The sequence below is a fragment of the Anser anser genome (assembly GCF_964211835.1).
Source record: "Anser anser genome assembly, chromosome: 1".
In the NCBI taxonomy this organism is placed as follows: Eukaryota; Metazoa; Chordata; class Aves; order Anseriformes; family Anatidae; genus Anser; species Anser anser.
The window spans coordinates 177231019-177519376 of record NC_139720.1 but is presented as its reverse complement, the minus strand read 5'-3'; the positions used below and the strand labels follow the sequence as shown (position 1 = coordinate 177519376).

The following is a 288358-nucleotide window of genomic DNA, read 5'->3' as shown; positions in this document are numbered from 1 at the left end:
ATGGGAGCAAACAGGCAAATCTGGAGGCTAATATTTCTTGCTTGTCTTAAATGCCTATCTCAGGATGAGATGAATGGTCATCCCCATTTGCTAATTTTTCCTAATTGATGATAATCAGATCAGATTTAGGTGTCTAGTTTTTAAGCGCCTAAATTAGAACAAATAAATTATGTCCAGGCTTTTCAAATATATGCTGATGACAAAATGATTGGGAAAAATTAGTATAAGATACCTTCAGAAATTGTTTTACAGAATCATAGAGTATATTGAGCAGATATCTAGCTTATAATACACTGACTCTGAAAATCTGATTCTAACTCTATTGAAATCAGAGAAAAGATCGAAAATAATATTTTCTTCAGGCAAGTGACAAGAACAACTCTTGCTTATTTCAGAAGACATTTAGAAATATTCTGCAAAATCCCATCAGAAATTAGGGCTGAGTCCTTCCAGGCTTATTACTTATCTAATTGTATTTCTACCCTTTCCTTTCCTTCTCCTTCCCACTTACATATGGACTCTTTATATTCACTCTTTTAGTCCTCTGCTTTATACAATTTAGTTGTTCTCACTCAGCCACATCACATCCTGTTTTCCTCCCCCTTCCTACCTTTCCTTTTTTCTTTTTAATTTTGTTGTTTAAAAATATTATTTTGCTTCTCTTCCTACTATTTTTTTTCATTTACCAATTTCCAAATCAATTTGGAGGGAGCCAAATGATCTTGTCTTGGATTTACTCCAACAGTTCCATCTTCTCTTAATCACATAATTCCGCTAAGGTCTTTCTCTCACTTTTTCATCTATGAAGTAAACAGCCTTCACATAGACTTGCACACATGCAGGCACAGACAATTTTTAAATTCCATCACTTATGCAGTCACTAGGTTTTTCATTCTAAATATGAAAACAACAGAACCTGCAAGCATGTCTTTAAAAGCAAGCTACTTTCAGGGCTTATTTTAGTACTCTAAAGCTAACTCAACATCCAAAGACCCTTTCCAGTTCAATTTGTGAAGGACAGATTAACTCCCTGCAACACAGACACAATTCTTCCATCAGAAAACAAACCTGTGGTGTAATGGGACCAAATGGGCAAAGAAATCATGGAATGTATTTTATTTTAGGTGAGAGTCTAAAAGATAAGCAAATATGTCTACCAGCCACAGGGCAACAAATCATCTGTTCAATTCAGTACAGCAAAAGAGTTTTTCAGACACCTACTACTGTCTTATATATTTCTATAAGAATTCCAGGAACCAGAAAGTAGTCAATTTCCAATATATTTTTTTCTTTTCACCCTCTCCCCCTTCACTTTTTCTTCTACATGATTTCTCTTCTTAAAAGAAAAAGGTGATAGCAGCTGACAAACAGGCATTCCCTATCTTTTTTTAGAAGACTGAATTAATGTTTTGATAAAGGAGTGAACAATAAAGATCCTTCCTACACACATGCACTAGCATATCTGAGCTTTTTATATCTAATAGATTGTTCCTAGTATTTTAGCACATGAGGAGCAAGGCATAGCTCCCCCATTATGCAACCGTTTCAGGTAGTGATAAGAAGAGCAAGATATATGCGTAGAAGTGTATTTTGAATTATAGGCTAACAAATCGATTTTAAGAATGTATAAGAAATGTAGATTTTCAAAAGCAAACGCAGTACTTAATAAAGTGTCAGTTTACTGCCTTGTGATGTCCTCTCTTTATTCACATAAAAGCACAGCTTTCAAATATCAGATGAAATTAAGCTTACCATAAAGATAACAGTTCAACACTTGAGTCTAGCTATCCCAGATTACTTGGCTGAGATTTCCAAGAGATGTGTCAAATAGCAATAGCTGTAATGTATCTTTTCATATGTCAACAGACATATATCACCAAGCTCATTTCATACAGATCAACAGTTAGCCAAAGCAATTCACTGCTCTCTGAGGTCTGGTTTGAAACAGTCATCTAGAAAAGAAGGATACTATATCCCATTGTGATACTGCTGAATTCATAGACATGCAGTCAAGAAATTTTGCACATAATTCTTAAATCTAGCCAAGAACAATTACTCATTGAGATGACAGAAAAAAGTCATCCAACCTTGGGAATAAGCCTCAAGACTCACAGCACCTTTTCATTAATTACTCCTTCTCTGTTTTGATGGTCCTGACACCATTTCATATTATCTGGCCTGACTAGTAGGGCTTATAAGGTGATCATGAAGTCATTAAATGTGTTACATACAGTAGGTTAGTTTATCCAATGGAACATTATTATTCTTAAATATTCATATATAATCACAATTCTATTTAGATAAACATCTTTCATCAGTCCTTTGGTAAGGGGGCTCTCTAATTAGGTTAATTCTCCATACCTATTATACTATGGATACCAACAGAAGCCTCCCTGCTCACAGGTGAATAGGTGAGCATAAATAAGAACATCCTGCTCATTTATCCTCACGTGATCCTCTCAGGAGATCAGAGTTTCCTATTCCTCAGTTTGTAGCTACAAACTAAGCACTAATATCTCAAACATGGACATATTTGTATAAAATGAATTTGCGATGGCTTACATGTTTTGTCTTAGAACACATGGTTAATCCGTCTTTGGACACTGGGTTTCAGAGCAGGATGATTTATGTATGTATGTATGTGTGTATGCATGTATTTATTTTGCAGCTCAATAAAACATTCAAAGGGTAGGTCTAGATTTATCACAGGTGGGCAGTTCATAGAGATTGATTTAATCCTAAGGCTTTCAGTTCTCAGATTTACATTGTGCCAGCCACAAGTGTATAAGAACTGCAATTTATGTAAGCCCCAAGAGAACTAATTATGTGTTAAGAAGAATGTACATTTTACTGTGTAGCATACAACACAGAAAAATTACTGTGCATCAGGCTCTTGAGAGACAGAAGAACTTTAGGCAGGTAATAGGTATAGTTGTGTTTGGTTTTATTCTAAAGCAAAATCCCTTGAAGGCTCATCAAAACTAATGCCTCTTTTTTTCTTATTTAAATATATCTTCTTCATAGTATAGATTTTTGCCCCTGAAAATGCTCTGAATCCAAATACCATGTAAAGGTCTTTAAAAAAATCTCAAGTTTCAACAGAAAATTATTTTTTTTCCTTGTACTAGCAATGTTAGGTAACAGCGTTTTACTGCAAAGCCAGTATCTAATGACACTAAGAGAGACTAACTGGCTATCTGGCTATCTTCATGTTCAAAATTAGTACAGAATGTCATATTATGGTAACAAATTAGAGGAAAATTTAAATTAACATTTTCCATACTTATGTGATCATTACTGTTATAAATAAATATAATTTAAATGTGTGACAATTATGGTTTGAGGAACCAGTATCTCATGTCACTGAGTTTGTTAGGCAGTCCATCCCATTGTCTTTTGCTTGTACTTGTAACAATATGCTATGTAAAGGTATAATTTTTACTCACATGGAAGATCTCAATTACAGAACTTAGAAAGACTTAGTTGCTTTCACCAAAAGTATGTGAATAATTCATAGATGCATTATAGAAGCACAAGTTATATGAAAATAATAATAATAATAATGACATGGTCCATGGTACCATGCCAGTGGAGCTATGTTAAAAAAGGAAAAAAATAAAAGACATCAATTTAAAAAGAACCTGTTTGTCAGAAAATGTTTTCATGGAAACTTTTTCAGAACAAGAGTATTTATTTCCTTATCTTACCTACTTTTCCACAAGAACACTTGACTGCAGCATGGTCAGGTAGTTCATTTTAGACGCTAAAAAAAATCCTTGAATCATAGGTTGTGGTGCTGTGAGGGTAGACAAAAAGCTGGATCAGACATAGGATAGGAAAGTGGTCCATGTTTTTGGAAATGCATATTGGGAAAGAACAAGAAAGGAGAGAAATGAATCTGGTTCTTGTGTCTGCATAAATGCTAAAAGGTTTTCGTGTCATTCAGACACGATCTTGAAATTCATAACAGTGTATCTCTAAGGCTGCAGTGTCTTTCTCCTTCTAACGTATAAAAGGCTATGGCAACCACAAGTCCATCATCAGAGCCTAAACTCTTCTAAGAAATACCATTTTCAGAGTGCCTAGACAGACAGTCTTTTTCTAAATCTTTTCTATAAAAGCGAGGGATGGTGGATGGTGATGTGTTCCTCCCCAGGCACTGCTAAATCTGCAATGGTATATGATGTAGCCATTAGTATGTTTTCTTTATCTGTATATTTTTAGTGGACATTTTACATGTTTATTTGTTAACTGATTTAGCCCAAACATTCTTAGAAGGGAGTTTTAAGTGTACAGAGGGACACTGTCAAATACTAACATGCAGTTTATATAGACCAGCTTACTTGTGGCTGCCATTGAAATGAAATTAGTCATTCTGGTGCTTGTCCAAAAACCATGAACTCAAGTCATGAAAGTTCACTTTGAAAGGCATTCTTATTGAGAGTTTTACATTGACTGTAGCTGACACAACAGGAACAACAGGAGCTGACAGTGTAGTTGGTGATGCCTATCAGTGAAGTTGGTGACTTCATGTATGAGGTCTTCAACAAAGAAGTAATTCTACCACTTAAAAACTTCCATTTAGCAACCTGGGTAAATAAGTACTTCCCTTCGTATGCCTTTACATGTCTATCCTTCTCCTTAACATACAGAGTCCACGTGCAAAACATAAAACTGTCCTGGGAGTATAAGAAAGTAGGTCACGCATTCAAGTAATATGACAGTAATCCCCCTGGCCATTTTCTTGGGCAGTAGTTCTTTAGCTCATTTCAGTATCTGTCAGGATAGGTGTACAAAGAACAAATGTACCTGTGGATCATAACAGTCCTGCTCTCCCTTCTGGTATACTCCTCTTACAATTAGTTATCAGCCCATGACTTTATGAGGTCCCAGTGTTTGGAAAAGGATGTAATTGCAATGGTCCCAGACCTCTGAAGGAAGTTTTCTGCTCAAACTATAGAAATAATGCAATCACCATTTTTATACTCCGTCTGGAAGGCATGTCTCTATCTCTAAAACCAGTCCTAATAGGCTATTGCCTCTTATCATATGGTATCTTCAGACATTCAAGTTTCAAACTCAACTACAGCTGTAGCTAAGGCAATCACAGCCTTAGGGGCACTTAGTCTAGCATTCATCTGAAGTTCAACTTATCCTGCATTAAAGAAGTAAGATGAAAGATCCCTTAACTCAGTCCCAGGTTTGAATACTGTTTGCCTTTGCATGGTGGTGGGAGTAACCCATATCCTCTTTTCTACTGCAACAAGGTCAGTCATGCAGACATTCAAGAGTTTTCATTGCTGACAAATTCTCAAATGTCTGCTTGAGTTTACTGTCATTTTTATGAGAGCAGGGCTAACAACATTTTATTCCTTCCTCCTTTTCAAAGTATATGCAATTATTAAACAAGCACCCTCACCAGACTTTATAAATATGTCTAATGAAACTGATCTTTGGCATACATGGTCCCTAGTTCATCAGCAGATACCATCATAATTCCCTCCCCTGTGATTCTGCCCCTTATTCCACTTATAAAATACATATTTGAATCAGGCTCTTGCTGTGTCAGTGCAATAAGCAAACGCCTTCAGAGAAAACCTAAAATGTCTTCTGAATCTTTTGAGGATTAGAAAGACTAGTAAAATGACATTTTATTTGTGCTTAACCCTCATAAGTGATTTTGACCTTTCATGGTGGATTTGCTTAAGTGAGCTTGAGTCATATCTCAAGATAGACATCATTCAGCAGTTTCACAGCACAAGGGTTGATGCAAACATTTTCTTCACCTTCAGTGCACACAGATTTTCATCTACAGTATTTCACTCTTGAGTCCCAGCTTAAAACCAAAACAAATGTTTAAAGCAAAAATACATAGCATAGATCTATGAGTTTACCCAGGGTTCTTAATACCAAAATGCCTATTTTGATGCAAAAGCAATCAGCTAAAAAGCATTTACAGCTGAGTCACTGCTGAATATGTAGGCTATTCTCATGGTTTGGTCAGTATGATACTGTTCAATACACATATACTGGTATATTATAGGTACCATGCTAAAACAGAAAAGTTTAGTTTATCAAATATAAAGCTGACATCACGATTCATGTCAAATTCTATTAGATGAGTTTTCCTTCTGCTTTCTGTTTATGAGTTAATTAACTGCTATATATAGTTTTCCCTATGTATCTTTGGGTAGCAATGTGACATACAGTTTCTAAGAATAATTGCTTGTGAGCCATTTGTTGAATACTTGAAATTCAAAACAGGAATGATATTGAATTGAAGTTATGTTGACAATGCTGTTTTTCCTGATTGGAAATGTGAATTATGTTAGTGAACTCACTTTACTTGACTACTTTTTTTTAGTAGTTTAGTATTATCTATTTCTACAAATAATCCTGCCAGAACCTGCTTTTCAGAAAAGATAGGCAGGGAAGGAGGGGTGATGTTGTTGCCCTCTGTGTTAGGGGATGGATCAATTGTGAAGAGATGCCTCTGAGAAACAGCCACAGACAGGTTGAGTGCTTGTGGGTAGAAGTTAAGTACCAGAGCAATAAAGGGCACCTTGTGGTTGGGGTCTACTACAGGCCACCTGATCAAGGGGAGCCTATGGATGAGGCATTTTTGTTTCAACTACATGCTCTCATGCTCGCACTCTCTCATCCTGATGGTGGACTTTAATCACCTGGATGTCTGCTGGAAAAGCTACACAGCAGGCTGTACACAATCCAGGAGACTCATGGAATGCGTTGAGGATAACTTCCTCGTCCAGGCATTAAGATAAAACAATCAGAGGAGAAGCTTCCTGGTGCTTACCAATGGTGCTTACCAATGCAGATGAACTCATCAAAAAAGTTAAGATTGGAGGCAGTCTGGGCTGCAGTGACCATGCCCTGGTTGAGTTTGTGATCTCGAGGAATATGGGACTGGCAAAGAGCAAAGTCAGGACCCTGAACTTCCAAAGAGTGCACTTCTAGCTATTTAAAGACCTAGTGGATGAGATCCCCTGGAACACTGTCCTTAGGGACAAAGGGGCTAAACAGAGCTGGCAACTCTTTAAGGATGTTTTCCTTAGAGTACAAGAACTCTCCATCTCCCTGTGTAAGAAAGTGGGCAGGGAGGGCAGAAAGCCGAGATGGCTGAGCAAGGACCTGTTGGTCAGACTGAGGCACAAGAAAGAAATGTACAGGCAGTGGAAGCAGGGACACATGGCCTGGGACGTGTACAGGGATGCTGTCCAGATGTGCAGGGATGGGGCCAGGAAAGCCAAGGCACGGATGAAACTAAGCTTGGCAAGGGATGCAAAGAATAATAAGAAGAGATTCTATAGTTGCATTGCTCAGAAAAGAAAGGCCAAGGAGAGTGTGCCCCTTCCGATAAATGATAAGGGAGAACTGGTAACGACAGACATGGAGAAGGCTGAGGCACCCAACAACTTCTTTGCCTCAGTCTTCGCTGCCAGTCAGGCTTCCCACATCTCTCAATTGCCTGAAACTCTAGGCAAGGTCTGGGAGAGCAAAGTCCCTCCCACTGTAAGTGAAGAGCAGATTCAAGACCACCTGATGAAACTTAACAACTACATGTCTATGGGGCCTGACGCTGTGCATCCCAGGGTCCTGAAGGAATTGGCTGATGGAGTTGTCAAGCCTCTCTCCATTATATTTGAAATGTCCTGGCAGTCAGATGAAGTCCCTGGTGACTGGAAAAAGGTACACCCCTCCCACCCTCCTTTTTTTAAAAAAAAAGGGTAGAAAAGAGGAACTGGGGAACTACAAACACTGTGGTGAGCCTCACCTCTGTGCCTGGGAATATCATGGAACAGATTCTGAAAGCAATGTCAAGGTACATGCAAGACTAGAAGGTGATCCGAGATAGCCAGCACAGCTTCACCAAAGATGTATCATGCCTGACCAGTCTGGTGACTTATGATGGAGTGACTGCATCTGTTGACAAGGGAAAACCAACTGATGTCATCTACCTGGACTTCTGTAAGGCCTTTGACACGGTCCCAAATGACATCCTGGTCTCCAAACTGGAGATATGGATTAGATGGGTTGACCATTCAGTGCATAAAGAATTGGCTTGAAGGTTGCACTCAGACAGTGGTGGTTAATGGTTCTATGTCCAGGTGGAGGCTGGTGACGAGTGGTGTACCTCAGGGGTCTGTCGTGGGACCGGTGCAGTTTAATATCTTTAGTAACGACATAGACAGTGGGATCAAGTGCACTCTCAGCAAGTTTTCAGATGACACCAAGCTGAGTGATGTAGTCAATACAACAGAAGGAAGAGATGCCATCCAAAGGAGCCTGGACAAGCTTGAGAAAAGTGGGCCCATGTGGACCTAATGAGGTTCACCAAGTGTGAAGATGAAGAAGAGAGAAATTGTGGATGTCCCATCCCTGGAGGTGTTCACGATCAGGTTGGATGAAGCCCTCAGCAACCTGACCTAGTGGGTGAAGTCCCTGCCCATGGCAAGGGGTTTGGAACTAGATGATCCCTAAGGTCCTTTCCAACCCGAGCCATTCTGTGAAAATGTCATTCTTACAGATAATGCAGACATATTACAAAGAGAAATTACAGACACAGCTAAAGCCAGGCTGCTTCTATAAGAAGGTCTTTGTTATTGTTTCAAAATTTAGTTTTAATATTCCAGTTGTAGGCAAACTCAACACCTTTTCCCTGCTTCTCCAAATTTCAGTTAGTATCTTCTAACATCAACAAAATTTGCTCAGCAAATAGACTTCTGAAAGAAGACGGATATTAATTCCCTTTGCATTCTTTCTGGGATCAAAAGATGGACTTCAGCCACTCTGTTCAAGTCCCAGATTTCTAAATTTGGAAAGGGATCACAATTTTTACTGTAACATGTAGATGATGACATCATACTGTAATCATTAGAAATTGAACTGAACCGTCAAATTCATTTTGATTTGTAATCCCAAGCACTTCACATCCAGTTCTCCATAAGGGCAATTTAAATACATTGTTAGTCAAGATCTGCAGCTCTTCATGTGTTGTTAAAAGATTTCAATTGAAAATTATACATATTAGAGATGATATATGCCATTTTTTACTAGTAAGAATTAATTTGAATAACCATTTGAGGTGCATTACAGCCATTTCCTAAGGTTTTGCAGTTCTCTGCTTTACACAGTATAAGATAAACATTCAGCTTCTTTTTTATTGTTTGCTCCTATTGATTTTTTTTTTCTATAAACACTCAGGCTCTTGGTTAAAATTTTACATGAGTATACCTAATTACACTGTATGTAATCAGCATGTAATTATTCTGTGTATAAATGCAAATATGGTTTTCTGACAATTAACTTTGTTCACTAGTGAAGGTAAAGAAGCTATTTATTTACAGTAGTAGCATGGCACACATTATGCCAGGAAATCTGAATCACGCTCAAGTTCAAATGTTAATAATGGATTAGAAATATTCATTAAATGTGCAGGAATTGAGCATAATTCAAGGTGGTGCCATATATTCCTTCAAAAGGAAATGCAGGAAATATTGTTTAATTATTGTATAATGCTCTTAGACATAAATTAAATCTTCAAAGCTAAGCTCACCTAAGATAGTAGAACTAGAATGGTTAATAAGGTGATTACTATTGAGGGTTTGTAATTTTGAGTGCTGGACATTAATTTAGAACTTGTGAAGGGCACTGAAATTCATTACTACATATACTTTTTTTGTTGTCATTGTTTTGTTGTTGTTGTTGTTTTGTTGTTTGTCACTATACCATGTTTAAGAGCATTTTTATCTTATTCCCAAATCTTTATCAGTACTAGATTTATGATATGGAAATTCCAGGATTCTCAAATACCTTGTCAGAAAAAACACACACATACACACACAAAAGCACACATAAAAACACACACACACACACAACAAACAAACAAACAAACAAAAAACACAATGGGTTTAGCCATAAACCACATGTAAATTGGTAGGATATTTCATAGAATCATAGAATCATAAAATATCCTGATTTGGAAGGGACCCATAAGGATCATCAAGTCCAACTCCTGGCACCGCACAGGTCTGCCCAAAAGTTTAGACCATGTGACTAAGTGCACAGTACAATCGCTTCTTAAATTCAGACAGGCTTGGTGCAGTGACTACTTCACTGGGGAGCCTGTTCCAGTGTGCAACCACCCTCTCAGTGAAGAACCTCTTTCTGATGTCTAACCTAAACTTCCCCTGCCTCAGCTTAACACCATTCCCGCGGGTCCTATCACTGGTGATAACGGAGAATAGGTCACCTGCCTCTCCACTCCCCCTTGCAAGGAAGTTGTAGACTGCGATGAGGTCCCCCCTCAGCCTCCTCTTCTCCAGGCTGAACAGGCCAAGTGACCTCAGCCGCTCCTCATATGTTTTCCGCTCTAGGCCCTTCACCATCTTCGTCACCCTCCTCTGGACACTCTCCAACCTTTTAATGTCCTTTTTGTACTCTGGTGCCCAGAACTGCACACAGTACTCGAGGTAAGACCGCACCGGCGCAGAGTAGAGTGGGACAATCACTTCCCTCGACCAACTAGCAGTGCCGTGCTTGATGCACCCCTGGATACAGTTGGCCCTCCTGGCTGCCAGGGCACACTGCTGGCTCATATTCAACTTGCTGTCAACCACAACCCCCAGATCCCTCTCTGCGGGGCTGCTCTCCAGCATCTCGTCGTCCAGTCTCTATGTATAGCCAGGGTTTCCCTGTCCCAGGTGCAGGACCCGGCACTTGCTTTTGTTAAACTTCATGTGGTTGGTGATCGCCCAGCTCTCCAGTCTGTCCAGATCTCTCTGCAAGGCCTTTCCACCCTCATCCGAGTCCACAACTCCTCCAAGTTTGGTGTCGTCGGCAAATTTGCTCAAAACACCTTCTAGTCCTACATCCAAATCATTTATAAAATATATTTATGTTAATGTTTTTCCCATTTCCTTGGATTTCAGCTGGGCAGACAAAGAGCTTTTAAGGATTTTTTTTTCCATTTTTTTCCACACCTTTTTACCAGTCTAATTTACCTAACTCTATCTGCCCCATTTCCATTCCCAAACTCAAAATTCTGCTGGAATCACGAGTTAATAATACTGACGGACTCATTTCTCTCCATTCTTACTGGCAAGGGGAAAACAACCAACAACAACAAGAAACACAAATAACAACAACAACATAAAAACAGTGCAAATAAAAATCTTTCTGATAGTGTTTCATATATCTGAAAACTGAGATCATTTCTCAGTTGTCTGGAATGGATTTTTAAGATGAAGCAGAGAAGTGTAAATGCACTGAGTAACTTAATTGTGTGGGATCTTGTATGTTAATTTTCTGCCTTCGTAGACCAGGAGTTTGACTGATAAGTTAGCTCCAGTGACACTAACTACTGCAAAAAGAAGAAAAGCACATCTAATGCCTGCTTTCCCCTCTCATCTTCAGGATGAGAAGAAGAGGAGAGCATGTATTAGAATTTAGTTCAAAAGTAGTAGTTACATCTCTCATGTCCCTGAGTTCAACAAAGGCTCCCAGAACTCTTAGTTCAATAGAAATTTGCACAAATAAAGTAGTTCACTCACGTTTCAAACCGGACAATACAGTCTTTAATGTATAACTCCCTAAGGAGATTCCCCATTTCCAGCCTCAGCCTCCATGACACCATGAAAAGTTTGGGTGCCTTAAGAAAGACTGTATTTCTTTTATATGTTTCTTCACAACTATGCCTGTGGGTTATTCACAAAGGTTTGAGCTGAGAAGCAGGGAGAAACAGATGCATGGTGTGGCCTGTGACATTTAAACTGCATCCATATTTGGAAGTTAGCAGAGAACAGGGTCAGTTTGGCCATAGTCACTAAGCTTTAGAAACCCAGAGCTTAACACTTCAGACTCAAGCATTTCCAAGACAGTTAGCCTTGTTTCCAGAGAACAATCAAACGCTTTTAATTTACCCGTAAAGAAATAGCTCCTCTCAGGCTGTGACACTTGTGGTCAGATGAAACTCTGAAAAGAGTGTGCATCTTCCCAGAGCGCAATGTGGCACAGTTAGTTTGGGAAAGATTATTAGGAATATGGAAAACACAAAATGACCCATGACACCTAAGAAGTATGAACATGGTTCCCAGGAAGGGCTGAGGAAAAAAAAAAAAATCAGCAAAGTCTCAGAAATGGCAGAATGGGGTTTCTTGGGGTGCTGTCTTTAAGGCAAAGGTGGAAGCAGATCAGCCTCAGAACTCTCTTCACTTTGGAGTTTCTACCTCCCAGAAACTAATAGTAATTATTTCCATAGAAATAATTTGTTTGTGTCTTTTTAATCTCTCAGAATGTAAGGCAATCTAACTAGTAATATTAATTACAACATTAGGTGACTCTCTCTCTCATTCTCATAACTGTCATTTCGGAGATGGAACTTAAATTAAGAACTTTATTACCTTAATATTTCTCATTTAGCATGACTGCTATACAAACTCACAAGCTAAGAAAGGCAGAAACAAATCACACTAAAGAATTTTTCAAAGATATTTTCCCAAGGCTTTTTTTTTATTTTCTTCTTTTTTTTTTCTTTCTTTTTTCTTTCTTTTTTCTTTCTTTTTTCTGTTTTCTTTTTTTATTTTTTCTTTCTTTCCTTTTTTTTTTTTTTTCCTAAAAGGTCTAAGCAAATTAGTTGAAATCATTGAATGTCTATATGAGACTTTTCTAGATTCAGTATTTAACAGGAAAGCAAAATCCTTCTTTCTTTGCAGTATTTTTATTTCCTTTTGGAACATTGTTCAGAAATGTATCAAGTCATACCACTTGTGCAACTATTTTGGAGAGCAAATGTCTAATAATTTTTTTCTCATGGTAAACTGCCATTTTAGGACCAGACTTTTCAATTGTAATATGTATTTTTAAGGTACTTGGAAATCATCTTCTTTGCCTATCATGTTAAACAACATTACAAGAAATATTAGAAGGGCAATCCCCAAATCTGCTTTCTGAGCTAGCTGTTGACCAAAAGGAAATACTTAGGGCCAGGACAATGGCAGGGTCTGAGATCCCACCTCTTTCTACAAATGACTTTCAGAATTTAAAGCCCAGAAGTCTCTTCCAAAGTTAGGTACCTATATGCCACGCAGTGAAGGAGCATAAGAGTAACCTGGTGGCTTACTCTGAGGGCCTGTTTAGAAAATGGCACTCTTGTTTTCTGGAGGTTGAAGTTGCTTTATTACATTTAAAAATAAATACATGTAAAATACCTTAATTTTCTCGGTAGTTGAGAACAAAGCCCAGACTTCTTTCTGTAGGAGACATTTTTAAGGGTTTGATTTCTCATGATTATTGTTATTATTATTATTATTTTTTACTTTTCCTATCTAGCAAAAATGAATCTTTTAAGATGTCTTTGCATTTTGCACAATAACACTATTTCACCACTTTTACTTAGTTCTGCTTCCAGCACCTTCTATTAAAACCTGTATTTTGGTACTGCAGAGACCTTCCAAGTGGCTGGAAGATGCAGTTTGACAGCCATTCTGGCTGAAGAAAACATAATCCATTAGATGAGAGGTGGGAGCAACCACCACAGTTGTTATCCTTGCTTTTAAAGAAATGACTTATGCTAGATTTCTGTGGGAAGCCCAAATATTTTGGTGGATTGTAGGCATGTTTGGGAGTTCTTTCAAATTGGATCCCTCGATCAGAAGATCACATAGGCTAGAGTTAATTTGACTGGACATAGTCTCCTTATGCTACCTGAGATGCACACTGCTAGCGTGCATGGCAAAGAATTCTAGTGAGCCACACTGTCTCTAACACATAGGATTCATTTAGTCAAAGGCAGGCATCTACATCTGAATTAACATTCAAAAGCTCCCTTTTATACAGCCTGTTGGAAGAAATAGGAACTTTTGAAGCCTAATTCATGTCATTCTAAGGTAGATATCTAGATCAGCTTAATAGATCAGCTTAAATAAATCCTAAGAATGTTTAATAATTTATTCAGTTTACTTTTAAGAAACTATATCACAAGCTTCCTTGCACATGTCTACAGTGCATGCCTACATCTGTAGGTGGGACAGACTCCAGGCCTTACTTCTGGGGCTGGTTTCTCATCAGAAAGATGGCAACTTTCCAGGCCTCGGTGTGTGAAGAGGCAGGGTTCTAGTTATGTATAGGCTAATAAAGCCTAGAGGAACCTGCACAATTCAGACAGCAACAGACACAGGATAAAATTGATTTAATCTACCCCAAAACAACAGATTATTTTTTTTTGGAGGCTTTCTCTGGATTTTGATTTAAGATGTACTGCTGATAACCTACAAGATGATCTGAATTACCCTCCTCTCCAAAAAGCAGCAAATAAAGGAGGCTTTAGGAGTCTTCATGTCTCTTTTAAATTTGTTATTTGCAGAGCCACCAGATGTTGACAACTTTGTCAGATACATTACAGGAAAAAAAAAATAAATGCAAAATTATAAAAGTCCCAAGTAGCTTTACTGAAAGGAGTAGATATATAATTAGAGTGTTGTTATTATTATTATTATTATTATTGTTGTTGTTGTTGTTGTTTGTTGTTGTTGTTGTTGTTGTTGTTGCACAGCTATTATGACCTAACAGTTTCTGGTTTACTTAGAGATACTTGAGTTCACACACCACTGACCGAATGGCCTGGAACAGCCACTCAGAAATCATTATGCTTTTTTATGTTGAACTGGCTTCCACATAAAGGCATTCAGACACATTTGGACGTGGAATAGGGCCAGCTAGAGCCAGAAAGATATGTAAGGCAGAATTTACATGTAGTAAAAAAGATTGAATTATTTAGTCAGTAAAAGAGAAATGTTGAAAGGGAACTGAATAAGATAATTGATACAATATAGTACATAGGATAAAAAAAAATAATAAAATAAAATAGTTACTGTCATCTGTTCTGTCCCACATTATATTAAAAAAGCATAAAATCATAAAATAACAAAGATAAATATCCAGCAAACTATAAAAGATGCCTTTATACCAAATACTCTCAGCAAATAGAGTCAGAACTGCAGAAAATCATGAGAGAATATATTTCAACTATGTCTTAAAAAAAAGATGGATAATTTTATACCCAGTAATAACATTTGTAACTATGGTAGCTAAGATAACGATAAGGCTAATCAGATCTCTTGTTGTAGGGTATACTCTGATAACATGCTGCAGCCAGGAACGAATTATTTGTATCCTGTATGAACTATAATTTAATGCAGCTGGTTACATGTTCTATGGAGGAAGTTTCTGCTAAAACAGTAGGTGAAGGCAGTATTACAATCACTCCTTTGCACAGTGACTGTGATCTAGAATAATCAGTCTGAGTAGAGACATCTAAATTTAGTTATAGGTAAGGTTGTTAAACACATTAGTGAAAATGACAGTGTAGATTATTTTTCCTTGAAAAAAATGCACTTGTTTAAAATTGTTAAAAGAGGAATTGTTTTAATTTCAGTTTGTTTGACTTTTATTTCTTAAATTTAGTCTTTTACATAAAATCTGTAGAAAAACAGTAAAATGCAAAGTAGCTATGGAGAAGCCACATATAACAAGAAAGATTTCCTGCCTATGCACATTTTGTACCTTACACAAACTGTAAAACCTTGGTTCCCCGGGATTTCTTATATAGTGACAGCAATACTAGCATAAAAAATGCCATGTTGATAATGTGTACAAATATTTAGAAACTAAACTGATACTGAAAGTGGGATTTATACACAATTTTTCTTTGATTAAATTATGTGGTAAGTTAGATTCCAGAAATCTAGTTAATTTGTCCTTTCAATTGAGGTACTCTTTCAAGTTGTCAAATTTATAACTATCCTTGTTATTAGATTTTTTGTTTGTTTGTTTGTTTTCTCCTAGGGAAAACCGCCACTGCCAACAACAAATTGCTTTTTTCTCTCACTGCTGTGAAATAAGCTGTTTTTACCACCTTTAGGGTAGAAGAGAAAAAGAGTGCTACCTATTTTTTACATTTTTGTAAAATCCAGTATCACAGACCGTACACATATAATCATTCAGAAAATGCTTGGTACCATTCTCTGATGCATTTAACACTGGTCTTGATATGCTACTGCACTGTAGAATAACAAAAGCTAGCGCTTTATCAAAGCTTTTGACAAAACGTGCATCTCCCTCCTTTTACAAGGAGAGAAGACAAAGCACACGGTGGTGAAATGATTTGCAAAATAACCTGACAGGCCAATGGTAGAAATGTGAACAGAGATTAGCTCTTCGGAGTCCCACTCCTCTGGGATACTCACTTAAAGGGCCTTCTCTGCTCAGAAGATGATGTTGTCAGATAATTGTTGCTATTAAAAATAGAATTTCAACCACATGTTGCATCTAAGCATTTGTAAAGAAACATACATTTATTATATTGCACTTCAGTGGCAATGGGTTTACAAAGGAATGGGTAAAATTATCAGTGGAGAAAAGCTTAAATTAAGTCTCTAGAGGTAATTTAATTGTCTGTAAAGAAAGTGAAAGTGGAACAGTCGTTTTGGTGACTGTACAAAAGGCATTGCTTTGCAAAGTCAGTAGTTACTACGCTTGTAAATATTCTGTGTCACCTATACAAAATGTGTGGAAAACAGTGAGCCAAACTAGGACTTTTCCTTTGAAAAGAGAAATGTGAGGAACAGAATATATGTGCAAAGTATAACACTTTTTCTTAGTAGCCCCATAAATATGGATCTATTTAAAACCATGGGGAGAAAGCTTAGCCCCAACCAGCTTCAACTCAGGCTTACATGCCATATACTGGGCACCCTGGGATGGAAATGTTTCTGTGGGAGGATCTGTTCTACTACTGAAATAAGACTCATACCTACAAAACATTTTCTATTTTCTCCTTGGGGGACAGTTCTGCTTCTTCCATATACACACACAAATTATTTGGCAGTAGATAAATTTACATGAAAATAGGTAGTTGCTGCCCAGGCATTAAGGTAACTCCACCTATATTTTGTGTGACTTCTGATCGCAGTAGGATCACAGTGTGACCAAATGTAACATTATGATCATCTCTACACCAGCTAAATATAACATCACAAATTGATGTAGCCAGACACAGGGAATGCAAAAACTCACAAATCTGTCAAAATATAAATTTGCTTTTTATGAGAGAAAGACTTTGACATAAGAGTGAAAACAATCTAAAATTCTAAATGGATGAGATAGAGGAGTCTACAAAAAGGTGCTTGATGCTATGCTAGCTTGATGTTATGTCCTAAAATACTTATTCTGGACTCCTGATGCCTCTCTAAAAGACAGGAATCACAGTTAGGTCATGTATCACACCTTCTAGTCCTCTGTGGGTGTTTTATATACTTTAGAGCGTCTAAAAAGACACCAGACACCTGAATTGCTTCTCAGATTTCTCTACAGTTAGAATACATGGAGAAAATAAAAATCTATCTACTTTTAATGTGTAACTCAGAAAGTAATGCTGCATCTAAATTGCTTGGTAAGTGTCTCTGTGGCAGGCTGGGAAGCCCTGGTCGCCTTATCATTCAAGTCAGAGACCTGGTAGGAGTGCAGAGTGGCTGCTTTCCAGCCTGTACAACTGAATTCCTTTTCCCTAAAAGCAATTGTTCACATTTTCAAAGGAATATATGACTAAATTTAAACTCTTGCCAGGAAAGGTTTGGGCAAAATGTCTTTTTAGTTCATACTAAGAATGTGGCAACTAAAGTAGACTTCATAATCCAGTCTGATTTTTAAGAAAACTGTAGGAAAAAAGGTGAGCAATAAGACTTGCCTGTGTGTAACATGCATGAAATTGATATTCATTATCCCAGACTGTCTGTTGCACAAAAAGACGCTGATCTACTATGTGTCAGGACATAATATGGAGAATGGAAGATTGCTTGTACTTTCCTCTTCATGGCTGCTTTCTCTATACTTTCAATCAGATTTTCTGGAAGCAACTTAAAACAGCGATAAAAGTATAGCACAAATTTCTCTTTCATTTCAGAGTGTTACAATAGCAGATTGCAATTCCACACTTTATCAGCAGTCAAGTATAAGCACATAAACCTTGGTAGTGTGAAAGTGTTGCAAGGTATGTGAACATTAAACTGAATAAAATATAAAACACACAATCTAAACAAAGGAAGTTAATATTTTAACCGTAGCATACATTTTACAAAATCATTAATTTCAAGTTGGTTAGATAAACAACAAACCAGTATATTTATCATCACACAATTTGAAAACGAATAACAACTTACATAAATTAAATGAAGACAATTATATTGCCTGCGAAGGTTAATTGATGGATTTACCATATAAGGCTAAAATGTATCAAGAAATAGTAAATCAAATGTTAATAATTCCAATTCATGAAGTGCTACATTTATCTTATTTTTCTAGTGCAGGTAATCTTGAATCCCAACAGAAAATTGTGCTTATTTTGTCTTCATTGATCAGTAACTCCGGATTTATGCCGACCAAAAGCTTCATCAATCAAAGAACATAACAATCAGAAGTCCAACAGAGTGAAACTGTCTGTAAGATAGGTATATAAACAATTACTGAATTACTTAAATGCCAGTTACATTAAAAGCTACCTTCTTACATATTGATGCTAAGCAGTTAAACTTTTTTTTCATTTATTCCATATGTGGACAAAAAAATGTCATAGGAAAATAATAAATAATAAACAAACAAAAGAAAATCCTAGCACCTAAGCATGTGCTTAAAATTAAACTCCTTCTAATTATAATAGTGAAATTCTCTGATGGTGTAAGCACAGATAACATGTAATTATCATCTTGATTCACAATCGATTTTTATGTTATTCTAGCAAAATTATAAAAAAATAATCATCATTGTATCCTATAAATCACAGTTATTTTAGGCTTCTTTCTCTGTGAAAGGCTGTGTCTTGTGGACTACAACAAATGATTCATTATCCAAAAAACTTTATTCTTGGCATACATTAAGAGTTAGGACAAGAACTATGTTAAATTAGTTATATGAATTTTATGATCTCAGTACTAAGGCAAGCTAAAGAATAATTCTGTTTTGCAAAATCGTGAAATATTTAACACTTTTATACTTCTACACACACAAAAAAAAAATCAAAAGAAAAATGTGTCCAAATACATATTTTTACAGAAGATACTTCCATCAGTTGAGCTTTACCTCCCATTTAGTTCCCTCTCTCCCAACTTTGGTTTCCATCTCCTTCTCATCGTTTTGTCACAAATTAATGAAAAGCATGGGATCTAAGAATCTCATTATAAAACTTCTAATGCACTATTTTCCCCCCACAAATATTATGGCTCAGATATTATAAAGAAATAAACAGAGAAACAGTCAGAAAATTTTCTCATTTTTGTTTAGACCTTCATCTTGTTAAACTAAAAAAAAAAAAAACAGGCAAACAGTAGAAAGATTTCTAAGGAAACTTAGGCTACAGGAAGAGAAATTCTTTGTTACTTATCCACTGAAACCTTTGATTGGATGAAATTTTCAATTCTTTTGAAAGTTCATAGTAGCTGATCTTACAATCTAAATAAAATTTCAGATTTCATTCAGGAGAGTATTGCATATCTAATTCTTCTCTCTTCCCCCTAGGGATGAAAAACTTGAGACACACCAACTATTTTATCTACTTAAATTCTTAAACATTATAGCAAGTGGGACTTGTATAGAATTACAGCAATCAGAAGGGAAAATGAGCTATTGCAGTCCATCCCAACACCTTTGGATAATGTGCACACAGACTGTCTTTTGGTGGTTACCCAGAAGTTTTGGTCTGGCTTCACCAGTTTGTTTCTGACAGTATAACTTGCAAATCCCATAATTTGCTTCTGAATTGAAACTGAATTCCTTCTGTGAGAAAGAAATAATTTATGTGGTACCAGTGTCCCAAGGTTCACTCAGAAAGGTAGCATTTTCAGGTTATCTAGAATTTATATGTAATTCAAAGTTCATTTGAATTTCTTTTTTCCATACTAATATCCAAGTTTAGCAGCAAGAATTCCTTTTAATCAAGATGCTTCCTGAGCTATTTATGCAGCAAGAGTTAATAAGCTATTTCTTGTTTTCTGCATATGGAAATTCTGAAGCATATATTATCATGGCTCAGCTTTTCCTTTGAAATTGCAGAAGCTTGTTTTTGTTTATGATCTGTCTCGAGTCTGTATAACAGACTGTCCAGGCCATACAACAGTTTGTTCTCCAGTCTGTTTAGATGATGCAGTGTTATCTGCAGTTGTTTGTTTATTTGTATTTCATTTTTAGGAGAGTCTGGTATGGCACCAGACAGCTTAGTTCTGATAAAACTATCTTATTAGAGCTTGGCATTCCTGTCCGAGTTTCTCCTTCTGCTTTCATTCTCTATGTTCCATAGAAAACTAAAGTAAGCCAGGCCCAGCCATAACAATGCTTTAGTGTTGTGTATACAATGTTTCTTATTATTTACAAGCTTGTTATTTTAGAAAACTGTTATAGATAATATTTTTAAGATGTTAGATATTTCCTCTGACACTTCATTTGTAATATAAAAGGGGCTTTGTTTTATGTTTAAAACCAAATATTTTTCAACCATTAACCAACATTAATAATACTATTAATCAAGTTTATAAACTGCTGTCTTTAAGAGTTTAGGAATATGACAATAAAATATTTTTCTTTCAGGCTTATTTTAGATTCCATCTTTTCTTATTGTTTGTTCAATGACAATATTTAGACTGGGGAAAAGGAGTCTTAAAAAAAAAAAAAAAAGTCTCAAAACTTTATCTAAAAAAGCCTCACAGCAAGTTCAAATATTTGAGAAATTAAGGTAATATCCTACTAGACTGTAAATTAGTCATCTAAACCTGGTGAAATTTACCCTGAGGTACTTAGACCTCAATCCGGTGAAGCAATAAAAATGTTAGTGGGGTTTCATCCAAGATTTGTGCAGGACGGATAAAGTTCCACATGACTAAAAGTGTAAAACCACAAAGCTTACCTATAAAAAGGAATAGGCAGGGTATTACAGGACTATCATCATACATTCAAACTCAGAAAATGACTAGGATAGACTGTCTGTTGGTAAGCATACAGAAGATAGCAAGAGGCTAAGTAACAATCAACACAGATCTGTCAAAAACAACTTATGTCATTCCAAAGAAACTTCGATCTGTAGTAAGGGAGAAAAAGATTTGTTGTCATATACTGCAATGTAAGTAATGTATGTGATATTGTGACACATCATGTTCTCACCACAAAATGAGTGAAAATTCATCTAGATCAAAATATTTTGAGTTGAATATTCAATTAGATGAAGATCTATGCTGAAAATGTAGATATCATGATGCAGTGTCAAAATAAAAAGCTGTGTCAAGTGGTGGTCCACAGACATCTGGTCTGAACCTGGCACTATTTAACATTTTCATTAATTATCTGGACAGTGGAAGAGAGGCAATGTTCATTAAGTTTACAGATGACACCAAACTCAGAGCAGATGCGAGTATATTGATGCATAGGGTTAGAATTCAAAATGATTTACAAATGGAGAAAATAGCATAAAGTAAACAGAACGCAATTCAAAATGGGACAAGAGCAAAATATTACTTTTAAATAGATATAAATAACCATAACTACAACTGTGAGATCAACGAGTTAGACAGCAGTGCTGCTGAAAAATATTGAAGTACTGTCTCCAAGCTATCCAGCTATCACTTCTCCTCCTTTACCTTCTCTCCAGAAAAAGAGAAAAAGATGATGATGTATCATATGAAACCAGGAAACAGCAACAAGAATAAATAGTAGTCTTAAAAATGTAAGCTATGAGGACAGACTGAAAAAAATTAGAAAAGGTCTTGCTGCTAGAAGACTTGCATAAATTTCTCATGGAAATCTAAAATGTCCAGCGGTTTTCTTCTTTAGGTGATTAAGACCATCTCAAAGTTAACAAAAGACTGGGTATTGTGCTTATTCACTGGATGTTCACACAGAGATCTAAGCACTCTAGTTGAAGCTCTTTACAGTATCCAAGACGTAAGAAGAGACTGCCTGAAATGATATAGGAGCTTTGAAATGACAGTATTCTTCCTTCATAGTGGCTGGAGGCCAACACACACTGTACAACATATTGAAAGGCAGTAGATGCCTGTGTGGGGGCAACTAAATCCAACTCCAAAAATGACTTAGCTGCAGAAAGCAGGCAACTAAACGTCAATGTCCAAGTGATAATTACAGTCATTGCAGATCTAAGGTTTAGTTGCACACCACCGGCATCTAGCACTGATTTACCCTATGGTATTGTGCCTGCCCTCCAGAAAATCATGTCACATGTTGGCCTTGTGTCTTAACTTGCAGTCACATCTGCATGTCTCAGGTTTAACAGGGCATCTCAAAAGACCATTAGAACCTCTGTGTGTGGGTAACTGAATTGAATCTTAAAATAAATACTGCCAATGTAGCCCAGAGGGCTATTTAACTCACCTGAAAGTAAACATAAACACATTGTCAACTGAAAAGCTCTCCAGGCTAAGTTAGACTTCATTCAGTGACCTCCAGATGCTATTTCAGGAAAGCAGTTTTCTCACTGGTGTTTTGTCATATATGTCAGTCCAATCTGGATCTTTCAGACACATTAGGTACCACAGACAACTATAGGCATGGGTGGGCAGCTAAATCAAGACTTACATTTCTGGTGGCTCTTATGGGATCACAAGACTCTGAATATGTCTAAACACAGCATTTCAACTGTGTGTTTCACAGACCTGACAGACAAGTTTAGACAATTCAGGGTTAACCAGTCTGTGATGAATTCCATTCTAATTTGATCAAAAGATCCCATTTGGTTACCTCATCAGGACTGAGCTAATATACGAAAAGAAGAATCTCGAGAAATTTGAGATATAAAAAATATTCAATCACAAAATGTTGGAAATATTACTTAAAAAGGTTGTTTTCCTTGTCCCTATGGCAAGGACAGGAAGCATTGCTCCTAAATTGTAGAAAGGGAGATTTAGTTTAGGCATGACGAAAAACTTTTGATCTGTAAAGGTGTTTAAGCACTGCAACAGATTACCATGGAATACTATGGAATTTCTATCAGTGGAAGTTTCTGAAAACAAGTTAGAGAAATAGCTACCATGAATCTTTTAAATCTAGTTTATCCTGTCTTAAGGACAAACCATTAGACTCTCAAACTGCTTTTCAATCTGCTTCTATAATCTTGAAGTATAATTAGTATCATTTCTCTTCCTTCTGTTATGTTTTGGTCTTGATATTGTTGACATCTAAATTATCATCATTTAGGTTTTGTGCTACCATTGTAACTAAACTATGACAGGTCATACCTCTTATCACTATACTTACAGGATGGCCACAGTCAGACAAATAGCACTTCACAACTCTGCACTCTTTTCACAGTTTGACAGCAGTAGAAAACATGGTGGGTGTGAGGTGCAAGGGGCAGGTCTTCCACATTTCACAAGAGCAATTACACCTGGACAGAGATTTTAAAACCATGTAAAAGAAGAAATAACAAAAGTTAAGTATACGGGGAAAAAAAAAATCTGTCAGGACAGACGTAACTTAGGTTTTCTTGAAGGCTAATGTCTGAGTGTGAAAAGCTGCAAAAATATATCTTGAATGGGTCAATTGGATCAATTAATAGAAACACAACAAGAAAGGTGTGAATATAATGTTATTCTGAAAGCTGTAATCATAAGAGACTTGAATAATAGGAACAGACTAAAAAAAAAAAGGGGGGGGGGGGGAAGCACAAGAAGGAATTTCCAGTTTAAATTATGTTTGCAAGTATTTATACTAAGAAAGTGCCCAAACTGGGAAAATTGTTAGCTTTTACTGCCTCAGTTCTTGTCTAATGATGTCCCATCACTATTTCTTCTTTTCATTAGGTTCACGCAGATTTTAGAAATCTGTAACACCAATGTCTTCCACAGCATGTGAGCGGCACGTTCCTGCACATGGAAAATTGACAGGATGTTACAATTTTGCCCTTGGATGCTAGCACCAGATTATTACAGGGATTTTTTCCACTGTCTGCCAGAGTAAGGTGAAGCAAAAAAACTGGTCACTCTGTTTGATTTGGAGGATCAATCTATTCTTATATGCATTGGACAGCATATTTAGGACACTAGGTATTTTGTTTCAACACTCCACAAAAGTTAAATTCATACAACAAACAATAACTGCACTTTGGGCTGAGTTCTGTGTTCCTTATGTGTTCTTGCTATTTTCTGCATTAACCCTTAGTTGCCAGATATCAGTTATCACTGTTTCCCTGTGATCAGTGTTTCTTATTATTATTTCTTCTCTGTCGCATCCTCACATCTTTCCTTCTAAGCCTTCTGGGGTTCCTCATACAGGGTCCTTATGAGGACCACAAATCTTTTCTGAGTGGCTTGACTTGATATTTTCGTTTTCTCAAATGAAATACTCAACATGATCTTCTGGACTAAGTCTGTCAAGTGGTCTACCCTAGAAAAAAACTGGCTGAAACACTAGCTGAGATCCTGGACATCACTGACAAGCATGAACTGGTAACTTTAAAAAATGAAATAAAATCCTGGACTGGGTATAAAAAGGTCACATGCCATACACTAACAGTTTCTTATAACTTGTGTGTTACACAGATAACAACCGGAAACAAGGCTCCATCTTATATGACTCTGTAAATATCACTTTTGGAAAGAAATATTCCTACACTTTACTTAAGATTTCGGAGTACCTGCATATTTTTGTAGAACTTGCACCTCCTTGCGAAAGACGGTCTTCAACATCCAGTTTGGGATTGTATTCTTGCATTAGTATCACTGTTTGTGACTTATTCGTCATCCCTTATGCCAAAGATCAGCATGGTCTGCACAAACCCACCATTGCTTGTTCAAACCTGTAGCTGTTCATTTCTTTTCTTTACATAATCATTTCCTACCTCTGAAGCAAAATCCTTTCTGAACCAGAAGCTTTACAGTCTGTCTCTGTCTCTTACAAGTATTTGCTAAACTGTAGCTGCTAAGGAATGTAGGCTCACTGAGCTGAGCATCTGCCAGGAGCTATTTGGCATACAGTCAGGATGAGACTGCTACAGAGCCAACATCAATAGACAAACCAACTTCTGTGGTAAATGTGCAGCCATTGCGTTATTTATAAACTGTGTCTCTCTATGTGAATTTTACATGCAATCTGGCCAGTAAAAGTAGAGAGGGGCTTTTCCCTATTGTCTGACTCTTTGTTGAGATTCTTTCTCCAGCAGATCTTGGCAGATGTTCCCACTGACTTTGTTGTAACTACCATTCCTGTGTCTTCCTGCGCAGATAAAAGGGAAAACTTCAAGGCACTGGCCTCTAAGGATGCTATATAGCACTCCAGTTAAATACAAAGGTAGTCCTTGTCTCTGGATAAGCACAGTGCAAGACGCTGTAAAGTATTTCCAGCAACTTTACTGTGTTAGTGAATACACCTTTTTGTTATGCTGCCTTCAGAATAGAAAAGATGATTGAAAGATTGAGTTTGAAATGTGCATTGAAATTCTGTGATTGAGTTCAACCACAGAGTGTATCCTTTTACTCATCATTAATAAAAAATAGACATTTATTCTAATATCAATCTGCATCTGCAAAGTCTAACTTTCCACAAGCCAAAATACTTGAGAAATGTTTCCCTTCTGTAATCAAAGTGGCTAGTCTTTGTGATTTCATTTAAATATTTCTCCAGCACATGATGATATCTAGAAATATCTCTGTTTTCAGATGGTCTAGGAAAAATATTTCAATTTAACATATAAAATATTGAATATAAATTCTGTTGTAGAAAGACAGCAGTAATTACTTGAGTATTATTTCTACCCCAGGTCTGGTTACTTAGCAAAGGAATCTCTACTATAATATTTTCCTAAGCTTTCATTTCTCTACTTGAAACATCTGAATGGGACTAAGTATTTTGCAATCAGCTCTTTCCCTTGAAAAGCAGAAAGCAAAAGTAAGCAGTCATTAGGTACCTGGCATCTTTTTCTTCACATGGGAGAAAGAGAATTAAAAAAAAAAAAAAAAAAAAAAAAAAGAAAGAGAGTGTGGGCTGTATTATTTCCTACAAATTGTACACAAATGTTAATTTGTATCTCGTAATGATTCAGCTGAATTGGAATCCATGAGAATATTTAGGTTCCTTTCTGGAACTCTTCTGGAAGGTTAGTGACATCTCTTATTGAAAGTTTAGACAACGTGCTAGATCTGAGGAAAGTTACCTGAATCTGCACACTAAAATGTCAGCAAAATAGATGTTAAACACTAGAATATTTGCTGCATCCATCAATCAAGCCTATAATTTGACATTAAGAAACAATAAACCAGCATGATGCCCCAGTATTCTCAAATCAACTCTTGACCCATAACACAGTTCTGAAACACCTTCTGCACAGCCCACTTAGGCACATATGTCCTATTTCCCCATCTGCTCAGCTTTTCACCACTCCATCCAATGTTTATATGCCTAAATGTATGACTGGATTTTCCATGCAGAGTAACATATCAGTACCTCAAACCTCCTACTCAGATTTTTTTTATCTCCAAATACAGTTATTTTCTAGTAAAAACTCCAAGTGTTTAAGATCTGAAAGTCTGTTCATTACACCTTAATGAAAGCTTACAAGTCTGAGCCTTCAAAGATGAGAGCCTTCAGAGATATTGGTCTGTTGGAACACTGCCAGCCATCCAAATTCTAGACCTAAACCTACCTAGCAGAGGGTAGAGTTCATTCTGGTAATGGGAGGTAATGGAGTCTTGTATATTTGTACAAGTCTCCAAATAAGCTCATAAATGACTAGAAAATGCAGTATTTTATTTCCTCACAGTTTTTTTTGTTTTTTTGTTTTTTTTTTAAAAATGAATTTATGGTGCAAAAAGACAATGAAGGATGGCCTATGAAAGCAACTGTAATCATTCCTGAAGAAACCTCAAGCTAAAATCTGCACATGAAAATGAATCCATTTTTCTCCTCATAAGATACATAGACACATTTCCTATTTGAGTCTTGCTATTAGAGGATAAGGTTTATTAAATGAAAATCCTTTTCAAAAATAGAGAAGTTGAGATAGAAGTATCAACAAAGGTAAAGACCAACTAAAGCAAAATTTTAATTTGACCCTGCATGACAGGATCTTAAAGAAAATAAAATACTTTAAGTTGTCCATCTCTTTACATTAAATTCCAGGTTGAACTTGCAAAAATGAAAACCTAAACACACAATTAATTGTCCCAGGTTCCATCTGAATAAATTGTGTAGGGCAGGAAGGAAGATTTGGAGCAAGGCAATAAAGTACGTTATGAAATAGAGAAGTGAACCAGAGTAGAAATGCAGCCACAGGAGCATGTCAGTGGAAAGATTAAGTACTGCAAAGATGCTGGAGCTGACTCTTCCTTTCACCAGCTGATGTGCTTCTGGTACTTTCAGGATAATTCCAGGCACTCAAAGGATGGTTGTGGAGGGCAATCACAAATGGCAAAGACGGAAAGGGCAGCTCCCCACATTGCCTGAAATAGCTACAGACTATAGTGGTCCTGAGCAAGAAGGAGCTGCTGTCACAATTCTGAGGGGAAAAAAAAAGGGAGTCCTGGCCTGTGGCTAGCTATGCCAAGGACAGGGAAAACTGGAAGGGAAAGATAAGAGGAGAGCAGATGTTTGACACTCGGTACCAGAGAGGAAACCTCTACTGTGGCTGTTGAAATGAAGAGATCCCCTGTGAGAACCATGTCTCAGAAGGCAGCTGCCAAGTCAAATAGCCATTAAATCTCAGCAGAAACAAACATCATCACACTATGCTGTGTCTCTTTAGTAGACCCAACAGCAGTTCACACTGGGCTAGTATCAATTGTACCATACTAAGCCTGGACAAAAACACAGGTCAGAGCGACAAAAGCATGCACTTTTAATTTAGCGGTTTGAAATGAAAAGAAAAATGTACTAGAGAAAAAAAAATCTGTGAATTAAACTTGTATTCTTTGTTATGGGTAGTGCCTCACTACTATGCCCTGATGTAAACCCTATGTCCATGCTGGTCTGAGAAGCATTTTAATAACACTGGATTTTTACTAGTGCAATGTATGTATTCCAGTTTGGGATAACAGGGATTCTTGCCACCCCATGTTCCTTCTCTGTTGCTCCTGAATACCTGTAGAAGATGGTATGAAATGAATTCATAGACCTGGTTATTCTTTCTGTGTAGAGAAATCCTGTCAGGAAGCTAGGTAAATGAGAAATACACTGAATTTGATTCCACATAAGACACCTGTTATATCTTTGCCTGGGGAAGAGAAAAATGTTACAGCTACCTGAAAGCACACAGGTGTCTAGTAGTAGGAAGGCAACTGACTACTGCATCAGTTCAGTTGATATCTAGAAAAATAAAAGCAGCTCTATAAATGTGGACAATTTCCTTTTCTGTGCCAGAACAGAGAAGTTAAAAACAAGTGAAAGCTGAAAGAGAAGCTTTAGATTTTGGACTGTTTAGACAGGCAAGAAAAAAAAAAAGGAAGGCAGCTGTAATGGCAAAGGAGGAGGATGTGATGCTGATACTATAAGGTGTCTTCGAAGATTGTTCAGCTCAGACATACAAAATACATTGCCCAAACACAAAAATCTTAATCCTTTGAAGAAAAAAAAAAAAAAAAAAAAAGAAAACCAGGAAAAATTAGAAAATCTACTCTTTCCCTCCCTTAATAATGCAGGATCTTCAGACTGTCTATCTGTATTGGTCAGGTTTCTACCCTGATTCCTTTGTCTAGTACCTCCACCTATTCAGTCATGTGGAAAGCAAAGGTAGGGTCCTACTGGTGACAATTCTGCAATACTGTTGCAGACAATCCCTCTTTCTTGGCTGGCTAATATTATACTGGGTGATCAACACACTTAAGTGGAGGCACTAAGTTCACTTTCTGCAGCAGGAAACAGAAAGGAGTTGAAGCATAATTCTTAAAATGTCATTACCATGATGGTGGACAACCACAGCAGATGGCTTGATGTAGGCCATTTATTCTTGCCGATTTCTGATAAGCTGTCCTAGTTGTATAAGAAGATCTAGGGTTGAGAAATCAGATAGAACTTGATGTGATGGTTGGGCAGACAGAAAGTAGAAGGACTAACAATTCTGTGATTAATAGATTTGAGGGAAACAGTCCTTGGGGTAAGGGACAGTGGAATTGGTGAAACAGTAATAATAAAAGAGTATAGAAATGGTGGTTTCTTTGAGACAGGAAAAAGGAACTGATGAATTACTGAAGAAGGACAGGAAGAAACTGACAGACCTTTGAGAAGAGAGACATAATAAGGAATTCATAGATATCCTTTGGGTGCGTACTATGCTGAGGGCAAATCATATATTGCTGATTGTGACAACACATATTATAAGGAGCCAATGCAATACTTGGTTTGAATAAAAGAGACATACTCCAGGTAAGAAGCCACATGAATAGCATATAATATGAAAGTAAGCATAATTTGGATAGATAAATAACTAAGTGCAAATCAAGAACAAGCAAGGAAAATTGATCCAACAAAGTATAGTTTCAACTTCTGACTGCAAAGATTAAGTAATAAAACTATCACAGCAGGTAAGATCATAAATCATTTCTTGAATCTAAGCCTAAAGCTGTTATATGTTAATCTAATGATTTCAAAAGTAAGATTTACTGAACATATTTATGAATTTTAAAAAAAATGTAATTAATAGTATCAGATGTGTGAGAGGAGGTTTAGGGATCCCAGCTTGTTCAGCCTAAAGAACAGACAGATGTGGGGAGAGTTAGCAGCAGCCCTCCCTTACCTGTGAGGAAGTTAATGAAGAGGACAGAACCAGGCTCTTCAGAGCTGTGAAAGGTGAGAGTAAAAAAGAGAATGGGCATAAGTTGAAACAAGAGGAGTTTTCAGACCAGATGTAAGGAAAAGCTTTTTCATGATGAGGACAGCCAAATGAAGAAATAAGTTGTCCAGAAAGGTTGTGTTTCTATCTCTTGAGAACTTTAAAACCCTACTAGGCAAAGTCTTGAGTAACCTGGTCTGATTTCAGAGCTGACCCTTCTTTGAGCAGGAAGCTGGAGAAAATGATTCCCTGAGGTTCCTTCCAAACTCAATTATCATATGATCCCATGAAAAGATTTTTATATTAGTGTGTAATTGCTGCCTTCTGTCTACTTAGGAAAAATGCTAATGCTATCTTTATAATATCCTGAGGGTACGTGGCTATGTGTACCTCCCCCACTCAAGTATGTGTTTGCATGAGACACACTATTTGGTAATTTTTAGCACATGAAAGGACATAAAAAGGAAAGGAAGTCAATCAAATATTTTTTAGTAAGCCTGTATGTACCATAGAGCAATAACAATAAAAGTGAAGAAAGGTCAGAATGGATTAAAAAGGAAAAGTTAATAAAAGTAGAATGTAGCTCCAGATTTATAAAATGTTGCACATTCATGTGAAGAATACACAAGATTACAGAATTAAATTGGCATGCACTGCAGTAGTAGCAATCTCTCACCAAAACTGTAAATCTGTAAGACATTGAAAAGCATAAAGGGGTTCTAAAGGACACTAAGTTAGTAAACAGAAATTTTCTGTTTTCCTGCACATGACCATCTAAAATTCACCTAAGATGCAGAGAACAGCCAATATGATTTCAGCAAGTTGACAACTTGGATTTTATGTGATATAGATTTCAGAAAATGTGAAAAGGAGTAACAATTTCAGACAATGAATGTGTCATATCACCAAGAGTTGGTGCGATGAATAAAACATAGGTATTTCATGCACATAATAATTGCAAAGTGGACAGAAATATTACAAATCAGCTATAGGCCTACCAAGATGATTTTCTGATATTGATATTTTTTCTTCTGTATGGATGCATTATAAGCTAAGTCAGTAAGTACTCTCAGACTGTGCAACAGCTCTTTAGGAGCCATTAGAGCATATTGAACTAATGACCCATGGATAATCAAAGTGTCTCATTCACTTAATGATGTATCCTTCATTCTAGTTCCTATGAATATATTATATTTGCTTTCCTTTTTGGTAATAAAGAGTGGGCATTAATTATGTCTCAATTGCTGTAAAAATCCTATTGAGCTACCTGCATTATTAAAATATTGATTCTTTTTATTTTATTTTGATTGTTCTGGAAGGTTTTCATAAAATCAAAAGCACTATTTTTCCTTTTTTTTTCTTTTTTTTCTTTTTGTTCTTTTTTTAAGAGTAGAACCTATTGCTTGGTATACCTCAGTATTAAATGTTTATGTTCTAACTGGTATCACATTTCACTGACATCACTGTTAATGAATTAACAATTGTGTATCCTGAATTTAAGGCCAAACAGAGTCTTGTCAATGGAAATGTCAGAAAAATAGACATGTTGCCTTCAAATATTGACTTTTAAAAACTTTTGTCACTAATAAAATGTCTGAGTGAGGTTGCTCAATAGGGTGTTGAGCAGTATCGGTGGAACACCTCTTAATAATCAACCATACTCTTCTTCTGTATACTTACTAAAGTTAAACAAGGCCAGAGCTTTCTAAGTGATGCAAACACATTAAATATAAATAAATAAATAAAATTACCATGCCAAACAGCTTGAAAGCTGAAGAAAAACAAACAAACAAACAAAAAATGCTAGGGGCAAAGGTAGGATGAAATAAAGTTAACAGATGGACAGTGGATTTAAGACTATTCCTAGATTACATGGAAGATTTGTTGCAAAATCAAGAATTCTGAATCTCTAATCCAGTGTGTTGCCCAAGCAACCAGCTTTTCGCTGGCTAGACAACTGAAATCCTTGAAACTACGACTCTGTGAAACATACTGTTAAGTGATACTATGACACTTTCCCCTTATTTTTTTTTTTTCCATTGCTTTCTGGTGCAAGAATGATAAAAGAAAACAACAACAACAAGCACCAGTAAGCAACTAAGGCTATTTAGAGCCATTACCTTTGAACGTGAGCATTAAAAACAAAACACTATTAGGGCAATGAAGACTATGTGGAACAACTCCAATTCTGAATCTTAGAATTTGTTAATTTCTCTACTTCTATTTCATTACAGTCAGTATCTGCTACACTGTCCTGGTTTCCGTTAGGTCAGAGTTAATTTTCCTCCTGGTAGCTGGTAGGGTGCTATGTTTTTGGATTAGGATGAGAAGAGTGCTGATAACATGCTGATGTTTTAATTGTTGCAAAGCAGTCCTTACACCAAGCCAAGGACTTTTCAGCTTCTCGCTCTGTCCTGCCAGCGAGCAGGCTAGGGGCGCAGCAAGAGCTGGGAGGGGACAGACCCAGGACAGCTGACCCAAACTGGCCAAAGGGGTATTCTATACCATCTGATGTCATGCTGAACAATATATAGGGGTGGCTAGATGGGGTGGGGGGGCCGGCTGCTCGGGGGTAGGCTGGGCATCGGTCAGCAGGTGGTGAGCAATTGCACGGTGCATCACTTGTTTCGTACACATTATTAGTAGTAGTACTATTATTATCATTATTATTATTATTGTTGTTATTATTTTCCTGTCTTAATAAACTGTCTTTATCTCAACTCACAGGCTTCACTTTCCCATTTCTCTCCCCCATCCCAGAGAGGGAGGGGGGAGGGTGAGCGAATGGCTGTGTGGTGTTTAGCTGCCAGCCGGGTTAAACCACAACATACACTCAGAATCTTTATTGGCAAAAAGTAGGCACATCTTACATATATATAAAAGCAATAATTTATGTTAGTGTAACTGAAATCTTAACATTCTAACCATAATCCAGACATAATTGTAATAGAAAAAGAAATAATAATGCAGTTAAAAATTTTATACATGCACTTTCTTTCTGCCTTTTTTTTATGGTGTTATGATCACCCTTGCTCTGCTTTTGGGGGTCAGTGTTTTATTTCTTGGGAGGGAGAAGGAAGGGGGGGCATTGTTAAGGTGAGTTGTCAGCACCTGGAGTTCTTCATTGGAAGGAATATGTTTGTGTTGATAGTTTCTTCTTCACTCTGGGATTCATTTTGGGTCCTTTTTGTTTGCTAACTTGCTTTTACACCTTTGTTCTATAGTTGCTGATCTGCAACTCCAAATTTACTGTATATGCTACTCTTCGCATATGTGTACATACTATTTATTTCTTATTATTTCTATCCCTAAAACCAGATTGCCCAGGTCTGTGTTCATTTAATAGACCATAGGTGAGTTGTGGGGTCTCCAGTCCCCATTCTGGTGTCCCATTACTTATCATCCCCTCACTATCTCTATGCCACACTCATTGTTCCTACATTTCAAGGCCTCTCATGTCATACCAGGACTGCATTTCTCTGTTACATCACTACCTTAGAACCATAAATATTGCATACTGCACAGAAAACTGCCTGATTCTACTATCCGTATAAAACTATGGCTTGACCATACACAGACAATAAAAATAAAACAAATTAGCTGTAGATATCTAGTCAATTAGAGAAATTGCTGTGACAGCTAAACCATGTGACATAAAGCTGCAGACTGGAAAAGACAAGTTCAAGCAGAGCAGACATGACAAGACTCAGTCCTGAGGTCTTGCAAACTCACTGTGAAGCTTGTGGCCTGATACTGATAATGGCAATGTTGTAATATAGGACTTAAAGCTTACATATTTTGTAAGCTTTTTGGTATTTTTTTGTATTTGGTATTATTTTGGTATTTTTTGTATTATTTTGGTATTTTTTTGTATATTTTGTAAGGTAAAAAATGTTTGTTCATTGCTCCCTGGTCCCTGCAATATCAAGATACGAAGGTCCAAGGTAAACACTGGAATGAAAAGTCTGAACATTGAATTTCCTGTATTTTGTAGGCTTTAGTCAGAACTTATCTCTGCCTATTATTACCAGAATTTATTTAATAACAATTAATGGTGGAAAAAGTAATCAAGGTATTGTGTAGTGCGTATTCAGTGACCTAATCGTTTTGAAAATAAACCCTTATTCTGGAGTTTTAAGGGGCAGTCTGTAATCATAGAATCACGGAATGGTTTGGATTGGAAGGGACCTTAAAGGAATCATCTAATTCCAACCCCCCTGCCGTGCCACCTCCCACCAGACCAGGTTGCTCAAAGGCCCCATCCAAGCTGGTCATGAACACTTCCAGGCATGGGGAAATCTACAACGTCTTGGGGCAACCTCTTCCAGTGCCCTACCACTCCCTGAGCAAATAATTTCTTCCTAATATCTAATCTAAATCTACCCTCCTTTAGTTTAAAATCATTACTCCTTGTCCTATCACTACACTCCCTGACAAAGAGTCCCTCTCCTGCTTTCCTGTAGGACCCCTTTAGGTACTGGAATGCAACTATAAGGTCTCCCCAAAGCCTTCTCTTCTCCAGGATGAACAACCCCAGCTCTCTCAGCCTCTTTTCATAGGAGAGGTGCTTCAGCCCTTTGATCATCTTCATGGCCCTCCTCTGGACTAGCTCCAGTAGGTCCATGTCCTTCGCGTGATGATGGCCCCAGAGCTGAACACAGTACTCCAAGTGGTGCTTCCTGAGAGCAGAGCAGAGGGGGAGAATCACCTCCCTTGACCAGCTGGCCATGTTTCTTTTGATACACCTGAGGATACAGTTGGTTTTCTGGGCTGCAAGCGCATATTGCTGGCTCTATGTCAAGTTTCTTGTCATCCAACACCCTCAAGTCCTTCTCATCAGGGTTGCTCTCAACGCATTCTCCATCCAGCCTGTATTTGTGCTTGGGATTACCCCGGCCCAGGTGCAGGACCTTGCACTTGGCCTTGTTGAACTTCATGATGTTCACACGGGCTCACCTCTCAAACCTGTCCAGGTCCCTCTGGATGGCATCCCTTCCCTCCAGCATATTGACTGCACTGTAATAGTATATTACTACTACACTTATAATAAAACATTGTTGTCAAATAACTGGGTAATAGATATTCCTTCCCCAGCCCTCCACTAAGTGCATATGATAAAGTTCCTGCATGACTCTATGAACTTTTCTGCCTCCTTACATTATCTACATATTTTAGATGGGAGGTAATCCCATTTTATAATGGCAGATGACTAGCTGTGTTGCTTCTTTGCAGATATTTTTCTACAAATAGACCTTCATCTTGCCACCCCTACAGTTTAACAGCACTGGGATTGCTGTTCTTAACACTACACTACAAACCTTATCTGTTTACCCAGGCTTTCTCTGAGGAGACTGTATAAAATGAGACCCATAATAACTGCCTATGGAAAATGAATGTGGTTTCCTTAATAAGTGCAGTATGTCTTATTCCTCTTCTGTCTTTCTATAGGGACTATACTGGAACTCCTATACAGGAATTCTGAGACACCTGAGGTAGCTTAAGTTGCTATCTAAAGAAATTGGCAAGGTTTTCGCAAAACAATATGTTTAAATGGAGTTGCTTAAAAACAAAACAAAACAAAAAACAACAAACAAAAAACTGCATCCTTTTCTGCCCGTCTATTGTTAATTTTCTGATCTTTATCAGTGACTCAATACTTATTTTAATATTTCTTCTCAAAATTACCAAAATTGCCTACTGAGCAACAATCCATTTCAATGCACAGTAAAAGAGCACCTTTTATCCTACAAAGTTTGTCACCCTTATTTTAGCAGTCATTTTACATGAGAAAATTTTTCTAAGCATGACTCTCTTACCTAATATTTATGATACTTCCCTGAAAATGTAGACATTGATTCTAGTCCCAGATCCAAAATTACATGTTTGCTATATTAAACAGCTACTGGAGGAGGAAGAACCAATAAGAGCTGGAACAGAATTCAAACCGAAGTTCTGTGTATTTGACTAGGAAGTGCTGCCAGGAGCACGTGCATGGTCCGTCAGCAAAGAATTTACAGAAAGTATGTGTCAGAGGCTGATGGTCATCATTTCGGATGATTACCTGGAAGGCGGTGGATGTGATTTTTAGACCAAACTTGCTCTTAGTCATAACACCATGCAAAACTGAACAGCTTCAAAAGGTGAAGATAAGAATGTATCCCTCAGGATAACTATCTTCCCATACCATCTGAATACAAACACATACACCATTTTTTTTATTGCAGTTCTCAAAGGCTGCTAGTTATTACATTAAATATGAAGACTTATTGTATGTGTCCCAAATTGTTGCAGATAGAAAATAAGAAGTCAAACAAGTTCCTGTGGAGGTCCCTTGGATGATGCTATATTGTGATAAAATTGTTTCATTGGGATACTCAAACTCATTATTATTATTATTACTATTTACCCTTAGACTTAAAAACAAAAACATGAATAATATTGCAGTTAATGAATAATATTGTAGTTAATAGAAATTTTGCAGAAAAACACTGTATTTTCTCTTTCCTTATACATGGAGAGGAGAAAGTTCTATATAACTGTGTTTGTGGAACCACGGTTTCTTGAGAATAAGGCTCAATCCAGCTCTAGTTTTCCACACAAGTATTTGTTCTTCCCAAAGCCCCCAAAATAATGATACTGTTACCTTACCCATACTCTGTAAATGAAAATTACTAATCTCTTTGCCTAAAAGAAAAAGCTTGTAGCTTATTTATTTCAGCCTAGTTATTTTAGAACTACAGGGCTTCAAAGGGGAAATCATTTTAACTGAAAAAAGAACACAGATTCCCTGCAAAAAGATTTTCTATTTGCCAGCTGTGCAGACTACTACAAGTGTCTAAGCCTGAAAAAATAAAATATTGTGCAACATTTCAGGGCTTCTATACTGTGATTGTAAAATATCTGGGAGGTTTGCCAGACTCAGTCAAAAGAAGAACACAGGATTTTCTCATCACTAATAACAATGACCTGAAGTCACGTTGAAGATTGTAAGGTCAATTTCTCTCTTAAATCGAAAAAAAAGAAAATAGTAGAACAGATGTGGGTAGTTGCTTCTGTATTTATAAATTGCATGACAGCTGGGTTAGGCTATATGATCTCCAGTTTCTATGCATTTAAGGTGTTTTTTATTGAATCGTTCATGGTAATCAGATAAAAGCGTTAAAGTGCATTTTTCAGGTATAACATAGTTGAAGTAGCCAATTTTATTGCATATCTCTAAAATTGAACACTTCTCTTCATTAAGTCTGTTCAGACAACTTTACCAGGTGGAATGCAGATTTCAAGGAGAATTTTCTGGGTTTGCATGATCAGTTCGAAATTCACACAGCATATAGGAATGTGATCATGATATTAGTAAATTTTAAGTAGAAGTGTAAATTCCATGTAGCTGTGTGAAAGATAATCCTAATCAAAATCACCTACTACCAGATATTTGATTGTGGTTTGTTTGTTGTTGTTTTTTTTTTTTAAGTTTACAACTGTAACAACCACAGATGTGTAACCAACATCCTCATAATATTTATTCCACCATTTTAGCAGTGTATAATTCTATAAATAGGAATTTTTACATGTAACAGGATTTCTGTTACTCCATTTCATATACTAAATTGACCATTTTATCAGATACATCATTTCTAGTTACTGACTCATTACTTTTATATGCTGACACAAGACACGCACAGACTACACACCAGTATTTCTGGGTACTTTTTTTATTTTCATTAAAATGCAAACCATCTGCTTGTGGATGTCAGCATCTAGACAACTCTTTTGTTTAAATCCCAGCATTTTATTTGTAGTCCCTTATTGGGCAAAACACGTAAATTACATTTCTACTTTTTTTTTCTTCTTTACAGAGTGCAATTCATTTCAGCTAATCTGCACCTTTTAACATCAGACATAGTAACCTACTGTGCCTAGATCTATGAGACGAAAAAGGAACCTCCTGAGAGCAGTTTATCTGCAACATCTTAAATGTCTATCACAGAATGAGATAAATCTTTGAAGATGCCTTCTGGCTCCTTGACATAAAGAGAGAGTAGGTGAATAGCTGGACTTAAAGGATTAACTTCTAACACTTACATCACAGCACAGAGCAAGAGCTTAGAAAAGAGGTCTCAATTAACTAAAACTGGGAGCTAGACCATTTTCTAAACTTCAGTGACCACAGCCAAACATTTGATCCATAGTTGTTTCTCTAGCCTATATCATCTGTACATCAATTATTTCAGAAAAATAATTGGTGAGCAGTATGAAATACTTTTAATATTTGCCAAACAGCAAAGGAATAGTTTGGTAGCCATCCAGAAACGGTAATGAGAAAAGTAAGGGAAGTAGAATGAATCAATTTTAGTACACAACATCCTCTCCCCCCAGAGTTCTAGAAAATTTGGGAAAATAAGTTGAAGCAGACCTCAAGCAGCTTAAACTTGTGCAATCAGCCTTTACAGAGCAGATTGTCCTAAGTCTCTCTGACCTTGGAAATGTTACAAGGGTGACATTTACACATAGGTGACCTGCTTCTGAATGACAAGTGAAATGCTTAGACAAGAAAATATACCTTTTTGTTTTCACAGCAGTCTACATATTACAGTCCTCATCTTTTTTTGAATTCCACTTCAATAATGAGGGTGTATTTGTTATGTACCATGCAAGGAAAGGACTCCCCTGCCATGGACAGACCAAAGTTCTGAGTTCCAGCATCACCAGCACAAAGCCCTTGAACCCACCAAGCGTGACAGCTGTACTCTCCTTCTCAGCAGATGCAGCCTCTACGGAAGTTAGAAGATAATAAGCAATCCTTGGGTTCCTTAGTAAGACCAGAAGTGGCATTTCCTCCTACTGCAGCCCCCATCAGCCTCCCAGCTGTGTTGCATCAGCTCATCATTCCTATTAGGGCCTCTGGGGACTACAATAAATAGTAAGCATTAAGAAATACAGCAAAGTCTAACAGTGTCCTTGCATCATTCGTTACCATAATGACAAACTTGCAGCAAAACAGCCAAGAATTTACACTGATCATTTTTCCATTCTCATGCTAGAAGACGAAGAATTCACATGGCTCTGTGCTTGATCTTGAGATCTCCTCCTTCTCTATATAGATATTCCATGCTTGCTTACAGGTATGGTTTTGTTGGTTGAATAAACAGGGATTTAAACACAGAGTTAGCTAGTTTTCTGACATTCCTTCCTACTGCAGGTATATATAAAATCTAGTTTTGATGAACAGAGGAAGAACTGTTGAAATTTCATCTGATCTCAGCTGGTAGAGGCACACTAAAGAGCAACTGACGTTTTCACACTGCTCCTAATTCACTGCAAGACCCTGCTGCCCATTAGCTATTGATTTTATACACATCTGCTGCAGATTATAAATAGTGACTCATGAAGCCTGGATTCCTACTCCTCTAATACACGGTTAATACTAGAATTACCTTAAGATTAAGTGCACCTGAAGTAGTGCTATCAGCTAGAACAGCTTCCAAACAATAGGGTATTTTGTTGAAACTTGTCTTCTGTGCTGAATCTATGCTTACTGGAAACAAAGCAACAAAGAAGGTTTATGGAGCACAAGATATTATAACAAAAGGCCGCCCAGGTCATTGATTCCTATCCCCTGCTCTAACAAGCATCTCCTGCATCGTATAATCCCATTCAAAAATGTATTAAGCTCCACTTTAAAGATACTTAAGTTGTTTCCCTTTGTTACTCTTATTGGAAGGCAGTTCCAGACAGGTGGAAGGTGGCTAGACAGTTGTATTGATCTCTGAATTCCCTGGAAATTCTATTTATAAAATGTTAAGCACTTTGTTAAGGATTTCCAAGTGGGTGTTTCTGATTGCTCAATACATAACAATTGTTCTGCTGATAACAATCCTCTGTGTGTTTCATTTATAATGAGCCATTTTATTTTCCTTGTAATAATAGCATATTGCCATTTCATGCAGCTGTTATGTGCACTTTATGAGTGTTCCACTGTTTTTTAACATAATTGACTCAGTCCTTTCAGTTACCAAGCACCTTATCTCTGATTTCAGTGAAAGAGCCTAAAGCAATACCCTAAAGTATTCACTGTATCTAAGGACCTTATTTCAGGTAGGCATGCTTCTTTTTTTTAGTCATGCATTTGAAGTGCTCTGTCTCTGTGCATAGTTTTTATTAATACAAAGTACTGAGTATAGCATTACTAAGATCAACGTGGATTTGGTTTTGTTAAATCTTTAGCAATTTTAACCTATTTTTAAAATAAAATTTACAACTAACTCTGAAGGCCACATTTTGGTTTCATTTATCTGAATTTAGACCTGGATTAAAAAGACAAAAATAAATATTGCTTATTTCTTTTTTTTTTCTGTTGTTTTGTTTTGTTTTTTTAAAGAGCCTATACATAAGAGCATATAAAGTATATACCACATATGGTAGCAGTGTGCTCACTTGCTGTGAGTCACACTTGTCTTCCTGACTCATTTGAATTTGCTCATGGACTCTGAAGTATGATTATAATGACCAGTTGTAATTATCAGAGACTTCCACTGCAGCATCCCCATGAAAGTAGATTTCTTAGCTTTCAGGATCAAAATTTATCCAGCATTTCTTCTGGCCTCATGTTTGAAGGAAGCAATGTTATACATGTGACTTTTTAAAGAGGAAATTAAGATTAAAAATGTTATTAAAAAGCTACTAAACCTACATGTCAAAGTTCTGTGTGGGTACATTTTGCATCTCACTGGCTTATAGAATACATGTCACTGATGATTTCAGCTGTTCTTTTTCTGTATCCATCTCTGACATTTTTACCACTATGTGTTAATGAGTTAACTCCTGTAAATGAAATCCTGAGCCTTTTGCAGTTGATGAAAAAAAAAAAAACAACCTTCCTATTTTCAATTGGAATTATTGTCTTTCAGTAAGGTTACTGCAAGGATCAGATCTTTGTGCTACCAGGAAGTACTGTCACTTTACTTAGAAAGGTCTCTGTAAGATGCTGAGGATCTTCTTATTAAATTCTGTTAAATGATGTGAACGCTTTACTCTAAAAACAGTATTAAAAAAACAACTAGTAATATACCACGTCAGACTGCTGTGAGATCATTTGTACAGTACAAATTAATATCTGTAAACTGAAGCACATTTGGATTTTGGGATCAAAGATTATGTGTTTAAACGCACAGTACTGAAATTCATCCCTGTGTTATTTTTTAAGGAAAAAAAAAAAAAAAGATGAGCAATTCAGTTTAATTAGCCAACTAACAACAACAACAAAAAATGCTTAACAATCTGTAATTTACTTTTCTGAATGAAAACCATATTATGCTTAGATTATAGTCAGGATAATATTGTTAGTAGAATGACTGACTCAAATTAATCACGACTGAAAATCTGATTACCATAAGGGATCATGCTGCTATCATAGACTTTACATACTTTCTCCTTTTATCTTCTTATTACAGCACCAAATTTCTTCCTCTATGCAGAGGGTGTACAGGATTTGCAGTTCCCAGTGTTTTAAAACTGCTGCTTTGATATTATAACGTACATCTTGTGAATGATGGGCCTCAAATTAATTTTATTCTTACAAAGAAGAAACGGAAGGCAAGAACAACTGTTTTTAACAATATTATTTACAAGGTGCTAATGTGCAATTTGTTGCTTGTCAAAACAGTGGGAATTATGTTCTCATTCCATGTTAAATATAATTAGCTAATACTTTCCAAAGGAAATGCAGGCAGAAGAAGTATCTCATATTTTTAGGTATGTTGCCAATTTCATAATTTACATTCATTTGTACTCTCTCTTATAATGCAGAAGTTTAAGTTATGTCTCCAGTATGCTCAAATGAAATCCACTATAAAGAAGCTGTGTTTCCTCTTCAAGTGTATTCATGTTCTGTATATGTAGGTATCCAGAAAGATCTTCTAAAGGAAATAACTGTGTATTAGATTGTGTACAATGAATTGTTGCATTTTTTTTCCTTCTGGGATTAAAACAAAACAAAACAAAAACACTTTCATGCCTGTGTCTTTTGGAAAGCATTTTTACCCCCAAATCATATTATGCATATAAATATGTTTCTTTTGGCTAGATAAATTAGTTTACATCTTATTTAATTAGGACATAGAAATACATTATTTTTATGGCCTTGCTGAATGAAAAGGGTCTCTACAAACCTATAACAAAAAAAAAAGCCCTACCTCAAGGAGTTTACAACAAAATGTCAAGAAGAAAAAGCTTTATGAAATAAAAAGTAGAAAAAGAAGGGTAAGAGAACACCCTGATGACATGCCACATTTTCTGGTGCAGAAAAGTTGTGGGTACAATTTATAGCAAATCAGACTACATCTACTCTTCTAACTGCATCCACGCCAGGGAGTAACACTTGGCAGACAACCTCAGAAATAGTCCCTCTTGGACACATTAGTTGCATTTTGATGAGCAGTTCTTAGCTTTATATCCTTTCTGGACCCTATATGGTTTATACACACACACACACACACACACACATATATATATATATATATTTTAGCATGAAAATGCAGTCATGTATCACATACCTGGACAGGGTGATCAAGGACATGGAAGAGTGCAGGAAAGTCCCAAGCCTGACAGGGAGGACAGCTCAGGGCAGGGGGATCAAAACCCCTCTCATCTATATAAGATTCTATATTTCATCTATATTTCAGTATTCCTACTGAAAACATTTGTTGGAGTGTACTCTCCACTGAAGCATGATTGAATTTAACTTGGGAGGCAAGTGCTTGGGTCAGAAGAGAACAAACGTTTATACACAACTGGCAGTCTGTACACTAAGACCAAAACTAAGATGGGGAAAGAAATTCATTGATACCCAGATAACACTAATGAGCTTGAAGAAACCCATGTAAGTCAGGCATTTCTATACAGATCTACCAATACCACAAATAGCAAGAAATAGTGTGATTTTTTTTTTTTTAACGTGTGGAATTAATCTCACCTAGATTAAAATTTCTGTCAATCTTCCAACCTAACTTTTGCGGTTTTGTAATTTTAAGACCTGATTTATTAATCTAAGTTGACTGCGGAGTCTCCCTGGAGACTCTTTCACTCTCACCAGAGAATGAAATGGTCTCTGGAGAAGCGTACTTTGCTGTACCAACTACAGAGAAACCTAAGGCAATTCCAGTCTTAATTAAGTCCTTCATTTTAGATATCTATAGATAGTTAGGTAGATAAATCAGATTAATTTGGGCTACAACTCTCACTTTTGCTTCTCTTTGCATCTCAGTGGTTGTAACATTGTACAAATTGCTATTCTTAGCAATGACAGACATTTCAGGGTAAAAATGAAACAAAATATGAACCACAACACAGAGTCAAGAGATGAGAACAGCAACAGAAGAAAATGGAGAAGAGAGTACATATCGCTTTTATCTAGGCAGTGCAGAGCTTACCTGTTAGGCATATACCTATCTGGTTACAGAGCACGGGATGATGCAAAACGGAAAAGGGAACCCACCATGTCTGCTGCTGAAATATGTCAAACATGTAGCCAAGAAAACAAGAATCATGAGTGAAGGAAACAGGGCAAGGGGAAATCTGATACCACAGTTTAAAGGCCAGAGCATAAGCCTGACAGAGAGACAGTAATAATAAAACCTGATCTTAGGGACAGTATGAATTTTACATTAGATCTCAGTGGACTGAATGCTGAAGCAGTCCAGAGAACAGAAGCTAAAAGCCAAGCTTGTCCGCAAAGCCCCTAGAATGATAGAAATAAGGATATATATCCAGATTTCTTTACCTTTACTTTTGGTTTTGCTCCATTATGCTTATATTCTTGAGCATACAATACACAAGAGGTTTAATATCAAGTGACACCTCCCCACTCCATCCCCTTACCCTCCAATCCATCATCTGGCTTCTGGTCATTAGCCTGTTCTGGGAGACAGTGTTAGGAATCCTCCAGGCTGACATAACACAGGAATCCAAGTATCTTGATCTTTGGAAAAGTTGCTGTGGAACTACCCCCAGGACTTTCAGAGTCATTACATGTAACTTTTCAGAACCACTTTGTTCAATGTTTTCATCTACATTTGATGTTCCTTTGTTCCAGATCTACCTGTGTTTCTACCAATTCTCCATTTCAATTTATGTTGTTCCAGTCTCATTTCAAGTAAGTTCACTGTGATTAAAAATACATATGTTAATAGCTTTTTAAAGTACACAACAATTACATGTCTTGGAGTCTCTCCAGTGGATATGATACACTGTGCATATGAAAACAGGCAGGAGAGTATATCATTTATATACATTAAAGGTACGTTAAAGTATAGAAACCATGTCTATCAACCAAAAATAGAGAAAACCTTTCTGTTTTCAAGGAGGCTGTATATACCGATTCACAGTGATAATTTGGAGTGAAAATTATCTGCATTTCTAAGGTGAAAGGTCAACTGAAATGCTTTTATATAACGTCACTCAATATTTCACTGTTATGCCCTAATATGGGAGAAACCTTACAATAGAAAAAATACTTAACATTAACTGGTTCAATCTAGAAATACATCTCTCCATCTATATACACATATATAGATAGATAGATAGATACATCTGTCTTCTACTTTTTCAGGAAAATAGTACTTTCAGTATACAAAAACATCCAGCTTTCACTATGTATTTCACAAACTTCTTTGTCGTAACCCGCAAGATGAATTTCTCTCTTGTGATGATACAGCTGTCACAGAAACGCTCATGATGCCAGAATACAATTGCTGACATGTTAGCTGTGTTCCACCATTCGATTTCTATTTATTTTATCATTTTGAAGATCACCTTTAAAAAACAAGAAATCATTGCCACCTCTACATAAGGGTAGAACTCTAACCTTAACAAGATAAAAGCCTTCTACAGCTGTTACTCTTTTAATCTTCCTTAAAGAAACACCAGTTAATCTTACCACCATCCAGGTCCCCTCCGTTTGACAACAGCCACAGATGATAATATCCTGGAGTCCTAGCTCACTGATACTCCACTGAGGCATAATGTGCTGCCAAATGTGGGGCATCTAAAAGCTAAAGAGGGAGCAAAGGTTGTGGATTAGAACGAATTAAGCAAACATGGATTAAGAAAGATCAATGAGCCTGGACACAGACTCATCAGGCTCTGTTTAGATAATCTGCTTGCTCTGACTAACATTTTCTTCCGACGTTACAACTGAAGAAAATGTACTTGAAGCTCACTCTTGTCAGCTCCTGAGAAACTACCAGTAAATCACATGGAAGAGATAGTACCCTGAAATGTAAAAACTCTGCCAAGAGCAGATATTGACCCTGATCCCCAGATACCAACTACCATGACTGAAAAGACAGGTCTGCAGTCCCAGATGATGAAACCATCAGGTCAGTTGCTCTGCCTCAGTCAATGTATCACTGAGGTAGAACAGAAAGAAGCAACAAATGATACTGTACTACACTGCAGAAAAGGGCAACAGGGAAACTCAGAAGGGCATCCCCCAACTTTGTGCATTACAAGTGATGACAGGAATGTTGGCAGAAGAGACCTGTTGTTTCAGAGGAAATAGCTAGTAAAAAAATGTAATCCTACAAACTGATCAGAGAAAACTCTCAGGGTCACAAAAGCTGTGGGAGAAAGTTGAAATGAGTGAAGTTCCCATAAACCACATGGTGAGCAGGGACATGAAAAGTGTTAGTAGGAGTATTAGTTCATTTGCTATGTAATTGAAGTCTTGTAAAAAAGGGGGATCCGTCAGTCAGTAGAAAAAACAATGTCCTGACTCATGCATAAGGTCAAAATTGTTGGAAAAATAACAAGGAAGTGTTACCAAATCCCCTACACTGAGATTTATATTTTATTGAGTGTATACTCTGCTACTTTGTAAAGTTAGGGGGGAAAAAAAAAAAAGAAAAGAAAAGAAAAAAAAAGAAAAATCTGCCAAAGAACTGAAAAGAAAATACACTAGACATCATACTACAGGAACCATCTCAGAAGCGATGGTATGCATGCTGAACACATTGCACCTTCTAAGATCTCATAAGGTCTCAGATCCTGAATCTCAACCCATGCCTGCTTCTTTTACTGATGCTGAGAGAATGGATATTCTGTAGAATTTAGAAATGGAAAAAAACTGTATAGTCAAGTTGCCTATTTCTCTGTCACTGCAGAATTTTTCTCAGATGCACATTTTAACTATTTGCCACACTAGTTATATCAGAAAGGTGCTAAAGAATTTTACAGATATACCAATAAGACTTTTGCTTAGGTAACAAGGTGCAGTACCCATAAAATTATGAGAACTGTTGATTTCTCACAGAGTGACTGATGGAAAAATATACTTAGTTTCCTGTCAGGGTAAAAGTACAAATGGTAAAAATATACACATGTTTATCTTCCAGTCATCTGATCATGATTCCAAAGAACACAGGTGGTTCCAGCACACAAATGAACTGGAGGATACATGAAGACATTAGAATCAGCAAACAATATCAAAATTGGAATAAATAAGGGACATAAATTTGTCCCCTGTAGTAACATCAGAGTAGATAGTGACTTGCTCATCTCTAAAAACTCACTGATACTAAGAAGAATAAATAACATGATTTGGGTTTACCTTATACTATGCATGCTTTTGTATTTTGCCAGAAAAAAATAAAAATTAAAAAAAAAAATCTTGGTAAACTGGCTTTGTTTTCTTTTTTGTTTGTTTGTTTTCTTTTTTTTTTTTTTTCTTCCAAATTTCAGCATCCAGTGAATGACCCAGGATATCACTGAATAGTTCAGTGCTGGGTCTGAACTCAGACCAACGTAAATACTTGGATAAAACAGCAGATTGAAGGATTCATCTGCCCCAGCATCCTTTCTTTAGTAGATGTGTGTATGAGGAACAGGTATGCCTACAGACCTACAGCTCTTCTCTAACATGCTCTTGCAGCAGCTAGAGTCTGAGGGACTTCCTGAGATGAAGGCTCCAGACTTCTATGTTCAATATAGCAATGGGCCTATCCTCAGTCCTTTTAAGAATCTAATTACAGTTTTGGCTTCTACAACATCTTGTGGCAATGAGTTCCACAATTTAATTATGGACGTGATATGACAAAGTACTTCCTTTGTTTATTTCAAAGTTGCTGCATGAAACTTGCATTGAGTGCTCTGTAGATTTTGCATTGTGAGAAATAATGAACAATTAAGCAGTTTACCATAGATCTGTGATAAAAAGCAAGTTAACATCCTTCATCCAAACAACTTCAGCTAGCTGTTTTTTCATCAGGATCACAAAGAACAGCACACACTGAAAAAAATATATAAATGTAAGAAAACTTTATTGGTGAGAAAAACATCGTATCCTGAAGGGGGAAGGGAGAACGATAGCAGTTATTTGTTCACAGTTTGGGTGTGGGGTTTTTTTTTTGTTTGTGTGCTTTTTCATATTTACTCAGGAGGGCTTGCTTTTAACCATTTGCACGAGCGGATTTTAAAGTATTGAGCCTTGGGAATGTACTAAGATGTATTTTTAAAGGGTATTCTGTTAACGGAAGGGTAAAATGATTCCTGAAGGTACAAAGTTCACAACGTATATGATTACAAACTCCTTTTGCAATCTGTGTACTGCCTTATTCACTCCCTGATATTTAAGGGCACTTACTGAGGGAATGTAAGTGTTATTACTGTGAATGACATACCATATGGCAAGCAGGATCAGCTGCAGTTCTGCACACTGTTGTCATTTTTCCCCCTTGTACTACAGTTTTACATGATGTAATGTTTTTCTGTGATTGTTCAACACTCTACCATTTAAGCCTGCCATATTATAAAATGCCATTTTAGGGGGTTGCAGCTGAACCTGCTCACCATAAGTCTGCATTTATTTCACAGATGTCTATCATGCTGTCATCCCACAGGTGCACTCAAACTTTAAAATTTTCCTATGCCTCAGCTTCTAATGTAAGAAAAATGTATTATGCAAGATGAGGAAATGGCAGCCAAAAAAGTAAATGCTGCTAAATGTCACTTGACAATACAACATGGGCATGCAAATGCAAGTAACCTTACAGGGTGATAATACTTGCACTCTCAGTAAAATGTGATGTGTAAATGATAGTGTAAGGGCAAGGTCCTAAAAGTAAAGGCCCTCTCCAGGGTAAAAGTAAGAAATATAAACTTTTTTTTTTCCATTAATATGTGAGACATTTTATGTTATGCTTGTGCTCATTTATAATCATTGACAATTTTCTAAAACTAAATTCATCCAGAGGTTATGTTCTGTCTTAAGTTTAGCTGGGATAAAGGCAGTTCCATTGTTCCATTCTCAAAAAGTTTGTAACGTATATTAAAAAAAAAAAAAAAGTTCAACAATCATGTAAAAGTTGAGCATAATCACACATTTAAGGAACAAAAAATGGGTTCCTATGACTCCTCAGCCCTCCTCTCCTCAGCCCTCCTCTCCCCTCCCCTCCCCTCCCCTCCCCTCCCCTCCTCTCCTCTCCCCTCCCCTCCCCTCCCCTCCCCTCCCCTCCCCTCCTCTCCTCTCCTCTCCTCTCCTCTCCTCTCCTCTCCTTCGACATCAACATGCCATGCCTTTTTTCTATCTGTAGGTCGTAAGTAATGTTTAGTTTATAAAAAAAGCACATTTCTGAATTAGAACAGTATTGTTAATAAAAATATTTTCAGTATGAAACAATAAATATAGATTCACCAAGTGTTATTTCCATGCTCATGTACAATTTTTTTTTCAGTTTTGGCATTCTGAAAATTAAAGATTGAAGAGATATTATAATAGCAAAAGGTAAAATATAAAACAGAAGACAAAATCAAAATACAACTAAACTTTGAATAAATCACCATAATTTCTTCATAATTTTGGAGTACATATCAATATAATACAATATGTATAATCCTGTATTTTGAGACAACATTGCTTTTGGTGTCAACGTAAAATTCCCATAAAATTACTGCCTTGTTTAACGTTAAATTAACTGAGATTACATATGGACTAATACTTTTGCTAAATTCTTCTCTGATCAGTCACGAAATTGTAACAACAACAATAAATAGATAAATAAATAAATAAATAAATAAATAAATAAAAATTTACTGAGTAATAATAGAAAACATTGGTATTGTTTCATAAGTGTAATTTAAGTTACTGTTTTCTATTGACATGTTTACCAGTTGCTTTACTTTGTTCTGGGCTGGGAAACAGAGCAGTCTGGTGACAAAAAGCACTGCAACAACAGAAAGGTAAAAACCATTCTCTCTCATTAATATGTGTATTTCACGTTTCATTTCATCTATTTTAAGTACTCATTTACCAGATATTTCCTAATCGTACTTCAACTAGCAAGCAGCACTGAAATACATGCTTAAAAAATCTTATCTTTGTTTTCCTTTCCAAACAAAATATATGATCATTAGAACGTTTCTTGGCAATAGAAAGTTTTTCTAATTAATACCCACAATAAAATTCACTGATGTTAAGCAGACACCTAAGGCCTAATTTTTTTTTCCCACTTGGAAATTTGGAAGTCTGTTAAAGAAAAAGGACTTTTGAGAAAACAGTCTTCAGTTAAAATTTTGATATTTTTGTAGAGTTATTGTCACTTTCTTCTTTCACATAATTTGATTATAATTTCCTATTGAAGGCTTTGCTTTTAAATAGCAGCAGCTGTCAAGATTTATGGCTTAAACTACTGGCACAAATATAACAGAAAAGCTCTGAAAAGTCCATTGGAATTGAACAAGGTTGGTTAAAAATTCCACTTTCCTTTTAAACATTTTAGTTCCACTGGTGAGCTTACTTGGTATTTATAAAGGAAACAGAAACATTTTTTTTTTTCCAAGCTACAGTTTGACATTTGTAATGCCAGCTGCAGACACTGTCCTGAGATAGAACAGGGCAATTCTTTTTGTTCATTCTGATTCTACAATTCAGTGAAACTTAGAGAAGTTGGGAAACAAGGAAAAAGAGAGCTATAAAACAAACACAGAAAAAAAAAGTGTGATTCCAAGAAAAAAAAAAAAAGAAAGTGATGACAGCAGGCTACTGAGAAAGTATATATATTGTGATATGCCAAGTAACTTCAGAAAAAATTGTATTTTTTGTTTTGTTTTGATGCTTTCAAATTGAATTTGATTTTATTTTTTTTTCTAGATGACAATTAATAAACAGATCTCATAATGTTGCAATTTCTACTGGAAAGAAATTATATCTGAAATATAATTTTTCTACTAATTTTCTGTTAATACATCATGTTTCTTAAATCTTTATTTGCTTGCAGGTTTATTGCATCCATCTTTCAAGAAGTGATTTACTTTTATATGAAATTAATATTTTCTTAGTATTCACTGAATTGCCAAAAATATTTGATGTTGAAAAAATGTTACTTTTCATAGTGTGTCTTAACCAAAATACTGCAAGCCATGAAAAGTTTAATATACTTTCCCAAAACATTGAGATACAAAAATGACCATTTTAGTGGAATCACCAAATGGTTCTGCCATGTAGCCTTATCAAGTAGACAGTATAATAGATACACATTTTACACAGAATAAAAGTATTGCAATAGCTGAAAAAAAAATGCAATAAAAAATTCAGTAACATAATATATTTATACCAACAGCACTTAAGTATCTGGTCAGGAGACATCTCACCTAACTCTGGAGGTCTGGAAGACATCTGCATGTTAACCATTCACTTTCAATTTATTTTTTATATCCGATGGAGATCAATAGTCAGTAGAAGATGGAATTTATGTGACCAGCTATAGACTTCTACTTTAGGAAGATATGAATCACAGACTAAGTGCCTGTTTCTCTCTACTAACAATAAAAGAAGCCTGCACAAATATCTCAGTATCTGCTTAATACTGATGTAAAAGTAAGTTAAAAGAATCACCATTTAGTATTTTATTTATGTAGTTTTCCACTACAGTAAATTCAGGCACTGGATTATTTACAAGGATTATAATTGGAAGTACGTATTTGTGTGGCCATAGGAATCAGATTGTTTTATATGAACTGGACTGCAGGCAAAACCTATATCATACAACACATAATAACTAAGAAATATAACATTCACAGTAATTGATCTCTCAGTATGCAGTCATTTTCAAGGTCAGTTTGAACCTATGTTTTATTGGAAAATGTGTAAAAGAACATCTAGAGTATATTATTATTTGCCAGTAATGCCAAGTGCTTTTGCAAAGTGACTTCATTTGGAACAGAAGCTTGAATGTGTAAAGCAGTACACAGAATTTGGTACACAACATGGCGTACCCAGATATGGTCATTTAACAACCATTATTCTTGAATAATTACACTCCACCATGTATCAGAGAGTTTAGCAAATTGAAAACGGGAAGTTTAACAGAGATTATCTTCCATCTGCAACTACAGCAGACACGATAAATAGAAACATTAAACATTTAAATGCAGACAAACACTGCCATGTTTGTGCAAAAATCTTGTCTTTTCTGATGAGTAATGGTAAGATTAAGGCAAATAAGGCAAGAGTAAAATCAGAAAAAAAATAATCAGTAAACGTGGAAAGCTGACACAAAACAATGACAAAAAAATGACAAAAAAAATAAATTAATTCAAACTGGTGGATGTAGCGAAGACTTCATTATATGAAAAAAAAAAAAAAGAAAAAAGCTAATCATTCAGAAAACTAACTGGATTAGGTAGTTCAACACTTAACAGAAATTCCAAACAGTTGTTTGGAATTATCTAACAGTCATATAGGTTCATTTACAAAATCTTTTGGGGATAAGTTCCTATGCACAGAGATGATACACGTGGTGAAATGATAAGCCTCTGCTCATCTTTTTAAAACCACAGACAATCATCAGCAAGTTTGGGGTTTTATAAATGTGGTGGTTTTACCCAGCAGGGTAGCTGAGCTCCACCACAGCCACTCTCTCATTCCCCCTTCTCAAAGGGAAAGGGCGAGAAAATACGATGGAAAGGGCTCAAAGGTTGGGATAAGGACAGGGAGATCACTCAGCAAGTATTGTCATGGGCAAAACATACGCAGTGTACAGAGATAAGAGAAATTTATTACCTATTGCTAACAAGCTAGAGAAGTGAGAAGCACAGAAAACAAACTAAAGGCTTCCCCCCATCCACCCTCTTCGACCTCCTCCCCTGAAACGGTGCAGGGGAATGGGGGAATGGGGGCTGCAGTCAGTCCCTAACACTTCGTCTCCACCATTCCTTCATGGTCACTCTCTGCCCCTGCTCCACGTGGGGTCTCCCCCACAGGATGCTGTCTTTCCCCAGCTGATCCTTCCCACAGGCAGCAGCTCTTCAAGAACTGCTCCAACATGGGTCCGTACCACGGGGTCCATCCCCCAGGAGCAAACTGCTCCAGCACGGGTCCCCCACGGGCGGCAGCTCCCCCCAGACCCCCTGCTCCTGTGTGGGCTCCTCTCCACGGGCTGCAGCTCCGGCCCGGGGCCTGCTCCTGCGGGGGCTCTCCATGGGCCGCAGCCTCCTCCAGGCCACATCCACCTGCTCCACCGGGGGCTCCTCCACGGGCTGCAGCGTGGAGATCTGCTCCGTGTGGGACCCATGGGCTGCAGGGGGACAGCCTGCTCCACCAGGGGCCTCTCCACAGGCCACAGGGGAACTTCTGAGGCGTGCCTGGAGCACCTTCTGCTCTCCTTCTTCACTGACCTTGGGGTCTGCAGGGCTGATTCTCAATCCTCTCTCTCCCAACTGCTGTTGCACAGTACTTTTTCCCTTTCTTAAATCTGCTATTCCAGAGGCCCAACCACTGTCTCTCACTGGCTGGCCAGCGGCAGGTTCTTTTGGAGCCGGCAGGCCCTTTTGGAGCTGGCTGGGGCTAGCTGTGACCTAACATGGGGCAGCTTCCGGATTCTGGTCAAAGAGGCCACCCCTGCAGCCCCCCACTACCAAAACCTTGCCGCATAAACCCAGTACAGTAAGGTAAAATAAAAAGGCTAAAATGTACAAGGAAAATAATCAAATAATTAGCACTGATGTGACAAACCTTAACAAAGAAGATACTGAATCTCATATTTTTAGTAGGCTTGTATTAGTACAACACTAGTTATAATCAATACCTGTTTTAAATTTAGAATTCCTTATAATAACAGGAAAAATGTTATTACCTAGAATGCTTTTTTGCAGCAGCTCTAACAGTAAGTGTGAAAGACATTTAAGCAAGCTGAAAACTTAATAATTTAATGGCAATTCTTTACATTCTGTATCACAAAAAATAGTTGAAACACTATTCTTTATCCAATAATTTGTTCTATGAGTTGTTTCTGTGTAGTGATAGTATTGGACAGTGCACAGTGTTTTTGTGTAGAACTTCAAACATCACATAAATTCTCATGTTCAGCTATCGTGACTGATCTTAATTATTTGCTACTTAAGTATTAGTTAGCCTATTCAATTTTATTTGTCTCTGAAAAGATCAAGGTATTACAGTTGTATATTCCAAGAAGAGCTGCCAATGTCCTATGAAAAGATTAAGTAACCTGTTATTCCATCTGTAATAGCATGTAGATTCTACAGCAAATAAATCTAACAAATCTGGGAAACTGGTGGTTTGCTCAAAAAGCTAAGACATTAAAATTGTTCATGGATGCTTCTGGGTTTCAAGTTCTCTTTTTGTAATATACTGTGTTAACTCTTTGTGGGGGAAAAAAAAAAAAAAAAAGGCAGAGCCCGTCTGTTTCAGGTGCCTGATTTGGGAAGTTTCCTAAATAAATATTGTCTATAGCACCCTTCATCTCAATAATTTTGTGTAACTCAGAAGTAAGCAATAAAGACACGGCACAATAAATAAATAAATAAATAGTTTATAAGTTCAGAAACTGGAGCAGAGGAAACATACAATGAGATTTATTTAATTTGTATTTACACTTTCTGGAAAGATGCATTCTTCACTTTTCTATACAATGTAGAGGACAATATATTTTGAACCAAAATAGGGTTCTGTATCCAAGTGTGTATGATGTTCAGCTGTGGGTAGAGAACTCCTATACAGTTCCAGGTGCAGTGTTTCTATCTGTGTATTCAGCACTAATTGGACAATAACTGCAGAATACTAGTATATAAGTGTCAATTTACCGAGGCTGGTACTGGGTTACACTGTCATTTTTTCTCTTGGCTAAGCCTGCTTCTGGATCACAACCACAATCACAAACAGGTTCAGCCCCAACCTCAGTGTCAGTATGTTTCATACTGGACAGCCAGAGCATGAACTTCGCCAACTACCCAAAAAAAATGAGAAGCAGCTTTGCAGGGATGTAAAGAATTGTGAATGTGGACTAAGGGATATCACTGAAAACAATTACAACCCCCCCTCCTTTTTTCTGTCTAGCTTCTCTGTTTCTAGCTCTTGCTCTCCCCACACTGAACATTGTTTCTGACTAGCAACCTGTGAAGGAAGGAGGATTAATAGAAAAATTCATGACAAAATCAACAGACCATCAGCCTGCTTTAATTAGTTATTTTCTTACTGTAATTTAGTCTGATGTGCAAAAAGTAACTGTAAAAGCATTATTTCTTTATATATCTAGATACTAACATAAAAATATCATTAAAAAATCTTTTAGAGACTTTCTATTATGTCTCGTAATTGAAGTAATGGTTACTGTACAATGCATCCACTGCACTAGTACACATTAAGCAAACATTAGCAAAGCCAGAGAAATTTCAATGGAATGGAACAGTGTTACATGCTTTTTTTTTTTTTTTTCAGTGTTATCATTCAACCCAATTACAGCATTGAATACACTTCAAATTCCCACTGGTCCTGAAAGATGTCATAAGAATTTGCCAGCCTGGCAACAAGTCTCACACCACTTTACCTCCAACACGGTATCTCAGCAGCCTTGCAAGTTGCTTTGTGACCCTCTGTCAGACCAGAACAACACTGTCTCAAAAAAAATATCCCACTGCTGACCTTAATGGCATCTCTTGAGTTCACCAGTTTCAGCTCTTGCATTTCTCCTACCACAAGCAACTTTTCCCTGATGGAGTCTCTTTCCCAGCACACATTCCCCAATTTACTCTCAAAGGGACTTCTCTCTGTATTGTAATCTCCCAAAGCCTGGGAATACATCAGTATTGCCAAGATGTTTTGGACACACTGGCTGCTTCTCTGTGTGGCATTAGCTCCATCTCACCCCTGCTGGTACTCCTTCTGTCTCTGTGTAGATTATCCGACAATGATCATTCGTTCCCTTCTTCCTTCCCATCTTTCTTCCACCTGATGAACATTGTGTCCATTAGTGGTGCTGAAATTACCTTTAGAAAAAGGAAAGGTGCCTTTTTTATTTAATAAGCTTAAGTTGGAGAAAAGACTTAAGCATACGTCTAAATTCATCCACTCAAATGCATTCATTAGCTTCATGGGATTATAGAATAGAATCATGGCATCAGAATCATTTAAGTTGGAAAAGACTTCTAAGATCAAGTCCAACTGTGACTATTTGTGCAAATTGTTTTGAATTTATTAGTAGGATTTATTAAGGATGGTGGGTCATATTGTGCTTGAAGAACATCACCCCTACCTATGTGAACGCAAATTGTTTTATATTCACTATTATTTCCAGATGGTGGTCAGGTTGTCCCTGAAAAGCGTCAGCCATACCAATGTGAACTGCATTACTAAAATAATACATCCGGTTTGGGGCCTTGTTGCGGTCTTTCCCTTCCACATTCCGTTTCAAGCTAATAAATACTGCTGTAATATTCTTAGATGTTTTGCTTACAGAAATATTTCAGAAACGTAGCATCAGCAGCCTCTTTGTAATTCTCTCTTCTCCCTTGAGAAATCATTTGGAGAGAGGAGCATTTGATAAAGAAGTAGTTTCCAATATGTTTCTAGTGTGCTTTACACTAAGGAGAGTCAAACTGGTGAAATAACGACTGCTCTTTTATCTCTGAAGACAGAGAGCAAAGGGAAAAAAAACTTAAATAAACAAAAAACCAGTCTTTCAAATGGCATATAGAATGTCCATCGAAATTAGGAGACATGATTCTCTGCCCTCTAACTTGAAGGAGTCAACAGAAGACTGAAATTAGTCAGAGTTAAGACCTCCCCCAAGTGCAATGGCGTGTGTAATTGTTTAACAATTTAGTTATAGAACACTGAAGAAAAGACATTCAGAAAAAGAGCTGATTTAGCTTTTATCTTCTGTGGCAACATTTTTTAAAAGTTTTTTTTTCTTTAAGAAAAGAAGAAAATTCACATTTGATTAGCACTCATGAAAATTTCTCTGGAAAATTTCACAGTACAAATCCCCATATGAATACCTGAGACAAAAATGCTAAGCTTCATTGTGGTGTGTTAACTTTGGGTAGCTGCCAGGTGCCCACCAAGCTGCTCTCTCATTGCACCTCCTCAGCAGAACAAGGGGAGAAAACAAGACAAATAGCTCATGGATTGAATGAAGTACAAAGAGATCACTCACAAACTAACGTCTTGGGCAAAACAAACTTGACTTGTGGATAATTAGTTTAACGTACTGCCAATTAAAAATAGGATAGGATAGCGAGAAACAAAAACAAAACTAAAAGCACTTTCACCCCACCCTCCCATCTTGCCAGGCTCAGCTTCACTCCTGAGTCTTCTGCCTCATCCCCCAAGCAGTGTAGATGGATGGGGAGTGGAATTGTGGTCAGTTCATAGCATTTCATCTCTGCTGTTCCTCCCTCCTCATACTCTTCCCCAAAGTGAGATTCCTTTCATGAGCCACAGTTCCTGCCAGGAGCCTGCTCCTGCGGGGGCTCTCCATGGGCCGCAGCCTCCTCCAGGCCACATCCACCTGCTCCACCGGGGGCTCCTCCACGGGCTGCAGCGTGGAGATCTGCTCCGTGTGGGACCCATGGGCTGCAGGGGGACATCCTGCTCCACCAGGGGCCTCTCCACAGGCCACAGGGGAACTTCTGAGGCGTGCCTGGAGCACCTCCTGCTCTCCTTCACTGACCTTGGGGTCTGCAGGGCTGGTTCTCTCGCATTTGCTTATTCCTCTTTCTCCCAGCTCCTGTGCAGCGTTTTTATTTCTTTCATTATCTTTTCTTAAGTATGTTGTTACAGAGGTGTCACCAGAGTTACTGGTGGGCTCAGCTGTGTCCTGTGATGGGTCAGTCAGAGCTGGTTGAAAGAGTTTCTGTCCAGCATGGGGGCAGCCTCTGGTCTCTTCTCACAGAGGACACACCTGCAGCTTCCCCGCTACTGAAACCTTGCCATGTGCATTTGCCCAGTGCATTATTTCAAACAGAAAACAATTTTCTTTTAATTTGGTTTAGTTGTAAAACAAAGCAAATAAAGCTTGAGACTAACTTTCTCCTGCTGGATGCTGTGATCATGGAATCTAGTCAATTTAATTAAAATAGACGTTTTCTTACAAATTCTATTGATTTGGATGAACTCCCATACCTCCATGAAATACTTTTCTCATTAAAAAATATCAGCCAGCCAATTATTATTAATGTTTTAAGCCAAAGGAAAGGTTTAGAAAACAATCTGCCAGGGAAATTTTAAGATTCAAATCTAACTAGAAAATTCCATGTAAATTTTAATATTTAAATGCAATAGAAAAAGACACTTAGCCATTTTGTACTTTAGTCTCTCCCATAGCATATTCAGTGATTATATCCTACCTAACACATGGAATTGTATGTGAAGGTGAATAAGAACATTTTCTCCACAGTTCAGAGGGAGCTAAGTGCTAGGATGTCCATTTCGGTGTTGTTGCTGAAGGAAATGGCAGAAATGAGAAAAGGCTGGGATCTTGGGTTCTGAAGGTAACAATAACTGGGCTTTTTGTGCAGCAGCATCTTTTGCTGTGTCCCCTGTCTCAGCAAATGACATCCTTATGAGCACACCTTGAAGAGGCAGATGGAGACCTGGGTCATGTGCCTTTGTGTAAGTGAAATACCTTAAGGAAGAAGAAAACCGGTTCTTTGAATTTTGAAAAATAAACATGAGATAAAAATAGTGTATATTATATTTAATAACAATCGTGTTCAGAATACCTTACAGTTCAGAACACTATGATACCATCAAGTAATTAATTTTCACATAATTAAACTAACATAATTCAAGATGCAAAGATGCAACAGAAGAGTTTTAAAATGCACAAGCCAAATCCCCAAGCACACCTGAGAAGCTACACAAGTGTGTAGCCAAATTCTACTCAAATACTTGATGTGCTATGTATGTCCAACAGCAGCAGAACACATCAGCAGAACAAATCGTTTGGAAAACAATAAAGTCTCAAAGGAAATCTAGGATTATATATGGCTCTCCAGAGAGTCAGAATCACATACCTTGACATTCAGGCCACCCATACTACCAACAGACAGAAAAGAATTGACCAGATAAAGATTTTTTTTTTTCTTGTAAACAGTATAAGATTTTATTGTTAACTGATTTTTACAGCTTACAGCATGATTCTGTTTTTTATACACTTGGAGGTTCCATTGACTTAAATTGGAGTAGTGAGTGCACAAGGAATGGAGAATAAAGCCTTTGAAGTTCAGTATCATTATTTAGATTTCAGGCATGCCTGGAGACAGCACTCTAGATTAATAAAATGCTTTGCTTCAATTAGCTTTGTGTCTCCTGCATCCCTCCCCAGTTCCCTCTGCCCTTGTTTAACATACTCCCTTATCCCTTCACATTATCCAGACAGGTGCTCTCTGCAACCGCAGACAGCTGGAAGTTTCACGGAGGAGATTCAATGTGGGGAGGAGGAGGGTGTATATCAGTTTCTTGTCTCTGATGACAGAGAGTGTGTGAATCTGTACAGGAGTGTGCTATGTTCTGCCTCAGTATTGTTTCAGAGATCATTTTAAAAGATCTTTGAAAGGAACAAAATTTTAGATCTCTTAAACAGATATGTTCACTTTCATGTATGGCAAGAACATTTTCACAATCTAGCACAGAACATGTAAATCAAATGAGTATTATTTCTAGCTGATCAATTCTGGGCCAATATGAAGGAAAAAATATATATATTTTGTGTATATCAAAGAAACTTTTATTGTAGTGGGACTCATATTTCTGCAATGATTTTGTCTGGTTTTCCACTGTAATAAACCCCCTCATTTCAGATTTCTTTGAAAGAGGCTTAGGAGCATAATGCAAGGACCACTGGAAACTGACGCATCCTGCAAAGTGGGGGCAGGAAATTATAAGTTTCACATTGAGTTCAATGGGAAAGTCATAAGGCCCTGCTCCTTCTCCCTTGGGGTATTTTCCTATTTTATTGTCAGTACTATAATGGGCAATCAGTTCCTGAAATGGTGCCCTGCTGTCTAGATGAAGCATTTATAGGTCTTTTAAGCAGTCCATTTGAACACTGCAGAATAAAAAAGTCAGCCCTTGGAATTCAGGTTTTAGGGCCCTGATCTTCAATGAACTATGTGTTGGCAACCCTCTTACACACTTGGAATTCAGCACAAGATCAGGGTCTCAATTTCTCCATTTCCTACTGCAAATCAGACCTTTATTTATCACAGCTGGAAACAACATTACAAATAAAAATGCTTCTAAAAAACAAAGTGTCTGTCCCTTTTAAAAGTTAACTTCCTTAGATTTATGCACATACATTTACATAGTAATCATCTGAATAGAGATGCTGCTTCTAATGAATTAGGGGATTACTACAGAAATATATAAATCATCACAGATGTTTTCCATACAGAAACACTTTCTTTGAAAAAAAATAAAAAAATAAAAAATCTGTTCAAAACTCAAATAAACAAAAACGTCTTTTTTGAGGGCCTAACATTGGAAACTAGACCCAAGAAAGAACTTACGGGCTAGATGCAGGATAAGATTTAGGCCTAATATGAAACTAAGAGAATTTAGAGATCACTTAAGGTCAGTCTAATTTGGATTTAGAAGCCCAAACTTCCCTACAGCCCAGACCGTTATCTAGGTCATCACTTTTCAACACTGCCTAAACCTCACAAAAACTAAATGTATAAAATTTAGGCCTCTCTATACAGCCTTCCTCTATGGCTTAAAGTTTGCTATTGCTGAAAGTAGCCATGCTTGTTTAGAGCTGGCTGCTAAAGACATATGCCCATTGCCCAGATAAATTCTGATGTGATTCTGGTTTAATCAGAGGATAGTAAGTCAATGAGCTATCTACTTTTCCAGAAAAGTCTGAAAATATTGCTGTGGTAAAAACATCAAAAGGGAATGACTTTTTTTCACATCTGATTAATACACACAATACTTTTTTTTTTCTTTCACTTTTTTTTTTTTTCCATAAGAGTTGGAGGCCCATTCCCAGCCCTGGGCTAACACTGTCCACAGCCTTAATGACAGCCACAGAAAAGGGCATGTTCCACCTGCCTGCTGAGGTGGCACTGATGTGAAGCAGGAGTAAGTGACTCTTCTCACTTACTTAGACTTGTGACTCTCTCTGAATTGTTACTGAATTTAGTAGGAAAGATGAAAATCTGCTTTTTTTTTTTTTTCTTTTTTTTTTCCAGGTCTTTACTCCCATTGGAATATTCCTATTTCATTGTCCTTGTAACCAAATGGCACAAAAAAAAACGTATCTATTCTGAACTAGAGCTAGAATTCCATTTCTCTCCCACTCAAAGGACTGTTGGAGAACTATTTTTTTTTTTTTTTTAGTCACTTGACTCTTCTGGATACAATGACTTAATTTCAAGAGCAAAGGCAAAAAATTATCAATAACTCTTGTCACCAAAATCCTGCTTCTCTCTTAGGAGGTCAGAGAGGCACTGCTGTTTGGGGAGAAGGAAGCATCAATTGCCTCAAGATTTGAAGATCTGCTTACTGGATGAATGGTTTAACTGCCAGCGTAGACAGGGAGTGGAATTTATCACCACTTTTCAAACTCATTCCCTTTGGTGCTTATTCCTCCAAGGTGTGTAGGCTCTCAAAATCAGCATCTCACTCTTTTCATCTGAATTCTTTCACATCAAGATTTTTTTCATGGAAACTAGCTACTTGCTCTCAGCTGAGTGACATATATATGAGTTCACCATACCATATTCATTTCCTGGGCTCAATTAACCTTGTCTCATGTAAAATGTAAAAGAAGGATGATAAAAACAGTGGGACAGATTTCCAGGAAGATTTTTTCTTTTTCTTTTCTTTTCTTTTATTTTATTTATTTTATGTTTAGATACGTTTGAAGACTGAGAACAAGGCTGTATATGCAGATATAAAGATTCATGTGTCAACCTATCCCATATTCCAGCTGGCCAGCTACAAAGCAACTTCAGTTCCAAGGCTGGGTGGTAGTGTTAATATGGCACTGAGCCCAAGTTAACCTCGTATCCAGAGACTCCTGATAAAGTGAGAGCATTGGCACCTTTGCAGTTTTTAAAGGCTTAAGACTGTATTTAAGTCACTCCCTTGGCCTTAGTGAATAGCTCCATTCAGTGGCAGGTGATTATCCTTAAGAGCAAGACCTGTACGCACAGGGATAGAGAGCTCGTAGAGACACCCTACTGTGACTGTTTTTTTGGCAAGTCTCACCAGAGACTTTGGCAGCCACTCCTCTAAAGTGATACTGTGCTTTTGCATGGCTATATTCTTCATGCAAACTAATATCACTGCCAACTCTAAGAACATGAAGAACTGATAATAATTATTGTTTTCACTGCTGGATAGCAGAGAACAACTGCAATATAGAGAAATATCATGCTTTCTGACTTTTTTTTTTTTTTTTAAGAAAATGTATCTAATTGGTTTAGTTTAAGTAATAAAACCAAGTTATCTAACAACATATTTTAATTGCCTTTTCATTATATACATGTACATTTTGCAATGGATTACAATCTTTAATTAAGGTCCCATGTGGTTATCAGAGTAGTGTAATTAGTAACTTCCAAAAACAATGTTACACTTATGATTAGGAAATAATGTATTAGAAAAAAAAATAGAACAAAATAAAATAAAATGTGTAATGTCTTAAAGATATATATACTTTTTTTAGGACCAAACTAAATGTTTCTTTTATTATTTTTTTTAAACTCTATTAAATGTTAGACAGAATGTAATGTTGGCAGATATGCATTCCTATTATTTCAAAGATGGAAATTGTTTACTTGCTTGGATTGAAAATGTCTCTTCACAGTATTCCTAATGCAAGTTTAATCTGACCTCCTCTGGACTACCTCATGAAGTTTTAATTCTGAAAAGAAGAACAAAACAGGGTCTACAAAAACTGTGAAAAAGAAAAGAGATCAAAGGAAAAGAGATGGAAAGATATGTAAATGGAAAAGGAGCAATACATCATGTATTCTCGATGTTACCAGTGGAAATTATTTCCAACTTTTATAGCAATGATTTATCATTTGTGTGAAACTTAAAATCTAATAATAATATCGGGCAGGCATCTGCCTAATTTCTATTAGGGTTAACAGCCGTTGCAGTGGGAATACGCAGAATTTTAGTACTTGTCCACTCATAGCTCTTTGCAGCACATTCTCTTTGTAAACCTTGTTGGCCAAAATCATGGAATAGGAGGAAGACCTGTTCACGAAAGGAAAAGTCCCCATGTCTAAAAAAAATAATAATAAAATAATAATAGTAATAATAAAAGTCTCTGAAAAAGTATTTCTCTGAGTTCTCTGAGACACTGAAACCTTTTGCCGGCCTAACTAAAAACTTTGTTCTGACAAGCAAGTACAATTTATTCCACTGTGTGAGCAATGCCGTGGTGAGAATGCAGAGAGCAGTGACGTTTCTGCTAGGCAAGGTGAGAGTTCCCATCTCCTATAACTCTGGGTTGTGATATGGGAACAGTTTAGACTGCCAACAATATGCATGTTAATGATTAGTCTTGCTTCCAAGATCTCAGCAGCAGATGACTCATCTCATGCATCACAGTAGTTCCTAACCCCTTGATACTGGCTAGATGCTAGACAGATTGGAGACCTGTTGGAAAAAAAAAAAAAAAAAAAAAGTTATTACAGAACTCTAAATTATGCTGTATTCTAAATGCAGTAAGGCTGACAAGGCCTTGTAGGTGGCAGATGTCATTCTTACCATATGAATCTTTATTGCTGAAATTCCCACTCTAGCTCTTTTGGACTCCAAGTCTTTTGTTTACAAATGAAAAACAGGAACTCTAATTCGATAATTAATTTTCACATCAAGTATTTTTGACTCTGTGCCTTTTGTTTACTCATAATTCCATGCAGGTTTTTTTTTTGTTGTTTGTTTGTTTTTTTTCTGTTGTAAGGGCTGAGAAACAAGGGATAAGCAAACAATGACGTAAGACCTAACCACTATTTATGTTCATTTTTGGTTGCTGTCTCCTACATGTAATCGACATATATCTGTTTGTTTGCTTGTTTATTATCACAATTTTAAATTATTTGGGCTATAAACTGGAAGCAAAGGAGGATACTGATAATTTCTTCCACTGGTTCTCCTGTAATCCCCATGGCACCAACACAAGTCTGTGTTTTTTATTTGTCTTCAACAATCTACTGATCATATATTTATCTTAGTTCTCTTACCCTGATGGAGGAAAGCCTTTGGTATTTCCATGGGAAATTATACTTTGTCAAAAGGAGTAGAATTCAGAAGTTTTCACTATCCCAACGACAGGGAGTGTATGGTCCTAAAAGTTTCAATTTAGCACCTTCATCTCCACAATCCCTCCAAATACCTTTTGTCTCAGATGGCATAACTGAATTATTTAAGTAAATAAAACTCATTGATTTGTCTTCAAGTTAATTTAAATTTGCGTGCTAATATTTACAGTTCAACACTGTAGAAGGATTTGCATGTGTGCCTTTAACCTTATTGCTTGTGAGTTAATCTATCGTAAGGCGTCACCTCCTTCTACACATCTAGTTTCACTCAGAAAGAATTCCTGTCTTTTCTGCATCAGCAGGAGCTTTGGAGGTGACGCTATCTAATACTGGCAAAAGACTTAGAGTTAAAGGGAAAGAAATTAACCAGACCCAAAAAGCTATTTCTGAAAGGTCTCCCAAGAGTCCGTATCATCTGATTCTCAGAAAAAGGTACCCTATGAAAAGTACATGTCTTTGAATAGAGGAATACTTTTAGCAGTTTGGAAGATTTCAATACAAACTAAAATTTTAGTCTTACTTTGAGTTCCTTATATGGAGGCATTATTATTTCTCTGTTTCTACATTTTGCTTGATACATCCCAGGGTTGTAATTGCCTTTTAAAGGAGAAGCTGCACGAGGGAGTGTCATTCCCTGATAGACTATTATAGCTAGTTCTTACTTTTTTTTTCACTCCTATCTGATCTAGCTCCCAGCTTATTACTCTCCAAGAAAATGATACTGTACTCAACACAAATATGTTTTGTTCTTCTATATTGCAGTCACCTATGTAATCCATTTTTTCTGATATTATGATCTTCATTGTACTGGTGACCCCTCACAGTGCTCTACAGTTCATGACATTTACAACTAGGTCATTAATAGAATATTGAAAAATTCTCATCTGTGATGTTCCTGGATCTTAATATTTTTTTCCTTTCAACTCAAAACCTTTTCTCTAAGCAATGAGCTTGCTGTTTTTATTAACAGAATTATTTTCAGATGTTCTCAGACAATAATACAAATCACAATAGAGATTGTCTTGTGGGAAAAAAACAACTTTCATACGTACAATCAGGTGGCAGCTCTGATATGTCACTGCCAGGATGTCCCTGAGCTATTCAGTTGTATTTTCCACTAATTTAGGAACTAGAAAACAAAAAAACCACTAGCTCTTTTCTTTTTTGGGGGGAGGGGAAGATAATATCCAAAACCAGTAGCAGCCCAACACTTGAACAAAACATGAACAAAAATCTAATAACTGGAGAATAGTTTAATTGAAGACTTAGTGATTATAGGCTATGTCTACATTAGGAAGCAGAATAGTGCAATACGGGTGAACCTGTAGAATTAAACTATTAATTCCAGAGATCTATCCGCTGAAGTATTAGCATATAAAATGGGGTGCTTCTGACAAGCTGCAGTCTTATCCTGTGGACTGAATGCCCATTAGTAGCTGAACTGGGGGTATGCCATGCTCCTGTGGCACATTTCCCAGTGTAACGCCATCTGCAAGGAATCCAAGTTACATGTTCCTAGCGTACTCCACAGTGTGAACCAAAACATATGGCTTTTGGGAGATGATCAGAAGTTTCACTTCAAGTGAATGCTCTTAATACAAAGTACAGTTCTAATGTTGATGCACCCAGAAACACAAAAGAAGTAAGGCTCTTCATTGTTACCTAATTTACCCCTGTAAGAACCTTAATGCCAGATTTAGAGTGTTACTCTAATACTGGCTAATCCCAGGAGTTTTTAAAGTTCCTGTTTAGTCAAATCTATGTTGTAAAGTTTTCCATGTGTCTTTAATTCCATTGCGAAGGCAGTTAGAACAGGCCTAAGCCCCTTCCGAAATCACCTATATGCCAACACCCCCCCCCTCCCCAGACCCAGGATCAGCTTTCTTCACCCATCTTCCATGTAGACCATATAAGGGATTAAAAGGTATTCTTCAGCCATCCCTGCACTAATTACAAAGACTAAGAAAATCATAGGGTGAAAAATCTCCCTAGAGATAAAGTCACTTACTGTGTACTGAATTTGACAGGTAACAAGACATCAAGGTAAATCTGTATCTACGAACTCTCCATTTTTACCAAAGATACAGTTACACCCACAGCTCTTATGACATCCTGAAAAAGTCGTCTTTGGATTTGTGTTAGCTACTTATATAAGTTAAGAGAACTAACATACCTTTCTTTTCAGAGTCTTATATAAATTTAAATTTTGAATGTTTTTTATTTGACACCTTTCATATAATTACTAGCTTGTTTAAATATCACTTTGCTATTGCCTGAGGTAAATGCAGTAGAAAATCACTACATTCAATGTTACTGTCTTAGAGTTTCATCCCTTCTGTCAAACTGCAACATTTTTTTAATTCTGCAGGATAATTTTTATTTTATTTGTAGTTCATTCCTAATGTGGATGAATAAGTCATAGGCTATCTACTTGCAGTTATAGGATGTTTCCTACATCAAGTTTAAAAAGGATCTCTGCATTTTTGTCCTTGTCAGATATTTTTTTCCTCTCCACAATGATGAAATGTAGAAATATATATATATATATATATATATGTATTTAAGTGATTGATAGTCAAACCAACTGCTGCTCATTCTACATCAGATTCTCAAACTTAATATAGACCAACTTTATGGGAAAAAAATGAGCACATACTTAAATCAAACTTTTGCTTCAGAAAAACTTGGAGTGAATTCAAAAGGTGGGTGCCGAGCAGGAACTCTGCATTCATATACAACAGCTGCAGAACAATACAGAACAGTGCTTGAAGTACTCAATAGTAGGGGTAACTGAGCACGCACTTCTTTACCTATTTTACATTAAACTGCCATTAGATAAAAAAACATGTGGTGATGGCAAGAATATAGACCAGAATACAAATACGGCTTCTTCCTACTGAGTGCAGTATCTTTTGAAATAGGAAAAATAGGTTTAATTCCAAGTCTCCAGCTTCTATGGCAATTGCCCTAACCACTAACCATGCTACTGTGTGAAAGGCAGCCTCATCCAGGCAGCTAACTGCATCTTAGAATTGGAAGGGGAAGGATATTTACACACAATTTTTTGGCATTTGTAGCTGACTGGTCTTAAAATCACTCTACTCAGCACTCCAGCATTTGTACATTCTATTCTTAGGTGTCTAATTCAGCACAATGAAGTCAGTTCATGGGATCAGCAAATAACCTGTGCTGACACATATGCTTTCATTTGGAGATGGTCCTTAGGCTACAACTACTGCATTAGGTGTCTACATCCAAAAGTTTTGTACCAGTGACCTTTGCAAATCTCTGATATCACTTAGGAGGTGACTAACATTTCCACTGGTAAAATCCTCACTACAACTAAGCTATTGCCAGAGGCCATGCATATTAACATCGAACTTCTGACAGCATTAAATTGGTTGGTATCTTGATCATTAGATTCAAAATTCATAAAATAGACATTACTCAGTGTACTCAGTAGCAAGCCTGACAAATATTCTGAGTATTTCAGCTGTACTGGAATATCTAAAAGAGCTGTTGACAAGTCCCCACATCAGCCAAAGCCAGGTGGACCTGTCTTGATTTTTTCCTTGGAGTGACCACTCTGAAGGGGAATGGAAACACAGAAAAGCCAGGCTTTAATAGTCTTTCAACTACAATAGCTGGTTTTGTTTAAACCAAAAACAAACAAGCAAACAAACAAACAAACAAAAAAGACTATTATATAGTCTTTCAACTACATATATATATTACATATATATATGTATTACATATATATATACATATTTACATGTATATATATGTATATATATATAAAGAAAATATAAAGAAAGAAAAAAAAAAGATAAGGAAAGAAAAATAAGTAAAGAATTTATAAACAGTTTTCCCACAGCCCAGCTCCCCCATGATCTTAAAGGCAGGTCTTTACTTCTACACTTTTCAGCCAAAATGGCAGCTTCCTATCTGCAGAAAACGGTACAGTCCTCTGCAGTTAGTATGGACCTTGTTGCCTTGCTTCTGTCACCCCCAAAGCCTTTAACAAGGCTTTTAGCCTACCCAGGACCTGCAGGATCGTTATTAAGTGCTGTATGCATCACTGCTTCCTATTCCTTTTCTCTCACCCTTGTGCCTGCTCAGATACTCTCTAGAAAAGGTCCAAACTCCCTATGGAGGAAATCCACAAGGCCCACTCATTTTGAATTAATATAAATGTAATTTTGAACAACAATTTAAAATGACTGACTGAATGAATGAAATTCTCTGAAGTACTTACAGGTGTGTTCCTTACTCTAAGAAAATGATCTTACAGCAAGCAAACAAACATTCTAGGTCATCCCATTTCTTCATAGCACAAGAGTATTTGCTATTTCCTTGTTCAGCACACTGGCAGTTTTCTATCCCAGGTCTATCAGTCCAACACACCTCTGCACTGCAGAACAAAGATAGCATCTAATTCTGCAACACTGCAGGAATAGTCAGGGGCTGCAATATTCATTTGTACAACTGCTTTTCTCTAAAGAATGATGCCCAGCAGCCTAGAGTGCTTAAAGAATCATTGATATCATTGCTACAAAAATTGTTTGAGACACAAATTAAGAAAAACTGAAAATTGAACCTATATTCAAACTGTTTATCTGTGTATTTGTTTGATTGTTTAAATTTAGTACTGCCAACAATCTTTACCAGGCTGGTTTTATAAAGGGAGTTTGAAGCTACTGATTTTAAATGGGCATTATTGGATCTCATAGGAGTAATGAAAAAAAGATTCTAGGCAGAATTGTTTATCCATTGGTATTCATCTCTTAAAGCTTTCTGTACTCTGTGATAATGTGACCTTTGTATTTTCTATTGACCACCAGACTTGTATTCAACATAATACCGTATTTAAATATTAATGTATTAATTCATATAACTGTACTATATGTTATCTTTTTGTTCCATTTTAATCTTAACTTATACTAGAAAGTTTAGATTTGAAAGAAATGTGAAATATGTCCTTGAAAACTTGTAACTATAACTTATAAATATTACAAAAACAATAATTTTGCATCAGTATGGTGAACAAGTAGCAAAGTGCCTGAAGAATATAAATTGAATGTTCTCTGGAAGAATTGGTAAAGGTTAAAATTCATCATTTTAACTGATAGGCTTTCTCTGGGAAATGACTAATGCAGTGAATACAAAATACTACAATAATTTTGTTTCTTCTCAATGTTTATTTTTTTTTCTTGAAAAACAATAATAAACCATATCTTTTTTTTTTCCATTCATTTTGGAATTAAAGTTTGCTATGATGCTTGTCCTCATACACAATTGATACTTTTTCCACTTTAAATGGAAATGTTTTATCTGAATGGAGTGAACACTTCTGACCATTTCAGGAAAGGCTGCAATCTGATAGGAAATGCGCTGTGACTTAGATCTTTTCCTAAAAAGACCTAGACAAGGTATGAAGACTGGTTGCTAAATACCACATTTACTATCACAGTTTCCATAGTGATTTTCAGACTATAACAGGCTGGAGGCTAAACTAGAAAAATAGGCATAAATACAATTTATGCTAGTAATAACAGCAGTATTTAGAAGCATCTGTTTGTCCTAGTCACTGCACCAATACCAATAGCCAATACCTTTTAGTTTCAAGGTATTACTAAGTGAAGTAGAAAGGTATTGCCATCTTTCTATAGATAAGAAATTGAACTACAAAGAAATTAAATGACATTTTTTTTCCACAGTTATATAGGAAGACTGTCACAAATGAACCCAAGTCAGTTGAGATTTGGTCCAGTATTAAACTGGACTTCAGTTTTCCGTCAATTATCTTTACTTTCTTTAGCTGTTATTTAAACTTCAGATTAACTTCCAGTGCTGACAGCCTGAAGCTGACTTCTATGTAAACTAGGTATCAATTTGGGAAGATTAGGTAATTCCAAGTATGAGGATATCATAGAATATATATGATACCTAATACCATATGATATATGGACCAAAGTATTGAAGTAATATTATTAAATATTACTTAAATATTATTAAAGTAATATTAAGTAATATTATTTCTTTCTACCATGTCAATACGTCTGTCTACAGAAGACACTTAGTACTGTGCACTTTGTTCTTTTGGGTTGCAAAACAGATTTTTAGTTGCTTTGCCAAATTTAGGATTACTAGTATGATTGGTCTGTAGTAAAACAGGGCATACAGGGTCCAGATTTGTACTTAGCATTGCTGGCACTCTGACTACCACTAATTCAAACATTCACAGACTTTCTCCATTAGGTAATCATCGCCCACCTTGACTGTCAGGCATTCTGTGATCCCCAAGAACAAACTCTGTGGTAGACAGACCCAACAGCTTGTCACGGAGCACCACTGTGATAAGCTAAAAAACGAGCTGCAGACACTTGTATCTAAACTCCATGTGCAGAGTCTGTACAGTAGCACTGGAAGTTATGGACAGATTTTGCCTTTTTAATTCACCTTCAGACAGATGTATCCCCCCAGCTCAAATCCCTTAAAAGTTCACCACAAAAGGCACAATGACTCTGAGTGTGTGTTTGTATGAAGTTCACCCTTAATCTTTACATGAGCTAAGAATTATTCCTGCTTCCTTTACATCTTTCTCTCCCCCTCTCTCTCTCTCTTCCTCTCTTTTTTCTCCTTTCTGCAGGCTATTCAGATAAGGATTTTCATTGTCACTGTTCCCACTTTACTCTGAATAAGTGGAGTCTATGGAAAAGTAAAACTCATAAAAGAATGACTTGCAAACACTGATGGCACCATTGGACTTGAATTTAAAGCTATCACACAAGGACACTGTTAACATTTATCCTTCTCTCTGTAGGCCGACAAATTAAAATATTACTTGAAGTCTTGGATCAGTTTCTGCTACAGCATTTCATTTTGATTGATGTCCCATATTAATATCAGTGATGCTAGTTAGCTTTAAGACACCCCAAAGGGTAGTCAACTAGTTAAAACTCCAAATGAACCTCATGCCAGCTGTTTAGCCCCTTGAAAGTTTTGCTGAGCATTGACAGAAGACCTTATCAATCATTACAATTAAGTACTTTCAGACTGTCCCTTCTAAGGGGAGTCAGTTGAAGTACCATCTGCTATTTTGCTTTTAAAACTCACTGGCCTCCTTCTCTAAGTTTCACTTTTGAAATGTTGTTTCTTGTACAGGAGAGCAATGAGCTGATGAAAAAAACTTTTTGTTTTAATAATCCGCAGTTTTTATGATGTGACATAATTTTTGCAGTGCTCAGGGCCTTTTGCAAATCAAAAGGAATCCAACTAAAACAGTAATTAATGTCAAATGACTAGTCACATACGGCCCCATTTAATTAAAGTTCTAATCTTTGATTAAACCTCCACACATGTTCCTGTGATTGCAAACTGTTGTCTGAAAAGAGAAAGTAATTGGGTACATAATCTATTGTGTCTTCTAACTGACACCTGCTAATTGTCTCAGGAGCAAATGGCAACAATTTTATTAGAAAGTTAAAAAGTATATCTTAAAATTGATTTTTATATTCAATTTTTTTTCCTGAATTATATATTCCTGTATTACACTGTGATGATTTCTTTGTGAATTTATCCTTTCTGGGAGTTTTGTGTTAAGAAATTTATTCCATTGTCTTTCAAAAACATGCTTTCCTTTAGTAAATACAAAACGTGATTTACTGGTCTGTACTTTTAGTGTGCCGTTAATATGTAAAACTATTCATCTCATTTTTTTTCCCCTAAATATTGACTAATCTGCACAGCAGCCATTGCAAATGAGTTTCTATACCCCAAGCTTGCAAGAAGAAATACAGGAGGAATAAGCCACAAAGATGACCTCGACAGGAATTCTGGCTAATTCAGAATTCCATCTGGGGAAAAACTAGCAACTATAACATTCTTCAGCATTATGGTGAAGGAGCTTATTCCTCTTCCTTTTCCTTTTGAGATCTTCAGGACCACCAGTACAAACCAGACTGCTGGCTAGGCAAAGAAAACTTGGTCTCACTGAAGTCAGTTGCAAAATAGCTGTTAACTTCAGTGGATGCAAAATTTTAAGGCAACGGTACCTTACTGAAAGGAGGCACTTGAGGTGCTCTTGCTTCCTAGGCCTATGGCTAACCAACTCTAGATTTTTTTCCTTTGTTTCAGGCATGATCATTCGCTGTTTACAGTTTTTCTGAACTGGAGTTGTGTTACTACAAATATATTGCTATCTCCAGCTAAAATTCCCAGCAGGTATTTTGTATTCTTTATGTCTTGCTTTACCAATATTTTAAAAAGCCCTTTGGCATGTTGAATGAAGTACTTCTGGGAAGAATAGCACCACTGTCTTTTGAAGAATCTTTCAAAGACACACATAATCCCACAAGCCAACTGGTAGGTGAAGTGTGTCTGCAAATATTTTTTGGTTATGATGTTTTCAGGTGTAGTTGAGCGTCTCCTCCAGTCAAAAATAACCTACTTGGGTGCAATCATTTCTACCTTTCTAGAAACCCCAGACAAATCCAGACTCACCCTAGTACCTGGAAATGGTATGCCCATCACATCACAGTGGTTGTTGTGAAGGGGTCCATGTGGGATGTCCTGGGTGCGTCTTCTAACTGAACTCTAAAGACAATTCCAAGTTCACTGAACAGTATCTATCCTTTTTCATCTGTAATACAAACAAAGAAAGAAAATAACTGCCTTCTCTGTTTTACAGACGGAAAATTGTAACACAGCAAACCCATTCAAGATCACAGGGCCAATCAGTGTTAGAGACAGCAAACTAAACCTGTGTCACTTGCTTTCCATATTGCTGCTCTACTGTCAAAATATAAAAATAGCTGTTAATAAATGTGAATGTGTACAGACAGATAAAGATAAAGATGATCTAGATAGCTTTTGTGACTTTTACTACAGCAAGTCAGCTGCAGCATGCTGATAGAATAGTAAATAAACACAGCGGAAATCTTCAATACATTTTTTCACATATTCCGCAACTTTCAAATGTCCTAATTTGGACTCAGCTGGCCAAATAATATCTTTTTTTCCCATCTACAGTATCTTCAGCTATTCATCTCTTTTTTCCTCCCTGCTTCATGCTTTCAGTATCACTCATCTGCTGTGACCTCTTAGCAACCGGAACATTCTTGCCTCAAATCTCCCTCTTCCAGTCCACTCCAAACACTGTGGCCAAGGTTATCTTTCTTGTTCACCACTCTGATTGTGTCATCTCATGTCTCAGTCTCTCAGGTGGTTTTCTGTCTCATTACACTACAAGGTCAAATTTGTCCTCTGCAATTTCAAGGTTTTGCAAGAGGCTGCCTTACCCTACGAATGAATTTCTCTCTCTTTCCTGGCTCAGTCCTGCCTACTGTGTGCATCCTTAGCTCATGCATGACTTCCTACTTTTTATTTCCCAAAACTTTTTTCAGTGCCTAAAATATCCTCTCTGCTCTATCATGCCAGCCAACCTCACTTTCTTCATTCAGGTCCCATCAAAGGATTCATTACTAAACACCTCCCCATTCACACATCGCACTGTGTAGTTTTGTTCTTTAGTGTTGTGAGTTGGGTAAGTTACAGAGAAACAAACCTGAAGATCCTAGATGCATGCCAAACACACTGCTCAGCAATCATTTTGCCATGTTGCAATTTCTTTCCTTTCTATCCAGTTTGTTTTACATACCATGCAAATTTGGCTGTAAGTGCTCTGGGGACAGAGTCTTGTTTTGAAAATTCCAGGCATTTGTGAAGTAGCACATATACCAATGACTCTGAAGAAATTATAATTACAGAACCTCATTTGTTATCTCGCACTACACTGTAAATAAACATACAAAGTAAAATATAACCTCACGAAGTAGCATACAAATATATTTGGATTAAGTAAATAACAGAAATGTCTCCAAATGTTTCTTCCAGATTTATACTCATGCAAAGGGAAAGGAATAGTCTTATTATGTGTGAGTCAGGTATAATTGACAAATTTGATTCCCTGACCAGATTGCCTTTCCTCTCTTTCAAAGATTGACCACAGCCAGATAATACATATTTAAATCACAGCTTGGACTTTATCATGGACTAAAGCATATTTGTAGGAGTTCCCTTAGGCAAGGAGCATTTCAGCTTCTTTATCATATAAATCTTTCCCATAACTCAGCTATAAAGCAACTGGATTCTATATCCATTTTCAGTTCAATTAATGTCTGTGAATCTTTACCACTGATGACATTATAATATCAGAAGCATCTAAGGACAACTGCTTTCAGTTTTATTGACAGAAGTAGTGAGAAACAGAAGAAGCTTGCAGCAACAAATAAGCAATTCCTCTTTCTTAAGAAAATGGGGTGCATGTGATTTATTTGTTTGAGCTTAGATATGAAAAGAACTAAACAGGAGGAAAAAAAAGTACAAAACCAAACAAACAAAACCAATGCCTGGCCACATAAGGTTTGCCTCTTGATGTACAATTAACTTGATTAATTAGCAGTATGCTTCTTAAACTGTAACATGTAGATAAGTGAGAAAAAAATCCCTTAAAAAAATCTGTATTTCATGCTATTATGGGAAACCAGGAACCCCCTCCCCAATTTATCAAGGTAATTGAAACAGCAAAAGAGATAAAGATGTGTCATCATAAAGGGATATAGAAATTAATCTCTTTGAGAGCTCAGCATGTTACGTTGATCATTGGCTGCCTAAATTCAAGCATGCATTCATGTTATTTGTGACATTCACTCCAAACATCTGGAGACGTAGACTATATAACATATACCAACTCATCATCTGTCTATTCTAAAAACGTTGATAAAAGTTTGCTTATTCTTTCTTGGAAATACAGCAACAGTGCTGGAAAAATTGACATCTACAATTAAAACCTTTTTACCTTTAAAATTGATGACACCTGTTAATGTCAGTTGTGATTGTATTGATCCTACTAAAAACGTATCAGAGACTCCACTCTCCACTCTGTGGTGCTAGTGAGTCAGTGTTGATAATAAGTCTAAATATTTTGATTGAAAGTGTTTCAAAGAAAATTCATAATCCACTCAACAGACTACTCTTTCTTTTGTAGCATATCTCTGAACCAAATTAGAGTAATATTTCAGTGTTGCAGCCTCATATATTTACACACAATTTTAAATAAGTTACACTAGCTTTTACTGGGATATTTTACTCCATCTGACGCGGAAGAGACCTTTTGATGCATTCATTGCAAACTAAATCATTGTTCTGCTTGCCTACATTAAGCTAAAATAAGTATTTTCAGTATCACAAGGTGTACTCTTACTTCCATGACAATCAATGGCAATGTTCTATCTGATTTCAGAAGGATGAAGACAATTCCCCAAATTTAAGTCCTCGCTTATCTGCCTCCTAGACTTTCCTTTCTAATGAATTGAACACATTTATTCACTGCAAATTACTCAAAGTTGTTTACTTGACTGCAAATAAACATCATATAATTGAAAATGAATTATTTTATGCTTTTATGAAGTGTTGCATGGGCAGAAGCAATCATGTAAAGCGATTCTGTCATTTTTACTTTTTTTTTCTTTTCTTTTTTTTTCTTACTTATTTATGTTTTTAAGATATTTGTCCTTGTGTCTTAAAGATTAGGATCTGCCAATAGTCATAACTGGTTTTAGCTCATGGGTCTCATTTTCCATGTTGTGGAACACAGCACTTTTCCATTTAACATTCCATTTTTGTCCCTGTGTAATTTTCAGTCCTGTGGCATTTAGAAAGGCTGACAAAGTATCAATATTTGTTTATTCTGCAGGTCAATATTCCAAATAATTGTCCTGACATATTAAAAAAGTTAGTTGCATTATTGGTAGCCTTGCCACCAGGTATTTACCCCACAAAAGGGAAGAACATGTTTTTATCATTTTTATCTTTTAAAGTGTCTAGATATGCTTAATATCAGAAAGGACATGCTAAACCCATTGTTCAGTAGGATAAGAGTTAGGCCTAAGTTATACTATAGATGACTATGAAGTGATTTAATTAATTTTAAATGTATGCCAGTCATACATACTAGCAAGTCCCCCAAAGTATTAGTATTTGACTGACTGATTATTAATCATCTTTTTTTCCTGTTATGTGATCGGGTGTGAACATTAAATATTGTTGTTTTTCTTTTTGGTCCATTGACTGGAAAGAAAATGTATATATTGGAGACCATCCACATCTTGTACACTAAATAATAACACTTAAAAAGAATACTTCCACCAAACAGAATAAAGAGATGAAGTATTAATCTGCAAATAAACTTTCTTAGTAGAGGTTTTGTATAAGTATTGTTTAGGCCTGCCAGCTGTAAATTGGTGTTGTTTCTTATTTTAAACTCGTTGAGCTAGACAGTGTAAACAATTTGGTCTCTCTGTGGTCTTTCAAAATCCTCCTGTGAATCTTCTCTATATTTTTTTATTATTATTATATAACTTTTATTTTATGCATTTACTGTAGAATAAGTGGCTTTTCAGATATTTGGGCCTAATTCACAGAGTACTGTAGCCAGTTGCTGTTTGAGACTGTTGCTGTTTACTACGGGACAAAAGATAATGCCCCCTGTTTGTGAACTTTTTCCATAAAATCTGTAAATGAAAGAGCTTTCTATATGAATAATTTAAGAATAGTCACATGATAAAATTTAGAATTCTCCTCACCCATTGGTTAGGAGAGAGAGAGAGGGAGAGGGAGGGGAAAAGGGAGAGAGAGGGAGGAAGGGAGAGGGAGAAGGAGAGGGAGAGGGAAATGGAAACTGAAACAGAAATGGAAATGGAAACGGAAACGGAAACAGAAGGAGTGGAAGTTCTAAGGAAGAACCTGTGATTCAAAGTTCATGAATTAACTAAACTTGTCTCCATATAATTTCAGTTGTTTGAGGACTTCTTTGATTTTTGCATCATATGGGACTAATGATCACAAGATGATCAGGTACATGAAGGTTTAAATCTGGCTGTACTTTGATGATCCTTTAGTAGGAAAGCACAAGTGTTTGTAAAATTATTGGTGATAAATTACCAAACTTGGTAAAATTCTGCATGAGAGCAGAATCAGGATCACACCTGTAATGCCAGAGTGACAATTTATGTCTGCAAAAGAAGTGAACGCTGTGCTAACACGATTACTGCCTTTAATAATAAAGACAATGATCAGGAATGCCTCTTTCTCTTAGGGAAGAAAATAGCAAAGCAATTTAAAATGTACTTCTTCAGCAGTTTTGTATATGATTATGTATAGTAATAAGAGCTCAATAATATCTGAACTCAGAAATTTTGGTGACCTAATATATTTCATACAGCTTAGGTCCCTGACACCACCTATTAGAAGTGATTTTATCTTTCTTCTGGTCATATGTGGCCTTCTCTTCTCTGTTATACAGGTTTTTGATGGACATTCACCACTGTAGCATTAGAGTATCTAATATTAGTGTAGCAAGAAGTACAAATTAATCTAGTCTAAATTTGTTCTCCCATCACTGCCTCAAAGAAAAAATGTGTTGGAATTAGGTTACTGTTTTGTCTGAATAAATTAAAGTTACCTACGAATACATTTTGCTGTGTATTTGCATTAAAACAAGCATAGTAAAGAGGAGAGCCTTCCATCTAAAGCAGAAACCTGCTGAGGTGTAAAATGGCCATTGTTTCTTGTGGGATTTAATTCCACTGTATCGGGTTGTGCAGGTGGAAAAATGATATGCACTTCACTTGGAAGAGAGAAGCAGCAATACTGATAACAAAGCTTATGCAACTTAACAAGGATTTGATGATGGCATGGTACACCTGATTATACTTGGGAGATACGCTTATTTACACACTATGTAAAAGATGCTATATATTACTCAAAGACACTACATGAAATACATTATGTGCTATATAGAGACTACATAAGGAACTGGGTCAGGTGATATTATATCAAGGAAACCCTCCCATTGAGTCACAAGATTCAGAGCAGACCCCCTTGCTTTCTGAACTTGAATGGATGAGGTAAGGAGCCTAGGTGTGGCTTAATCTGCTCCTAGTCACAGAGATGTCAATGTTTTATTTCTAAAGGATTATATGGATTATATGAATCCTTTATACTAAACTAAGATTATAAAGTGTGATCACAAAGCACCGTTCTAACACATTAGCATTCCGTTATGTTCCCAATCCACTTAGCGACTATCTGTAGTGATAAGGGCCCTCTCAGTCTGCAGAAGTAACCCTGGGAAGAATCCCTGCCCAAGGGGAGATCCTGGTTTGTAGCCCACTGTCATGTCCAGAGAGCTCAGAGGGCCCTATTTATGGGGTAAGATGATTGACTTATGGCCACATTTGCACACATATTAGTTTCTTCCAAATTTGGCTTGATATGGACTTTCTTCTAAATTTGGACAGCAGTGTGGTTAGTGTGTGTGGGATATGCATTGCTCAGATTAGCCCTTGGCTATTTGTCTTCTGTCTCCCGCAAATCCAGGATACAGCCATAGTGACCAGACACAGCCATTATGATTGCCATTGATGGTTATCTTCTTAGACCTCTCTAGACTTAGACTCTCTTAGACTTCTCTACTTAAGCTGGTGGTGGTGTGTGTGTGCTGCAGAGTACACTGTCACATGGGTTTCTCCACTTTAGATGTCAGGTCCTTCTCCAGATAAACTATATTTATAGCAAACTGTTTTACTGGGGTGAAAAAAAAAAAAAAAGTGTCAACCACAGTCTTCATAAAGGACTTGGGCTTTTCAATACCTTGAATCATTAAGCACCTTCAGATAAGGGTGAGATGGGGATATTGACTGATACACCCCAAGACAGCCTTCATACTCTCACCCACCAGCCAGGAGCCCGCATCAGGGAGGAGATGCACTGCAGCACTGTGTCAGCTGAGCTTCCCCTGCAATGAGGGTGCACAGCCTCATCACTGCAGACACGAGGATATAGCCAGTGCCAGGTCACCCTTCACCGTAACAAAATGGCATATCTTAGCACCCCAGAGGTCTTTTCATGCCCTTGATTTGATATGCAAATTAAGTAGTTAATTGAGAATTAAATTTTACTTCTTCGGTAAAATTCTAAACAACAATCCTCCAAAAAGCAATTAATCTAGTTACTGCATGTTAAACAGGAACTAGTTATTAAGACATAAGGAAGTAAAATATATATATATATATATATAAATCAGTTACACAGTTTCTACATCTGAATAAATATATCTAAAATAACTATCCTGTTTTATTAATGTAACTGACTCATTAGATACAAATTAAACATCTGTAGTGTAAACCAAATCTTAATATAAAATATTACTCATCTTAATACAGTATCCTCCCCTTTACACTACAGTGGACACAGCTAGTGGAACAGGCAAATGCCAGAAGTTAGCCATTTAAATACTTAATGATTGTGCACATTAAATTAAAACGGTCTGCAACATACATTTTGTAGTATTTTATTTGCAATTCAGATGTTATCTCTAGATGTATGTAAAGCTGTTAAACCTGCTAAAAATTTAAGATACTATAATAAACAGAAAATTGTAGCAATTCTTTTATGTTAATTTATTGACACTATAAATTCTTCAGGGCAGCAGCCATGAATACACTTTCCTGTATAAAACTAAAAACTACAGATAGAACCATGCAATAGAAATACTAACTAGGATTTGTATTTGCATGGATTTTTTTTCTGCTTTTCTTCCTTCCTTTCATCCTTCCTTCCTCCTTCCTTTTTCCTCTTTCTTTCTGCCTGCCTTTCTCTATTTTTTATATCATCATTCCAACAGTATGTGCTATTATTTTAAAATTTCCATAGTGACAAGTGATTTTAGGTATTCATTGATAAGATGCCTTAAAGGTCCTGATTTCCAGGACGTGGGCACTTTGTTATTTTGAAAAGCCAAACCTCTTTAATATCTTTCATAAAGACGGATAAATTCACTGTTTTTATTTTTTTTTCAGTCTCAAGGATACAGTATTTCATGTTTTAATTTTAGGATCTGTTTTTGTTTTTGCAGTATGTTAAAGGATTTTTTAAAGGTTAATTTTGCACCTTGGTTATTACATTTAGTTCTGGTGTTTTTTTAGTACTGGATTCTGACTAATCACTTATGACAAGACTGCAAGACAACCTTTTGCCTGCAGAAAGGGGGATGCATAGCAGCACCATCCCAGGAACAATCAGAGAAGGGAATTATGACTTTTAGAAATCTAATTTCCTCTCTTGCTTGCCCCTGCCTCTAAGGGGGGCACAAACTCCTACTACTCTGTGCCACCAGCCAACTGTCAGGTCAGCTCATCTCAGACGGCCGATGTGTTGAGGGGATGAAGCCAAAGCCCTGCATGTCCTCAAGTGCTGGCTGCCAATGCCCCATCAGGATGGGGATGGGTGGCCCTGCGTAGGCTGCTGTCATCACTCTCCAGCTTTTGCCATGACCTGCAGTTCCACTAGCCCATGCCAGGAAGCAAACCCTCCAGTCTTATTTTCCTGCACATTGGGGAAAAGAGTGTTTGACAATCTTATTTGGTAATTACGCCACTGAAACCAGTATTGAGGTCTCAATTTGGTAGTCGAAAAATACGAAGCAATCATATGCTACTCCGTTATCCAGCTGTAGCTGTCCTGGACACATCAGGCAAAGAAACTGATCTTGTAACGCCTGTGAGCGCTTGCACGTTTATTGGAGGTTTGGCCCTCATTGGATCCCTCTCTCCATCAGAAAATGAAAGAGAGCTTCATACAAATAAATGGATTGCGCTGCATTTACAGACATGTCAAGCTTTGAAAACCTCATGCTCTAGACAGCCTTGCATTGCTGCTAATTGGTATGTTTTTCTTTAAAATGTGAAGATTCTAACCTTTTACTTGACAGATATGTGGGTAAAATGCCACACAACATTTTGAAAGCTCATCTATAGTCTGCTGTTTATGAGCCTTGTTTATGTTGGAGCTCACACAGGAGTACACAAATGAAAAGGGTTAGCAGGAACACAACTGAATGGTTAACTTCAAATAGATGTGTAAACTAGGAAAGAAAGGTTTTCACCTACAGAAAGTCTAAAGATGTTACTCTTTTTTAAAAGTAACCATACAAACACGACATTTGACTCAGTAGATTTCTTTTATCATTACTTATCCCTAGATGTATCCCTGGACTTTTGGGGTGGTGAATAGAAGAAGCAGTTTCATTACTTTTTTTTTTTTTCCTTTTTTCTTTTATTTTTTTTCTCCTAATCTTATGAAATTGCTACAAGGAGAGAGTAAATGGGATTCAGTTTCTCTGTGAGATTTAACAACAGAACTGTTTACAGTGTTGCAATCAGTCATGTTTAAAGTAGAGCTACTAACTGCATAACTGAATAAGGGAATACTTTGGAAACAAAAGGGTTGCATAACAGGCAAATTTAGCTTGTAGAATCTTTAGTGTGCACTGTATAAGAAATTTCATAAACCCTAGGGAGAGATTGCAATTTTGTTGGTGGGTGCAAAATGCTAACTTAGAAAAACTAAAACAACAAAAGTATGGATATAACTGACAATCAAAAAGCTGGGTTAATTTTTTTATTCTTTTTCCAGTAGGAACTTCAAATTTATACACACAGATGGCTTTGTACTTATCGTTCATGCCTATTCTCTTCAGGAAACTAAGCACTGTACTAGAAAACCAGAAGTTTCAGTGAAGTTTCATTCCAGCTAGGTGGTAAGGGTAAGAATACCAGCAGGGGTGAATCACTACATAGCATTTTAAATTGGAATTATTTTGGAGTCTTCCCCAATTCTCTTCTTCCTGACACAACTTGGAGGTGGCAGCACTGTCTCTGAATTTCCACAAAGACATTGGTCTTTTGTCTTTACAAACCAACTGCTGACCTGTCTGACTGATGCAACAGCATTCAAATCCTAAGCAGTGCTTTGAGAAGAAAAACTTTACCATAACTTCTTGGCTACTGCCAGTAACTATTGGCTCTGAAGCAACTGTAATACTGAAACACTTTAAAAAAAAAAAAAAAGTGAAAAATAAAAACTTACCTTTCCATAAGGAGCAGTACCCTGATGATTAAAATCTGGGAAATTGTTTTGAAGAAGTGACCCAAATCTCCTGAAGCTTGAAAGTGTGAAATGTGGGAAGCCTGTGACGTTTCAGTTAAGAAAGTTATTGGTTCTGCAGAGCTAGCCAGAGATTCAGCTTGACTCAGCAACAATATCAGCCTGCTCTCAATAATATCATAACATAGAAGGTGCAGTTATTTTCTTCCTAAAAGGAGGTGCAGTGACACACTATGTTGAGATTTCAGTGAATTCCAAATTATTACCCTTATTATTAATGTCTCTAGGGACATTCCTGTGTAAGAAACATGAGAAATACCCAGCGGCTTCCTCACACTCCATTTGGTCAGTAATCTTGTTAGTTCGGGGATTTTTGTCATTGTTGTTGTTTTTATAATGAAGAGAGGAGAAACAGATTCTTTCGATACTTAAGCTTACTGCACGTAACTTTGAAGTATAACTTTGAAGTATATGGGGTAGTGTGTATGCTCCATGCCTGAGTTTCAGTGGGGTCGCAAAGGACCGTGGTCACACTGTATCAATGCCTAATTCTATATGATAATAGAGGTTTCAATATCATGTCTGTTCATCCTGATGTTGTTCTCTGTGCGTTCTTTCTTTCCATTCAAGGTATGTCTTCGAAAGTTGGTATGCAGAGAAACAATATTCCAAGCAAAATGTCATGTGTCTTCCTTCCTTCAAATTTTGTATTAGTATAGTTAGGTAACTCCAGTTAACTGCTAGCTATTCGCTTTGGCTGTGACAAATGATTTGTTTCATCTGCACAATGTATGTCAGTTAGCCAGATCTTAGAGCTGGATTTGCTTCTACCTTTTCCATAAAGTGAGCACTACCAGCACTCCTACAAGGGTTTTAAGCTTCAAAGATCAGATTTCACTTCAGAATAAAGCTAAATAAATTGTTGTTTCTGTATTCTGTGCTAAATTAGACAAAATGTCTGAAAAGAGACATGAGAATCCAAGTCCTAAGCCACTTATCCGTGGCCTAACAAGTCACCCTTTCTCTAAGCTTTATGAATCTGTCTCTCTCTCCATTTTTTTTTTCTTCCTGGAATAACACAGGTATAACTGTAAATGTAATATGTCCCAGCAAGATGGAAGAAGTAGGTCTTAAATGTTTCAGTGACAATCTCAGGCTTATCCCCTTCTTGCCGCTTCCCTTTCCCTGAAGCGTTTCTAATAGCCCAATGCTCCACTTCAGCATCCTTTTTGAATTTCTGTCACTTCTTGGCTTCTGCCCTCCATTAGTCCACTAATATCATCTGCCCAAACACTTCTCTTGCCGTTACCTACTGCACTGTCAGTTCTTATTCCCCTTCTAGTAACTATTCTCTCTTCCACGTCTTGCTGTTTAAATTGACATAAAACTACTTCCATGCAGAGCCACAAAAGTCATCTAATCTATTGTTCTGTTGGTACTTTGAAACAATACTAATAAATGGAAGAAATGTCCTTTTAATCTATGTAAGTTCTGCTACTTTGTCATGATGGGATGAATCAAATCAGTGGAAAGGTTTCTATCGATTTCATTGAGTTTCTGGACAGTAGTTCTCTTACATTTCTCTAGATGCCATACGATTTCTATTTTTTATTGTCATTTCAACTAATTTTCCTAGTACTAAAAGTAAAGCTTGCCACACTGTAACTCCTTGATCACCCTTTTAGTCTTTTTTGAAGATAAACAGATTTTGTAACTTTTAATCCTCACACATAGTAACTGATTTTAATGACAGCATATTTTTAACAGTTGATTTACTTCATTTTTAGATTCTGCAAGAACTCCTGATGACTACCATTTAGTTAGATACTTTCTGCTCTTTGAGAATCTCTTTCTTGACACCTCAATACACACCCACATCTCATCTTCGTTACTAAAAAGAAAGATGACGGGGAAATATCTTCATTTGCTATGAGTACTACAGTACAGAAATTTAATTTCTCTGCAATACTGTCTCATTTATAGCTGACCAACTAATAGGTCCACAAATTTTGTCTTATGGCTCCCCCATTTTGATAAAGCATATGTTTGTTTTTTTAGCATTTTCATTCTCTGATAGATGGATTATTTGTTCCTCAAATTCCTTCCTCCGCTTTTCTAATTTTACTTCTTTCTATTGTTTTCAAGATGATTGGATTTGGGCTTTCCCAATGATACATTTTAGGCTCAAATAACTTAAATATTGAACCTTGACATTTAACTATATTGATCTTTTCCTTGCCTTCCCATTTTCTTTTATTTGTTTAGGGATGTTTGTTCTGAGACTTTTTTGCTAAGTACCCTTCATGCTGAGACTAAAGATTTTTATTTGAAAACTTTTGATTGAGGATAATTCTTGTTTATATCCTTTTTTTTTTTTTCTTGGGGGGTGGGGGTGGGGGATGGGAGTGGGGATAAAGGTTTACCTGTTCTTGCTGAGAATAGAATAATAAACTACTAGATTTTATAACGAACATTCTCCCCCACCCCCCCCAAAAAAAGAAAAAGAATAACATTGCATTATGTTCATGTTTTATCAGTTTTTTTTAAAAGCTTTGTTTTGAGATAAGTCCTGTTATTTAGGTTGATGTGAGACTACAGCTTTCAATAAACAAACATTTCAAGTGTTAAAAATAGATTTCCAAAGCATTATTTGATTCCTCCATATAAAGATTACTGTTGGGGCTGTTATATTGGACTTTGATCCTTTGCTGAGTTTCTCCAGCATAGTGCATTTAATATATTTTCCTTGATTGGCCTGATAGTGTAATAGGAATACACATATAGAAGGATTATTTAAGATTTATAGTTTGTCCATGTATTAGCTTCTCCACACTACAGCTTTCTCACAAAACTGTTAATAAGTATTTTAAAATTCAGTTCATATTTTGTTTCTTTTTTTCAATCCATATTTAATATACAATGACATGGCACAGCATATAGGGATCATTGGCCCTCATTGGCATTAACTTCACACATCTTATTTCCGTTTTTTCTACGTGAAAAATAGAGCATAGAATAGAATAGAGCATAGAATTTCCATAGTATAGTGTAGAAAATTATGATGCTACTCTAAGCTATCAAATAGGTAGTGTGTGGTAGTGTGTGCTACAAATTTGACAGAAAAAGCATTTTAGATATGCTGTAAAATCATCGAACAAATAAAATATTCATTACTTGCACAGGTGGATTAAAATCAATAAATGCCATTTTGTTGCTATAAACTGTCTGATGTAACAAACATCAGCCTGGCTGAGGCACATATTCATATGCAGGAATAGTTTTTTTACCTGAGTTTTTCCAGTTAGGCACCTAGGTCTCTATTGGGATTAAGTGCCACAATTTTTAAAGATGTCAAGCTGATGTGATATCCAAGAAATCAGTTGAAATCGCTAATAATCATGCCTGAAAATGAGTATTAAAAAATAGGTCTGATGAAGTTAGGACTAAAACACACAGTGAATTGTAGGGTCAAGGGACAAGACCTTCACTTACGATCATCACCTGATAGTCAGTCATAGGTTTGAGGATCTAGTGTTGTGATTCAGAATTTATTTTCCCTCTAAGTATTCTATGCATGTTGTTGGCATCATTGGGATGTTGTAAGCTGCAAGGTGTTTGATGAAAAAAAAGGCAGAATTTACAAGCACAGACTCCAGTTACTTGGATAAAGGGTTATATAGTTTTCCCTTTTAATTCAGAGTCCCGAGTACTTGTTTTACAAACTGCAGAGTGCCCTCAAATGTATTGACTTCATTGTGGAGTCAGAGTATTTACTGTGTAATGCTGAGTCACATAAAAGAGAAAGGCAGTCACTAGGCTATCGAAAAAAGTGATGGAGACGCTGGCCTCCTCGCCCAAAAAGTCAAATACATCTTTTTTTTTTTCTTTTTAATTATCTTTTTAACATAAGCAGACCAAGAGATACACTGCCAGAAGCGTATTACACAGTATATGTCACTGTAATGCTGAAATTGTTTTATCCTGCTGGTGCTCCACCTGCTCCCTCCTAAAACTAGTTATCGTGCACGTACATAGGTAGGCACATGCGTGCACGGTACATACCCCAAATGCAGCAGTCTTGCTAGCACGCTAGAGGGAGCCATGACATAATTGCAATGACCACTTCTTTCCCCAGTTAGCAGAACTTGCATAGAAGATACCTGGACATCCTGAGACACCCTGCGGGCTTGGCATAGGCTACGGAATAAGGAAAAGAAAGCATAGCACTCAAATTGCGGTGATACGAGGTCTCCTGGTAGCTCAGGGGCTAACTCTGGTGTTTGTCACATTTTAAAAATAGTGCTGCTTTTTATAGGTGACTTTTCCAAATAAGTGACTTGGACGAATACACCGATTTTCATCAGCCAATCTGAAGCCTGCATTCAGAAAGCGAAGCCCATTTTGTAAACATATCCTTTATTTCGTCTGTCGCTGTCACGCAGAAAGTTGGCACGTCTGAGAGTAGTGATTTTACGCTGCCACTAATGTATGTATAGTTTATTTATACATGGCATTTTAACACAGCATTAGTTTTACAATGGTTACTAGCAGACTCGTTCTGCATGGCAAACTATCCGTTTCAAAGCTGCAAGGAGGTCTTCAGGATGGGAGATGGGTCTAGAAAGAACACTTATTGGGATTTATACATTAGTAAGACTTTCTCCAATGCGAATGATGTTTATGGACATAACTCAGATAGGGCTGGTTTTCCTATTGAGCAAGGCAGAAAAGCAGCTTCCTTAACCAAATCTTTTAAAAGCCGCTCCTAAAATAATTGCGAGGAGCGTCTTATAATTGCTCCAGAGTTGGTCTCTCCCTCCCCCCCCCCCCCTTGTTTTTTTCTTCTCATTTTTCTTCCTTAAACCTTAAATGATTCATGCTACTTACACGCTCGTCACTCACAGCTCGCAAATGGCAGCTTCCCTTCGGCACTCCGGCAATCCGAGCTCTCAGCCTCCGGCCTCCCCCCGCGCCCCAGAGCCCCCCCAGCGCCGTGCCATGGGCGGAGGCGGGCGCCGCGGCCGCGAACCCCGCACCGGGGGCTGCCGCCGTGACCGCCCCCCCCTTCCCCGGGGGGGTCCCCCGTGTTCCCCGCGGGGATAGGAAGGATGAGACCCACTCGGGGCGGCTCCTGCAAGAACCGGGGCGGGGGCATGCGGGGAGGGGGCTCCCCATCCACCCGCCCTCCCCTCCCCGCAGCCCGGGGCTGTGCAGGTCCCCGAGAAGGGGAGAGGGTGGGGGGGGACGGGGGAGTCCTCCCCGCTCACCTCCCTCGGAGCGATTTGAAGGAGGAGCGCGGCGGGGGTGTCACACCCGATACACACACACACACACCCCAAAAAAACTCGCGTCTCCTCTGTTTTTTTTTTTCCCACCCGTCATCACGTAGGAGTTGTTAATACGTCTTAAAAATAAATAAAAAAAAATAAATAATAAAAGAAAATAAAAAATAGAATAAAGAAAAAAAATAGAAATAAAAAATGAGATATTTTCAAAAATAAAAATAAAAAATAAGGAATAAAAATAAGAAAACTAAAAATAAATAAAAATGAAAATGAAAGAAAAAGAAAAAGAAAAAGGGAGGAAAACCGCGGCCGGGGGTGAAAGAGGGTGGTGAAAGGGGGAGTGAAGGGAGGGACGCGGGGGGGGAGAAGGGTGGTTGTGGATGGGGGTGTGCATTGGGGGTGCCCCCTCATCCCCCCCGACCCCCGCGCACGCCGCGCGCCCGGCAGCGCCGCGATCTCATCAATGGCACCCGCCGCCCGCCGCCACCGCCCCGCCCCCGCCCCCCCCCCTCCTCCCACCATTTCGCAGCCCTCCCATTGGCCGAGCGGCGCCGGGGCGGTCCGCCGGCTTGGCCGGCGATTGGCTGCGCGTGGATCAGTATCAATGTTTAAGCCGCGGCGTGCGGCGCATAGAGGCAGTCGGCGAGCGGCGCTGGGAGAGCGCGGCGAGGCGCGGCGGCACCGCCAGTGCTGCAGTGAGGGAGGCGAGGCGGAGAGAGGAGGAAAAAAAAAAAAAAAAAGAAAAAGAGAGAGCGGCTCCAACTGTTGAATTTTCGCTGAATCTCCACTTGCTCCGCGGGCGGCTGGTGAAATGGATCTGGCTTACCAGGGATCGGCGTGGCTTTTGCGTGCTGTCTGGCTGGGGCTGGAGACCGTCTGTTTGAGAGGGGCCACCCGTCAATGAGGCGGAGAAGAGATCGGGTGTTTCCTTGGGGTTTTGAGAGCCTCTCCACCACAGGTTGCAGAATTAACTGTGTACTTTGGGGTCCGGACTCAAATAAAGGAGAAAAAAAGCAGTGCAGGACTGAGACTCGGAACTAGATCTTTGAGCTATGCATTGGGAACTTATGGGTTGTTTTTTGTTTTTATTTTTTGCTCTTTTAATCTGAAAGATCTCTGATTATTTCACACATAACACTGAGGAAAGGTGGTTAAAAACACTCAGCAAAGCAGGAGACAGACGCGCCTCTGTGCCAGTGAGTGGATAACAGCCTTGTTTTCCTGATCCTCAGTCTCCAGGAGAAAGAGGTATAGTAAAAGTGTAGCTGGATCCGACACCCCCTTCTCTCATTCCTTTTTTTTCCCCTCCAAAACATAAATCTGATTATCTTTTTCTGTCTATAGAGTGAGTCAGAAGCGTTAGGAAGAAGCTGCAACTAATGTCTGTGAAGGGAGGAACATGAGGCGATAGTGAATGTGATTTGTTCCGCTGGATCTGACTCATCCAGCAGATTCAAACACCTGCATTTCTGGATCTGCCATTCACTTATTTCTGGTTGTAAAAAGAATCTGAAAATTTACCCTTCCCCAATATTTACTTATACAGCATATTACTGGGAAAGGTGAATCAGACAGGGTGAATGCATCTGGCATTGCCGCTGTTCTCCCCACTACACCAAGATGCCCGGAGAGACTGCTAAAGCTTGAAAGGGCTGCAAAAAATGCATCACACCAGCCACAGATCTGCATAGGCTTTAAGATAAGCGAATTAGTCGATTAAAAGATCTGCCACTTTATTCATCATCCAGATTGTTTTTTCTCTTCCTCTCCCCTCCCTTAAATGAAGAGGACTAGGCGGCAGTGTCATTGGAAGGAGATGCTGAATAGAAAGAAAAGAGAGGCACTTGACAGCGCAGCCTTGTGAATACAGAGACTGTTTCCCTTTTAGCGAGAGACTAAGAGAGTGTGTGTGTGGTGGCTTTTCTTTCTCTCTCTCCCCCCACCCCCTTAGTCTTTTCCTTTCTCTCTCGCTCGCTTTTTTTTTTTTTTTTTTTTAAGTCTAGCCGTGCAGCCATGGGTTGCCTGTTGATTTCCTCTCGACTGGAGAGAAAAGCAAACTGGAATTAAACTGCATCTAGAAAAGTGCAGCTCCTCAGACAAGCATATGCAAACACGCATAGATACACAGAGAAAGGATGTGGTGGTGGCGGCGGCTACTGGCCTATCTTAAAGAAACCCAAGTGTGCATCTGATTGAGCACAGCCTGTGATTTCTCTTAAAAGATATATGTTTACTGCTAAGGATGATGATCAGCTGGTGGGTTTCTTAATTTTTTTCCATCCCAAACGGTTGAGTGGGAGGCTGGTAGTAGAGGGAGAGAAAGGAAACTACAAATCCTGACACTAGTTTGTTGTGTCTTTTGTTTTGTTTTGTTTTCCCCTCTACCCTCCAATTCTCATTTCCTTGCCTTCTGATTCGGGAAGGAAAGAGTGAGGGTGTACGAGACAGAGAGGGGGAAATACCGATGGCAGCGAGATGCAGCTCTCCGCCGCAAGCAATGCAAGATTAGATCTCTAAATGCAGCAAAACACTCCCTGAAAACCAACAACCCCGCGGTGCAATCAGACATTTCACTGCCTCTCACTGCACACGAAGAGGGCTTCAACAACAAGCTGAGACTTCTTTTCCCTTCTGTCTCTCTCTCATCCCTCCACTTCATCAATCGCATCGCAAGTGATGAGTAGCAAATAAGCTTTACTCCCTTTGCTTACAGACCTGTGGCCACCACCCCTTTCCCCATGTATATATAAATACACGTCTTAAAAAAAATCTTTTTGATCGTTTTTAGAAAAACAACCACCGCCGCCGATTTTTTATGATTGTTATTTTTATTATCCTTTGTACATCTGCGGAGATTCAAGGATCTGGAACACTTCGCCTGCCCGGAGGAGAAGATCTTTTTGCCAATTTTCTGATTTTTGAAATCCTCCCCCTGCCGAAGTTGGACAGCCGAAGTAACTGCGAGGGGACTGCAAGCACGGCAAGCGCTTGCTGAAAGGCTGCCGAGGCTGCTCCCCCCTCCCCCGCGGCCCCCCCGCTCGCTCGCTCCCTCCCTCTGAGCTACATGGTCCATTTGCTGCCTCTCATCCTGTGTCTCTGCAGATGTTTTAGAGCAACAGGTTCAGGAACTTAAAATATAGGGGTGGGGAGAGAGGAGGAGAGGAAAAAAAAAAAAAAAAAAAAGGAACGGTGCTGGAGGAGGAAGAGCAATCCCCGCGCAGGAGGCAGAGAAGACGGGGACAACCTTGGTCGCCGCTGCAGTTGCTGCCACCCCCACCCCTGCTCGGGGATGTACCTTTCCATTTGTTGCTTCTTCCTGTGCTGGGCTCCCGCCCTGTCGCTGAAGAACCTGAATTACTCGGTGCCGGAGGAGCAGGGAGCGGGCACGGTCATCGGGAACATCGGCCGCGATGCGCGGCTGGCGGCGGGCGGCGGGATGCTGCCCGCGGAGCGCGGCGGCCCCGGCGGTGGTCGCGGCGCCAAGTCCACCTTCAGGGTGCTGGAGAACTCAGCCCCGCACCTCCTCGACGTGGACGGAGAGAGCGGGCTGCTCTACACCAAGCAGCGCATTGACCGCGAGGCGCTGTGCCGGCGCAGCGCCAAGTGCCAGCTGTCCCTCGAGGTGTTCGCCAACGACCAGGAGATCTGCATGATCAAGGTGGAGATCCAGGACCTGAATGACAACGCACCGGCATTCCCATCCGACCAGGTGGACATGGACATTTCGGAAAATGCCGCGCCGGGCACCCGCTTCCCCCTTACCAGCGCCCACGACCCAGACGCTGGGGACAACGGGCTGCGCACCTACCTGCTCACCCGTGATGATTACGGCCTCTTCTCCCTTGATGTGAAGTCACGTGGTGATGGCACAAAATTTCCAGAGCTGGTCATCCAGAAGCCATTAGACCGTGAGGAGCAGAGTCACCACACCCTGGTGCTGACGGCACTGGATGGCGGCGACCCACCACGCTCAGGCACGGTGCAGATCAATGTGCGCCTCATTGACTCCAACGACAACAGCCCTGTCTTTGAGGCAGCCTCCTATGTGGTGGAACTGCCAGAGAACGCACCGCTGGGCACGGCTGTCATTGACCTCAATGCCACTGATGCCGATGAGGGCACCAACGGGGAGGTGCTCTACTCCTTCAGTGGCTACGCGCCTGAGCGTGTCCGCGACCTCTTTAGCATTGACCCGCAGAGTGGCCTCATCCGTGTCAAGGGCAACCTGGACTATGAGGAGAGTGGCCTTATAGAGATCGACGTCCAGGCTCGGGACCTGGGACCCAACCCTATCCCTGCTCACTGCAAAGTCACCGTCCGCCTCATTGATCGCAACGACAACGCGCCCACCATTGGCTTTGTGTCCGTTCGCCAGGGAGCACTGAGTGAGGCTGCCCCACCGGGCACTGTCATTGCCCTGGTGCGGGTCACCGACCGTGACTCTGGCAAGAATGGGCAGCTCCAGTGCCGGGTGCTGGGCGGTGGTGGTGGGCCTGGAGCCGTCCCTTTCACCCTGGAGGAGAACTATGACAACTTCTACACTGTGGTCACTGACCGTCCCCTGGACCGTGAGGCACAAGATGAATACAATGTCACCATCGTGGCACGGGATGGGGGCAGCCCCCCACTCAACTCCACCAAGTCGTTCTCTGTCCGGATCCTCGATGAGAATGACAACCCACCCCGCTTCAGCAAGAACCTCTATGTGTTGCAGGTGCCTGAGAACAATATCCCTGGGGAATACCTGGGCTCTGTATTGGCTCAGGACCCGGATCTGGGGCAAAATGGGACAGTTTCTTACTCCATTCTGCCTGGGCACGTAGGCGACGTCTCCATCTACACCTATGTCTCTGTCAACCCAACAAATGGTGCTATCTATGCCCTGAGAAGTTTCAACTATGAGCAGACAAAGCACTTTGAGTTTCGCGTGCTGGCCAAGGACTCGGGTTCACCCCACCGTGAGAGCAATGCCACAGTACGTGTCACCGTGCTCGATGTCAACGATAATGCACCCCTCATTGTCCTGCCTGCCCTCATCAATGACACTGCTGAGCTGCAGGTGCCACGCAACGCTGGGGTGGGCTACCCGGTGGGCACTGTCCGTGCCCTGGATAGTGACTTTGGGGAGAGCGGGCGCCTCACATACGAGATTGTGGAAGGCAACGAGGAGCACCTCTTTGAGATGGACCCCACTAGTGGTGAGATACGCACCTTGCACCCCTACTGGGAGGAGCTCAGCCCTGTGGCTGAACTTGTGGTAAAAGTCAGTGACCATGGCAAGCCCAGCCTCTCTGCTGTGGCCAAGCTCATTGTCAGGGCCTTGGCGGGGCCCCTGCCCGAGGCTGGTGAGCCACAAGTGAATGGCGAGCAGCACCGGCGACCACACTGGGACTTGTCTCTGCCCCTGATCGTGACCCTGAGCACTGTCTCCATCATCTTGCTGGCTGCCATGATCACTATTGCTGTGAAGTGCAAGCGAGAGAACAAGGAGATCCGCACCTATAATTGTCGCATTGCTGAGTATAGCCACCCTCAGCTGGGAGGAGGGGGAGGCAGTGGTGGGGGAGGAGGAGGCAGTGGCAGTGGAGGGGGCAAGGGCAAGAAGAAGAAGATCAGCAAGAATGACATTATGCTGGTGCCCAGTGAGGGCGAGGACAGCCGGGGCCCCCTCAATGTCATGAACGTGGTGAGCAGCCCATCCCTGGCCACCTCACCCATGTACTTTGACTACCAGACCCGCCTGCCCCTCAGCTCTCCCAGGTCTGAGGTGATGTACCTGAAGCCCGCCTCCAACAACCTGACTGTACCCCAGGGACATGTGGGCTGCCATACCAGCTTCACAGGGCAAGGGACTAACGCCAGCGAGGCTCCCCCGAGCCGGATGTCCATAATTCAGGTAGGAGACTTTTAGAATACCCTGGACCTCACTTTAGACGCTGGTTTAACTTTCCATTTTGTCTGCAGTGAAATCTGCTGTAAGGCACCACTGAGGAGATCAACCCAAGTCATTAAGGAGAGGTGGACTTAATAAAAGTTGAAACAGATCACATTTGATGTGTCTGGTTCTGCTGTCACACTGGCATTTCCTGTGTGGTTCAAAAGTAAGTGCTCACTGAAACAAATGGAGCAGTGTAAAAGAGGTGCATGTAAGAGTGCAGGTAGGCGCTTAATCTTGGGGAACTTTGGGTTATTTTCCCAGAAGATCATCAGACAGAGGTGGGCGCTTCCGCAGGTTTCACATTGCTTTGGTTTGGGGTGTAGAGGGGGGAGGACGTTTCTGAAGCAGTCATATCATCTGTAGTAACATGCCATGGGAGAAACTCTACACACTGAGGACATCTATTGCAACAGTGTATTATAGCCCTCCAATCCTGTATGTAAATATGAGCTATCTTTTCCAGATGTATGTTTTTAATTTTTTTAATTTCCTTCTTTAGAATATATATACATAAATATTTATTTTTGACACAGAACAGTATCATTGGGGCCCCATTGCCTCCTCCTCTCCCCATAAACAACCTCCAATTTTTGCTTAGTCAAGTAGAAAAATTGTACGTGGCAACTCCTTTCTACCCCCAAATGTTAACAAAACTCATATCCTGTCATAAAACAGCAAAACAACTAGTCAGATTTCCAGTAGCCTGAGTCAATATTGATTATTGCTTTATAGTGAAAGACTTATGTGCTCTGTCTTTTACCAAAGTTCATTTAGAAATTACAGCTGGGCTGCATTCTGCTGTCAGTTATATCCACACTGTCCTCTACTGACTTTTGTGACTCTGAGAAATGGCAGAATTTGGACCATTGGATATAGGATGCTAATCAAGTGACTTAATTTCTAGCAGATAGTTTAAAATCCAAACTCGGAAGATACATTCCAGAACAGTGAACTCACAGAGTGAAGGTGAGGGCAGAATTTGGCTCCAGTTGATTTAATTTAAAATATTACTTCATGATTAATGCAGCTTAATGTTCAAATACTACAGATATGTTCCAAAGTGATTTTTAACATTTGGATTGAAAGCAGGCTCTGGATAATGACTATTAAATATATTTGAAATGTCATATCTGTTTTGTCCTGTGGTTCTCCTAATATGCTGTTCTGAGTCATAGGGGAATGAGCTGAGTGTATCAGAAGTGACACAGGCTCATTTTGTGTATGCGGCTAGTGGGAAAGAAGTTGCACTGTAGACACTTGATGTTTTGAAAGAAAATTCATTATACCTTTGAGTTATCCTACCCTACAGTCTGTGGACATCAAATGTTCTAGTTGCCAGCTGCATCTAACATTTTAAACTAAATAGAGGTGGCCATCAGTAATTGTCAAGTAACCAAAATTCTGGTAACTGTGAATTGAATATTTTTAACAGAAAAAAAAATAATAATAAAAAATCTGTCTGTACAAGGTCACTGTGAACTAATCCTCAACCCGCTATTGAGTTGTGTCACAGAAACAATTTCTTTTTATGCCTATCATGAAGTTGTGTTATTATCAATTAGGTAAGCAGAACAATACTTAAAATCTGGAATTGATTTTAACAAAAAGTGACACTTCAGGAAAAAGTTTAGGTTAGGGCACAACCAGATATAATTTGATTTATAATTCAAGCTTTACAAGACAAATAACTTTCAATGACATATTTGTTTAAGTTATGTCAACTTTTTTTTTTTTCAATGTAAAATGGAGTGGTGAGAATGCTAAAAAAAAAAAAGAATAATATATTTTTTAACCTACTGACAAGTGTAATAGTTACTAAAAGACAGAAAATTTTACCTTCCTACAACTATGTAATGTCTATATAAAGCAATTAATTCATGTATTGATGCTACTGAGTAGTAAAGATTCAATTGTAGTGTAAAATCCCTATGGAAAATATGACTCCTTTTTTACAGTGTTCACTGTATATCAGTCATGACTTTTTTTTTTTTCTTCCGTGAGACCTATATAAAGCTATAAGAGGAATTTCCTCCCTTAATAAGGTGTGTTGTGGTTTCTGTAAGTGTTTTCAACACAGGAAGTGTGGGAAATGTTTACTGTAACTTCACACAGCACATACTGGTATATCTAATATTTTGCTCTTGCTTTCCTCGAATATCTACACAGAGTGTTTGGGATGTTTAGATGGTGGTAACAGATTAGGAAACATTTTTTCTGTAGTGATTCAAACATAGTTTTTAATGCTATACTGTGTAGTTATATTAACAAAACACCATATGAAACCAAGCAGTTTTCTATTCAGGAAAGTCCCAGACTCAAAGTAGCTAGATGGGAATATCTGATCCTCTTCACTATGATTTTGTATTACTAAAATACATTTTGTATTCACCATCTCCAGAGTAAATATTATATAAGATTTGCATTTAGACAGTAGAATGTACATTTAGAATGTATACAGTACTTTCTGTCTGGTCCTTTATTTCTGTGTCATGTAAAATTCAAACTGCAAACTTACACAGAAACAGTAAAGGATAAGCCCTCTCTCTGGGTCTAATACATCCTTAATCACTCCAGAAAACCTGCGTCTGGAAGCGCAAATTGCACAGTTAGAATCAAAGGTATAGCCAGTGGGGGGGAGGGAAGGGGGAAGGTGCAGAATCCAAACAGCTGCTTTATCAACTCCTTTCATTAATCAATTCAAAAAAGCAAAAAGGTGTTGTTACCTCAGTAAAGGAAAGCTAAATGTTTTGTAGTGAATATTCACTTTAGTTTTTCCAGATATATTACTGAGTTGTGATAATCCTACACTATATAATTTATACAGTGGATCTGCTTTCCTTCACTCTCATTTTCTCGGCAAGAGTTTAATGGCAGATTTCTGTAGCAGGAAGCCGTTATTAAAACTTTATGTTTATATATATATATATAAATATAAATATATTTACTTATACACTATGGATTTTTATATATATATATATATACACTAAGTGTTCTATTATTACTTAGTACATTCAATTGAGTTTATAAATATTTAAAATCAAATAAATAATTTCTTTCTTAGTAAGATCCAAATTTTCTCACTCTTATTGGGAGTGCCTAATGTTTTGTTTTGTTTTGTTTTGTTTTTTGTTTTGTTTTTCTTTGCAATAATGGCTATTAACATTAATAAGTATCATGATTCCCCAATTTCTGATGAATAGTATTTTGTTCTACAGACATCTCAGTTTGTATCAATGTACACCTGTGGGTTAAACTCACTGGCTATGGGTTTCAGACTGATGCCAAAGGACCATCACTTGAGTAAAAAACTGCTTCATATGTGTTAGAGCTGTGTAATCTCGCCCCTCTTTAAGCAACTTCTGTTCATTAGTCACAAGGTTTAAAAACTTTGTGTTTATTCACTACTTTGTAGCATTTGGCTATATGCAGTTATTACATGTTATTTATGAACAACGAAATTATTCAGTACCATATTAATTAAATAGTTATATATATATATATGCACACATATAGGTACATATAAAATTTTGGACCAATAGACAAGGATGCTGAATACCTCCAGCATAAGAGAGGCATTGGCATAATAGAGCTGCAAATGCTTAGAGTCTGTGAAAATAGACCATTTGCGATTTGAAGAACAGTGTTTAACTGGGAAGTTAGAACAGCTACACATTAGCATGTTTCCTTGTTTTTTACTTCAGCAATCGTATTCTAAACATTCTTTAGAAACAGTGCTTTCAAATGGTGAGTCAGTAAAAAATATTTAAATATAAGCCAGTGCAATACAATTCTTATCACCAAAATCAAAATTCTGTGCAACCTTTAAATAAATTAGGGCCCAAACTATTACTTTTTCTTGGGGAAAAAATGAGAAAAGCAGGAGAAAATGGAGTCTCTTCATGGCTGAAAGACAATATGTATTCACTCTAGAATTTAAAGACTACTGGGCAAATTCTATTCATCTTGTTCTGGTGAGTACATCAACTTGATCTACTCGCCTGGTTAAGAGAAACAGTATTTTGTTTTATTTTGAAGAGCAGTCATTAAGTATTTGTATATGTAAAGCATATATATGTATAGATATAAATATGAAAAATGTATAAACTTACACACACATGTTCATATCTCTCCTACCAAAAAGTTCTGTGTTAATCAGTTTGTATTAGCATGGGAAAATCTTTCCCTGGTTGAGCAAGTCACAATTTCTTTTCCTGCAGGTTTCCAACAGATAAAAGTATGGATGGATAAAGGGAAATGAATAGGTTCTTTGAATAAATAGGTTCTGGAAAAAGATTCCTCGAAGTGATGTGATAGGGGTGTAGAAACCTGTATACATATACAAAGATTGTTGATGATCCTAGAAATTATTTTTTATGTCACTTGTAGTGCAACTTGGAGAGATTTGTATATGTATGAGGAATGAGAAGGGACTGAATAAAGGAGGCAGTGGTCATAGCTTTTGCTAAACAAACAACAAAAAAGAATGACTGTGCTGCAAGAAATTCTCAAGCTGGGAATCACTGCAGTTGCTGTACCAGGCAGTCCTGTAGCATTTTAAGATAAAGTACAGATCATTCTTAATACTTCAGGCACCTGATGTTTATGATGCGTCAACAGATTACTGTCAAATCCCAGTGCAGCTTCATTGCCAGGTGCTTGGTAGTACATAAGAAGAAGCAGTCTTCAAGGGAAATAAAAATATAATTTGTATTAATGCTGCCCTGTCTTTAGATATAATGTTGTTCCATGCTTTACTTTGAGAAACTTCAGCTCAGAAATTTTAGGATTGCAAAAAGAAGCACAAAACTTTCCTTACAGAAGTTGCATTCATTCTCAGGATTTTACATTCTTGTCATAAATCAGTCAATAAGTCTGATTTCTGTATCTTCTGCTGCAAATGAGGAGTATGATTCTCTTGCATTTTAGCTGATAAGGTTTACATTTTGCACTAAGGGGATTTGGGGGCAGTTTTACACATTTGCAGGTAGACAAGTCTGTACTGTATACATGTTTGGATTTTGCAGCTACATATTCTAGGGCCATATCTAAGGATTGTTATCAAATGTAATATCAGAACTGCCTTACTACAATGCATTATGGTAGTTTTTACAATCTGTCAAGGTTAGATTTCTTGCAAAATAACTCCTATGAATGCTTGCATTATGTAAATACAGTCTGCAATTAGTATGATTTTGTGTTTTGTAGTTCTGTAGTGTTAGGTTTACTTATTCATCGAAGTATATTGGGGTTGACTGGATAAAAATTGCAGGACAGAACCTTTTTTATGTTTTGCTGAAGCATTATCTCATTCCTCCTCAAGATACCCTGATAGCACAATGTACATACACCCTGGGACCAGATCTGACAACCTAGAGCTCATCCTTGCATCCACCCCAGCTGCCGAAATAGGCAGAGGAAGCAGGACTGGGTTCCTGTTTTATGTTACTGCTGCTCTGGTTTTGGTCTTAATCTCCTTGCCAGTATTGTTTATAGTAATATTATTTTCAAAAGGATCATTGATATATAAATCCATGTGAGATCTAAAGAACTTTCCAAGATGAAATGCTATAATATTAAACAATAAAAATAATATAGATAAAGGCAACTTAGGAGGCTGAAGTAGAACACTGATGTAAGAAAGAAATTGATGCTGCCAGAATAAAAATTCTCAATCACCAATAAATTAAGAATAATAATGTCTCCATAGAATTTGCTGTTTTATAAATTATAAGAGTAGAAGAAAGTTAGTGAAATTAAAATAAAAAAGATGAGGCAAGTCATGCAACATTTACTAGATCACACTTCTCAATGGATCTTAAAGTTGCCTGAGCTTTCCTCATCTTGGTTCTCACGCTTACTGCCTGACCTTAACGGGGGAAATTTACATACATTTGTGATTACCAGTAATTTGTACGAATGATTCTTTGATCAGTTATCTTTTAACAGTAGATTTGGTCAGGTTTCTGTTAACCTTACACACACTGGTGAAAAAGGCTGGTTTTACTCAGATATCAGTCAATAACATAATTTTGACTACATCAATTGTTTCAGTGGTTCAAGAGTAAATTGTGACTAAGATTCTTACAGAGTGCAGCTAAGAATAGTATGATTAGGCCTGTTATTTTTAGACTTTAGCTTTTTTGTTTTCTTACAGCTTCTTTACAAACATTAATTGAGGAGACTGGAATTTAGAAGATTTCATAACTATGATGTAAACTGTAACATAATCAGATGTGCAGCTGAAAGGAGAAATCACACTCCATGGAACATGTTGCTGAACATATATTTTCATATGTTTTCACAAACTTTTAGAAGTGTGCAGAATACAGATTATTCTTAACATTCTGCAAATATTGTTATGTGGTAAATTATCATTAGGTACCTGTAAAAATGTTGCCAGATATCACTGGCTATTAAGAAGGCATAGGTACAAACTTACTTTTCTAAGAAGGTAAAAATATCATCAAATAAGAATACGTCCCGAGTCACAATACATAACCATGTATCCCAGCTGGGATTTTGTTTTCAAATGAAAAATATTTTTTTTCAGCATTTTTTTCTTCATTTTTTATCTTCCTCCTCAGGAAACAATAACATATATGCTAATAATTGCATTTATATTTTTAAAGATTTTGCTTTTTCTCTCTTTCCTTCATTGTTTCTATAAAAATTAACATGCCTTGCCAAATTTGTTTTAGGTTTTGCTATAGAAGACACTTATTATACGTATAAAAAGTGTATGTATTTGGCTTGTTTTCTTACTGAAGAAAACATGTAGGATGCATGGCAGAGGTCTTGAGATACCTCTTCAAGATTGAGGATTCTCAGCACATATAAAGGAAAGACATTTTGCTACTAGCACTAGTATTTTCCAACAGGTGAGAATTTTCTGTGAAAAGAACTTAAACAATGATTTGTTGACCTGAGCAGAAACACAGCTCCGTTTTTATCTTTAAAAGTATCGAAGCAATCCGTTGATGTCAAAAGGTCAGAGTAGAGCAGTTGGGACAAATTTTTGCAGCAGATAGTCTGAGAGCTTTAAGCTTTCAATTGTATCTCTACTTCAACTGTAAGAAGAGAAGTGGTGAAATTAATGCTAAAGGGTTTGAGAATCTAGGAAAAAAGTAAAAACTATCAGGGCACTGCAGGTTGTTACTTAAATAGGGAAAAATAAAAAATAAAAAGAAAGAAAAATAAAAAAGGTGCGCAGAAGAGAGTGGCAAAATCATTTTGTGCGAAAAGTTCATTGAGTTTAAGAGTTTCATTTGTTAGGTTTTTAAGGAAGCAGCAAGGAGATTAACTATTTGTTGCAGCTTTTCCTGATATGATTAGATGAAATGGAGTAATATACTGCCTGCCATAAATCATAGCCAGGGTGTGTTCTAAGCCCTTGTAATGTATTTGTCATGGTCTTTTTAGTGCATCCTTTGTTTTTTGTTCTACTGTAGTCTTTTTTTTTTTTTCTTCCCTGCAGAAGAAGATTCTGGATTAATTACTGTAAATCCCATGAGAAAAAAATAGATAAATTATTAAGCATTTTAGATAAAATTCTCAGTATTAAGTACTACATTCAAGAACAAGCAAATTCATATGAATGTCTCCATTAATTAGAATATTAGGCAGTGCTTTAAATAACCTCCTTGATCAGTCATATATTTTCTAGCTAAGTCCCAAAGGCTTCTGATACAATTCCTGCTTATTAAGGTCACAGGAGAAGTATATCTTTCTTTACTGAATTGCTTCAACTAGTTAGTGGTGTTACCTGTACAAATCAAATCAGTTCATCAGTTCATCAAATCAGCATCAAATCAGTTCATCTCTTACTTGCTTGAAATAATTATTATTATTATTATTATTATTTTCCTATCTGGTGGTGCGTCCTCAGAAAAGCAGTCCATCTACATACCAAGATAAAGCTGAATTGCTTCAGCCAATTATTAATGTTGCTTGTATAGAAGCACGGCATAAAGATCAGTTTGTATCTTATTTTCATGTGGTGAGGAGCCAATTCCTCTTTCAGCCCCGAAGACAATCCCATGCTGATCTATTTTCAATTCTGTATTCTATAGGCAATCTAGACAAGTAAATACTTCAAGTGAACAGTATTTCATATTAGCTGTGGATGTTTCTACCGGCTGTCATATATGCATCAGACCAGAGTTCCTCTGGTTCAGAAAATACTTTTGCCCATAAGAGAAGAGTTTCTAATCACATCCTGTTTGCCCCTGGGTTACTGCATGCTGCAGTCTCCATGGCATGCCAAAGGAGGACTCTAAAAGGGAAAAGCAAAACTCTTGTTACAAGATACAAATGCATACTTTCAGTTGTGTGGGTGGTACCTCTGATCGATGCATTGTAAGTTCTTGCAGTGATAGACATGTGAAATTAGTTTCAGGCAGTGTTTCAGACTGTCTATTGATATATGTGTGACACGCTTATATTTGCCTGTACTAGTTCTAGTGACACTATGATTACTGGTATTTGCAGTCCTTGCCCTGGAACACTTCCAGGCAGTTTTATTGTATTGAAATGGCTCTTACAGTTCATTGAGCATCTAGCATAACACTGCTGAATATGATTGGCGCGTTTGCATATATTTATTCAAAAAAAATCAGGCAGTTAAACTGCATAATTATGGGAAAACGAATCATAACAATAAAAGACCATTTAAGTTAACAAGCTTTGTGATCAAAGGATAAATACAGGTTGGATAAATGAGACTCTAGATGTAACTAATCTACATAAATAGGCTTTGGTCTGATTACAGGAAAGGAATGTATTAAAATTAACTAAAGGTATTAAAAATATTTTTTCTTTAGTACTTTAAAAACATTTACTCTTATTTTATCTTATTTTTAACATTTCTGCATAATAAAAATAGCTATGTTCAGAGATAACCCATGTTCCTGTTTTTATTTCTTGATTAACAATGTTTACAGTGCAGAGAAAGCCTAAACTAGCACAAGTAAACAACAACAAAGTTTTCATTCTAGCTTGAATCCATCATGTGTCAAAAAAACTTAAAAAATTTTAATGTCTTAATTTTATTTACTTTTTTAATGTTGCAATGCTTTTTTTTTTTTTTTCTTGATTGACTCTTAATTAAAGAAAAACATTAAAGGGAACATTTAAAGGACAATTTCTTGTTTACTGTCTTTATCAGCGGAGAGCAGCCTTTGTAGTGTTTGAAAGCTGGTGCATTAAAAATCAATTCAAAGTCTTCAAAGCTGTAAACTCTTGCTTGCTTTGTAGATATTTACTGTGTTTAAAATCATTGGAAGCACACTTGACAATTGAATTAAAAACAAAAGGTAAATAATGACTTCATCAAATTTTTGAAGGATTTTAATGTATTTTTAATAATAGCTAAAGGATTTTCTTGCAGAGAACAGACATGTGAATAACAATTTGTAGCTTTTAAATGCATAATTTGTTCCTAATGACAGTTATATGTATTCTTTTATTAATAGAGTTTTGTTTTAAACTTCTGTTGGTGTTATTCTCTTCTTCTTAATGAATACCATGATTCAAACACAGAACATGTCAGTCAGTATCTTTACTTACTATATTTCTCTCTCATTCATTGCTGATTGCTAAGCAACCACTTATGGTTAAGTTTGTTTAGCTACAATTCAGCTTTTTTTCCTTTTTTTTTTTGGAAGTTAAACCAATGTGAGCTAAACAAATTTTATGAATACTTACTGAAAATATGAAAATATTTGGAATTTGTAAAATTTTAAAGGTGACAGAAACCCAAAAGCATTGTTTTAATAAAGCACCTTAGACTCAGCACTTCGACTTTGTTCTGATATTTTTGCCTGATATTGAGGTAGAGTCTGTTCTTTCCACAAATCTAGGAAGAGCAGGACAATGTCCTTAACCAGCAGATGATTAATTTTAAGGCCTATGGACACCAACTTTCTTTTAAATCGCATTAGTATTATGTCTTCCAAGGCATGATCCTTAGAAAATATTCAGTGAATATTTTAATTTCGGTCAATAGAGGCACAGAGTTAAATAGATGGCTTACAGGATTGGAGTTACTGATATGTGTAAGCATATGCAGAATTCAGCTCAGAATCTGTTAGCTGAACTGCTCCCTGTTGCTTCTCTGTTTTGCTTTAAAAAACATTGCAAAGCTGCAAAAGCTGTTCGTATCACTTAGCCTCAAACTGCATTCTCTAGTACTCTACTGAGATAGTCCTCATGTCTGAATATTTGATATTTTTGCTCTTTCACATAGACTTGCGTAATTTGATATGCAGATTTGAAGATCATGAAAACAATCCTGCTTTGATGATCATGAGCAAGATTATCCAGCCACAGCTGTAAAGTACCCAGTGTGTTCTTTTCTGATCTCTTCATCATTTCAGTGGATCAAATGACAATAAGAATATAGTGGAATTTAGAGTGCCTTTAATGAATTTAAATGCCTTTTAAAATGGGTCCAGGAAGCGTTGGAAACTATTTGAATTTCTACAGTGTATGACAGATAATATAACTGCATGTGTGAATGCCTATGTGTAGGTACATAGATGTTAGAACAGAATAGATTGTAAATAACTATCTCGCTGGCTAAAAAGTATTGTCAACAACCAACGCACATTTAAATTATTTTATTTATTTCTTTATTTACATTGTATATGATCTATGTTTTGGAAGCTTCTGTCAGTCTGCACCTTTTGCTGCACCCTAGAAAACATCAAGTTCAGAGATAAATTCTGTTGTCATTTTTTCCTGAGGCAAGCATATAAGTAAGGAAGGACCTCATTTTCCACTTCATGGTAGAAGTTATACATCTTGCTTAAAACTGTGTATCCCCCTATCAGACTTCAGGATTGAGAGAAATGATGAAAAGTAGGGATGAAAAGTAGGTACAAGTCATGTAAAATGTGAGCATAACCCTCACTTAATCACTTTGCTAAGGTATTAAAAACCAAACGATAATTTGGATCTTGTAGTTTTGAGGCAAGAATTTTATCAGTCAGCTTTGTAGTCATGGGGTGAAAAAGAGGAAAACAAAAGGTTTTGTGTTATTTCCCTCAGTGCATAGTCTTTATTTTGTCTAAGTTTGTAAATGTATTCTGTCTGTTTAAACCACCTGTAACTTTTTATCAGGCCTAACAGAATACAATATTGCAAGGGACAGAATAACTTGATGAATTTGTTTTATTAACGTATTCATCGGCCACCATGTGTTTGATCTTCCCCAATAGTATGCATCCCATTATCACAAAAATGTGATCACAATGAAATAATGATTCCTTCAGTTGTGAAGTTCATTTTAAGTATTCATGTGTTCATTGTTTCAAACAGACTACTAGATTTTTGAAGAAAACTTTAATTAAACTTTATTTAAAAATATATGCACAGAACACACATTGAGCTTCTTTTCTTCATCCCCTTCTACGCTTAGGAGCCTTAGGAGCCTTCTACGGAAAGGAACCTTAGGAGCGAGTAGCTAGATTTCCGGATTTTGACCCACTTCTTAGTCTATTTTACTTGGATGAAAATAAAGAAAAAGAAAACTGCTTCTATTAAACAAATATAAACCTTGGGTATTTTGGCTAATATTGGCAAAGATCTTTAGATAAAGATAAATTGCTTGCAGTTATACTGGTCTTGCTGATAGCAGTCACTGAAGAAATAAGTTTGCGTGTTGAAGAGCTGGAGTCGGAGAAGAGATTATTTAAAAAGGTTTTGTTCTGATTTAAATTTTGAGCCATACATTTTCTATAGTATTTTATAATAAAGACAATTACATAGTAATTTGGGTTAGAATACGTGCCCAGTTCCCAATCTCAAAACCCAATTTGTTACTACTTGTGGCTATTTTATTAAAAAAAAAAAAAAAAAAATTGGCATGAGTCTCAGCAGTCTAAAAGTAATTTTTTTATTTTTTTTTCAATTACAATTCCTCCTTTGGGTAGATATGTGAAAATGGCAGTTTAATTCTTGCCAGTATCTGTCTATTCCTTGTACATTCTAAAAATTGTTGGTAGCTTGGCTCATCATTATATTGTTGATGTTCATTATGCTATGGTTAAGTTAAAGCAGCAATCCTATTATTAATCTTTAGAAATAAGGAAACTCTTGGAAACTCTCTGCTGAAGTTTGATACAAAAGTTCCTAGGAATAAGATCCTAACTTTTTTTCATGAAAGAGGATTGATTTTGCTCTTGATCTTAGTGTATTTTTGAAGGACAGATTGTATTTTATTACTTCATGCCTGAGAAGATTTAAACGACAACTACCAACAAACCCAGTTTACTCATTCTTAGGAACTCATGTTGAAGTTAATGAAATTGCATGTGAACTGAAGCCCATATCATAGGCCTTAGTATTGTATGCTTTTTGTTTTAATCACAATGGTACAGTAGCCTGTTTATTTAGAAATAAGCATCAATGAGTTACAATGTCCTTTAATTCTGTAAATGAATAACTTTCCATGGAAATAAATTAATCCATCTCCTAATGAAATTCTCTCCCTGAAAGAAAAGAAAAGAAAAGAAAAGAAAAGAAAAGAAAAGAAAAGAAAAGAAAAGAAAAGAAAAGAAAAGAAAAGAAAAGAAAAGAAAAGAAAAGAAAAGAAAAGAAAAGAAAAGAAAAGAAAAGAAAAGAAAAGAACAATAAAACCCTTTTGAGGTTATACGTGTAGATTTACATTCACAGGTTCTACTCCTAGAGACCATTCTGTGTGGACAAGAGCTTTGTGTTGAGTTCCAGTGAAATTGGAAGTTGATATGGCTTCATGTGGGCTCTTGATCCACCTGCAGGGAGCAGCATTAGTCTGTTCTACGCATAATTGGTTTGTCTGTTCAGGAAGAGCAGTGGGAACAACCTTAAGTTAGTTTTTTTCCCCTTTGCATGAGTTCTTGTTTGGAATTTCATGCACTATACCTGCAATATTTCCAATTTCTTTTCCCATTTTGAAAGAGGATTCCTCCCCACACACACTTCTGCATACTGGTTTGGTACTTTTGTGATGTGGACATTGTTTATATAAGGTTGCATAAAGTCTTCTTTGAAAATTCAAATTTAAGAAAAAAAAAAAAAGAAGACGAAAAAAGGTATACATCATTGTGTAGTGTAGGAGGGCGACGAAGATGGTGAAGGGCCTAGAGGGGAAGACATATGAGGAGCGGCTGAGGTCACTTGGCCTGTTCAGCCTGGAGAAGAGGAGGCTGAGGGGGGACCTCATCGCAGTCTACAACTTCCTCGTGAGGGGGAGTGGAGAGGCAGGTGACCTATTCTCCGTTATGACCAGTGACAGGACCCGTGGGAACGGTGTCAAGCTGAGGCACGGGAAGTTTAAGCTAGACATCAGGAAGAGGTTCTTCACTGAGAGGGTGGTTGCACACTGGAACAGGCTCCCCAGTGAAGTAGTAACTGCACCAAGCTTGTGTGAATTTAAGAAGAGATTGGACTGTGCACTTTAGTCACATGGTCTAAACTTTTGGGCAGACCTGTGTGGTGCCAGGAGTTGGACTTGATGATCCTTACGGGTCCCTTCCAACTCGGGATATTCTGTGATTCTATGATTCTACGATCATTCAGCTTCCATTGCACACATTCTATTCTTGGAAAAGAAAAAAAAAAAAGTGTTCAAGTGCTGTCTGAACATCCTGCTGATTAAATATAGAGGCAAACCCATAATTTAATCACTGTATTCCAACTATACCCTCAGTCAAATATTAGTATTCATGTTCAGTCTCTATTCCTGGTGAAACTTGCAGCAGTGTCCTAGACATTGTCCTAACACAGAAAGAGGACTTTTTCTAATCCTGCAATCTTTTCAGAGAAGCCTTTGTTGTAAGGATCTTCTTTATTTTAACATCAAAATCTGATTTCATAGTCTCAGTATGACAAGCTTTAATGAGAGGCATAATCCAGAAATTATTTTTCCCCAGGTTGTTAAGAATTTACATGTTAAAGTCACCCCCTAAAATACATATGAGTTTACAGATTACCAAGATAAGTGGGTGCAGTGTTCTAGGTAAAATGATCATATCAAGAAAGGTAACTAACTTTGCTTGTTCTGTCATCTGAATTAACTTAATATGTTATTAAATTATAATCTGTTTGAAGTCATTGCAGTATGTTAACATTAAAGTGACAGAGATATGGGTGGTTTTATGAAGCCCTATATCCAAAAAAAACCCAAACTTTTCTGTCCAAACCTACTTGTCCATTGCTATTGTATTAATAGCGTATTCAATCAAATTTTCATTTTATGAGGTACCTCATCATAGGCAAATGACTGTTATGGCTTTAAAATATATTTAGGGACAGAACCTCTAGCTAAATTTGTGCAAGCCTAAATTATTTATCTTATGTCACAAATAATAAATCAACTCATCACCATTTCACACTTGAAAATCTCCTTACACAGGCATGTGAATCTGTAAAGTTTGATGATCTACTATTTTGTCATAAATTCAGCCATTATTTTGGCAGTATATTTAGTGGTGTGTCTTTTTCTAATGCTAAGAGGAAATAATTATGCTAAGATATTTGTGTGAGAGCAGGGCTTTGCATACTGTCAGAAAGTCTTTTATAGAATACCTTGTTGGTGATTTTTAACAAAATATGCCTAAATGTGAAATTAGACATAAGGAGATATTGTAAGCTTTAGCACCTATGTTTTACTTCTTACTTCCTAAAGAATTTAAGGGAATCATTGCTTTGCTGGGGAAGGCTTTTAGGAAAAGAAAGGGGATAAGGTTGCAGCTTGAAAGGAAAAGAGGTGATCTAGATGTACTCTGTTCTTCTGTCCATCACCTTGGAAGAAAGCTTCAGTGTCCCCCTCTAAATACATTTTCTGTACAGGCAGTATGGTTTCAGAATCAGTTTCTGCTTTATCTTTAGTGTTTTTTTGTTTGTTTGTTTGTTTTTCCACACTGTAGTGAAGAAGCACAGAACTGGACTCTTCTGCTGTGTGCAGTGTTTGTTGCCTAGTGAATCACCCTTCCCTGTCATTGACATTACAATTCTGTTTAAATGTTGTCCATGGAGAGGACCATATGCTGGGATAAAGGAACATTACATTTGAAAATATCTTCTCATTTTCTATCACTATCATAATCTTTCTCCTGCTCCTTTGCAGTTTCTACAGCATACAACATATGAATCTGTGGGAATGTAGCACACTATGTAAAGACTCACTTATCCCATAATTGAAGCAGACTGATCCAAGGACTACTGAAACCAATTTGAAAACGTCCATTGATTTCAGTGGACCTCAGGTCATGGCTAGTGGGAGTTTTATTGTTGCCATTAGTAAGAGTATGGGTAGGACAGAAGAAGGTAAATGTAGTGGATAGATGTTAACACAAACTTAACAGATTTAAAATATCTGGTGTCTGTGTTACCCCTTACTAAATATTATGAGTACAAAACAGTTTGTCAGTGTTAAAAGGCCATAATTTGATCTCCTCTTCACCTTATATTATTGCAGTTTTTATGAAGCTTTTATCTGTTCAGAAAGCATTTCTGATACGCTGCTCTCAGAAACAGGAAAACAGCAGTTTAAAAAGAGGACAAATTCTACAACTCTTACTGGCTTCATTGGGTATTCCTGCTGAGTAAGATCTTTCAGATATGTGTCAAAATTAAAAATAAAATGCCAAGAGCTTACTAGTGCGTAGTAGAATTTGTGTTTATGAAAGAAAGGCAGAAAAGGCAAGGTTGCTTTTACACAGAAAAAAAAAAAAACATGAGAGAAAAAGTATTTTTGAAATGATAACAAATACTTTGATCATCTCCTTAAATTTCAAGGCAGTAGGTTGGTGGTTTTTTGTTTTTTGTTTTTTGCTTTTTGCTTTTTTTTTAAGTCTCCATCTAATTTTAATTTGTTAACTTACAGATTTCATAGTTAACATGTGGTTTGGAATGAAAAAAAAAGAAAAAAAGGCAACACACAAAAGTAATGATATCAAAGATATTCTCCCAAATGTTATTTTGATTTCATGGTATGATATTTTTAGAGTAAACTGGATATTCTGATGAGTGCAGATTTCATTCTAGTTAGCTAACTGTAGTTGAATTTGTTATGCAGTAAACATAATATCTGTTAGGAATACTAAGGTAGACTCAATATGGTGGGAGCCATAGATAAAAGGTGCATTAAAGCGTTTCAAATTCAATCATTAGGTTTCATTGCACCCATCTGCTACCAGAAAATATAATTGGCAACTTGATTCATTGACCTTTAACTGTCATTTTGGACCATGTTTTTTTTAAAATCCATATTTTCAAGTTAGACCTACAGAGTTAATTTAATAAGAGAATACGCAGTATGTTTTTATGCAATTACTTTTTTTTTTTTTAAGAAACTTTAGAAAAAATATAATTAGGTTTAATGGTCTGTTGTATATTCTACAAATCCAGTCAGAATAGTTATTTAATATTGAATGGGTTAAAAGTGACTAATGTTCAACTTCATTAAGGCATCTATTAAATAGAAGGCTTGCTGAACTTCTACTTATATATATATAGTATATATATATATATTATAATATATAATATATATTAAAATAATTAATATGAGGTAGTAATTCACGCACATATATATAAGTATATATATATTCTACTTATATACATAGAATATATGTAGAATATATATATACTATATATATATAAGTAGAATATATATATGTTTATATATATGTGCGTGAATTACTACCTCATTAATTATTTACAGGGGTCTCTGTTACGCTAAAATTATACTTAGAATCTTCATTATATCAAGATTATACATCACAATGCAAGAGCTAAATAAATGTGTCTTATCTTTTTAATTTTCTGGCACAGATACTGTCTCATGTGCAGACATCTCCTGGCATTTCTATGTGTGTGGCACAAAAGCAGACTATCTTATGATATAACAGTGTTACTTTCAGCAAACAGGAAAAATAATGTGATAAATGAGGATTATTTAATATTTCCTCAGTGATGGTAAACTATTAAAGGGAAAAAAGTGGTTACACATTTTTCTTCACACAGTTGCACAAAACTCCTCAAATATTTATATACTATAGAGACAGATGTATGTAACCTAACCTTATAATCCCATTTCACAGCTTTCCCTGATACTGGGGAGCTCGATAAATAGGAAGCCGATTACATTGGCAGTATAACTCCATTAATAGGATTTGGATTTGCCTTATTGACAAGCCAGTACTGTTAATATGTTCCAGTATACTAAAATGACAGAAAAAATGGAGCAATAGAATGTATCTGCAGTCTAATTGACAAGGAAGCTCTTTCAAAAGGTTCTTAATGTGTTTTTTATTGACAGCGCAGCTTCAGTAAGTACATATCATTGGTGAACAGTGTAAATATATTGGATGCAACTGTACTAGTAGATTCAGGGGAAGTAGTTACTGTTCTGTTTTCCCATACTTCCATTTTTACTTTGATATAGGTTGTATCAAGCTCTCATAAGATCTTCACAAATGTTTCTTATAGCACTAGTCTAACTGCACTGCTCACAGGCGTTTGACAAGTTGTGAATTATTTTAAATGTGTTCATCATTTTTAAATGAATAGAGGCAATACAGAGCAATGCAATAATGTGTCATGAATTTCATTATGTTTATTTATTGATGCTGTGGTAGCAGAAGCAGAGCTATTGTACTTTCAGCTAGAGCTCTTTATGTGGTGTGATATTTTGCACCTCTTCCTACGTTCTGATCTTGCACCTTCTCCAAAAAAATAGTTCATTGTAAGAGTTCATATTACAATTAGATTTTCCTAGTCCCATTTGACAGCTCTGCACATTCTCTTCCCAGATTGTGTTAAATTCATTAGAGGCATACATTTCTTGTTTCTGTTCTGCAAAATAAAAAGAGACTCAGAAACCTAAAAGCATTATGAAACCAACAGCAAATAAGTTCAGCCTGGAAAATCTTCTTGATTCTCTTTTCAGTAGAAGGAATTTTGGGGTCAATTTCCACACTTTTTTCCTAGTCACACCTTTCTTAGAGAAGAAAGTCACACCTTTCTTAGAGGTCTCCCCATAAATACATATCCTATAAGCTGGTACAGGAGCTTAAGGCTTTTGTTAAGCTGATTTTCCCTCTGATGAAGAGGTAAACTTTTCCTGAAAGGTTTAAGTTTTTAATTTAATATATACACATATAAGAAAATCTGATCCTGGTTTGGTCTTGATCGTCTCGTCTTTCAGGTCTCTTTTTTTTCACCAGGGCCCAAAAATATATGTCTCTCTGCAGTGACCTTTTTAGCTTCTTCAGACTTCAGGTTTGGTGCAACCATCAATGAAGTGAGAGAAAGTTTGACTGGCCCCTGTGTCAGTATGGTATTCCATCTTCTTTTGTGCCTTGTGCATCACAGAGTAAACTTGTAAAAATTTTAAAATAATTGCTTTTAGTGAGACAGTACTACAAATATAACTGAAAGGTATATAACATATTAATAGGAATTCTTAAATAATAAATCAATAATATATATATACATGCAATAAATGTGGTATATTTGGATAGATATTTGGTATATTATTCCTCTACTTACAGGAAAGAATGGTAGTTTCTGTCCCCTGAGTGTGGCTTTTCAGAATCCACACCATGCATTCAACTGAATAGCTCAGGAACTCTTCCTCACAGTTTTGCTTTTCTCACTCAAGAGAAAAAGAAAACACAAGTCACCAGCATCCTTCAGTAAAATGTACAGCATCCCTGTGAATGATGTGGCCTTATGCATCTGTTTTTCTTGTCCTGTGCTTTTCAAGAACGTTATGTATGTCAGAAATTCACATAAACACATTGTAGTTCTTGTAGCGCCAAAATACACTTTTTTGCATCAAGTGTGAAACTTCTCAAATATGTATGTCATATAAATTATACCTCAAAAATATTTTCAAAAGATTGAGAGTGGAGAGTAGATATTACGACAAGATTTGTTAAGACAGCCTACTTAATTTTGCCCTTCAGATAGGTAGAATAGTTTATTAAAATTTTATGTTTATTTATTTTTCTACATTTTATATTATTTTAATTATATTTTAATTGTATTTTAATTTATATTTTGTTGTTGGGCTAATATCTTTTATTAATGAAAGAAGTCCAATGAAATCAAAAGCTACTTCTTGTAGCTAAGCAAATACACTCAGTGGAAGACTGAGGTGCCTTTTGTGAAAATTGTATTATGTAGAACACAAACTGTTCCTAACAAAATCAAGACAATTTTCAGATCTTTCAAAACTTGGTTTGGCAGAATACAATTCTTTTGTCTTGAAAAGTGATTGCCGCTATATAGGAATTTCTTTTCTTGGGGAGAAGGGTGAGTGCTTGGAATTAAGCTTCTTAAGAAAAGAAACAGAAAGTGCATGACTTAGATATTAAATGATAGTCTGATAAAGAGGACGATATTTCATTTCATTTTTGTATTTAATGTTTAATTAATAAGAAGTTAGAGTCAGCAAAGACATTTTGCTTCATTATAGTTTCAGGTATGAACACCTACATGAAATAGAATTGTGTTGAATCATTTCTGAAAATGTGATATTTGTTCTTGTAATTCTGAGAAAAAATTATGAATATTCTAGTAGCCTAATATTCATAAATCTAATTAATGTTTTAGTCCTTCTTTTTTACATTTTCAAATACACCTTTCCCTAATATGACAATTATTTCCAGGCATTATTTGTCAAGAATACTTAAATATTGCATTTCTCTCTCTCTCTCACACACTTTTCTTCACTTTTTTTGTTGCAGTCATGTAGATTTTAAGAACAATTTGTTTTTAGAAGAAAGATCTGTTGAATTGAAAACTTTTTATTTTATTGTTCTCTAACTTTATTTAAACAGTGTGAAATAGACCAATGCTTGCTCTAAAATTTTCAGAATGATGGTATAAAGAAGGTTTTGATTAAAAAAAGGAAGAGAGCTAGAAACATCCGGTTTTTAATAGACAGCTTTCTTTTTATAGGATTTTTTGAAAGCGGAAGTCCTGCAAAGTGCTCCACCACTTGAATAGTATGAGCCTGTAATTTAATCCTAATATTCTTTTTGAAATATATTTATATAATACACATAAACACATGCAGAACCGCCATGGCTTTATCTACAAAAATATCAAAATTTTTCATTAATGTTGTGAACATTGATTTCTAAAAGAAAACAAAGAAAGAGAGATTAATGTAGCCCATTGTTAAAAATATTCCCAGTAATTCATAATTCACTGTGTGAACCAGGCTGGTTCAAACTGCTTTTAGTTATGAAGCTTTTCTTTCTTTTTTTTCTTTTCTTTTCTTTTCTTTTCTTTTCTTTTCTTTTCTTTTCTTTTCTTTTCTTTTCTTTTCTTTTCTTTTCTTTTCTTTTCTTTTCTTTTCTTTTCTTTTCTTTTCTTTTCTTTTCTTTTCTTTTCTTTTCTTTTCTTTTCTTTTCTTTTCTTTTCTTTTCTTTTCTTTTCTTTTCTTTTCTTTTCTTTTCTTTTCTTTTCTTTTCTTTTCTTTTCTTTTCTTTTCTTTCTTTTTCTTCCTTCCTTCCTTCCTTCCTTCCTTCCTTCCTTCCTTCCTTCCTTCCTTCCTTCCTTCCTTCCTTCCTTTCTTCCTTTCTTTCTTTCTTTCTTTTTCTTTCTTTCTTTCATTCTCTTCCTTCCTTCCTTTCTTCCTTTTTTTCTCTTTCTTTCTTTCTTTCTTTCTTTCTTTCTTTCTTTCTTTCTTTCTTTCTTTCTTTCTTTCTTTCTTTCTTTCTTTCTTTCTTTTTCTTTCTTTCTTTCTTTCTTTTCTTTCTTTCTTTCTTTCTTTCTTTCTTTCTTTCTTTCTTTCTTTCTTTCTTTCTTTCTTTCTTTCTTTCTTTTTCTTCCTTCCTTCCTTCCCTCCTTCCTTCCCTCCTTCCTTCCTTCCTTCCTTCCTTCTTTCCTTCCTTCCCTTTCTTTCCTTTCTTTCCTTTCTTTTATTTTCTTTCTTTCTCAGTTTCTCTCTCTTTCTCTTTTTATCTCTTTCTCTCTCTCTTTTTCTCTCTTTCTTTCTCTCTCTTTCTTTCTCTCTTTCTTTCTCTTTTTCTCTCTTTCTCTCTCTCTCTCTTTTTCTCTCTCTTTCTCTCTCTTTCTTTCTCTCTCTCTCTTTTTTTTTTCTCTCCCCTGTGAGATTATTTAAGGTTTATGGATCTTATCAGGACTTTTTTCTGATAAATGTTAAAGTGTAACAATTTTGTGTATATGACCTCTACCTTCTACTGAGAATAAAATAAATAAATAAAAGTTTAAGGGAGTTAGACATTCACATCTCTCTGTAATCCATTGTGAATCAGATCCTTCTAAATTGCCTAGCCTTAAAATTAAATGTTTGCTTGTTATCCCGTTTGTTCTATATTGACATTATCACATGTGAAACAATGCTCTTTCTGCTGCCTAGATCTTGGACTGTCCGTTTACAAGTCATCACAAGCATGATATTTCCATAATTCATAGGAGAAGGCCTAATGCTTTTAGAATAGAAGGAAAAGAATACAACTCAGAGCTGTGCAACTGTATATGTATAGTTATCAACTATTTATAGCTGTCCTTTTGCAACAATGAACTTACTGTAAGATGGCAACCAACTGTTTAGATGCAAAATACAATATGAAGGAAATTGGTCAAATTATAATTGAATTAAAGGTCAGTAACAATTACCATAAGTACAAAATTTCTCAGAAGCAATTTCCACTGTTAGGCATGTAGCTAAGATTTTGTGGTAACTTCTATTTTAAAATTTATATTTTGACTAGTTCAGGGTGTGTGATATGCTTTTATTGCTATGACAAAGTAGAAGCAAAAAGTAAGCTCAGTTCTGACTATGGTCCAGATTACAGAGAAGTCCTTAGCACCACGTTTAAGGAGCTGTTATAATTAATTGCAGGGCAAAAGTCCGTTTTGTGTTTCCTAAACAGATAGTAGAGATTTGATGAAAAGGCATTTTATAACATACATTTTGCCTGACGATGGCATGAATAATGGGTGTTGATTCTAGTAGCAACTGTGTTTAAGAGGAAGCAGATTTCTTGCATCAGTAAAAGTATGAGGTCAGTTCTCCTGGACATCTACAGTTGAAATATTAGACCTAGAAAATAAATACGAATTCTGCAATTGTATACATTTATTTGGGTCAAGAAGTATCAGGCTCTCTGTATGCTGTAACGTTATATATATATATCATATATATATATATATATGATCTGGATTTGCTGCTCACAAGAGATACTAGCTTTCAACTTGAAACGGGAAAAGAATAAAAGGCAGAATTAAGGCTGCTTCTGACATCTGTTGTATTATATTTAAGAGATTAAATATAAGAATGCTGTGCCTCTATTTTTTATTTCTTCCTTTTTTTTTCTTTCGATATTTGTGTTTATAACTTTAAGCATGTTAAAAGTTAAGGCAAATTTTTGTTCTAATTACATCTTTTAAAACCAGGATTTTTTCTTTTCCTAAGTTTAAAGCTCCCTAACTGAAGTGGTTAGATTTCCAAAAGTTTGAATAGCTGTAGCTGAAAATATGAATACTTCTGAAAAGCTGACTTGGAAAAGCAGTGGCATTACACTGGATTTGGTATCCCATATTTTCAGAATTCTCCTTCTGTAATGTAGAATATTGTTTGCTCTTCTTGCACAGTATTTAAGAAGTTTTATAAGCTCACCCTTTAAATCTGCTAAAGAAGACGTATCTAGTTGGACACAGATTTTCAAATAGCGTGCAATTTTGATATGATAAAGTCATTTAGAATTATAAATATCAGTGTTTTATGCTATATTTTGAAAACAGTAGAGTAACAATCTGATTCTTTCATACAGTTTATATCAAAAAAAATTTGCTGCTAAAACTTCTAGTTATTTTTATAATGACATACAAAATATATATAATGTACTCTGCAGCTTAAATTAGAAATTGCCTCAAAATGTGAACACAATCTGTGTTATAATCCTAATTTTTGAAGCAAAAGATTTAACTAGCAATAAGAAGAATGTACAGTGTAGATACACTTCATAAATCCAAAATTTATTTTTTGGATATAATTCACACAAGGTACCCATGGTACACAGTGGTACCCATAGTACACAAACACATCTATTTCACATACGCCTTGAGAGTGGCATTTACTATTTACTGTTGCAACCATGACTGTTATGTTTCAGATGTAACTTCATGCATCTTTTCTGAACTCCGGTGTTCCAACCATACAAACAGTAGCAAATATTTCTGATTATTACATGCCTACAAAACAAAACAAAAAACAACTCACAAAAAAAAACCCTAAACAAACAAAAACACAGAGCGAAGCTAAAAAAATTAAATGGGAAGTGGTAGGGAACAAAAAATATCAGGGAGACCAGTAATTTGTATAAATACTTGTTGTGCAACTTTAAACCTTACCTTGGACCTTCTGCTCCATTAATTGAGCACTGTCTGTGTAACTGATGCTGATACATGAGATGCTGTTGCAAAACTCATAGCCGCTGCGAAGCATAGTGGTGTGATATGAAGTGATGCAGAAAACAATAGAAGCTCTGTCATTAGGTCAGCTGCAAGATGAAGTGACGTGTGTGAATCTACAGTATATGGGGTTTTGTGAAAGATTCAGTCTCTCTCCCAAAGAACTTCAGCTGATGATACAAGGGGAATTCAGTTCCCTTTGGCAGGACTCCATGTCGGTCTGGATGCTGTAAATACTTCTGCTTCTACAGTTACTTAGCTCATGCTGCTAAAAATATACTTATGACAGAGTTAATGAAAGTATCTTCTTTTTTAAAACCACTTGTCTACAACAATCATTTAATGTTCTTGTTTGCATGTGTGGTTCTCATTATTCAGATGTAGCTATTAATACTGATGACAGTTAAAGAGAGAAAATCCAAATATTTTCATACTTGCGCTTTTCCAGTAAAATTAAAAACAACAACAAACAGCCAAATACCCACAAACAGTCTTGATTTTTATTTATTTATTTATTTATTTATGGTAATTCACAAATTTTATAGCAATATATTAAATTACATTACAGTAGTAAGGGCTTCAGAATCCCTGTAGATGATGTAATTGTGCTTAAAAATTAGTATTACTGAATAATTCACTTTTGTAATATGCAAAAGTAATTTTTTTCTCTCATTTTCAATAACCATCAGTCTTAATATCTAACTAATGAAAAAACATAAACAGTGTCATCTGTCAGGTTGCTAACAGAGAATGCCACTTTTTGGAGCTTCATTGTTTACTTTAGCAGGTAATTTGTGGACCGGAATCATTTAATTGTTCTGAGCACATAATTACATGCCAGCATTTTCCAATTTAATTAAAATGTACAAATCTGAAGATTAAGGGAATTTTTGAATTATTAATCATTTCTCCTCTAGGAAATCTTGTTGCTCTGCAGGAGATTTGTCCAGTGTACAACTATACGTATTTTTTTCCTTCTCTTTCGCAGACAGACAATTTTCCCGCAGAGCCCAATTACATGGGCAGCAGGCAGCAGTTTGTTCAAAGGTAAGGCCTATTAAATAACTTTCTCGGCTTCCCCATTTGCATTCTTGTCAAAATTGCTTTGCCAGAGAGTACAATTCAACTTAGAACAAGTAAATACAACTCTCTCTCTCTCTTTCTCTCTCTCTTTTTAAATATGTATTTCAGTAGCTCCACGTTCAAGGATCCAGAAAGAGCCAGCTTGAGGGACAGCGGGCATGGGGACAGTGATCAGGCTGACAGTGACCAAGACACTAACAAAGGCTCCTGCTGTGACATGTCTGTTAGGGAGGCACTCAAGATGAAAACTACTTCAACTAAAAGCCAACCACTTGAACAAGGTGAGTGAAGTCTCCAATGCTTACAGAGCGTAAAGTTTAAGCCATCATTATAAACCTATTAGCATTGCTATTGCAGTGTATCAGGGTGAAATAGCCCTCTGATAATACTATCAGAGAAAACAGTAAATCTTGTAGATAGCCCAGAGCAAAGACATTCAATATCTTTCAGAATGAACTTGAAATGAAACCACAAGTATCCTCTTTTTTTTTTTTTTTGTAAATCCAAAGCAGATTAAAAAAAAAAAAGGTACTTTTCTAAAATGATTAGAATATACTTTATCTCCATTGGCATTTCCTGTGATATATTATGTACTGTTCTTCAGCCAAAGCGTGATTTGAAAACTCAAACTAGACATGACTGCAACAGATAAAAGAACGAGTCATTTACATTCCACATGTAGTTTGGAGAAGAGGAAAAGGAAAGAGACTTGGGATATCAGACAACAGTAAAAATGGATCAGAAGGTGTTTCATTTCATGAATGTAATTTTCCTATTTGTAATGTTGATTTCGCAATTAATAGTAGCATGAGAACTGTCAAATACTAAACTAATATGATTTTTAGTATAATTTCATTCATTTTCTAGGAAGGTGTCAAAGATGAGTGTCTGTGAAACAGCTAAAATAACGTATTTTAGGACAATGACAATGATCTCTGCAAACCATTCTGACAAATAAGCATATTTATTTCTTCAAACAGTGCCCAATTAAAGTTTCCTTAGAGAAATGTATTATCTAACCATAAGGTCTTCTATTTCAAAACAAAGACTTTTTTTTTTTTTAAGAATCAGACAATCTGACCACTCCAGCAGTGTCTGTTTGTGCAATTTCCTTCATAACCTATAAGCAATAAGGAAGTGCACCACTGAATTATTTTGAAATGTTTTATATATGTGCTTTAGTTTAGCTTGTGTGGAAGATGATTCAGTGTTAAAGACAGTTACAGATGACTAAATAAGTCAGCCTTAATGAGAAGCTACATTTATAATTAAGCAGAAATACATTATAAGCTTTTTATTAATTGCTGATTAGTTGGAACTAGATTTTTTGTCACTAGCCTAGTCTGATCTGTTGTACAATCATCAGGAATATATGTTCAAATTTATTTTTTTTTTGGTTATGTTGAGATTGCAATGTAATTTTTGCTGTGTATTTAGAATACTGCAGTATAATTTATTCTGTATGTACTAGAGGGTTGACCTCACATATGACCTTATTTTCCAGGTAATAAATGCCAGAAAGATTATTTTTTCCCGACCTTTTGCCACAACAACTCTCTGCTTATAATTGGACATTAATCTGTATAAAGATACAATACTAGACTTTTTCTTTTTTTGTAGTTTAAGCAGCTGTTTGAATGTGTATCTAAATTTCTCAGTTTTGTATCTCCCTGAATATCTATCTATAAAGTAATAAAGTACAGCAATGAAAGCATGAAGTTCTAAAATCCAAAAAGTTTAATTAGGAAAATAATTTACTATAAATTATAAAAAAGTTCTTTTTTTTCTTTTTTTTTTTAGAAAAGTACTGTATAGCTAGAGTTCAATTTTTACTGCAGTTTGTCCAACAGCATAAAGCCTAATACTGCTCAAAATATAAGAGCACTAGTCAGCATATTAAGCCAACCACTCCTATTATTTATTTTCATTATAACACAAAGAGTTATATAGAGGTTTGCACTTATCATTATATCTATATAACCGGTCCCATTTATCGAGAAACATCTCATAGCGGTGGCTTATATTAATTTCTCACATTCTCATTAAACATATAGTGAACTATGAATGTTAAGTACTGTCAGCCACTGAGTTGCAGCAGCAGGTGTTTATGTGATTTTTTGTACTGAGAAAAAGTATGAGCATGGATGGAGAGATAAACTAACTTTTTATTTCCTTTTTTTTTTTTCTTTTTCCCAAATATAATTAAAAATGCTAATGACATCCATTTGTTTGCTTGTATGAACTCTTCCATCTCAAGTGTCAGGTAATGAAGTCATTGGCATTTTATAAAAACTGAACATGCAGTGAGAACCTTATGGGGTTACAGATCATTACAGTAACAAATGTGGTGCAATGTGTTTTTTTCAATGAAGTCAATGATTGCTTGTCATTGAGCATAGTATGATTAGGGCTTTTAGTCCAATGTAACTTCTCTCTTTTGAAAGATAATGAACAAAATTGCTTTTTCTAGTCATTATCCTATCCTGTCCTGTCCTGTCCTGTCCTGTCCTATCCTATCCTATCCTATCCTATCCTATCCTATCCTATCCTATCCTATCCTATCCTATCCTATCCATTTGCCATGTTGATGGAGGGTGAGAAATAATTTTTGTGGGTAGAAAAAAGATGGCATTTTCTTTAGAGAAAAAATGTTTTCTAGGAAAAGGAGATGGACAGCTTGCTAGAAACAATTTTATATAGTAGCACCTGAAGCAGTATCAGAAGTGGTGGTTCTGTCATCTTTCTGGGTTGTGCTGAGGGACGGGAATTCACTGTTTTGTAGCAAAGTTTCAGTCTTTATTATTGTAATTTAAAGATATCTAAAATAGTTTAACTTCTGTTAGAACTGTGACATTTTTAAAAAATAAACAGTCTTAACAATCAACTCAGGATCTAGATTTCAGATTCCTAATTTAACAAGTGAGTTAAGCTTGAGTTTGAGAAGATGTAAATCTTCTGTATGTAGTTGTCACTATTGTCATGATTCCAGTTCCACCCAGGGCAGTAATAGGAGTCTTACAAGTACTAGTATTTTAACTACAAGTTTGAACAAATCTAGCTTAGGCAGCTTGAAAATCAGAGTAATGGAGAAATAAGACAGTATATGAAAAAATAATTTGTATAAATGACATCTGATTTTGGTATGCAATGGGTGGCAAACTCATTTTATGATTTTCATTAAAATAGTGAAATCAGTGTAAAGCCTCAAAAACTTTGCTATTAAAATATTTGATTTCAAGGAAAATATTTCTAAATAGCAAGTTTTGTCTAATGGTGATAATAAACATTAACACAAACGAGAAAGATCACCAATTAGCTATCATTATGAAATGCTTCTGGAAGCTCGTCACTTGGCCTTAATGGAAAGAAAGGGGTGGAGGTGGGGAGGTGTGTGTGTGTGGGGAGGACAACCCTTTAAACGTTATTGCGACAGTTAGTCTTGTGTTGAAATAAGTATGCCTCCTTTTAGTTATTTCAATTATGTATCTTTTCCCCCCTGTAAATTCCAAGCAATTTTCCACATAAAAATATCTGTTTCTGATCAGCTTACTTATGCTGATTCAGCTGTCTTACTAAGCACCTTGTTGTGCCTGTTACTTTTTCAGTAGAATAGTTTTGGACAAGTCTGTCTTGTTTACCTCTTTTTTTCTTTATTTCTGTTTTCTTTCTGAGAATTTAAAACCCATCACTGATTCAGACAGTTTGAGATCACCCTACTTATAAATCTTACAAGAATTATTAGTTTTGAACGTCTGTTGTATAAAAATTCCTGTTCCACCTGATGTATTATATATTATTCACATCTGATGATTAACTAACAGAATAATATTTTTCTTTGCTGTCGTTTGTGTATAGCAGCAATAATCTGTATTCCTTGAAAAGATATCCAAAGCTGAAAATTATAAAGTGATATCTACAGGGATGCAGTACAGCAGAAAAAAATGTGCATTTTATACTTTTCTTGGTAAATCCTGAATATGTTTATCTGATAATGATAATTTTACTGTTATAAAACTATAGAGATGTGGAGGTTTCTTGCAGGTAAATCATTACAGTTATAAATCATTGTCTTTGTTAGATTTTTGTCAGTATTTTTTTCCTTACCTTTTTTCTCTTTTACCTCTTTTACCTTTTTTATCTCTCTCTTTTTTCTTCCCCTTCTGTTTTCCTTCTTTAACATATATTTGAATTCAGCAGCTTTGGTTTTTGTTTTTTGCTTTATCACTGTGCATCACATCCTGCTTTCAGAACAATTGCTTGCCGTTCACACCTGCATCCCGTAGAGGGGGTATTTCTGCATGTGCTGTTACCTATTTAACAGTAGCACAGTCACGAGAATAAAGGAAAACCGGAGACATCTCCATGGAGAAAGACTGAAAGAAAGCTTCAACGTTGGAGTCAGAGACTCCTCTAGAACCTGTGTTGCTTATCGGGTTTCTCTGTAGAACAGTACGCTTTTAATCTAAGACATATGTGAATAGGATAAAAGGGCTGGAGTGAATCTTCAGGGAAAAAAAAAAAAGAGTGAGAGATTAAATATCACTCAAAAATATAATTTTCTTTTCTTTTTCTGTTGTCACAACAAAACAACACATGCATTACAAGCATTACAATTGATGCAGCCCTGCATGCAACAGTCTAATCAGTTTTAGAATATTTGTGAATACTGTCAACTCGAGTTTGTCCACTGAACCTGTTCATGGAACAAAATGCGAGTAACTTGTGCATTTATATTATCAATTTCTAAAAAAAAAAAAGGTCTCTGAAATCTGGTATCCTGCATTATCTGCAGTGGAATAGAAATTACCAGATTTTTTAGTAATTTTTTTTTTTCTGAAATATTCATTGATTTTCTTGTTATAATTCTTTAGTCTTAGGATAACTAACATTCATTCTGTTTAACTAAATGAGAATTAGTCTAGACTGATAAGTGCAGAAAGTTCAACAATCAAATTTCTTCTGTCTAACATAATCACCAATTCTTTCTGTGCCATTGGGGATGATGAGTTCTTTTATGAGTACATCAACTTAATGAGGTAATGGAAAAGAAGACTAGAGAAATATTTCTTTACCAAGTTCTCAGAGCTAGTGAAAGACTATGCTGAGAAACTGACTGAGGCTGGGAGTGCCCCCAGAGCTGACACAACCTGTGAGATATTTTGTTCAGCATTACTTCCTCACAGTAGTGTTTTTTCTTCTGGACAGAATATCTCTTATCACATTCTCTCTGTACTTAGAACATGAATAGCTGTCAGACTGCACCACTTGTTCTGATGTCACCTAGGAGTCTTTATGTCCAGGACTATTACCCCTTCCAACTCAGTTACCCCTAATAATCTCAGGTAAGACACTACCTTGCGGTTTTATGTCAGGGCTTGAACACAATATCCTTTCTTCACTTTCATCTGATTAAGTGTTTTCCAGGCAAACTACAATAGCAACTTATTTGTATTGAGAGTCTCACCTTTTATTTAATACGACTTAGTAATACCTATTTCTAGAGCTGTAAGTCTGGAAACAGTTAGGTGGAGCCCACACAAAATGATGTTTTTCCCCATTCATTTGTTCTTTTCTGTGTAATTTCTCTCACTTGTTTGTTCAGCTTCCCTGCTTTATGCAAGCACATGTGTGATCTTGGGTGAAGATTAAGACAGGCCAAAGACTAACTTATCTATTCTGTAGGTTATTATGGAGGAAGACTTCTTTGCAACTGTTTTCTTGACCAAGTTTATCATCAACACACTGTAGATATTTGATTTGTGCCTCATTCTAATAGTGGGATTTTTAATTTGACTGAAAAATTTTGTAGAATTATAGACTTTTATGAAGAATAAGGCAATATTTACTTTAGCTAGATGACCCCTCCAGTGCATTGAAAAAAAATTAAATCATTATGACATTTAAACTGTCAGCACTTTCCTACTTTTCTGCTATGATAACATTGGTCAAGTAAACAGTACTTCTGAATTTAAGAAAATTAACAACATTATTATGGTCTCATCCTTCTTGTGAAGTCTTTGCATTGGTATCTAAATTTTAAATTAATATTTTTCACTTTTTTAGTTAGAGGAGTACTCAGGAAAGTTTCAGATATTATTAGTGCCTTAATCTCTAATAGTAATTTAAAGCTGACCTAAGTCTTTGCAAGACTTGCTTAGATAGGCTGAGCAAGGCTATGCAAATGTTCTGTAATGCCATTTTTTGAGTGACCAGAATACAATTTCCCCTTTGAATCTAAGTAACTGAACTCGACTGAGGAATATGGTTTGGTTGCGTTTGCTATATAGATGCCTGTCATAACCTTTCTCATATTAATACCCAGTACCTGTGACATATCTGTTGCTGCATTATCTCTTGAGCAAATTATATGATGGATTTGGGAAAAATAAAGACGAAGTCTTTTATCTACAAATGTATTTACTCATAGTATTAAAGTTCTTTTATTATTATTATTATTATTATTTTTCCCCTCTGTTGCTCTTATGTTGGATATCTTCTTAAGTTTTATTTTTACACCTACTACTCTACCAGAGAATTTACTTTCACTTTTTACCTGTCAGTTATTTTGATATTGAGTCTAGGTTCATGAGTGGCACTTTGTGACATTGGTTTGAGTGATAGCCAGATGTGTTTAGAAGCAGAGCCCAGTTTGTTTGACGCTTCCTCATTAGAAATGAGTGTGTTCCCATGCATAGCTTCTCTCCATGGTGGGTTCTCCTCATATGAGCAGCTCTTGAGTTCAAGCAAGGCTATCCAGGTGAGGAAAGAGAAGTCTGATGGAGCGGGTGCTTGTCCTAGCAGAGATCAGAAAAGGATGTGAAGTGGCAACCTAATGGAGAAGGGATGGATTAGCTTAATACCTTGACTACTTACTTAGCTGCCTTCATTGTTACAAAACAGAAAAGCAGTGCAAACATTCTGGCAGCTGAAGTGACAGTGAATACACTTTGCATCAGGGTATCTTAGCCTATTATTTCCGCCTGTTATTGCCTATTATCCTGCTTTTCAACTGGAGTTGAGTTCTGCCAAACCAGGTTTTTAATCAGACGTGTGTTTCATCATCTTGCAGATTATTATCGTGTAGTAGCAGTGAAGTTTTCTGAAGAGCATACACCACATTTAATTAATGTACTTAGCCATAGATTAGGGCAGAAATTTCTATAACTGACTTTCAATACATACAGAAAGAACTTTCTGCATCTGTACACACACAAAACATATCACTGAGACACACACAAAAAAAGGACTATAATAGTTCAGCACATCATGATCTTTGCACCATTTGATGTGTCATGCTACATTTTCCAAGTAAGTTTATTGTCCCCCTATTGTTTCTACTTATTTTTATAATTACAGATTAATTCAGTGGTCTGTATTTTTGCCCTGAATCTTGATTTCACTGGAAACTTCACAAACAAATCAATTTAGATATATTATTACTAACATGTTAAAAGGCTGAAACTGTACCAACTGAATCGTTAATACATTTCAGAAGAGATTTCTTTGATGAGCTTATTTGCAAATTAATGCATATCATGCACTTCAAGATCAAAAGTCTGTTACCATGAGTCTCATGTCTGAGATGTAGGTGTAAATTTTAACATTGGGGTGCTGTAACTGATGGTGCTTATTTCTTCATGCTTTACTTTTAAGGCAACAAAACAGAATGTTCCTCCCCTGTCACTAGTTTAAATCTCATCACTTCCTTTCTGTACTCTCTATTTTGACACTGCCTTTCCTGTGGCTGAGCTCACTTATTGTACTGCAGTTTGTTCTTGGAAGTCTTAGAATCCATAAATTATCTTTTTGCTTTATTCCCACTAGAAGAGCAAGTGAAGGATTTTTCATTCTCAGTAAAATGAAGCCCTTCTATGTCAAAATCATTATCTTGAGCTAACATTTTTTATTTTCAGATTCTTTTTATAAATTGATAGGAAAGTAGGGGCATAGAAAGATCAACAGCTTTTGAAACACGGAAATCAAAAAATTGATAGTTTTCATTGTTTCATGTTTTATGCATTTCCTTGGAATGTAACTGGATATGCTTACTTTTGTTAATGAAAATTTTAGGGCATATATTAATGTATATAATAGACAATATCACACAAACTATTTTAACTGGACTAGGGAGTCCATTTTTACTTCTTAGTCTGTTTTCTTTTAATTAAGCTAATTAATTAATTCTAGTTTAAATATATATGTGCGTATATTTATTCAGTTATATAAAAAGTAAATTATATATATCCTGTCCTCTCTTTCTAATTTTATATCACCATTGTATGATCATATCTCCTGTTAAAGAGTCAACAAAAATACAGATATGATAAAAAAATGATATTACTCAGGTTTTCACACAATCCCGTTTCACATTCCAGCAACATTCTTGTTACCAAATTGAAGGAATATTCTGCAGATGGAGTTACTCCAAAGCTAATGCCTATTAGTTGGAAGCCTGAATTTGGATTTTGGTTATCAACAGTTTTAGGTCCAGCTGAGGAAAACATATCAACAGAAGCATCTTAAATAAAAAACAGGAATTAATTATTCCATTTAGTGATACTTCAGTTAGAATAACATTAATTGAATTTTGTTTTTCTGGAGTAAAGTATCTTGTAATTTCTATATACAACAATCCAGTCTGTCCTTTTGCTGGCCTTTTTTGTTGTGTACATACTACTTTTCTGCTATGTCCAGGTTTCCAGAGGGAGAGAAATGGTATAACTTAATTTAGTCCAGAGTTCCAGCACATGCTATTTAGAGACACAGCCTTTGTACTCAGTTTGTGGGGACATTTTTAAGGAAGATCTGGACAAATTCAAAATAAATAGAGGGGTTAGAATAACAGCATAAAACAGTGGTTTACAAAACATGGCCCATGGGTGAAGTCTGGAAGAACTGTTTTTTGTTTAGAGTTTTTATTTGTTTAAATGAACAAAGACTGAATATAAACATAATAAAACTCTTAATGTGTATAAAAAGTTGTCATAAATAGGGTGGTAATTTTATTTAATTAATTAATTAACTAATTTGTAGTTTGCTGGGAGAACTGTTTAGGTTAAATATGAGGGAAAACTTTGCTATAAATATATTTATGCACTGAAGCTGGCTATCCATATAAGTTAAAGAATCCCTCTGCATAGTGGTTTCTAAAACATGTTAAATTTTTTAGTGATAACCCAGATTTATTTCAACCTACTGAGGGCCAGAGGATCCACTTTAGCCCTGCTTTATATGATGCCATAATTAAATGCAAGGGTGAGATGCACTGTCTAGTCCTGAGTAAAGTGTACTGAAAGGGAACATCTACACTGACCTGTTCTATACCCTTTTGTCTGTGAACATCTTCTTTTACGGGAAGAGATCACCACATGAGAGAATTGCAGGGAATGTGGACTGTGCAGTGCTTCACAACAAGAATCCCTGATATACTGTAATAGCACTTAGCATTTAACGAGGACTTTGCTCAGACACAGAGCTGCAACATGATTAGCTTATTACTGCTCAGTGAAACTTTGTCTACTCTCTGTACATCAGTGATATACACATGCATTGTGTCAGCCTCTGTGTGCCTACTGCCCATCCTTATATCCAGAATGGCATAACAGCTGGTTTCCATTCCCTGCTGCTGCTTTCTTCTATTCCAGCTGCCGCACTCAAATAACCTCCCTTCCCCAAGTGGGCTTCATATGGTTTGAAAGGGACTTAATGTACCTCAGTGCATAGGGAACTTTTGATGCATATTTCATCATGTTTCAGTTCTTTCTACAGGGAACAGTGCATGTATAACAGATGTTCCCTGACTACTACCCCTTCCTGAAGGTGACATGCCCTTTTTTGTGTTTCATCTCTAATGTATATGTAGCTGGTATTGCCTGTGTGGTACTAAAAAGTACTGTTCCACGGCTGCCCCTGTACTGCATGCCAAGCTGTATTTAATTCCATCTGCTCCCCTTTGCAGCATGAAATGGAGAGGAGCATATGCCCAGTATAACCAAGTCATAATGCGACACAGAAAAAAAAAATTACTTAAGATGTACTTTTTTTTTTAAATTTAGGACCATATTTTTTTCTAGTTTTATATACACAAATTGTCTCAAATAAATCAATAAGGATAGACATGTGAGTAAATGTCAAAAAATCCTTCATCTTTTAATAGTTCCTCTGGTGTATATGTAATATGTGTTTTTAATATATGTACATATGTGCACAAAAAAGATATTATTAACTGATGATCCTGATTTTTTTTTAAACTAAACCTGTATCTTAAACATATAGAAAATTGAAAGCTTTAAAAGTTTGGGCTTTTTTAAGACTGCAAATATGAGATCACTTTGCAAATTAATTTCATTAATTTGCAAATTATTTTAATTAATTTCATCAGAAATCTTGTTCTGAGAAAGTACATTTCTGAAGCAAAAGCAAACAATCCAAAATATACTATAGGTATTTCAAAAACCAAAGCTTTTAAATATATAGTTGCTAATGTATAGTACTGCACATATAATGCACATATGCATGTGTACACAGATATATTTAATATATTTATATAAACATATATATTGTAATGTAATTGTAGTATCTACTTAAATATTATCGGGATGTACAATTTTGATTTTTATAGGGTATTCTATCAACTTTTTTTAAGTTTTGGCTTAAACTTTACCATCTGAACATATAGAATTTTATTATGTGAACCAATCTTTGTTTGAACAAATAAATGCAGTTCTTAAATTAAGTGTAATTTCAGTTGCCCATAGGACATGATCGATCTCTAGTTAGTTACACAGTCCAAACCTTAAAAGCCCCAAGTAAAGACCAAGAACAACAGAAAGACAAGTGGAATTGTGTCTGTTTCAATATTGTCAAAAGATTTATGTAATTAGTCTGAAATCTGCACGGCCAAGGGAAGTGTCCACTTGGTCTGTGTGCACAGATGAATATGAATAATCCCAAACTTGATGCGCTGTTATTAGTTTTAGCATGTGATTTCTTTTCTACTATCTGAACAGATAGTAGAGGTACAAGGTTACGTAGTTTGATTTGAGCAGTCTATCACTTGTCTATGAGATTGCTGTTGCAAACAAAGTTCACACAAAGATAATGTAGGTGTGTACATTATCTTAATTTGCCTTTCCGTATAGGTAATAGAGGTTATTTCTTCTATATATTTCCTCTATATATTCTTTATATTCCTCTGTATAATAGGTTATTTCCTTAGAGGTAATAGTTTTGTTGTTGTTGTTGTTTTTTAATTCCCCCTGAGGTATATAAAATTAATACTGCACCTTCATAATAATTTCAGAAAGTACCAGCTTCACAATCCTCTTTTATAGTAATTCACATTCCTCTTTTATAGGAATATTGTACTTACAATAGAGAATATTTTTTTTACATTTAGTGTAGCCAATTGCATCCTAAAAATGTGTCATTTTTGGGTGGACACTCTTAATAAGGACTAATAATTTTTCCACAACAAAAACTGCAAAATAATTTATGAAATCAATTCCTGTCAAATTTTCAGTCTGATATCTTTTGTATGCTTGGTATTTGCTCAAAAGCAAATAATAATAACAATAATAATAAACCAAAAACAACAAAACACATTAAAAGAACTTGTTTAAAATATTTGTTAAATTTGTTTCCAAGTCACAAAATACGCCAAGTTGAACATGACCCTGGGTTAGGTCAGGTAATACTTTCTTTTCTCAAGTCAAAGTGTTACAACCAAGTAATACCAGGTGGTTACCCAGGGTGCATAGGAATGGGGAAGCTGGTAGAGCAAAGAGGGATGGAGAAAGAACTATACTGTAAGCTTCAGCCACTCGAGACCACACTGCTTTCAGGACAACTATAAACCCAGTTTAGCTTGTCAGTGTACTGTGACTGCTTTTTGCTTCTCCAGAATACCATAAAGCACACTAATGAATATGACCATAAAATTTAAAATAATAAAGATCATGTAAAGTTGATGCTGCATATCCCTTAATCACTGGGATTATCATATAATTGGATTTTTTTTCTCCCCTTTGGCATTCAGGCTTATAGTAAACAAATAAGGATATTCTCAAAACTTTTATTTGGATGGAATTACACTGGAAAATACACATCATCATGTATGGTAAAATATATTACAGCTTCCAACTGTCTCTAAAGCAAGCAGTATTATATTAATTCAGGGCACTTATATTTAACATTTATTACACCTTCCAAACCCTAAAATAATAATAATGTATTTGAATAGAAGTATCAGGAACTACGAAGAATCCGGTAAAACTATTTCAGCTCTCATTATATGGGTATTTCAGGGTAAGAACAGCGTTTAAGTAGTGGGAAATTCTGAAATAAATATCTTGAAATTGAATGTCTTCATGCTTTTATTGTGGAAATAAAATCCCATGAGATATTTAAGGCATGTTATTGATATATAGTTATAAAAATGGTGAACTTCACCTACAGATACCTTTTATTTGTATGGAATTATTGATAATATCCATATTTGTATTGCATTCAAATATTTATATATCCATTCTTTATTAATAATATTTCATTTTTATTCCTTCATTTGTATTTTTATGTTTTATTTTATTTGATTTTATTTTGTGCACATTCACATTTTTTCCTCAGTATCTGGAGAACGGCAGATGTGTTTACATTGATAGAATTTTGAAACAATAGTAGTCTTTCAAAAACTGGTTAGATAATCAATAAGAATTTGGAACCCATCTTCTCTGGGAGCTTTAGAAATGCTAACCCATTGCTAATTCATTAATATTTGAAAGTGATTTCAGGAGTTACTTAGAGAGGTTAAACAAGACAAAATAAGCTCTACTATTTAAAGCTTAAATATATATATATATATCTTTACTACTTAAAGCCTAAACATTTCTTTAAATTCTTTAAGACAGTAGAACTTCAGACTATTGTAAATTTAATAAATTTCTTAGTCTTTTCACATATACATGACAACAATAGCTGGCTTATTGTTTATTATAAAAAGATTCTTGTATTTCTACTAGCATGCTTGAAAGATGAGTACTGTACAGCTGCTTTCTTCATTGTAAACTTGATTCATTTTTGTGACATGCACAAGTATGGATAGACAGAAAGATTTACAGGAAGAAGAAAAAAAATAGCTTAGAAGCTTAAGGTGTGGGAAGATAATGTAATGAGGAAAAAAAAAGTAATCAAAACAGATTTATGAAGAAACGGGGAACTACTCAACTCTTGGAGATAATGTGCTTTTGTTGAATTTACTAATTCTCTGCAAAAAGTGATCAACATTTTTATTTTTCCTGAAGATTAACTGCAACTAAATAATACTAAACTGGAATAATGTATTCCATATTAGACAGGTACTTGCTGCTGCATAGTGGAGGTTCATCAAAGTCAGTAGGGTTGTACCACCTTGCGTATTTTGGACAAACACAGTATAACATTTATTTAGTCTTACAAATCAACTAAACATTACATTTTTTCTTTCCCATCCAATGTCAGGTATCAGCATTCTTTTGCTGAATGATGTCATTTGTAGCTGAACAAAAATAAAATACTTTCTCAAAATATGGATATTTTATTTATGAATTTAGTGCTTTCACTAAAGTTCAGTTTGCTGTCATGATTTGGGAACAGATTACTCTGGTAAATATAACAAAAGTAGAAAATTGTTTAAGTTCAAGACAACAAAAATTACACTTTATAATCTTAACTAAATTCAGGGAATGCTAGTTTGTTATCTTTATTTACAGTGAATTTTACCTTTCCAAAAACTAAGACTCAGAGTTTCTCCTAGATATTTAGTCCTCCATAAGTACAAAGCAAGTGTAAAACCTGGATCTCAAGGTATTTAAAAAAAAAAAAAAAAAAGCTTAACATCACTAACCTCTACATTTTCAACACTTTTGAAGGAGAGAACAGACCACAAGTTCTTAGGAATCTTATCATTTCACCTGCTGTCTTACCTGCATCTGAGATACCTTGATTATATATATATATAATTAGTTGACAAGCTCTTTAGAATTAACGAAGCGAGAAATAGGCACTTTTAGAGCATGATTCATTTGACCTATTTTACATGAACCATGCCTTCAAAATGTTCATTTCTTTCCACTGTCAGTGAAAGGTGACTAACTCAGATATAGTTCAATATTTGCTGATGTCTAAAGTTATGAAAGATGAATTGCAGTTAGTGTTTATTCAGGAAACAGCTTTTTACACACTGGCCATTGCTTATCCCAACCTTTTTGGTGTCTATGTCTATGTCTCTTATTTGTGCTGCAGGTGTTAATGGTTCTAGACACACCCCTTTTTTTCTTTTCTTTTTTTTTTTATGATGTGGAGGTGTTGAATCTCTTTCATAAGAGAAATATGATTTCTGTTTGGACAGCTGTTGTTCTCTCTTCCATATATGTGTAGCTGGGAGCAGTTTCTTCACTCACAAAACTGTGACAAAAAGTCACAAAAGAATGACTGTGTAAGGTTCATAGCTTTTGACGCTTTAGTTAAATATTCATCTATTTTTTTTCCTCTTGAATTCTTATGGCCAAATTGCTGGTGCCAGAAGCAATAAAGTCTAGCATGTTAGAGATTTAAAGTTAGACTCTGAGATCAACCTGTACTTTGGCTTCTAAAAATCCCTATGTGCCAAAATACTTTACTGAAATGACTTGCAGAAAAGGAAAAGGATGGTCTTTGTTTACACAGACCTGTACTTAAAATAAATTTATCTGACTTCCTGAGCTATTATAATTTATGTTAATTAAATACCAAAGGATGAATAAAAACATATTAATTTAAGGATTAACCTCTATATTAGTTATCTGTATCTTACATAGTGTTAATCTTCAGTAAATTTTTATCACTTGGCGAATTGAAGTAATTCGTGATCTTATTAAACTTAACTTCTTCTTATGTCTGAGGCAGTTCTTGCATGTTCATTAAAGAGCAACGGATTCTGGAATAGCTGTTAATCCCTGGCAAATATATTTAAGCATCAACTGGCATTTCATAAACATACAGTAGCAATCTTATTTGATCTAAGTAAAGATTTACTTAAGATAATTGGGGTCTATCCTGTTGTATCACAGCCACTGTAGTGTGTGCCATTATTGGTGGCAAGGTGAAGTTTATCTGCAGGAGAACACTTGCCACTCTTATCTCAACTCCACTGCCAAAGCCATCTACTGGAGATGTAGCACATGTTGGCACAAAAAGGACTTCTACTAACCTTTCTACACCCTGTCCCCAAAAGAGATAAGCTAAGCTAAATATATAGTGATATGGCTACATACACGACAGCGCTTTCTGCCAAATAGCTGTGTGAACTGGGATTGTCTTTTTTTTTCCCCCCCCCACACTTCCAGATGACACAGCTTTGCCAGTAATACTTCACAACATAGATTCTGACAAGATGCTCTTCATTATCAACGTTACTAATAGTGAACATATTGTTCTTTCTTACAAGGCTCACACAGATAAAGATTGAACTGCATTTTTGGCAAATTTGAAAGTTGACTTAAGTTTTTTTTTCTTTTTTTTTAATCTTCATTTCATAGAAAATCATCAGAAAGCTTCATCTTAATAAATGTGAGAATTAAATATTATATAAGTATAGTTAAGTATTATGTTTTCAGGAATAAAACAGATGAGGTTTTGAAACAGAAATTCAGCTTAGAACACTAATTTTGTAATAATAATGATCATACTAAAAAAGTACTGAAAGGGGGGCTAAATTTTCCATTGGTTATTTGATTTTTTCTTCCATGATATATATAAAAATCACGTATGCTTTCTGTGACTTTTCATAATCCTGATCCCACCTGTCTTTTGTTTCATATCAGTATAGTGGAATCCACTGTGAAATTCTACTCCCATAAAATGCATTTCGTCTGGACTAGTCATGCAGTTAGGTACATATATATTTGATTTTATGAAAAAAAATCTTAATAAAGAATTCATTTAATTTTTGGGGGTGTACAAATATTTCAATATATTTTATTAAACTGAACTAATCTAGTACTTAAAAAATAGCTCTCTGACATTCAGAGTAATGGACATGAAAGCAAGAGTAATAAAAATTGCTAGGAAGATGCAGTGTAAGCACTGATTCAGCAAATACCTGACTGATTTAAACATTTTCTTTAATACATAAGATATACATCTGCAGGAATTTAAAAACATATGAATATAACTGTCTAGTAAGGCTTGAGATGTGGCAGTTTCTGTCAGCTAACAAATTAATACTCATCATCCAGCCTAGGGCAGTTGTATATGTTTATATACTTCATTTATAACAGCTGTAGGTAACTCAGTCATCCACCTAGATGTAACATCTAAGTCACCTTGTGGAATTTCCTATCATTCTCCAGCAATTAAACAAAGACTTTAGGTTGACTACACTTCTCTGTATTTAAAGTTCTATAGAAGAGAATCAATGAAATTAAAAAAAAAAAATTAAAACAATTGCATCATACTTGGATGGATTTTTCTTCCAAGAATTTGGAAGAAAAAAATTGCACTGTGGACCCTTCACATCCATAATGGCTTGTGTAATAATCTCATAGAATCATTAAGGATGGAAAAGACCTTCAAGATCATCTGGTCCAACAGTCACCCTACTACCAATGTCACTCACAAGTTACTTAGGTGTGTGTACAAACACAATTTCGTTGACTGAAGCTTCCATCTGATAATTTTTGGCAGTTCTCTTGCATTAGGAGAAATAGTAAATAGTTGTTTCCATTAGGTTTCTTAGTGACAATCACAAATTACAAATTTTTTCATATTTTCACTTTGTTGTGTTTTCTCCAAGCTAAAAGAAAAATCTTACCTTATTTAAAATCATTAAACTTATTTAAAACCTTATTTTATGAAAGCCTTTTCATAACTTTGATCATCTTTGCTACCCTTTTTTATCCTTTTGGTTTTATTATATTCTTTTTAATGTGGAATGAGCAGAAACGCATATAGGAGTCTAAACACAGCAGCTGCGCATTTAAACAGAACAATGTTTTGTATTTAAATCTCTACTCCTTTTCCAAGATTGCCTCCTATCCTAACTGATCTCTGCATGACCTGACATCTTCATTTAACAGTCCAGAATAATACTAAAATCTGTGTTAGAGTTCATAGTTTGCATATAGACAGTTGCTACTGTTTTTCGTCATGTACATTACCTGCATGTGTTGACACTGAGTCTCATGTGTCATTTTATTACAGTTATATGATACCATGACAGCTATTTGCAGCTCTTCACAACCACTCTCAGATTTTACTACTCACATTTGCCATGTTTCATTTGTTTGGCACCAAAGTTAATTTAAGTGGTAGTGTTACAATACTCCAATTTCATATTTGGGTTCCATCTGGTCTTCTCATTTGTTGGGAGTCATTTTACCCATTTTCTCTAAAACTTAGAGTATTAATCTTTCAGTTGCAGGCAGTTTTTATGACTCATTTCTATTCCATAATAACTGCATTTTGGGAATCTTTCTAAACTACCTGCAGTCTAAAGTCAAAAAATAAACCTTTTTTTTTTTTTTTTTTGGAAGGGTGGTGTTGTTTGTGACCTTTCTTTCAATGTTACTTTCATATATGCTGATATATGTCAGCCGCACCGATTAAATAATTCTCTGGCATGCTTTCCTTTATCTTTTTTTTTTTTTGGGGGGGAGGAGGGGGGATAAAACTTCTATATATTACTTGTTATGTCATGAATAAATTGTCTTCAGAGTCTTTTCCATCCTTCCCTAAAATATTGTAACATTTTATTAGTTTGACTTTATGCATTTTTCTCTTCCTAATTTGCACATGATTCCCGCTTTTTTAAAGGGTATTTTTTTACTTTTAATAGCCTCCATTATGCTGCTGTCTCACATGCTGGTTATTTTTCTATCCATTTAGTGTTTTTGATAAGTGGTATACAGTTACTCTGAACTCCTAATATAGTATCTCTAAGCAGTCTGTTATGCTATCTGCTAGCATTTAGTCTTTTAGTTGTCCTTTTCAACTTCCTTTTAAAAAGCTTTGTCATGTTCAGGTAATTCCCGTTTTTGAAGTTAAATGTTACTGTAGTCAATTTCTTGCCTTTATCTTTTCTACAATGACATTGAATTTGAGTGCTTTATGGCCAGCATTACAGTGTAGCATGTAGACAATTATATTTTCAGCCCAGCCTGTTGAATGCTAAAAACTAAATCACACAAGCAATGTTTATCCTCTCGTGAACTCTTTGACTAGCTGCTTTAAGTGCAATATACTTCATCATTCCTATGTAATTTGTATCTTGGCACTATAATTACTTTGGGTTCCGCTGGGTATTTTCTTTCCACTTCCTCTGTGAAATATCTGTTACATCAGATTCCTCACTTAGAACCAGCTGCTGCAATTCTTTTTTTTTTTTTTAAACAAACAAACAAAACAACAACAACAACAACAAAAACTAAAATTTGTATAGAATCAAGTAAATATTTGGTCTGGTTACAAACCTTTATGTGTCCTGTTCAATTAGGATTTTATTTGTTGGAGTTCTTTGTTATTTTTTGCCCAAATATGGTAAACGTTTATTCTAACCTTTCTTCCTTTTTGAGTATAAATTGGGAGTTTACTGTAGATGACAAATCACCTAAGATTGCGTGTTTTTCTGTGCATGTGACTTGTTTTTAAGAAAAGAAAGAAAGAAAGAAACAAACAAACAAAAAATTATAACAAAAAAACCTCTTTCACAACACTTTTAAAGGTTGTCAGCATTTTATTTTATTTTTACTGTGCTGGCTTACTTAATTCCTATCCCTCTTGAATACATTCCATCCATTATAAACATTTCCTTGGTCACTAACTACCGTCCACTTATCTAAATCAATTTTCAACCCCAAAAATGTATATAAGTCTGTGTCTATGACAGAAAGATGGCAAAAGGAAAACCACATGTATACCAAGTCAATTATAGAGATCCATATCTGTCTCATTTTCATGTTGAATTTTACCTTTCACTTATGATTCAATTGACTCAAGTCCGTCTCTTCATATTTTTTATTTATTTTTTTTTTTAATGAAAGAGACTTCGTTGTCATACTGAGTTATAAGGTTCAAGTAAAAATATTTTACTTGCTTTTTTTCTTCTGGAAAACAAACAAACACACAAAAACAACAAACAAATGACATCAAATTACATCATATTGCTAGCCTTCAGTCTTTGCCACTATTTTGTATTTTCTGTTCCTTCAGATTTTTATTCTCACACTTAATGGGTGTTTTGTTAAATAACAATAACAAATACACATAGTAGCAACATCCATTTTGCTTTATATATGCATTATTATGATGCATATCAAAGACAACATTTTTCTGACATTTGAATTGTTACTTTGTTACACAACATATTGAATGCTTATTTTAGGCCTGTTCCTTGCACTGTTGTCATTTTGATTTTCCTTACTCTTGGAAAGATATTTTTAGAGCTCTTTCATGAGTTATTGTTGCAGAATTCCACTCAGGAATATAAACATCAGTTTATTATTTTCACTGTTTAATGTTGTCACTGTTTTTCCCATTCTAGTGCATGTCTTAATGTTTTTGTCTTTTTCTACATTGGCGCAGCTGTGAAAATTTGTCCAAATTAGCATTACATGTGGATTAGTTAAATCACTCTAAATCTCTGTATAGATATCTTCATTTGTGTACAGCCAATTTGACTAAGCTTAAATCAATTCGAAAGTCAACTAGACTAAACTGAATCAGGAGCATTTTATTTCTGAATAGGAATAAAAATAAGAATAAAAGAATAAGAACATCCACATTAAATCTTCTTTAAATTCACCCATGTAATTGATAAGGATTAATTTGCCAGAGTGTTTCCTCCCTTGCTTGCATCAGACATGCTTACTTTCCTTTGCAATCAGATACGTATGAACTTACACGCTCTGATGTTCAGTGGTGTACCTTAGAGATGTTTCATCAAAGCAATATGTTAAGGTTGTTTCTCCACCAGATGCCCTGCTTTAAAAATCTCTGCTGTGGGATCCATTCTCACCATGGGTCCTAACTGGGCTGCCACAGCTTTTTGGAGTTTTCTGCAGCTTCACAGCTGTATCTGATACAGGGAGAATCAGAAGATACAAAAGAAGCATGTTGTCAATGCATCCATATTCACGGTTGCTCAGGTCCCTCAAAGCTTACCTTTGTAGAAAGAGACTATGGAGTCTCTGACTACAATGGTTCTAAGTCCCCAAAACCAACCGTTATGATCTGGTCACATAAACACTTTCAGTCTCTTTTACCCTGAAATGCAGAAAAGTCATGTTCCTTTGTAATTACTGTGTTTTTCACTCAGAATTTTCATTAAGGTGAAAAGTAATATCCAAGAAGAAAATTCCACTTGTCAGAGTTACCACAAATCTCTGATTTTTGTCTATGCTAACTTCTGAATCTTGCTTAAAAATGCTTGTCAGAATAACTGGTTTAGACCAAAGGTATGCCGGGTATACAGATTCCAGCCATACAGATGCTATAGGTACAGTAGTTAAATGGTATAGACCCTACACTCCCTGACAAATAGTCCCTCCCCAGCTTTCCTGTAGGACCCCTTCATGTACTGGAAGGCTGCTATAAGGTCTCCCTGAAGCTTTCTCTTCTCAGGCTGAAAAACCTCAACTCCCTCAGCCTGTCTTCATAGGATAGGTGCTCCAGCCCCTCAATCATCTTCATGGACCTCCTCTGGACTTGTCCTAATACTTCCATGTCCTTCTTGTCCTGGGGGCCCCAGAGATGAACACAGTACTCAAGGTATTCATGCTATGCAACTTTAATGCTATGACACTTCTAATTTGCTTACTCAGATCTGACCAAAGAATCTGTAAAGAAGGAATCAACATTTGAGCTCCACAGATTCACAACTTCTTAGAGAAGGATGGCAGTCTCAGCTAATCTGAGAGATTTTACCTTCAATTTCAATATATATTTATTTTAAATTCTTCATGTGGAACCTTAGGAAAAGCAAACTTCTATCAATTTCTGTTCTAAAAAGTTGTTAAAGTAAAAACTGAAATTTATAGAATCACAAACTCACAGAATCACAAGCAAAGCCATGAGCCCTGTATTCAGGTTCTCCTTACCCAAAAGAACAGAAAAGGTCTGAATATAAAGCTATGGTACACTGCACTGTCAGGCTGAAAAACTCAAAGTTAGACAAGGATACCTGCAAATTTGTTCAGCTGAGCTTCAATTCCACCCTGATGCATGCTGAGAATTAGCATTATATGCTTTTTTTTTCTCAGTGGTGACTGCTAGATGTGTAACTCTTCAAGCATACCCCGCCACTTTTCCTATACAGGAAAAATAGCTTTTCCAGCTATTTTGTAAGAATAGTGTGCAAGGTGAGTGAATTTCAGTGAATAATAAATAAAAATTGACAGTAGCAACATATGAAAGGAAAAAAAAAAAAGAAAAAAGAAAAAAAAAGACTCCTGTTTCCTTGTAAAACGCATGAGGATGTCAAAAATATTAAAGTCATATTTTTAGTGAAAAGACAAAGAAATATACAGCACATTCATTTTGGTAAGTATGGTATGCTAAATTCCATTGGATTCAGATCTTACCTACCCCTTAATCACATTTCCAGATGTCTCTTATCACAATCTGTGAGAACTAGCAATCCAAATCATTTGGATATATCCATCCTGTGAGACCTGACAGTGCAGTGTACCATAGCTTTGCGTTCAGACCGTGAGACCTGCTTGTGCTCAGCTGGTTATTGGGACAAAATCCAGAATGGGTCCCTATGACTCTATTGAATTCATGTTTTTGTCTTCATTTCACCTGAGTTTCCATTAGAAGAACGAGAATTGGATATGTGGATATGGAGCCATAGGCAAGGTGTACATCCTAGTAGATCTACATCACACTGTAAAGTTTGATGTAACCATGGAGGAATTAATGACAGGATCTGATTTCCAACCCCTAGCTTATAGACAAGGCAGTTTTTATTTACTGCTGTTTAGCTTCCATTTTTGTTAACTTTCATTATTTTTCTTGGCTTTGATTACTTCCTCAGTGTAGGAGAATCTGACTGGAGCCATTGTTTATTTCTGGTGATGTGTCTTTTCCATCAAATGGCAGTCATCAAATGAGAACATTTTACTTCTAGTCTTGAGAGGTTTACACTCACAAAAGTGGCCTAGAGGGACACAGCTGTCTCATTGTGCAGTGAGCAGAGAATTATTCTGTGATGCATCCTGCTCAATAAAAGCCTTCAATATTATGACCAGGTTCTTGAACTGGCATTGAAAATTAATTGAGAACCAGTGGAAAATATGAGCTGTTGATATGATCTGTTGTAGTAGCTTTTCCTTTTAAACAGCTAGTTGTCTTGTTCTGTGCCAATTATACATGCTTCCTCCACTCTGATTTCCACATAATGCTAATGACAACAGGAAGAGATTGTCACACTGATAGTTGCTGTCAAATCCAACTTAAAAAACAAACAACAACAACAACAAACAATAATATCTTCAAAGGTAAAAATAAGGAATTCCTGTTCCTTTCTCTGTATTTTTAATGAGATGTAATGTAGAACTATAGGACCTTTGAAATTTCCTTCCAACTGAAATATTCTATTCTATTCTATTCTATTCTATTCTATTCTATTCTATTCTATTCTATTCTATTCTATTCTATTCTATTCTATTCTATTCTATTCTATTCTATTCTATTCTATTCTACTCTACTCTACTCTACTCTACTCTACTCTACTCTAATTCTGTTCTATAGATTTTGTGCTACCTAGGTAAACAGTAAGTGTATGATTTATGAAAACAGAGGCCATTCGTAGTATTTAGATATTCAGATTTCTTTTTTTTTTCCTGCCATCATCACTTCTTTCTTTCTCTGGCTAACACTGAATGAGACAAACACTTTACCAGGGTGTGTAATGATAGGACAAGGAGTAACAGCTTTAAAATAATATAATATAGTAGATTTATATTAGATATGAGGAAGGAATTCTTTCCTATGAGAGTGGCTAATTACTGGTACAGGTTGCTCAGAGAGGTTGTGAATGCCCTCTCCCTAGAAGAAGAGATGGGACCTTCAGCAAGCTGATATGGTGGAAAGTGTCCCTGCCCATGGTAGCGGGTTGGAACTTTAAAGTCCCTTTTAACTCAAACCATTCTGTGATTCTATGAATTAGCTATTTTTTGTCCTTTAGATTTAATGACATCTGTGTGATGATGTAGAAGAAGTAGATATAAAGCTAGGATCCTTCATTTTGTGGATGACCCATTAGGTATAGATTTACAGTCTCACTCATGCATGTGGCTAGTAAGTAACTTGTGGTCTTAAGTTGTATGGGCAGATTCATGCTCTCATCATGAAGAATTCACGTCCTAGAAATCTCTTGTGTACCCAGGTTTCTTTGGCAGTGGAAGCAGTTGATGCCTAGGAAGGCCAGTACTTGGGATGGAATTAATGCACTTGAAACAAACAAAAGCTTTCTAAGGGTGGGACTGTCCTTAGCAAGTGTTAGCTCCTGATGAGCACATGGTCTGTCATGTTCTCTTGAATGTCAAAATGTTTGTTTGTTTGTTTGTTTGTTTGTTTGTTTGCTAGTTAATTTGTTTGGTTTTTTTCCTGGCATGGGTGTTTTTTCTCTTTTAGCCACTTGAACCAACTCACCATAACATTAAAGTTATACCACAAAGGTACAGGGTGGAAATGCACTGAGAGCAGTTTCCATACACTACTGATGCATGTACTAAGCTACTTTAGCTTTACGTATTGGGGAACCATGTCCCAGAGAAAGGAAAATATTGCTTCTGTCAGAACTAGGTGTTTTCTAACAACACTTCCTAGGCTGAAAGGTCAAAAATTCATATTGCTTAGAGGAAATAAATATGTATTTTTATTTCTTTTTACAATTTTGCTAATGAAGAAGTGAACAGTTTTGTAGCCTGATGCAGTTTATAACATCTTGGTACAGATTTTTTAATGTACATTTTCACAGATGCTGTAACTGAACATAAGAGAAAGGAAAAAAAAAAAAAAAGGAAAGATCTTTGCAAAAATCACATCCTTTGAACAGAAGTCCCTGATAGATGTAGGTAAGATGTTGGATGATAGGCTCAAACAATTAGAATAGCTGTTCCTGCAATTTTGTCCTATTTTATTATGTCTTTTAAATGTAAGCTACTTGGTTTGCATACCCCATGAATGAATGTCCATTCTGAATATGCAAAAAAGGTAGGTCTTAAGGTGTAAGCAGTAGGTTATATTTTCAAATTACCAAACCAGAATTATAGCAAGATGGAAACTATCACTGAGTATCATATGAGATGTCAAATGCTTAAACTGAGCAATTAAGGAGACATTTTAGCTATAAATAATATTTACAGATAAGATTTAACTATAAATAATATTTAGAGACAAGAGCATAAAAGTTTCTCTATTATTCCGTGCTTAATGTTTTATGTTTATATTACAGATTTTTTTTGATAGAAACTACCCAAACAAATGTGTACTTTCATCATTCTGAGATGAGCATATGGTACAGATTTCTGTTCAATTTTTATTCTTGTTTAAAGTAATGGCTTTATGCTCTTCTAACTTAAAATGGACATTTATATGGAAGATATAACAGAATGACTTCTTTTTCTTGTAAACTATGAATGGCTACCTTGAATTTATTCCTTAATAGAAAGTTCAGACTTGTACTACGACAAAATATTGAAAAGAATTTTAAATATTGTTGAATAAAACAAGATTGCAACACCTATAGTCAGATTTTACAAAATGTATTATAAGTGCAGATACAATGCATCTAGTCAAATGTGTTAGAAATTCTAAGGTGTTAATAGCAAGCTTTAAAATCATTTCTATTCAATTTCTCTGGATAAAGAAAGTAGGTATTCCACTCCCAGAACATGAGGTTTCTTAACATCTATGGTATTAGAGGAGATATCTTATGAAAGAATTATAAATGGAAATCTACATTGTGAGCAAGCATCTAGTTCCAATACGGGTGCAAGACTGAAATTTTTTCCTTAGTAAAACAAGAAGAAAAAAATCAGACATGAGGACTGCCAGTACTTACATGTGTTTAAATTCTTCCCACATCTTCAATTGATTGACATCTTCAACAAGCTGTTAATGACCCACTCCATTTGCTTTAAATGAGCCTTAAATTTTTAGATCTGATGTAGTTTTGTAGGAAGAGGGAATTAAGTAGATTTAATTGCCTTTTTCAGTTTTTGTTTTTGTGTTTGTTATTCACTATTCAAAGTAACAGTATGCTTTGCCACTGTAATAAAATTTCTCAGTAGTCCTTTCTTTGATTTGAGTTCTAGATGCAAAACTGTGTGCTAGTTTTAATGAATTAGTATTCTTATCCAAGCTAGGCTGTTTGTGTTAGGTAACAGTTATTCATAAAATAAGAGTTTTTCTCATACTGTCTTTCAGTGTTTTAAAGTAGTAATTTAGCAGCTGTCTTGGATAGGGCTGTGAGCATGTTGGAAATCAAAGGTGACTTTGATTCTGTTCATGAGATGGGTTGGTACCGCATTTTTATTAGTGTATTTTCCTTCCTTGTACTTTGATAGTTTTAGTCCCTGGGGCACAGAGCTGAGAAATAGAGATTGTAACTATCATGCTAGATGAGGAAAACAACGTAAGTGATGATGCAAAATGTATTGTCTCTGATAGTGAACAAGCAGAGACTGGCTTGTGTAAAACAAATTTTTACAGTCTAACTGTGATGGGTTATTCTCACCACACTGGTACCTGCTGAGGAGCTGTGTTATATTTAGTTCTTTCTTTATTTCTTTATTTTTTAGTTGCATGTCTGTAGAGAAGTGATGATACAGGCAACCATGGCTGTTAATATGCACTCAGCATTTTATATTTAGGCATGAACATCTATATTGGCGCCAGACACCAGTTAATTTGTGATTGTGATTGGAGAAAAACATTGGCAAGAGGGCTGGGAAGTGGTGAGCTAGACATCAAAGTGCCTATCATTGTAAGCCTTTATTGTTTCAAAATGAAGAGCTCACAATCTTTCCCCATTAGGAATGAATAAAAACTTAGAAGATATGATAAATAGTGAGCTATTCTACTTCCTCTTATGCTGGGCATTCACATGGGCAGTACTTCACAGTATGAAATTTGGACACAGTCTTCTGATGCAGGCTTATTAATAGTTTAGTTCCTGAATATGTATGTTGTCAATTATCCACAAATATTTATGGTATATTGAATTTGCATAAGATGGAATGTATACAATCACAAATTTTACATATATGATATGGGGAATAGTAGTACATATGGTTTTCAGGTTTGAGCAGAGATTAACCTCCCTATGCCTGTCTGTAAAACGTCTCCTGTCTGTATCTCCCTTCTGAAGAAGGATAGCTGTGGATTACATTTATCTGGTAGACCACACTTTAGGCACCCTGCTTTGGAGAGAAGGGAGTATGCCGTTAACTGAGTTAAAATGAAATACAATATCTGGTATAAAGTAGTCACCATGCTCTCCGTGACCGCATCCCTGCAAGGCAGCAGCTAATCATTGTTATCTGGTGGGTTCTTTCTGTTATGTCCCCTCTCTTACAATTCCTATCTGCTCAACAAATGACATATGATCTTTCATCTGCCTTTGTGCCTCCAATAAGCATAAAGTCTGATGGGGGCAGGAGGGGAAGGAGACTAACCTTTTCAGCTCGATTACAGAGAGAACAATTTGTTTTTGTAATTAGAGCTCAGCAGTGATCTCTGTTTATTTCACTGTTACTCAGCTCGGTGTAAACAGAACTCAATTTTGACAACTGTTTAGCTCACGGCACAGTTTTAAAGTATTAAAGGATAATGGAAGACTTATTAGATTAGCTTTTGCCATGATCTTTTAGTGTCCCAGATAATTATTATTTGTGATACAGCTGAATGGTTTAGGCTTGTATTATTATTATGCATGCATTTCTGTGTAATACTTTATATACTGTTGATGGGCACTAAAATATGCATTAGGAAGTATACATTTAGTCAGATTGAACAGATATTACTGGCATTTCCAAGTGGCTTAAATTGTTCTTTGTGTATGTGTGCGTATGTGTGCGTGTGTGAATTTCATTTCTTTTCCATTATAACTGTTCTTAGTTCCTGATTTTTCTTTTTAAAACAAATCAATTTAATCATCTTCTTCATCATTATTATTACTATTAATCATTCTTAGTAACACTTGTGTGACTTCTACCACACTCCTTTGATCCAGTCACTACATTACATTTCTTCCCCAGCATTTTACTTTTGTCATTACCTCCATTTCATATACTTCAGTATTGCTTATTTTTTCTTGCACAAACTCCTTTTTTATCTTTCTTATTTAGTATTTCAGATCATTCCTGCTAGTTACATACTGTTTTCACCCTTGTATTTGATTTTTCTCATTATTACCGCTTAATTATATGTTGCTTATTTCTCTGATCTTATAATTAGCTTTTCAGCATTTGATCACCTTTTCCCTATTTTGCATAAGGCATGTCTTTTTAATCATTTCATTGCTTTCCTTTACACACTGTTCCCATTCTTATTCTTTTTTGCTGTCTAACACCATTCTATTGGTTTGACTGTCTCTGATCAGAAGCAATGCTTCTAATCTTATTTTCCATTTTTAGTAAGAATTTTGTATACTGTTTTGTCCTTGTTTAAAGCTATGCAATTTTCTCTTTTTTTTTTTTCCAGTAGTAGAAGTTTGCAACTTATTGTCAGTTCTCTACATTTTAGGGCAACAATTTGAAGGTGATTACATGATCACCCTAAATTACTGGAACATCTGAGCAAGAAAAAGATATTTTGAGTTTTCACATTTGAATAATTGTATTTTCTCTTAAGATGCATCATGAAAAGGAGCCTATGTCAGTGACTAAGTGGATACATTTAACAAAACATGAATATTAGTTCAAGAGTGAAATACTGTTGTATTTTCATTTCAGTCTTAATGAACATTGTTGGTTCATGCTATGAAAGCACAAAGATTGCTTGCTTAGGGCAAAGAAAGCTCTGTCACGGTTAATGGCCCCAAATCCTTCCTACCCTAAACATATATACATATATTTTAACTTAAATTTCTTACATTTGTTTTGAAAAAAAAATAAAGAAATAAAATATTACAACAGGAAAATAAAGTGCCACAACAACTGCACTGTGTGGTCCACCTCCCTCTTTTTCTTTTATATATTAATTTTTATGCTGCACTCATTCCAGTGCACTACCACATAGCAGGATGGTTTATTACTAGTTTTGTTCAAATTAGTTATCTCATGCTTGTGATTAGAATTCTTGTTTATTCAGGCAAAACTTAGTAACTTAAAGGCATCCAGGCCTTTCAGACCTATTTTCAATTTGGAAGTGAAAGGCATGTATCTCTTTCTGAAGAAATCAGTCTTGTCAAACAGGAGTATAGCAAAAGAGGAGATTGCTATCATCACTGTGTAGTAGGAAAAAAATGTATATTATAAATATATATGCACATCTTGCACATATACCGCCAAGTTATCATGAAAAGAGCAGGTAGTTTTCTGAAAGACATCCTTCTCCCACATTTTCATTATCTATTAGATATTCCTATTCATTCTGTTGACACTCATCACAGTAGTCTCTGAGTACCTCCCAGTGGTGTGATAAGCTCTTGACTTAAGATCTCTCATTTTCTTTCCAGAAGGAGAAAACACCTTAGTGCCTCAACTTTAAATTCATGCATTTTTGGTATCCTATGTTCCAGAGGGCTCCAATTCTAGCTAAAATTCTTAATTCTGGATGTACTATGAAACACCATATTCAGATTTGTGGCATTTAATCTGAAAAATGGAATAATAACTGAGCAAGAGCAGATCACTTTCTGCCTGGCTGAGACAGTTTTGTAGCCAGCTAGCAAAAGAGGAAAATATTATTTATAAAATGCTTTTTTTGTGAGAACTTTAGAATAGAGATGCTAAGATACATGGTGTAGTTACTACTCCTCCTCATTTATTTGATAGCCAAAATAGAGTGAGAGTTTGTTCCAAAAGAATTTTAGCCACTATATCAAGAACTTGACCTAAATAACCCTCTCTTTTTCCACTAAGTAGGTGGGGATCATAGTAAGGGTAACTTCCTAATTTACTTATTTAAGTAATGTACCCTTCCCCGAACACATATTACCTTATTCTTTATAGTGGTACAATTTTATCCACAGGAGACTACGGTATAACTGTGAGAGCTTTACAATACTTCTGTGGGTCTTTCGGCACCATTTACTCTGTTGAATTTCTGCTGAACTAGTTAATATTCCTTCATGAGATGAATTCCTTCATGAGCACCTTCCTGACGAAGGTAGCATCATTTTTCTGAAATATAGAGGTCAAACTATCTGCTACACATGAGGTGTTGGCTTTTCAGTCCATATCATGTGAATTATGTAACATAATATATATCATATGTAACCTGATCATGATACATATATCTAGGACCTGAAAGTATACTGATCATTATGCAGTTCACCAGAAGTGCAGGTTTTTGCCATGCTGGATACACATGGAGGTTCTGCTATTGCTCATTTCTGTCAAAAAGGTATAGCACATTCTCCCTAGATCAAATAAACTAGACAGACCTCATGGTTGACAATATTAAATAATGCAGAAATACAGGAGTATAAGAATAATGAATGTCTTGTCTTCCTCTTTAGATCCGTCATCAATGTGCTGTCAAATCTATGCCATGACCCGAGTCCAGACTGAATTTTCAAGAATATTAAACTTGCTTAGATTTTTTTAGTTAACTAACATCTTCCTGAGCTTGCTTAGGATTTAGACAATTGGATAGCTAACGTCAGTTTGCTATAGTTGGTGTGTCTCAGCATTTACTGGAATACTGTTTTTGCAAAGAAAGGAAATATGACTTCTTTGACCAACACACTAGTCAGCATCAATTCTAGTCAGGATCAGTACCAGACAACTTCCAGTTATCACTCTATCTTCTAAACTGCAAAGGGTATCATTCAGATTTCTTAGATCATCAGTTTCTCAGGATATGCACCACATCTCTGGTGAATAGTTATACTGAATTTGGGGATTTCTGATAAACACAGAGCTGGTGCAGAAGTATTATTGCGGAAGTATTATTGCGGAAGTATATCCAACAACTTAGAAAGCAATTGAATATGAACTGCTTTTAATAAAACAAAAGTTTACAGTTCAGCTGTATACTGTAGGCATTAGATTGATTATAGAGTTTATTGTTTTTAATGGCGATTTGGGGTGAGATATGACATACTTGGTAAACGTTGATGGAAATAAATCAAAAGGATTTCTTGGTCTTAGTCAAAAAAACAAGGGAGTCTCTATATCTGATGAAAAGTAAGATTTTCTGAAGGATAGACTATCAGTGGCTGAGGCTCAGATAAAGTTACAAAGATTTGTTGCATCTTCATCTTGTGACTAACCACTTTTTTTTTTTTTTTGATGTGGCCTATGGAATTTCTTAGACAGCTGGGATATATATAGATATTAATTTTATCTCTCTGAAATCACGATAATTTGTTTTTCTTTCTGAGAGCTGAGAAGTATTTGATCACTACCAAAATAAGTATGGTCAAACCAAGGCATTTGCAGACTAGTATCCTCAAACATTATATGTAAGAACAAAGGTCAGGGCAAGATAAACTATGATGAAAGCATCCATGTAAGAAGGTAAGGGCTACTTCAAAGCTATGAAGATATTACTTTCCAACAGCTAGCATGTCTTGGTATAATCCTGAAGTGGTGTTAGGTATATATAGTAATTGTGTCTTCTTTATTACTGCATACTAAATATAACTCAACAGCAATTACAAAATCTCTGGTTTTGATGAAATATAGGAAAAAAAAAAAGAAAACATTTATAGGCAGGATTTTTCTTCTAATAAGAAATAAATTTTATCTACATTTATACTTAAAATTTAAAAAGAGATGGTTTTGCAAAAAAATTAGTTCCCCAGAATTACTGCAACTTGCATGCAAAGATCACCTTTAATAAGTGGACATCCACTGTCAATAGAAGCATAGTGTATTGTTCCTCCTTTTTCAAAGACATAATTCTGCTTTTATATAATCATTTTAAGAAGATATAACTGTGTATCTTTTTCAGTTCAGTGTAGTGGGTAGAGGTCCCAATATCATAAAACTGTAGATTAACTAATCGTATTAGCTAGTCACTATAGAAATCCATTTAGTAGAACTCCCATCAGTAACTGCTGAAAATGAAGAAAATTATGTGCTACTTGGAAGAGGTTATTGACGCTACCTGATGAAGATGTAATTTGCAGTGTAAAAATACAGTATTGCAATTTTGTTGATAACGTGCAGAAAGACTTTACCATAAATGATAGTATAGTTGTATCAATCTCTTATAAAACAGGTCTTTGTACTTTCATTGAAGATGCTGATGCATTTATAATTATTACACACCGATAACATAATAAATCTAATAAATCTTTAGTAAATCTAATAAATATCTAAATTGCAGTCTGTCTGGATCAGTTCCAAGAATCCCTGTTTTCTAGGTACACTTGACTGCACAGTAAGTAGCAATGAACTACATGACAGGTAGTTCTAAGCAGTCTTCCAAGGTAATTTCAGTATATACAAGATGCAGGATGTCTTTCAGTTACTTTTAACATTCTTTAGCATTTCCTCTCTGCTCCTAAACTGTCTCTTCTACTTTGATTCCTTTGCTGGGAGCAGTTAAAATTGGTGTGGAACAAAAAGAGTTTTCTGCAACTTCAGTAACTTAAAAGTGTAACTACAGAGTCCTTTCAAGCATATGCTGAAGAAATCCTTCATGGATTTATTTATCTATTTATTTCCCACAAAGTAAAATTTTGCATTACAAAAGACTTTCTCCTGTTATGTATACACATATTTATAGCTAACTTTACTAGGAACATTGAAAAAGATGTCCATGTAATCTTTCACTATTAAAGCAGGTTCTAGCATTAGGCCCTGTTTAAAAAAATCAAATCCTTTTTTTTTTCCTTTTTTTTTTTTTAGTATTCATACATATATATTAACACAAAGAGGGATTTGAGATTGGAAGTGTTTTGTTTTTTTTGTTTTTCATTTGAAAATGATGTTTTTTAACCTTCTATTTGGGGAGTAAAACAGACATCTTTTAGAAGGACAAAGGAATGAAATAATCTGATAATCTGTAACTATCCTACATGTAATTTTGCCCAAAGAAAATATATTAATCTTTTTTTTTTAATTCATATTTAGTTAAAAAGCATTCTTTTATTCATCTGTGTCAAATCTACTATACTACTTAAATGGCTTAATTTCTCTTTTCCTTAAAGCCTGAAGTTCAGGATCTGCAGCTTTGTGACCCTCTTAAAGAACAAATATTTCATATATGTGCTGGGAATTTATGTGCGTCCTCCATGGTAAATTTTAACTATTAGTCACCTTTTGTGAGAAAACAGAAAACAGATAATATTTTTCCTCCAGCAGGAGCCATCAGCCATCTTATTAATAAAGAGCAGTATCTATTCCAATTGTAAAATAATAAATATGCGAGCAAAACTTCACATAAATGTAAAAAAAAAGGCATGCAGCAGGCAGACTGTAAAAATATTAAAAATCATCATTATTTAAGCAAGTCTGACAGAAAATATGGAAAATATACAATAGTGGCCTCAAATACCAAGAATATAAAAATAAAACTGAAAATATAAAACCAAACAAAATAATTCAATCCACAGAGCACAAATATGAGGAGTTATCTATTGCTAAACCCATGAGGAAAATGTTCAACTTTATAAACATGTTTGGATCCCATCTTTTATAAACTAATTCAACATTCACTGAATAATTTCAGTTCAGGTATTTATGCAAACCTGAAGACAGAATTCTCTAATTATGGTAGGCTGTACTTTCACATTTATTTTCCACATTTTGTTTGTTTAAATGTTTCACACAAAATGAAATCCATTCTATTTCTGCATAGTATTGGCTTTTGTAATTTTTCTCTTCCTCTTGTGTGTGTGTGTGTGTGTGTGTGTGAATTGAAGATTTACTACAATTTTACTAGTTCTTTCTCATTTAATTCCAACTTTAAATAATGTTTCCAGAATTAGGACCCTTATCTTAATCAGTGAATTATTTGGAAATTCAGGGAAAAACAACATCTTGTACCTTTTTCAGTATTGAGGAACTGCTATATTTTAGTGGACCTTTTGAACATCTGTCAGTATAACATTTTCCATCTCTTTTAGGCTAAATGTCAAGTGCTACTTACTGAAATGAAGTATTAAAAAATGAGGATTTATCATGAAACCATGATTACTTTTGGGAGGTATACTGAATTTATGTCAAAATTAGAAAAGCAAAGTGAACCTATTTTTGAGATAAGAAAACAAATACATAGATAAATACTGAGAGACTGTCAACCTTTATACATAATGTCTTAAACAGATCTGGAAGTCTTCCTGGAGTGGGCATGGTGAGAGAATTCCTTCTGCTTTAAATGGACAAACTCTGAATTTTGCTCTCTCCCTTTATATGCGCTAGATATCACAATAAGAACAATATGAACATATGCATTTCCCAGACTTATTTTTCGGTGTTTCCATATGTTGTAAAAACATACTTCAGTAAAGAAATATATACAAATTGAATGAGAAGCCAAAGGGAAAAAAAAGAAGAAAAAGAAAAAAAAGAAACAACTGCAGGGCATCAGTGTGAAAAAAAATTTAAACTGCCTGTTATTAACTGCTCAACCTGTTTTATGCTGGATTACTGCATAATTAGTGTTAGAGAGGAAGGGGAAAGAACAGATGTTGAATAAAGATTGAAAATAAGAAAATGAGACTGTTCAAAATATGTATTTTTTAAAAAGTAGCTATGGTTGCTCTCAGCTAGACTTTTTTGTTGTTGTTGTTGTTGGCAAGACAGCAATCTATTTCTCAAATTCATAGCCCATTTCTGCAAGATTAAAGCAAAACAAAGTGTTTCTTTTTCAGTCTGATCAGTTAAACAATTATACAGCTCCAATAATCCCCAAGTCACTCTTTCAGAAAGCAGCAGAATGTTTCCTCAAGCAGTTTCATAAAGTAGATTAAATGAATATGATATCAGGTCAGAAACCCTATAATCTCTTTCCATGGGAAGTTTTTTGATTGCTTATGCAATTAGTCTTTTTTCATACTTAAAAAATAATATCTAAATAATCCATAGCAGATGCATTATTTTTCCACCATCTTTATAGAATAAATGCCACTAAATTAAACATCATTGTTTTTCCATCCCTTTTTCCATTTCTTGCATCATGATTTAAAGCAAACTGAACTTTTTTTTTTTTAAGAATGCCCCTCACCCCCTTTTTTTTGTTTTTCCTTTTTCTCTACTTAGTTGTTATTTTCTAAACTGAGATTGAATACATTATGAAATTGTGGACTAGATAGAGGTATCTGAAAAAGATGGCTGCAAATTACATGCAGAGTACATTACATTCAAATACATTAAATAATTTAATAAATAATAATTTAATACATTAAATCCTTTTCATTACTACCCTACTGTACACCCCTTTTTACCCTGAGTAGATTATTTGTTTCAATGCAAGTTGAATAGGCCCTGTGGGTTTGACCAGTGACCCTTAACTAAAGAAACTGAGCACTTGAATGGCATTGCTGCTGCACTTTTTCAGAGATCTTTTTTCACAAGGTTAAGATAAAAGCGGAGACCATTCTGGGAGAAGGATTCAGAAGTAAAATGAATCCTTTCCCCTGTGTTTTAATTTTCTGCTTGCTAATGAAAAAAATTATTTTTCAAGCATTCTCAAATTTGCTTTTTGTTGTTGTTGTCCTCACCCTACATACCATCAAAAATGGGCTTCGGTCTGCTGAACTGTCTTCAGGTGAAGAAATATTTTCTGCTATTTTTTTTTTCTATTGTGATTCAAATTTTAAATGTAATATTACAAAGCTATGTAGGATTTGTTTTTTTGAAAAGTCACAGCTTAAAAAGTAACAGCTCACAACTCGATAGACTTGTTTCTTGAAAAGCTTACAAGTAAACTGATGAAGAAACTATAGATTTTTAAGCATCTTATATTCAAATAAAATTTGAATATGACAAATTTTATCTGAAAAAAAAAATATCAAACTAAGTCACTGTCTTATTCTAGTTCTCTGGTATAGCTTCTAATAGAGAGTACACCATTTAGAAGAGGTATTGTAAAAAATGACCATGTCAACTTGTATGACTGCGGGTATGTAGTGTGTGCATGTACATTTTCTAGATACATTCTTATTACAGATTTTCACTGTAATTGCAAGCAAATAGCAGTAGCTCAATGTTATAGTATGCTTGATACTGCAACTGTGCCATTACTACCAATTTCTGTAGGAAAGCATGGTTTGTGGATACCAGCAAGTTGATGGATTGTTCTGTGGAATCAGAACAAATCTTTCTTATGATTCATTTTTGCCACAGATAAGCCATAAAATGAAGACAGTAGATTGATGGAGGTTTAGTTTTTCTGCTCTTGTTTTAAACAGTAGATGTAGAACAGGTTCTTCTATTTTATAGCCTGAAGCTGAACTGTCAACATAAAAGATATACAGACTTAATACCTGAGATCTGGGCAAAAGAATTTCTTCCCACTTTTTTTTTTTTTTTTTTTCCGAGCAGATTAAGCAGCACACGATATAGCTCATTACTGCCTCGTGTAAATTTATTGAAAAGGCAGTTTTTGCTAAAGAGCCTGAAATACTTTGTCTTGTTACTACCTGCCCTACTGCAAAACACAGATACCAGCTAAGAATGAAAAAAGATTTTCATTTCAAGTCCGCCTGTCCATATTGTGAGAACTCCTATATCTCACTAAAATGTATCAAGCTTGAAACCTTATTTGTAATTTTTTTCTCTGTGATTGCATGTGACTGACTCCACATCTCACTTGATGTCATATAATTGTAGTCACTGTACAATTATGAGTTTATTAAATCCATAATAGTAAAATAAATAAATCAATAAAACAGAATTGAACATAATATGAAAAGAAAAATAGCCAGAGATGATAACCATTCAGATTTTTTTATATATATTTTTCAGCTTTGGATATTGATTCTCTGGCTTATTTTTAGTTCTGGATATTTTTATTCAATGAAAAGTAAAGTTATGATGCTTCATAAAACTATATGTCAAAAATCAAAAGGGCAGTGTGCTACAAGTTTTCAAGGTGGAACAAAAGAAGTGAAAAATGAACCGATAAACAGAAGAACAAGACTTGAAACAAAAGAATTAAGAATAAAAAAAATAATAATTATAAGAATATACCATTTTTCACACACTTGGCAGCAGTTTAAATTTCATTCAAGTTAACATACTTTTCATGTGGATAATTCTCCTGTTCATCACTACATATATCTACAATCAGACCTCTTACAGGCATGCATAGGATAAAAAGTACTACTATTTTCATTCCTGGTCATCTCCTGTTGGGTCAGTTGCAGGGATGTGTGGAAAACTTATGTTAATGCTTAACTAGAGTCCTGGTTTTTGGACATCTTTTAAAATGAATTCTGGTTTAAGGCTTACTGGAGATAAAACTTTTCTGTTACATTCACCTTCTTTCAGTTTTGGTTGATACCATTAAAAAAAAACAAACAAACAAACAAAAAAAAACAATCAAACCATAGCTGAGCTTAAATACAACAATTTAGAACAAGTAAAACTTATAGAGGAATAGAAACTGTTTTAAGAGGTGAACTGGGAATTTTTGATAATTAGCAGGTTTTCGTTTGTTTTTAATAGGATTTTACCCTTAAGCAATACATATATACACAGGGTCTTCCCTCTTACTCTGTGTTTCATGTGGGTACTTACATTTTTTTGTTCATGCTTTTGAATTTTTCAGAAAGACCTATTCACAAATATTGCATTATAAAAGAGTTTTTTTGTTTTGTTTTGTTTTTTTCCTACTCATGTAAAGTATGGCATGCTTAAGTTTGCTAGGTTTAAAGTTTGTTTTACCTTGACATTTTTCTCCATAGTGAAATTCTGATCTGAAAGTTTATATTAATAAATTTCCCTTCTGTGTTTGAAATGATCTTGAATGTCCATTAAAATTGTATCCAAATAAATATCTAAATTATTATAGGCTGAATATTTATAAAACAGTGCATGCTGCAGAATGATGTCTAAACTTGCAATTCTTATTTAGAGAAACAGTTTAGAAGTATTGCCTGAAATTTTTACCTTCCCCTTCCCCACCCTATTTTTATATATTGATCTGATATGATCTGATAGAAGTATGTTGGCCTCTTATGACTAATTTTGTCGTATAATCTCTTAAAACTTCACCTTTCTCAACCTTCACTCAAAGTACGAGAGTATGAAAGATAACATGCTCATTTTTTTGCAAGTATCACTAGGAAATCTGTACATGTGTTCCTTTTCCCTTATGGAAGAGGTAGGAATATGAACAAGTTAAATTAGTTCTTTCTTGACTGGTGTAGGAAGATATGGGTTTCATTAATCATGTGATGTAACACAGCTGGGCATGACAAGCTGGAGCATGTCTTCCAAGAAATTTCAAAACAGCTTTCTTGAAAACCGCTGTGAATGAAATAGCACATTTTTATAGTAAGACTGATTAATCAAAATAGGCCTTTCCTAACACAGAAATAAAATGAATCCAATTAGATGTCAGTTCTGTAGCTGTGCTCAGAATCTCTGCCAAAATTCTCTGCAAAATACATTACCACTAGAGTTATAGAATACAAATAATTTTGTATTTAGGGTAGAGAAACAAACATTGTCATATATTTCTATTTAAAGATGGTAACCTACATCTATATTTAGACATTCAGAGTGGAATTTATTCATATAGCTAATTAGCAATGGGATTCAACTCAAATGTAGGTATCTAGATTAGGGTGAGCATTGCGTTCTCTTTTAAGTAGATCTCCATTTACTATAATGGGAACTTAGACACCTGTCTGACATATGAACCTCCTTCCTTAGAGGCACCTAAGTATCTGAATCTGGGGCTATGTCCCACTTACATTCCTTAGTCAGGTAAAAATACATATACCTGTCTATACGAGCAGCACTAAATAGTACTACACGTGGAGTGGAAGTGTCTGAGTTAGTTCAGCATCAGAAACAATTTGGACACATTAATATATTGGTTTTCTCAGGCTTATTATCTTCTCAACAAGGAATCATTTTAAGAGACTTTACATTGATTAGCCCAGAGAGTGATATTTGAAAAACTTAGCCACTACGTAATATATGGTAGTGTCCATGATCTCTTTGTGCTTTGCATATATTCAAACAAAAATAAGTGTTATGTAGGGAGGAGATCAGCCTTTCAACTACAATTATAGCTTGTTGTTGAAAATCATTTTAAGATGTATTTTCAAGTTTTCATTTATTTGTTTATTTATTTATTTATTAAAGAAATATCACCATAGTAACTCCAATAACTCCATGAAATTGCAAAATGTGTCTGACTGTTTCCCTGATTACAAGTAACTTTTGAGACAGTGTCTATCCAAGGACACAGGACTTAGAAATAAGTTTCCACAATTTTTGCATTTATAGACAGCTGTAATAAACTATATAATTGCCCAACATAAGCGAAAAAACAGTGTCACAGAATATTAGACACTGGAGACTCTTGACTGAAGAAAGCCATTTTCAATGCCTCAGTTACCAAAAAAGTTTCAAGCAGACTGTGCCTTCCAAGACGTGTTAGTCAATAACACTAATACAAATAATAAATGCAGAAAGTAAGTATTAATTAGTTCTATTGCTCACAGAACTGTGTGTTTTTGTTACCATGTTATCATTCAGGTGGTAAAGTGAAATTCTGTGAATATCTAGCATTTGTGTGTCCTTGGAAATTTAATAGAATTACCTTACTGTAAAATGAGAACAGCTTGGTTCTTACGGAAAAAAAAAAATAAAATCTATTTTTATCTCACATGTAGGCTTTTATAAAATACCATCATATTTTATTTTATTTTTTGCAGACAGTATAATCACCCCTGAATACATCGTTTCTTTAATACATTGTTTCTTTAAAAATTTTGCTTAAAAACACCTCAAGATACTCAATCTTTTTGAATATGTGAAAGAGCCCCAGTTTGTGGCAGTATGGGACATGGTTTAGCAATGAGACTCAACAAGTCAGGTTAACAATTAACTTGAAGATCTTGAAGGTCTTTTCCAATCTAAATGATTCACAAACTGTGGAAAGGCTCATGGAGGGCAAAACTGTTATGACCAGGAATATCAGCAGAAGGAACATGCTAGAAGGCCAGTGAATGAGCAAAGCTATTCAAAGTTTTGCAGAAGCTTAAATTACCTTTGGTGACAAATGGAAAGTCAGAGGATGGAACTGTAAGTGAAATGATGCTCTAAAAATCAGGGACAAACCAGCTGACTTCTGAGGTTCTTGAGAGGCTGAAAAGACATTTGATTAAAATACTGAAAGAATATATATATGCATTTAAATCAGGGAGGAGTTGTCTTTTTCTTTCCATTCTCACACTCTTTAATCAGACAACTTGTATTTAGAAGAATAAATTAGAGAAAACTAGTAGCTCCTTAGCTTCTCCTGATCTGCTTGCAGGTTTACTTCACTGAGCCTCAGATTCTGCATGCCACTCTCCATAAAAGAAAGCAAAAATGCAAACACCACCAGAATGTTTTGAGAATGCTACAGATTTTGCTCTGTAAATGAAAGATAAGCAGATGGTTCTTGGTACAACTATTAGCTACTCACAATTATAACTGATGGTGTCCATGGGACATGACACCTTTCTACAATATAGTAAGATTATAGTATGTCCGTTCTATTGCTTTAAAGCATGTTGTTAAATTATCCTCTATTTTTGATCCTTTACCTGCTTTACTGAAGTATCTGTAAAACTGCTTGTTAAGAGAAAGCATGTTAACAGGTGTCCTTGTGCACTGGAGATGAATGCATCCTTGTGGGATGAATACATTATGGATATAGAATTGTCTTCACACTTCTCACAATCAACTTTTTTCACCTCTTCACACAGTGAACACATCCAGATTGTTGTCACTACACTTGATTGCAGCATAGGAGGCTTACAGGGTCACAGCCAGCCTTGTATCTTTTGTTCTGTCAATGAAAGTCTTGTGAGCTTTATTCTCACACTTTCAATTTTAATGTGGCTTTTTAAAAATTATTTTTATAATTACACTACATTAATAGCATAATTAAGTACTTTTCATATATGTGTACAGTGCCAGCTTTGTTTCTGTAATGTATATTCAAACATATCGTTGTGAACATCTATGTTTATTTATGCATATGAAGATGATTTTTCTGACAAATAGTCAGTGGGATACAAAAAAATCTCTTTTGCTTTGTAATTTTGCCAGACTCACCTGCACACATTGTACCAGTCTCTTTTGCGAGGATCTGTTTTACAATTCCAAAACTATATGCACATCAAAGAGAAACAGTAATAATAATAATAAAAATACTAGATAAATCTCTTTTAAAATTTGGGGCAAACATGAATTTTCACAGGTGAACTTCATGTTTTCACTAATAGCAGTTTTTCTGTGTAAACAAGTATCAGTATTATGTGCACTAATTCAGGAAGATGATGAGTTCATGTTTGATTTTAATTATGTGTCATCTCACTGAAAATGAGGAAATTTGTGTATTCCTGTTGAATGTCAATAAATAGTGAAAGATGAAAGTACGTAATGTAAAGAGTTGAACAGCAAGTCTGATGCAACTTACCCAAATGGGCACACAGCATACCTGAAGATGTTGAGAAAAGAGAATAAATAAGATGTTTTAAAATATTTTTGCGTTTTTCCTGTTCAAAACACTTGATGAATTTCCCATAATGTTGGTGGGTAGAGAGACATTTAAGACAGGCAAAAGAAATCTTAAATTCAGGTGTATTTTAGCCCTGGCCTATTACTACATTTTGAGATAATCACATGGCATGAGTTGAGGATTTTATCTATATTACAGATCTGTTCTCAGAAGGCTTTACATTCCCCATTGCAGCCTTTGATAATTCAATTAGTCTCTCAAAAAGTTGGGAGTAGCTGATAAATTCACTTTAATGTTAAATCAAGTACCCCAGCAGGTTTCTTTTAATATGATCGCTTCTCAGGGAGCTGAGCTCTAGAGGTGATACCTCCCAAATGGAGCCTTTTGCAAGGAATATGTGGGCCTCAAGAACAGATTAAAAGAACTGTCTGTACCAACATAGCTTCTCGCTATTAATAAAGTTACTTCAGATCATGACAGTGATCTCATTCACTCAGATGGTTGTCCATCTAGTTTAATTTAATTTAATTGACAACCTTAGCTCTCTCCATGGATCAGATTCCATGAATATGACGAATGATCTCAGGAACAGAGAATGTCTTTAAACAAGCTGATTTTAACCCTTCCCTTTAAACACTGTCTTTTGGGATTCCCAAATCTTATTGGCAGACACTGATTGCTGAATAACAAGTAGGAGGGGATTAGCTACATCTGCATTGACCGTGTCTTCAGAGAATGCTAACAATAATGCCAGTTCTGTTTGTCTACCTCTAGGAAATGAACAAAGAGTATGTATTAGATGAACAACAGGATTTAGTGTGGTAAATAGATGTATGTCCCTGTAGAAATCAGCTAGCAAAGCAGAGAGAAAAAAGTCCTAATAAGAAAATGCTGCTTAGTACTTACAACCAGTTGGCCTTAATAGGCAGATTTTCATTGACCTTCTGTACAGGATTACAGTCTTGTTAGAAGGAAGACTTGAATTTTAGATGCATTCATCCATATCATCAAAGATGCATGTTGTCATCATAGTTGGAGCAGGCTAACTGTGACACTGGAATTATACAGAAAATGCTTCATTTTCCTATCCAAAGGTAGAAAATAAAAAGGGATGGGGAATGTAAACCTCTCTCTATGTGTGAAATGCTTTATTCTGTATTTTTATTCCACATTTTCCTCTTTGAAATTAAATAGGCAATTATATTCAAAGATATCTTTTGCTGATTGCTTTATAAAACATATTCTCACAGTAAGCAAAATTAAATGTTACTTTAGATATGTTTATTTCAAAGAAAGAGTTTGAATGAAAACAAATTTATTTCTAATGAATAAATTCTATGAAACTTAGAAATTTTACATAAACATTCAGATTTATTTTATAATTTCTTGTCTTATTTTATTTTTACTTGAAAATTAGAGACTTGCAAAATAGCTTCTTTCTATGCTGAGTAATTAACTCATTATAGACTGTGCTGGTTTTATATACTTTTCATGCAATTATTATTTTCTCCTTAATATGCCCCTAGATTTTTTCTACAAAAAAAAAAAAAAAACACACTCTAAAACTGACAATATCTATCCCAAGATATGTTGTAAATGTCAGCCTAGCTAATCTGTCCAATATGGCTTTAAAATACTCCTTGCAGTTATTCAGGTGCAATGAACTGTGGCTGCAAAATATTGGAGGCAGTTTGTAACACCCAGCTGCAATTGAGTTTATCTGAATATCATGTAAAACAGTAAAATAGTGTAAAATAGTGGCTAAAAGTAGCTGTGTTCATATAACACAGGAGCATTTGATAATGCAGATATGCTCTACAGGGTTATCGTCATTGGTTTTCATCATCTTTATACAACAAAAACAACAAAACTGCTAAATAGGCATGTCAGCTTTTCAGAAGACTGTGACTGATGTTTTATGAACAAAGTTGTTGACAGTTTGGAAATCCTTGTTTATCATCCCAGCCTGACTTTCTCAGAAATGCCATCATTAAATCAAAAAGCACATTCCAAATTTAAACTGAGAATTTATTTAAAGAAGGAATGAATATTTGGGCTGATGTTTGAAAGACACAGACTAAATGAATGGAAGAGTTCAGTCCTACTGAACTTTTAAAATAGGAATGTTGAGCTCAGAATTGTTTTCAGGAATGGAATCAGCAGTTGATGGGAATTTGAGATATGCTGATTTATACCAATACTTTCTATTTTGTCTTCGGAAAGGAAAGAAGTGACATACTGTGATTTACTTTACTCTTTACTTTTCAGACAACCCAAAATCTGGCTCTAAGATCCAGGGATAGCAATTCTATATTCTCATGATGGACAGAAATGCATGAAAAAATCTGACACAAAAGTATGGGCTGATTCACAAAAATCCCTGTTAACTTCCTTGTTAAGTAAAATTTTAAAGTATGCTTTTGTAGTGTTTGCAGAAGATTTGTAGGTTTGAACTACAGCTAGAAGTAAAAACTGAAATTTAGCATTTTTGCAAATTACCCAGTACTCTGCTGTGTTTAAGATTCAGCTAGATCTGGGAGCCAACAGAGCCTGGGCAGCAAAAACAAGGTATGGCAGCTCAGAGGAATTAGTGAGGAGCTTGGCTCTCATCTTCCTCTGCCTCTCAATTCAAGCAGGAGATAGGACAATGTTTTGGACATAGCTATTATGTTAACTTGCTCTGCTCGCAAAGTACAGCTGATCAGCTGCTCTGCATTTTTCTTGCTAAGTTTCTGGAAACATAAAATATAAAATAAAATAAAATAAAAATAAAATAAAATAAAATAAAATAAAATAAATATAATAAAGGGTTCTTCATACCATGTAAAACATTTTGCTTCTGTAAAGTTAGCAGCACCTGTACATCAGCAAAGCCACTCCCTGCTGTGACTCTGACAAGTTGGAACCAGTGCTGTAACCTCAAGGACAGACTGGATCATCCACAATTTCCCTCAGAGAAGAGCAGCAAATCCCAGTGTGTTCTTTCAGGCTTTCAAGATAGAACACTTTGAAGCAAATTTTACTTGTGTAAAAAGAGTTGTAGTTTGGCATAAGCATGGTAGCACAGTATTAAGAGGAGAAAGTAATCTGTTTTACTTTTGAAAGGAAATATCTCAGTGGAAAAGTACCAGAAATTTTGATCTGACTATATAGTGAATGAAATATTCAGTGGGAATCCCAGAAGTTATAAATGCATGTAATCACTAGGATATCTCTTTGCAAAGGGACAATTTTCTTACCAACAATGTCACATTTTGGAAAAGGGGACTCAAAATGCTGAGTTACATGCTTAAATCTCACCTACATTAAATTAGGGGAAATTAGACTCTCAACAGTTTGTTGAGTGATGAAAAGCTTCAGCCAGCTAATTAGAAAAACCAAACCAATGAGTGTGTATGACTCTAATATAGAAATAGGTATCTTCAGGATATGAACTCTGTGCATTCATTGAAAATAGGTAGGCCTGTCTGGGAAGTATTTTAGATCTGGAGTGTATCACCAAATACTGAATGACTTTCTGAATCCATCCTTCTCCATTGTCTCTAAAGACAACATAAACATTCTAGTTAATTTTAATTGCAGGAAATTAGATTATGTGGTTTTCTCTGTTTCTTGAAAGAGCGTATTATCTCTCTTTTATCAGGCATCTGATGAAACTAATATCCTTTTTTTTTTTTTTTTTAATCCTTTGATTGACAGGAACTCTCCTAGAATTTTGTAAATTAGATGTAAGATCTAGTTTTCTACCCTCTTGCATTCTAGTAAAAGCTTGAAGAGGAGGGCTGACAAAACCATGTCTTGCCTTCCTATTCACTAGGATTTAATGTATGTGGTAAGAGCTACAGGTTCAAACAAGTCTTCTGGTGAATGCATAGTTAAATTCTCCCACTCTATGGGTAAATTTCTGGGTGTGCAAAAGGTGCAGACCAATGCTATTCACAATAAAAAATTGAAGTGACCACCATGTAAAATGGCACGTTAGAAATGTTTGTTTGTGTCCAGTAAATGAGACCTTTCAAAAAATGGCAGCTGTAGGAATGCATATCTTTTCCCTGAATCCCAAACAGACTTAGACTGGCATATTAGTTAAAAGCTATGTAAAAGGAAAGATCATGCTCAGTGGTTGTACTTAACACAAATAAATTCTAGTAAAAGACTTATCTTGAGCATATTTTATTTGTTACCATGGATAACGTCAGATGTCAAATTACCAGTTCTTTTAAACTTTTTTATTTTGTTTTTTAAGAATTAATTTCTGTGTTTTTCCAATTAGAAGGAAAAAAAAAAAAACTTTGCTGGGGGTTTCTGAGGTGAACATTGACGCAAAGGCTAAAATAACTTCAAAAAGTCTTCAGGTTAGTGTTCATCCTATGCAGCTACCTCCATCTTTTAGATTATTACTGTTCTGCATGGTCTGCCTGACCAAAGAATAGGATTTGCCATGCTCTTTGATCTCTTCAAAATATATTGAAATCTGAAATCAAGTGCTTTGCCTGAGTTTGACTTCGCTGGCAACAGTGAGCTGAATAATGTACTAGGATTTAGAGTCTTCCTAATATCATCTTAAAAAAAAAAAAATCTTCAGAATTGGTCTGGCTATAACTGGGTGCTCTGAAGACATGATGTGTGACTAAAAGAATGAGGAGCAACAATCAAGAAAGTTTTTAAAAAGAGAGAGAGAGAATAAATAGAAAAAGGAATACCAGCTAAAACATTTATAGAGGAAACAACCCTATATGTTTAAGAGGCTGTACAAAGTGCCAAATGTCATTCTAAGAAAAGAGCACAATTTCTATGTAAAATATTCAGAAGGCAGAGCTAAAATATTTTGTTGATAGCCATAGTGCAGAGCTCTTTGCATATATTGTCAGTAATGCAAAAATAGTTCTACAAAACACAAATATCCTTTCATTTATTTCTTTCACATTAATCATCTAGGTTAGAGGTTTTCTACATACTAATACTAGGGACAATTAAGACTGTTTAACACAGAGACAGATGCCAGATGTACGCATGTAACAGTTACAGAGGAAGCATATGCATAGTATCAACTCTACAAATAGTCGAGCTCCCTAGGCACTCAACAGTTTTGAAGCTAAGGGAGGTAATGTTTTTATGTTATAACATTTTCCCTTGGTGGTAGCAAATTAGCTGCCTTGTATCCATCTTCAGCTGCAACTGCAGAGTCACTTGAGAGCTTACAAATAAGTTTAGAGCTCTGCTAAACTGCTTCTTAGATACCTAAGAAGCAGGATATGCACCATGTGTGTGATGTAACAGATGAACTAAAGAAAAAGAAAAAAAGGTTGATTTTTTTCTTCACATAAGACAATTTTTTCATACCTTAACTACTTACAGAATTTGTGCAAGGTCATTGTAAAGAAACCTTTCCAATTACTGGAATCCATCACTATAATATTTACTTCATTTACAGTTTTTTATATGCTTTCCACCATGACTTTACTTTAATGGGTGCCCCACCTCTTAGCCTTTTTGTTGTCTTGGAAAGAAAAGACAAGAGACTACTACAGATATTCTTGGCCAGAAATCTTAGTATCACAGATAATGGAAAGAGGAGACAAATGGACCCCGATATCTACCTCATGGCTTTTCAAAACCAGCCTCTGGGTTTTCTATAAAAAATAAAATAAAATAAAATAAAATAAAATAAAATAAAATAAAATAAAATAAAATAAAATAAATAAAATAAAATAAAAATTTAAAATAAAATAAAATAAATAAATAAAATAAAATAAAGTAAAATAAATAATAAAATAAAATAAAATAATAAAATAAAATAAAATAAAATAAAATAAAATAAATAAATGTTGATCATGTTTCCATCTCTACCGTGGGTTTGGCAACATTTTATAGCACATCTGCCCCATTTCTAGGGGTGTAGCATCTTCATAATCTCTACAGAGTACGGATTTCCTTAAAGGAAGTCTGCAGATAGACACTGACTGACATATTCTGAATCCTTCAGCAGTTTTAAAGGTATCAGCTACAGCTTCTACTTGTTTTGCCAGAACAATATTTAACTCATCTAATGCCTTGCTGTTGAATTTTCTTTGAAGGATATTCAGACAAGTAATCTGAGGGCAAAGCTAAGACCCTGACTGCATTTTACTTGGTGGCATTTTTTGTACCTTGCCTTTAAATATATTTCTAAAACTAAAACACATTTCTTATAGGAACATCACTCAGATGAGGGATTTCTAGAGACCAGAAAAAGAGCTTCTAACAATTAACAGGCTTAAAAAAGTAAACATATTAGTGAAGACAATGAACACATAATGACAACATCCTTGGACATAGACCCCAAATTATCAATTCTTTCTTAACGGTATGTTTGGTCACATCAGAGTCCTCTGACATCAGCACAACAGATTAAGCTATAACACATGAAAAGGTGACAAATAAAAATATGACAGTCCGTTGAGCAGCTCAGTTACTGCAAATAAAAGTAACTAGCAAGAGAGATTTTCTGTGTTAGTGTTGTTTATATATATATAGTCTTCTTGCTCCTGGAAAGATAAGAACATGATATAGATTAGGGTTTTTGATGAAGGATCTGTGGAAATCAAGACACAAATACTCTGAAATCATCTTCAGTGTCTTTCAGAGATTCATTTACAGTTCACGGAGACCCTGAAAATATGTTATTTAATCTGTTTATATGTACAATCCTCTTTGCCAAACTAGTTTTATTTAGAGAGTCAGATTTCAAAAAGGCATCATTCATTATTCTTTCTGATTGATCTAATTAGAGCACCATTCAGGCAGAAACTAAGTAAGATAGCATTATGAAACTAAAATTCCTAAAAGAGTGCGGGTGCTTTATAAATTGGCATAAGGTTAATCCCATTCTGGAAATCTCTTTTGAAGGTGGTAATAAAACACAACACCAGCAATCTGCTAAACAATAGTCTAGGGCACCATCTAATCAAACAATAATGAATATGCTACTTATCATGCCATAAGGGAGACTCCGTATGAAACCGATAAACCAGTTCTTTTTCTAGGAAGACATTTCTGTGTCTGTATGTCCAAATGAGATTTCCTTAAGGAGAAGCATCAAGGAAAGTGTTCTTCCTCCTGTTCTGTCAGATGCATTTCACCTCCCATGAAGCCCAAGTGTATGACCCTTACACATCAACCTTTTGAAGCAGAGAATGATACCCAGTGGGTTTTTCTATCTATCAGTATAAAACAGACATGGTCTTATTATGTCTTGTAAAGGAGATTTTAAATGTAAATCCAGGCATGCTGGCAGGGATGTGGGGAAAGCTGTATTCTTTTTCACCAAAGTAGCCAGATTTTGAATGGTTCAACATCTGTGGTGCTGTTAAATTTTGTTGTTGTTGTTGTTTGTGTGTGAAATTTTGCAAAGGAAAACAGATTATCTGAAAAGCTTTAATGTGTTGATTCTGTATTGGACAAAATCCTCCTCCTACACAGAACCTGATACACTTCCATTCAAGAGAACCTACCTACAGTCAGGATGTAAATAGAGCTATTGGAGGATATAGAAATAGATTTCTTCAGAAGCCTGTTTCTCCACACAGTGGCACCCTCATCAGTCAATGTCTGTAAACAAGTTGTCATATCCAAATTTGAGACAAGCTTACAAAGCAAAAAGCTTAGTGCCTTCTAATTAAAGATCTGTATATTGAGATAATTGGCAACTGGTGGAGAAGGTTCAGTAGTATAATATATAGCTAATCATTGGTGGCTTGATGGTGTGACAGATGGGGATAGCCTCTTTAAATTATAGAGTTTTTATATTGGTATTTTCAGGAAATGTCAACAGCATGATTATATTTTCATTAATGTTGTCTTTCCTTCCCATTCATTGCTTTTGTTTGTCATAATCACTTGTCTCTAACTGTACAGTCTATTATTATTTGTATAGGACACAGCATAATGGGGCTGCTTAATGATTGGATTCCTAAACATTGCTGCGGTACAATATACAGTGTTTAGCATTTACTAAATATTACAAATTAGATATGGAAACTATTGATATTGCAATTATGACTAGCTCACAAAAAAGTTAGTAAAATTTTATTTATTTATTTATTTATGAATGTCATGCAAATTCTGCTAAGGATTGCACAAATTCAGCTAGGTTTAAGATATGAGTTATTCCAGTTTATGTGTCAGCACTGAAAAAATTCCAGTATAAAATCTGTGGAACTGCCTTGATCAAGAATAAGAAAATGTGTTATACTAAAAATATTATTCCTAACAGATCCTCAAACTTATTCTCTTATGTTAATCCCTGCAGTTTTCTTTCCCTTCTTTTCCAGGAAACAGCTTTTGGGCTCTACAACAAAGATTTACTGTTTAAAACTGTGAATTTGTCAGGTCACTAAAGTCTCCCTGTAGCTTCTCAGCTAAGTGCAGAGCTGGCATAGCTAGCCCTTGTACATTCCTGCCTGCAGTGCTGGGCTAGGAAGAGTTTTTTATGGTGGGATGGGGAAGAGGCCAAAATATCTTTTCATGGCTATCATATGGTAATTTTACTGCAAATTAGAGTAGGTGCCAGTCTGACTTACAGGCAAACTTTGGAAAAAAAAAAAAAACAAAAAAAAACTGGGTTTCCAAAGGTTTCTTAGCCTCTCCTTTTTCTCCTCTAATGGGAAGAAATTATTACTCAGATGGGCACTGTTTTTTTCACTGCTGCCCCAGACTGATAGGAAAGCAGATAATGAAGCACCCAGAAGCATCTCCTCTCCTTTCTTCTATGTACTTTTGTCAAGGTGCAATAGAAAATGTGTCAATTTCTAAGGCAGCTCCTCTCCCATTAGGTCTGTTGGAGTTTGTTGGGGAGAAGTGTCCCTTGCATTTGCCATCTCAGTGCATGGGGCTGGAATATGCTTTCACTTCACTATCAACTATAAATGACCGTGTTTGTACAGTCACTTTTGAGAACGATAGCAAGAAGTGTCAAGGGCCATGAGCTATGCCCAGAACACAGATAAAAGCTGTTTTTCTGCTTTGGAAGTTTTGACATTATTGGGAATTTTGGAAGCAGAGCCTATCCCTGTCTGTGACTCACAGGTTTGATTTGCCTCCAGAACAGCAAGGCAGAGGCCAAAGACCCATTGTTGGGATCTGTGGACCAGCCCGCTGTGAGGATGGAAAATTTTCAGGTAACAGAAATATTTTCTTGCTGTTATGCTGTCTTTAAGTAAAAATATATGATTGTCATTAAATTGTAAATATGAATTTAAAGCACATTTCCATAAAAGAAAATGTTAAATATTCTGTAGTACTTATTGTAATCCTGCAATATTTCTCTAATATTTATGGTCTGGGACAACTCTGAGCTAGAATTAAATCCATAAACCCACTTGTTTTTTATTGTTTTTAAAGTGTTTTATGCTATGCCAATATTAGAAATATAATTTATTTATCCTCTGTTCAAAAAACAAGCAAGCAAGCAAACAAAACAAAACAAAACACAATGACAACATAAACAACAACAACAAACAGAGGAAAATTATAAGGATTACAGGCATAAATGTTTTAGTTATAATATCAGGAAAGGACTGCATGATCCAAGGGGTTTACAAAGTGGCAGCCCGTTCTTATTTTACTGCCAGTCATTTTGCTAATCTGAGCTACATAATTGCTTTGCCTAACTGAAAGGAACTTTTAAACAGACAAGCCAATAAAAATACTCAGATTGGAGACAGTTCTGCTTAATAACAGTAAGCATGTGCATAGAAGTATTTGTTTACCTCTGCTCATTTATGTCAAAATCAATTGTAATTAAACAGGAATCTAACCACAGAAATAGGTGGTTGTTCTCATCAAAAGTGTCATATAGCCCTAGTCTTTAGGCCATGTCAAAGAAGCCCATTTATTTCCATCCTGTAATAAATACCTACTTATAGTCCTTTCAGTTCTTTTGTAAAGGCAGTTGTCTGTCTCAAATCAAAAGGTTTTCAGGTATATTGCAGGAATTACTGAAATTATGAAACCAGAGTTATTTATATTCTCCTTTGGACATCAGATATAATTTATTGTCCATTTGTTTACACATGTTTACAGAAAATACAGACCTTCCATATCTATTTCATGGTATTAAAAGATATAAATTGTACTTTATCAGTGTAAAGCATATACTACCTCTCCCCCCCACCCCCACCCCCCACCCCCCCACAATGCACACCCATAGTATGCTTGTCATCAGACCAGAGGAATATGCACTACAGATAATTTTATACCTTGGTTCATTACTGATTGAATTCTAAATGGAAATGTTTTTAGTAATGAACACAAATTCACAAAATTAAGGGTAAAATAAGTCTGTCTCATAGGGAATCAGTGTGAACTCCATGCGTACATTCAAAGGTTAATCCTTTTCTTTGTAATGTGAAACAAGGGCCAGAAATACCTGAATTACTGCTTATTCTGTAAAGTAATGAAGGATAGAACATTGCAAGAGTGAAGGTGAATAGCATCATCAGTGTGAAACCGCATGCTTCAAAAAGAAGATGCACTTTTTGCTATCAGTCCTCTCCTGTATTTTTCATTTGGAGCCGTTAGTCCTTGAGACGTTCCAGTGAACCATCCTTGCTTATTTTTTAGCTTCCATATTTATAGAAGGGGAAAAAAAATGAAAGTCTATTAGGAGGAGGTGTTCATGTGATAGTAGAAACTAGGTGTCAACTGCTGGTAGAGAAAAAAAGAGTAAATGGGTAAGACAAGAAGATTAAGTAGCATTTCCTGGGACAGTCAAATACAACAAAGGCTACTGTCATTTGAAAATATTCAGTATTATTTGTGCATTTATTTGGTCATATTTTTATTTATCCTCCTTTGATGAGCAGATGTTAATATAGAACTACATTTTTTTTACATTTTGTAACAAGTTCTTAGAAAAGAATGCACTTAAACAACCATTTAACAAGTCAAATTTTATAAATTGTCGAATTCTGTCTACTTTGCTTCACTTCTAACACAATTTGATAAAAACATTTACCAGTTTAGGGAGGAATATGATTATATATATATATATGCATGTGTGTGTATATGTTCAAGCTTACATGTACGGGATGTATACACATATACATATATTTAAAATCTGATTTTCACTATACACAAACATGGACATTTACTATTACATTATATAGAGTACTTTCATACAAATTACAGTGTTCTTTATGTTAAAAACATAGCACATTAAATATTTCTTAGAAGTATTTAAATGGTGATGTTGTACATGTATTGTTTACTTTCAATTCTCTTTGTAGCTTCATGTGTGTATGTGTAATTTAAATAATTGCGGTCCAATTAAACTGGAAAACAATGAATTTATGAACTCTGTTTACACTGAGTCACTGCTTTTTCTTTTCTTTTCCTTTTTTTTTTTTTTAGAAAAAAAATCCTTTTTGTTACCATGATTAAAATTGTGTATAATTAAGGAATTAAGCTGTGATATCACAGTTTTAGCTATTGAAGAGAGACAGATATCGAAAGCATTGATTAATTAATTAACTTTATAGTGAAATGTATTTATCGTGAACTCAAGTACCTGCTTTTAAGTGTAATCATAATATTTGTGAGGAAAGGGTAGGAAATTAAAAGCAGTGCAATAAAAGCATCTTTTGCTTTAAACTTGCTACAGAACACAGCTGTTAAATGCCAGCTTCTCTGGTAATTTAGAATAAAATATGCAAGGTATGTCTAAGGTTACACCAAAATACACATCTTGCACTGCAATTCATATTTTTTCAACATAACTTTCTTCCTAAACCGTCTTAAATTTCTGTCCAGTAAATTTTGCTGTGTAGATGTCTGTTGTTTCCAGTTAGCTTCTTTCTTTTTATTTGTATGGCTGACAATTTAGCAGTTCTATTTTTGTGTGTGTTCTCCCTGAAGTGCATAAAACACTTCTGACTGTTTAGCCTTAAAGCTCCAGAGAATCTGGAAAACCTCTAGGCTGCTTCTGTTTATTGTACACACTTGCACTGTTAAGGGTTTATTTTCAACAAGAGGGAAACAAGTACGGAGATAAAGACCGATGGTGCACATCACTCTACCAGCACATCTTGCTGTATAGAACAGTGTTTGACCTATTTTACATATATATATGTATATATATACCTTTAAATTGATTCTATTTTCTCATAAATACTAATTTGGTCCTTGGTGATAGTTCACTTCATGTTTATAGTTTTTGCTGCTAGTACAACAGGGCCTGTTCGATTTTCTTCACTGCCTGCTAGCTGTAACAGGCAAAATTACAGGCTAATGGTGAGATGAGCAACTTATTATGCATGATAATCAATACTTGAAATCCATTTCCCGTGATGTGACACAAAAGAGTGAAGTGAAAAGACAGATTTTCAAAACTAGAATACCAAAACTCATGCAATACAGGTGGTTTTCACTTCAAGGTCATTCAGGATTTGTTTCTTCACAAAACTGCCTTCTTTTTTGGCTTCATATTTAATTCACTCACTGCTAAGATGCCCGGGGAGCAGAAATGGAAAGTTAGTCAATACTGTGAGTATGAATGCAAGTATAAAAACTGCTTTAGCAAATGCAGGAAATGGGAAGGGGAAGGAAGATGTTACAGCCAATATATATGATATATATGCTGTATGGTATATATCTCTTTTACTTAAAGAGCTTTCCAGCAAAGTTTGTATTTTATTGGTGTGAATGAATAATGCAAGTACTGTATAAGTTATCCTCATACCCAGTGTATGTGTAGGCAAATGAGTTAACAAATTCAAATCTTAGAACACAACTTGGTGACAAAATTAACCTAATCAATTTTGAAAATCTCAAAGCATAGTTTTTGGCACAGTACTGAGTACCTAGCATAGTTAAAATATTTCCACTGGCTGAGAAATTCTCTGATCTTTACCTTTCATCTTAAGTTTATTCATTTCAACAAATGAATCAGTTCAGGGAAGTATTTTGTTAATAATGTACAGTCAATTTTTAGATTAAGAGAAAGGTTTAAAATAGAATATCCTATTACATAAATTATCCAGCTGTGTATTTTATACATATATATATATATATTAAATGCAGATAGGAAGTTATGTAAGTTAATTTTCAGACACTATGACATAAAGCTAATACCTGAAAGACTGAAAAAGCTTCCCTTCTTCAGATCTTCTGATGCTCTTCTAGTAAACTGTGACCTTTCAACATATTAAATATGGGAGAGCTATTTTCCTTTTTTTTTTTTTTTAATTTTTGTCTTTTGCTAAAAAGAGACCAAATTATATGCAAAAAATGGTATAAATGATAGTTAAGTTTGCAAAAAATAAAAAAATAAAAATTGTTGGCAAATAAATTACTTGCTTAAGGGAACCTTCAAAAATGCCTGCAGACTTTTATTTAGCATTGTCATGCATACCATATAAGAAGAAAGTCATTTTAGATATATGTTAGAGAAAATCCTGAATGAAGCAACTATTATTTCTCATTACTAGATAGTTACACTTCTTAAGCCAGTGGCTAAGTTTACCACAAATCCACTCTGTAGGATTAGGAGGAAAAGAAAAAATAGCAAAATCAACTTAGAGAAAGCATTTGCAAAATCTAAAATTCCCAAATTGCTATAGAAAGGGTTTGGTTTGCCTTGGCCTTGGAACACTTTTTTGTTTATTTCCATTTCTTTTTCTTTCTTTCTTTTTCTTTCTTTCTTTCTTTCTTTCTTTCTCTTTCTTTCTTTCTTTCTTTCTTTCTTTCTTTCTTTCTTTCTTTCTTTCTTTCTTTCCTTCTTTCCTTCTTTCCTTCTTTCCTTCTTTCCTTCTTTCCTTCCTTCCTTCCTTCCTTCCTTCTTTCCTTCCTTCCTTCTTTCTTTCTTTCTTTCTTTTTCTTTCTTTCTTTCTTTCTTTCTTTCTTTCTTTCTTTCTTTCTTTCTTTCTTTCTTTCTCTTTCTTTCTTTCTTTCTCTTTCTTTCTTTCTCTTTCTTTCTTTCTCTTTCTTTCTTTCTTTCTCTCTCTCTCTCTCTCTCTCTTTCTTTCTTTTCCTTCCTTCCTTCCTCCCTCCCTCCCTCCCTCCCTCCCTCTTTCCCTCCCTCCCTCCATTCTCCCCCCCTCCCCCCCTTTCTTTAGAAGTTTCACTTGGTTGCTTTACAGCTTTGAAGCTGTAGAAGCTCTGGAAAACTACATACAGAAAACCTTAGTGGTGGTGAACTAATGGTTGGAATAAGGTATATGTTGTTTTTATGTATTAAATGTATGACTATATTTTTCATTAAACAGTTTTCCCACATATGTTGTGCCTATGGGTGGGCATATATGTCCATTCCATTTTGTTCAAGTGAAGTAAAATCAGAATTTTTCCCAGTTCTGTCAGTGTGCTATAGTCTCAAAGTTGGGGATGTATTTTACTCTTGCTTTTCATTATGATTACTCTAATTTGTATTCTACATTAGAACCAGAATATGGTTTACTTTTCCTTGGAGGTCCCCTAGAATTTTTATTTTTTAAGCCTGTGTCTTAACATTTTCTTCTTCAAAAATCACTCTGTGTCCTCCTCATCATTCTCACTTGATTTATTTATTTATTTATTTATTAGATTTTAAACTTTTCAAGGAAGGGAGCATATATACAGAATAACACTCTTTCATAGGACTTCATCATTAATAACTAAAAAATCTGAGTAAATTATCTCTTTCTGATTTAACTGATCATTGTGACATAACACAATTTTGATTAAATTTAGGTCACATTATATTCATGTCTATTGGACTCACAGAAGAAGTGTTTCTTCTGTGTTAGGTTTTTGCAGTGCAGCTGTCCATGAATCTGGTGGTTATTTACAGACATCATAAGATTACAAGGAATTTATTTTTTAATTTAAAATTTACCCTATTTTCAGGTCAACAAGTTTGCTCAGTTTTTTTTAAGAGCTATTGTACATTTGTGTGCGCGTGTGATTCATCCTTACATATGAATACACAATTACAGGTTTTTGTTTTTGTTTTGTTTTGTTTTGTTTTGTTGTCCAGCTGAAACTTCAGGCATTTTGTACATACTGAATTCCTCAAATCAAATTTGAAACCCATTTGTCCATTTCTGTGGCTGAAAATACTTAATAGTTAAAAATCAGAGTCAAAATTCTGATCAAAACCTAAAGATGGTAAAAGGATTAATTTTGTCAGTATTGACTGAAGAGTACTGTGAAATTAAAGGAAGAGAAGGTAACTCACATCACAGTTCTGCATTCCTGAAAAAAATAAAAATAAAAATTATTTAAAGAGCATTTCTGAAATTCTCCTGCTTCCTGAAATTAGGATAGAGTTGTGTAAAGAATTTCAGAATGGTGAAGGATGACCCAAACATATTCTCTTAGTGCAAAATAACAGACAAACTAAGTTTTTTAAAACAGAATTTTTTCTTTATGTCTTTGAACTCTAGGACAGGAACTATTAAAATTTATGTTCTAAGACTGTAGTGAACTATATATATATATTATTTAACTATATATTTTTTGAAAGAAATAAGACAATAGAAATCCTGATAACATTATCAGTTCAAATAGCATGTCATGGTTTGTCATTCTTCCAAACTGTATGAGGAAATACATTTTCAGTTATTGCACCAAAACAAAAAATGGGAAAGCTGATTACATGATCCATACTCATGCCTAATAAAATTGCAATATGCACTTTTTGGCAAGCTTATATTTAATGCATACTGATGGAAAATTTTAGTTCTCTGTTCTCAGCAGGAAAAGTAGGCTCTTTAACAAAACCTTTTTATTTCATGACTGTCACACAACATAACAATTACAAAAGAAATGGAGGTGACAAAAATGAAAAGCCAGCTTGCTGATTTTTATGAAGTGTTTGTATTTCCAGAAAGGCAGTCATTGCTCAGTTATTTGATTTGAAAAATTAATCCTGATAATGCCTTTTGAGTTCCTTAAGTACTGTTCACTATTTTCTAGGATGAGTTTTACAGAACAAAGCCTAACAGATTTCTACAGCAGATTAGTTTACAGATGAAGCTCAGTTCCACCGAGAATGATTCTCTAATGACCCCTTTTTGCTTCCATTGGGCTGTGTGAATGCTTTAATACCTAGAGAATAGCATTAAATAAATCTATTGTCTCAACTAGACAGTCTATGCAATCCTTCTGAAATATTTTACTTATAGCTTTTCTTTTTCTCCATAATTAAGAAACCAGATGTCAAGTAAATCCATCGCAAGTTGATCATAGACTCTCCTTTAATGTAAAGAAAACCACTTGTAACTAGAGTTTTTCTCTTTCTTTTTTTGTTTTGCAGAGCAAGAAGAATGTGTTAACTGCACAGATGAATGCAGAGTGCTTGGTCATTCTGACAGGTGTTGGATGCCACAGTTCCCTGCAGCCAGCCAGGCTGAGAATGCAGATTATCGCACAAATCTCTTTGTACCCACAGTTGAAGCTAATGTTGAGACTGAGACTTACGAAACTGTGAATCCCACTGGGAAAAAGACTTTTTGTACATTTGGGAAAGACAAGAGAGAGCACACTATTCTCATTGCCAATGTTAAACCTTACTTAAAAGCCAAACGTGCCCTGAGTCCTCTGCTTCAGGAGGTTCCCTCAGCATCGAGCAGCCCAACCAAGACATGCATTGAGCCTTGCACCTCAACAAAAGGACCTCTGGATGGTTGTGAAGTGAAATCAGGAGCCTTGGCTGAACCAAACAGCCAATACTTGTCAACTGACAGTCAGTATCTATCGCCTAGTAAACAGTCAAAAGACACTCCCTTCATTGCATCAGATCAGATGGCTAGGGCATTTGCAGATGTGCATTCCCGAGTGAGCCGAGACTCGAGTGAGATGGACTCTGTTCTGGAGCAGTTAGACCGTTCAGCCCGGGATCTAGGCAGGGAGTCGGTGGATGCCGAGGAAGTTGTCAGAGAAATAGACAAGCTTTTGCAGGACTGTCGGGGAAGCGACCCTGTGGCCGTCAGAAAGTGAGGGGGAAAATAAGGACAGGCTGGCAGTTACGTTCCTCTTCTGCTGATTAAAAACAAAACAAACAAAAAAAAAAGAAATCATAAAATCCCCTGGTTGTAACAGGTTTACAAGAATGAAGGAAGACCAATGCTGCTTTAAGGCTTTTAGTGAACATCTGAAGTGCCCACAAGTATGTTCTTTTCACTGATCTTTCTTTTTGACAGATAACACTGGTTTCATTTTGACCAAACTTTCATTAGGACAGAGTCAAGTACACTAAGAACTATATGAATGAAGGAAAGATGGTGCCATTTTGACAGTCTGATAGGAAGGTGTGAGAAAGGTGGAATGGAAATACATCTGATACTTTGAGACTGTCCTCAATAGCTGATGCTGACTTTACTGTTTACGTATAAACCCCGAGAAAAACAGGGTTGAATATTTCAGACCTGTGGTGAATTTCCAGCAGTCACCGCAGGCTTCTACTGAAAGTCCTAAAAAGAGTTCTTGTAGTAGTCCAAGTGACACCAAACATTAACATTCATTTGTGGTAAACATTTATGTACAAAGTTATCTGCCACAAATATGAGAGAAAAAAAAAAAAGGAACAAGAAAACAAACAAATAAAAACCCACCATTCCAAATCATTACTCAACAAAACATATCCTGATCATCAGTAAAACACTTCATATCACATTAAGGTTAAATGTAAAATGATATAGTCCATCTTGTCCTGCACACACATAAGATAATTCACTTGATAAAAAAGAAAAAAAAAAGATTTTAATATCTATTTAGCATTTTAGTGTCCAACAAACTATAAATAGTTAGTGATAAGTTTAAAAAAAAGGGGGGGGGGGGAATAAATTTTGAAAAAGAAAATAGTTACCTTCCAGGGTAATACGCAAAAGAAATTAACATTATTAACATTTTTATATTCATTTGTGGACACTAAAATAGCTCAGGAAAGTGAAAATGTCTTAGACATCCACACAAATCACATGATCATTTAAATGTGCAAATGTAAGAAGATTCAGTGTGTTTACATCAAATGACATATTTTTATTGATTTATTGCAGATTCAGTGCATATGAGCCAAATTGTTGAGTGTATAAGAGCTATATTGTGTATTTTATTAAATTAATATATAGTTGTGTTGCAAAAATATTTGGGCTTATATTGTAAATGGCAAGTGTTGCCTCGGTAGCTGTCGAACTCTATGAGTTTTGTTTTTTCCTGCTTCCTTTTCCCCATGGATTGTGGGAAGCAGTGCCTCAGAGCAAAGTCTCTTGTTTAATGTATGGTCTACGAAGTACTGCAGTACATAATCTGTTCAAAATGTGTTTGAGTGAGCTGATGGAGCTAACTGAATGGCCTACAAACACATCCATCAGTCATGGTTATGTGCAAGTCCTTGTAGAAGCTTCTATTGCAAATCCATGTTTAATAACAAAAATTACACTCAAACCCACACCTGTAACCTCCTTGTTTTTTTTGTTTTGTTTTGTTTTGCTTTCCCAAACACATGCAGACAGTCTGTTTAATGTAGGATATTTGATTGACTTCTTAAGAGATGACACCTTTTTCAAAGTTTTGCTAATAAGTTGAGAGAGCTGCAAAACAAGGTCAGTGCCAAAACATGTTAAGTCATGAACAGTATTTTCTCTCATTTTTTAGAGTGTGCAATTGATTACTGCAGTTCTAGTTATACATGGTTTATTCTGGGGGGGATGTTTTTAGTTTTGTTTTCATTTTTTATGAAAAATATTTGCAGAATAACTTGGAAAGAGTTTCAACTTTTCAATTATTTTTTCTAAGGGTAATTTTATTGCATTTGAAAAATTCAAAATTACCTTCAGATGGAAGTTGAAAAAAAACAACCCACGTTCAAAATAAAATGACAGAACACGAAAAAGAAAAAGAAAAAATGTTTAGCTCAGGATCTGTCCCTTATATGCCTCAGATATTCTTGGACATATCGCTATGGTACATTTTTTAAATATAGTGTCTGGGTTATATTAAATTTAAGCTCTACTATACAAACACAAAGAGGTTATTTAGGTTGGCAATCTCGAATCTCACAAAGCCATACTTTTCATCAATTCAAGGAAGAACAGCAACACATTTTCATGTTGGCATTGCTGTTAAAGGGTGATTTTAATTAGCCAGTCCTACAATGAATTGTCTTTGGTTGTTGGAAACACACATTCTGAAAGTTTGCTCTTAGCTCCTGCTGTTAGAAGAAGTCTACAATTACATGTAAACAAAGGATCTTGTACATGTTTTATCAAGCTACTCTCCATGTTTTGGACAATTTATGTAACTAAAATGTGGTGTTGTCTGTGTTATATATATTTTTTTCTTTTTGGCCAGGAGACCCAAGATTGATTTTGCTTGATAGCTTGATAGCTTGAAATTCCATAGTGGAGAGGATTTCTTATCATTTGATCAGTCTTTTATACGTATTTCTGTGGTGCTCATCACTTCAGTGTCTGTGCACCAAGTCTTTAGCTCTGCCAGTGAGATCCATTATTCAGCAAAATCTAAGCCAGTATGTAAATGCAGTCAAGTGATAGAGATTTGTGTATTTTATAAATGATTTTAACACTGAGTAACCAATTGTACAATTCATTGTATATGTCTGAAGACATAAACCCACAATATTCTGAGAAAGGGCTGTGTCAATGTAAGAAAAATTTACCTTAAGGCTCTCTGTCAATAGTGATTTACTAGCTTTAGCTGTTTAACACATTATCTGATTTAGTAGTGATTATTTATTTACCACTCTGAGGTAATTCAGAATTCATGACTCACAGCTTTACGGAAGAGTTTAGAAAATCTTGCTTTTATTTAATTTGGCTGACAACTGCCTTGTGTTGTAGATCTTTGGCATATTGCTTCCAGTTAGCATACCCCAGGTTAAAAAATCTGTTTCATAATTTAGGATTCATAATGTACCAAAAAAACAGTGAAGCTTATACATTGTGAGTTTTGCTGGTTCAGTTAAAATTAACGTGATTATGTGTGAAGGAAATACCACACACAAAGAATTAAAATGTATGGTTTTTTTCTCTTTGGTATCTATCTATCACCACTGGAGGAAGAGACAGCAATGGAAGATGGAGTTTGAGTTATTTCTCTCATTCTAATGTACATGTCTTATAAAACTGAAATAAAATGTCTGTCACATGACTATAGAGAGAATGGCTGAGCTTAGAGAAAGCAAGTAAAGTAACTAATAAAATTGTACTGTACACTGTGAATAGAGCATAAGACATTTTGTATCTTTTCTTTCTTCTTTTTTTTTTTTCTTTTTTCTTTCTTTATTTTTTTTTTTTTAATTAATGAAAGCCAGCAACTGAGAGTTCCTTAAAAGATTGGCCAATCAAATCAGGACTCAAAATAAGACCTTATTTTTTCCCCTCTTTTTTCCTAGCAGGAACATCAGGAAAGAGATTCTTCTAAACTATGATTTGCCACCTGAGGGGATAGGCTTCGCAGTCCAAGCTACTCCCAGAAGTTAAATATTGCTCACAATGGAGCAACGTACATCAGCCAAACAAACTTTTAAGCTGTTTGTTGCTTAATGGAAGGGAAATTGCTAAGATCAAGAAGAAGTCGGAAGCCTAGTGTATTATACACCCACCTATTATTGTTTAATTACTTACTTTTGACATGAGGCAATGATTAGTATTGCATTAATTCAAATGGGAGTTTTGGCTATCAAGATTTGTTGATTTGAGGTGTAATTGAATGAAACCTGATTAAGGTTTTGACTTCTCTGGCCCAGTTGTGCTACAAGTTGGCATTCACATTTATCAGTCCATGTCTCCCCATATGGCTCAAAGTTGCACCAATGACTGGTGAATGATACACAAACACACAAGAAACAAACAAACAAACAAACAAAAAATCCCACACAAACAAACAAACAAAAGCAGCATACATTGTATGAATTATCTCAAACGCTATTGTTCAATGGCTGTGTTTAATGTGACCTATCTGGAAAATGAGGACTATGAATAAAAAGCAATTACTAATAGTGGTGTTGCCTGCTTTTGCATTCATTAACACAGAAGAAATGTGTTAAACACTGCATGCCACAGGGAGCCTGATGGTAATTACTTTGGAAAAGCAACTTGTGGCATTGCGGCTGTTACAGCTAGTTATCAGTTTGCCAAAAAAATGACAGTTCCTGCTTCATTTATTAGAAATGTGTAACCGTTTTCTCTCAACAGGAAGGTGGTGAACAGTTTTCATCAAGCTGGGTAGGTTTATCTTTTAAGCAGCTGATGTGCTGAATCCCTACAGGCTGTTATTTGCTCACAGATATATGGAGCTGAATAAAGGATAGTTTGGTTCAGTACACTGGTGTGAGTTCACCAAAAGTATTATAAATGAGGGTAAAAGTTCTCAAAGGCTGTCAGCCCAACATGAAAGATCAAAACACTGCCTGAGTATACAAGTGGGGAAAATAATCTAAAGAATGTAAGGCTTTTTTTTTTTCTTCAATTTTTTTTTATTTGTGTGTGTGTGTGTGTCTTTCTTAAGAGCCAGAGTAAATAATTTCATTCATGTTGCTGTAAACATGACAAAAGCTGAGAAAATATGAATGCGTCCTATGTCCTGCTGACTGAGGTTGTTATAATTTAATATCTTAATTAACCTTTTTTTTAAAAAAAAAAAAAAGAGAGAGAGAGAAAAAAAAGGCAAAGAGAAAAGCAAAAAAAAAAAAAAAAGATAACTTCTGTTTGAGCATCATGAATTCCTCTGAGTATGTGGCCCTTTCTCCTTGCTTCTGTGTGATGTAACAATAACGTAGCAAATAATGTAAAACCTCTATACTGGTTTATTTATTTATTTACTAATAACTAAGTAAATAAGCATTGCTTTTGACAGCTAAATAAGATTTTTAGATTGTTCAGAATACTACAGGTATTATGAAGATATAGGTTAGTCCTGCAGGCAGAATTAACTTTTACCCACTGCATGTTTTCTGCAAGCCTCTTTGCCAGAAACAAAACCAGCCTGCATCTAATTAGCTGGCTATTCTAGGTACATAAAACCCCTATTGTTTCCTTCTCTTTTTCCTGCTACATATATTTGTCTTTCTACAGGCTGAATTCCAAAATATAGCAAGCCACTGTCTGTGCAGAGTCCTGCCAGAATGTACCTTATGCTGCTGAAGGCCTCATTGGACATGGGATGTTGCTGTCTTGCTGTCTTCAACTGTGTGTAATTCAGAGCTTGGCTGGATCCACAGTATATGTAGAACAAGTCATAAACCATCCTGGCTTTTCTTTACCCAGAATACAGAGTCATTGATTTCTCATTTGGAAAGTGGCCAGATTGTCAAATAGAGATTCTTAGATCTCCCTTAAGCCAACCACACATAACTGCTTCAGGGTTTTCACTCATGGGATAAATGCCTTGTCTTTATCCCTTATTGAGTCTAAGACATAAAAGCAACTGAAAGCTTATTTTTTCAGTTGGTAATGTTTCCCTAAAAATTGTATTTCTCCAGTAGATACAAGGGATGGCTCTCTGCTTTATGTATAACTTTATTTGTGAAAGGTCACCTTAGTATCAGTAGTGCATGCAGAAATGGATCAGGGAATTAATGAGCCACTTTAAAATTTTCTGAGATGTGTATTCCATAATGCATATGTTATGATTCAGGGAAGAGAGCACAGTATCTTGGTTTATTTATTACTGATGGTTCCCAATAATGCCTGGCTCACAAAAGCCATTAGTTCAAGTTTTGGAGAAATGTTTTTCTGTGATTTGGAGACTGATTCCTTTTTAATTATTATTGTATATGTACCTTTTCCCCTAAATATATACTGTTCAAATTGTAGGCCCTTTGTTATTCTTTAAAATGAAAATAGAGTTCTGACATAGGGATCCTTCCCTTAGGTCCTTTGGGTTAGAGATATTTTATTTGTACCAGAATTCAAAATGTCTATAAACTTTCTGCCATTTATCTTGGTAAGAAGCAAGAATGTAGACATAGCTTGAAACATAGACAATTGGACAAAAGGTTTAGATTTTGACCTGCTGAGAAATTGAATAATTAAAATTCCATCTCTTAAAATATTTTGTGTTTAGTGCCTTGACTGTTAAGTCCATGGAATTCTTATTAAAGTGCACCTACTGAACTGCTGTCAGAGAACTAGGGGATCAGCAAGTCTGTCATCCCCAACTTTTTCCAAAAACAGCATTTAAACTGCCTCTAGAAATCAGTTGATTGCTCATGCAGTTCAAAAATATATTTGCAATATGTTTGCAAAAAGAAATATTCCTTAACAAATTTGCAATTACATTTTGTATTAGCTGTAAATTTTTCATCATTTCAAGGGCAATCACATGCAGAACTCTTTTCAGTGGTTTGATTTGAAAGTGATAAAATAGAGATTATTGAGCTGGCATCAACATTAAAGTGGAAACAGCATACCTGTCTGACCATCAGAAAATGACATTTATCTTCTTCTGTTATTATTGTCTTTAGCAAAATATTCTATGCATCTGTTTTTAACCCTTTTACAACAAACATCTTCTACAATGTTACATGCTATAAGGATTTTGCAAGTATCTCTTTTATTAGGCACACTTCCTCATCTTTTTTATATCCATTTAAATATTTTACATTGCAAATTTATCTTGTATAGAGAATTCATATCTTACCATACAATTTTAAAAATATTGATATTCTGTAGATAAGAATTCCATTTATTTCTTAGAATTCTACTTGTTTTAAAATTTGATCATATTATATTTGCTAAAATATATAAAAGCCATATTTTTATTTTCCAGTTAAAACACTTTTCTTTCTATGGATAAATTCTCCATTCACTATTGTGAGTTCAATGGGTGATCCTGTTAAGAGGAATATTACTAGTAAACTATTCAAATTTAAATCATTGTTTTTGTAATAACTAAATGTATAGCTATTTCATCTTTAGTGAAAATTATTTTGTTTTAGTATTTTTTAACTGAAAATATGAGGAAGTTAAACAGCTGATATGTATATTCCAGATAACTAATGTATTCAATATCTTCTAACTATAATATGGATCATAACTATGTATTTCGCTATCGATACATTTTTAGGAGCTGTCTTAAACCATATGACAAATTGTATTTATTCTCAATACCCATTGGCTTTCTATGCTTAAATCAATATTGGCTATAGGAATGATCATCTTATGATCATTCACCTTATGTCTCACTCTACGTGGAAAACAAAATGAATGCAAGCCATTGCTATACATTTAATAACATTTGTATAACATCAAGTGAATTTAGTAAATATAGCAGAAAATAATAAATGTGAAGCTATTTTAATAATGTTACAGTACCATTATATTATAAGAGATTTAGAAGGGAGATTAGCAACTGTTAATAAACCTTTATCTTTGACCACAACATAAGCTTCTTAAAAACATTGAGGTTTTGCCTCAGTGCAAAGTCTGCAGTAGTGGAAGGCTCCAGAATAAACACCCTGTTCAGACAGACTCTGGACTTCTTTTATGCTATTTTCTTCTGGAAGAGATTCTAAAGGCTGGTAATTATGCTTCCATAATAAATTTTGCACAACTACACTACAGTGTAAGTGAAGCAGCTTCCCAGTATACACCAACTCTGCCACTCAGTGCACCAATGCTACCGCAGCAGAATCTGATTAGTTGACTTATTTAGGGATGTAATGTGGGCAGGAAGTACATTTGTTTAGTTGACAGTGTTTTTGTACATGTCAAAAGTAAGACAAAGCACTCCGCTAAAAAGAAAACACCTAACTTTTGAAAAGGTAACAGTCTTCTTAAATACTGTCCAGAAGACAAAAAAACAAAAAAAAACAAAAACAAAAACAAACAAACAACAACAACAAAAAAAAAACAGGAAAGATGGCAAATATAGCCTTGTTCATGGACAGTTTTCTTCCACAGTTGTTCAATTGAGTAACACTGCTGATGACTATAAATATACCACCATTCTTTTCTAAACACACCATTTCCAGTGGACTAAAACAGGAAATAGCAATGGAAGATCTAGAAACTGAGCTAAAAAAAAATAAGCATGCTAGTAAATGTTCTCCAACAATTATTAATAATATCTATATCTGCACTGCTAAAACTTAAAACCAGTGGAACTTCAAATGTGGTGGTTGCAGGCAGAAATCAAGAAAAAAAAAAAAAAGGAAAGAGAACAAGATGGTTTGAGCAGACTTAGAGTACCTACTAGATCTTATCAATCCAGGGAAAATGGAGGGGACCCCCTATATTATTGCAACAGTGGGAGAAGTAGGAACCATTTTAGGATGTTTGAATTGAGGGCTCGTCTTCAAAAAGCCTTCCTGGAGGTTTGCCATGCTTAATGTGGGATCAAGAATGTAAAAATGAGACCGGTCTACTGCTAACCAGTAATTACTCCAGACTAAGGTTTTGTTTGTATCACCTGCTGCCTAGAAGAAATTCAAGCTTCTATGGGCAATGACAACATTCACTAGTGAGGAGCCATCAGGTGCTGCAGCCAAATCTCAAATCCCATAGCATCCTGAAAGTGCATGCCAGCTCTCCTCATTCACTTTCTTTATTTCCTTCATCCCGAGTGCTTGTAAGGCATACTAGAAAATGCTAGTCCACATTTCCAAACCTTTGAGGGTGGTCTGGAGAAAGACCAATCCTTACTCATTTCATGAGTTGGATAGCACAGAATGGATTTTTGCAGCCAGATAAAATTCAGTTAAAATTTTATTTGAAGAACCACGTTTGCTCAGTTTGTGAATTTCTTTAATTATTGTTTTTGTTTCATGTTATAAATAATCCAGAAAATCTTCAATGCTGATGAAGCTAAAAGCATACTCATTTTTAATTGCAACGTAAATATTAATCATGATCATCAATAAAGACCGAGGACTTTATTTGGCTTAACATGAACAAATACTCAACAACTATGTAAAAATGGAAGTTATTATGAGCAGTAATTAATATACCGTGTTGCCAGTTGACTCAAAGCACTTTGCTCAGCTTCCTTAGCTTTAAAGATTACGTCAAAGTGATGGTTAAATGTATACCAGATTCAGTAAAGCACATCAGCCCTAGGATTTCTCTTCTAGTGGTGAATCACATTACCATCCAAAACATGTGTTGCAGACTTGTTGGATTTTATCTGAGCTTTTGAGATGGAATTTTGCTGTATTAACAAACAAGCAAACAAACAAACAACAACAACAAAAACACACACAGTATAATTGCTGATTTACCAGCTTTGCTCAATCTAATTCAGTTCTTAATGGTCCATTTGCATAACAAAATTTGCATTTTATTTCACAGAAAATGGTATGAATCCACCTGCCTTACTTCATATAATATGTCAGAAAAGAGAAAAAAAGGTACAAGAAAAAGAGTGAAAAGTCAGTTACTTTTATTAAAACAAATAATGAGGACATAGAGTATACAGGTCTACTGTCTTTGTGGGTAAACCAAAGTGCACAAAAATAAAAATCCTGCTCTCCATCAGTTCTATTCCCTAGTTTCTGTTTTATTGGGCTTTCACAGCTCAGAAGTAACTTTCAAATGTGCTGCTATCATATGCCACCATCCTCATAAAATTTTATTCATTGTGAAGACTGTGACAGAGAATGTGCAAAGATATATGCAGACATATAGTGCCTTATCAAACTGCAACATCATTAAACCTAACTGTCTTCCTATTGACTTGGACCTAATTCAGACACTAAAGATCACAGACAAATTACAAGTTATTACACCCTGCCCACAGTGAGGTGATCAAAATAATAACAGATTAAGATTATTTTTTTTTTGATCAACAGTTTATACATATTTCTTTATATTTTTTGCACTTCTTTCAAAGCTCAAATCCTATGGGTGACAGCTGTCATTTTAGAGGTGACTCATTACTTTCATTTACAGAGTCCCCTAACAGATGGAAAGGTCTTTGTTTCCCAGGGAACACTGACAGGTTATGATTTCCAGAGCATTTAATCATCTTAACAAAACTTATACACATCTGTCAGTTACTCTATTCAGTGATGTTAATAATACAGCAATCTGAGAATGACAAAGAATACTTTTCTTCTCATGAAACCACAACTTTTCCATCAAGACTGGAGAAATGGGAAAAAAAGTACTTTTGAAGAGCTGTTTTCTTCCAAAGAAGTGAATATAGGGAATGGTATTTTTAACAGTGAAATTTTATTTTCATGGTACCTGTCCACAGAGCTTTCTCCCTCTCCTCACAAACTACAGTGATGCTATAAATCATTAAAACATACAACAGATAAAACATGACAAGCTGGAATCACATGAATAAGTAAAACCAAAGTCACTGTGCAGAACTGATAATTTTAGTCAGGTACAGAGCAAGGGCTTTTGCTGTGGTGCTTTTTCAGATCCTGACGGCAAGCACTTCAAGCTCCCAAGGCTTCTGAACGGAGGCAGCAGATGTGTGTGTGTGCCAGTAGATGTGTTGGTTCTGTCTCATGACTAAAACACTACTCATTCATACATTATAGACCTGAGGTCACAACCCCCTTACATAAACCACATATTTAACTGCAATGATATTACAGAACATCTACATAGATGTTACATAGTCTTTACAGAGCAGTGACACTGCACTACTTTTTGGCATCTCTAATGTTCAATATCAGCTAAAACCTAAGCATTTAAACTACAACTTTTTAGTAAATCAAAAATATTTTCACATCTCATACTTTTATTCCTTTTAGAATTATCTATATGTTGTTATGATATCTAATACAAAATAAATAAATAAAAATAGCTACATGCATTTGCAATGTAAACACAACTTAACTGCACTTTAGTAACATAATTCTTACAGCTTTCAGTGAGGCTATGCTTTTAAGATCTTCTTGCAATGGAAAATCTTTGTATCATCAGGTTGTTCTTAGTACTACTTAATATCATTGCAATCATACTTAAGACAACGAAGAAGGAATAACATGTACTTATAAATCACTACAAATAGGTATTGAAATGATTCCTATTTAAAGCAGTTTATGACAAAAAATAATCAAAAACAAACAAACAAAATCCAATGTTTTGGACAGAGAAAATCTTATTATCTCCAGACCACTCACAGCTGGAGTAATCAGACTGAAAACTTATACGTTACGCAATCCACACAGGTAATACATGCTGGAGCTGGGAATTTAACTTGGATTTTCCTAGACATCATATCCAGACCTTGAACTACTACAACAAACTTTTTATCTCCCGTAAACTCAGGTTGGATCAGAAATACAGTTGCTAGAATTTAACTGTTCTCCACAACAGTTTAACACTTTCCCCAGCTTCTCTGTATATTGTGTAACTCCTCTGTCATTCTTCTAGTAACAAAATAGTCAGTAAGGGTGTTTCCCAACATTTTTATTTTTTTTGGAAAAACATAGAAATAGAAGATCCTTGGCATCTCTGTGTATATTCTTTTGGAAAGAGTATGGACTACATTTAAATGCTATTCTGTAAAGTAAAATAAGTGGCAGCTGGCACCATACAGTTTTGTTATAATGAAAACATGAGGTGGTTGCCATTACACAGTCCTGCACTAACGAGAACAGTAGGAGCCTAGCATTACAATAGTCTAATGAAAACAGGAAATGGCTGGCAGTAGACTGGTATAATGAAAACAGGAGGTGGCTGGCATTACACTTATACAATAAATAAATTAAGATTTCTGGCCCTACCAATCTCATCTACTTTATATATGATTCCAGCATGTAAGAGAGAAGCTTATTTGTTACAACACTTCAGATGCAGGACAATGTCTTCTCCTTGCAATTTTTAATTTCTGTTTGATGGGAATGTGTCAGTGAAATAGGGATTATAATTTAAAAATTTTCTTCATCTTTTTATTTAAAAAATAATCAAAAGCAGTATAATTTCTGACATCTATCCTGCTAGAATGTGAAGGCTAAAAGTAGCTCACTGAAAGTGAAATTCAATACTAAGGGACTTTTTAATTAGCCTCACAATTACCCCTCCCCAATTTTGTTTAAGTATACCATGGCTAAAAATAAATTGGGGTGTTTCAAGTGACGTAGAGAATTAGAAAGCAAAAAAGAAAAGAAGTAAAAAGTTAAGCACAAAATCAATCATTCCACTAATGGCCTTTCCTCTAAGAAAAGGTCAGGTGTTTTTGTTCCTTGTTATTCAAGCTAACCTCTCTAGCTGAGCCTTTTTAAATATTATTGTACAAGACGGTCTTCTGTGTAGCTCTTAGATAATAAATACACAACCATCGTCTCTTTTGTTGTGACTTTTGGAGTCATCAGGAACTGACTGATTCTCACTCTCCTTAATCTGTCAAGTTCGTCTAGTTCAAGACCAGTACATTAAGATACTGCAGCAAACCATTTGTACGGTACCTTTCTGCCCCTCAATCTCCCATTTCTCATCTTCAAGCTCAACCACAATTTTTTCTGGACATTTTCCATCTAAATAAAGAGAAAACCTTTGCAGTATGATTTTCAAAGCAGCAATCAGCGTGCTAGAATGTTCCAGCATAAAAAGCTGTGTTTCCTGCAGTCTGGTATTCTGCCGATAGCTTCAGTTTTCACGCTCAGATTGCAGTGAAAATATTCCAGTCAGGTACCTCCAAGTGAAACAGCAGTGTGATGCAAATAAGGAACAGATAATCAAATCAAACTTTCTAATCGAGTTTTGCTATGCTGACTCTCTTATTTCTCTCTACCCTGCAGTTTGCATGTTGTTTTACAACACTGCAAAATTAGCTTAAAGAGTAAATACTTGCGAGTTTTCAGAATCCTGTCATGTCCCACAAAGGAAAATAATTTTCCTGTGCTAATTCTCCTGCTAGTTTGATTTCATGGTGTTTTTGGGGAGGTACAGACTGAATCCTTTGGAAAGAGGAGAATATGAGATTAGGAAGCAGACAGGGGTAAAACAGTGTGACTGCTATTAACAAAACTTACTTTCATTTTCATCTTCCCCTCCTCCTTTTTTTTTTTTTTAATTTTCTTCATCAAATAATAATAAAATTAAAAAAAAAAAAAAAGACCAGATTTTCAACTACGTTGTATAGCACTGTAATTAGCATATGTCTTAGAAAATCTTCTGTTATGCTTTGTGTGTTCAAGTCAGAGACCTGGCTTAATCAAGATAGGAGGAGACACGTGCCATGCATCCGAGATTAGTATTTGGCCCTCAGCCATTAATGCTGGCATCCTCAGAACTGACTCAGTCCACTGCCAAACTTCTGCCGGGATTTGGATTCACTGAATCCGACTCACAGCATTTAATCCCCCAAGCAGTATCTCTTTGAATTGTGGAGCTAGCAAAACATCCAGGTGGTGGTCCAGACATGACTGTGCCTGTAAAAGCTCAAGAAGCAGCATACCCAGCTTAAGAGTTTTACTACACAGAAAGCCCTTTACCATGCAAGTCTGAATGTCAGAACTTACTCTTCTTTTTATTGTGTTCATTGTACTGAAGAGACAATAGTCACACTGCCTATTGCATAAGCCTTCAAACCTTTTTAAAATACTTGAGATCTGACAAATGTTGTCTGCTATAAATCTACTTGATGGGTCTCCTCAATCCATAAGCAATATTTTTCATTAGCCAGCTTTCCAGTAAAATGTCATTTTGCCTTATTTTCAAATGAACACATTTTGTCAGGGTTGGCATCTTTATTACATTATCAAATATATCAGTGAATACCACCTGGTGTAATTCAGTCTTGTTATATGAGTCAGATAGTTGCTTAAACTATGGAATTTTCAAAGTCAAATTTTCTGGCAGAAAGAATATTCTTAATAGAATTTTAGATAAATAGACAGTGTATCACTGAAACTACTGATCTTGATTTAAGATAATTTGACCTCTCCATGTACAATATTCAAAATCATTTATAATCTTGTTGCACCAAAAAAGCTGTATAAAAGCTGTTTGATAATGCTTGATTTCTATTTTGTGCTATGTACCAAAAGTAGCACCTGACATTCACAATAGAACATGAATAGGTGTGACAGTGAAGTCCCCATAGAAGTCACGGATTTTAAGTTCTTTCAAATAATAACAGTGAATATGCTCCCTTCTGTGTTTCTAAGCAAGTAAGGAAAACAGCATCATGAAAAAGGTGGCTTTTAATGGAATGCAGAAATTAAAATTTTGAAAGTCTGACATCACACACACAAAAAAAGAATCACAGGAAAGTGAAAGATTTAAAACTGAGCCAAAGGCTCAGCTAAATTACATTCTGATCCAAATGCTTTTGTAGACTTATTCACTGAAAAAAAAAAATCCATTTTACTGCACAGTTATTTAATTGAAAGTTTTCCATTTTCATGTTCATCTGTAATATGATTTTGGACAGTTCATTTAATTACAAATATTGAAATGGCATCTAGACTTTTTTTTTCCCTTGTAATTGTTTTCTGCTTTTATTTGCAGATTGAGGAAATACTCGTAAAATCTAGATAGGTATATAAAAAGCCCTTATTTTAACCAAATATAAGCACCAGATTATTATCAGCACTTCCTTATAACAGAAAACTTTTTTATTTTTCCAGATTATTAATTCACTTTTATTTGCAAATTATTCTTACAATTTATAATCTTACAACTTCCCTACCATTCCCATGGTAGGTAAAATACAGGATTACTTAGTTTTAAGGCACCGTAATTTCTTTGATGGTAGACAGTAAACTTTATAAACTATAAATGACCACAAGAGCTTCATAGCTTAGAAAACACTTGCATTTTCAGTGTACACAAAATCTATGTTTTTACAGTATCTACTTTTGCCAGATCAAATCAACTAAGTGGAGCTCACTCTTGTCAATTCTTGAGGTGTCTCCAAGGAAAACACAGTTAGATCTACTAAGTAAACTGGACTGTTTACCAGGTGATACTATCCTTCTAAGCCAACATTAAACTAATCAATATTAATTTAAATTATTTCACCTGATAAGTTCCCTGCCTTTTCAGAGCTCATGGCATGAGCTCTGTTCTTATTTTCCCCCGTCTTATAATATGATGAACTGAAAATTTTGTATAAAATTTACATGGACCACTACCAAATGTTCTGTCATCTCTAGCATTTTGTGGTCCTGAACATCTATTACAAGACTGCCAGAGGTGGCAGAAATTAAAACTGGTGTCCCAGGTGGGGTCATCCAAAGCCAGATGTCTATTGCCATCTTGTTTGAAGAAGAGTGGAGACCTTGTCTTGCCCAGAGCTTCTTGTTTTTGGATCGGAGTTAAAAAGCATGGCATTGATTGTTAATGGCTCAATGGCAATTCTTTTAGATAAATTATATTTGCTCATGGGGATTTTTGCACCAGACTTCAATTTGGATTATTATATTATCCAAGGAGCCCCAGGGCTCAGTACTAGGGCCAGTCCTCTTTAATATCTTTATCAATGATCTGGATGAGGGGATTGAGTGCACCCTCAGTAAGTTTGCAGATGACACCAAGTTAGGTGCATGTGTCGATCTGCTCAAGGGTAGGAAGGCTCTGCAGGAGGATCTGGATAGGCTGGACCAATGGGCTGAGGCCAACTGTATGAAGTTCAACAAGACCAAGTGCCGGGTCCTGCACCTGGGGCACAACAACCTCAAGCAGCGCTACAGGCTGGGAGATGAGTGGTTGGAAAGCTGCCTGGCCGAGAAGGACCTGGGAGTACTGGTTGATAGTTGGCTGAATATGAGCCAGCAGTGTGCTCAGGTGGCCAAGAAGGCCAACAGCATCCTGGCTTGTATAAGAAGCAGTGTGGCCAGCAGGTCTAGGGAGGTGATTGTCCCCCTGTACTCGGCTCTGGTGAGGCCGCACCTCGAGTACTGTGTTCACTTTTGGGCCCCTCGCTACAAGAAGGTTATGGAGGTGCTTGAGAAAGTCCAGAGAAGGGCAACGAAGCTGGTGAGGGGTCTGGAGAACAAGTCTTATGAGGAGCGGCTGAGGGAGCTGGGGTTGTTTAGCCTGGAGAAGAGGAGGCTCAGGGGCGACCTTATCGCTCTCTACAGGTACCTTAAAGGAGGCTGTAGCGAGGTGGGGGTTGGTCTATTCTCCCACGTGCCTGGTGACAGGATGAGGGGGAATGGGCTAAAGTTGCACCAGGGGAGGTTTAGGTTGGATATTAGGAGAAACTTCTTTACTGAAAGGGTTGTTAGGCATTGGAATGGGCTGCCCAGGGAAGTGGTTGAGTCACCATCCCTGGAGGTCTTTAAGAGACGTTTAGATGTAGAGCTTAATGATATGGTTTAGTGGAGGACTTGTTAGTGTTAGGTCAGAGGTTGTACTAGGTGATCTTGGAGGTCTCTTCCAACCTAGACGATTCTGTGATTCTGTGAAAGATTTCATATTCTCCGAGAAAAGTTGAAGTTCTTTCCACCAATGCTGTGATTGTACTACTACCATTGTTAAAAGGAAAAAACAAACAAACACAACAACAAAGAAAACTCAAATACACAATTATAATTATCTGATAATGATAATGATAATGATGATGATAATAATAATAATTATAATAATAATAAGCTAATTCTGTTCATGCAGAAACTTTCATTATAACTAATGTTTATGTATTTGCTACATGTATGAAAAATGGTTACAGAATATTACAAAGCAGGCACTTATTTTCCTAGAATTGCTATTAAGCACACACTGACTTGTGCCAGAAGTATTTGGTAAGTAAAAAAATTCCTTTCATTTGGGCATTAAATGTGTGTCTAGGATCTCTGGTAAGAGATAGACAGTAACAATAGAATAAAAGCTTTGTAAAATTTTAGTCTCCCATTGACCATGTATTCCTATCATGTGCAAACAGACAAATGCTACAATCTGAAATCAGATTATTTTACTCTCTGACCTTATGTCTTAGGGCATCTTCAAAAGTCAAAGCTTTTGGCTACAAAGAACACAGACTTTCACTAAAACTGTTCTACTGGCACTATCAAGGCAAAAACACGCTTGGTCTTGAATACTTTGGCCCCTGTATATGTAAAGCATGTACATAAATCACTTATCTCAAAGAAGAAGAGTTGTCAGTATCTTTATTATTATTATTATTTAATAATAAAAAAAGAGTAAAACAACACGCTTTACAAAGAAAGAAAAAAACACACACAGTTCCACACTTCAAATTACTCCCAGTCAATCCAAAGAGAAGTCTAGTTCATCCTTTCCCAACTGACATAAACAAAACTGATGTGAACAAAACTGATGTGGACAACTCCCTCCTCTTGATTTCTCATAATTACAAAATTAAAAAAAAAAAAAATCATCATTGAGAACAAAACCAAAACCCACCATAGCCTAAAAACTCTGAAATCCAGGACCCTGACTTTGGCTACACTGCTCTGAAGATCACAGCACTTTTGGTTGGAAGACAGTTGCAGGTGGATGCTAGCTGTTTGGGAAGAACCGACATGATATTCTGAATAAGGATCTTCTTTATGCAGAACTCCAGCTTGAAAATGGAGATATGCCTGTTAAGAGGTTTTTTTCAAAACCAGAGTGGGAATGAACACTGGGGATGGGGGAAAACTCACAAGAGGGTGTAGTAAATGAGACTTTCTCCCTCATTACATCTAGCAAAGGTGTCCTGTTCAAAAGTTCTTGCCTTTATGGGGTTTTTCAACAAGCTAGAAATCTTCTAGGAGGGCAATACAGGAGTAGGCAGGATGTCCAAGAATTTACTAGACTACCCTGGTAACAGTCTCCAAATGCAAATGCTGGAGGGTTGGCCCAGGGGTAGTACTCTACTCCTGCTGCTCATAAATATAGAATTTGGTGGCAGTCACAGAGGGCAGCTTGGGTTGCAATGTGTCTAAAATTATTAAATTAAGGATCTGGAGGAGAAATGGAAAGGCATGAACCAGTTCTGGGGTTTTGGAAGTGTATATTTCATCTTATTCAGGGTGTTGCTTAGTAGGCTGTCTTTGGGAAGCTGCCACAAAGGAGAAGGGAGTCAAGGAGAACAAGATGATTTTTAAAGAGAATTTAAGGAGAGCTTAGGAATGAAACATTCTGCTTTGCAGGAACACTGGTAATTTTGGCAAAAGACCTTTTTGACTAAGCAAACAGCTCTTGAGTAAACTTAAGTAAACAAAAGGAATCCAGAAGGGCTGGGGAAAAAAAACAACAACAACAAAAACATGGCAACAAAAGCGAAGTATGGAGGAATTGCTTAGGCAACTATGGACAAAATAAGGAAAGCAAAACTCCATCTGGAGGTAACTAGTGAAAGACATAAAAGCATACAGGTAGGGATTCTATAGTTATTCTACTTGCAAACTGAATGTCAGGGAAAATGAGAACAAGATGATGGAGAGAAAAGACAGCCTGATCATGGACAATATTGAAAAGGTTGAAAGACAAAACTGACCTCTGTGTGTACCAACAAAGTTTGGGGCGGTGAAGGGATTCTCATTGTTAGAACAAAATGTTATAGATGTACTCCATATCATGGGGTTGTTAAGTTTTATTAACAGATTCTGAATGACTTGATTGGTGTTGGTGTGTTAGTGAGGCTGCTGCCTATCATGTTGCCTGGAAAAAAAATGATTAAAAAGTTAAAAAAAAAAAATTGCAAAAAAACAAACATTCTTTACTTCAGTGAGGCTTTTAGCGTTTTCCCATAGCTGAGGAAGCTGAGCAAGTATGTGCTGGAAAAACAGTTGAGTGGGTTAGCTATGTGGGTTGAACGTTAACAAGACTCAGCCACAAGTGATCAATGGCTAAACGTCCAGCTGGTGACTGGTAAGTAGAGTATTCTAGGAGTCCCTGCTGGATCAACATCTTAAGTGACATGGATAGTAGTACAGACTAGATAACTACTTGAGGTCCTTTCCAACCAACATGGTTCTATGGTTCTATGAAATTCCATATGCATTACAAAGAGAAACTGGCAGAAGTTAAAGTGTTAGTAAAGTAAGTCCAGCAAAACTGAGCTAGAGCTGGGACTTGAGGCTACAGAGATATTACATAGGCAGGCAATAGTTACAGCCTGGTGGACATCCCAAGATTTGCATTTAGTAAGGGTAGTGGAATGAGCCCTGGAATGCACTGCACCTCCAGCCCCAGTAGAGAGCTTATGTGGTTCCTGATACCCCCACTGGGACACAATACTCTTAAGATCCTTATGAAATGCATCAAAAGGCTCAAAAGGGTAACATACCTTCCACTACCTTGTCACCAAATTCACTATCTGATAACATCCTATTAGAATCATCCTGACAGAAATGTTGACAGCATTTGGATCTGCATTTCCTCTCCTACACCTCTGTGAAAAATGTTTGCAAAAATTCCTAACAGTTTGTCTCCCAACACAACAAATAAACAACCGAGTTTATTTCTGCTCTTCTGCATCTTTATAACATTTTTTCTTTGTCACAGGTTATATTTTCATAAAATAATACCTATAAACTGGGCACAGCAGTATTAGAATCTCATTGTCAATAAAGAGAGAATAATTGATAACAGAAACTGATCTTTCCAATTCCTCCCCAAGACAAAACTCATAAAAAAGTAAGACATAAACATTTATTCTAAACCTGAAATGACTAAACATGACTGGTTTTGGTTTATATCAGGTCATCACTCTCAATGACTTAATCAATAGATCAAGAAAACGGTTACCGCATCTGAACTTGTTCCCACTTATCTGTGTTTTCCAGGACACTAAGTATGTGTTTGCTAAGTTAGACTCTACAGTTTATACTAATAGGTCTCACTGAATGCAGCTGAAGTTTAGAAACCTGTGGATTTAACTATATAAACATAAGTATCCAACACTATCTCAAATGTTCTATAGCATTGTCTTATTGTTACATTTCTCTAACAGTATATTTTCTCCTGAAGTGATCTCCATAAGTTTTTTGTTTAAGACAACAGGGAGAATGATGGGAGAACTGGGAGAGAGAAAACTAGATTTACCATCCAAATATATATATATTTTGGTAACATTTCTGCCTGATATTCCTGGTTTAAGTAGCTTTAACACTCAGCCAACTTAATAATTTACCAAACCATGCCAACCGACAAGAGAAGAAATAAGATATGTGGGAGGCCTTGGATTTTTATCTGTATAGGACAAAACCTTTCAAAATTTTTTTCTAAAGCCGTTTGTCTCCTTTGCTGAGAAAATGAAAGGGGAAGCAATTTCCACTCAGAGTATCTCAAAGTGGATCTCTGTGTCTATTATGCTTTCTGAAGATTTATCTAAGTCACCTGATAATATATGACCACACTCAACAAGGACCTGTACAGCTTAGAAATGCAATTTTTATTCAGTGTAACACAGGGTTCCATACACGTTTTTACAAATCATTGTATTCTTAATGTATACGCTTTTCCTGGATGCCTCATATATAAAGAAAGTCTTTGAGTAATTATTACCATCTGCCTGTACTGCTTTGGAGCCACCTGCAGTACAATACACAGACAGATGAGCAATCAGAAGACAAAAATAATAAAGATATAAAATAAAATAAAATAAAATAAAATAAAATAAAATAAAATAAAATAAAATAAAATAAAACAAACAAAAAAAACTTCCTTCTATAAGAACAGGAATTTTTAGGAACAGGATATCTCCCTTCCCTCCCTATATTTTTTATATTCCACAGACACTAAAGAAGAAAATGGAGAGTAGGCATGAGGGATCAAACCCTTCCTATCTTGGTTAACATACAAATGGACAGATAAGATACATCTTTGACTCTTTAGGACTTCATTGGCCAAAATTACCTAATTTTAGGCATAGTGGAATATTTGCAAAATTTGAAGTAGAATGCACAAAGGAGCAACACACAATTTAATTTAGTGTGGATAAGTTTGAATCTTGACTATGACATGAGGAGATCAAGTATATTTTATAACTAGAATGGTAACTGAATTTAGCAGGACCACGTAATGGTGTTCCAGTTAAAGTATAATCCAAAAATTGTACCTTGGTAATGTGCCTTGTTAGTGCTAAAGGCAAACTTCTTCACCCAATTGAATTTCTTTGCATAAGGGCAAAACTGCGAAAAAAACGAACCTTCTAAAGCAGCCAGTTCTTCTATGATGGTGTTTCTACTAGCTGTATAGCTTATGCATATGTTGACAAACTAAGCAACAGCTGCTTTATTGGCAATATTCAATGCTAAGACATTGATGTTATGCCTTAGAGGGAACTCTTCTTGTGGCAAACCACAGCTAAATACATCTCGTCCTGTCTGAACTCTAAAGGAAACAAAGCAGGTATCCACTGCATTTTAAATGATCCAATTGGAGTAGAGCGGCAGCATGTATTAAAAGTTCTAGTACTCCATCCAAAGCAATTAAATATTATTATATATATATTTCTTTTAAACTGGGTTAGGTATCTAAAAAAAAAATCTCTTGAGTTTGTACAGCACAAACACACTCATAGGAAGGTTAAAGTTAGCAACTTCTATGAACCTGTGCATTCTTCTAGCTTGGCAAAATTCCTAACAAGGATGTACGAAGAATCATGAAGTGCCTTGTTCTCACCTTGATGAGCACTTAAAATGTAATTTACTGTTGCTCTCAATTATTGTAGATTCCACAAGTGTTTACTGCTTTTGGCATCCTGGAACCTCACAGCCAAATGATGATGAATGAATGTAATGATTTGTTCTGTTCTAACAGAAATCTGGTGCTAAGGCAAAATAAGATATTTAGGCTAATCTGCATGACTACTTCTTGAAACTTTAATAAACATTCAAGAAGATGTGCTAACATTAGGATGAAAAAGATGCTCCAGAATAACAGACTTTTCCATGTAATAAGTTATTTCATCCAAAAATATATAAAAAAAAAAAAAAAAGAGAGAGAGAGAAAGAAAGAAAAAGAAATAGAAAGTGGAATATTTTGCAAATATGTTATTTGTATTAATTATGAAGAAGGTCCTCTTTAGTTGTGCAGCTACAATTGTGCTAGAGGGGAACATCTAGCACCCAAGGAGGAGGTTCCAGTGCTTAGGAAATTGACAACTGCTGTCTGCCTTCCTCATTAGCATCAAATTTCTTTCTGTAGGCAAAAGCTATGAAAAACCTCCAGCAACTTTTTCTCAGCCTTTCAGATGTTTTAACTAGTTTTTTTTTTTTTCTTCTTCTTCTTTCCTTCCATCTTCCTCTTGTGTTTTGCTCTTTGGCCACAAAGAGAAACAGCAACTATGAAATAGTGATTATTTCCTCCCTTTTGTAGTCCCTTTCTTGTGTATTAAAACAATTATAGATTAGAACCAGGTACAGAATTTAGCTAAATATGTACTTCATAGATTCCTACAGGGAGGTCCAGAAAAAAAAATAAAAATAAATAAAAAAATATATATATATACTATCTTATATGGCACCATAAGTGGCCTAGTATTCCACATGGGATTAAACGAACCCTTATTTCATTTTGCATTTTACTACAAATAGAAATGGTCTGTGAACAAATATATTTAATGTCCAAAACCACAATTTTGTTTTTAAACCAAGATTCCAGGTAGCTGTATATATGCATATATTACAGCATCAGCCTGTCTACAGTTTTCAGAGTATATCCTGTCAGAGACTGAAGAACATTCTTTCAACATAGGCTCTAACAGGAATAGGTTCTGCCTTTTGGTCTTTCTTTTCAGACTTCTGACCCAAATCTTACATCCATATCTAATGTTTTCACCTTCTTTCACCACAGAGCCTTTTGTTCTGACAGATGGTATTGCAGACTGTAAAATTTGAGGACAGGAATGTGGAAGTTTAAGAATAATTTTGTGGCTGTGGATTATCTTCTGAAAATTTGTTGTGCAGAAATGTAAATGCCACAGGTTTTCCTAAATAAATGCCTCTAAGCTTGCATAACAGTTACCTTTGAAAATTTGTGTCCATAATCTGCATTCAGTGGGAACATTCAGTGAACATTAAGCAGACAACATTAGAATTATAATTTAAAGTAATAATGATTGTTCAATCTTATCAATCACTCTTCTTTAAAAATAAGAATCTATAGTCAACACCAATACAATAGTTTAATACATTTATGTACATAAAGAAAAAATTTCCTTTCCACTAAATAGGATCATATGTACAAAAACATGGTAATTTGGTTATGCTATTTATTGACCTGATAAAGAAATTAGAGGCAGTAGTTCTCTGCATTATGATAGACTCCTGGTTTGATCCAGAATGTCAGTAGGTTCACAGACTGATGTAATCAGAGAGCTACATGGAAGTCTTCCTGGTGCTGCTTTGTTTCTAACAAAGATTCTAGATGGATTCTCATTTACTCTATTCATAAATATTTGACAACTATATTTGCTTATGCAGCATGAATGCATCATTATTTAAACTAATCTTTAGGGAATATTTCTGCAGTTGCTATGTTTTTTACAGTACCATGCTCTTTCTGTAATTTTGGTTTTGGACATCTCTTGTCATCAACAGTTTAAGGCTGTACAGAGACTATAAACATTTAGATGTCAAGAAGAATGTTTAGGCACTTCGTGTTTTTTGTTTTTGCTTTTGTTTTTGATTCTTGGTTTGCTGTTGTTGTTCTTTAACTATTACTTTCATTCTGGTGCTTGAAAAATTCACCCTAAAATGTAATATTCTCTCATGATGTGCGAGGTCATAGAATAATGCAATTGTTAAAGAATGCCATTTGAAGATATTGTTGTCTAATACTTTAGGAAACGTTGTTCCTCGTTAAATGCACTTATATGTATGCTCCCTAACCCAGACCGCGCAGACTATGTCTATACTACTAAACAAAATACGGTCAAGGCCAATCCTGTACCTTGAGGCACAGACTGGCTCTTGTTCATATTCTTCAGAGCTATCTCCTTCCAGAATAGACTGGTCTTATGTGACGCAAACCACTCAGCCCCAGCTCCCCTCTAGAATCTATGTGATGCCCTTTGGGTTCTCTAACTTGATTGATTAGTATGTGTATAATAATCTGTGGTATTAATTAAATTGTTTGAAATAATATTTTGGGGGAATGGCATACACTGGAAGAAGTCCAAGTACATAAAAGTTTTGAGTCCAGGCTGATAAGAAATAGGAGGATGATGAAGACAAGATATTTCACAGGAACCAGAAAGCACACAATTTGCAGAACAAACAGCTTTAGAGTTTGAAAGACATCTTTATTAAGGGTTGTATTATATCCTTTCAAGCTACCATGCTTGTGAATAATTAGTCTTATGTCTAGTGCCTCCTGCAGTAGTCATGCTGTCAGTCAGGTTACTGTTCTTAAGCAATACTGACAGCATGTATTTCTCCTTGCCTGACCAGCTATGACCAAACTTATCAAAGGGGTTCCATTGTGTAGATTTGAGGGAATGCAGTCTCCATCCCTGCCTCTTGGAAGTCTTTGATCTGTCTGCTAAAAGTGCTTATTAGTGATGATGGACATGGGTTCAGAAGAAACCCAAGCATCTTCGCTTTCCTTTGATGATGTCGGGAGTATAGATGACTATTTTTGTTTTAAGAAGTTCCTTTCTGTGAAACAGTTATCTTTTTCTTTAACAGGCGCAAGTCCTCAAGAAGTAAACTGGATACCCAGGATACCTACAAGACTCTGGGAAAACTCTGAAACTGCAAATTCTGTGGGAGCTGTAATCTTCAGCTGTGTTACTGACTCTCAGAAGAAAGTGATAGAAAGAAAGTTGCAAGCCTGAGAGCATGTTTGAGGATCTGGATACAGAAACAATGCCAGACCTCTGATAAGGGTTAGAAATAGGTTAGGATGGGAAACTGATCCTCTGAGTTCTTGTGATTGTTATGGATTGTTATGTTATGCTGTTTCAAGCAAACAGCTGTCTTGAGAGAGGTAGTTCAGATCTGAAGTTAACAGGTAACTCTCTAAAGTTATCTATTTCTGTGCTGATTCTTAAAGTTAAGTTTTATAAATATACCTCTAAAAGAACACGGGAAAAATGTCACCCACAAAAAGTGTAACCCGTGTATGTCCAAAAAGGCTGATTAAGGAAAGAAACACAGTGAAACTAGTCCAAAAAAAAAAAAAAAAAAGGTATAAAATCATAAATGAGATAGAATTGGTGAGTAGGGAACTTTTATTCACTATTTTCCATAACTCACAAAATAAAGAGCATTCAGGAGACCATAGAATCATAGCATCATTAAGGTTGGAAAAGACCTCCAAGATCATCTGGTCCAACCATTCCCCTACCGTCCCCCTACCACCAATATCACCCACTAAACCATGTCCCTAAGCACCACGTCCAGCCTTTAATGGCTGATGAACAGGCAGTAGCTTCATAATGATCAACATTTTTTGTTTGTTTGTTTGTTTTGTTTTTTCACACTTGTGGTGGTTTTACTCAGGTGGGCAGCCAAGCTTCACCACAACCACTCTCTCACTCCCCCTCCTCAAAGAGGAACAGGGAGAAGATATGATGTAAAGGGCTCAAGGTTTGAGATAAGGACAAGGAGATCGCACAGTAATTATCATGACGGGCAAAACAGACTCAGCATAGGGAGACAGCAAGATTTGTTGCCTATTACTAACAAGCTAGAGAAGTGAGAAACAAAGGAAAGAAGCCAAAAGCACCTTCCCCCCCATCCACCCTCTTCCACCTCCTCCCCCCGAGCGGCGCAGGGGATTGGGGGAATGGGGGTTATGGTCAGTCTATAGTGCTTCTTCGCTGCCGCTCCTTCTCGGTCACTCTCGTCCCCTGTGCTGTGGGGTCCCTCCCACGGGATGCAGTCCTTGCTGAACTGATCCGGCGTGGGCTGCCCACAGGCAGCAGCTCTTCAAGAACTGCTCCAGATATGGGTCCGTACCACGGGGTCCATCCCTCAGGAGCAAACTGCTCCAACCTGGGTCTTCCACAGGCTGCAGCTCCTGCCAGGTCACCTGCTCCTGCGTGGGCTCCTCTCCACGGGCTACAGGTCTGGCCCAGAATCTGCTCCGGCAGGGGTCTTCCACAGGCCGCAGTCTCCAACGGTGCAGGTCCACCTGCTCCAGCATGGTCTCCTCCATGGGCTGCAGTGTGGAACCCTGCTCCACCGTGGTACTCCATGGGCTGCAGGGGGACAGCCTGCTTCACCATGGTCCTCACCACAGGCCGCAGGGGACTTCTGCTCCGGCGCCTGGAGCACCTCTCCCCTTTCTTCTTCACTGACCTTGGTGCCTGCAAGGCTGTTTCTCACTCTTCTCACTCTCCCAGCTGCTGTGTATGGCACAGCGTGTTTGTTTGTTTGTTTGTTTGTTTGTTTTTTCCCCTATCTTAAATATGCTCTCACAGAGGCACAAAACAACATCTTATTGGCTCAGCTCTGGTCGACAGTGGGGCCCTTACCAAACATGGGACAGCTTCTAGATCCTTCTCACAGAAGCCACCCCTATGACCCCCTGCTACCAAAACCTTGCCACGTAAACCCACTACAACACTGTGTAAGTAAAATGAAAATTTTATTTTCATAGGAAGTTGATAATTCTGAAAAAGTACTAAAAAATCTCAGGAAGTAAAGGTTCTTTTGTAGCTGTTAAAGACAGTGGCCTAAATGAAACTTCCAGCACAAGAAGCCCCAGGCTGCTGATGCTTGGAAAAGTAAAGTGAGACCAGAAAATGTGTCACTTCTTCCTTGCCTTACTTGTGCTCTTCCCAATTGTTTGTTGGATGTTAGACTCCAGGTTGTTGGACCAAATGAGCCCTTTGTTGTTTTCTGTTATAGACACTCTAGTGTTCTTAAGAGAGTTGTAGGAGTTTTGCAAATGCCACTTTATAGACTGAATTTAGTATTGAATTTAATCATCTCCCACTTGAGCTAGATCTTTTTTGAACCACTGAATTTCTTTAAGGAAATATAATCTAACAACAGTGTCCATGTAAGTTGCTTGAATGAAAACCACCTTGGATTTTGTGGGTTTGTGTATGATAATGGCTTTGCTTAAATAAATAAATTAATATATACTTTAAATAAACAATACATACTTTTATGATGCATATATCTGTCTATACAAAAGTCAGGCATCTTCTGCAATGAGTAGAACATGATGCAGTAATATTTGTTTTATTATTTTCCCTTTTTTTTCCTTTTTTTTTTTTAGTATAATGCACTAAACAGGTAATTTTTCTTAGCCTGATGCATCTGAATTACAAGATAGCAGTAACCATACATTGCAAGGGAGTGATCCCTGATACCTACAGGCAAGAACAAACACTCATGTCCAGAGTTTTCAGTTAGCCCCTCCTATATATGATTTGCCATCTCCTCTGGGATCCATGTTCCACACATGGTTTTGGCTGAAATAGGGTTAATTTTATTCATAGTAGCTCGTATGGTTCTATGTTTTGAATTTGTGACCAAAACAGTGTTGATAACATGCCAATGCTTTAGCTATTGCTGAGCAGCACTTGCACAACTTCAAAGTCTTCTCTGTTTTTCACTCTGCAAACCCAGCAAGGAGGCTGGGGGTGCACAAGAAGCTGCAAAGGGACATAGCCAGGACAGCTGACTACATCTCACCAAAGAGATATCCCATACCATATAGCATCATGCTCAGCAATAAAAGCTGGGTGAAACAAGGAGGAAGGGGAGGATGTCCAAGTAACTGTTACATGTGGCGAGCCCTGTTTCCCTGGAAGTGGCTGAACTGATGTGGCCTGCTGATGGGAAGTAGTGAATGAATTCCTGATTTTGCTTTGCTTCTTATTCTGTAGTTATTAAACTGTCTTTATCTCAACCCACAATTTCTTGTACTTTCACCTTTCTGTTTCTCTCCCCCATCCTACTGGTGGGGAGTGAGCAAGTAGCTGTGTCAGGCCTGACTGGCCACCAGGGTTAAGCCACAACACAGCCCTCAGTTATCTAAGTATTGGGTCATTTTTCATGCCTTTTTTTTTTTTTTTTTAAGTTCAAAGTGTCTGAGATAAATTGGGAGCTGGGCTGCATTTCAGCCTACTAGACTGTTTTTCTCATTGTCCAAATCTGTGGATATACCCCCAGAATTGCACAGTATCACTGAATTATACTACATTTTAGTAGTGGTCCTTGCCCAAACCACATTTGAGTTTTGGCAAAGGTAAATTAGTTTGCCCACACACAAAGAGTTAAAATTATATGAGAGCAGGAATTAGAAAGAAATACTCAGTCCTTCTCTAAAAATTAAAACATAAATTTATTGTACCATTTTTTTTATTTTTTATTTTGTGAGGAAGATGCCTCTTTTTCCCATAGCAGCAACCTTTGTAACATCTTGTTATAGTTTTCCCAATTAATTTCAGTCAAAAAGTGAATATATTGCAGCCAGCATAGTAAAGCTAAGGTGACTAGTTGAATACTGCTAGGTCGGCGATGTGTAGTCATCACAGTTAACACTGTAGTGTGTTAACCAAAGAGAGATTCGTTACCCACTCGGCACAGTAATGAGCACTCACAGATGCAGCTTTTAACAGAAGCAACTTAACCTTAAAATCTGCAATTAAGAGTGTGGTTTCCACGGAGACAGCTGTGAAAGATGCAATGGAGCTGCAAAATAAACAAGTTGTAGAGTGTCAGACACATAAACTAGCCTGAAAGTAAAAGAAAAAGCCAGGAGCAAACAAGGTATGAATTGTTTTCTGCACTATAGCTCCTCACATGACCTTAATGTTTTTAAAAATGTAAGCAATTCAGAAAAAGCAATGATGGAGGATCGTATTTCCAAGAAGTGTTATATTTCATCAAGAGATGAGCATAGGAAGCTAGAAAAGAATATATATATATATGTAACGACTAACGTGATAGATATTAGCAATGGCTGGTATTCAACCTTCCTGTACAATAATAGCAATATGAAATCCCTTTCACTTTTTAGAATACACTTCAGAATGTTACTAGATACTGGTTCAACTGCATACAGAATATGTTGTAGGAAAACAAAATGTCTCAGAAGGGTCACAGTAAGGATGCAGAAATCAAATAATAAAAGTTACAAAATGCCAGTAATGAGGTTGCTCTGTTTCAGTTTTATATTTAGATGTCTAAACATAAGTGGAAACAATCTTTCCTTAGAAGCTGACAAGGACACTAGCTCTTCACCATTTATAAAACACCCGTTTCAGGAGAACTGAATCACTAAACACCCCAAGCTAAAGCACAAGCTGCATCTGTCACTTACTGCAACTGGAATTCATCTTGTGACATTGTCTTCATTGACATAATCAGCTGTGTCACTCAATACCTAGTCAGGGACTTTGCTCATTTAGAATTCACATTATTCAAAACGTGTGGTGTAAGGATGTGTTTAGTACACTTCTCAGATCCTGTGCTGGACATGGAATTATTCTTTTTTTTTTTTTTTCACAGATATTTTTTCTTCTCTAGAGTCTCAAACACTAAACAGCCAGCAAGTCTTCACCCCTTCCTAGCTGTGTTAATGGGATACTATTTTACAGGTGCAGACCAGCAGAACAAGAATGTTATAGTCAAATGTCCAATTTGAGACAACTAATATCCAATTATTCAAAGTACTTGGCATTAAACTTCTGTTTTACGTGTTCAGTACATGGCTTCCAGCACTTCTGCAAAACAGACACACAGATCTTGAATGAGATATGTAGAAAAGAGACAAGAGATGATACTGTTTAAGGTGTCTGAGTTTTCCCAGAATAATTTCAGGGCTTTATTCAGTGGCTGTAATGTAAAATGCAGAAGTAGGCTAATGTCTTAATCTACATCTCTTATTTAAAATGTTGCTTTAACGACAAGTTAAAGTCTTTACATTCATTGAGTGCCACAGGGTCCATCTTCAAAAGAAGGTCAAAAGAAAATCTTTCCTAAACTGTAGGAATTGTGGCACAGTGGACAGAGTTGAGGGATGGTCCATAAACAGTTTCCAACATGGCAAGCAATGCACCAGGTCCAGGATGCGTTCAGGGAATCCCATCGGGGCAACAAGAGCCAGGGAAAGAGACAGAGCCTGAGACAAGCTACAAAATACGTCTGAACCAGGAGACAAGCTACGCACAGCACAGAGACAAGGTCCATCCAGGAGGCAATGCTGGAGAAAGGTTCCCATACAACCTAGCCCAGGCAGGATCTGAAGAAGCAAGGCTGAGCTGAAATTGGGCAGCTGGTCCTGTGGGCCTAACGGGGCAGCCAGATGATGCTGTTCAGGGTCATTAAAGCCTATTAGTGCACTCATAACACAAATTTATAATCCTGTGCTGGTTTGGGGTCTTATCCTCCTTCTAACAATCTCACTCCTTTCAACTATGTTTTCTGTGAGATATATGTATATATTTCTGAGTTCTTGTTATTGTGTGTTTTTATTTTTCTGCATTCTGGAATAATCTTCCTGAAGGATGGTAATTTGCATAGCAGCCACTAGGTAAAGCTGATGTATGGAAAGGCTTCATAGCTTTTACCATATTAATAGTTATTTCTTACATTATTCCTCCAAACATCTGAGTAGCCTATTTTATCTAAGGGTTTTACTGACACATTTACAGAGGTGCCCAAGAATCAGGAGTTACTAAGGGGTGACTGGGACCCAAAAGTATCACAAAACACAGAGAATGTGCTGCAGAATATTGTTTTTATTTCCACCAGTACGGCTTCTGTTTTCTCATGCCTTTCCACAGTGTTATCTGGGCCCTCTAGGAGTGTATGTCCATTTTGAAACAATTCATCAATTGGTTTAGATAACTTTGAACAAATTATCATCTGTGAATACAAAAACTGGAAAACCTGATAGCATATAGTTTGTCTTTCCTAATACTTTTCACAGTCCCTTTTGGTCTTGATTGTCATCTTTGTGTCATCTTTCCACCTTACTGCACAATCCTCTTTTCCAGATCATTAATGAAATGTATTAAAAAGCATTGATCTCAATGTGAAACCTTGGATTACTTCTCTGTTGATTTACTGGCATTTTTAAAAAATCCTCATGTTTTATGTTTTCGTTTCTCCCCGTTCTGTCAGTCTTATCCTTTTTTCTAGCTTTAGTATTAAAAATCACTAGGGCTACACCTACCATCTGTAATTTTCCAAGTTTTTCTATTTTTTTTTTTTAAATTTAAAATATCTTTCATATGGTTTAACAGAGACAGCTACAATAGTCTAGATCCTGACATTGATCTAATCAATGAAAAGATGCTAAGCAGCCTCACATTACTGATGCCTGGCATTGGAGAAAATTGTATGAAAGGAAGTAGCATAAGTGTAAGTGACATATAATAAATACTGTCTGTGCCAATGAATCTTGAATTTCTTCCTGATCAGTGTCAACAGTACAAATGTCTATACTAATATTTCAGATAGACTATATCCCATTAGTTAAGGACTTTGGTTGGGATTATGACCAAATTATGTTAGAAAGCTACCAGACTTCAAAGACTTAAGCCCATGAATCTTGCTTGTTAGGGAAAGGAGGTGTGCTACTATTCAGGCCACTATAAATTGAGAGTGGGGCTCTGCCACTGCCTTTTGGGAAGAAATCAGTCCTGATGGGACGTGTTACATGTGCTCTGTAGAAAGCTTCTGAACTGAACCTTTTTGGGAACATAAAAGAAAAGACATCTGAGTCCCAGCTCTGAGGTCTGATGATTTTTTTTTTCAGACACATTAAGACTGGTTTGTTCTGTACATGCAGAGAATCTAAAGCTTAGGTATCTGACTGGTTTTCTGCAGATACGTATAAGTTCCCACTTACACTTAAGGAGATACTTAAGGTGCCTAATTTTGGTGTCTGGAGGTAGGTAGTATAAACCCGTTACCTTTGAAATCAGATGTGAGCTGAACTTTTATTTCAGTTTTAGTGTCTAAACTTTCATCTACATCGCAATTTAGGTAATTGTAAAGTACTTTAAGGTCTTCCCTGAGCTTTTTTTTTTTTTTTCTCTAAGCCAAACAACCCCAGCTCCCTCAGCCACTCCTCATAAGACTTGTTCTCTAGACCCTTCACCAGCTTCGTTGCCCTTCTGTGGACATTCTCCAGCTCCTTGATGTCCTTCTTATAGTGAGGGGCCCAAAACTGAACACAGTATTCAAGGTGTGGCCACACCAGAGCCAAGTACAGACGGACCATCACTTCCCTAGTCCTGCTGGCCATGCCATTTCTGATACAAGTCAGGATGCTCTTGGCCTTCTTGGCCACTTGAGCACACTGCTGGCTCACATTCAGCTGGCTATTGACCAATACCCCCAGGTCCCTTTCTGCTGGACATCTTTCCAGCCACTCTTCCCCCAGCCTGTTCTTCTTTATCAGGAATAGTGTAGCCAGCAGGACCATTGGGGTGATTGTTCCCCTGCCCTCTGCTCAATAGTACATCTGGCCCTATAGACCTGCGTACATCTACGTGGAGTACCAGGCCACTAACCATTTCCTCATGGACTCATTCTGCTCCTTGTCCCTATCTGCCAGCTCTGGGGGGCTGAGTACCCAGAGAACAACTGGTCCTGCTGCTAAAGACTGAGGCAAAGAAGGCATTAAGCACTTCAGCCATTTCCTCATCTCTTGTCACTGTGTTTCCCACCACATCCAATAAAGGATGGAGATTCTCCTTAGTTCTCCTTTTCTCATGTATTTATAAAAACAGTTTTAATTGTCTTTAACAGCAATAGGAAGGTTGAGCTTCAGCTGGGCCTTGGACCTTCTAATTTTCTCCCTGCACAGCCTCATGATGTCTTTGTAGTCTTCCTGAGTGGTCCGCCCCTTCTTCCGAAAGTCATAAACCCTCTTTTTCTTCCTGAGCTCTAGCCACAGCTCTCTGTTCAGCCAGACCATTCTTCTTCCACACCAGCTCATCTTTCAGCGTGTGGAGATGGCCTGCTCCTGTGACTTTAGGATTTCTTTCTTGAAGAGTGTCCAGACTTCCTGGAGTCCTTTGCACTTCAGGACTGCCTCCCAAGGGACTCCACTAACCAGTCTCCTTAACAGGCCAAAGTCTGACCTCTGGAACCCCAGGGTGGCAGTTCTGCTAACACCCTTCTCCCTAACTTTTCCAAGAATTGAAAACTCTATTAATTCATGACTGCTGAGCCCAAGATTGTCTACAACCTCCACATCACCCATAAGTCCTTCTCTATTTACAATAAAAAGGTCCGGGGGGCACTGTCCCCGGTTGGCTCACTCACCAGCTGTGTCAGGAAGTTATCTTCCACACACTCTTGAAATCATCTAGACTGTTTCATCTCTGCTGTGTTCTATTTCCAGCAGACATCTGGTACATTGAATTCCCATGAGAACAAGGGCTAGCGATTGTGAGATTTCTCCCAGATGCTAGTAGAATATTTTGTCTGCCCCTTCAGCCTGGTTAAGCAGTCTATAACAGATGTCCACCAGGACATCTGACTCATTGGCTTTACCCCTGATTCTTACCCATAAACTTTCAATCCTGTCATACCATTATTAATCTCAAGACAATATAAACACTCCTTACCATATAGGGCTACTCCGCTGCCTCTCCTTCCTAGCCTATCCCTTTTGAAAAGCTTATTTCTATTCAGTAATGTGAGCTGTCCCACCATATTTTGGCGATAGCAACTATGTTATAGCCCTCCTGCCACACAATGGCATTCAGCTTCTCCTGTTTGTTGCCCATACTGCATGCATTGGTGTAGATGCAATTCAGTTGGGCTAGTGATCCTGCCACATTTTTGGGGGAGAAGCCCTAATTCCTGCATGACTATTCCCAGGCACTTCTGTGATTTTTAACCCATCAATGTTCCTTGTGACTTTGGTGCCACAGGGCTCTCCACCCCCCTACCTCCACAGGGGTGGCAGACTGACGGAGCTTGCCAGTACACCATCCCATAACCACTGTTATATCACCTCCAGACTTGTCTTTGTCAAGCCTGGTTTTATCCCTTTCCCCCTTCAAATCTAATTTAAAGCCCTATCAATGAGCCCTGCTAACTCCTAAGCAGAGATCCTTTTCCCCCTTAGAGACAGGTGAACCCTGTCTCCAGGCCAACCCACAGTCCTGTCTCTAGTCACCCCGCCGGCCAGCAGGCCTGGTGCCTTGTAGAATGACCCCTGATAAAAAAAAAAAAATAAAAAAAATTCTGCCACTGACACTAGGCTTGAAGCCAAATATTGATTAGTGGCTCTTCCTGTTTCTTGCCTCATCAGTCCCTGCAACTGGAAGGACAGAGAAAAATACTACTTATGCTGCTTATCCCTTAACTAGTTGCCCCAAGGCCCTGAAGTCTCTTTTGATTGCCCTTGGACTTCATCTTGAAGCTTCATCACAACCTACCTGAAAAAAAAAAAAAAAAAAACAACAAAAAACAGATAATAGTATGAGAGCTGTACCAGTGCAGGAAGCTTTCTCTTCATGTCCCTAATCTGGGCCCCAGGGAGGCTGCAGACCTCCCTATGAAGTAGGTCTGGTGTGCACATTGGTCCTTCTGTTCCCTTCAGAAGGGAGTGTCCTGCAACAATGACCCATCTTTTTTCTTGGTAGGAGCTGGGTACAAGTCAACATGTGCTCAGTGTCTCCTCCAAGCCAGATGTACCACATTCCTCAATATTGTTCTGATGAGCGTACAAAGCTTCATACCTATTGTGCATGGGCACCTGGGAAGGTGGGGAAGTCACAGAACCACACAATTGAAATCACAGAATGACAGAATGTCCCTGAGGGGACATGCCTGCTGCAGCAGGCAGGGACTTGTTGCCATTGCCCCTTATCCTCTAGGTCAGTGCTTTCAGCACGGTGGAGAGGATAGGGAAACCCCCCTAAAGAGCATCCCTTCTGCCTGCTGGGCCTGCCTCAGGGAAGGCAGGGAGTAACTCGAGCAGTCTATCTCCCTCTCAGACTCCCAGACACTCCTCAGCCTATTCACCTCTGTCACTAGGTGGAGGAGTGCCTCCACCTGGGAATACCACCCACAGGTGTGCTTGCTCCTGCCATCCTGACCTGCGTCAGGTCACATCCTGAAGCCTGACACCTGGGCGGCTCCCCCTGGGGCTCTGCCTGGTAGGCTGCCTTGCTTGTGGGGGGTGCTGAGCTCTGAGAGCCTGTGGCCTTCTACTGGGTGGATGCCATTGCTCCCTGTTTGAGCAGGCCAAGCTTCTGGGCCCTCCCTACAGGAGCTGCCCTGCCACTCCCCGACTGACACACCACACCCTGCTCTGGTCATTGTGCTCCCTAGGGGCTGCCTTTGTATGGGGGGGGGGGCTGGCTCCACCCAAGCCTCATCAGCTGCTCTCGCGAGGGCTGCTGGCAGCTTCCTCTGCTTACCTCAAGGGGCTTTGGTGCAGCAATCTCCCTGCATGCTGCGATCGCCTGCTCCAGTGCAGAATGCATCTGCCCCAGAGTCGATCACCTTGTATACTATATACAATATATAGTATACGATATATATAGAGAGACAATATATAGAGACAAGTTATTGAGAGCATTAGCCCTTTCAGCACTGAGATCAGTTTACTTTCTCCTTTGTAGAACCAATTTCACATTCACTGGATCTGTAGCAGAGCACTCCTTCTCCATCTTCCCACCTCACAAATAAAAACGTGTGTCTTATGAACAGCCAGAAAAACATAATATTGCTTACTAATGACACAATGTACATGTTTTTCTTTATACCACATTGTTTAAATCAGGAGACTGAGAAAAAGTGACGTACAGCTGTGTCCTGTGAAGAAATAATCACTGTGAAAAGTATATGTTCAAACCTAACCTCCTAGTTAAGTTATTTTTATGTTTCGTTTGAGAGACTTACAGCCTACATTGCTGAAGCAGACATAAGCAATAAACCTCTTATTCAGGAAATGTCCATAATTATTTGTAAAAAGAAAAATGGAAATCAGGTATATGCCTTCTGAAAGTAATTTTGGTGCAGTGTTATACAAATTGAGAATTCTGTGGATTTTTGTTGTAGACATAATTGCTCTTTTAACTGTCTTAGTTCAGCATTACTATTTACTCTGAGAGCTGTTTTACAGATACGATAATTTTGTAAAATTAATTCTTCATTTAGTATTTGACTTTATTTTAGTTATGCAATGGGATGAAAATATATATGTCAGTCCTTTGGGCAAATGCCTAAAAACTACAAAAAAAAATCTAATCAGAATTAAGGACAAATTACAGAAAATAATCTGTTTGTGCATTTCCATTTACCTAAATCTAGATTTCAAAGTAAAGAAAGAGATTAGCCCAACTCATAGTACTTTTAAAGATAATTCTTTGCTATGTTGGGACTTGAGATCGTGGCTTTGAAATATGAAGTTGGAAAGAAATAAATATATATATATATTAAATGCTTTAAAGACATAAACTCTAAAGACAGAATTCCATATCTAATTTAGGAGCTTTGGCAAGTGTTGTATATTGACTTTAATAGTTATTTTCTCTCTTTTTTTTGTAAAGTTAAAATGTCACAAGACATTGTCATAAGACAAGTTCTTTCCATTCTTTTGTGTGAATATATTCTTCTCTTTGGGCATCTTTTTATTTTCAATACTTACATCTGTTGCTTAAAATGCTGTTCCTGGTACAATTGTTTTTTAAATGCAAACCCATATGTGTGATCTCAAGAGAAGCTGGTAAATTTCACCAAATGGGCATCCCTAAATTACATGCCATCTGCAGCTAGTGATGAGAGGACTAAACCCAGTCAGCTGTGATCTTTCACCACTGCATCTATCATTTTGATTGGCTCTAGGGAAATCAACAGCTTTTGGCTTGAACTCTTCCAACCCCAACAGGTTATTATGGACTGGTTGAGATGTACTGGCTAACAAATGATCTCTTTTATCTGCATATAGACCTCGAAGTGTTTTCTTGTGAAAATCAGTGGTAAACTGCAAAATTTAGCAGAGCAGAAGTGGGTCCTTATTCTTGAACTGATTCAGATTTTATAAGGTATAAATATGCAGCCTTATTAACTTAGAGAGACAGTTGAAATATGCAAAATACAGAAGAAAATTTAAGAAACATTAGTATTGCCTGTGTAATTGTAAATTGATAGCACAAGGAAAAAAAAAAAAACTTTTCAGAACAGCTTGTTCACATTCTGAAGGGATAATTGCCAAAGTGGGAATTATTTTATTATGTCATGTGAGACTTTATGATCATATTAGAGAAAAACAAACAAACAAACAAAAACTAGTAGGAAAATAATACATAGATGCTACCTTACTAAGAAAAAGCCCTCAAGAATCCTATTTGTGTCATTAATCTTCCACTATTAAGTGCCCTCCCTTTCATTCCTATCCTATCATATTCCTTTATTCTTGTATTACTTTAAAGTAATACAAGATATTGCATTACTTTAAAACAAATAACATTATCTACCTATATTTCTGCAAAATATTTGACACAGTTCCACATAATATCCTTGTCTCAAAATTGGATAGACATGGATTTGATGGATGGACAGTGGATAAGAAATTGGCTGGATGGTGACACACACATAGTTGCAGCCCATGGTTCAATGTCCAGGTGGATGCTAGTGGTGAGTGTTTTTCCTCAGGCATTGGTATTGGGATTAGTGTTATTTAACATCTTTGTTGATGAAATGGGCAGTGAGATTGAGAGCACCCTCAGCAAATTTGCAGACAAAACCAAGCTGAGTGGTACAGTCAACATTCTGGAAGGAAGAGATGCCATCCAGTAGGGTCTTGACAGACGAGAGATGGGCCCATGTGGACCTCATAAATCCCAACAATGCCAAGTGCAAGATCCTGCACCTGGGTCAAGGCAATCCCAAGAATTAATATAGGCTGGGCGGTGAGTGGATAAAGAGCATCCCTATGGAGAAGGATTTGGGGGTACTGGTGGATGAAAAACTCAACGTAAGCTGGTAATGTAAGCTTGAAACCCAGAAAGCCAACTATATCCTGGGATGCATCAAAAGAAGCATGACCAGCAGGTCGAGGGAGGTGATTCTCCTCCTCTACTCCATTCATGCTCCATTCACGCTCCTCTACTCCATTCATGCTGAGAGTTGGGGATGTTCGAGCTAGAGAAGAGAAGGCTCCAAGGAGATCTTATAGCAGCCTTTCAGTACTTAAAGGGGTCCTACAAGAAAGATGAGAAGAGACTCTTTATCAGGGAGTGCAGTGATAGGACAAGGGGTAAAGGTTTTAAACTAAAAGAGAATAGATTGAAATTAGATATTAGGTAGAAATTCTTTACTATGAGATTAGTAAGGCACTGGAACAGGTTGCCCAGAGAATTCAAAGATGTTCCCTCTCTGGAAGTGTTCAAGGCCAGGTTAGATGGGCTTTGTATAACCTTATCTAGTAGAAGGTGCCCCTGTCCATGCCGAAGGGGTTGGAACTAGATGGTCTTTAAGGTCCCTTCCAACTCAAACCACTCTATGATAGTGAGCTAATTAAAACTGCAGTTTAACAATTTAACTGGAAATATACTGAGATGCACCTTGCTTTTACTAACTTGGAAAATGTACGTGCTTAAACCTCATGAGCCTAGCTAAACATTTCATTCAAAATACATTTAGTTATTTATTTACTGCCTAAATAGATGAACTAACAAAATCACAAAACAAGATTAGAGGTAAGGGATCCTCCTTCCCTCTGTTCCTCACCTACAGAGCTCCAAATGGTAAGTACAGGATTATTTTAACTCATGAATGTGCATTTAAATGATTAGGTAAGTAGGAATGAAGGGCATAGCATCCAGCATGGTTGGGAGCAGGATGAATGAGGTACATCCTGGGAGATGCTAAAAGAATGGAACATCTGAAATCCTGTCTTTTGAGCTAAGACATCAGTGTGTCTTTGGGATTCAGGATTCAGAGCCCCTTTTGAAGGACATCTGTAGGTATCTATGTAGAGAAGAGTAACCTGGGCTATGCTTTCCCAGCACAGAGAGGCAGCTCCTCACAGCCATGCATATGATCAAGTCCTTGTAACAAACGGGATAGGAAAGCCTCCCATTTATCTGTTGGGTATTTTCATGAGACACCCTATTAGATAAAGAAGATGCTAGAATGATTTTACTCCACCTGATAGCAGTTGCTTTGGTAGGGTTTAGGTATCACTTTAGGCATCAAAAATGTAATACATTAGAGTTGCCAGTGTTTTAATTATCTTTTGCTCATGCAGCTATGCTTGTTTCCAAGTTCTGTCCTCAATGCTAGGATTTTAATATGCACATTCAGCATGCTCTGAGAGTGCATGCTGATCATATTCCTCAGGAGATTTAAGCAAAGGAATGACTGGTGTCTGCAAATAGATTTATTTAAGGGCTAGATGCTGAGTTGCTCAAACCTCTTAGAGTTTAGGTGCTTAAAGGATGTGTCACAATTCAGCTGCAGTTACCTAGGGAGTTCTTTAAGGTCACAGAATAAAGGATGTTTGGAAGTTGGGAATTTCTAAGATATTTTGAATGGGAAGTCTTAAAGATAACAAATTTAGGATTTTGGTTTCTAAATTACATATATAATCAAATTTAGATGCCTGAATTATGTTTTTTTGTTTGTTTGTTTGTTTGTTTTTTGGCCTGTTTACTAGCTTCTCGATGCTTTAGTTTCCCATGTGTGTAATATATCTTTATTCCAAAACAGTGCTGTAAGAGAAAATACTTTAAAATCTGCACCCTCACCTCCTATAGGAGTCTATTCAGTAGGGTATCCAATAAATACTTAAAATTTGAGGTAAGATAATGTTTAAGATTTTAAGAAATATTATGAAAGTAAAGGGAAGAAAACCAGAAAATAGGACTAAGAAGATAAATGAAGTGAGAGATAAGGCAGCATGAAAATAATATTTTCTGACTTTTTATGGACTTCCTGGTCCCCCCTCTCCGTCAAGATTTTCTTAAAAGCTTGTGTTGTGCAAAAAGAGTCAAAGGTAGTTCAGCACTAATCATCTTTCCATTCCACTTGATATCTTAGGAAGTTAAATGCTTATATAACTTTTAAAATAATATTTCTTTTCTCCCATAAGTGACTAGGGTTCAAAACTGAGAGGTTATGAATTTACTCTTTCAAGATGCTTTCTGTGAGCGTTTCCTGCTGAAGCCAATATATGATGTCAGTTATCTCACTTTACTTGATTGCTTACTAGTGTAGCATTCGTAAGATTATAAGCATTCATGTTTTAAGAAATGTGTCATTTCTGGGGGAAAAAATCAATTACAACCAATATGATAAAAGACACAAATAAGAAGATAAATTTGGTTATTATGCTAGGCAAATTTGCTAGTTAAAGTCTTTGAATTATTGTAACAATTAAAACAAGAACAAAACTAAAAAAAAAAAAAAAAAGACCAACAACAACAAATGAATATTGAGGGGAAAGAGAAAGCACTCCACAAGAGTGACTTGCACAGAGCAGCAAAGGCATTTGTAATATTTTATGCACAGTTTGCTATCACCTGTGTACTTTACTAAAAATATATCAACTGATGGCAGACTTTGGCTACAGAATCCATCAAGCATTTGCTGCAAGTGCTTAAACATGACTTTGCAAGCAGCAGAAATATGAAAAGGCCTTTAGATTTTGAAAACTCTGCTGCAAAATAGGGTATATTATTTTATTCCCCCACTTGAAGAGCCACAGGACTGTCACAGTGACTTTTCCAAATTATGTACTTTTCTCTCCAAAGTATTGCTCACTTAGATGTCTGAAGAAAGCTGAGACCTTTATATTGATTTTTTTCAAGTGTTTTTTGCTGGTGTGTATTCCTCAAGACTAATGTTAGGACCCTCTCACATCTTTGCACCATTACCTTTATTTATTACATTTACCAGAAACATTTTCTCTTTGATGTCCAGTACCCAGCATTCTGAATAGCTGCAACAGCTGGAAAAAGATCAACATTGTGGTGTAACCAGCTAAAGCTTTCAATAGGTGACATGAAACCATTCTCTAAGGCAATACGAAGAAATATTTATTGGTATCTGCTTATACATAAAGAAAAAGAGAGATAAATGGTAGAAATGTCAAGTGATTTTCAGACAGTTTTGCACTGTAAAAAATATTTCCTTTTGATGTCAACAAGAAGTTTCGTTATTGACTTTGGTAAAGACAGGATTTTACTCAGAATACTTTCCTTTCATAAGGACAAATGGATGGAAAGGAATGAGGGGAATTTTTCCATTATATTTTATTTGTATTCTCTGCAGTTGCAGAAGAACACAAATGCAAAGGATGAAGTTCAGTTCCTAACTAATCAGCTCAAAAACACCATTCAAATAGGAAACAAAATCCAATCTATCAAAGAAGATGGATAAAATGGCAAGTTTTGGCCAAATGAAAATTTTCCATTCATGAAAAATTCCTTTATGTCTTCAACATTCAAGCACAGAAGGCAAGAGCTGTTAAAGTTTCATGTCGTAGTCTTAGTCTTGGAGCCCCATGCTACATGAAACTCATTTGTACTTGGGAGGGATGATGGGGTGAATTTACACTTTAAGCACTTGAAAAATGATCTTGAAAGAATTTGAGTATTTTAACCTCATATTTACTGCCTTTTTCTTTTTTCGGCCATACAAGCTTGACTGTCCTTAGGATAGGTATATACCTTTCATCTTCTATTTGAAGGCAATTCGACAAACCTACCAAACTACAAGGAAATGGTGCTTTCAAGATTGTATGGAGATGCAACTCTTGTCTCTGCTGCCCCTTCTATCACTGCGTATATCCTGGTTCTGACTTTTTATAGTATTTTCTTTGACTATGTAGAGTGGAATCTTTCCTTTATCTGTATTTCTGAAAAACAAACAAAAAAACAACAACAACAAGGTATTGAGGAAGAACAATAGTTTTCTCTGTGTGTCTTTTTTCTTTCTAATTGTTTATCTGCCAGAGAGAAAGATTAATATATGGAAAATAAAGGGATCAACTTTCATAAAAGTAAAAACCTTGATTTTGTAAAAATTTGAAACAACAAAGAATGGGAGTGTAGAATTTTATGAAAAGTATGGTGGGTTGTTTTTTATTTTTCTCTCTCAAATTTTCTCTTTTGGTGGCACATCAGGTAAAATCAAATTTGCATAATCTAGCGTTTGTCCATCAAAAATACATACACAACCTGTAGTTATTTCTGAACTTGTGATGCACTGCATCCGGGCTACTCCTCTGAGACAAGGAAAACTTTCCTTGTCTCCCTAACCTACAATCAAAGAGGACATCATTATGCAGATACTGTGGTACACTGCTCTTTGTTTGGGGCACACACAGAAGGGTTGCAATGTAGGCTATGGAGCATGGAAATCCTTTTCCACTCACTTCCATACAGACGATGGACAATTAAAAGTCTTTTATAGAGTGACTGAAGTAAAGAGCCAGCAGGGTGAATACACAAAACAGAGAACATAAGAAAGAACACCGGGCAGGCGGAATTCTGTCTGGCACCTCCTACTGCCTTGTCTTCATTCTCTCAACTTTGTCCACTATAATCTGGATTTTGCCTTTATTCTTGTCATTGGATATGCCCTTTGGAGTGACCCAATGACAGTGACCCTTTTGGAGTTTGCAAGCACAGCAGAGACACCAGCTTGTGATGCATAATATTATGTTCTCATTGTTGCATTCCAAATGGACTACTCTTGCTAGTTCAGTTAAAATGAAAACCAAAATCTTCATTTATATCTCTGTTCGAATGAAATGATATTGTCATTGCTTTTCTAATTTACCATAATGCAGCTCCATCCCTGATTTTTCTGTCTATCTGTACTAGTAAACTGAGTTTGGGTATACTCATATACATTGTAGGAAAATGAGTTGCAAATTGTTCAGGAAAAAATGAAAGATAAAGACAACCAAATTCATGCCAGAGAAATTTCTAAAATTTAGTATCATACATGATAATGACCAGCACCCATATATATATGCAGATATGCATGAAATGGCTGACATGAGAAGTATCTTCCCTCAAAAAATCTTTTCTTATATGTTAGTATGACTTCTAAGTGTGATGTTTGTGACTTTTTTTCCAGTCCAGACAGACTAGGATGCAAGACCTTATCAGCAAGACCTGAGAATAAAATAATAGCTTTTAGGTGAATTAGCTTTTGGTCTTGAACCGCTTTATAGATTCAAAATATTTGCAGTAGGAATTGCCTTACTCATCTTCAGATATCTACAATGTGATTATGTACATATGAGTTACTATTTGCATATTTTTTTTAGTGACAAGAGAAAGACACACATTCATCAGGTGTGCTTTAACTGGACAGTTTTAGCTATGCTCTTTAAGGCTGACTGGACTCAAGCCCTGAAAGTGCCTGCTTTTTTTCCACTGAATGCAAGGGTAGACTATTTCAGACGCAGCAGCAAGCTAAGATGTGATTTACTGATTGAAGAGACAGATACGGCTAAAGCACAGTGATTAATTCTCTGCCTTCATGTTTGAACAAAAGACTTACTGAAACTAGCCCAGGTGAAGAAATCTACCTTTGGTCAGTTGAATCCTACACTCAGTAAGACTTACTTACTCTTGAAATGTAAGTTTCCTCCTAAAAGAAAACAAACAGACAAGTAAACAAACAAATTCAATGTTTGTACTTTGAGTAGGTAAATTCCCTTTTGCAGTGGTTTCACAGAGTTTATGCTGGGGGATTCAGGCAGTGGGCTGCCATGCCGATTCAGCTCTCAGTTGCACTTTCCACACTGACTGGAGAAGGATGAACCAGGTTCTGGCCTCATTTAGTCTAAACTGTATTTGTTCATATACTCTCCTCATGTTGTACTTGTTTTCAAAGAGGTTTCAGCTCCATCTGGAAATGTTTCTCCATGCCTTTTTGCAACTTTTTTTTTTTTTTTTTAGAAACCTCAAGGGGATACTTCCAGGTCTTGGAGCTGTGTTAAGCTTCAGATGTTCTAATTCCTTGATCACCTGTTCTGGCTGAATCTTACCTCCTTCGGTATTTTTTCTTGCTCTCTTGGGAAATTTATGTCTGTTTCTGACATCTGTCCCCAAGCCTTCTGTGTGAACACAGAAGCAAAGAATTCATTTGATTGTGCTTTAGTTATGTCTGTCTCTTCAGTCAGTAAATTACCCAGGCCAGCTCTTAGAATTTCTACTGTCTCTTCCAATGACCTCTTGTTCAATATGATCTTGAATAAAAGAAAACTTTGTTATTTATCTTAACCTCTTCTGCAATTTTCCTTTCATTTCACATTTTCACCATTCCTAGCAGATTGCTGTGTTTCCTACTGTGTTACATCATCTCTTCAGTTATCTTCATTCTTTTAATACCTTGCCTCAGCCTCTTTGTTGTCTTTGAATAACTTCTGTGCTGAATCCTTCAAGTTTTCTTTTGAGAGGCTGTTTTTATTTGTCAGATAATTCTGAAAACGATAGAGCACACATTAATTTATTCAGCAGTGCTTTTCACCTTCACGATATCTTTTTTACTGTTGTTTTATTTCATTTGATTACACAAAACACACTAGCAATCTTAAAATGTGCTTGGTGGAAATAGCAAGACGTATGTATTTAAATTTTAAGCACATAGAGGTCTATTTCTAGTTTCACCACTGAGTTGCTGTAATTTTGGGGGAAAACAAAACAAAACAAAGCAAAAAATAAATAAATCTAGGCTAGACATAGGCCAGACTACACATCTGTGGGTGGCAAAATGTTAGAAGTGAGAGAGTGGGCTGGCAGAGCTTGGTCACCCCAAATGGTAGCTTGTGGCAGACACTGCACCTCATTCTCTCAGCAACATGGGATTAGGCGCTGGAATACATAACAGAAACATACATAACATGTTTTATAAAATTGTTTTCGTCTTCTGGAGCATGCTTTAGGGTGAGTCACTATAATCCTGCTGACCACCATCACTAGTCTCTAAATATAAAACTACAAATAATGTTTCTGATAACTTAAAAACCTATCTAGAAGTTCAGTTTATGAGAAAGTAAAAAATGGTTCTGAGTATGAAATAGTGTTTCCACACCTGTTTTATCACTTCAGTTCTTATGTAGCATAGTCAGATATGCTCATAGAACTTCATTTTGTGGGGGAGGAGGAGAGGAATTGGAAAACGATACAAGATACGTTATGATCACCAACTACAGTTCACAGAAAAGAACTGGAGAACTGAATAAAGAGGAATTACATGTACAACTCCCACCAAAATCTACAGCAGTATTTTTGAATGGAGGGGTCTTGTTTCCAGTCAAAAGTTTTCATCCAGGAGTTTTTTCAGTTTTTAATTTTTTCAGATAAGTCAATGTTTTCCACAGGGAAGGAAACAAAATAGCATAATCTTCCAACTAGTTCTGAGTGTAACAAACGTATGTTTTTGTAAAGTGCTTTTAGACCATCAGATGAAGGTCACTGGGGAAGTGGAAAATGTCATTAAGAAATTCACTGACTTGATTTTCCACAGGTTTAGACTTCATTTGCCAGCTAAATACTACACTTCTTTGTCTACAGTGAAGTCTGTTACAAGATTCAAAATGAAATTAGATTGTGCGTTCTAGTTCTCTGTTGGTATTAAGGTCACACCAAACTACATCTATAAATTACCTAGGCACAGTCAGTTCTTAATGCAGCCCCTAAGGACTCTCCAGTGCAGTGGTGTGAAGAGAGGATTTCTTTGGATTAGCATTAGGCATAATCATTCCAGGACATGCTTTCCCCCGAGCAGTCTTACAATATTCCTCAAATTGAGGACAATCCACTTGATACAATTCTCCCAAGACCCTGACTTGCAACAGGTCTCGTAACTCCTGACTATTGCAGTCTGTCTCTCTGATAGCTCTCAGGATATTTGCTCCTGCTCAGCCCTCTGAAGCTCCTCTGAAAACAGGCCTCTTGCACTGGTTCTTCTCTTTGCTGTGTTGGAAAGAAACCCTCCTGCTTAGTATGGGAGGTACAGCTCAGTAGTACCCACTATGGAATGAATAAGTCTAAAATATTTATTATTACACCATTCCTGAAGGGAAGTATTGTCACCCCCTGTTTTTATATGGAGGGATTCAGTTAGGGGGCCTTACTCTTAGGGACAGCAGCTCAGTGAGATCTTACACAGGGAGTTAACTAAAACCAGGCTGGAGGGCATTCTAGCACTGACAGTAAAAACATGATGTTATTTTGGTCTTGAAGCCGCCCTGAGAAGCTCTGAATAGTATAGTAAATGGATCTAGGAAGGTTGGATTTAGGAGTCAGGCAAATAAATACTTCTTAAGAGCTTTTCTGAGAAACTCACTGCTGATAATATATGAAGTAGAGTAGGAATCTGAAACCCAAGCTAGTGCTGTAAATGCTGAGGTATTCCAAAACAACGGATGTATTCTTTACGAATAGTCCCTGATGCTGCAAGTCATATGTTCTTGCTTAATGCTCTAAAGAAAAATACACTAGGAGTTTCATAGTAAAAAAGGGTTTCATTAGAAAATATCAGTTCATGATACTCTTCCAGTGCAGGCTGGATTTTATGGTGGAACTGAGATTCACCTAAAGTGTCCAATAATCAAAGTCTCTGGGCATTTATCTACAATGTGAGAAATTCAAGTTAAAGCCATTTTTTTCTGCATTTTTTCCACAGCCCAGTGAACAATTTAGTCAATTTTTATTAGCTATTTTGGGGTCACTATCCCCTGTTCATTTATACTAGCTTGTTCCTTTCTGTATGGATAATTAAATAGTCATTGGAATGGAACTATAGTTTTGGCAATACAGGGCTTTCTGAAAATTCACTGTCAAATTCCACCCAGTTCTAATAAATAGTCCCAGTGTATTCAACTGGCCAACTCTCAGAGTTTAGGTGCAAATACAGACCAGGTTGGGGCCTCTTTATGTTGATCCCAGTGAATATTGGAGAAGATTGGAACCAATTTCTTGTGTGTTATCATCTTTGTTTCAGCCCTCAGATTTTTCCTGATTACTTGACTCATTTTACAGCACAGAAATTCTTTTGATTTTCATGCTGTTTGCTTAAGTCAGAGCCTCACATAATTCTTCACTGGGACAATCAATAGCAAATTTCTAACACCAGTTTTCTCCTTTCATTATCTTCAAAATACTTCATTGTAGGCAGATCAGATTTAACCCAGCTTCATCACTGCTAAGGTCCTCTGTGTCTTTTCCTTTTTAGCTACACTTGGGGAAAATGCCAAGCACTCTTAACTGCCGTGTTCACTTGGAAATTACTTTACTGGCACTTGTCTGGGAACACAGAAGAAACAAAACCTAATCGATCCATAAAGGTGAAAATAAGAGCTGTGTAATGCAAAATGTATTTTTATGGTAGAAGGAATTGGAAATGCAAAACATTAAAGGTAGAGAGAAAGAATAATATGTTTTTGCAGAGCTGAGGCTGATATTTCTAGTCTAGAAAATTAGGAAAATCAAAATGACAGCTCACAGCCATTTTCCGGCTGTCCCTTAGATAAAGTCTTCAACTTACCTCAGGTGATTTGAAGAGGTACAATGTCTGGAGCTTAATAATGGAAAGAGGTTAAATGTATACTAATGTAAATAATTGAAACACAACTTGTCTTATAAAGTCCAGAGGAAATGTGACAATACTTATTCCTCCTGCCTTATGATTGCATTAAACTAACTACGCCCATTGCTATCAATGGGCAAAATGTACTTGCAAAAGCCAAATTTTTTAATCTTACTGATTACTTCCTGATAACTGTTAGAGCACAGATTATGCAGTGACTCTCTGGGACCCATACCCACCAACACAATAGGAGCTAGTATTACATAGGACAGAGGCTACAACTGTTGTGCAGAAAGCCTATTAGAGCTTGCAGTGAGCAAAGTAATCCTATTTATGAGGAATTAATGATGTATTACCATTGCACAGGAAACAAAATGTCTGGCATTACGGACAAGATGGGGTGAAAAACACATATGAAACAAGTCCAGGCCTCTGAATTTATCGGATACTTATTCTCTATTCACCTTTTTAAGCATTTTTACAGTATATTGCTAACTATCTACATGCAATAACACAGAAAATCCCTCCCCACTCCCCCCCTCCCCCCCCAAAAAAAAAAAAAAAGTGGCCCTCCCACCCCCAATTCCACTAACTTATGGATATCTGTATTGTGTGTACATAGCAAGGTTTTGGTAGTGGCTGGGGGCTTCAAGGCCACCCTGTGCCAAACAGAGCCGGTTCCTGCCAGCTCCAACAGCTCTACTGCAGGGCATGGGTGGGCCCAGCAGCTAAGATGGCGGTGCCTTGGGGAAATGGAGTTGAGAAAGAGCAAAACTGCAGTGAGGACTGAGGGGGGAAAAAAAAAAAAAAAAAGGCATGTGAGAAACAGCCCTGCAGGCAGCAAGGTCAGAGAACAAGTAGGGGGAGAAGGTGCTCCAGGCACCAGAGCAGAGATTCTCCTGCAGCCTGTGGTACAGATCCTAGTAAAGTGGGTTGTCTCTCTGCAGCCTGTGGAGAGTATCATTCCAGAGCAGATCTCCACGCTGCAGCCAGTGGAGGACCCCACACAGGAGCAGGTGGATATACATATCCTGAAGGAAGCTGCAGCCCATGGAGAGACCACACTGGTACAGGGAAAATGTGTGAGAAGGAAGGATCTGCAGAGAGTAACTGACAAAAACTCCTACTCCCCTTCCTCCCTGTACCATTTGGCAGGGAGGAGGTAGAGAATTTGGGAATGAATCATTGTGTTTGAGCCTGGGAAAAGTGGGAGCAATAGGTGTTTTAGGTGTTGCTTCTTACCACCCTTTTTCTTAACTGCCAATAATTAAATTAATTTTCCCCAAGTCAAATCTGTTTGCTTGTGATGGTAATTGGTAAATGATTTCCCTGTCCTTATCTCAGCTCAGAAGCTTTTTCATCTTATTTTCTGCTACTGTCTTGTTGAAGAAGGGAGGCGAGAGAGCAGCTAGATGGGTATCTGGCAGCCAGCCAAGGTAAGCCTACCACAATAGCACGTAATACAATCTTTAATAGTGTACTTTGCTCTTTTTGTACCTTCATTGCTAAAGTTACTCCCAGGAAAATTTTCAGTGTTCAGTTGTCAGTGTGATTCTGGAACCTTCAGTGCTGGCACAGGAATCTGCGTCAGGGTGTCACCCAACATCATATTACTTTGGGAATTTAACTAGTCTGAGATCTGTCTTCTTCCAATTACTCATTATATCTGTGCTAATCTCTCTCCTTTTTTTAATCAAAGTTATTAAATTGGCTCAAATTATATTGCAATACCACAAAAAGTGGTATTGACATGACAGAAAGAATGGCAAACAGCATCAAGGAAGTAAGAACAAGCAGCTGTTAAGTGGGGAAATCTAAAGTCCACCTTTACTGCAGCAGCAAATGTATGTGGAAAAGCAGCTGGATCTGTGTTGGCCTTGAGCTCCCTCATCTAGTTATTGTAGATTGACACTTCATAACAGCACTCTGTAATTTAAATTGCGAATGACCATGAAATCTGCCCTAAACCCTTCACTCTGAAAGATCATCCTGTATGTGAAATATGTGTATCACCAGTTGAAGAGCAGCAGTAGCATTCTTTATAAATACCAACACAAGCAGACAATATAGTGTCAAGAGTTTCTTTAAAGTAGCAGAGAAATTCATAACAAGAAACAGTGAAGGTAACACTATACAAATTAAGGGAAAAAAATGAAAAATTAAATGTTTCAACAATTCTGCCAGATGTTCTACAACACTAGAAAAGCCTGTTTCCAGGAACTTATACTAGAAAAAAAAACCTTCAGTAATAACAGCCCCAGTCTTCACTGAGAAAAGTAAGAAGATAAAGTAGCATTTTGTGGGTTTCGTTGTTGTTTCTTTGTTTGCTTTTTCAGGAGGGAAACTATTTCTTTATTCACAAGAGATGACAGTCATGTATTCAGAAATAAACTTTTCTAAGAAGCAAAGGGATATATAGTAGAAGAAAAGCAAATTTTGAAAAGATGAATAGAAATTGACAGTAGAAAAGGCTATCACCTGTGATCTATCTTGGCAACAACACAGCTATTGAGAACACTGAGTTTGTTGAACAAGATCAGCTGATCTTTCCTGATGGTGAGATCTCATTCTCTGTTGAGTATCCAGGTCATGAAGACATCGTTCAGCTCTTGGGTGCATTCATCTGTTCTTTCTATGAGTACACTTTCCAGAGGCTTGGGGAAAGGATATGTCTATGCATATATGAAGAAAGTTGATGTTCTATATGGATGCTACTGATGTAGGGCCTGGTCTAGGCTCCTCATTTTTGTTTGTTGTCAAGTATTTATTGTCATAACTGCCTCCATGCTGTCATCATTATTGCTCAGATAGCCAGCCCACATTTTTCAGCACAATTTATTATAGTAGCTGCACTGCAAGATACCTTGCTTCAGTTTCTGTATTTATTTGAAAGAAGCTAATGAAATGCACCTTGGAGAGGAGTCATGGCATATTGAACCAGAACTAAGACCTTACCACTCTTCCTGAATGGGGACGTTCATTCTTTTCTTTGCTTTGCCTCATCTCAATGCCACAGGTAGTGTGGCATGTGTCACCACATTCTGGGAAGGAACACTACTTTATTCATCCCCAACTCTAAAATTTAGTGATTTTTTGACCAAAATGTGCCAAACTACAAACTATTATACAGCTGTTATGTAAATACGATCTAGCATGGCTTAGCCTTCCTTACTTGACAAATGATGCTGACAGACTGCCCCCTTCCTGAGGAGCACATTTGTCTGACAGGAGTTCTCAGAGAGTCCTGAACTGCTCTCCTCCCTTTAGATAATTATCCCAGACTCGTTAAGTGACAGCTTGTGAATATGCTCTTATCAGAATAAACACAAAAGATGAGATCTCCAACTCTTAGTCCTAGATACAAACAATAACAGAAAAAAAAAAAGACAAAACCAGCAACAACAACAAAAACATTAATTTCTGGAAAAGAGTAGGAAAATGTAACTTACTGATATCCATCCAAGAATAAGTAGATTAAGCACTGAATGTTGAGATGATAGTGTTTCTCTGGATAAAATTTTCCTAATTTGTGAACAAATCTACAAATCATACTCCTTCCCCACCCCTCCCCTCCCTACAGGAAATTTAAGAAGTTTCTGTTATTATACAAAATATTTTGTCAGTGAGAAATTATAGTTGTTATCTTGTCTTACATACCTGTACACCTCTTGGTGTACATATAATAGGTTTTCACTATATTCATTCTAGTTACTACTCGGTGGACAAATCTGTGGATTTACCTCTGTTGAACACAATAGCAGTTCATGTAGTAGTTTTCACAGCTGCCTCAGAGATGTATATGCGTCTGATGCCATAAAAGGCATCTTTCCTCTAATAGCATCCTTGTCCTTACAACTGATTTTGGTATGGGTATAGAGGCTGGTCAAAAAAATCAACCAGACCCAGATGGAGATTCTTTGACTGGAGTGGCATAGGTGTAATTAAGTACAAATTTATATTCAACAACTCATACAGTCATATGATATAGTCATTGTATAGATAATTTCCAGAACATGGTAATATTGCATTACAAATAATATTGTATTACAAATGAGTGGGAATGTTTTCAAGTGACCTGGTATACAGTGAATATTGGACTATGGAAAGCACTTGTATGTGTATGAAAATGATCAACAACATATTGTTATCTGGCTACCACATACAATTAAATTAGACAGAAAAGGGCCATATGAATACTGGAGATCATTCAGCATTTCCAAACAGAAATATAGTCTTTAAATAGAAGCTTGTCATTATGAGCATATCTGTAGTCATAAATGAAGCCTTTCTAACTATTCAGTACAAAGATTCTGCAAATATTGATATATACATAACTGCTTTTTTAACTTTTATTTTCTTTATTTGTCCGTAAGATATAATTGAGACTTTAATTACATTATTATAATAATTATTATTTTTAATCTGAATGTTTACAGGATGAGTGTTGCTTAAGGCTTGAACACATGGGGACAGGTCGCAAGGCTATGGTTTGCCCAACCTTCATGAAGAATGAATGAAATGATGAAAATGCATCAGGCCTGCTCTATCTACATGTACCACACAGCTGGGTTGAGTATGCATCAAGAAATTCTTCATCATTCTCACTGCAGATGTATCACTGCTCTGCCTGCTGCTTAGTAATCTCCTGAAATGGGCTTGCATGAGATCTGCTTAGTTTAAATTTCTTTTACCATGACCAACTTTTGAAAAATCCAGAGCAAAATTACTGGGGAGTTTTGATGAAGCACAGCTCTGTACTGCTTTATGAAATCCTGTGAGCTCACCTCATTTTAATGGTCTGTGAGTTTAAGTGCTAACTCCTTTCTTAGGGTGGAAGGACATGTCAGTGTGCTTTCACACCTCTGTTCTCATACAATGCACAACCTATAGCTCCAGGGCTTGATCCCATGAGCTCATTCATGCCTTGAGCAGAACCAGTTTCATGAACCTTGTGTCTAGTTTAGGGAGCTAATCTGACAAGGCTCCCTACTGTACCAGTGAAGAGAGATTAGTTCCTGCAGAGCAACTGAGCTAGAGCACTGCTCTGATTTTTCCTCAGGAACAGTTCATTTTCAACTGTAAGAGAATCATTACTATGTATTCCTTGAGTTACTTAGTTATATAGATAAAATTGCCATGGTACTTACCTGTAGTCTGAACATACTGAATCCCTGCAGATATGAAATCACCAAGAGTAATGAAAATGTAGGCTTGACGGCTTTGTTTCCCTAATAACATGCTAAAATATCTTTAAATAAACACTCAGATAAAATGTGTTCTAAAGCATATTTATCCAGAGAGCTGCATGGCCTTTGCCTTTTTTTTTTTTTTTTTTTTTTGTCCTCTCATGTATTCAGGTAGCTTATTTTTTAGAAGTACAGGAATGACAGAACAGTTAACAGGAATAAGAAGCAAGCATTTTTCTTCCACTGCTGGAAACAAAGAGGGAAAAAGAAAATAGAAACAAAAAGATGTTGATAAAGTGAAGGGGCAAACAGAGATTAGATGATGAAGATTCAGGATATGGGGAGCAAGGAAAGGGAAGGAAATAGAGCAGATGGAAGTGAGAGATTAAACAGTAAACAGAATCAGACAGTATGACTAACTTGTTCCATAAGGACAAAACACTTATTATAACTAAATTGCATTTGAGCTTGGTTAACATGCTTTAATCCCTCTAAGCAATTTCTGCAGTTGCACCGGGGTTGTTGTCGATCACAGCTAGGGAAAGTGTCCATGAGACAATCACCTTGTGAAAATACAGTCCACATGTTGGGAGAATGTGAAGACTCTTGCTATTGATAAAATAATGGGCTCAGAAATTACACTGTAGTAAGCAACACAGAAATAGCTGTAAATAAATAGAAGAACAGATGGCTGTGCTGGAGATGGGGATCTCTGCAAGATTCCCCTCACAAGGTTTTCTCTGAATCAGTCTGTCATAAGAATGGGCAAGTTGTATTTATGTCTATCATGCTTTTCTCAACACCCCCATCCTTTCACAGCAATAAATGACCAGGGTTTTGATCAACAAATCTACAGGTTTGCCATGTCTACCAGCAGTCATACACTTTTTGTGCTTAGATGGTTCATTGTGAATGTCCTTATGTCAGTGATAAAGAATATGTTGGATTTAGATACTTAGTACAGGCTTTTTCTTGAACCTTTCCTTGGAGTGGTGAGGAGGAGTATTTCTTTACTGGGGCAAATGTGTATATGCAAAATTTCTGCAAGCTTAGGTTTAAGCTCAGATAAATTGACTAAAACATAAGAAAGTTCAAAATATTTAGAAAGCAAATTAAGATTAGATTAAATAGCAGTTTCTACAATGCTTGAACTCTTATTAGTATAAATACAGATTCTCTATGTCCCTAGCACTCTTGTCACATGAAGGGAAAAGAAACTGTCAGTATCTGTTGACAGATAACTGGGGAGTCTCCGGGGGGGGGGGGGGGGGTTCTGACATCACAAGTCAGCTCCTATATGTCTTCTTTCTACCCCACAACATTGAGAAGGAGTTCACATCAAGGTCATGGATTGCCAGGTGATAGGTGGGACGAAAGAAAAGCAGTCCATTGGGACCATTACACAGGATTTGCTCAGAAGACTGCCATCAAAAACAAAAATAACTAATCAACTGTACTTGATTCTAGAATAGTCTTGTAAGGGACAAAAACAATCTTATTCTACATGTAGATTTTTTTTTGTCATGAAGATATAGTATTTTTATTGTCACAATTACTTTTTCCTTCTGTATTGTATATTGGTGTGAATAGATCAATGGATTTTCTTTTATTGGTAGTATAGAATACTAGTATGCTTAAGTCTCAAGTAGAGCTGATATAAATCTCTTCCTGGGAGTTTTTTAACAGTACAATAAAAATAAAACTCTAGGCAAAAGTAGCTTTACATGACTAGTTGGTGTTTTGTTTTGTTTTGCTTTGCTTTGTTCTTATCTTTAAGAAAAGCATTTTCAATGCTATATTTTTATCTATAGCATTTTGAAAAGCTCTCCTAACAACTGGCATATTTAATGTAAGAATATACAGAGAGATTTGCCACAGAACACATTTCTGCAATGTTATATAGTGAATCCCCATTTATAAAAGGACTATCCACAAGTTCTAGTAGTGATTCTTTACTTAAGTTATTGTGACTTTGGATGCAGCATTTGGTCTCCTATGTTTCTTATCCTGCAGAAAAATAAGATATGGAAAAAAGTTAGTGCCTCTGACAAACAGAAAGGATAAGCAAATACCAAGAGCCACAAAACTGATTTTTAGTTGTCTAATAGCTGGTAAGCACATGACAGAAAGTGCAGTTAATAATAAGCAGGAAAGGGAAGAATTAATTTTTCTGTGGAAACCTCAGTTCTCAATTTTCTTCGGGCTTAAGTTTCCCCTATCTTGTTGCAGTAAGGTTAGAAAGACTAAAGGTAAAATAAATAAATAAATAAATAAATAAACTATAATAATAATAAAAGATGGGAAGAAGAAAAGGTAGGAAACTAAGCTATTTTTGTCCCTATCAATGTGCAGGGCAGTGATGCGCATATATGGAACAGAGAAGATTTGGGGTAATTTGAGGGGCAGAACTGAGAATAATAGCTTCAGACATTTCTAAAATCTTGATTCATTTGTTGTTTTGTAAATGCTTGAACATTTAACTCAAAAATTTTTTCAAGCCTCTCTGCACACATAAAAGAATTGTCTCTTGCTCTGCTACATTTGACTCAACATGCATTGTCAATTTTGCTGTAGTTGTTATATAAACAACTTCCATTTTGTTTTGATCTCTCTATGGCTTTGCATAATGCACTTATTTTAGCTCTCTATTTTTTTAAGGTGAACTATTAAAAATTAACTAATTTAAAAGAATTACATTTAAATCTAAAGCAAAATGTTGTTTCTGTGATGGTGTGACATTCACTTTTCTAACTAGACACTACCAGTTGATGTACAGGTATCATAAGCCATCATTCACTCCTTTGTTTTTTGCATCTCTGATTTTACTTCATCTGTTCTTCACCTTTCATTATTGTAGCTTTATAGTATAATGGCCCAGGATTGTAATGGGGCTGTATTGTTGGTTTGCAAGTATCTACTACATCACACTTAGTTACATGCTATAGGCAGGGCGTCTTGTCTTATTTGTATCATATTTTGATACAAAAGTATTAATTCTTTAATTCTAATGCAGATGTGTGAATCTTAGAAATATGCTCTCCTTTCTATTGTATTATGCTGTAAATTGCTGGACATTATCCAGTAAGCATCAGGTTAAAATCACTGTGAACTTTTAGTATTTCCAAGACTTTCTGGAGGACTCTTTATGTGCAGCATGTGCATCTTTCTTTCTTTCTTTCTTTCTTTCTTTCTTTCTTTCTTTCTTTCTTTCTTGTGTTCTTTGAGGTTTTCTGTGTCAAGCTAGTAAAAACCTATCACTTCTTTTCATCCTTCTCAGTGCTCAGGTAAGGGCACAGCTCTCTGTAGAGCTCCCTTATAAAGGTACCTAAAATAGACTTGATAAAAAGAACAGGAGGCAGGATACCTGCTATCAGGGTGTGATTTTTTTGTTTTGTTTTTGTTTTGTTTTGTTTTGTTTTGTTTTTTATATATATATATATATATATATATGGTAGTAGCAATGGTCAGTTCAAGCAGGAAGTTTTACCTTGTTCTCTCTGCTCAGTTTCCATATTTTTAATTTCTTTTAAACTACAATTTATGCATGTCCACATTAGAAAATCTGTAGCAATTGACAGCTGATTTCTAATATGGCCATCATCAGAAAATCAGGTGCATTGTATAGAAGAACTGATAGCAATTTTATCACAGTCCAGTTTCAACCACAGTCTGAACTTCTTCCTATGATACAATGACTTCTTTGCGGGTTCATTTCTTTATTTGTATTTTGGAAGAGATGTACTTAGACTTCTGTATTATATTCAAAAATAGGGGAAAAAAAAAGAAAAAAAAAGCTTTACTGCAAAAGCTTAGAAGTGGGAAAAAATAGCTATACTGGAAATTAATCTTATTTTCAGTAACTAATTCTAAAGAGATTATGACTGATCTTACACTTTAATTAAAAAAAAACTTTTAATGCAACAAAAATAAATTTGTGAACAACAGTATAAGAACGTAAGAAACTTCTGCTTCTGGTTTATTTTATACGCCAGTGCAAATTCATTAATCCATAGTATTTATTCCTATCTATTGAGCAGAAATGCAGAACCTTTTTTTCATGACATGTTTAATCATAATCTGTTAAATAATGACTGATTTACATCTTTGTCTAGTTAGGAGTACGAGCTCTGCATACTTGCCGACAGCTAACTTGAACAATTGAAATGGTTAGGTTTTTAGTTAAAACTAGTCATCTAGCTTCACTCACTAAGTGAGATAGGTGCCTTTCTAATCTCTAAGACACCTCTCATATTGGGAACTGTTCTCTGCAGAAGCTGTGAGAAAACTGACGATGCATGCACAGATAAGTACATATATATTTAGACACAGGAAAAAGGGTGTGTGGGGGAGAGAGAGATTTCTACATGCATACATTCACATGCACTCACAGAGATAACTATAAATTGACATATACATCCTAACATTCTTTCCAACCTGACAGTGCCACCATAAAAGCCAGAAATACTGGGAGACATGCTGCAGTAGTGTATAAAGGGAAGTCTACTTTGATATTTCACATCAGTATGATACCTAGAAGCATGTGGACCAGACTCTCCCTCTGGGTGTCCTTGTTCTACTGTCTCTTTCCCCTCAGCTGTCTTTCTTCCTCTTGTATATCTACCTGTCCCCTTCCTCCAGGTGATTTTTTCTTTTATCTTGAACTTTCTAAAGCACAACGAGACAAACTGTGCTGTTACTCAGTTTGATATTGCTTGCTATATCATGAACTCCCTTTCCACTGTTGAATCAACAATGCAATCTACTTTTTATTTTTATTTTTATTTTTATTTATTTTTATTTTTGAGAGGGAGAACCGCAGCACTGAAGTTATGAGAACCTGACAATGTAGTACCCATTTTCAGGGCTAATGAACATGTTTAAAGGGACTTCCTCCCCCATGAAAATCCACTCATCACCCAGATCGAGCAGGGTGGGATGGTGCTTTTTTCCCAGGTTGTGTAACTTAGTGAAGGCTGCATAGCTTTACCAATGTAGACTGGAACTGTGTCAACCTGGTGATAACAGCTTCCATAGTTTGTATCAGTTTCATCATACAACCTTCCAGAAGCAAAAACACTGAAATATTTCCAAAAAAATTCAAGACTTGGCCATGCTGCAGAAAGAAGTGTAGTGAGTATGTCTGAGAGCTTGCATATGTGTTGTGCCTACAGAAATGAAAATGTTTTTTGTTAGTATGTAACAGCCTGAAAATGTCTTTGTGGTTAACACTGGAGTCTGTGATAAGTAGATATACAAATATATTTAATGTGTTATTCATATGTTAAATTCAATCTTAGAAGCTTGGCTAAAATAATATATGCTGTTTGAAATCACTGTTAAACAGAGGTTTCGCAATTGAGAATGGGTAGTATTTTGCATTGTCCCATTGAAACATACTTTTACATCTACACAAGTATAATGAATGTCAGAATTGTCTCTTCTGCTGGGAACTATATTCAGAAGCTTTCATATTAAGATTACATTCAATTCATTAGTATAATGATATGATCTTAGTTCCACATTACCCTCTGCAGCCTCTCTGCTCAAATTCCCATTTCTTCTGTCTTGTGATGCTTCTTGGATATCTATATACTGTTGCATTATTTTTTCACCTTTAGTGCTTATGCTTTTGAATACTTACCTTCTCATGCGGCTTTATGGACAGACAAAGATTCCACCGCTTTATGTAAAACGGGTTTATATTCTACGTCCAGAGGAAGGTCAGACTTACTAGCTGTTGAAACACTGTTCTCAGTCATCCACGCATGGCTGCAAATACTAATGTCTCTGACCACAACACTTGCTAATTTCCAAATAATTTTAGCCCGATAATTTAGAAAATAGTGTTAGAGGTTTTCCAAATTCATAGAATTTCTGTCAAGTCACTAGTTGTCCTTCTGTTTTGTTTAAAAAAAAAAAAAAAAAAGCTCATATAATACTCAAAGCAAGAACAAAATGCCCTTTGAATTCAGAATATGAACACTATTATTCAAAATAGGCTGAAACTAAAATTGTTAACTCCTGGGGGAGGTGGTTGAATAGATGAAGACTACTTGGCACAGTAGTTGGATACATGAAGCATTAAAACATGACATGGTATTAATTACAGGGACAACACCAACCAGTCAGAAACATAGCAATGGTTTTGAATTGTTAATTTGTTATCTTGTTAATTTTAATTAGCATTATATAATATTCAGGATTTTGAGCTGCTTTGTTTCTCTTAATTATGTAAAAATATACATAAAATAAAACAAAACCCACACAGATATACTTAAAAGCGTTTCCTTCACAGAATAGAAGACTCTTTGTTCTCTAGCTCTGACATTCATGACCCTAAGAATACATTAGTGTTGGATCTAGGCACTATTTGTTGACATTGGTAGTAAATTCCTATATTATTCTTGCAGACTATTTGACATGTAACATACTATTCTTGGAGATGGTGAGCCAGAAACCATGCAATATTAACATTTTCAAATACAGAAAAACTGTAAACTGACTGATAAATATCCAACACAGAAGCACATAAGCCAGAACTTTTAAAAAAGACTTCTACATAAAGATTCTTCCTATGTATACCATGCAGCATGAGTTAATTTTTAATTCATAAATGCAGCAAGTTAAGATATAATAGTGATGTGAATCCTCATAAAGGAAATATAAAAAAGATTTTCACTATAATAAACTACTAAAAATATAATACAAAGCACCCTTATCTAGGACCCTATTAAAAATAAATAATTAAAAAAAAATGGATGGGTCCAACATATTAATAAAAGAAATGGGTCAGAAGTAAATCAATAAGCATTAGTTCAACCATGAACTAATTTTTGGCCACAGCATTCTCTTCTTGTATTTTTTTTTTAATGCAGACAGTTTAGGTTATTAGTCTTTTCTGAATCTTAATACATTGTGTATTCTAATATTTCTTTTACCTTATTGTGATTGACATTGGTTTTGCTATACGTAGCTTGTACTCTGAGATAGCAGAAGGCCTTGCAAAGAAAAGTTGCATTGTTGTCTGTATTTCAAATATAAACTTAGAACGCTTGTTACAAACAGTATATCTCCATGTGATTACAGGGTAATGGTTTGATGAACATCACTGCTAAGACTTTGAGGAAGCGGCATCTAAAGGTCACCAGAAAGAAACCACGTAAAGATTTGGTACTTAAAATTTTGTTTTCCTTTGGTGCAATCAAGAATGTTTGACAATCTATTCTGAAGAGAACAGCTGGAACAGAAAGGGCCTTAGAAATCTGTGATGAGCCACATTGGCAGGCTGAGAGCTTGTACAGTGCCTGCTTGCATTATGTCTGCTTGTGCTGCACTTTCCACAAAATTTTAAAGCAGAACTTAGTCTAACATTTCAACCAAGTCCAATGTCTGTCCTTGGAAGAGTGAACTAGCTGATTCCACAAAGCAGCAGACCACAGGGTTGTTGTAGCTACTGAGTCACAGTTGATCTAGAGGATCAGTTTCTAATCTTTCATATTCACTGCAAACCAGGGTTCACAGAACATTGTGTAGCAGATCACCTCTTTTCTCAGAAGTGCTTCTGGCCACCATCCTCCTTCCCTGAAGGTGAGAAATCAGAGACTGTAAATGTTTTTCTTGTTCCATTTCTATCTTTTTCTCTCCTTGCTGAACAGTACTGACCTATAAGAATTGTTAACTTAGCTTTCAACCATTTGCTGGATGACCTACAAAAATATTTTGAAAAATGGAAATTAGGTTATAAACTCTGGCTCTTATCACAGTATGTCATGCTGGTAATTTATTACAGGATGTAACAAGCAGTATGCTGGAATTCTTCGTTGGAAATAGCTTCAGGGTCTTCAGTCCTGTTTCTAAACTTCTATTTTATTGTTATTGGTTCTCTGGAGAATTTTTCATTTCTAATTGAGAAAACTTTCCTTTCCCTCTAAAAAAAAAAACCATCAACAACAACAACAATAGTAATAATAATAATGCAAAATCCAATTTAATGAAAGAAATCATGTAGGATTTATTGGTGAAAGTATTGAAATAGGATTCAAACTCATGAATTCAAACTAGAAGTCTGTATTGATTTGTTGCACTAATTTGTCTGTGGCATTAAGCAAGTTAATTGCTATTTTTTGTGCCTCAGTTTGCTTATTTGTAAAACAGGAATAATAAAACTATTTACTTCATAGGAACTTTTAAGAAGGTTTAATTATGGTTTTTAATGGCCCGTAGGTGCATTGGATGGTAGGTGCTGTGTAAGTTGCAACACGCTATTGTTCCCATTTGTCTTCTCTGTCATGGGAGTTTCTCTGCTTTCAAAGTATTACAAATGTGAAATATCCTTAACAGTAACCAGGCCTTTACGCTGTATGCAATCTGAGGAAATATACTATAACAGTTGTTTCCAAAAGGTGTATTTTATGTCGCTAGGTAGATATAGATCTAGAAACCTGGAATAAACCCAACAGTTTTCTTCCTAACAGAATAAGAATGGTGAATACTGTATTTTGTTTCTGCAGGTATGAAAAACTATCTGCAATAATTTAGCATTCTGTGGCAGAGCCATATACTCATAGAAATGGAAGAAGAGAATTTATGGCATTTAGCTCAAGATAAAGTATTATCCTTATATGTCATTGAAGTATTTTTTACCAAATGGTTTCATGTTAAATATTCTGATGACCAAAACCATTAAATTTGCAGTCTTAATTATCTTGTCCAACACTGGTGTAGATCTCTTCTGAGATCATTAACTAATGTTTATAATGCACTATTGAATATCATAAACAATACTTTTTTTTTTTAAGGGGTGAGTCATTTTCCCTCCTTTTTCATGAATGAATCATCTTGCAAATACTGTGTATTTGTTCATCAGGAGACACATCAAATGGGCATATGGGTGCACTCAGTTGCCTGTGTAACATTAGAAAGATCTAGCAATCCTAACAAATCATTTTCATGTGTTGCAGGTGCTGCCTATTAGAAGGAAAGATGTACTTTGATGTTCTTTAATTAAAGTTTCAATTACTTTGCTTATTATTCTGAAAAGAACTGAATTAGAAATTCTAGTGTTGAGTGTCCTGTGAGGTCAGAAAGTATTAATGGCCAGTAGGCTAATGCTGCTAATAATATCTGTACATCTACATGTGTGACACATGAGTGGTGTGTGCTGTGTTGCAAATCAAACCTCACAGTTTACTACATTCAGAGCTTCCTCCTCACCACCGAACATCCTCTTTAAGTAATCCTTTTCTTTTCTTTCTGCCTAATCTTCTTTCTTTCCCTTGTTGAGTCTGTTTTGCTTTATGTATTGTGAGCTATTTCAATAGACTGAAATGACCTCAGTGAAAATAAGCTTAAACTGGATAAACACTTCCGCAGGCAGAAACAATTTTATGTCCATCTTGCAGAATGCAGGGGCTGTCAGGGCAGGGCCTGGCAGACAGAGCCTGTCCCAGTGCCCCAGCCAGGAGTAGTGCAGCCGGGGGCACCAGTGCAGCCCTAGGCCCAGGCACTGGGCACCTCCCTGGAGACGGAGACAGGCTGAAGCCTGGCCGGGATGTGGGCCCGTAGATGGGTCTGTCTCAGTGGAGCCTATGATCAGGAAGGGTGCTGAGGAGCTGCAGTGCTGGCTCAGCTGCAGCCTCACTGGGGCAGGGGCTGAAATAAGGTCTTGTGCTGTGGGCAGGGGCAGTGAGTCCTGTCAGTTACCTCAAGACCCCAACTCTCGTGTTGGGGTAATATCAGGTTAGTCTTATCAGATTGACAAAAAGTGTCTGGAATGATTTTGATCAGTTGACACTGTCCCCTGTATTTTCACCATGATGGAGAATTAGAGTGGGCCAAGGATTACAGGCTGTTTGCATGGGGCCAGCCTGTTTAGAAAGCAATACCGTAATAGTATGGATAATAGCTTAAAAAAACAGAGTGGTCCCATGCCATTTGCCTCAGTGCCAGAAAACAGACTCAGAGACATTTAACTTATCAGTGTAGATAAAGCACAGCTGTCTTAGGACACATCTGAACTGGTGATGGAAATGCTCTGTAGAGCCGGTGGTGCTCATTCAGGTGTTGAAATCACTCCAGCCGAAACACCATGGAGCAGGCTAACTAACATGGATTTATCAGTCTAAAAGCCTTCACCTCTCTCCTTCACTTCCTACTAAAACCTTCCAGAGGAGAATAAATACTCCTGATTTTGTGGTGTTTTACACATCACTGCACTTCACAACTATGTTGTTTTTGTTTCGGTTTGTTTTGTTTTTTCACTACTCCTGCATTGAATTGACCCTGCAGTGGTGCCTACTACTTATAAGTACTGGTAGGATGACAGTTTGGATGAGATTCATCTGGCCCAATGAACATGTCTGCATCCAGAGCTGTCACCTTCAACTTCATTTGTAGTCACTAGAAGGAAATAGAAACTCCTGGATTCAATTCATCTCACAGTAATTGTCTAAAATAGGTCAGGAAAGTAGTTCTCAGTAAATCCACTTTTTACCTTGTTGATATATATAAAAAAAACAAGTGTGACTAGTTTGGAAGTGGATATTCAATGCAGCTGTATAAACTTTGATTAAAAGGCTTTCACACACATATATATATTTTTTCTTTCTGTTGGCTTATTCCCAAATCTTTATTTTTAAATGTAACTCATATTACCTGATGAGTTCCAAAGCAGATCTGCATTGGTGTAATAAATATAATTATTATGATAATTATTTGTAATTCTCACTAAGGTTAGCATGCTGTATAATAACACAAGGAGAGAGGAGGTCACCAGCTGCCTGTGCTTCTGGAAACAGGAAAAATTTGCACACTTTGATTCTAAAGGATCTTCTGGAGTGTTATGGAAATATAGCAGTAGCTGAAATATACTCTGGGCTGTTTCTGTGCACCAGGAGACCATTATCATGATAATTTAACACCTGTATCACTGATTTTTGGTAGTGCAACCTGTAATCAGAATCTGAAGCAATCTCTGAAGCAGTTATAATTTAGATTACAGTTTAATATAGAACAGTATTGGTTCTGAGCATTTGGATCACAGAATGTGGAACACCTCACTGAGCTGTGATTGTAGTAACTAGGATTTACCATAAAGGAGGGCAATAACATAATTCTATAGTCTTGAAATGTAGCCAGGCTTCACTGAGTTTATATCTAGAGCAGGATGGCCTGTTTTTGGCAGTGTGATACCATACAGGATGTTTTCATGAGGCATCTTTCTGGTATAGTTATGTTTAGAATAGGCCCAGTGCACACTTCTAATTTTCCTTCAGGCCGTGATTTTGAAGGGCAGTCAGTATAACTCAGGAAGTAGAGTAGTCCTGTGAAAAGAAAGTTTTATCAATGCGACGTCTCAGGTATTACAAATGAAGAAAAATAACACAGCCAAGCAGAGCTGTCAACACTCGGCTGTGTACCTTCCACCTCCGCTGTCTCACCAATGCTGACAAAGTCTGTGGGATAGTAGGCACAGCATAGATGCCTGTAAAGCTTTCTGTCATGAGAGATAAGGAGGGAGAAGATATCCAAGCTATTCTCCCTGCTTTGAAGCTGGTTAGGAAAGGAAAATGAAGTCATATCTCCCAGAATGATTATTTGTTTCTGTGCTGACAATGTTATCAGCAATGTAGGTTTTGGTGCTGCTATAATGTGGCCTGCGCTCTTATTTTAGAGAAAGCACTGTTTGGTTCTTTTTTGCTTTCCTCCTTAGTGAAACCGCTGCCTATGCAAATTTTGCAGCTGCACGAAGCCCTGGGACTGGCCAGGGGGACTGGCATCAGAACTGTGAGTTAGGTTGTAGTGAAAAGCAGTACTGGCCATTGCACTTATTTATTGTGATAGGTTCCAGTCCAGCCATCACGTGGAATCTCTACCACAAGATAATACAACAAGAAAGGTAAAGAGACCTCGTTTGTTTGTTTGTTTTCTGGACAGGACTGAATACATGAAATGGAAAAACTATAAAATTTGATTCCTTAGGAGCTTCCTGTATGATTTTTTAATAGTTTAGGAAAAAATAAGGTATGTGGACATATTTATATAGCCCTAGTACTTAGATCCCCTGGGTGAAGGCTTCTGGCATCAATGTCACTGTTAAAAGGTGGTTCTGCCACACTGCAACTGACTCCTCCTGATTTCAATGATATTCAGATGCCTAAATAATTGCAATGTTCTGGATGATTGTATTGGGTTTGCATGGCAAGGTTTTGATAGTGGGGGGCTGAAGGGGTGGCCTCTGAGAAGAATCCAGAAGCTGCCCCATGTTAGATAAGGGCCAGTTTCAGCCGGCTCCAAAGGGACCCACTGCTGCCCAGAGCCTAGCCGAAAAGTGATGTTGTTTGCACCTCTGTGAGAGCAGATTTAAGAAAGGGAAGAAAAACAAACAAACAAACAAACAAACCTGCTTCTCAACAGCAGCTGGGAGTGAGGAGTGAGAAGCAGCCCAGCAGACCCCAAGGTCAGTGCAGCAGGAGGCAGGAGGTGCTCCAGGCACGCAGCACAAGTTCCCTTGCGGCCTGTGGAGAGGCCCCTGGTGGAGCAGGCTGTCCCCCTGCAGCCCATGGGTCCCACACGGAGCAGATCTCCACGCTGCAGCCCGTGGAGGAGCCCCCGGTGGAGCAGGTGGATGTGGCCTGGAGGAGGCTGCGGCCCATGGAGAGCCCCCGCAGGAGCAGGCCCCGGGCCGGAGCTGCAGCCCGTGGAGAGGAGCCCACGCAGGAGCAGGGGGTCTGGGGGGAGCTGCCGCCCGTGGGGGACCCGTGCTGGAGCAGTTTGCTCCTGACGGATGGACCCCGTGGTACGGAGCCGTGTGGGAGCAGTTCTTGAAGAGCTGCTGCCTGTGGGCAGCCCCCGCAGGCTCAGTTCGGGAAGGACGGCATCCCGTGGGAGGGACCCCAGGTGGAGCAGGGGCAGGGAGTGACTGTGAAGGAGCGGCGGAGATGAAGCGTCAGGGACTGACCACAGCCTCCATTCCCCTATGCTGCTCAGGGGGAGGAGGTAGAAGAGGGTGGATGGGGGGAGGTTGTCTTTATTTTCTTTGTTTCTCACTTCTCTAGCTTGTTAGTAATAGGTAATAAATTTTACTAATCTCCCTACGCTGAGTCTGATTTGCCCATGATGATAATTGCTGAGTGATCTCCCTGTCCTTATCTCAACCCTTGAGCCCTTTTCATCATATTTTCTCCCCCTTTTCCTTTGAGGAGGGGGTGTGAGAGAGCAGTTGTGGTGGAGCTCAGCTGCCCAGCAAGGTAAAACTACCACAATGTTATGACTTGTTCAAGTCCTCTTCCACATACAGTGAATTCAATGGAAATTTGTCACTGAAATTTAAAAATGGTTTGGATACACTTTTGAGGAGGAAGTTCAAACTTTGACTGACTGAAGAAAGACCCACGATTTAGTATAGACAAGGGCCCTATAGGTATAGCAGATCTTTAGAGAAATGTCATCTTATTGGATTTCTTTAAGGCCATAATGTGTAGTAACATAAAAGTTTTTAAAACTCATATAACATTTTCAGTTATGGCTAAGGCATTGCACTGTTGCTTGAATACCTTCAAATCTCATTCCACAATATTCCCGTTTACCTATGACTGTAGGCAAGCCAAAATGTCTTATCATCTTATCTAGTGATAACACTCACTTGTAAGCCCAAGTTTGAGCTAAGGCTGTGGGGGATCACCTAGCTAAGTCCTGACATTACTGAGTCATTCTGATCTGAAGTTCATACTGCAGTTTTAAAGCAATTTTCATGGTAATTATTTTGCTTGTAGCAGCACTCGCTGTCACAGATACACTAAAATTAAAAACAACTATCCAATTAGGCTTCACACAAAACCTCCCAAGAAGGACGGATGTTGAGCATTCATCTGTCATATGGAACTCCCGTGATTAAATCACTCATATGGCTAAAAAGAGATAAAATTTATTTAAGAACCTGGTATCCTAGTTGACTGAGGGTTTAGGGCACCTGTGTTGAAATCATAACCATACATGATGCAGATGAAGAATAGTCAGAAGCTCTGGATGTGGAACTAGTGCTGTTCTTGGTCTGACAAATTTTCAAATGGTACCCACTCACTACTTAGCTTATCTGACTGTGTCAGTCCCACTGTGGTCTAGGGACACAATATTTTTCAGGACATTAGAAGCCTGGCAATAGAAATTCTAACTGACAAAAAATTAGCTAGACAGCTTAGGCACCTCCAAAGCGAGTTGACAGCTGAGAAGAGGTTTGTAAATTCTGAATAGTCTGAACTAAGGTCCCTAAATTAAGTCCTACATATTTGTGGATCACGCAGCTCACATGGCTCGCTCTCATAGATTTTTGTGCTTCTTGTCATGTTGTTGTAAAGAAGAACAAACAGAAACAACAATAGTTTCATAAAGATTTTTTATTTGTACATTATGAGTTATTACTGTCTAGTCCAATTAGGAAAAACACTCATTTTTTAAGTTCTACTGATAGGCATCTTGAACTCATCTCTGATGAATGCAGGAAAGAAGCTGGTTTGTGCATCATATTATCAGAAAAGTAGCAGCAAATAACCCAATTTTATCTTATTTTTCAGACTTTTCAGAATTAGTCTGCAAATAAATATCTTGAAGTTTGAAATGACTTCAGCAAAGCTTGACATGCTAATAGTGGCTCACACTTGTGCTAGTTATTCTCTAACCGGGCCCTTAGCCATATTATTTGCATTTTGTCTTTGCTCCCAACTATCCTTCTTATGTTCTTGTCAAAGCTATTACACTTGCTGTTACAAAGAAACGAGGCTATCTGTATTCCCAACATTCTGGGACAGAATAAAGGAGCAAACACTTCTGCACAAAGCTCCTTTGAGCTATTTAATTTACTTTGTGACAAAAGGAAAGATGACATTGAGCACTCTACAAAGAACAAAATTATTTCTTAAAACATGAAATACAAATGATAATTCAATCATTAGGAAAAATTCTATTAAGTTCAGGAAAATTCCATTATGCTCCCTTCATTACAGATTGTGAACTAGCGACTACTGTAGTGGGCTGTAAAAGTTTTGTTGAGTTTTGTTTTTAGGCAGGCCTACTAACAAAAAAATCTACTTTAAAATGCAGATGTAAACTCACCTTCTTCCATGTTATTAATAATAATAAAAACAAAAACAATGCACAACAACAACAAAACACACTACCTTGGCTCAGGAACAAATGGGAAATTTTTGGTGGGAACAAAACAGAACAAAGCTGTTATTGTCACTGTATGAAACACATATCTTCCCTTTATTTTTATATATTTTAATAATCCATGGCTTCCTTTAAATAAAAAGTATGCCATACTGAAGTAAAATAAGTTAAAACAATGAATGACAGCTAACAAAAGCCTGAAGGGTCTGGTTGTTCAATTATATCTTCAAATGCTATGTTTTAAAACTGTGGTCTAAATTGGTACCATTTATTGGGGGAAAAAAAAAAAGTGGTTTCAGGTTTTCAACTACTATGAGTTTAGAAAACACACAGTCTGTGGATGGACTATTTGGATTTTTGAAATAATTCATGCTCTTGGTGACTAGTATCATTTTATATGCAGTAGAACATCTCACCTGGTCTCCACCTGCTGCTTCATAAAAACAGGGACCTCCTCTAGATCCTATATTATATATGCCAGTGCTGGGCAGATGTTTCAGATAAGAAGGAGCATCTCAGTCATGACAGCGTTAAGGTAAATGAAGCCTTAGTATTTTAAATAAGGCAGCCCATACCTGTTAGTGGAAATAATCCTCAAAGCTACCTCATGAAGTATTTTTCTTTGTCTTTGAAATAGAAGTAAATTCTGTTGAGATAAGGAGATATGGGAGAGTTTATTGTGTCCCAGATCCAAGTTGGCCAAGCATTGACACCATACCATTGGCCAGAAAAGAGCCATGGTACTCTAAGCAATAAAGAGACCATGCATTTCCCCACCCCCCCCCAACCCTTCTCTCTCTCTCTCTGCATATTCCAACAGGTAAACTTAAATGCAGCTTTAACATTTGCAGTTTGGTGACATTTGAACAATAGAGTTGTTGTAAGATACAAGGTTGAAATATTCTACCAGCATTTTTGTATTGATCACATAAAGGTTAAGATCAAGCCTTTGGAGAGTCTTAGTCATTGATTCATTACCACAACACATCACCTAACAAAATTAATAGGAAGCAAAAACGACATCTGTGCTTAAAAAAAAGAAAGAAAGAAAAAAAAAAAGCTTTCAACATAAGTGCAAGCTTAATGTTTGCAAACTGCACAAATTACATGTGCACACATAGACTGAATTAGCTTAAAGGTTTCTCTCCTGAAAGATGTAACTGCATGAAACAGGTGACTTGGGACCTTCACTTGTGTTAATTTGAACCTGTTCTTCAGTAGAAACAGAAGAAAAGAAAGGCTGTAGAGAATAAGGAACTGTATTGTGTGACATTATATTGCAGCATCTTATTGAGCGGAAATTTAATTCTCGGGACACATGATGTAGTTTTGAAATACTTTCATCCACATTAATTCTTGTTTGGTGGGGAGACAGTGTCACTAAAAACAAAGCAGACCTGACCTGTTGTAGTAAATGGAACAAAAGATTGCTTTTGCTACCATGTCTTTCTTATTAGCCAGAAGTAGAAAGAGACAGACTTCCATGTAATAGGGAACATCTAGACACATTAGAATGTCCCTATATAGAACTGCAGGGAAGACCACAAGTAAAAGTAGTCAGTCCTCACTCGTATGACAGGTCAGTCTTCTATGCACTGGTGATTTTGGCACTTATGACGCATTACACTACCCTGTTGTCAAATTTCTAAGAAACGCTCCTAATCTTCCAGATCACCACAGTTTTATCTTGAGTTAACTCAAGACACTTTGTGTCTGACTATTATACACCATTATTATGATGGGTATCTTTAGCTTTGTGGTATTTGTGCAACCTGCTCACTAGCATAGCATTTATTTAACTAATATATACTGTGAGTTGACAGTAAATGCAGTTATAGTATTTAAGGTGGGTGATCAGGTCAGTAGAATTTTATTTATCAAGAGGCTTCAGAGACAGAAGTGCAGGTGAAGTGCAGGTGAGAGTATGGGACTGGAAGCAGGGAAAGCGTGGATCTGTGAAGTGACTGAAAGATTAGGTAGAAAGGCAGATGATATGTTTTATAGGAATATACCTGTAAGCCTTATCATGTCCTGTTCTGGGATTTCAGAGCCTGCCTATCTTGAGAAATCGGTCCCTACTTCTGCTCTTCCATGCAAATTGACACCCAGGGAGTTTATTTGTTGAATCCTCCTTTTCTCTTACATCTCCAGGGTATCATGAATGTTTTCTGAGGCACTCTGTCTGCTTCCTGCTTCCTTACATAAATTGGGCTCTGGGGCCTGAATAGTTGCCTCTCAGAAAGCAGGGCACGTAAGGTGAGGGAGGTTATCATTTGTCCAAAAAATAGTGATGATCAGATTATTTTCATATACTGGGAAATGATCTATTGGAGAAGCAGGAAGGGTGGGTACCTCTGTGTCTTTAAGTGTCTGAATCATTCCTTTTTTTTTTTTTTTTTTTCAGGTGAGACAACATCAAGGTAAGTCTCTAGACTGATAAAACTTAGGTGGGAACATAGATTCAGCCCATATGACAAGTTCTCCAGGCCTGGCTATAGGGTGGCAGACATGAATAAAAGAGTTGTCTTATCATCTGTCTATGGTATTGGGGTGCTTTCTGTCAGACTTCATTGCCTGCTTGGATTCCCTTTGTTCCAATATTCTTCACAAAGATTTGGACCCATTCAGTGAAGTCCACATATGGTTTAATATAAAGGCTTTTAGGTTTTCAAAGGTAAATGCAGTCTGCCTATTCTGTCTCTTGATGATATAAAAATACGACAAAAGATTATTTTTTTTTTTGAGCATTTCTCTTGTTCAGGGTTAGATTAAGACAAATACACTTACATGCAGAGGTAGATGTCTGAACTAGGTGTCAAACCTAAGTTTGGTACAAACCTAGAATAGGACTTTCTTGTCCAAAAATAGGACAGATGCTACTGAGAGGCATTAGGACATCCTGGATTAGTGGAGATGCCATATGAACTAGGGAAGACATGTTTCCATTCCCTGATGAAGGCAGATGCTCACATTTAGACAACTGAATCTCACCCTTGTGAATGTTTAGATGACTCATTCTCTTGTCTTCATTAATTGTATTGAGCAGGAGCAAGTGTCTTAAACTTAAAATGAATGACACCTTCAAAATTTTGATTCACTAGCCCAGATTAGGCAAAAATACCTTCTGAGAAACACATGGAGGACAGACAGGAGACCTTGTATCTTCTTATGTGGATATCTTTTATTTATGTATTTGTTTTCCTTTTTCTTTTTTCTTTTCTTTTTTTTTCTTTTTTTTTTTAGGATATGTACTCTGTAGTGCTCTCACTCACAACTAAGCCTACAGCCACATTCATCTCTCCCAAAACTTACTCTTCTTCATAGCAAGATCTACAATTTCCTTCCCCACTCTTTCCTTACTGAACTGTGTATCACTCCAAGGATAAAGATTTCAAACAGAAATATGAAAGAAAAAGATATTTTCTCTGTTCTAGGACTTTGTCAAAACTCTTACAAAGCACTCCAGTGAATCCCTCATTTAACTCCTGAAAACAGTTAGATTATTTACAGTTAATTTCCTATTCCAGGGGAAAAACGCACGGTGGTCTGAGTATATATTGTAAAACTATACTTGCTGTTTCAGATGATTGGAAGAATTTAGGCCGCTGTTTTCTGTTTTCAGAGGTATTACTTTTTCTGAATCCACATGCATAGTACAAATTCATGTCAGTGAAGTTATACCTAATTGACATTGTATTTATTAAAAATAAACACAACCTAACACAACCTAGAAAGTACAGATTCTTTTTTTTTCTATCTCATTGTCTTTTTCATCTTTATGGTTAGGATTTTTAAATTGTTAAATTTGTTAAATTGTTATTTTATTGGATGAATTATTGGCATTTCTGAAGGTAAGGTAATATGATCTTAATTCTTGCAGTGCTGAGTCCCACAGCTGAAGCACAATAACTGAGACAGTTCATTCTGCTGTCATGAACCACTCGCTTATGGGAGGCTAACATTCCATTTGCCATAAGAATGCATCTATTACTACAGTTCAAATCAAGAAAATTATAGCAATATTTGAAAGTGATCTAAGACTGTCTTCAACAGGACAACTATCTTCCCACATTTACTTAAAGACCTAAAAATAGTCATTTTAAGCTTCATTAATGTAAAATTTTATTTAAAAATCTTTTATATATTTCAATTGTTTTAAGAATATGGATCAGAGCATTGATATTAAATATCAGTACCATTGTACTGCAAACTTAGCAGTTACTCTAGTGACAAAATAACTTACATTTTTAAATTTTTTTCTCCGTGCTTATGGTTAATACTGATCCAGAAAGCATAAAATAAGTGTTTAAACAATCTCCCTATTGAAAATCAATAATCTGTTCTCTTATTATGAGCACAGTATGTGACATAAAAATAGAATAAAATTTGCATTGCATTTTCTTCAAGGACTCTTTAAGGAGTCACAAACAGTGCAGAACTATTTTCTCCCCTAGATCTTTTGTGAATGACTTGAAAGCTGTAAGTCTTTCAAAACCATGTCCATATGCCAACTGCATACATTTCGTATTTATTTTTACCGTGACAGTGTAGGGAACAGCGGTGCAGTGGGCAATAAGTGCAGTATGTGGAAATAAGCAAGGACAAGCTCTATAACTGGGGAGATTAAACTAATTGCTACTTTTATCTTTTTCATTCTTTAGTATAATATTTTGATCCTATTTAATGTTCTACAAAAGAGGTTATATAGGATTATTTTCAGCCATTGACAAGTCCGCTTAGGGCCTATAATTAAGAAGATGGAGGGGAGGCCACCAGTGAAAGAATGACTTTTATTTTAGTTGTTGGATTATATTTAACCTTTTCAAATGTTGGATGCTATTTTGATTAGCACTATCAACTATATACAGCTCGATTTTCATCAAAAGAATTAAATTAAAAAGTTCACATTAATTTTGTTTTTTGAAGTTTTGTTATCAAAACAGACGCTAAAGACAAAACAATTTTATTTTATTTTATTATTATTATTATTATTTTTTATCAAATGACAGGGGTAGCCTCTATTAATTTTCTGCTGCTTCTGGAAAAGTGTATTTATAAAAGGACCATATCACACACACACATAAACAGACACAAAATGCTGTACCTCCACTGCTTCTTTTCTACACTTCACTATAAAATGAGGTTGAACTTCCATGACTATCCTGGTTATAGGGAGCTGTCAACTTACAATCAGAAAGCCTTTATTCACAAGGCACTGCTTTCTAGCTAATAAACTCCGGCTTTCAGCAAAAGGTTGCCATATAGAGACTTTTCGTTGTATCAACAGGAAATGTCACCTGTTACATCAGTTTGGGGATTCAATTTGTTCCCAAATTAACTTTACTAACATGAATGGAGCAGTGAATTTTGCAAAGTATTTTGTACACACTTCTCTGCTTTGTAGCATTTTCTGGCTTTAAGATATATAATTTATCATTTTAAGAAGTTAGTGATTGTTTATTTTTTAAAATATATTTTGACTGATTTTATACTGTCTTATATTTTCATTAATCATATATAGGATGCTTACAACCAAGCAAACTATGGAAGTACTTTTCACCCACTTTGCAGATAGGTAAATGACCTTAGGTAGCAGAAGGCAGAGGAAAATTAGATCTCACTGTAAAAAAAATATTTCCTTTGGGGGGGGGAGGAGGGGAAGCACAACAATCCAAAACCAAAACAAACAAAAAAACACAGGTTAAGAATAATTCTACGTCATTGTTTCACATGAAGCCTTAAATGATTGGAAGAAAAATGATAATTGGTGTTCACTTGTTGATGAATTGTGTTGTGTTGTGTTGTATTGTGTTATGTTGTGTTTGGTTTGGTTGGTTGGTTGGTTTGGTTTGGTTTGGTTTTTCCCCCATTCTTTTCAAGGAATCTTTCACTTTGACAAAATCACTGGTGTTTACTCTAACATGACAAGATTTTGTTACGTGCTGCTCCTGTATAGTTGGAGAACCTCAGTCTTTTATGTAAATGATTCATTTTCCTAACTTCTATCTCACTGAGTATAATTTTGATATTGACAGAAAACTCCAAAACTGTATGGCAAAGTCTTCAGTAAGAGTTGTTACAAAAAATAACATCTGCAATGGTGCTTGCTCTGGCTAAGTAAGAACCATATAACCATTTTATGTTTGTTGACTTTTGCCTACAGCAGTGTAGATTTCAGAATGCTTCAGAGGTGACTAGACATTTTGGTACCCTGAGATTTTTAAGATCTCTGTGAAAGGTATCTGTGGAGAAACTGAACTGTTAAGAGTTCAACAGTTCTTTTAAGACCTGATTGTATTGAATCAGTTTGTGTTGGCAACCTATGGTGAGTCCATGCTGTGCTAAACTGGAATACCTTTGTGATAACTGTCTGCACAATCCTCCACCTCCTCACGAGGGAGGGGGTGGGGGGAAGAAGAGGTATAACAGTGTCTTGTCCTGAATCTGCTCAGTGTTTTACTAGCCAATCTGCCTAAAACCAAAGAACATCAAATGCAATCCCCAGACACGTGGATTGTATTAAGAATGGAATAAGAAGCCTTAACTCTGTAGTTCCTGGCTTTTGTTGGATTATTTTTACACAGCTTTTGCATTTAAGGAGGATTATGGCACACATGGTCAATAAGATCACACAGTCTTTTCAGACCCCTATAATACTTCAAGGTACAATGAAATGAGTTAAAGATGGAGAGAAAAGCCAGTCTCAGTCTCATGGCTTCTGGAGGTTTAAATAAGAACTTATTGCACATTTTAACAAGGATATTTCCATAATTTTTAATAGTAATGGAAAAAATGTAGAATAATTTTGTAGAAGAATCTCTTACTGAAAGGAACTGGTGTAATTACAGTGACAATTATTCTCCATTTCATCCATGGTGATCATAGGAGACCCTTTAAAGCTATTATGATTTTGTTCAACGTGCATGGGACACTGCTATTTAATTTCTATGCAACTTTAATGTGACTGCTATGAATCCTCCGTCAAATGCATAATCATACATTCTACAGTTGTCATGGTGTATTATGCCAATAAATACTACTACAGAAATTCTTCATGCACAGCCCATTGGCATAATAGTCTATAATGTTTTTTTTAGTGCTGCTATGGTCTACTGTATCAATGCCTACTGAGGGAGATTTTAAAGCACTCATCCAAGCACATAGGGTAACTATACATAATAAAAATCTCTATGAAGTTTTTGGAAATAAGCAATTACTCTGCATTGCACTGTTCATTTTATTTATAAGTGTCAAAATCATTAGCATACACATGGGACAGATGTGGTATTCAAATTTTCCCTTAAAGATTGAATTAACTTTGCTTTGATGGGCTTCAAGAACCATCAAGAAGGTATTTTTTGTATTCTATTTCATTTCTGCTAATGTCAAAGTACAAAATAAACAAAGGAAAAACTGAAATCTATCTCATTTAATGTTCTCATGTTTTTCTGTGGTTTTGTATGAACGGTTCTATTTGCCTCATCTTCCTTCTGAAAGCCATCCATGTGTCTAATCTGAAGTTCTTGTCTAAATTTTCTGTCCATGAAACGGAGGGAGAGAAGAATCTCCAGAGAACAATATGGAGGAACATTCAGAAGCTAGGTACTTAAAATGAGAGGGACAAATGACTCACTGAAGAATTTAGCTTAGCTGCCTAGGAAATACATCACAAAAAATATATTCCAGTCCTTATGTGCAAAATAAAGACTGGAATTTCAGAATTTCAACTATTTTAGATTAAATTCGATTAATTATGGACAACTGAACTTGAACTTCTGTACTAAATAGGGTGCAGTGCTGAATGCCTACCACTTTCTGACACAAGTAACAAATGACTCAATAGGAAGCTCTAGAAACCATACAGCTGTCAATGACACATTGACTTTGTTATAGCACTGTGAAGAAAGTTTACCTTCTCCCTCCCTTAAGGTACACTATTTATCAGTTAGAGTACATTCCTAAAAGCAAATACTGCTAATTTATCCTTTTTGAATTACCTGTATGTTGCTCATTTGCTCTAGATCATCAGAAAACTCTTTTGTATACCTTTTGTTTTCCTCTTCCCTTTCCCTTTCCCTTTCCTTTTCCTTTTCCTTTTCCTTTTCCTTTTCCTTTTCCTTTTCCTTTTCCTTTTCCTTTTCCTTTTCCTTTTCCTTTTCCTTTTCCTTTTCCTTTTCCTTTTCCTTTTCCTTTTCCTTTTCCTTTTCCTTTTCCGTCTTCTTTTTTTTCCCCTTTCCTTTCCCTTCTTCTCCTTCTCCTTCTGTTTTCCATTTCTAAACAAACTAGCAGTTAGCAGTTAATGCTGATACAACATCTCTTCCAAGCATAACAATTAAGTTCTCTTTTCTTTCTCTGGTTGGCTGTTCAATTTGCAACCTATGGGAACTTACTCAGGCTGTTTCTAGATTTCAGTAGGGTTAGAGCCTCATGATACAAACTAAAGGTTTGGAACTTGACATCTAATAATCATAAATATTGGTATGGTAGATCTGTGAAACTGTTCTCACTAATAACACTGGAGACTGTGTGCACTCACCGAAAGTAAACAATGCAGATTTTTGCCAAAGTAATAGTTCAAGATGGAGGAAGTATGAATACTTGCTTTATTTGTAACATATTGAGAAAAAATCTCTCCTAGGCTGAAACCAGATGTCACCATGGTCTTTAATACCAAACGTGTCAAACCTGAGAAATGACCTGTAAGGAAAATTATGGACAGTTCCTTAACTTTCTTGAAACAGAGACACTGACAGGTACAAACTAATTTCAACACACATTTCTACAGTGCCATCTGGAAAAAAGGTCAAGCATTAAATTGATTTATGATATAACTGAGCTTCATGATCATGCTTTCCTTCAGAATGGTTTTATCTGTACTCAGGTTCTCTAGTCACTCAAGTCATTTTAAGGTGTCTAACACAGGTGAATCTCAGAAGTGTGGTATTTTAAAACTGGTAGGTGGCTCAGCACCACCACGTCACTCTCTCACACCCCCTTCTCAACAGAGCAGGGAGAGAAAATACAATAAAAAGACCCTCGCGTGTTGAGATAAGAACATGCAGATCACTCACCAAATACCATTACAGGTAAAGCAGACTCAGCATAAGGAGATAAATGTAATTTATTGCTTATTGATATCAGACAAGAGTAATAGGAACTAAAAGCTAAAAACACCTTCCCACCTAAACACTGTCTTCTACCGCCTCCCCCTGAGCTTTGCAGAGGAACTGAGAACTGCAGTCAACCCATAAAACGTTGTCTCTGACACTCTTTCACCCTCACTCTCTTATCCTGCTCCAGAGTGGGGTCCCTCCCACAGGATACAGTCCTTCCCAAAGTGATCCAAACTGGGCTTCCCACTGGCTGCATTTCTTTAAAAACCGTTCCAATACCACAGGGTGCAGTCCTTCAGGAACTGACTGCTCCAGCACGGGTCCCCCATGGGCGGCAGCTCCCCCCAGACCCCCTGCTCCTGCGTGGGCTCCTCTCCACGGGCTGCAGCTCCGGCCCGGGGCCTGCTCCTGCGGGGGCTCTCCATGGGCCGCAGCCTCCTCCAGGCCACATCCACCTGCTCCACCGGGGGCTCCTCCACGGGCTGCAGCGTGGAGATCTGCTCCGTGTGGGACCCATGGGCTGCAGGGGGACAGCCTGCTCCACCAGGGGCCTCTCCACAGGCCACAGGGGAACTTCTGCTGCGTGCCTGGAGCACCTCCTGCCCTCCTGCTGCACTGACCTTGGGGTCTGCTGGGCTGTTTCTCTCATTTTCTCACATCTCTATCTCCCAGCTGCTGTTGTGCAGCAGTTTTTTTTACCTTTCTTAAATCTGTTCTCACAGAGGGGCAATCAGTGTCTCTCACTGTCTCAGCTCTGGCCAGCAACAGGTCCCTTTTGGAGCTGGCTGGAACTGGCTGGATAACATGGGGCAGCTTCTGGACCCTTCTCACAAAGGCCACCCCTGCTACCCTCCTCTACCAAAACCTTGCCACATAAACTCAGTAGGGAAAGTGAGATATAACACTAGAAAATATGGAGGCTGTAACATAGGTAACTACAATCCCTCTTATTTTTAAATATTTTTCATCTTCTTAATTGAAAACATGGACTGGTCACAGAGTGCTTTGGCATATTTTCCAGTTATAATGATTATTATGTTAGCCCTTTTTTCATGGCAAATCAATGTACCATTCTAGGCTTTATTTCTCTTCAAACAATTCTTGTGATGATATTGACATCTTCTCTATTGATTTAGATATCTAAATAATGCTTTGAGAGTGGGATTCCTTCCACGTAAGTTTAGGTATAAGCTCATCACCTTCAGTTCCACTTACTGTCAGTGGGAACACATGGGCACTTTTAGGGCAAGATTCCGCTGACCTCATTTAAAAATTGATATTTTCAAATCATACTCTAAAAGCATTCATTTATTTATTTAGATTACAAAGGAAGTCTATGAAATTATTACATTGGATTTTGAACATCTCTGTTACTGAGCTGGTCACATAAATACCTACTGCAAGAAACCCCCTGAGTTTGGTGCTCAATAAACTATTCCCCGGCTGCACATGGACACCTGAACCTCACTCCCTTAACTGCTTGCTGAATGGAGCTGTACTGTGAACTTCATTTTTGGATGGGACATGGACCTCTATTGGGCATCCATCACTTCTTGTTCCTTGGTTTCTGTGAGAGGGAGATGACATATGTGGACTAGGACCTGAGGGCACAGCAATGCGAATGAAGTGCTCACTGTAGACACAACAAAGAATGACACACAAAGAATTCAGACCCTAATGTATTTCTTAGTTTCCTTAGAATGTGTCAGTATTTAGATCACGTTTGCTTTCGCTACAGCATATTTTATGTGACAGAGGAGGAGGAGGAATAAATTAAGTCCGTCTTTCCCAACAGAAAAGGTGTTTTCTACAAATGACTTTCTATTACCAGTATAGCTTCAGTCTCCTATTGAAGTCTTTTTGAATGAAATGGGATTTCCACTGTTGCTGTGTTCTGTCCAGTTAGAAACCAAGGTACAGATCAAGTTTTGAACGAAGTAAATATAGTGTACATTGGTGTTAAGAGTGTCTGTAGGAAAAATCCATAATGTAGACAAGCCTTTTGACAACATACTTTTCTTGACTTTTTGCCCTCTAAAGACAGAGCTCTAAGCAAGCCCTTTGATTCAATAATCATCCTAGTGGGCAGTAGTGGTAATTGTATACTTGAGTCAATATTCCAGCTTCTGTGCAAGGTTAGATATATGGATTATCTTCACACAAAACGTATTACTTTAGATCCAGGAAAATGTACACTAATCAGCATATAAATGCATAGAATACAAAAGGCCCAAACTAGTTCAGAGTCTGAGATGCCCTATTGGAAAACAAAATTCTAGCTAGTCAAAGTAAATTGTTAAATAGAAAATATGTTTCAAAATTCTTGTCAAATGAATCTAGATGAAAATAACAACAAAGTTTATGGTATGTAAAATATTATATATTAAATATGATAAGTTATGTCCTATAATAATCTATAATGTATTAGATATAATGACATGATAATATATTAGTATGTTACACAGTACTATTATATCAACTGTATTTATATTTAATTAATAAAGTGTATTAGATAAAATTTATTTGGAAATGTCTGTCGGTTGATAGCATAATTTATTTTATTTTATTTATTTGTTTGTTTGTTTGACTGTGGTGGTGGTACGGAGGTGTGTCAAAAAGTAGTTGCTATTTGAATATCAACAGTAGTCGTATAATGAATATCAACAGTAACTACCAAAGTTTTAAATTCTTGTATATAGTAGTCTTTCCCTATAAAACAAGCGAATTTTCAATACATTCAAACAGAACATCAAACAAAGATATTGACCAGAAACCTAACCAAATAAATGCTCTCTAGAGCATAGTTAAGTGAAACAGAGGTTGATCAATGAAACAGAGGTTGGCCAGCCAAACTCCGGAGGGCAAAATACAGTGGCATCATCTAGAAAGTCCTGTTCTGAGAAACAGGATGCTTTAGCTGAGGTTGAGGTCTATGCTGATAAGTTTACCCTTCCAAATTAGTTAAAAGATAGTTTGAGCATATTAACAATCTGGAGTATTAACAGTAGCCTAAATGATCCAAATAACTTCATTTTTGTCTTGTTCTACCTGAAAGCGTTTTCAGTCACTTTCCAGTCTTTTTGCGTAGGTCTAATTTGCTTGAAGCTTTAAAAATAGTCAGGAGGAAGCTGATCTCCACACAGAAGGTGACGTGAAGACAGTGCAGAGGTTTATGCACCAGTATTATTTGAACATGTGTGTCCCTTGCACTGAGGAAATCTGTAGCGTTCATGTTGAAGTTTTCAGCCTTCAGATGTAGCCTGAGGAGGAGCACCTACAAACATCGTGGTGTCTTATAATGATAAGAAGTGTTATGAACCTTCTATACTATTTGAAAATCCAAGACTGTCAAGAGTAGCAATAAGACCTCTGTCAAGAGTAGCAATAAGACCTCTGTAACCAATGAGCTAAAGGTGAAGGTACGCTTCTCAGAGATATATGTATGCCAAAAGCTCCAGGCAAAGGGTTTCTTCACCCATCAAGTATTGCTCTGTTTTGTCAGTGATTCTTATCTAGTTTGCTTTAACTCAGATTGTGCTCTGTTTCATATACTGTGAATGTACTGAAACTCTGGAATCTGAATATGATGAAAAGGTAACCATACACCCTGAATGACCTCAAACAGGCTGATGGCATATGTAATGCACAATCTTCTATGATTTGCCTCAGAGTTGCACAGATACTCATTGGGATAGGCAATTGTGAATTATTTGACAGAACTTTCTCCTCTTTTCCCAACAATATATAGCAATCTAGATAAAATTTTATTAGGAGAGCTTTTCACATGAAAAAGTGGTGAAATTGGAGAGAAGTTGAGCCCTGACCAATCATTACTTAGAACTGAAAATGAACTGGAAAGTTAGGTTCTGGTCCTTACTTTCTTTCAAAGGCAAGTAAAATATAGAATGATTATGAATCTTTTAGACCGTGACTGTGTATTTTAGACACTGAACTGGAGAAGCACGCGAAAAAGGAAGTATTTAAAATCCGGGTTTTACAGTCTTGAGGTATGAAAGACACACCAAAGGCACACAGCCTTACACTCATGCAGCAGTTCAACTTGGCCCTTCTGCTTTTCATGCCAGGATCTAAACAAAGAGCTATTGGCAAGTGTGTTTTCAATACATAGGTCTCTCTGCCTGAGAAGACATCTCTGGCATATTGTTTAAAGTCTTAGTTTTGTTCCAGTGCTGAATGAAAATTAACTTTTCCATAAAGGAAATTGTTATTTTCTGTCCGTATCTTTAAACCTGAAACACTAAGAGACTGAAGTATTCTGCATCGTATGTATCAGCTGTCATTGGTAAAATCATTGATTATGAAACAGTTCTGTGGGAACCCTCTGTTCCACAGAGGTTCCACAAGGAGGTAGGTCATGGAGATGTGGGAAATAATGGCCACTTACTATCAGCTTTCTCCTTCCTTTTGTCAGGACTTACCAAACAGGCAAATACAATGTGGAGAAGGAAAAGAATTTTTCCTGGCAGGAAACCTGGTATTTTCTTAAAATGCTCAAAATGGACTTTGAAGTAACTGGCAAAGAAAGGGATGAACCAGTATAAACCAGAATAAACACGTCAGCAGCCTCTAGGAAAGAAATGATGTGTCGATGGGCTATGTTATGTGCTCCTGTTATTAACTTACAGCAGTAATGTCAGCTTTTTTGTTGTTGTTTTTTTCTTTTTTCCCAGGCACAGACTGATGAATACTATTCACTGGGAGTTCTCATTACTGCATTGGTTTTTAATTCCTTAAAATCTTTGTGAAAAATGGTCTGAGAATCTTAACTTCTAAGAAGAAACTGTCTGTCAGTCCTGTTTATTTATTTCTACATGAAATTCCTTTCTTACACAAATCTAAATGACATCATTTCAAAGCAATAGGTTCCAAAGCACCAAGAATGTGTCCTGTTCAGTTACACGCATGCATGAACATGCATAAATGTACTTATACAGAATACACTTTTTTCTATTGCAAGGGCTCGCATAGCAATATGAATGTTTTAGATGCTTAAAAATAAATTATGTCATGATAGGGACATTATAGTTATACGGAAATGTGGATGCCCTCTCCTTGCCTCTACTTGATCTTTCTTAGCTTCATGTGACATCACAACTAAACTGATTGGCATTGATATTTTTAATAGCTATCTCTGTCTGAAAGCAAAGACGGGATTAATCAAAATTTGAATCTTTCAAATCCAAGAACGAAAAGGTAGGCAATAGTCAATTCTATTAGGTTTGATAACATCAAACCTAGAAACAGGAAATCATCAACAGACACTGTAATGACAATATCTGATCCATATATAGTTTACAGACATTAATACAAATGAAATCTGTAGCATCCAAGTGTAACTAAGTCTGACTCCTGCACTGCTAAATTTATAAGACTTAAGAGGCTAAGCTCTGCTAGGAGGATTGATTGATAAGATTAGAATTGTCTGTGGTTTTGGGGCCTATCAGGTTAATAAGTATAAAAAGGTCTCTATATAAGTTTTTAAATTAAGAGTGTCAAAAACATATTTATTTGTAACAAGGACATATTAAATAACTCTTGATATTTCCTAAAAGAGATGTAAATACTGTAGACTCTAATTCCATGGGAAATGATTCACTCAGCATCTACATATAGATCTCATTGCCTTGAATTTTCATGTTAATTATAGTTATTTGTTCTTAATATTTTTTTTGTTTGTGTAAATACCCAGTCAATCATACAGACAGTGAATAAAACAGACTCTATTATCGAAAAATCATCTTCATGACAATGAAAATGTCAATAAAAAACACAGATGAATGAAATGGTAAAATGGCACTTCAGGTGAAAGAATGACTCAATTATGTAACAATGTTCGCTCAATATCTTGAGAACAGAATAGAATAGAACAGAACAGAAGTAGAAATTCCAAGGTATTATAGGTATTATTGAAAACAATAATGATTTAACTGCTACAAAACCACTTGTGAGGTGAAAAAGAGTTATAGCCCATATTTTACAGATGGAGAAAGTGATGCCTATTAATTGTATATGCCTCCATCTTGATGTGCCAAAACTGAAATGCTTGTGCTCTGATTTCAGAGCTGATGAAAACCTACAGCTCTAAGATAACTTAATTGTGAAACACATAGGATCTGGAAGCACTGAGAACACATTTTTTTCAATCAAGATTGAAAGAGTGATTTGTATTTTTATTTTCAAATGCTTAAACTATTATTCATCCACTTTTACGTTTCCAAGATTAGATCTTGACTTTTATACTGAAAGATGCTTTTTGTCATGTTATGTTCACTATTTTATAGTTTCCACTGTACTGCCTGGAAGGAACATTCATCCTGAAAGTATTTAGTCTTTTGTTAGTCTCTCACTAACAATCTGCTTTTTATGTCTTTCTTCCTATTATGATTAATAGTTTACATTTGTATTTGGAACGCTTCAAGCTGCAGTCATGGCAATCCCTTTCACAATTTCCTTCCGTGTCTTCTGACACTACATGAATATTTGTGTTTGATCAGTTTTTCTCATGGGTATTTAGTAAGTAGAGTCTGTAGGTGCATTTTGTCGGTACATGGTGTAGTAAATGTTTTGCTTCTTTCAGGGGCATGGAAGCCTCTGACTACATAGTATGCTATACTGGACCTAACAATCAGAAATGCTTTCAGACTGCAGACCTGGGAAATGACCTGAAAAACATGCTTTGACAACAAAAACAAATACATTTTTTTAAGCAATATTTAATCTTTCATAGCTAAGACTTCTTAAAGTAAAACAGGACTTCTGAGGAAATGATGTACTGGCATGAAGAAGATAAAATATGTTACATCAGCACCACTCACATATAGCTCCTCTTTCAGAGTTTTCTGGTGTACTTCACTAACACTGAAACGTGACCAAACACTAACAGAAAAAGAAGCTAATACTTTATCTTAAGTAAAGGCAAAAAAAAAAAAATGCAAAACAAAACAAAATATTTTAAAGCAATACTAAGTGTGCAAAATGATTTACATAAGCTGCTAAAAATATAAATAGTACCTCAGAAAAGTCAGTAGTTGTGCCAAACACCGTATGAAAACAGCATTAGCGACCACAGTTTCACAGTGCCTCTGAAACTTAATACATCTGGAGAACATCCTTAACTGGATGAGTGTCTCTCCATGTGGACTTCCAAATAGAAGTGTCAGTGCAGTACAAAATGCCTTTTACCTTGCATGCTGATATTTCTAAGAATATGTCAGTGACCTGGCTTTTTAAAGCATTTAGAGACCAAAGTCACCCTAAATTCTTTTGCCTAGTCAAAGAAGAGAGAAATCTCCTTTGAGGAGATTTCTGAAGAGCAATGCAGAGGGCCTATGAAAGAGGCTGACTGAGGATTTCCTTAGAACCAGAAAATGGATTTATGTTAGCACAGGGCTAGGTGCAAGTTAAGCTATATAGTGTGGTCCTTTCCTAAAATTACTGAGGAACACACACACAGTTTTTCCTGTATGAGATTCAGAATTTCTAATAAGTAATGTGAAATAAAAAATCTTCTTCCTCCTAGGATTGGAAACTTTGTGCTAAAGCTATTAATATATTTCAGTATCTGGAAAGTTGTATGCAGCCTTTTAACATTGCCCTCATCTGTTGTAAATTATTGTAGTGGGTTAGCCAGATGACCCACCCAGTCACTCCCTTGCTCCCCCTCCTCAGCAGGAGAGGGGCAGATAATAGGAAAAAGAAAGCTCAGGATAAAGGCAGGAAAATCACTTATTGATTACCATCACACGAAAAACAGAGTCAACTTATGGAAAGTTAATTTAACTTATCATTAGTTAAAATAGATTTTGGTTAGTGAGAAATAAAGACAAAAAAATAAAACAACACTCCATCCTGACCCACTCCATCCTTTGCTTTTTCCAGGCTCAACTTCCCTTTTTCACTCCTGAATCCTTGCCCTGCCCCTCCCTGGGCATCTCAGGGAGATGGGGAATGGGGATTATGGTCAGTCCATAACAGCTCCTCTCTGCTGCTCCTTCCTTCTCACATTTTGCCTCCTCTCCAGAGTGGGTTCTTCCCCTGGCTTGCAGTTCTTCTAATGTCATGGTTTTCTTTCCTTGAGCTTTTCTTGGGTGTTGTTAAAAGCTGTATGTTTTTAAGTCATAAGATACTATTTCTGATTGTAGATTTAAGTTTTTACAGTGCTAATACTCTTTTCTTCCTCTGAAAGTATTTTAGTAAAGCTAAGAATATTGAATGTATATTGCATGTATGTAAAAATTTGATATAGTAAATAGTAGATAGTGATAGTAGTGCTGTGTAGTTACATTTTCATAACATTTTACATTATAAAACCTGTCTTAATTTGTTTATAGATTTTCTAAAATGGAGAAATAGGGAACTCATGAAAGTGCTTGCATGACCAAAAGTTTGCTTTTTTTTTTCTACCAGTTATATCTGTTGATCTAATAAAAACATTACCTTCCTCTTATAAACACACTAGGTTTCTATGTTTTCCATCTACAGTGTACCACAGTATCGGTACATATAACATACTATTTCACTCTGCTTCATTTTTTTGTACAGGATGCAGGATACAGAAGTCCTTTTTCTGGACAATTCTCTTGGCATGGCATGATCTGTACCTTATGGATGAACTAGCTGTAGCACTGCCCTGCTGCACGGTGCAAACACAACTCACTGATCAGTATCTGGCTCTGGCACAGATATGCTGTCTGAGTTTGCTCCAGCATTCTTACTACCCTCTACATAGTAATTTTCACACAACAATAGAAAACATGTTTTGAATAGATAATGAAATTACAATTCTGAAGTAAATAACTGCAACATTTTTCAGCTTCACTGAAGTGAGGTACTGTGAATGGATTTATCTCACCTAATGTGTACATCTAAAAATTACAGTAAGATGACTTATTTGCCGGCAATATTGCTTTAAAGTATTTCTCACCACCACAGCCATGTACTGTTTCTGCCCCCAAACTATATTGCACTCTTTACCCCTCTGATTTACAGAAACATACAAGCAACTGAGTTGTGAACCTGCTTAAGTCAACAAATTGCCAGCTAAGTATTTCTGAAATCATAGTTAAGGTGCCTGAATTTTAGCTCATCATTTAGTTCTACTTTATAGTCTAGAGACAGAAATAGGCATCCTTCTAAGTAAGTTTGCAGATGATACCAAATTAGGAGGAGCTGTTGACTCCCTTGAGGGTAGACAGCCCTTGCAGAGATTTTGACAGACTATAGGGCTAGGCAATCAGCAACCATATGAAGTTTAACAAGAGCAAGTGCTGGGAATTCTGCACCTGCGATCAGGCAGCCCTGGATATATTTACAGACTGGGTGACAAGAAGCTAGAGAGCAGCTCTGCAGAAAGGGATCTGGGGGTTCCAGTTGACAGCATGTTGAACATGAGTCAACAGCGTGCCCTGGCAGCTAAAAGAGCCAACTGTATCCTGGGGTACATCAAGCACAGCAGTGCTAGCCACTCGAGGGAAAGGATTATCCTGTTCTACTCTGTGCTGGTGTAGCCTCACCTTGGGCACTGTGTGTGGTTTTGGGCACTGCAACATAAAAAGGACATAAAACTATTAGAGAGTGTCCAAAGGAGGGCAACAAATATGGTGAAAGGTCTGGAGCTGAAGATGTATGAGGAGTGGATGAAGGCACTTGGTTAGTTCATCCCAGAGAAAAGGAGACTGAGGGGCAACCTTATGGTGTACTACAGCTTCCTCATGAGTGGGAGCAGAGGGGCAGGTGCTGATGTCTTTTTTTTTTTCCTCTTTTTTTTTTCCTCTTTTTTTTTTTCTTTTTTTCTTTTCTTTTTCTTTTTCTTTTTTCTTTTTTCTTTTTTCTTTTTCTTCTTTTTTCTGGAGAACAGTGACAGGACCTGAGGGAATGGCATGAAGCTGTGTCAGGGGAGATTCAGACTGGATATTAGGAAAAGGTTCTCCACCAAGAGGGTAGTCGAGCACTGGAACAGGCTCCCCAGGGCAGTGGTCATGACACCAAGCCTGCGGGAGTTCAGGAAGTGCTTGTACAACGCTCTCAGACATAGGGCTTGATTTTTGTGGGTTTCTGTGTGGAGCCAGGAGCCGGACTCTATGATCCTTGTGGGTCCCTTCCAACTTAGGATACTTTATGATTCTATGATACTCCTGCTGTAAGTGCCAAGATCTCCAGGTCAGCTTAGTTTTACGATACTCCATTTCTTAAAAGGACAGTATCATGTACAGAAAGGAGGAGGCAGAAATGTTCTCTCTTCTCGGAAATTTGCTTAGGAATGCTAACTAAAAAGCAAGCAAATGCACATTCACTGTGAACACAGTTCATGAAGTAATGAGGCCACAAAGAGCCTCAGAGGAAATGATTGTTTCCCAACAAGGAGCTCATGCATTTCAAATTGCTCAGCACCTGGACTTGAAATGAGTCCGTGCTCCTGTTGCTTAATACTGTTGCACAGTGGTTTTGGCAACAAGACTGACAGTTTGAAGGGTTATTCACAAAATCATACAGCATGTTAAATTTTGGTAACGTATTTTTTCCCTTCCCTGGCAAGACTACAAAAAAAATTGGCCAGATCTTTACAGATGTGCATCTGGCTGAATGGCAAAGGCCTGGCTATCAAATTTATTAATATTAACTTAGTATTTCCTGTTTTTTGCACTTCACTTAACCAATACAAAACACTGAATCCATACTTAGTCCTAAGAAAATCACTTTTTTCCCATATAAGGGATGAATGCATCTGCTGATGTTTTTCAGGCATTATTAATGTATAATTAACATTTCACTGCTTTGGTGGCATTGAGAATTTAAAATTTATACAAGTATAAAAGTTAATTTCTACCTGCAAAGCCAGACTCTCTATAAATGTCTTCAGAAGGTCAGACTGAATGTCTGTTTAGCCCAATACCTCTTCTGAGTAAATGACTTGTTGTGGATACATAGGGAAAGAATAAGAATCTAGGCAAACAGTATTATTCTGCCCTCATATTCTGCCCTGTCTTTAATTATATGCCTTCTTGAAACTTTTGATCCTGCAGAAGAATGAGGAAAAGTTTTAGGGTAGTAGGGTGTGTCAGGGAGGTCCAGTGCTAACCAAGAGAGAATTCTAGCACAAGGATTTTCTGATCATGAATTCTTGCTTGGAACTGCCATCTTACTACACTCATATTGGAGTCCAATACTCGCGATTTTGATGTAACAGAGTGATACAAAATGTACTGAAAACACAATATATATGTAAGTTACAATGTCAACAGAGCTGCAGCTATGAGATTAGACCAGGTTACTCAAGTCTTTATCCTGTTGGGCCTTAAAAACCTCCAAGGATGGAAACCACATGGTCTCTATGAGAAGTGTGTCCCACTGCCTGACTATTCCCACAGTTAAAAGATTTCTCCTTATATCCAGTATAAATATTCAGTTTATGTCTTTCATTCAATTTATGTCTGTTTTCTCTTTTCCTCCCACTGTGCACTACTGTGAAGATCCCATCTTGGTATTCTTGATGAAAAATCTGAAATCAAGTTGATTAATGTTTTCCTTGCCAAGAGTGGCAGGAGATGGCCAGGGAAAACTGGTCTCGGTATTCTAGATATAGCCTAATGAGGAGCAAATAGCAGGGAACAATCGCTTCCTTTGATCTACTGGCCACGCTCCTGCTCATGCAGCTTAGGTTCCTGTTGACCATCTTTGCTGCCAGAGCCCACTGCTTACTGTCCACTGGGGGCCCTGGGATCTCTTCAGCAGAGCTGCTCACCAGCTAGCCATTCCCTAGTCAGCCTGTAAGGAGTTCTTCCTTCCCAGGTGCATACGAATATTTATTTCACATGAGGATATATATATAGCATCAAACATTTTATTTTATTTTATTTTATTTTATTTTATTTTATTTAGGAAGCCTAACAACTGTGGTGTTTAAAACAACAGAGAACACGAAAGAAATATTAACAAAATGGATATTGTTCCTTATTTGAAGATCAGTTGTTTCTAAGCACCTGGAATATCTACCATATAATTAGCTGTGCTTTCTTGGGCTAAACATAGAACTGTGAGTAGCACTGTAGTGATAGTTTTGAGTATGTCATATGATGTTTCTTTATTTGGAGTATTACCTTAATGAAACAAATAGCAAAAGTTATGTATTTATGAAAGACGTTAAGAAGCATACTTTAAAAATCAGAAAAATTAGAATATACTGTTTAACTTTTCATTGTTGGTACTGTTTATTATTTATTTATTATAAACTGCTCACAGGCCAGAAAAGTGCCTCAGCATTTTTTAGTATTTTGTATTAAATTATTAATATATTTTCTTTCAAGAAGCAATAGATTTCAAAAATACTGTACTTTGTGGAATTACAGATTTTTTTAATAGGCAGAAAGATGAAAGATCGAAGTACTTGTATCTCAATTTGTGACTAGAATGGAAACAAAATAATTGTATTGAGGCAGAAGACTTTGATAACTCTCTTTGTTGTTATTTAGGAGGGGAGACTCCTCTTTTTGTGCTTTTTTGTGCTTGTGCTAGATGAACAGTGCTTTGCCAGATTCTTGATAGCTATCTGGGCTTCGGTTTTTCAGTTTTGAGGTCAGCGCATTAACACATTTGCATTATAAAAAGAAATAAAACTTGTTGGGAATCCCAATATATATTTCATCTGGTTTAAAGCCTTAATCCTGGATTCTGAATGCTGTGTGGTTTTAAGAGTATTAGTACAGATTTATACAAAATGGCTTGATACTGCATGTGTAAGCACTTTCCACCAACATCAGAAAGTTAAATAAAAAAAAAAAGTAGATCAGTGTTAACAGAATCTAACTGCTGGAGACCTGGGAAGACCTGTTTACTGTCTGAAACAACCACGTTGCTTTTTTGCTATTGTTTCAGAGATAGCCTTCAATCAAGTATCTATTAAAATATTCTTTTAATAAACAGAATAAAGGAAGAGTGTGTCTCAAAATCTGTTGTGAAAGGTTTTTTTTGTTTTTTTTTCCCCTTAACTTTCTGTAGCAGTTGATGCACCTGAACACCAGCCGCTCTCTTTTGTCCTTAGAACCTACTTCTGCTACATGCCTGTTTCAGGGCAGATGGGAATAGTTGGCACAGCAACTGGCCAAAATTCAGATACTCCATTTTGTGTAATAAACCCTACATAATGATATTTCTATATTTGGTTTTGAACCAAATCATGCAGAAAGCAATTTTACTAAATTTCCCATGAACAGAAATTCTGAAGAAAAAAAAAGGCATTTTTCCCAATAGCTTCCACCAAGTAAAATAAACGCACTGGGGCCTGCAGCTCCTAAACAAAAATCACATTCCTGAGGGGATCAAGTGGCTAGGGAACAAGTTTGCTTAAAAGTCAGGACATCTTAGAATCTTAGGCCAAAGGACAATCTGCCCAGTGGGGCTCCCTATAATCACATACCATTGATCTCCAGCAGCTGCTGGAGTGGAATTAACATTCTTGTCAGGCTGACTGCTACTACTAGCCATGTAAAATTGTCACAACTGTCCATTTCAACATTTTCATGCCAAGAAACCTTGAAAACCTAAGAGTCTGGACTTGGTATAGAGCTCTCGACGTTGCTAGGCTCTTTCTGCCTATTTAGAGGTAGAGTTCAGCAACTGAGATCAGCATCTGAAAACCCTGCTACAACAAACTATCAAGGCGCCATGGATAATGAGTTTCACTCACAGGGAAAAAAACATCATATCTGTGATAGTTTTATTCAGGTGGGCAGCCAAGCTCCACCACAACCGCTGTTTCACTCTTCCTCCTCAAAGGAAAAGGGGGAGAAAATACAATGTAACAGGGGTCAAGGGTTGAGGTAAGTACAGGTAGATACTCAACAATTATTGGCATAGGCAAAACAGACTCAACATAGGGAGATTAATGTAATTTATTGCCTATTACTAACAAGCTAGAAGAGTGAGAAAGTAAAAGCAAATTCAAAACACCTTACCCACTCCATCCATCCTCTTCTGTGTCCTCCCGCCGCGCAGCACAGAGGAACAGAGAATGGGGGCTGCGACCAGCCCCTAAGGTTTCATCTCCACTGCTCCTTCACGGTCACTCTCTGCCCCTGCTCCACGTGGGGTCCCTCCCACAGGATGCCGTCCTTCCCAAACTGAGCCTGCGTGGGCTTCTCACAGGCAGCAGCTCTTCAAGAAATGCTCCCACATGGCTCCATACCATGGGGTCCATCCGTCAGGAGCAAACTGCTCCAGCACGGGACCCCACGGGCGGCAGCTCCCCCCAAACCCCCTGCACCTGCGTGGGCTCCTCTCCACGGGCTGCAGCTCCATCCCGGGGCCTGCCCCTGGGGGGGCTCTCCATGGGCCGCAGCCTCCTCCAGACCACATCCACCTGCTCCACCAGGGGCTCCTCCACGGGCTGCAGCGTGGAGATCTGCTCCGTGTGGGACCCGTGGGCTGCAGGGGGACAGCCTGCTCCACCAGGGGCCTCTCCACAGGCCACAGGGGAACTTCTGCTCCAGCGCCTGAAGCACCTCCTGCTGTCCTTCTTCACTGATCTTGGACTACAGGACTCTTTCTCTCATTTTCTCGCACCTCTCTCTCCCAGCTGCTGTTGTCCAGCATTTTTTTTTTTCTCTTTCTTAAATCTGTTCTCACAGAGGTGCAAACAATGTCACTCACTGGCTTGGCTCTGGCCAGTGGCTGGTTGCTTTTGAAGCTGGCTGGAGCTGGCTCTGATCTAACATCGAGTAGCTTCAGGACTCTTCTCACAGAGGCCACCCCTGCAGCCACTCTCTACCAAAACTATGCCACGTAAACCCAGTACAAACCTGAACCTCCCCTGCCACAGCTTCTTGTCATTCCCCTGGGTGCTGTCTCTGTTCACCACAGAGAAGAGATCAGCAGTTCCTCCTCCACTCCTCCTTGTGAGGAAGCTGTAGGACGCCATGAGATCTCTCCTCAGTCTTCTCTTCTCTGTGCTGAAGAAACCAAGTGACTTCAGTTGCTCCTCATATATCTTCACCTCCAGACCTTTCATGATCTTTGTTGCCCTCCTCTGGATGATAATAGTTTTATGTCCTTCTTATATTGTGACACCCAAAACTGCTCACAGTACTTGAGTTGAGGAAACATCAGCACTGAGTAGAGTGGGGCAATCCCTTCCCTTCACTGGACAGGATTGCCCTGTCCCAGGTGCAGAATCTAGCACTTGCTCTTGTTAAACTTCGTACAGTTGCTGATTGCTCTCAGTCTGTCAAGATCTCTCTGCAAGGGCCCTCTATCCTCAAGGGAGTCAACAGCTCCTCCTAATTCGGTGTCATCTGCAAACTTCCTTAATATGCATTTCAGTCTTCCATCCAGATCATTTATAAAAACATTGAAGAGAACTGACCCTAAAATGTAGCCCTGGGGAATCCCACTAGCAACTGGCCACCAGCCTGATGTAACCCCATTTACTATAGCCCTTTAAGCCCAATCCATCATCTAATTGTTTACCCTTCACATTTTGTACTTGTCTAGCTGTATGCTGGCATACAGCTAGCATGTATCCAGTTGAATATTTAAGAATATTCAAGAATAATTAAGAATATCAAGAATATTTATTCATTTCTTCACTCTTTGTTTAGCTTATGAAGCAGGCTAAAATTTAACAGAGGTGTGATCACACAATAAAAACACATGCAGGAGTTTTCACCGGTTCTTCTCCTCAGTACAAAACCTTGTTACCAGAAAGACAATGTAATTTTCAGATCTGAACTTTGATAACATGAAAAGGCTTTCATAGTTTCCTTAGGAACAAACTGTTAAGATCACTGTTATATATGTTATATATGCTACAGTTTCTGAAGCAAGAACTGCATGATCTTTTTATTGTTTTTTTCTCTGTGGACTGCATCATGTATAATGTCTTTATTTACAGTAACCTATTTTTCTATATGATTACTTCTTTAAAACATATGTTTCATTAATATTTTCATTAGCAGGTCCCAGATAATTTGTATCAGGAGTTCAGCTTTATTTTATGCATGGTGAAAAGATCAACATATAGATCATAAACAATGATATTATTCAATCTGAAGAAATATGGGATTTTAACTGCATTGTAGAGAAGAAGCTTAATATTTCCTGTCATCTGTTCTAAATATTTCATTCTATTGTTCTTCTGAAAGGTCAAGTCTGGAATGTCACATCTGCAAGGACACCCGTGACCTCTCTTGGCATACAAGGTCTTGCAAGAGGGAAGCAGGAAGACGGAAGAATGCCTCCATGAGTATCCAAAATAGATTATTAAGAACTTATCCCAACAGCTGAGTTCCCTAAGGCATCAGTGTTAGGTACACATATACACAGAATGTTTAGCATTTAAATATACCAGGAAATATTTCCAAATCAGTCTCCAATGACTCTTATAGTTTCTTTCCTTTGTTTTTTGTTAGTTTTTTGGATTTAACAATTTGGAGTTGGTAGCAAGGTTTTTATTTTTTGTTTTGGTTTGTTTTCTTCTGTTTCTTTAATTATTCATATCTTAACTTTTTAGAATTCCTCAGGAACAAACAAACAAACAAAAAAGATGATTTATCTGAATATTGGTAGCTCTGGGAACTTTCTATGATGAAAGAAACTGTATCTATTTTATACATATCCCATCTTTACAACCCCCTTGTTAATGAACACTAATTGCATTCTTTAACTCTGAAACTTTTTGGGAAAAAAAAAAAAAAGACGGGGATTGTTTTAGGGAATTCTGATATTTAGCTACTTCAATATTTTTTCTTGAGTAAGTTTCAAAACAAATACCCAACAAAATAGGAAAACTCTTCACCAGATGGAAGAAAAAAAAAAAGTTAAAATCGGAGCTTGGAAGCAACAGCCTATTCTTTTTTCATAGAATCATAGAATGTTCTCAGTTGGAAGGGACCTACAAGGGACCATCAAGTCCAACTCCTGGCTCCACACAGGACCACACAAAAATCAGATCATGTGTCTGAGAGCATTGTCCCAATGCTTCTTGAACTTCAGACTTGGTGCTCTGACCACTGCCCTGGGGAGCCTGTTCCAGAGCCCAACCACCCTCTGGGTGCAGAACCTTTCCCTAACACCCAGCCTGACCCTCCCCTGTCCCAGCTCCATGCCGTTCCCTCGGGTCCTGTCGCTGTCCCCAGAGAGCAGAGCTCAGCGCCTGCCCCTCCGCTCCCCTCGTGAGGGAGCTGCAGGCCGCCATGAGGCCTCCCCTCAGCCTGCTCTGCTCTGGGCTGAACAAACCAAGGGACCTCAGCCGCTCCTCATATGTTTTGATGCTTACTAATGTTTGCTGTACTTTAAGTCCCTCAGCTCCACCTTTTCTCTGCAAGTCCTGTTGCTGGTCAGACTGCATCTCTTCTCACGTATCATGGCCATTCAGTTCTCTGCAATGAAATTAAAACCCCATCTCTCTTCAGACTGATTAAATCTTGCAACATCTTTGAGGAAAGGGAGGTAGGTATAAACATTCTATTTTTCTTGACACACATAGGAGGCACAGACTAACAAAATGGAAAATACTCAAGCGGTTGCTAAATGTTAAGTCCTATTCACATTTAAAAAAAAAAAATGCATTTCTGTGCTTCGCTGCTTGGAGTTCTAAGGGATTTTATTAAGATAAATGATGAAGCCACTGTGAAGAGCCAGAGAAAAACACGAGTCTTCAGACTTCTGAGGCCAAAGCGAATCACTCTACATACATTTAAAAAGATGCAAGATGACAGTGAGATAAGCTGTATTTAAAGGGCCATATATTTTCTGTTAAAGAGTGAAGGAGTTTCTCACCACCTCAGGAAAAATGTGTTCACAATCACTTAGGCTGCAAATTAAGAAGGCCAGAATGATGTTTCAGGCAAAACTAAAGATCAGTTATGAAAGACCACATGGAAATAGAATTTTAAATGTTTTTTTCCCCTTCATGCTACTGCGAATCATGGACCTAAAACTGTGTTAATTCCAGCAGTCACAAAAGACACTCAGCTTCTGTTTCATAAAAGTCTTAAGTTAAAGAAAAAATGATGCTTCTGATGGCATGCCCTTCTTTGAAAAGGTGAAAGTACGAGCTAAAAGTCACCAGCATTTTGCCAGTGAGCTATGCAAGTTTCATATTGTGTGTGCTCCAACTTCCTTGCATGCTATGACTTGCTCTTGTGGGTGACAGATTCTGTTAGGGAGAAGGTATTTTGCTGCATTCTTTTTACACTGCAAACTTGCCTGGGAGAACATAATTTTAGAATATTTTTGTTGTTGTTCTTGATTTCTAAAATGACAATGTAAGTTCTGTAATTTTACCCATTCTAAGAAATTAGTACTGGAAGATAACACAAAAAAAGACTCATAGACTTTCTTGAAAGCTTAAACATATTTTGAACTTCATTAAAAATGACTGTGGCAGGACTTCGTGTTTTTCAGTCTATGAACTTCTTTATGCTTATTTTACCAATAAAACCCAAACCACTTGACCCCATGAAACTTACAGAAATTATGTTGAATAAATGTTTATTATTTCTCTTATCCTTAATTGCCTGTGCTTATTCACTGAAACACTGTTAATGTTATTCTTTGGAATAATGAGAGACATTGGACTCTTGTTACATGCCTTTATATCTTGGTAATGAAAACCTTGGTTCCTTTGTGAGATCCATGCTCCTGATGTCATTGGAATATGTAGGAGACAGTTGTTGCTGTCTACAAAAATTGAAAGTGCACATATTTCAGTAGCACTCTTTCTTGTTAAAGAAGAGAGAATTATTGTAGTGACACACCTTCATGCATATAGTACAGCTGAGATTATATGATGTGATGTAAGGCTTTGTTTCTGCCTTTATGTGTACTACAACCAGAAGCAGCTGGAGCAATAACTTTGTCACATTAAATCCTTACAGAAGCAAAGTTTGCTCTTGTTTAGCTGTCTAAAATTTCAGCTTAGAAGTAAAACTTTTCCTATAAGCTACTTTTTTTTTTTTCTCAGCATGATACTGATGCAATTCAAATAATATGTATCACATTTTTCTTTGAGATTACATGCTTTTAAATTTTCTTCACTCATAGATCTATGTCCAGAATGAGGCTAAAAAACTCTATGCTTTTTGATGTATATGGTCGTTCATTGCACCAACAAAATGAAACATGTAGAGTTGATTTAAATAACATTATTATAGTTTTCATTTAACTCTGGACATAACAAAGAGATCCATTATCTGTATCTCTGTCACAGAAAAATAGTCTCCCGCAGAGTATATATGTCTTGCTTGAATGTTTGCTAAGCTTCTGTTTCAAGATATTTTTCCACATAAGTGATTGTTGTGTTTGCCAAAGGGATGTAGAATAAATGAGGAAGGAGGTGGTATGTGGGTATGTGTGTAAATTGAAGTTCCTTACACTCACAGGAAAAACAAGACCTTCCTTTAAAGCAATGGGGGTCAAACTTTTTCTTAATACGGGTCACTATTAAAGGGAGAAGCTGCTACATGGGCAGTTCCTTTCCATTCAGGATTGCAAGGTCTACTTCTCTTCCTGTTTACTTTGATTAAACAGACCCCTGATAAATGCACCTATAGATAAATAAATATTGCAAGAGACTGTCTTATTTTTAGTGTCTTTTGCTAAAAAACAAAACAAACAACAACAAAAAACATTTGAGATCAGACAGTGAGAATCATGCACTAGCCAGCTATTCAAGAGCCCTCACCACACGGATTGCTTATAATCTTAGAAAACCTAATTTGTTTATTGACTTTTTGTAGTGCCACATGATATTTCAGCTGAAGATTTACTGCTATTTGGAATTAAGAAAGCCATAGCATGAAACTTGAAAACTGTCTTTCCAAATAATCTTAAATAAAATTCTTAATGGACACAATTGCACTAGCAAATAATTCAGTTCCCCTCATCACTATCAGATCTTGCTTCTTTATTAATTGTGTAAGTATTTGTTCAAACTTCTGTTTGAAGAGAAACAAATATGGTTGCCTTTGAAACACAACCAGTGGTTTTGGTAATAGCTTCTTTTGCAGATAGCTTCCTGTTGTGGTTTAACCCGGACACCACACAGCCGTTTGCTCACCCTCCCCCCTCCCTCTCTGGGATGGGGGAGAGAAACGGGAAAGTGAAGCCCGTGAGTTGAGATAAAGACAGTTTATTAAGACAGGAAAACAATAATAATAATAATAATTATAATATTGATAATAGTACTACTACTAATAATGTGTACGAAACAAGCGATGCACAATTGCAATTGCTCACCACCCGCTGACCGATGCCCAGCCTATTCCCGAGCAGCCGGCCCCCCCACCCCGGCCAGCCACCCCTATATATTGTTTAGCATGACGTCAGATGGTATGGAATACCCCTTTGGCCAGTTTGGGTCAGCTGTCCTGGGTCTGTCCCCTCCCAGCTCCTGCTGCACCCCCAGCCTGCCCGCTGGCAGGACAGAGCGAGAAGCTGAAAAGTCCTTGGCTTGGTGTGTGTAAGCACTGCTCTGCAACAATTAAAGCATCAGCATGTTATCAGCGCTCTTCTCATCCTAATCCAAAACATAGCACCCTACCAGCTACTAGAAAGAAAATTAACTCTATCCTAACTGAAACCAGAACACTTCCAAATATAAAAATAAAAATTAAAATTAAAATGAAGGAATAAGACAGCAGTAGGCTTGTGGGCTCTACACAGTTCTGTGACACTTTCTGAATTTGCTCTTGACCCTCAAGTACCTGAACATACCCTGATGCCAAGGCATGCAACACATTTCAAGCTCTAAGAATGTAGCTCTGATAGGCCACAATAATGACTTCACATCACATTTTCAACAAACAACAACAAACAAAAACAATCAAATCACAGATCAACAATCGTGTCTTTCATTCAAATGACCACCACATGATACAAAAGTTTAGTCCGTATGCAGCATGTTTGCTCTAGGCTAACCCTGAAGAACCACCCTACAAAATTTAATCTGGAGAAAGGTAAATTGATGGTATAAACACATTTAGCAGCACATATTTCTAGGGGTGCGTAGGTATTGGTGAAGTAGTAGGGAGAGTCCTCTTAGGATGAAAATTCAGTCCGTTGCTGTGTCAATGATAATGATGTAAAAATATTTACTAGCAAGTTTTGTAGATGACAGGCTTTGGTGCAATAATAAATGAAGACAAGGAGAGGTTATTTCTGCGCAATTGGAATAATCTGGGTGAATAGCCAAAGTGGGAACCATTCACTAAGACTGACTATAGTCTAGTGTGGTGAATCCCCCCCTCTCAGATTAATTAGTCTCCCACTCTGAACTGTTCTCTGGAGGATACTATCATACAATCTTCCCCTACTGACTACAGGGGACCCTAGGGAAATTAGCCTTTATAGACTAAAATTAGCCTTTGGAAATAAATTCCCTTTCCCTGATCTGACAAATATCTACATATCTCTAATGTGAATAATGCATATGCTTTTAGAACTTCTTGCAAAATATTGCTTGGAAAAGAAGGACTCGTGACTTCCATAGCGCACAAAATATACCTGATTTGGAATCTGTGAGAAGCATGGCTACTCTCTGGTCTAAGACATAATGGTAAGCCCTCTAAAAAGGAAAATCAACAGGATGTATAAGAGACAAGAAAAAATGTATTACAAGAAAATGCTGATCATTGATTATCCCTTAGTACATGTACCTGGAAGAAGCCTAGATTTGCATGTATTAGTGTTGCTTCTGTTTTTCCTAACTATCAGATAAGGAAAACTTGCTGTCTAACGTTACATAGTCACAACATGTATGAACTTTGTCACTATAAAACCTCTTTGTCAGAGAACCTGTCCTCTTAATGGACAAGCCCTCGCGAAGGCTGCCGAGTCCTGGCAGCTGCCTCGAGCGCCCTCGGTGCCGGAGGAAAAAATAAAATAAAATAAAATAAAATAAAAGCCCTGCCCGCCTCGATCCCCCACTCCGCTGCAGAACGCGTCTGCCCCGGAGCTGATCGCGTGGGCGACTGTCTACAAAATGGCGGCGAGACGCCACCTCTTGTCAGCCTCCCTCGTGCGGGCTGTCGGGCCCTGGCGGCTCCCTCATTATGCGGATAGTCTATGATTCTGTGCAAACACACAAAAATTCCTTGTGATTTAGTTGCTTATAAAAAAAATAATAACAATTTCAAGTATCCTTATTTTAAGATAAAATGTCTAACTATATTGTGAATAGTAAAACTGAGACATACTTTCTTCTAAAATAGAGATGACATATAGACGAATTTATTAAGAGGGAGGAGTAGTTTGTACGTAGTTTGTATTCCACATCATAACCCAAACCTAACATACGGATGGTGCCTTTGTGATCTCCAGACGTCTGTTTCTTTAGAAACTGTCCGCTGCAGATTACACAGTCATTTCTGAAATATTCATAGAAAGAACAGAATTCATTTACTGAGCTTTCTGAACATAAGTAATAACGCAAATTTATATTATTTAAACATAACTCCCAAAATAGAAGATCATGTCTGCAGATGGATACCAATACCATTCCAGAGAAAGACTGCCTGTGAGAGCCAATAGGTATGGTTTGGCTTTATAATCATCTTGCTTAGATTCTAAATTACCTCAACAGATTTTCTTTGATGAACAGCAAGCTTTAAAGTGAAGTACAATTTAGGCATCTCAGCTTAGTATTTTGACTTTTAAAAATGTTGTTCATAGATACTTGAGTAAAACTTTCTGATATGATGTGATATATGGAGTAATAATTCGTGTCAAGAAGATGGTTGATGTTAATGAAGAAGGGGGAGATGTGGGAGTGTGGCCATGGGGGTCGACAAGCCCCATGGTTGGTGACAACATCAGACTCTTAATGATGAGGCCATCAGGAATGTAAAGAGTTTAGAGGGAACAAAGAAGGGTGATTCAGGAGACGCCATGCCGTCTCGGGTTGCTTGTTCTCCCGCCGTGAAGGCATGGAAGTTGCTGGGGGGTTGCTGGTTGCCGGGCAAAGTTGTTCGACCAATGAAGAGTTAGTGGAAAAGGACTGCTGTGGGGCGAATGGTATAAGGGAGCCTGTCCTCAGTATGGGATGCAACACGATATGATGAAGTTCTGCCATCAATAAAGTAGTAGCAGTTACTGATCCTAAAAGAACCCTGGTGCCCGTGTGGTCGTTACGCCACAAATAGCACCTGAACAGGTACCTGAAAAAAATGAACAGGGACCTGAAGAAAACAAACAGGGACATGAACAACAGGAACAGGGACAGACTAACAGAACAGGGACCAGGACAGGAACAGGGACATTGATCGCCTAATGAAGATGGGTTCGGCCAAACTCTGCAAACAGCTCAAAGAAGCTGGTATAGAAAGTCGCTGGAGATAGGCGCACCGGAGCTGGAAGGAAGCTCAAGCTGAGAGAAGCAGACCCGCGCACACAACTGCCCCTCGCTGGCCGAAGGTAAGCAGTTGCGTGTTATGGGGAATCATACGTCCTTAGAAACAAAGACTGTCCTGGTAACCTTACAGTTTGTTCCCTTTATTAACAATCAGTTTATGATCCTGAAACATGGGACCAAACTGAGGTCAAGGTGTGGGACTCTGCTACTAAAAACGACAAGGTTGCGGTGGGATTGCTCGGCACCTGGCGAGCAATCTCTGAGGCCTTAAAGAGCCATGTGCGGCCACAAGCAGAAACGTGTGGTTTGCAAGATAGTGAGGCAGCTGCGGGCTCGTCCACCGATCCTTCTGCTACACCATCGCCCCCTAAGCCGCTACCGCCATCGCAGGCCTTTGCTGTTACGCCCCCTGGTGACCTGGGCGTTCCTTGTGATCCGGGCCCTATAGGCCCTGAAAAGGAGCCGGATCTGTTTCCCTTCGATCCGGGAGGAATAGGATACATAAGGCCCGAAGGCCGAGTTGCTTAACAGCTTGAAGCGAGACGTATTGTTCCCACGACTAGCCCTGGAATTGTGCGGTGTTTGTAATCAAGAAAATGAAGACTTGTTATATGATCTGAGAAAAATTAATGAAGTCATGGAGGATACGGGAGCACTTCAACCAGGATTACCAACTCCAACTATGCTCCCTCAGTCATGGACATTAATAGTAATAGACTTAAAGGATTGTTTGTTAAACACTTGCCAGAATTCGGAAAACTCTGCCATGTTTATGTTTCAGTTGATACCTTTTCTGATTGTACCTACGTATAGGCGTACTCGGGTTTCTTATGAATATATAAAAGCAATGTTCTATATATTTAGAAAGTTCGACAGTTATGTGTGCGTGTTGGTAGAGCATAGACTCCCCGCGCACCCAGCGCTGTTTACTTGCCTTTTATAAATATTACTAAATTCAGATTGAGTTGTATCTTCATTTATAACATATGACATCAATAACTAAGTCTTGATTGAAAGTTTCAAATGTCTAATGTTCGTCAAACATGTTAATAATTGCTTTTCCCCCTATAGATTTTCTGCCATTAAATCAAGATACATAATTTAGAGACTTTGTGTGGAAGTTGCAGATTTTATACCTGTATTGCTCTATTTGGTGTTAAATTGATCTAGTTATGCAGCCCACGATTTCACCAGCAATAAAAATGCATAGGAAAATGACAGCATCATTGCTGATGTCCACTTTAGAACTGGAGGTTTCATGCAGTTATCAACAAGGTCAGAATGGATTACAGGAAATACCTTATATGGAAGCCTTGTGGTTTTCTCCTGTATGTCTTTTTCTTCTTATAATTCTGACATAGGTAAACTGTTGTTATGCTTGATAATCAGATATACTTACAGACATCTCAGTTAAGACTTCCTTTTCTAACATGTTTTCATCCCATGTACCTAATAAAAAGCAGGACAAGGACTGTGCAGCATATGTATTGCTGGTTTGATAATGTTAGGATGGAGATAGCGAGATCAGGAGATGGAAAGAACTATACGAAAAGACAAATAAATGTAATTTCAGACTCATATTTGTGATTTTTTTTTTGTTATATATTCCCATGGAGACCCTTTGCTATCCATCTTAAAGTCTAATAATGTAAAGTTAAGTTCTTCTCATTAATAAGAACAGTTTGATGGCATTTATGAGCCCACACATTAAGACATCTTTGTTGATTTTTTTTTTCTCAGCTAGGCTTTGTGTCATTTAAAAAATGAAAAAGTGGATGTTGAAGAGGAAAAACAAAATGTGTGGATCAGAAAAGCAAAATGGCCATCCAGCATCATCTTCAGTGGATAAAACAGGTTCATTTAACTTGTGATCAGTGCAGTGTCTTAATGTACAATAAAAAAAAAAAATCAAATCCAACACAAATCACCTCTGTACAATTGTGCATGCGATTTCATAAAACAAGCCAGAGACACAGCATGAGGTTAAACATATCTAAATATTAGTCAATTATACACATAATTAAACACAGATTTGACTTCAATTATTCTTATTTTTTAAGACATACAGTACTCAAAAGTGATAATCAAATGTAGGGAAAACAGAAAAAAAAATAAATCAAATGCAGGTTTTTTTATTTCAAGACCTTAACCTTCAAAAACAACCATTTTGGAATTTTTGATTTAGGCTGTATCATTCAGTCTTTTTGTAACCTTGTCTATTTAAGGAGACTCATGGTCATAAAATAATCTAATCTAAATGAAACATTTCAGGAACAGTCTTCAATAAATCATGATGTTTGCTCTCTATAGCCTTTCTATGCTTCAAATGTTTATATAGTCTTCTCATTTTACTATTACTTTTTAAGAGGATTCTGGGATTCTGGGAATGTCAAGGCAAAAGAAATATTTATTTGACTTTTATGAGCTGATTGACTCATCTTAAGTAATTATTATTATTATTATTAATGTTTTAAGTAAATGCAGACATAGAAAATGAACAAAATGAGTGCATTGAGAATGTAAAGTATTTTGGAGAATACTGAGCCGCTATTAACCAAACTTCACCTTGCTTTCTAGTCACATATCTTAGTGCATTTCTACTTTGCAATGTGTTTTATTTTCAGTGTTTTTGTGCTGAAATACATGGCTGTTTTAAACCTGAAACTCCTATATTGCTTCATACATAAAGAGATATCTTTTTCTTTTTTTTTTTTTTCCCAGGTCTGGACTTCTGCTATTCATATCTGCGCACTAATGTCATCCGAATCTCCTTTCTACTTTTCTCTATGTATTTTCTGTATATGTCCCTATGTTCATTCATGTTTTGTCTGTCTTTTCAAAATTATGAAACAATAGTATCCCTTTAAAAATATCATAAAGGCCTGATTATAACAGCATAATTAAAAATAAAGACTTCATCCCAAGTTTAAGGGGTTTGATTTTAATGGGACTACATACTTCTTAAGTTGAGTGGTGCGGTACACCATATATTGTTGGACTGAAACTGATGAAGATATGAAGAAAGTAAAGGGCTACTTCTAAATCAAGGCAATCTCTATTTGACTGTATAAGTGAACCTAGCATCTGGCCATTCTAAGTCAAAGTCCTGAAAAGGTGGCTCAAAAATTTAAATTGTGCAATTTCAAAAATTCAAAAGAGCAATGTTGTGCTATAATCTACACATGTATTAGCTTATTTTTGAAATTTATGATTTAGTGTTTATGCAGAAGTAACATTTATCTGCACCATTTAGTAAGACAAAGAGGCTTGGACTCTAAATTCCAGTATTTGGCACAGTAGCAAACAATTTCACAACATGCAAAAGGAGTACACACAGAACATTGGTACAAGCTTTCCATGCTGTATCTACTTTACTCTTTCTGCAAAAAGTTCCAGAGAATGCTGCCTCTTCCATAAAGATTGCTGACACAGCAAAAAACGTGGGGTTTTCTGTAAATATAAAACTCAGACAATTAACTCATGTACAACACACACGTCATCATATTCATTTGCCATTTTCATGGTGGCTTGTCCTTTCTACATTTTATTATTCATTTATGATAGCTATTATATGCCTTTCAGAGTCTGTCTGGCTCTCCTGAGGAATATTTATGACTATTATAGGGCTCTTATGAGAAGACCCAACGATAGTTATTGCGGAAACTCTGTGAAATGCTACATTAGTGCAGAGATATGCTGGTAGTAAAATACCTGAACTTGTTTCAAAGTATCCCTTGATGGATATTAAGACAGGATTCTTCTGGTGAGTTTCTGTATCTCCTCTAACCCCATCACCTCACAGAAAAAAGTATTTCTGATTGGAAGTTTTATATTCAGTGATTGCAGCTGGTGCCTTTCTGATTGGAAGTTTTATATTCAGTGATTGTAGCTGGTGCCTGAAAGCAAGAGACTTTGGAAAAGCTTCCACTGAAAGAAACAAGAAAAAGATGATTTTTCAAGGTATTTTCTCCAGTAGTAGCATAGCAGAAATAATGGTAGGTAAAGATAAATGTGCTAAGGTTGCACCTTCTGACACTTGGGTACACCTTTATTATCCTTAACCCTTCTACCTCCTTCTATTTTAAAGGAGGAAGGGTGATGACTTGATGTGAATCTGAATACTGCAGTACTGCACCACCTTCTCTGAGAGATACACTCTGGAAGAGAAAGAAATTGGGTGGGTGGTGGTGGGAGGGAAGTTAATAGATTTTGCTGGCATTTATCAATGACTAATTTCATCCTTGCATCCATAACCATGAAGAAAAATGCTGAATCATATTTTGCTGATCCATGGCCATTAAAATCCTTTCTATGCTTCCCCTGTTTTGGCCTCTCTATGTAAAGAACAAGTATACATTTCAATTTAGAACCAGGAGATTTTCCAGCACACAAGTGGTTGTTATAGGAGCAAGTAAGTATTCCATGCTGCCAGGAAAGTCTGGGAAACATCTTGGGTGGAAGGTGAAAGAAGAGAATTTATCAGTCCAGAAAATTAAAGAAAAAAATAAAAAAGAAATATGAAAGCAAAGGCTTGATATGGGTACAAGATAAAGATAAAACAATTTGGTTCAAAATTTGATTTACATTATATGGAACATAAATGTCTCTGATGGGTTCATGTCCTATGAATGCAAGAAATAGATTCCATTATACCCAGAGAAGTTGTGGATGCCCCGTCCCTGGGATTGTTGAAGACCAGGCTGGATAAGGCTTTCAGCAACCTGGTCTAGTGGAATGTGTCCCTGCTCATCCCTTGGGGGGGGGGGGGGGGGGGGGGGGGGATGGGAATTATATGATCTTTAAGGTCCCTTCCATTCTAACCCAAACCATTCTGTGATATGATTATCACAGTTGATATGATTATCATCTTATGTGATTATCACAGCTGCTTAATATAATTGTTCCAATTGTACAGGTTACACAGTATCCTTATTAACTTTTTGGAACACAGTGTTTCAAACAATTTTTTTCTCAGTCTCAAAAATTTGTTGCAAAAGTTGCTCAAAAAGTTGCTGAAAAAAAATTATGTATTTATATTGTCTGGGCTATATAGGCAGTTTAAAAGAAAACTTTTATAAGAAAATAGCAGTTAAAAGAAAGCCAATGTCTTGGAATGCAATGTACTGCCATTTTGGACCACTCCAGCATTTATCTTGTGTAGGAAATCTTGTGGCTATTTGAGAGAAAGTACAGAAAGAGATTTGCAGTGACTAATCTGATAACAGGGAAGCTAGTCTCCACAGGTATCTTCCTTAATTAAAGGAGAGGAGCAGATTCACAAAGAATTTGTTTCAGAACAAGGGGCTCTTAATCATCACTGAAGGTGTCTTCCTCCACTGAAGATGCCTAAGAAGATTCTTCTTCACAGGTAAAAGTCAGTCTTTTTGACTAACCTTTCAAAGGCTTATCACACTTCATTACAAGATGATCCTCTAAAATATTTCCTGGCATGGAGTGTGTATCAGTGTTTAGGGCCTAGATTTCCATTTCTTTTTTCTTTGTGGCATATTTTCTCCTCCCTCACAGTTACAGGCCAACACTTTTATACAAATTATTAGAAAAAATGTTCTTGTCAGACCAGGATGAGTGTCACACCACAGGAATAAAATATTATCCCCACTTTTGTGTACTCTGACCATAAGCTGCCTGGAATAGGAATTGTTTTTTACTTCTGATCCTTAGGCAAAACCCAGCATACATATTTAGACAACATCAAAGAAAAAAAAAAAAACAAAAAAGCAAAACCAACCAACCAACCAAACAATAAAACCCAAACACAAAGTGACTTAGTAAATTAATTGAAGTCAATAATTTCAGTTTACTCTAGCTGAGGATCTGGCCCTGAGTATTTATTAAGTGTGGGATTAAGTGTAAATAAATCATATTGCACTGTTGGAGTGTATGGTAATTGGGTTATTTTGTTTTCTGAATTCCCTGGCTTTTGCTCTTCTGGTTTACTTTAATTAACAAACAGCATGAAGCTTCTCAAACCTGTCCTTGATGTTCATTCAGCAAGAGGGAGAGCAAATGCCAAACTTTAACCTATAATTCATCACAAATAGTGAAATACCTTATAGGAGGTAGCAGAAAATATATTCACTCACATTTAAACTAAGTGTTTCAAATAATGATTTAATCGAAAATTAATAAGCCAGTTATTGCAGGTTAATTAAATGCCACTTGATGATTAAAAACATATTATTTATTCAGATTAACAACTATTAGGCAGTAGTGTAGCCCCACACCCTGCTGTGACTTACGGCTTTATTATTGCTTTAAAAGACTCTGTCACTGTTGCATTTTTTTGTTGTTGTTTTGTTTTGTGTTTGCTATGTTCCTTTTTGCAACACCTTGAAAATATTATGAGAAAGTAACCCAAAATTCTTAGCATATGACTGCTTTCCCCTAACGTAGACTATCTGTGTACTTTTGGTAGCAGTGTTTCTAAAAGTTCAGCTATAACAATGGGAAGGAAAACACCACTGAAACATTTCAAGTGCTATACATGTCCATACATATATAAAACAATGGGAACATTTGCGAAAGGTGTATAAAAAGTAGCATAAGTGAAAGTAGTCAAATATTGAGTCTGTAAGCTTCCAAAGAATTTCTCTGAAATACCCTATGGGCCATACCCAACTAATATTCAGAAGAGCTGTACACCCATATACGACACCTACATTTGGACGTAATATGTGAATACTGCCTTGTGGTAGTCAGGAGTGGATGCTGGAAAAATTAGCAGCACCAATTTTTTTTTGTCATTTACATTACAATCTTTATCCATATTTTCTTTTATGAAAGTCTTTTTAATGGTCCTTTAATTCTTATGTTGTGCTATGCTGATACGTTATTTAGAATTCCTTGTAGATGAAGGATTACCGTAATAGAACAAACTTTTCATCCATACTAATGCACAGTATGAGCAGCATCTTTTCCTGTCTTAAATCCAAAACTACATTAAATCAAAGCAACTGTACAAATCAGTTTTGCATGCACGGCAGGACAGCAGGGTTTTCCCACCTTCAGTTTGGACAAGAAACTGCAGCCTGGCAAGTAGCCTATTACAATTATGTCAGTCTGGAAATATTGCACAGCTTTCATGACGTGAGGGAAGTGGCAGAGTCGCATATACCGTTTTTTTGCTACTTTTGATTAAGTGATTTTCATCTTCCTCAATGAATTGTCACTGCACTGGAAGACTTTACTGTACAAACCATGGGCACTGAGTTTCCTCCTGCGATTTCACAACACCTCTGAGTGCAGTAATGACACCTCTTTTTGCCTGTAGTAAAACTTTTCCTCCCATCTTTTCTTAGAAATCACTTATCAGAAATTCCAACAATTCATTTCAACAACAATTTCAACAACAAAAAATGCTTTCTGGAGCCCAATATGATATTAGGAATTTAGAATTTGGAAAAATAACTTTATTACCTTTACAAAATTATAGGATGTTATAAACTTTAATGTTTTAAGGGTAGCTTAACCTAGATCTAGAATTTCCATGCATCAGCCCGTAAGTGAGCTTGAAAAATACTGGGCTGCCTCTCCCTGACTACAAACCTAGCTGTCTTAATACAGAATTCACTATATCCTCTTCTGACACGGAACCCACTTGCTTAGGCCAGCTTTGTTTAAAAGATAACCAAGGGAGGAACCAATCAAAAGATGATTTTTTTACTGTGTTTTACATCAAAGACCTTTTCTCAAATTAAGGCAGTCAAAAATATTCTATATGCTAGTTTACAACTATTGCAGAAAGTCAACTGTCTAAAGCGTAAAACACAGTTTATTTTCAGTACTGTGAATTGCATTGCCATTCCCATTCTATAAAATAAACTTATAAATTTGTAAAAACAAAGGCAGTAGAAATGGTGTCACATTGACTGGAAAACACTTTATTCCAGCATACACAGCTGTTATGGCTTCTGAGAGGGCAAGGACACAGAGAACCAGGTCTCCTTCCAATCTTCTTCTCTAAAGTTAAGAGTGGTTTAATGACCACCATTCTTCTGGATCCATAAGGTTTATAAACTGTCCTCTAACAATATAGTAGTTGAGTTAAACGTTATTTTACAGAAACAAAATCTTCCCAATCTATCTAAGGCTTTAAGAGAAAGACAAACATACAAGCAAAAGGGTCTTGAGAAAAGAATCAGCTACACTAGCTTATATTCTTCAAATTCACTGACTCTTAGGCTTGAAGAGAAGACAGTTAATACCTTTGTTTTCACAGAAGTTGAGTGTATAAGTGCTTTCTCCAGCAGTCAAGAAGGTCAGGCTTTCCTAAATGCAATAAGCAACAGAAAAAGTGTGAGCTACCATGCTGAACAAGAAGGAGGACCTTTTCTTGATGAAAAAGTCAGCAAGAAGAGAGGAGAATGTAATGTCATTTATTTTACTTTTCCTTCAGATGCCTCTAGCAGGCAGCTTCAGCAACTTCTCTGATCTCTGCAGTATTCATGAAAATGATATAAGACTGTGTGAGGATACAAATGGTATTTGTCAATAGGTGTCAGGATCTTCATACTGTTTGAGTTAAGCATCTGAAGATATTTTATAGGAAGGGTATTTAAACATTTAAGGATTTTCATTTGTATATAGAAATAACTGGATAGTTTATGGAGTCATTTTGTGTAACTCTATGTGCCATATATCTATTGAGGATCTGACTGGTCACTGGTTCTATATCCAGGTGGAGGCCATTGACAAGCGATGTCCCTCAGGGGTCTGTCTTAGGACCAGTGCTTTTCAATATCTTCATCAATGACATAGATGATGAGATTGAGTGCATGCTCAGCAAGTTTGCAGATGACAGCAAACAAAACTTGGGGGTTCTGGTAGACAAAAGTCTTGACAAGAGCTAGTAGTGTGCACTTGCAGCCCAGAAGGCCAGCTGCATCCTGGGCTGTGTCAGAAGAGGTGTGACCAGCAGGTCAAGGGGGGTGATTGTCCCCCTCTACTCTGCCCTCATGAGGCCCTGCGTGGAGTGCTGCGTCCAGGTTTGAAGCCCCCAGCACAAGAAAGATGTCGACCTGTTAGAGCGAGTCCAGAGGAGAACTACAAAGATGATCAAGAGGGCTGGAACATCTCTCCTATGAAGAAAGGTTGAGAGAGCTGGGCATGTTTAGCATGGAGAAGAGAAGGCTCCAGGGAGACCGCACTGTGACCTTTCCCATACTTAAAGGGGTCTTATAAAATAGACGGCGAGGGTCTCTTTACTTGGGTAGATAATGATAGGACAAAGGGGAATGTTTTTAAACTAAATGAGGATAGATTTAGACTAGGTATTACGCAGAAAATTTTCACTGTAAGGGCAGTGAGGCACTGGAACAGGTTGCGAAGAGAAGTTGTGGATGCGCCATCCCTGGAGGTGTTCAAGGCCAGGCTGGATGGGGCCTTGGCCAACATGATTTTGTGGGTGGCATCCCAGCCTATGGCAGGGGGGTTGGAGTTGGATGATCTTGAAGGTTCCTTTCAACCTGAGCCATTCTATGATTCTATGATATGACTTTCAGAATTGTCTTCAACTTTCCAAGACACACTGCAAATTATAAATTGCAATCATGTTTCCAGCAGCTTGGTATACCTCAGAGCATCCTCTGCAAACCTCAGCTTGTCCTAAGACTACCGCAGCAGACATTAAAATGATGGAGCAATTAGTACACAGATAACTTATAAAATGCATTGTGTCAATTTTATTAAAATTTCAGTGGATAAGGATGGAGGTGGTAGTGGTGGAAGTAGAGGATAGAGTTTTTCAAATAACTGAGAATAGATTATCATACATTTCTTTCATACCACTTTGGATTCATACCATTAATGATTCAAATCAATACTATTTCAAAGATGTGAGATGGTATAAAGATAAAAATAGCTTTCAAGCTTAAAGAAGCACACATTAAAATACACTGAGACAGCTATACCTTTTAGTGCTATTTAGTTCCGACAAAATAATTGAACTTTACAGATATTATTCACTTTTCTCTATTTATGTTGCCTTACCATTTTGCCTTTCTCTTAGTAGAAACGAAAATAATTAATCAATGTCACTTCTATTTTAATCATTCCTATTTTCTTGTTTTCATGTACTTAAAAGAGATTCCAGTATATTAGTTTCCAATACTTAAGCAAAATACTGAAATACAGAGGAAACAACTCATGTGGTTTTAGAATTAGTATTTGTTAGTAGTATGGCTGTGTTACTGACAGCTGATAAACAAAGAAGCAACTTTACAGATGTCTGCAATTTCAAAAGTACCCCATTACACTTGTCCTTTTGCCTTCCTTTTGTTCTTTGAAACTTTTTCTACAGCTTTCTCTCAAATTTTGTTAAATCATGCTACCACATAGCAAACCAACATGATTTTCTTTAATTTTAATTTTTATTTTTTTAGGAGTCCTGTAACTCTTTTAAATTGATACTGTTTTAAAAATAGTGAAATGAAAAGAAGAAGGGGGAAACTGAGAGAGAACTCTGAGATACAGAACTAAAGAATTCTGGTCTCTAATAGATATGTGACCCTTAGTTATTAATGAATTTCCTCGGGGTGTTTTGTGACCACACTAGATACTATAAGTAGTGAAGCATCAGCTCTTGCTTCATATCAGCCAGCTTGCTGCTTCACCCTTTCTTCCTTCGGTGTTTTTCTTATTGAAAGAAACAACTTGCACCATGCTACATAACAGGAAGAGGGCTACATCAGCACATCTCTTGGGGAAGACAAGTCTCACAATATGGAAAAAAACAGAACCATGGTAAAATGTTGCAACTTTTTGCTTATTTGCTTCCTTCCCAACATGGAACCACTTAAAAAACACCTGTCTTCCTTCTGACATCCCATCCTCTCCAGTAAGAAGTATATCATAGGTGATAAATCCATGTGCCATGTTGGGCAAATGAAGGAGTCAGGAATTGGAATCATTGCTGCAGGGCTGCACATGTGTGAAATGTAGCCTCCTCTGTTTCGCTAAGTGAGATCGGAGACTTCATTATGCTATAGCTACACCTGAAATACTCTGATTAGTGAACCAGAGAGATCAGAGGCAAATGGTCAGGGGCTGAGCATTGCATCTCATCTCATCACAGAAATACTGAGAAGGACAAAATATCCAAAAATACAAGGAGGATAATGTACAGGGTATAAGCAGGTATGGGGATCTGCAGGAGTCAGGAATGTCAGGGAATCTCTAACCTCAGGGTCAGAAGGAAGTCACGATCCTGGAGGTAGGTCTGGTTTGCTTTCTTAGAAGAGAGAAACATAGAAACAGTGTGGGGATGTAGACGAGGAGGTATGAGAAACATTTAGCTTCAGTTTGGGGAAAATGTAAAGGGTGGATAATGGCTTTAGTCCACGTGGAAATGTTGTGTGCAGGAACGACAGAACTGCCATTAAAATGTATAGTTGCCTTTCATTTCTCTGTAACCCTCATCCTACAGAGACTTTTTGCAGAGACTGCTGAAACTATGCAAGAAGTTAAGAAAATCCTGAGAGGCAAATTCGTGAATGCTTCAGTCACAGTCTTCCCTTCTTATAGCAGCCTATTTTTGTAAAACTTTAGGACAAATCAAGATATTTGTGAAATGCAATTGAAATTCACCAATAGGCTGAAGCACTGGTGTGGCTGGGCTTGGAATACAGGCTTTCCCAGAGCCACATGCTGTGATCTCTTGCCTTGTGTGCTAAGAAACCAAGATAAAAGAGAAAGAATGAACTCCTGCATGACAGATTAAATGCCTTTTTCTTTTTCTTTCTCTCTCTCTTTTTTTTTTTTATGTACAACAGTAAGAAATGCTATGAGAGGCAACTACAAAAAAAATATTTTTAAAATCTGAAAAAAAAAAATGAAAAAGATTTCAATTTGCAATAAAAAGCAGCTTTTCTCTTGCAAATGTCTTCCTCAAAAGAAGTTATTGAAAAAGTATTTATTGGAAGACACATTCTTCAGGGGGAATCTCACCATTCAAGACATTTCTGTCAGCTCTAATGAAAGTGTTTCTATTAATTGACAAAATTTTGTGTAATCAATTTTTATTTAGATTTTTGTTTAGTTATTTTTGTTGGGCTACTTGAGTAGCATTTTTTTGAACTGATTAATTAAGGAGGCTTAGAGTTTCCACTATGAATACTAGAACTGCATCAGTGTTAAATTCTATTTTATATATATATATATATAAATATATAAGGTTTTAAAATTGTTCCTGTCCTCCTATAATCATTAAGCTAGATTGATATATAGATAGGTCCAACAGACCTATCTATCAGGAGTACAGTTCACAGGGAGGCTGCACAACCAAACGCAAACATCTACAGGAAGTGTCAATTAAAAAAAATTGTTCAAAATACATTGATACCAAAATAAACAAATGCTATTATCAGCAAAATACATTGATCCAGAGGAATTGATATGTTGCATACATAGGCAAGAATGTATTTTTGTATGTGTGTATGGAAAATACTGTGACCAGTCTGATGTCTTCCACTACAAATCCTCTCTTGATTCACTTCTACCATTTTCCTACACACATTTGTTCTTGAGCTTACCTGAATCTCATGTCTGCAGCCTTGGCTGCTGTTCTGCTCCTTCAGACTTTTTTTTTTTTTTTTTTCTCCTGGCTCTAATTTTCTCTTTGCATACATTTTTGCACAACTCTCTGCACTTTCTCTCTCCCTGTGGCTCACCTTTATCTCTCTAAATCTCCTCTTTCTTCTACTTCAGTAGCACATTGTGGTGACCTCCTCTCACCTTAGCAGCACTTGGCCATACTCATCTTCCTTGCAGTAACATTTCCACCACAGAAGAGCAGTTACAATAACACCAAACTATTATTGTATATTTCAATGAACTCTCCTTTCATGAAGAAAAAAAGTCAGTGTACCAAAAATATCATGCTTCAATGCTTTCCAGATGAAACATTTTCATCTTTTAAAGCATTCTTTAAAGATTCCCTTTGATTTCATTTCAGACTTACAAGCTCAAAATAAATTAAAATTCTAAATGAAATATTTTAAGATAACAATAATGTTCAATTTATTACTTTTTAGTATGTTTTTAGATAGCAACAAGTAATAGTTATAGTATAAAAGCAAAAGTCTACTTCCCATTTTTTCATCATAATGGACAGAAACCTGAACACTCCTATGATGGATTTATGAGGAGAAGAAAGGATGAAAAAAAGGGGTCATTAACTGCTTAACTGCTGTTCCAGCAGTCTGTTTTCCATTCTTTTTATATGGCCCAGAAAAGCATGACTTGTTAGCACAGCTCCTACCATACTTTTGGTAA

General features: G+C 36.6%; 1 protein-coding gene and 6 long non-coding RNA genes across 12 annotated transcripts; 4 read left to right on the top strand and 3 right to left on the bottom strand.

Annotated features, from left to right (window-relative positions):
* Positions 1–15416: 15416 nt before the first annotated feature.
* Positions 15417–39247, bottom strand: LOC310880296. The gene is made up of 3 exons (XR_014571603.1): positions 38557–39247; positions 23326–23455; positions 15417–18510 (listed from the first exon to the last, which is right to left on the bottom strand). It is a non-coding gene; the product is annotated as an uncharacterized lncRNA (long non-coding RNA).
* Positions 39248–48557: 9310 nt separating this feature from the next.
* On the top strand, positions 48558–52746 carry LOC310892880. The gene is made up of 4 exons (XR_014578542.1): positions 48558–48602; positions 48989–49057; positions 49459–49558; positions 50437–52746. It is a non-coding gene; the product is annotated as an uncharacterized lncRNA (long non-coding RNA).
* A 5063-nt stretch (positions 52747–57809) lies between these two features.
* LOC310893084 lies at positions 57810–87189 on the bottom strand. Its single transcript, XR_014578704.1, has 3 exons — positions 86291–87189; positions 71900–72038; positions 57810–62732 (listed from the first exon to the last, which is right to left on the bottom strand). It is a non-coding gene; the product is annotated as an uncharacterized lncRNA (long non-coding RNA).
* A 2787-nt stretch (positions 87190–89976) lies between these two features.
* On the top strand, positions 89977–175764 carry PCDH17 (protocadherin 17). 5 transcript variants are annotated; one of them, XM_083821603.1, is made up of 5 exons: positions 89977–92584; positions 117048–117106; positions 117254–117423; positions 167053–167127; positions 174243–175764. In XM_083821603.1, the coding sequence occupies exons 1-5, from the start codon at positions 89978–89980 to the stop codon at positions 174923–174925; spliced, it is 3594 nt and encodes a 1197-aa protein (XP_083677729.1). In that variant the 5' UTR covers position 89977; the 3' UTR covers positions 174926–175764. The 5 variants fall into 5 exon arrangements, with proteins under 5 accessions (XP_083677729.1, XP_083677728.1, XP_083677731.1 ...); XM_083821602.1 differs by having other exon boundaries at positions 117251–117423; XM_083821605.1 differs by having other exon boundaries at positions 117251–117423; positions 167036–167127; positions 174243–174549.
* Positions 175765–223044: 47280 nt separating this feature from the next.
* LOC310893085 lies at positions 223045–236905 on the top strand. Of its 2 annotated transcripts, XR_014578705.1 has the most exons (4): positions 223045–223258; positions 223587–223678; positions 226679–226815; positions 234515–236905. It is a non-coding gene; the product is annotated as an uncharacterized lncRNA (long non-coding RNA). The 2 variants fall into 2 exon arrangements; XR_014578706.1 differs by lacking the exon at positions 234515–236905 and having other exon boundaries at positions 226679–228629.
* Positions 236906–269071: 32166 nt separating this feature from the next.
* Positions 269072–276648, top strand: LOC310893083. Its single transcript, XR_014578703.1, has 2 exons — positions 269072–269166; positions 273159–276648. It is a non-coding gene; the product is annotated as an uncharacterized lncRNA (long non-coding RNA).
* Positions 276649–276950: 302 nt separating this feature from the next.
* LOC310893086 lies at positions 276951–279814 on the bottom strand. Its single transcript, XR_014578707.1, has 2 exons — positions 278965–279814; positions 276951–278921 (listed from the first exon to the last, which is right to left on the bottom strand). It is a non-coding gene; the product is annotated as an uncharacterized lncRNA (long non-coding RNA).
* Between the last annotated feature and the right edge of the window lie 8544 nt (positions 279815–288358).

What these genes read in the sequence shown, in the direction of transcription:
- PCDH17 (XM_083821602.1), top strand. Translation starts at nt 89,978, where the DNA reads ATGTACCTTTCCATTTGTTGCTTCTTCCTGTGCTGGGCTCCCGCCCTG. An exon ending in GCCGGATGTCCATAATTCAG is followed by an intron (nt 92,585 to 117,047) that starts GTAGGAGACTTT and finishes TCTCTTTCGCAG; the next exon opens with ACAGACAATTTTCCCGCAGA. An exon ending in TGAGGATGGAAAATTTTCAG is followed by an intron (nt 167,128 to 174,242) that starts GTAACAGAAATA and finishes TTTGTTTTGCAG; the next exon opens with AGCAAGAAGAATGTGTTAAC.